The sequence below is a fragment of the Urocampus carinirostris genome, chromosome 1, assembly GCF_059441175.1.
Source record: "Urocampus carinirostris isolate Australia breed hairy pipefish chromosome 1, RoL_Ucar_1.0, whole genome shotgun sequence".
Taxonomy (NCBI): Eukaryota; Metazoa; Chordata; class Actinopteri; order Syngnathiformes; family Syngnathidae; genus Urocampus; species Urocampus carinirostris.
In genome coordinates, this window is record NC_142349.1 from 71,336,278 (window position 1) to 71,624,635 (window position 288,358).

Here is a 288,358-nt window from a genome sequence, read left to right on the forward strand (position 1 = left end):
CTGAAGAAACACTGAAAAATTGATGAAAATGACACACAATTCAAAAACAACCACGTTATCACCTTCATTGGTCAAAAATAAAACAATGAGTAGACTTTCAAAGTTCTGAACAGCGTCTCTTTTACGCCAGCCACTCTTTGATGATGGGTGCACGGCCGTGGAAAGAAAGTCATCGGTTTGATTCCTTCCCGAGTCATTTTTTTTGTTTTTTTGTGAGCGATCAAAGCGAATGTCGGGTCCTCCCCGTGGGAGTGGTGACATGACATTTCCACGGCAGCTTCTAAACAGGTCAGCCAAGGGAACCATGGTGTCCAAAGCGGTGGGAGGGGTACCGTTTTAACCAAAACCGTGTAACTGAATCTAAACTAAGTAGTTAAAGCCATTGAGCAGAGGTGGAACGGGGAGCGCTTTTACAATGGAATACTATTCATAGGAAAACACAAGCGGAGGAATGACAAGGGAGGGTCTTCATCGGGCAGAAAGGCACTCGGCCATAAAAGTGGTGGGTCGTTTGCGAACGGAAAGGCTTTTGCAGCCGACTCTTTGAAGTGAAATGAGTGAGCCGGCTCCAAATCAATAAGGAGCCTGATTCCTTCGAAGCGCTTTCGCCCGCTGTCTTTTACTTTCTTTTTCTTTCTCTCTTGCTCACACTCTCTCTTAGTCTCTGTTTTTTGGTTTCTCTCTCTTTCTCTCTCTTTTGTCTCTCCTTCTCTCTCTTTATTTCTCTCTCGCTCTGTATTTCTCTCTTTCTTTCTATCTTCCCGTATTTTTCTATTTCCCTCTGTCTCTCTCTTCAGTCTATCTCTCTTTCTTTCTTGATTTTTCTCTCCCTCTCTTTCTTTATATCTCTGTCTCCCTTTCTCTTTCTCTGTCTCTCACTCTTTCCGTCTCTCTCTTTCACCATGTCTTTCTCTTTCTTTCTTTCTTTATATTTCTCTCTTTTACATACTATATCTTTCTCTCTCATTTATCTCCTCTCTCTTTTTATATTTCTCATTAACCCTTCATCTCTCTCTTCTTTCTCTGTTTGCATTGTTCTTTCTGTCTCTCTCTCCCTCTTTCTTTCTATCTCTGTCTATCTTTCTCTTTCTGTTTGTCTCTCATTTTTTCTGTCTCTCTCTTTCACTATGTCTTTCTCTTTGTCTTTTTTCTGTCTTTCTTTATATTCCTCTCTTTTACATACCCTAACTTTCTCCATCCTATTTTCCTGCTCTATATTTCTCTTTTTATTTTATCCTCCCTTTCTCTTTTTCTCTCTCTCTTTCTCCCTCTTTCACCCTTTGTATTTCTCTTTCTGTCTCTCTCTCTCCCTCCATTTCTTTCTATCTCTGTCTCCCTCTCTTTTTATCTCCCACTTTTTCTGTCTATCTCTTTTACTCACTCACTCTTTCTTTTTCTCACTGTCTTTCTCTATATCTCTCTCTTTCACACACTCAAACGCTCTCTCCTTTATCTCCTCTCTCTTTATTTATCTCATTCTCCCCCCCTCTCTCTCATATATATATATATATATATATATATATATATATATATATATATATATATATATCCCTCTCTCTCTCTTTGCATTTCTCTTTGTCTCTTTCTTTCTTTCTATCTCCTTCTCCCTCTCTCTTTCTCTCTCCATTTCATTATGTCTTTCTTTTATTCTTTCTGTTTCTTTTTCTCTTCATTTTTCTTCATCTCTATCTTTCTTTCTTTCTCCCCCCTGTCACTTTCTCCCTCCCTCTCTCTCTCTTTCTCTTTTTGTCCATTCTATCTTACTTTGTATATCTCTCATTTTCTGTCTCTCACTCTCTCCCTCTCCCCTGATGTTGCTCGTGATTTGTCAATATGAGTGGCGTCAGATGTGTGTTGTTTGCTGAGTATCAACTATTTGGAAGTTTCAATTTGATTCAAGTTAATAGTATTTTAAAACAATAAAGGTTATTCGGAGAGAGTTGCATTATACATTTTCAAAAGCAATTCATTTGGTGCATATGTTTTCATTACTAATAGTAATATATCATTATAAACCCCGAACCCCGCTTACGGGGATCTTTTTTAGCGAGCTGAGCCGAAAGAGCCGGTTCCCCAAAAAAAAGAGCCGCCGTTTCCATCACTGCCCCATAAAAGCCGTCCAGCAAACTCCTCTGACTAAACACAAAGCGTACACGGTCTCAACCCCGATCCGTGTCAGTTTGGCGGCGCTCGGCCCTCATTTTTACCGAGAACTTGAATAAGAAAAATGTGAAGGCACTCCAGTTGGCAGCGGCGGCGGGATGTGACAAAGTGAAAGGGGATGGGGAGGGCGGAAAGGGGGCGAAGAGACGGAAAATGGGGTCTGCCCTCGGCCTGACCCGCAGCTTTCAGAGTGCTTGAGCACATCAGAAATCCCATTGTGGGAGGTGATTAATTGAGAGTGATAACTTACCATGAACGTAGATTGTTATAGGCTTTAATGTGGTAGGCCTGGCTTTTTAAATGCTGCTTTCACATTGCTTTGTGTTCCAGCATATGGGCCCAGACGTATTCACTGACAAAAGACGAACGGAAATTTATCACACTTGTACGTCCTGCTAACAACGTGTCCCGTTTTTTTTTTTTTTCAGTCCTGAATTTCTTTGAGGCTTGACCAACTCTTGATGCGGATGGGAAACCTTCGTCGGGTGTTCAGGGTTGGGTAGGGTTACTTTAACTGGATTACTTTCAATTACTTTTCGATGACTCCAATACCAAGTACGCTAATAAAAGACAAAAGAAACTTAATATGAATAAAATGACAAAATTTTGTGCAGGCGTGGGGAGTAACGGAATACACCTAACGGCAAAAATGATGTTGGCAAGCTGTTTGGATTTATTTTCATTTAGTTTCTGTCGCATTTTATGTTCGTTTTGCCGGAGATCAAAGAGATCAAAGCCAGGAGAGAAAGCTTACCACGTGTTGTGAGTCATTATTTTATTTATATTTAGTTTCTTTTGTCTTTTATGAGCATATTTGGTATTGGAGTCATCCAAAAGTCATTGAAAGTACCGTAAATTCCGGACTAGAGAGCGCACCTGATTATAAGCCGCACCCACCACATTTTAAGAGGATAACCGCTTTTGTACTTACACAAGCCGCACCAGTTTATAAGCCGCATGCGCCCACATTAAAATATGTATCACGATCACAAAATTAACCCAAACCCTACTTTGAGTCCCGCGATTTTAACTGGGGGTTTTTAAGGGTTATTGTTCTATCTTCGTTATTCATTATCCATTATCCGTTATCGGTCAGTTCATTATACGCTACAAAGCCTAGGAGCCGGGACACTTACTCTCAGCCAAAAGGCTAAGCTAAGGTCCTAGCCCTAAAGCCTTGTTGCGATCATTGAATATGCACCGGTCCCGGAGGTACTGCAATACCGGGCCGATGCGTGGAGTGGACAGAGCAAGCTAGTACACAGTTCAAAAACCACAGCCGGCAAAATTAACGGAAATTGATACCGGTAGTTAAGATTTGATGCAGACCTGCAGAGTCCGGGTCCCGTTAAAAGTAATCCAAAATCCAAAAAAAGTGTATATTTCCAAAGGTAAGGGTGGTAAAAATAGATATCCACTATTGTCTGCCGTGTCCACAAACACTCACCTTTACCGGTCTCCACTTCCCATCATCCCCCGCGTCTGTTACGCCCCTTCTTTTTAATTGGTCAGTGCAAGACTTATCAGAATACTTGTCCAAAATAAATACATTACAAAAATATACAGTTGCAAATACATATTATACATGGTTACACATATTTACAAAGAAAGACGGTACACCGAGAGAGTTTTCAAAGCTTCAATAATATTATAACTTTCATCCCAAACCGTGCCTGTGAAAGGTAGCAAAACGCTACTAGGAACACGCTCGCAACACAGTAAACGGGCCTGTCAAAGGAAATGTACGTTACTTGTAAAAGTCAAGGTAAACCGGTCCTCATCTTCTTCCTAATAACTGACGCCATTAAAGTCGTCTTCCCCAGTATGGGAAAGAGACCTTGTCATATAGACGTCGTCCCACGCTCCCTTATTCAAAAACACGCTAGCAACACACTCGCAAAGCAAAGTTTACGTGCAGTAGCTCTGATTCCTTCTTTATCAGACTGCTCGATTGCGTTTAGCTTGTAAGCTGCGTCATGTACCTTGAACTCGAGCGCCGCATCACCGATCATCATAAATTGGCCGCATCACTGAATAAGCCGCAGGGTTGAACGTTTGGGGAAAAAAGTAGCCGCTTATAGTCCGGAATTTACGGTAATAAGTTAAAGTAACCCTACCCAACTCTGCGGGTGTTCATAATGCTGTTGGACGGTCACGTTCATTTAGACTTTGAGTTGCAAATAGTTTGCATTCCCATGTAGAGATTTCTCAATCATTTGAATATATTTACTAAGTGTTTTTGTTTTTTTTCATATACGGACACTCCCCTACTTACGACCATTCGACTTACTTAAAACGGTAGATACAAACTTTTTTTTCGGTCGAAAAATATCCGTACATTGCTGTAAGTTAGATTTTGTATCGTGTGCACCTTTTTCCGAGTACAGGACAGACTGTAGTCCTTCTTTCCACCACTACCCGCGTGTGGCGCTGTGAGAGGTCACCCAGCACCCCAAAGAAGAAATCTGCTTCCTCTTCCTAGTTTGTGTGTAAATGGTAAATGGTCTGCATTTCTATAGCGCTTTTCAAGTCAATGAAGAACTCCCAAAGCGCTTTACAATGGGCTTCACACTTACCCATTCACACACACACTCACACACCAATAGCGGCCATGCGGCATTAGGGATTCAGTGTCTTGCCCAAGGACACTTCGGCATATAACACGGAGTAGCCGGGAATCGAACCTGCGATCCACCTCCTGAGCTAATGCCGCCCAAGACGAGTGTGATAGCTACTTCACTGTGGAAACAGCTGTCAAACCATTAGATGTTACCACCTGATTTCGAACCAGGGACCTATCGTGTGTGAGGCGAGTGTGATAACCACTACACTATGTAAACATTCTATACTGTATCTCCAGCGCGCTAAGAACGTTGACATTTTTATTGTTTAATATCTCGTGCATCCATTCAAAACGGATGATGTAAAGTTTAAAGAAGAGGTGAGCCGTTTCTTTTGAAACAAAAGTGGAATAAGAAAGCTTGATGCGGTTGAGAAAATAGTTCGATCGCTTTTTTTTCGGCCACTTTCTACCATGGAGAAGGACCTCTTGAAGCGCATCTTCCAAAATTAAGTTAAACTTTACTTTATAGAGCATATTATTTTATTAAACCTTTATTTTTTGGTACAAAACAATACAGGTTACTTATAAAAGCCTTAAACATACAAAATATAGAACTGAAGCAACCTACGAACATATTGAACTTACGAATGATCGTCTGGTATCTCGTAAGTAGGGCAGCGTCTGTATTTAAAAGTGGGGTGTGTTAGGAATTAAATATTAAAAATGTATCGTTTACCAAATTGTTCGAATTAGTTATCTGACTCCATTAACCAAACACCACCTAAAAATGCGCGTTCGTTTCTTTTTGGGAAAAGATGGACAAGAATAGCCGACATTTTCACACGGGGGCAATTTTATTTTCTTAATAAATTAGTGTCGCTCGAGTCTTCGTCGATCTTGATCTTCTCAAGTTCTCCCGGCCCACGTCTTTTTCCGCCAGCTGGTGCGCCGGCTCCTCCCATGGCAAAGACTCCCCACATGGGCTCCACCTCATCTCCTCGATGTCTGGACCCCGAGCGTTTATCAAATCAGTGCCTGGCGTCCTGCGTCTGGCCTTCTCCGTCAGAGTCCTGTTATCAACAGAACTAAATAAAACATTCGGAACGGCGTGACCTGTAGGTAACTCCGTGAAAATCTTCATTGCACTCGATAAATGTAATTTGTATTTGATCGTACAAAATCCTTTATAGTCAAATGTATAAAATCCTTCACGTGCATAGTTTGGGAGCACTGTTAGAGAGCATTTCACCACCTATCAAGCAAAACAGAGATGGTGCCGTTGCATCTCCGGTAAAAGTAAATCCAAATGAAACGTGGCTTTTGTTTTATTGCCTCATGCCAGAAACTTTGTTGGACGTATTTGCTTTCTTTTGACTCCTACCCGGGCCTACATCTGGGTACCAATTTTGTCCAGAGTCCATTTTAGAGTCAGCAATTTTCCTCCATCACTTTCACTTTCGTCACCTGTCGTTGTTTCTTGAATCACTATTTTGTGTGTCATCAAGCACAAGGCAATTACCGTAAATTCCGGACTATAAGCCGCTACTTTTTTCCCTAACTTTCAATCCTGCGGCTTATTCAGTGATGCGGCCAATTTATGTAATTTTTTTGATGGCCGCCAGCGGCGCTCGAGTGTTGCTACCAATAACTGCCCTGTCAAAGCTATATTATTATTATTAAAGCTTTGAAAACTCTCTCGGTGTACCGTCTTTCTTTGTAAATATGTGTAACCCATGAATAATATGTATTTGCAACTGTATATTTTGGTAATGTATTTATTTGTATTTATTTTAGACACTTACTCTGATATGTTTTGCACGTGTGAACGAAAAATGAGGGGCGGAACAAACGCGGGGTGCCGAGTTTCAGTGGGGACCGCCAAAGGTGAGGGACAGACAAGGAAAGAAGAGGGGGTAAAAAGTTGGTTAAAGAAAAAGGAGTTGTGTCAGTAAATGTGTTCATCTGATATATTTTCCCCACCCTTACACATTTTTCCTTGGATTACTTTCAACGGGACCCGGACTCTGCAGGTCTGCATCAAACCTTAATTACCGGTATCATTTTCAGTTCATTTTGCCGGCTGTGATTTTTGGACTGTATACTTGAATGAAGGACATTTAGTTTCAATTGCGGGACTTGAAGTCGGGTTTGGGTTAGTTTTGTGTTTGTGTTACATGTTTGAATGTGGGCGCATGCGGCTTATATACAAGTGCGGCTTGTGTATGTACAAAATCGGTTTACCTCTTAAAATGTGGTGGGTGCGGCTTATAATCAGGTGCGCTCTATAGTACGGAATTTACGGTAACTATTCGCTGCTGCTGCCGCGTATGGTATGGGGAGTACTGCATGATTACTCTGTCAGGCGCTAGACCGCACAGGCACACAAATTGGATCAATTTCCACGGCACACCTGACAATATATTGCAGTACATTAGTGAAAAACACTGGATTGGAAAACCCTTGTACAAGGATTTTAGAACAACTGAAACAATTTAGCTGGTCTGAAAATCTATAAACCTGACATTCCTTTGCGCTAATAAAGTGTCTGGAATAGTGAAACCTGACAGTATATTCTTATTCTATGAAATGAAAGTTATCCCATGCGAGAGATGGCCAATAAACTGAAGCTCTTCTTCAACGGTGTGTACTACTCCCTTCAGAGAACAGCACAAAATGGCTCTAGAGTAGAAAGAGAAGTAGCATGATTAAATAGGCTGATGAAAAGCACATGAGTGTCTCTACTTTTAGAAATAGACAACTTACAATTGACATAACATAAGGATAACTTTGGAGAGCTGACACGATTGCCCGCCATCTTGCTGCTATGGGTACGCTAAAAGACCTTGCAGAAGGCTGGGCAAAAACTAAGAGAAAAATGGGAATGTTTGGTTACTTTGTGTCTCTGTTGTTTGTATTCTTTCTTGTCCTTTGTAACACTTGTTTGTTTGCATCACACAATAGGGCGACATCTAGTGGTCAAATAGTCAAGTCATGTTTATTTGTAAACCCCTAATCACAAAGAGTCTCAAAGGGCTGCACAGTTCACCATGATTGCCTCCTTTAATCTTTACTTTGAGCAATGCTGTTCAGAGTGCATAACACATTAAGAAGCAGAAACTGGGAGATGAGCAAAGAGGGGCGGAGAGTGAATTTTTCTTTTTGTTTGTGTAGTATGAAAATGGTGAAAGTAAGAAAATATCTACCGTAAATTCCGGACTATAAGCCGCTACTTTTTTCCCAAACTTTCAACCCTGCGGCTTATTCAGTGATGCGGCCAATTTATGTAATTTTTCTAACGGCCGCCAGCGGCGCTCGCGTACAAGAGGTAAAATCCACCATCACCAACGGGTTCCGAAAAGCCGGTCTGCTGCGTGACGGAGAGGAGGGCACAGAATCAGGAGTGGACGAGAGTTCCAACGACAGTGACAGCGCGAGTGAGAATGCGGGAGTGTGTGACGTCTGTATGACAAAGTTTCTTTCCGACACTGAGGAAGACGATTTTGATGGCTTCAGTTCTAAGTTGGAAGATGAGGACGGTTTACCGTGATTTTTACAAGTACGGTATGTTTTTTTACCAGACCTGTTTACTGTGTTGCGAGCGTGTTGCTACCATTAACTGCCCTGTCACAGGCACCGTTTGGGATGAAAGTTATATTCATCTCATCTCATCTCATCAGCTACACCGCTTATCCTCAGTAGGGTCGCGGGGGTGCTTTGAAAAATTTCTCGGTGTACCGTCTTTCTTTGTAAATATGTGTAACCCATGTATAATATGTATTTGCAACGGTATATTTTTGTAATATGACCATTCGACTTACGCCAAACGTTACTTTTAGACACTAATTCTGATATGTTTTGCACGGGCGAATGAAAAAGGAGGGGCAGAACAAACGCGGGGTGACGGGAAGTGGGGGCTGGTAAAGGTGAGTAACAGACAGACCTGTTTGTGGACGCAGCGGACAATATTGGATATATATTTTTCCCACCCTTACCTTTGGAAATATACACTTTTTTACTTGGATTACTTTCAACGGGACCCGGACTCTGCAGGTCTGGATCAAACCTTAAGTACCGTTATCATTTTCCATTCATTTTGCCGGCTGTGATTTTTGGACTGTATACTTTAATGAAAGACATTTAGTTTCAATCGCGGGACTTAAAGTCGGGTTTGGGTTAATTTTGTGTTTGTGTTACATTTTTTAATGTGGGCGCATGCGGCTTGTATACAGGTGCGGCTTGTGTAAGTACAAAATCGGTATTCCTCTTAAAGTGTGGTGGGTGCGGCTTATAATCAGGTGCGCTTTATAGTCCGGAATTTACGGTATTTAAAGTACTTTATAAACTCCAAGCAAAACTTTAAAAGAGGCGAAAAAAGAAGAGTTTTTTTAAAAGTGTGTCTTAAGAAATGCACATACTTGCACGTACCACTTAAGGATATTACACAGTGTTCCTTTAAACCGCATTGGCCGCCCCAAAATGTCTGTGCCCTCACTCGAATATCATTAGCAAAGAAACAAAAGATGGATTTGGCCCTCAGTTCAGACCAAAGATCAAACCCTTTAAGAGTGACCGAGCAAGAGAGTAAGAAGGGAAGCATGAAGACCAGTGGAAGCACAACCAAACAGGTTGTGAGAAGACACGTAGTGTTTGCTCTTGGCTTTTTAAAGGTGTCAAGACCCCAAGTCCTGGCCCCCTGGCCCTTATCTATCGCCACTCAATTACTAGTGTGTCAGCGGTGATCTATGAGCTTGGACCTTCTTGGTTTATCGTTGGGTGAAGGGGGTGGCCGTCAGGGTCAGGCAGGGAAAGAACAGGGCATGGTTGGAGTTAGCCTCAGACCGCATGGTCATGTTGCACTGTCGCAGTGGGGGCAAACTGGTAGTGTTCTTGACGGATAGGGGTGTGAATCATTTTGCGGTTGAAAGGGGGTCACGTTCTGGACTTTGGGTTGTGTGTGACGATAGGTAGCTTTTCAGTGGCCGGCTGCCCTCGAGCGTGCTCCCTGTCAGGCCTCTTGACTTCTCCTTGACTGCCGGACTGCAGCCCACAAGGTTGACTTGCAAATTTCTGACAAATGATGGATGGACGCGAGCAGGGAGGGGACGTAAATAATTTTGTCCAAAGTTCAGCTTTTGCTTTGTGGATTAGGACAATGGTTCAGATCTTTCATTGAGCCATGTCAGATGTTTGCCATGAACAAATCATTGATGGAGAAGTGGCCAACAGTGTTATGATACCAACACAAATGTGAGAAGTTGTCCTTTTCTGTTGTTGTCATTGATGGTTGCCATAGTATTGGCCCAAATTGCATTCGGTTGTCATTGTTCCTTGAGGATTAAAGGGAACTTTAGTGACTGGACAATAACTTTCGGAAGAGAACAGTATCTTTCCTTGATAAAAATGAAGAACTTTGCTTGATTTATTGGGTGAAAAACCTGAATATTGTGAGTAAATTGTCTATATTGTGCCACAAACTGCAACTGCAGTTCTGTTCTTTCTCTCGCTCTCTTGCTAATATCTTACTCACCGCTGTTGGCCATTGTCTTTACTTACCTCTTCCCTTTAGTCATAATTTGTCTCCTTTGGTTCCTTGCTAGGGGGCCCCGGGGGCGGCCCAGGACACATTGGAGAGACTATGTCTCTCGGCTGGCTTGGGAACGCCTCGGGGTCCCGTCGGATGAGCTGGAGGAGGTGGCTGGGGATAGGGACGTCTGGGCTTCCCTTTTAACGCTGCTGCCCCCGCGACCCGACCTCGGATAAGCGGAAGACAATGGATGGATGGATGGATGGATGGATGGTTCATTCCTAGTTTGTTGTCAAATCCCAAGAAAACATGTCTTATCCTCTTGTTATTCCAGGCTACCGGGACCTTGCGTGAAATTCCGGATCAAAAGTACTGCCTGGTTTACTGGAACACGTACCTCTCACTTGTATCTGGTACCACGACTGTTGCCTCGCCACCTGACTACCCGTGTACCAATAGATGCTGCTATATTGTTTTGTGCAACAGAAAACGAGTGCTACAAAGCACAAGGAAGAATATAAACATCAAAGACTCAGAGTGACCAAACCGCACAATTGTTCATCTCATTTTTATTGTTTTTTTTTTTGCCTAGCCTTTTTGGCAGTACAGTTAGGACTTGAACCAGTTAGGAGCAAGATGACCATCATGTCAGCTCCATTAATGTTATGTGAAATAAATACAAATTTCTCGACCTGCGAGTTTTTAATCCTTGGATGCATGACCTACCAGTACATACACTCTTCCAACAGTGGGGTCGAAAATTAGTGGGGGACAAATACATTTCTTTTTATTGATATCATGTCCTAAACATGTTTTTAGAGAAATATACGGAATATGACGATATTACTGTCATGATGACCGATTAATTTACCTGTGCCCGCTCGTTTGGCGCCAGCTGCTGCTGGCTTCCTGATTGTTTCCCCGTCCTACTTAGGCTCAGTCCTTTCACTCGCCTGTTGTCAGTCCGTCCAGCGAACCTCTGTTTCTACAAGGCAAGCATTTTGACTCTTGACTCCCGTCAGTCCCGCTTTTTTCGCCCGTCCGTTCCTGATTTCCCCGTTTGTCTCCGGCTACGACCCGTTTTTGGACCCCGACCACATTTTGCTCTCCCGTCCTTGCTTACGACCTTTTCTTGATCCCGACCATATTTTGCTCTCCTGTCCCGGCTATCCACCTGTTTTTCCGTCTACGGCACTACGATCTCCTTCTCCGGAAGATCCACTTCCGCATTAGGAACACGTTCCGATTCTGTGAGCGGCTTGCTTCCCGTGTCCAGCGAGGACCGGATCACGGGCGCTGCCTTTCCTCTTTTTCTCAATAAACTTGTGGTTAACGTTATGTATCTGGGTCCTAATTCTGTTCTGGTAGTGACAATTACAACTTCTTATGTTAAAAGATTTTAAAGAAAAACAACCCATAAGCAGTGTTCATTTTACCTGTGAAAAGTGATGGGACTCTGATGATCAAAAATCTATGGGTCCCAACAGAGATCTATGGTTCCCCAAAATTTAGTGTAATCGGGGTTGAAATTGTAAATCGGCAACAAATATATAATATAAATCCATATATTCATTCAGTTTTAATCAACACAGTTTATTGGTAATACAAATCACTTATCACTCCAAGATTTTTCAGTTCACAACGATATTGTACATTATACAAAATAATATTGCAGAAATATATTATTCCATATTTTCATTCAGTTTTAATCACAGTTAATTGGTAATACAAAGCAGTTATATCTTCAGATTTTTCAGTTCACAAAAGTATTGTACATTATACAAAATAATATTGCTGAAATATTAATCTATATATTCATGCAGTTTTAATCATCACAGTTAATTGGTAATACAAAGCAAGTTGTCACTTCTGATTTTTCAGTTCATATATTCTTCGTGGTTTGCTGTCCCGCCAGAGTTGTAATGCCTTCTCAGGGTCCAATCCATTATCATCCTCCTCATAGCGTCACCAGGAATATAATTGAGTCCAATTGGGCAGAAAAGTCCTTTTCTTGCTAGGAGTATTCTTTTGTTTATTTTCTTTCGTCGAATTGTTCACTTCAACACACGTGTTTTCCTTGCCTCCGCGATCTTCCGAAGAATTTCCCCGCAGTTTTTTCAAGCCGGAATTATTGCCGTGGTTATCACTTTCTGATTATGTTTCGACTTATTACTGACACTGAAGAAATGACCAATTTTGTGTTGATTTTCCCCTTCCCTCGACGACAAGCACCACAACAATGACGTCATCTCGAAGCAACGAGATCTCGTTTGCCGAGATCGGCGTGCAGACAAAAACTCGAACCGCGAGACCAAAACAACAATGGCCGATCTGCCAGACAAAAAGTTTGGAGTGCGGTTAATCTTTGTTAAAAAAAAAGTAATCGGGTAATAATGACAATTTTGAGGCAAACAGGTTGCGTCCCAGGCAGCACGGCGGCGCAGTGGATAGCGCTTGTGCGGCACAGTCCATGTCATGGGATCCTGTCGTGGGTTCAAATCCAGCTCCAGACTTCCTGTGCGGAGTTTGTATGTTCTCCCCGTGCTTGCGTGGGTTTCCTCCGGGCACTCCGGTTTCCAAAAAAACCATGCATTTCAGGTGAATTGGCCAGTCCAAATTGTCCCTAGGTGTGAATGAGCGAATGAGTTGTCTGTCCCTGTGTGCCCTGCGATTGGCTGGTTACCAGTTCAGGGTGTCCCCTGCCCACTGCCTGGAGATGGCTGGGATGGGCTCCAGCCCCCCCGTGACCCTAATGAGGATAAGCGGTATGGCTAATGAGACGAGATGAGTTGAGATTGCGTCCCGGGGACGCACATGGATCTGAAACTATGCGTCCCCAGCAAAAATGATGCGTCTAGGACGAGGACAAACGTGAACACTGCATAGGGTCATTTTCATCCCTACGTATGCATCCAAAGGTTAACAAAAAGCATCCATCAAATCCATGCTGTTTTCTTCACCACTAGGAGGCGCTAAATAACACTTATGTCACTTTAAACAAGTTTTATACTCACAACTTTGGTGCTGTTTTGATCCCAAAAGAGCCAAGGGCAAAATGCAGATTGCCAATATCCTTTCAAGCAGTAAACTACAATAACAAATAACAAAAGTATCAATATATTGATTTCAAATTATACTCACATGGAAGCATCGGGGCAGTTTTCGGTATATGTTTGCCCAGGAAATCAGGTCCAAGTGTCTGGGTTCAAATTCTTAAGAGTCTTGCACACAGTTGAGAAACCCTAAGCCAAGTTCAACCTGGGTTTCTCCAGCAGTTTACTCAAGATCATTTTTTGTTAATATTTTAAGACGCTGTTTTAACAACAAAGACATAATCTGCTCTGATTAATAGGCCGGCTTCTGTGCATCAGATAGGACTGTCTGCGCTCAGTGCTCCCGTATTGACCAAGGGGCCAGGTTTTACCGAGAACCCCCCCGGACTGAGTCATGACAGCTAAGCTCATTAAGGCTACAAGTAATTATCTCCAAAGCCCATATCAGGACGGATTATTGCTGTCTTAACTCCGCCGACCTGGTCAGTAAATGTCCGAAGGCCGGCTGTGATCTTTGCTCTTTTCTCACTTCATCACTGGGACGGGGATAATGCCGTACGGTGCCTTTGTTGACAGGAAGTTTGGGAAGATATGAAAAATATTTACCGCGGAAAGATTTCGGCACACGAATGATTGATTCGGCAAAGGGCTTTTGACCTCAACCTAGAGCAGGGGTGTCAAACTCATTTTCACTCGGGGCCCACACGATAGAACGAACCTTCTCTCGGGGGCCGCACTGGTAGAGATAGAAAAAGGGAGAAAGAAATAAGAGAAAGAGAGGGAGAAAAAAGTAGAGAGAGAGAGAGAAAGTGTGGGAGAGAGAGAGAGTGTAGGAGAGAGAGTGTGGGAGAGAGACAATGTGAGAAAGAATAGAATAGAATCTACCTTTATTGTCATTGCTACAAATGGGCTAACATATTGTGACAACGAAATTGGGCATGACACTCCAGTTTTACACATTCATAGTGAGGTATGAGCAAGAAGATAAAAGAACAGAGAAGATAATGTTATAAGACAAGGGGGATAAGGCTATAGTTATAATTTACATGGTATTTACACAAGAAATGTCGGCATGTGGGATGTTACATACAGGGTTGTCGTGATAACGTTGGTATCGTAACGGTTGTGCAATATTGCATTTGGTGCAAACAAACAAACAAAAGGGATAAAAAGAGAAGTAGTGAAAAAGAGAGAAAGAGAGAGAAAGAAAATCCAAAGAGAAATAGAAAGAGAGAAAAGAGAGGGAAAGTGAAAAAAGAAAGACAAAGCAAAAAATGAGAAATCCAAAGAAAGACTGACTTTCTTCTGAGGCATAATTAGGGGCTAAAACACCCGTACGCCGCTCAGCATCGCACCCTAGCGTACGCACTCAGACATTACCGGCGTTCGAACTCCGATTTTTTGACCGAACAGCGAAGCAAGAATTTCTCGAAATTTTTGGTCGGACACCGATTTGTTCCAGCTGAGAGGCGTTCGAAAACCGAGGTTCCACTGTATATGTTTTAAAATCCCAATATAGGGACCAAGACCCTAGTTAGAAACTATATCTGAAAATCTTAGGGATGTTTTTAGATAGATAGATAGATAGACAGATACTTTATTCATCCCCGCAGGGAAATTCACATTTCCAGCAGCATCCCTTCGCTGAGAACAGTACAATAATAAAGCCAAAAGAATACAATATACAAATACCCAGTGTGACGTGCAAATGCCCACTGTAGCGTGTTCTATAGAGTAACTAAATAGTGCTACACAGAATACATATTGCAGTAAGATTCGGTAATATCCAATGTAGGTGGTGTGGTTTAATGTGGGCCTTTACTCTGCCGGGTGGAGTTAAAGAGCCTCATGGCATGAGGAAGAAAAGATCTCTTCAGTCTGTCCGTAGTACAAGACCGTGACAGCAGTCTGTCGCTGAAACTGCTCTTCTGTCTGGAGATAATGCTGTGTAGTGGATGCGATGGATTGTCCACGATTGACCTCAGCTTTTTCAGTGCTCGTCTCTCAGCTACTGTTGTTAGGCTGTCCAGCTCTTTGCCCACAACAGAGCTCGCTTTCCTAGCCAGTTTATTGAGACGAGAGGCATCCTTCTTCTTGACGCTGCCTCCCCAACACGCTGCCGCATAGAAGAGGGCGCTTGCCACTACTGTCTCATAGAATATTTTAAACCGTGATAATAATAAATAATAATAATTTCCTTTGTATTGTCATTCTTTGTAACAATGTACACAGAACGAAATGTCGATACACCTGACCCGTTGTAGCGAGCCGATGCAGCCGCAGCCAACAGAGGGCGCCGCCATTATACCAATTAGGTATGACTCGGCCAAGGCGCGAACCAGCGACCTCCCAGTCTCAAAGCGGGATGCAGCCCAAAACTCTAGTTTGTAACTGTAGCTAGTTTCTGACATCCTTTTGATGGTCCAATCTTAAGCGTTATATTTGAATTGCATTCTGGGAAGTGTTTAAGTTCGCCAGTCAATTGTGATGCTTTGTTTAGTGTGACAGGCTAGGGAAATACATTATGTGAATGGATATCCTCACCAAGATAAAGGGAATAAGAAGTAAAAAAGATGTGCGAGTGTGTTTGCGTGCGCCGTCATGAATATATTTGTTTCCAAGTGGCCGGAGCGACAAATTAAAGTCTTAATGAAGAATGGTGTACACAGGAGTATGAATATTCATTAATGGTGTGAAAAGCTGGCTGAGATGTGGAGGGTTTAGCACAATCTGCACCTGGTGAAACTTAACAGAAATGAGAAAATCGGGCCTGCGTTTGTGTGTTTGTTATTTCTTCATACAGTTTTACTGAAGGTCCATAACGGGGTTTCTTTCTGAAGATGATCTATCGCGTTAAAATGAGTATGAAGAAATCCAAAAGCAAGCAAACATCAGAGTACGGTAACGATGTATTTTCCATGAATGAGTGAAACGCCCATTGTTTCATCAGCTTGGACAGGAGCCAAGTCTGCACTTCTGATTTTTTCTGAAGATCTCCAAAACAGAAAGCTTGCAGTCAAGTAGTTTATTCAGGTAGATGATGAAACCAATGGCAGCAGGTGCCCATGTCGAACTGCCCCAATTTGTTGAAAAGTTAATCCACTGCTTATGAAACTTGTCTAGTGCCATTACTATTTAGACCATTGCCATGAATTCAGTAGATCCCTCGCATATAGTTTGCGATCATTTAGTGAGATTTTCAGGTGGCTGTAGATAGAAACCCATATTATATAGATAATGTGTTCAGAACCCCCAGGTAAAATATTATAATTTTATTTACCGTATTTTCCGCACTATAAGGCACACCTAAAAGCCTTTATTTTTTTCAAAAACTGACCATGCGCCTTATAATACAGTGCGCCTTATATATGGATCAATATTAAGTCGCAAGGTATCGCAACAAAGGCAAGTAGCCGCCGACTAGATTTTTCCTCGTAGGCGATGTGGTCCGCGGTGTATGCTGGGATACATATGCCGGCGTTTCATTTCCCAGCCAATGTGTCAATCATCATTTGAATCGATCACTATTGGCCAAAGTTGTTCGGAGGTAAAGGGGGCGGATCCTTTTTATCATTTACAGGCTCGTATAGGCTAAAGGGGCAAAACAAAGCCTGCAATTGGCCGAAAAAGATGGATGTGAATAGCATGTTTGGTTGTCTACGGCATAGAAAAAACATGTTTTACTATTCTGTATTTGTAAATATTTTACTCTCCTGGATTTACTACACTCACGGATATAAGAGGACCATGGTTGCACATTATTATTGAACGCAACGACTTCGGTGAGCTACTCCGGCTATATATTTTCCCAGTATCTTGTTTCGAAGTGATCTCGATGTTTCTGTGATGGGTCTATTTTTAAATTAAACTCAATTCCATATGCACAGTAAAGTTGTGAGCGAAAAAGAAAATAGAAACTGAGGAATGGTTGGCATTTCTTGAATCCCAAGACTTTAACCTTCCGAATGATATTTGGAACGATGCATTTGAGTGACATCGTACAGACACGTATTTGCTTCTTTGCAAGCTTTCGGAATGTTAAGGGGGTAATAAGTTGGACTGAACTATCTGACTGTTTTGTCGATGTTCCCATTGTAGCGTCTTATAATCCGGTGCGCCTTATCTATGGAAGATATAGGACCCAAAACTATTTTTTGGGGGTGCGCCCTATAACCCGGTGCGCCCTATAGTGCGGAAAATACGGTTCATATTAAACATTGTTGAGAAAATAGTACTGTATATTGTCATGATTACCAATTGGTATCACCTGCGCCCGCTCATTTGGCTCCATGATTGGCTCCCTGTCCCTGTTTAAACCCTGTCCTGTCACTCTCCGGTTGTCAGTCCATCTGCGAACCTCTGATGAAACAAGGCAAGCCTTTTTGACCCTGACTCCCGCCTGTCCCATTTTTGCCCCCGTTTTTCCACCTGTCCGTTCCTGATCCCCCCGTCTGTCTCCGGCTACAACCTGTTTTTGTCCCTGACCACGTCTGCTCTCCCGTTCCGGCTTACGACCCGTTTCTGACCCCCACCACGTTTTTGCTCTCCTGTCCCGGCTATCGACCTGTTTTTCCGTCCATGACACCTCTATCGCCTGCTATGGGAGATTCACTTCCAGATTTCGGATCACAATCCGATTGCGATAATAACAAATAATACACAAATATTGTCAACATGATATATAGATCCTTCATAAGCTACAGAATAGAAGTGTGTTTTAAGCCTAGATTTAAACAGTTCCACTGAAGTTGCAGATCGAATCTCAGGGGGAAAAGCATTCCACAGCACCGGGGCCCGAATGGAGATTGTTCTCCAACCTGCGGATCTCTTCTTGGCTCTTGGGATCACTAGTAGACCAGCGTTTTCAGAGCAATAGCTCCGGACCGGAACATAGGGTGAAATTAAATCTGAAAGATATGATAGAGCGAGTCCATGCATGATTTTGTATAATATCGATGATGGCCCTTTGGCCACCTTGCCCTTGGCTTTCTGTGAAAATGTTAGCCCACCGCTTTTCCGACCAGGACAAGTGGAAATTGGAGGGGGGGGTTTTCACCCCGAAATCCGAAACAACTGCGTCTGCCTGATTTCATACAATATAATATCAAGAAGCCTTGCCAGACAAAACATGCTCACTACAAAAAGCTTACTAGAAAGGAGCGCTGTGAAAAGGTGAAGCAACTGGAAGCTGTTTCAACAGTGCTTTTCACGAGATCCTGCGAGTCACATAAAAATCCTACAAAAGCTATAAGATTGCGACACTGATGGCCAAGCACTTCAAACCGTTCACAGACGGTGCATTTATTAAAGACTGTTCAAAGAATGCCAGGCTGAATAGCTTGCTCCCACATGTTTCCCTGGCAGCATCTGCTCTGCAGTCTCTCTGGAAACCACTCTGGCGGCACCAGACCATCGCACGCAAGACGAAGCTCCGCATTTACAACCTCGCCGTACTCTCTATCCTGCTTTATGGCTCAGAAACATGGCCCCTGAACAACAGGTTTTGATAGCAGGGCTCTCAGAACCATCGAGAACATCAGGTGGCCCCAGCGAGTCTCCAATAAAGAGCTCAGAGCCCGCACGTGCCAGCCCCGAGCATCTTCCTTGGTCGCACAACGCCGCACCCGCTGGTTTGGCCATGTCCTTCGTCTACCACCAGACCATCCGACACGAGCCATTCTCCAGTTTGACCCAAAGGCCGCAGGCTGGAGACGACCACGAGGGAAACCCCGCACTCGATGGCTCAACGTCGTTGCGGGCGACCTCCAACAACACGGAGTTGCTGTAGAGGATGCAGAACAGCTGGCACAAGACCGCCAGCATTGGAAAAACCTGGTTCATCTGGTCGGCTCAACGCACAGGGACGGGACCCCCCGACCTTCGCTGGAGCAATAATCAAATCAATCAATCACATGTTTCCAGCTTATCAAATCTGGCCCACTTTCTGAAAATTTTGGACACCCCTGGTCTACTGTACTAGCTCTACCGTGCAACTCACAAATCAATAGTGACAATAGATTGAATTCAGAGGCAGCACGGCAGTGGTTACCGCGTGTGCGGCACAGTTCTAAAGTCTTGGGAACCTCCTGTGTGGGTTCAATTCCAGCTATTGTACTTCCTGTGCGGAGTTTGTATGTTCTCCCCGTGCGTGCGTGGGTTTCCTCCGGGCACTCCGGTTTCCTCCCACATTCCAAAGACATGCATTTCAGGTGGATTGGCCGGTCCAAATTGTCCCTAGGTGTAAATGAGCGGGCGAGTTGTCTGTCCCTGTGTGCTCTGCGATATGCTGGCGACCAGTTCAGGGTGTCCCCTGCCCACTGCTCGATGATTGCTGGGATGGCCTCCAGCACCCCCGCGACCCTACTGATGATAGGCGGTGCAGCTAATGAGATGAGATTGAATTCAGACACTGTTGAAGTTAATGTTGGATGGTGATTGTAGAGGCGTGCCCACGTTTCTTTCAATCATTTGTGCGTTTTGCTCCCATTTTTCATGCTCACAAATAAAAGCCATTTATTGTGTTTTTGTGTTTTGCTCCGCCTCATGGCCACATTCACAAAAAGACTAGCTGGCGCTTTCTCATTGGACGTCTTGAAAGGCCTTGCTGCCCTTTCTTCGTGGACCTTTGGCCACCGCAGTGAATGGACTCTTAAAAGCATGTGGTCGGAGAAGCAGGTGAAGGTCAGGGCAGTGGAGGTCAACACCGTAACATCCGATTTACTCGACTTCAATATGTCCGCGGTCGCCTAGATGGAGTTGTAATGACCATTAGGACGGATGCCGATGGCCGAGGCGGCCTGCAGACTGTCACAAAGACATGATGCAGCGAGTGAGGGTGTGATTGCGTTTGTCGGCGATGAAAGCTCGGTTTATCGGAAGAAAAGCAACCCGGCTTGTCGCATTAGCCATGCTCGACGCTGTTTTTCGGTTTAGTTCTAGCTGCAGATTTTAACCCCCGCTTTTCTTCTTCCAGGCGCAGGGGGAAAAAGAAGAAAGAAAACAATAACCGATGGAATTGAACCCCCCTACTCATACACGAGCTGACGGGCTTTGTTTATTCCCACATGACGGTAAATGTGTAGGTGTTATGGACAAAAGACTGCAAACAGCGGGAGCATCCGGGTGAGTTACGAAGCAGTATTTTAATCTCCATGAAGTTATCCACACTTAACCTAATGGAGTAAAATAACTGTATATTCCAGACCAGTGTTCCCGCTAAGCTGCGCACTGCTCGCACATTCTCAGCGCACAAGAAAATCTAGCCAGCGCACAAAAATCAGGGCTCAAAATTACTAATTAAGAAGCGACTTGAGTCAAAGTTACAGTGCATGAAGGTAAAAATACACGGGTTCCCCTGACGTTGTGTCCTAAATGCGGTATTTTGAAGTCGAGTCGAAGGAGAACGAAGTTGAGTAAAGTTGGTAGAGTTTGTCGGGGAACCGGCTTCTTCGGGCTGCACAGGATTACAATGACAAAATTACCTGATCTTAAACCAACATGCGGGCAAGGAACAACTCGAAACCTCAGCGTGAGGAAAAAGAGAAACCTTGAGAAGGGACCTCACAAGTGGTATCCCCCTTCCAGGATGACCAGGGTGAATTACATTTAGCATTACAGTACACAAATAAAGTAAACACTTGGTAACATGTTGAAAATTTGTCCGGAAAGTGCATGACAGCAGCGACGCCCCCAGCCTGTAAACTAGTCCAGAAAGTCTATGACGGCCACGACGCAGCTTCCCATCTCTGCCAGCTGGTCCATGCAGGCGTTCAAATGCATCAGGTCAAACGCTGGTCCGCTGACTCATCTCAAATCGTCCTTCTCCTTTGTATCACCACCAGGCAGGCAGTCGTAAAAAGACAGGACAATACAGAATATGAGGTGGGCATCAATCATAAGCTTTGGAATAGAAGTGCGTCTTAAGCCTTGATTTATAAACTTCCATTGAGGTTGCAGATCTTATCTCCGGAGGCAGGGCATTCCATAGCACGCTCTCAAGCCTGCAAACTTCTTGGCTCTCGAAGTCACAAGTAGACCGGCATTTTCCGAGCGCTGACTCCATGCAGGAACATAGGGGAAAATCAAATCAGAGAGATAAGAAGGTGCAAGTCCATGCAAACATTTATATATTAATAAGAGAACCTTAAAGTCACATCTTAAGTGGACTGGGAGCCAGTGCAAGTTGGCCAATACAGGAGTAATATGCTCAAAACTTTTTGGTCTTTGTCAAAAGTCTAGCTGCTGCATTCTGAACCAACTGAAAACGTTTGATGCTAGACATCGGGAGACCAGAAAGCAATACATTACAGTAATCAAGCCGAGTAATAAAAAACGCATGAATTAAAACCTCTGCATCTGATATAATAGTAGGTGGTCTAAATGGCTCTTATACTCCAGGACATAACCGGGTGAAAATATAGAGTACTAGCTTAATCAAGGGCCCAACAAAGATACCTGGTTCAGCTTCTTGACACAATAGTGTTATCTGGCCTTACAAGACTAAACCCTTTACTTCTGTTTATTATCAGTGTACCAAAATGAGCTCAGAGTACCCCCCATTTGTGAAAGGCCCCGATGGGGTACTGTGAGAGAACTCCTGCTGGGGTATGATGACTAGAACGCCACAGGGGGGTGCCCTTCATCCCACTCCTCTTCTCCTACTCTTCCCTGCTTCCCAAATGACCTCAGAAACACAGTTGGCAAATCTGGTGAACATGCTACCACAGACTTGTTTTGGACAATAATAAATTGGTGTCTTTCAAAGTTAGGATTAGGCGGTGGTGTGACACAAAATCATAAAATCAAGGTCAATGTCAGCATGTTTCAGCTGTTACGGCAGTGATGCCAAAGTCAAGACTTTAATGGTCTTTATAATTAGGTTATAATTAGGAATAGAAATTGAGATGCGGATCGCCACCAACAGCGTCCGAAATTGGAGTATTTTTGTCATCACGGCAGTCCAACTAGCAGAATAGAACAAAAAAGAAAAAATACCAAAATGAAAAAGTAGTGAAAAGCTGAGAAAAAAAGAAACAAAAGGAAGAGAAAAAAAGAAAAGAAAGAAATATAGGAAAAAAGTAAATAGGGAACAAAAAGAAAAAAGTAACAAAAAAGTAGAAAAAAACACGAAAAAGTTTGTGTTGCATTCAAAAAATTTCCAATTATATCAAGTGAATCGTGTTGCCAACATTGTACTTCCACTAAAAAATGTGATTAAGTACAGTTTTGTATCTTACAACCGACTAAATAAGCCCCCCAAAATTGTAATATTATGCGACAAAATATATCAGGAAATAAGAAATGGATATCTTATGAAAGAATAGTAAGAACGACGTTTGTAGGCTGTACAACCTTTGCAATAGTACATGAGTCAATTCATTCAAAAGAGAAAAATCATTTTGCATTGCCGGAAACTCAGCAAAATGTAACTTGATGTCAAGTTTTGGACATGATTGATCATTAATTATCTTGCCACACTTGGGATTATGGTTGCTCACTGTTGTTTCAAGCGTTGCTCACCGACTTTGTGTGAACGCTCAGACCCGTAAGGAAAATGACAGGGAAAATTGGCCGGGATGAAGATCAGCACTTCTAAGTACGAGACCATAGTACTCAGCCAGAAACGGGTGGCATGCTCCTTTCAGGTTGGGGATGAGATTTTGCCCCAAGTGGAGGAGTTCAGGTGGAGTTCAAGTATCTTGAGATCCTGTTCACGAGTGAGGGCAGGATCGAACGGGAGATCAACAGACGGGTCGGTGCAGTACCGGCCCCTCGTGGTGAAGAGGGAGCTGATCCAGAATGCAAAGCCCTCGATTTACCGGTCGATCAACATTCCTACCCTCACTTGTGGCCACAAACTGAATTGGCTGGCCATTTACTTGGTGGTTGTGGGTTCTTCTATGAAGGGTTTTTGGTTTCTCCCAGATTGGAACCCTGTGTACATCAAAGTACCGTATTTTCTGCACTATATGGCGCACCTCATCTCATCTCATCAGCCGTACCGCTTATCCTCATTAGGGTCGCGGGGAAGGCTGGAGCCCATCCCAGCCATCTCCGGGCAGTGGGCAGGGGACACCCTGAACTGGTTGCCAGCCAATCGCAGGGCACACAGGGACAGACAACTCATTCGCTCATTCACACCTAGGGACAATTTGGACCGGCCAATTCACCTGAAATTCATGTTTTTGGAACGTGGGAGGAAACCGGAGTGCCCGGAGGAAACCCACGCAAGCACGGGGAGAACATACAAACTCCGCACAGGAAGTCTGGAGCTGGATTTGAACCCACGACAGGTTCCCATGACATGAACTGTGCCGCACAAGCGCTAACCACTGCGCCGCCGTGCTGCCTATATGGCGCACCTAAAAGTCTTAATTTTTTTCAAAAGCTGACCATGCGCCTTATAATACAGTGCGCCTTATTTATGGATCAATATTAAATCGCAAAGTCTTCAAACTAACTTGCAGCCGCCGACTAGATTTTTCCCCGAACGCCAAGTAGTCCGCGGTGTATGCTGGGATTTATTTACCGGCGTTTCATTGGCTAACCAATGTGTCAATCATCATTTGAATCGATCACTATTGGCTAAAGTTATTCGGAGGTCAAGGGGGCGGATCCTTTTTATCATTTACAGGCTGGCATTGGCTGAAGCGGCAAAACAAAGCCTGCAATTGGCCGAAAAAGATGAATGCGTATAGCACGTGGTTTGACGGCATACAGAAAGCATTTTTTTACTATTCTGTATTTGTAAATATTTTATTCTCCTGGATTTACTAAACTCACGGATATAAGATGACCATGGCTGCACATTATTATGAACACAACGACTTCGGTGAGCTACTCCGGGTTTTATATTATCCCTGTGTCTTGTTTCAGACTGAACTCGATGTTTCTGTGATAAGCGGTGCAGATAATGGATGGAATGGAGTGTCTATTTTTAAATTAAACTGAATTCCAAGTGTTTGTTGTCATATGCACAGTAAAGTTGCAAGGGAAAAAAAAATATAAACTAAGGAATGGTTGGCATTTCTTGAATCCCAAGACTTTAACCTTCCGAATGATATTTGAAACGATGCATTTGAGTGACATCGTACGGACACCGCATCCGCACGTGTCTACGACACGTATTTGCTTCTTTGCAAGCTTTGGGAATGTTAAGGGGGTAATAAGTTTGACTGAACTATCTGACTGTTTTGTCCACGTTCCCATTGTAGCGCCTTATAATCCGGTGCGCCTTATGTATGGAAAATATAGTACCAAAAACTATTTTTTGGGGGTTGCGCCCTATAACCCGGTGCGCCTTATAGTGCGGAAAATACGGTAGTTCAGATATGATATCACGACAAATTTCATCGGGCGGGCTATTTGGTGTGTTGTGTTATAAAAACTCATATTTCGAATCCATCAGAAGTCTTTGGTGCTCCTCCCAATCTGAAAAAAAACACGCTTGAATTGTCATGAATTGCACTGGCAATGAATGCAACATCCTTTTCTATTGTTTGGTAATCATTCTCCTTATTTGACCTCCCCATCCAAGACTTTGAGTTTAGTCTGACCCCACTTGACCAGGATTCTCAAGTGCAGTTCAGTCCTGTGGCCCCTTCGTTTTCTTAGCAAAGCCTGGACGTATTGTTCAGTTCAATGCTTTGAAAATGCCAGAAGCTTTGAATCCTCTTCAATTACTCTGTTATTAATTGCCGATAAAGAGGGTTTGTTGAGCTTCTTAAAGAAAGCAGCAGCTGTCGTATTTTTCACCTGAAGGGGGCGCTATGAACAGGATTTTCTTACCTAGCAAACGATTTGATAAGCTGAATGTTCGATTCATCAACACATTACGTTTTGAGACTTTTTTCGAAGTTCGTTCTAATACAAATCTTCCGACGAAATCTTTAGTCTCCATTGTTTTGGTTTAGTTAGTTGAGGCCCAGTTAGAGTCTTAAGTTCTTTACGATTGCACAAGTACTATTATTCGATTGGGCAAAAGTGTATTCATATTTTAGTATTGGTTGGGATACATTGCCATCTAGCTGTCAAATGCAGCATAAAAATCGACTTTACCTAACATCGCAGTAATAAATTGGAGTCCTCAAAATTTTGTAAACGAAAGATATAACAGACGAGCTTATATTTATTGAACTATGAGTATTTGTTGAGGGGGCAGCACGGCGGCGCAGTGGTTAGCGCGTGTGCGGCACAGTTCTAAGGTCTTGGGAACCTCCTGTGTGGGTTCGAATCCAGCAACAGGACTTCCTGTGCGGAGTTTGTATGTTCTCTCCGTGCTTGCGTGGGTTTCCTCCGGGCACTCCGGTTTCCTTCCACATTCCAAAGACATGCATTTCAGGTGGATTGGCCGGTCCAAATTGTCCCTAGGTGTGAATGAGCGAGCGAGTTGTCTGTCCCTGCGTGCCCTGCGATTGGCTGGCAACCAGTTCAGGGTGTCCCCTGCCCACTGCCCGATGATTGCTGGGATGGGCTCCAGCACCCCCGCGACCCTACTGAGGATAAGCGGTGCAGCTAATGAGATGAGAGATGAGACATTGCCATCTAGCTGTCAAATGCAGCATGAAAATCGACTTTGCTTAACATCGCAGTAACAAATTAGAGTCCTCAAAATTTTGTAAACGAAAGATATAACAAACTTGCTTATATTTTTGAGTATTTGTTGATTAGGTAAATATAATGTAGCATTTATAAATCATAAATGTTTGACATTGGAGTAAAATTGATCTCATTTTAACATAAAGTATTTAAAAAAAGAAAACGTCAATTGAATTACTACATAAGTAAATGTTGGAATATGTGTTTGCCTATTTGGAGTATTCTGCTTTTGACTTTTTTAAGTCTTCACTACAGCACTGCAGCAAAACAGAGTTAGTTATCAAAATTAAATACTGAATTAATAGAGGCATGGTGCTTATATTTATAACAATTTGACTATTGTATAATGTACTTTTATTATGAATAAACATATTTCATTTATATACGCGTAAATTGAAATTTTATCAGTATTCAATTACACAAATGAGTATGTTTTTTAATGCTACACTGCCCTTAAATCTTTTTTTTTTTATGTTTCGCTGTATTTAAAGAAGTCAAGTAATGTTTATTTGTGACGCCCTTAATCACAAAGAGTCTCAAAGGGCTGCACAGATCAAAGACTATTGCAAACTAAAGACTATTATGACACCATCCCCAGATCTAAAACCTACATGGGGGCCAATAACACACAAAGGATCATCGGAAAATAGTTAGCTGTTTCGCATTTTTGTGTCGAGTAGATTAGTCTGACTTGTCCCTTATGTAGCTTACATGCTAAAAAGTATGAGGACCCCTGAATTAGAGTATTAAAAAATAAAGACATGACATTTTGGGGTTTTTTTTCTGCTTATGTGATGGAACGGATGGTCCGCATGCTTGAGTTTTGGGTTTACATTTTTATTTTTCCTCTCACAGTTGACCAGTTTTCTTTTGCTGTTCCTAAATCTCTGTTCTTGTCAGGAACGGGAACAGGAGGAGGACCCAGATGCGTAACGTTTCACACACAAGCTTTATTTTACGGTAATAGGGCAGTTATGCACATTAACACAAATGACAGTGATTCGGCGATCGCTGGGTGGAAGAGGGAAGACAAGTCAGGCGTGGAACAACAGGAAGCCAGAGACCAATGAGCTCGATACCAGTTACACAAGCCGATACCGGACAGATGATGTCGATACAGGACAGAATGGGACTAACAGGATTGATAACAGATATAGGAGACTAGAGACAGAGATCAGACAGAACGAAATAGACGGGATCGATACGGACAGGGTCAAAACATGCGTCTTGCGGGTGCAGAGGTTTGTTGACGGACTGACAAAGGGTGAGTGAGAGCCCCCTAAATAGGAGGGTAGCCAATCAGTCAACGAGTCGCAGCTGGCGCCGAACGGGCGGGGCTAGTCAACCGTGACAGTCCTTAAGTTCCAGCCATCCATCCATCATCTTCCCCGCTTATCCACAGTAGGGTCGGGGGGTGCTGTAGCCCATCCCAGCCGTCTTCGGGCAGTGGGCAGGGGACACTCTGAACTGTTTGCCAGCCAGACGGAGGGCACACAGAAACAGACAACTCACTCATTCATTCACACTTAGGGACAATTCGGAAACGTCAATAAACCTGACATGCATGTTTTTTAATGTGGGAGGGAACCTGAGTGCCCGGATAAAACCCACGCAAGCACAGGGACAACATGCAAACTCCACACAGGAAGGTTTGATCCCATGACCTCAGAACTGTGCGGCACACGCGCTAACCACTGCGCTGCCATGCTGCCTGTTCTTCAGTTAAGTAATGAATCCAAGTGGTCCACATTTGGTTTGTTCCTGGATGTTAAGCAGGATAGAAATCCACAGATGATGAACTTGAAGCACGATTTGCTTTTCCATTATCACATAAAGTGCCTCTATTCTATGCGGGATTTTCAATGTTATTTATAAAATGTATGCTTTTCAGTCTGTGTGTCTTGTGTTTTACGCTAAATGCAACAGGGTGAATGCAAATACTGTAAGTGAAAACGGCCCTATATAGTGCATCAAATTTAAACTTACCGTATTTTCCGCACTATAGGGCGCACCGGGTTATAGGGCGCACCCCTAAAAAAATTTTTGGTCCTATATCTTCCATAGATAAGGCGCACTGGATTATAAGGCGCTACAATGGGAACGTCGACAAAACAGTCAGATTGTTCAGTCCAACTTATTACCCCCTTAACATTCCCAAAGCTTGCAAAGAAGCAAATACGTGTCGTAGACACGTGCGGATGCGGTGTCCGTACGATGTCACTCAAATGCATCGTTTCAAATATAATTCGAAAGGTTAAAGTCTTGGGATTCAAGAAATGCCAAACATTCCTTAGTTTCTATTTTCTTTTTCGCTCGCAACTTTACTGTGCATATGACAATAAACACTTGGAATTGAGTTTAATTTAAAAATAGACTCATCACAGAAACATCAAGATCAGTATGAAACAAGATACCGGGAAAATATAAAGCCGTATAGCTCACCTAAGTTCTCACGTTCAATAATGATACGCAATCATGGTCTTCTTACAACCGTGAGTGTAGTAAATCCAGGAGAGTAGAATATTTACAAATACGGACTAATGAAACATGTTTCTTTATGGCGTAGTTTAGCAAGCTTGCCATTCAGTCATCTTTTTCGGCCAATTGCAGGGTTTGTTTCGGCCCTCTAGCCTATCCGAGGCTCCGAATAACTTCAGCCAATAGCGATCGATTTAACGGATGATTGACACATCTTTTCGGCCAATTGCAGGGTTTGTTTCGGCCCTCTAGCCTATCCGAGGCTCCGAATAACTTTGGCCAATAGCGATCGATTCAAATGATGATTGAAACATTGGTTAGCCAATGAAACGCCGGTATATAAATCCCAGCATACACCGCGGACTACTCCACGTTCGGGGGGAAATCGAGTCGGCGGCTGTTGCGTAAGTTGCGAGACCTTGCGATTTAATATTGAGACACATATAAGGCGCACTGTATTATAAGGCGCATGGTCAGCTTTTGAAAAAAATTAAGACTTTTAGGTGCGCCTTATAGTGCGGAAAATACGGTAATTGTAAATAAAAGAAATCTATGACCGATTATTCATAAACCGTTTTTGCAGTGTACACACACATTCCTGGTGTTCATAAACACCGATTGGACAAATCCAATGAATGAACTTCATTGTTGACTCAGTGGTGAACCAGCAGTTGCTCATTAACAAAAAAATCAATAGTTGCTAGAATGGTGGGTTCGAGCAGCAGCCATTTCTTGTCTGTGTGTATGTTCTTCCTTTCAAGATAGCAGTCATGCAGGAATCGCTTCTTTTGAGGTGTTGTTGATAAAGCATTTAAAATCAGATGAGTTGCGAAGGCTTTGACCGATCATGATGGCATAAGTGACATACTAGCTTGTTTTATCGCCATTGGGTCAACACTGGCGCATTCATCTCATCTCATCTCATCAGCCGTACTGCTTATGCTCATTAGGGTCGCGGGGGGGCTGGAGCCCATCCCAGCCATCTCCGGGCAGTGGGCAGGGGACACCCTGAATTGGTTGCCAGCCAATTGCAGGGCACACAGGGACAGACAACTCACTCGCTCATTCACACCTATGGACAATTTGGACCGGCCAATTCACCTGGAATGCATGTTTTTGGAACGTGGGAGGAAACCGGAGTGCCCGGAGGAAACCCACGCAAGCACGGGGAGAACATACAAACTCCGCACAGGAAGTCTGGAGCTGGATTTGAACCCACGACAGGTTCCCATGACATGAACTGTGCCGCACAAGCGCTAACCACTGCGCCGCCGTGCTGCCCACTGGCGCATTAACACCCCAAAAATATGGATATCGTATTTTTCGGACTATAGGTTACAGTTTTTTTTCACTGCGACTTATACTCCGGTGAGACTTATATGTGAAGTAATTAACACAATATACAGTGTCTGAAACGCGTGACAACTTGAAACACAATAAGACGACTAATTGTAAGTATTAAGGATTTGTTAGCGCATATGCAGCACAGTTTAAGTCGTGGGAACCTCCTGCGTGGGTTCAAATCCAGCTCCAGACTTCCTGTGCGGAGTTTGTATGTTCTCCTCGTGCTTGCGTGGGTTTCCTCCGGGCACTCCTGTTTCCTCCCACATTCCAAAAACATGCATTTCAGGTGAATTGGCCGGTCCAAATTGTCCCTAGGTGTGAATGAGCGAGTGAGTTGTCTGTCCCCGTGTGCACTGCGATTGGCTGGCAACCAGTTCAGGGTGTCCCCTGCCCACTGCCCGATGATTGCTGGGATGGGCTCCAGCACCCCCGCGACCCTACTGAGGATAAGCGGTGCAGCTAATGAGATGAGATGAATAAGAATATATAACAGAACAACACTTTAAAATTAAGTTTATTATAAATCTACTTATAACATTCATTGCATGTATATGACTGCTGTTTTTCCATCTGCCATCAGTATTTACCTGTATTAACTCATCTTCATTCATGCAATGTTTGCGTTGCGTCGTCTGCTACAAGCCACGTGAACTTCTCTTTCCACACCGCTTTTAATGTACGTTTACGTTTTGTAGCCTCATCAATTTTGTTAGCTTCTTTTGAATATTTCTTCTGGTTCTGAGGTTTTGGCTTGATTTGTAACCACTTATCCATTTTTCTTATGTTTTCTTTGCCTCTACCTTGGAAAATGATATGCAAATGCACGACCTTATAACGCTCTGGAAAGTCCGGATGCACGCTTCTGATTGGCTGCCGAGTATGCAAATTGCCAAACGAACCGAAATTCCGAAATTTCCAAACCGAACGAAGATTTCGAAATCCGAGCGTAAAAGATGCACGCCCCGGGCGTCCAGGCAGATATTATTTCAGTCACTGCAACATATATCATTGAGTTTTACATTTTGATTACCTGTATATCATTTTACACATTATTACTTAACTTAACAGCGGGAGGGTGCTCTAGGCCTGTGTTGATAATGTCAAGCTTGCCCTGTTGTGGGAGGGTCATTTTTCGGCACAACACCGGTTACTTTCCAAAAAGCTTCTGGGAAGGTCTGAAAAGAAAATCATATTCCGCAAGTTGCAAATACTGAAATATAAATCAAATCTGCCTTCGTGTGAAAATGTCGGCTTTTCTTGTTCATCTTTTCCATCAAGAAACGAGCACGCATTGTTGGGTGAATGTAGGTTATGTTTGGTTAATGGAGTCAGATAACTAATTCCGAACAATTTGGTAAACGATACATTTTAATAATAAATTACCAACAGTATCTTTATTGGGCTGATATCAGAATACGCTACAAACTCACCTGCTACATTGTGTTCACCCTCAGAGTCACTAGGGTTAAAAACAATAAATCGCCTGCTGTTTTTTTGTCAATGGCGGCAATTGTGTCGTCTAATAAGGCGCCATTCACACCCAGCTATAAGCCCTTACCACGTTGAACCCAGCAGACTGACCACTTCTTTGAATATAGCACCTATTAGTAAAGCTACATTGTCCTCACAAGGATGATTAGTGGCCAAAGAGGTCTTGAGGGTTGCCCATGTTTACTCCTAATACACTGGAGAAAGAGCCACTCAAGTCAACTACAAAGAAGAAGTTTTCTATATAAACTCCACAAAAGGAAGGAAGGGGAGTGTTTATTGAATAAATGCGCTATTGTCATGATGTTGTGCGCTTATGTATTTGTTTGCACTCTCGGACTGAGAGGCCCATCGTTAGGAGACAAAAGTCTAACATAATACTGTGGGGGGAGAGCAGAGATAAATGATGTTCTAAAGACTGCACCTGCTTGTCTCTTTACACCTTTTAAGAAATATATATTCCTACCTTGGACCTACCAGCAAATATAACTTTTATTGTGCTTGGCAGGGTTAGGACTATCACCAGTCTATCAGTGTTCATTTTACCTGTGAAAAGCGATGGGTCCCGGGGACTCGTATGCTCAAAAATCTATGGGTCCTAACGGAGATCGATGGGTCCCCAAAATTTACCGTAAATTCCGGACTATAGAGCGCACCTGATTATAGGCCGCACCCACCACATTTTAAGAGGAAAACCGATTTTGTACATACACAAGCCGCACCTGTATATAAGCCGCATGCGCCCACATTTAAACATGAACCACAAACACAAAAATAACCCAAACCTGACTTTAAGTGCCGCGATTGAAACTAAATGTCCTTCATTAAAGTCCACAGTCGAAAAATCACAGCCGGCAAAATGAACGAAAAATGATACCGGTACTTAAGGTTTGATGCAGACCTGCAGAGTCCGGGTCATGTTGAAAGTAATCCAAGTAAAAAAGTGTATATTTCCAAAGGTAAGGGTGGGAAAAATATATCAGATAAACACATTTACTCACGCAACTCTTTTTTTCTTTAACTAACTTTTTACCCCCACTTCTTTCCTTGTCTGTCCCTCACCTTTAGCGGTCCCCACTTAAACTCGGCACCCCGCGTTTGTTCCGCCCCTCATTTTTCGTTCACCCGTGCAAAACATATCAGAATAAGTTTCTAAAATAAATACAAATAAATACATTACAAAAATATACAGTAGCAAATACATATTATACATGGGTTACAGATATTTACAAAGAAAGACGGTACACCGAGAGAGTTTTCAAAGCTTTAATAATAATAATATAGCTTTGACAGGGCAGTTAATCGTAGCAACACTCGAGCGCCGCTAGCGGCCGTTAGAAAAATGACATAAATTGGCTGCATCATTGAATAAGCCGCAGGGTTGAACGTTTGGGAAAAAAGTAGGGGCTTATAGTCCGGAATTTACGGTAGTGTTATCGAGGTTGAAATCGTAAATCCGCGACAAATATATAACCTAAATCTATGTATTTATTCAGTTTTAATCATCAAATTATTTATTTATTTTCTGCATCAAATTATTGTTGGTAATATACCAATTAAAGGGATAACCACAAACCTGTCTTTTTTTTGTTAACTCCTTTATACAACATAATTCGTAATATCAATCATCAAATCAAGTGAGCCGTTTGAGAGCCGGCTCTTTTTAATGAGTTGAGCCAAAAAAGCCGGTTCTCTAAAAAAAGACGGACTTCCTTTCACGACACAACGAGATCTCGTTGGCCGAGATCGGCGTGCAGACGAAAACTCGAACCGCGAGACCAAAACAACAATGGCGGATCTGCCTGAAGAAAAGTTTGGAGTGCAGTAAATCTGTTAAAAAAAGTAATAATGACAATTTTGTGGCAAAAAGGTTGCGTCCCGGGGACGCACGTTGATTTGAGACTATGCTTTATTCCGATTTCAAAATCTTCGTTCGGTTTGGAAATTTTAGAATTGCAGTTCGCTTGGCAATTTGCATACTCGGCAGCCAATCAGAAGCCTGCATCGAATAACTTTGTGATTCCCGACTTTCCCGAGCGTTATAAGGTCGTTCATTTGCATATCATTTTCCAGAGTAGACGCGCAGAGAACTCAAGAAAAATGGAGAAGGGGTTAGGAAGATCCACTTCCGCGTTCAGAGCGACCTGCTTCCCGTGCCCAGCAATTGCCGGATGGTGGGCCCAACCCTTTCTCTTCTTTCAATCAAACTTCTGAGAAACGTAACGCAATTGGGTCCTGTTTCTGTTCTGGTCCTGACAGCTATACAAATAAACATGACACGACACTGTAAATAGATGGATACAACTGTGGCACCCAATAAATTTGGACGGATAAACCTGTGGCATTTTTGCAGTGAAAAAAATAAAACAGAAATGTAATTAAGAAATCAACCAATACACAGAAACTTTAATAATGAGTAAGACAAAGTTTACAGTATATTATTTATCTCTGGACTACAAATCCGGATTATAAGGCGCTACAATGGGAACGTGGACAAAACAGTCAGATTGTTCAGTCCAACTGATTACCCCCTTAACATTCCCAAAGCTTGCAAAGAAGCAAATACGTGTCGTAGACACGTGCGGATGCGGTGTCCGTACGATGTCACTCAAATGCATCGTTTCAAATATCATTCGGAAGGTTAAAGTCTTGGGATTCAAGAAATGCCAACCATTCCTTAGTTTCTATTTTCTTTTTCGCTCGCAACTTTACTGTGCATATGACAATAAACACTTGGAATTGAGTTGAATTCACTCAACTCATCACAGCAACATCAAGATGGTTCTAAAACAAGAAACCGGGAAAATATAAAGCCGCAAAGCTCACCTAAGTTCTCACGTTCAATAATGATACGCAATCATGGTCTTCTTACAACCGTGAGTGTAGTAAATCCAGGAGAGTAGAATGTTTTCAAATACAGACTAATGAAACATGTTTTTTTATGGCGAAGTTTAGCAAGCTTGCTAATCAGTCATCTTTTTCGGCCAATTGCAGGGTTTGTTTCGGCCCTCTAGCCTATCCGAGGCTCCGAATAACTTCAGCCAATAGCGATCGATTTAACGGATGATTGACACATCTTTTTCCGCCAATTGCAGGGTTTGTTTTGGCCCTCTAGCGTATCCAAGGCTCCGAATAACTTCAGCCAATAAACATCGATTTAACGGATGATTGACACATGTTTTTCGGCCAATTGCAGGGTTTTTTTTCGGCCCTCTAGCCAATCCGAGGCTCCGAATAACTTTAGCCAATAGCGATCGATTCAAATGATGATTGACACATTGGTTAGCCAATGAAACGCCGGTATATAAATCCCAGCATACAACGCGGACTACTTCACGTTCGGGGTAAAATCTAGTCGGCGGCTGCAAGTTAGTTGCAAGACTTTGCGACTTAATATTGATCCATATATAAGGCGCACTGGATTATAAGGCGCATGGTCAGCTTTTGAAAAAAATTAAGACTTTTAGGTGCGCCTTATAGTGCGGGAAATACGGTATGTTAATTTTTAACCCGGTGTGCGCTTGCATGAAAATGATGATAAAAGCCAATAAAGTCATTAGGTGTGTAATGCCGTTATTTGCCTTCTTTGCTGTAAGCTGAGCTCCAGTCTTTTGGCATCAATTATTATGGATGGCTAGTTGTTCAAATACACAGAGAGGAGGAAATAGCTTTCACTAATCTGACCCTGTAATTGTTTTAGTGCCATTGACGTTGTACTGCGAAAATTCAAACTTTTCGGTTGTCCTAAAATGTCTTCGGTTGCACAGTTGTTACAGGTGCATCATCACAAATAATATAGTCATAGCAGTAGATCTTTTTTTTATATACCGTAAATTCCGGACTGTAAGCCGCTACTTTTTTCCCAAACGTTCAACCCTGCGGCTTATTCAGTGATGCGGCCAATTTATGTAACTTTTCTAAGGGCCGCCAGCGGCGCTCGAGTACAAAAGGTAAGATTTAGACCGGTGGAATATATGCGCCGAGGAAGACTGCAACTTCTTGGCTTGTGCATAAATTAAATTAGCGTAAACATACCCTCTTGCAATGCAAAAAGAAAGGCACATGACGCAGCTTTCAAGCTAAAAGCAATCGAGCAGTCCGATAAAGAAGGAAAAACGTAAACTTTAGTTTGCGAGCGTGTTGCTAGCGTGTTTTGGAATAAGGGAGCGTGGGACGACGTCTATATGACAGTTTCTTTCCGGTTCTGAGGAAGACGACTATGTTGGCATCAGTTACAAGGAGGAAGTTGAGGACGGTTTACCGTAACTTTTACAAGTATGGTATATTTTTTTAACAGACCCGTTTACTGTTTTGCAAGCGTGTTGCTAGTAGCGTGTTGCTACCTGTCACAGTCACGGTTTGGGATGAAAGTTATATTATTATTATTATTAAAGCTTTGAAAACTCTCTCGGTGTACCGTCTTTCTTTGTAAATATGTGTAACCATGTATAATATGTATTTGCAACTGTATATTTTTGTCATGTATTTATTTTAGAGACTTATTCTGATATGTTTTCCACGGGCGAATCAAAAAGAAGGGGCGAAAACAACGGGGGCTGACGGGAAGTGGAGTAAAGGTGAGACGTGTTTTTGGACGCAGCGGATAATAGTGGATATATATTTTTCCCACCCTTACCTTTGGAAATATAGACTTTTTTTCCTTGGATTACTTTATACGGGACCCGGACTCTGCAGGTCTGCATCAAACCTTAAGTACCGATATCATTTTCCGTTCATTTTGCCGGCTGTGTTTTTTGGACTGTGTACTTTGTATTCAGTTACAATCGCGGGACTTAAAGTCTGGTTTGGTTTACTTTTGTAATTGTGTCACATGTTTTAATGTGGGCAATTACGGCTTATACACAGGTGCGGCTTGTGTAATTACAAAAGCGGTTATCCTCTTGAAATGTGGTGGGTGCGGCTTATAATCAGGTGCGCTCTATAGTCCGGAATTTACGGTAATTTTATTGGTCGAAGAAAAGAAAATCTTGCTAAGTATGCCATTCATTGGCAAAATATTTTATACTTCCTATTGAAATACATTGTGGCAATGATGCATGATCAATTGACAAAACGAAACAATTATTCCTCATGCTGGTGGATGATTGTGTCATGAACCGGACTAGGTCGAGAACCCAAATGCGTGATATTTCTCACACAAGCTTTTATTTGACCAGAAATATGGCAGTCATGCACGTTAACCCAAACGCCAGTGATTCTGCAATCGTTGGGCGGAAGACGTAAGGCATCAGTCTGGTGTGGAATGACAGGAAGCCAGTGGCCGACGAGATCGATACCAATTACACAAGCAGATGTCGGACGGATGGGGTCAACATCGGACAGGATGGGCTAGAGAGGATTGATATCAAAACTGGATATCGAAATTAAAGAGGACAAACTAGACGGGAACGAAACTGGAGATGGATATTAAACAGGACAGAATAGACGGTAACAAGACAAGGCAGGGAACCAGACAGAGTCAAAACCCACGTCTTGCGGGGAAGAGGTTCGTTGACGGACTGACAAAGCACTGAGTTTAAATAGAAGGGAAGCCAATTTGTCAAAGAGCCGCAGCTAGCGCCACACGTTTTGGACCAATTGGGCGCCGTGGCAACCGTGACAGATTGTTTCATTATAGTATCCCAAATGATCACTTTCCCTGATTTGGGAAGGGACAGACTGCTGTCTATTTTGTTCATGTTTGACAGAAACCTCGATTAGGCGGATCAAATGCGACCTATTTCTTAGGACATGCCAACCTCTTGTCGGTTACCACTAGTATGATACGTGAGGTATTCTGCAACCGCAATGGAGTTTATTATCGATAACCATTAAGCCTGTTCATTCTTAACAAACGTTGTGGTCTTAGGACTCCGGTGAGAATTTTGTAAACTCAATTGTCAGGACCAGAACGAAGACAGGACCCACTTGCGTGCGTTTCTTTTAGTTTTATTAGGGAGAGGGAAAGGGTAGTATACAGGAGTTGTAGACCGTTGATCGTGGGGAGCAGGTTGCTCGGACGCGGAAGTGGTATTTCCGTGGCGAGCAAAGGCAGTGTCGAGAGCGGGGGAAAACAGATCGATGGCCGGGACGGGGGAGCAAAAGCGTAGTCATGTTCAGAAAAAGGGTCGGAGCCGGGAATCAAACAGGAATCAGGATAAGAGCGGTTCAGGGTCAAAAGGGCTTGCCTAGCGTGAGCTGAGGTTCGCAGACGGACTGACAACCGGTGACAGGAAGACGGTGTCAGACAGGACGAAAGGAAGACTGAGATCACTTGCGCTCGTTTCTTGGTTTCATTGAAAGGAAGGAAATGACAAGGTGGGATTCTTCGATCCGTTGGTTGGCGGATTGACGGAACTTGACAGGCGGGTGAAGGCTTGGCGGGAATGGTCGCGGACAGGCGTCATTGTAGTGTTGTTGGCCGGGGCTGGAGAAGAAGGGCGTCGTAGTATTCGGAAAAGAGTTCAGGAGTCAGACGGGCAGGGCAGGTCGTAGGCAATTACAGAAACGGGTCGGCAACGGAGATCAATCAGAAGAAAACAGGGAGCAGGCAAAGAGTCAGAGGTACGGGCTTACTGAGCTGAAGGCAACAGGTAGCGCGAGTACAATCAGACAAAGAATTACCGGAAGCTGGGGATTTAAATGTACAGGGTGCACCAATCAGCTGTCCTGGCTGTTGGCGCCAAATCCTGAACACAGGTGTTCCCGATCCGGGTGATTGTGACAGACGGGGGTTAAAAAGAGACAAGCAGCCAATCAGCGTCCGGGGCAGTTGGCGCCAAAGGAGCAGACTCAGGTGCCTCGCGTCAGTAATTATGACAATAATAGCCAATCCAAGTTCTTCTTGTAGAAAACATCTGTTGATCGTGTTAATAGCCCAGTTGACCAATTCAGCAGGACTTTGGAAAGATAATGTCCACCAATACATGAAAAAGGCCAACAAGCAAAAATGAAATAAAACCAAAAAATGAAAATGTATCACCTGCAACGTTCTATCGACCAGGTGTTTGCATATATATACTCTTGTCTACTTTCTGAAACCAGTAGCAGGAAGTACAGCATGGCGCACCAAAACATCCTGCAAGGCCAAAAATAAATATCTAATTCAGAATCACAAATTCTAACTCATTCATCTTTTACGTCGGGCCTGCAACTTACAAAAAGTCTCTGCCCGGGTGGCCGACAACTTTTTCTGAGTTAAAAAAAAAATGAAATATTATTTTTGAAATCAAAAGTTTGCTTTAAATAGATAGATGGATACTTTATTCATCCCTGTAGGGAAATTCACACTTCCAGCAGTCTACCCCGTTGTTTATTAACAGATTAACATGATGCCTTAGGGGTGCTTGTAGCGGAGTGGATGACGTCACGCCAGTCCAAAAGTTCGACATCCCTGCGGCAGATGGAAAACTTTTCTTTGTGAAAATCCAGGGATACACCACCTCGTGTTAGCAAGTCCGCCTCCTATCCGATTCCCCCCGGCTTTCGTGTCTCTGTTTAGCGGTGTTGAAGCCGGATTGCTCCGGGTAGCTCCGGGTGGCTAAACGTTAGCGTCCGGAATGCCAAACGTGAGCCACGTTTCCGAAAAACACAGCAACTGCGCTCCCTGTGCGCTTCGATCTTATTTGGTCGTGAGTTCGCATTTACCATGATTACGGATGGTACCGAAGACTTATAACGCCGCTAGCCGCTTTGCTAGCTCCGGCTCTCCTTCCACGATAGGCCCCTTCATCACGCCGGCACGAGAATTCTGCATTTTTTGCGCGCTAAAACCCATGTCCATGGGATAGAAGTAATCCATAGTGTAGTTGTCAAAACGGGAAGAAAAAACACCAAAGATAGGAGCAGACAATAAAACAATAGGGCAGCTGCTGGAAAAGGCAGCCGCTCGTGGCAGCGCCGCTTTGATTATTATTTATTTATTTATTATTTATTCCGATTTCGAAATCTTCGTTCGGTTTGGAAATTTCCGAGTTTCAGTTCGTTTGGCAATTTACATACTCGGCAGCCAATCGGAAGCCTGCGTCGAAACACTTCGTGCTTCCGAACTTTCCCCGAGCGTTCTAAGGTCGTGCATTTTCATATCATTTTCCATAAGACGCCCGGGGAACACAAGAAAAATGGATAAGTGGTTAGGAATAAAGCCAAAACCTTAGCCCCAGAAAAAATAATCAAAAGAAGCTAACAAAATGTATGACGCTACAAAACGTAAACCTACATAAAGCTCACATAAAGGAGCTCACGTGGCTTGTAGCAGACGACACAACGCAAACATTGCATGAATGAAGATGAGTTAATACAAGTACCGTATTTTCCGCACTATAAGGCGCACCTAAAAGTCTTAATTTTTTTCAAAAGCTGTCCATGCGCCTTATAATACACTGCGCCTTATATATGGATCAATATTAAGTCGCAAAGTCCTGCAACTAATGCGAGCAGCCGCCGACTAGATTTCCCCCCGAACGCGAAGTCGTCTGAGGTGTATGCTGGGATTTATATACCGGCGTTTCATTGGCTAACCAATGTGTCAGTCATCATTTGAATCGATCACTATTGACTAAACTTATTCGGAGGTAAAGGGGGCGGATCTTTTTTATCATTTACAGGCTCGCATAGGCTAAAGGGGCGAAACAAAGCCTCCAATTGGCCGAAAAAGATGTGTCAATCATCAGTTGAATCGATCACTATTGGCTAAAGTTATTCGGAGGTAAAGGGGGCGGATCCTTTTTATCATTTACAGGCTCGCATAGGCTAAAGGGGCAAAACAAAGCCTGCAATTGGCCGAAAAAGATAAATGTGAATAGCAAGTTTGGTTGTCTACAGCATAGAGGAAACATGTTTTACCATTCTGTATTTGTAAATATTTTACTCTCCTGGATTTACTAAACTCACGTATATAAGAGGACCATGGTTGCACATTATTATTGAACACAACGACTTCGGTGATCTACTCCGGCTATATATTTTCCCAGTATCTTGTTTCAGAGTGATCTAGATGTTTCTGTGATGGGTCTTTTTTTAAATTAAACTCAATTCCAAGTGTTTATTGTCATATGCACAGTAAAGTTGCGAGCGAAAAAGAAAATAGAATCTAAGGAATGGTTGGCATTTCTTGAATCCCAAGACTTTAACCTTCCGAATGATATTTAGAACGATGCATTTGAGTGACATCGAACGGACACCGCATCCGCACGTGTCCATGACACGTATTTGCTTCTTTGCAAGCTTTGGGAATGTCAAGGGGGTAATAAGTTGGACTGAACTATCTGACTGTTTTGTCCACGTTCCCATTGTAGCGCCTTATAATCCGGTGCGCCTTATGTATGGAAGATATAGGACCAAAAACTATTTTTTGGGTGTGCGCCCTATAACCCGGTGCGCCCTATAGTGCGGAAAATACGGTACATACCAATGGCAGATGGAAAACAGCCATGTCATATACTTGCAATAAATGTTATAAGTAGATTTATAATCAACTTCACTTTAAAGTGTTGTTCTGTTATAATTTCTGATTATCAATCCTTAAAACAGTACTTTGCAACAATGTTTTTTTTAGTGATTAGTCTTCTTTTTCTGTCTTCTTCGGGGGCGGCAGTAGCCCAGGAAGTAGAGCGCTCGTCTTGGGATCAAGGGATCCCAGTTCGAATCCCGGCTTGTCCGTGTTGCATGTCGAAGTGTCCTTGGGTAAGACACTGAACCCTAATACCCCCAATAAGCAGGTTAGCGCCTTACATGGCTGCAAGGCCGCTATTGGGAAATGTGGAGCACATTGTAAAGCGCTTTGGGAAGTCATTGACTTGAAAAGCGCTATATAAATGCAAATCATTTCATTCTTATTGTGTTTTAAGTTGTGAAAAATGGGGCAGGCAACTTTATGACTGGGCAGGCAACTTTGTTGTCTGGTCCTGGTCTCTGGTAACTTTTTGTCATCAGTTTCAGAAACTGCTTAATGTATTACCGCTATTAGATGTAAAAAAAAACCTTTGCACACATGGAGGTTCATTTATATGACAGAGTTATCATTCACTGACGGCAAAGCTTGACAAGGGTCTTGTTAGCAGTTCTACTCGAGCCCATGAGGAAGCCGGCCAAGTTACATAAGCGTGTTGAACAGCAGTCAAACATTTGTGCTAGATAAAGAAGCCCTTGAAAGCTGTTAATCCACCTGTATTTTGTTTATCTTCTCCCAGAGGGCTCCCACAGTTACTCTGACAATTGTCAAATAAAAGGACTGGCAGGGTAGAATAAATGATGAGTCTTTCGCAAATTGCCCTGTGCCTGGCAGTTTTATTCATCTTATTTACAACCATAATAGGCGCAGTTCATTCATGTAGGGGAATGCATGAAGGTGGAGCAGAAACACATGACAAAAAATTTGCGGACAACAGGGCACAGGGTTGGTTAGGGTTACTTTAACTGGATTACTTTTAATTACTCCAATACCAAATATGCTAATAAAAGACAAAATAAACTAAATATGAATCAAATGATGACTCACAACACATGGTAAGCTTTCTCTCCTGGCTTTGATCTCCGGCAAAACTAACATAAAATGCGACCATGGTTGGGTAGGGTTACTTTAACTGGATTACTTTTAATTACTTTTGGATGACTCCAATACCAATTATGCTAATAAAAGACAAAAGAAACTAAAAATGAATAAAATGATGACTCACAACACGTGGTAAGCTTTCTCTCCTGGCTTTGATCTCTTTGATCTCCGGCAAAACTAACATAAAATGCGACCAGGGTTGGGTAGGGTTACTTTAACTGGATTACTTTGAATTACTTTTGGATGACTCCAATACCAAATATGCTAATAAAAGACAAAATAAACTAAATATGAATCAAATGATGACTCACAACACGTGGTAAGCTTTCTCTCCTGGATTTGATCTCTTTGATCTCCGGCAAAACTAACATAAAATGCGACCAGGGTTGGATAGGGTTACTTTAACTGGATTACTTTGAATTACTTTTGGATGACTCCAATACCAAATATGCTAATAAAAGACAAAAGAAACTAAATATGAATCAAATGATGACTCACAACACATGGTAAGCTTTCTCTCCTGGCTTTGATCTCTTTGATCTCCGGCAAAACTAACATAAAATGCGACCAGGGTTGGGTAGGGTTACTTTAACTGGATTACTTTGAATGACTTTTGGATGACTCCAACACCAAATATGCTAATAAAAGACAAAATAAACTAAATATGAATAAAATGATGACTCACAACACCTGGTAAGCTTTCTCTCCTGGCTTTGATCTCCGGCAAAACCAACATAAAATGCGACCAGGGTTGGGTAGGGTTACTTTAACTGGATTACTTTGAATGACTTTTGGATGAATCCAATACCAAATATGCTAATAAAAGACAAAAGAAACTAAAAATGAATAAAATGATGACTCACAACACGTGGTAAGCTTTCTCTCCTGGCTTTGATCTCTTTGATCTTCGGCAAAACTAACATCAAATGCGACCAGGGTTGGGTAGGGTTACTTTAACTGGATTACTTTCAATTACTTTTGGATGACTGCAATACCAAATATGCTAATAAAAGACAAAAGAAACTAAATATGAATCAAATGATGACTCACAACACGTGGTAAGTTTTCTCTCCTGGCTTTGATCTCTTTGATCTCCGGCAAAACTAACATAAAATGCGACCAGGGTTGGGTAGGGTTACTTTAACTGGATTACTTTGAATGACTTTTGGATGACTCCAACACCAAATATGCTAATAAAAGACAAAATAAACTAAATATGAATAAAATGATGACTCACAACACCTGGTAAGCTTTCTCTCCTGGCTTTGATCTCCGGCAAAACCAACATAAAATGCGACCAGGGTTGGGTAGGGTTACTTTAACTGGATTACTTTGAATGACTTTTGGATGAATCCAATACCAAATATGCTAATAAAAGACAAAAGAAACTAAAAATGAATAAAATGATGACTCACAACACGTGGTAAGCTTTCTCTCCTGGCTTTGATCTCTTTGATCTTCGGCAAAACTAACATCAAATGCGACCAGGGTTGGGTAGGGTTACTTTAACTGGATTACTTTCAATTACTTTTGGATGACTGCAATACCAAATATGCTAATAAAAGACAAAAGAAACTAAATATGAATAAAATGATGACTCACAACACGTGGTAAGCTTTCTCTCCTGGCTTTGATCTCCGGCAAAACCAACATAAAATGCGACCAGGGTTGGGTAGGGTTACTTTAACTGGATTACTTTGAATGACTTTTGGATGAATCCAATACCAAATATGCTAATAAAAGACAAAAGAAACTAAAAATGAAAAAAATGATGACTCACAACACGTGGTAAGCTTTCTCTCCTGGCTTTGATCGCTTTGATCTCCGGCAAAACTAACATCAAATGCGACCAGGGTTGGGTAGGGTTACTTTAACTGGATTACTTTGAATTACTTTTGGATGACTCCAATACCAAATATGCTAATAAAAGACAAAAGAAACTAAATATGAATCAAATGATGACTCACAACACGTGGTAAGTTTTCTCTCCTGGCTTTGATCTCTTTGATCTCCGGCAAAACTAACATAAAATGCGACCAGGGTTGGGTAGGGTTACTTTAACTGGATTACTTTGAATTACTTTTGGATGACTGCAATACCAAATATGCTAATAAAAGACAAAAGAAACTAAAAATGAATAAAATGATGACTCACAACACGTGGTAAGCTTTCTCTCCTGGCTTTGATCTCTTTGATCTCCGGCAAAACTAACATAAAATGCGACCAGGGTTGGGTAGGGTTACTTTAACTGGATTACTTTGAATTACTTTTGGATGACTGCAATACCAAATATGCTAATAAAAGACAAAAGAAACTAAAAATGAATAAAATGATGACTCACAACACGTGGTAAGCTTTCTCTCCTGGCTTTGATCTCTTTGATCTCCGGCAAAACTAACATAAAATGCGACCAGGGTTGGGTAGGGTTACTTTAACTGGATTACTTTTAATTACTTTTGGATGACTCCAACACCAAATATGCTAATAAAAGACAAAATAAACTAAATATGAATAAAATGATGACTCACAACACGTGGTAAGCTTTCTCTCCTGGCTTTGATCTCTTTGATCTTCGGCAAAACTAACATAAAATGCGACCAGGGTTGGGTAGAGATCAAAACCAGCAAATAAGCTAATGTTGTGACTCATTTCATCTGAGGGTAAATTGTATCCGTTTTTTTATACTCATTATTGTTATTTTTTATATTTTCTCATTTATATAAAAAAATGGTTAAAATTCAGACTAAAGAAAGATATGTTGAATTCATTGTAAACGTTAGAAAACCACTATACGATCTCTTGTTAAAATTATCTTGTTAAAATGGATGTAAAAGTGTATTGTGATATTCTAAAATGTATTTAATGTAAATTGAAAAGAAAGCTCTTTGACATGCTTTGGGCAGTCTACAGAGCGAGCTGCCAACGAGATCAAAGCCAGCAGAGAAGCTAATGTTGTGACTCATTTCATTTGCGGAAACTGATATAAAAACCTCATCATCTAGTATTGTTTTTTTGTATCTGGATTTGAACAGGTGAATATTTGTACATTGTTTGATCTTGTCTTGTTAATTGTTCCAAAGTTTGACTCCACCCACACACACACACATACTTTTCCTGGTGGTTCTCACCTTTGAGATTTTGAATTTACTACAGCCCCTTAAGTTAAAATTTCCCTTTTTCCGAATGAATCATTTTTGGATGTTTTCTGGCACTGTGTTTTTGTTGACCTTAAATAACAGTTGTGAAGCAAAAGATTTTACTCAATCATCCAAGTTTAATCATTTGGACTGCAGGAATAAAATATTAGTATGATCCCGATATCCTACCCTGTGTAGGGTTGTAGTTGCATGTCATGAATTTTGACTTTCTTAACACTCGCCTTGTTCCAGTATAACTTGGTCTCACCTTGGCCTATTGTTGTGAAAGGATAGTGGGATGTTTGGACGCGTTCTAAGGGATGGGCAGGGCACTTGTATGCTACGGCAGGGGTAAACCAGTGAAAGCTGTCGGGCCCTGCTGTTGAACAAAAGAGTGTGTTGTGTCACCCTGACCCGAGTGACATAGCCGCTTTCTTGTGTCCTGTTTCATCTGGAGAGACGAGGTGCCTAACTTGTTTGGGTGTTTGGGCAATTGGGTTGGCCATGGTCCCAAAAATTTTTGTGCGTGTGTGTGTTTTTTTTTTGTTTTGTTGTTATTGTATGTTTTTGTCTTGCTGTCGGTCACCCCTCTTGAGGGATATGACCAAGGTAGATAGATAGATAGACCTCTGCCTATATTATAACTCCTCGAAGTGGCCTCAGACCCATTCTTTCAGCCGGCCCACCATTGAGCTTTGCGAGCTCTCTGTCGGGATGAATGGGGACCACAGTGTCTGGAACTGGCCGCCGTTAGCCTGCCAATCAATTTGTTTAACTCCCCAGGCGAGGGCAGCGATTGGTGGACCCTGCACACACACTCCCACCCTGACAACAAAGCGGCCCATATGCCCTCCCAGCGGGGATCGGCCTTGATACGGGGGCCCGTGCATTTAGAGACCCGGTTATAGGAATTTGGAGCTAATGGGATGAAAGGCCGGCCATCAGTGAATTGAAGCGCTGAGCAAATCGAGTGGAATGCGTATTCAGGGTGTCAGTCATCAACTCAGCTTTGCCGACCGTCCGTTAGCCTGCGACTAAAGTCTTTCAAATCGCTTCGTGGATAATATAATTTCACCATAATCAGATGATTTAGCAAGCCTAATGCTATTTGGATTATTGTTAACAAGTGTTGGTCATGACCAAGCAACATAGGAGTGACATGGACTTTTTGGAATATAGATAATGGATCTGGAAAAACCCAATGATATTTTTTTTTAAATTTGACATTGTGATAAAGACGACGCTTATAGTCATCATTGCAATGGATTTTGTCATGACAAGGGTAACTATGGTTGATGCATTTTCCTTGAAGGAATTATTATTTCAAAAATTAAAAGGAAGAAAAAAAGTCATGGTTTTATGAGTATCAGTACATGGTAACACAAAGAGCGTTTGGTGGACAATAGCTCATAGGACAAAAAGGGGCACATCTATCTATCTATCTATCTATCTATCTATCTAACTATCTCTATCTATCTAACTATCTCTATCCACCAATCTAACTATCTTACTATCTCTGTCTATCTATCTATCCCTATCAATCTATATCTATCTCTCTCTCTTTCTCTCCCTCTCTTTCTCTCTGTATCCATCTATCCATCTGTTTATCTATCTCTCTGTATCTCTATCTATCTATCTCTTTATCTATTTATCTCTATCTATCTCTTTCTATCTCTATCCGTCTATCTCTCTGTATCTCTACCCATATATCTATCTCTTTCTCTCTCATTCTCTCTATATCTATCCATCTCTGTATCTATTTATCCATCCATCTATCTATCTCTCTTTCTCTCTGTATCCATCTATCTATCCATCTATCTCTCTGTATTTTTGTATCTCTATCTATTTATCTGTCTATCTATCTCTCTGTATCTCTGTATCTATCTCTATCTATCTATCTCTTTCTCTCTCTTTCTCTCAGTATCAATTTCTCTCTATCTCTCTGTATCTATCTATCCATCTCCTTCTCTCTGTATCTATCTATCTATCTATCTCTTTCTCTCTCTGTATCAATTTATCTCTATCTATCTCTCTGTATTTATCTCTTTCTCTCTGTATCTATCTATCTATCTATCTATCTACTGACCTACCTAAATATCATATCCCTCAAGAGGGGTGACAGACAGCAAGACAAACACGTATACAAGAACAAAGAAAAGGAAAAAGTAGCAAAAAACACAAAAAATTGACCATGGCGAACCCAAATACCCAAACAGGTTAGGCACCTAAGTTGATCATGCTTTCGTCCCTCCAGATGAAATGGGACACCAGAAAGCGGCCATGTCACTCTGGTCAGTATGACACGACACACTCTTCTGTTCAACAGCAGGGCCCGACAGCTTTCGCTGGTTTACCTCTGCCGCATCATACAGGTGGCCTGCCCGTACCTTAGAACAGGTCCAAACATCCCACTATCCTCTCCACTCATTCCTATCACCAACAATAGCTCTTGCTTTCACTAGATTTTTTAGATTTTTCGGTGCACTCAAAACACCATCCATCCACGTCAATCGTGGACTTCCTCTTGGTCTCCTTCCATTTACTTCTTCTCTGTAGATCCTCTTCAACATTCGCTCCTCATCCATCCTCTCCATGTGTCCAAACCAACCTAGTACACCCTCATCCACACGCTTGCTCAATTCCACTACTACCACAGTTCTGTCCCTCACAATTTCATTTCTTAATCTATCCAATCTTGTCACTCCTAAGATACCCCTCAAACACTTTCATTTCCTTCTCCTTTAAAACATTTAATTCATCTCGTTGTGATGAAAAATTGATAATTGTTCAATTACGCTAATTATTGTTCCACGGACAGACTGAGGAGGACGTTTCTTCCTCATGCCATGAGGCTCTTTAACTCCATCTGGGGGAGTAAAAGCCCACATTAAACGCCACCACCACAATTGCATATTACCGTATTTCTATTACAGTGTGTATTTTCTGTAGCACTATTTAAATACTCTAAAGGCAAAACCTTATATGGGTGCATTTGTATTCTATATCTTTATTTTATTGTTTTATTTTTCAACACTAGGATACTGCTGGAAGTGTGAATTTCCCTACGGGGAAGAATAAGGTATCTATCTATATATATATATATAATTCACTACCATAAAACCTTGTGTTAACGCGCACCCAAACTTTGAGTTTACTATTGAGGCAACTTTTGAAATGACCCGGTTTCAAACGACCCAAGACCCAGTACTGGTCCACAGCCCAGAGGTTGCTGACCACTGCTTTACAGAATCATTAAAATTTGCGATTACACTGATAATGTTGGGCATCACGGCGGCGCAGTGGTCAGTGCGTGTGCGGCACAGTTCTGAGGTCGTGGGAACCTCCTAACTGGGTTCAAATCCAGCTCCCGGCCTTACTGTGCGGAGTTTGTATGTTCTCCCTGTGCTTGCGTGGGTTTCCTCCGGGCACTCCGGTTTCCTCCCACATTCCAAAAACATGCATTTCAGGTGAATTGGCCGGTCCAAATTGTCCCTAAGTGTGACTGAGCGAGTGAGTTGTCTGTCCACGTGCGCCCTGCGATTGGCTGGCAACCAGTCCAGGGTGTCCCCTGCCCACTGCCCGATGATTGCTGGGGATGGGCTCCAGCATCCCCGCGACCCTACTGAGGATAAGCGGTGCAGCTGATGAGATGAGATGAGACTGATAATGTTCTATATTTATTACCAACTTAACTAGGATTACAGTTTTTAATCATACTCAGGGGAAACAAATTCTAAGCCCTTAATTGGTTTACGGAAACTCTCCATTTACATTTTTGGATTAGTACAATCGCACTAATTACAAACAAACCTTCCCAACATATTGAAGGAAATGGATTTGAGTGACACGGTGATCTCCTTAAACGATGGCTTTTACATCTGTGAGCCATTTAACGCCCGCAGCGCTTCCCTTAATCACAACGTTGATTGTTTTCACCCCACAAAATCATTTCGAAAAATAATCTCGTTCCCATGTCGAGTCTGCCTCGGTCAGACATAATCTGCCAGAGTCTGATTGAGCTGCATAATCCCCGCATGAAGATCAGTCCGGTCTGCCCCCCTCGGGATCCCTCGCGGCCCCCCCTTTAGCCCCTCGACCTTCTATTGGGTGTCCCCGACCCCCGTCTCCTCTAGCGTAGCTTCTCTACTGTATGAGTCTGCCCTGGGGGCTAAACAATATGCCTCTATTTTTTTTCTTAATTAAACAAACTTAAATCTCTGTGTCTTCACGGGCTGTCGGAGGATTTTGACCTATGAGGGATTTCGTGGAGTTAATAACAAAATTTGTGCTTTTCTCAGTTGTCCTTTCCCTTGACTCTTTTTCTCCCTCCATTATCACCCGTGTGGCCCCCCGACCCCACAGGTTTTTATCCGCTATCAGTTGTTTTTCTTTCTCTCGCCTCCTTCCCTGATTACTCATCGCCTTAGGCTACATGTTATGATTCCTTTCCATTTCAGTCATAAAATATATCCTGCTTGTTTGTATTACGTCCAAGTCGTATATCTTCCCATTATGCAGTCCAAATTATTAAAATTGGATAATTTAGTAAATGTTTTCACGGCACAACTGCTATTTAAGGTCAACAAAAACATAGTGCCAGAAAACACCCATAAATGATTCATTCGGAAAGAGGGAAATTATAATTTAAGGGGCTGTAGTACATTCATAATCCCAAAGGTGAGAACCACCAGGAAAAGTATGTGTGTGTCTGTGCGTGGAGTCAAACTTTGGAACAATTTACAAGCTGAGATCAAACAATGTCCAACGATTCACGTGTTCAAATTTAAATACAAAAAAAACATTCCTGGCGGAATACAGAGATGAAGAAAATGGGGTATGAGTGATACGAGAGATTGGGAATAGTGCGTCTAGAACAGGGGTGTCGAACTCATTTTAACTCGGGGGGCCACACTAGTAGATTAAAGAGAAAGGGAAAAAAAAAGAGGAAGAAATAAGAGAGAGAGGGAGGCAAATGTAGAGAGGGTGGGACAAACAGAACGAGCGTGAGAAACAAAAGAGATAAAAAGAGAAATAGTGAGAGAGGGGGAAAGAAAGAGAAAGAACAAAATCCAAATTGAAATAGAAAGAGAGAAAAGAGAAGGGGAGAAAGAGAAGGGGGAAAGCAAGAGGGGAAAAAGAGAGAAGAGGAAAAAGTGAAGAGAGAGCAAAATAAGGTAAAAAGACAGATAAAGACGAACAAAGAAAGAGAAAAATAGAGAGGGAGTGAGAGAGAGAGAAATACAAGTACAGCATTTGTGAGAGAGAAGGGGACAGCAAGAGAAAGAGAGAAAAGGAAAAAAGGAAGAGAGAGCAAAATAATCTAAAAAGACAGAGAAAGAGACAAAGAGGAACAAAGAAAGAGAAAAAGAGAGATTGAAAGAGAGCAAGATAGAGAGTGAAAGAGAAGGGGAGAAAGAGAGAAGGGGAAAGCAAGAGAGGGAAAAAGAGAAGAGGAAAAAGTGAAGAGAGAGCAAAATAAGGTAAAAAGACAGATAAAGACGAACAAAGAAAGAGAAAAAGAGAGAGGGAGTGAAAGACAAAGAGAGAGAGAAATACAAGTACAGCATTTGTGAGAGAGAAGGGGACAGTAAAAGAAAGAGAGAAAAGGAAAAAAGGAAGAGAGAGCAAAAGAATGTAAAAAGACAGAGAAAGAGACAGAGGAACAAAGAAAGAGAAAAAGAGAGAGTGAAAGAGAGCAAGATAGAGAGTGAAGGAAAAAGGCAGAGAGAGAAAGAGAGAAATACAAGTACAGCATTTGTGAGAGGCACCTGGCTTTGTCAACATGTGCAATGCTGTTAGCATACCTGAAATCAGTTTAGCTAGTTTAAGAAGCTATAAGTCGGACCTTTCTTTGAGCTAGTCTTGTATTTAGAGCATCACAACTGTGGAAAAAATAGACTCGACAGACTATTCTTGTGCTAAGAAATGAGGTCGATTCCATGTCAGAAATGACCAAGAAACTGAAGATCTCCTACAACGGTGTGTACTACTCCCTTCAAAGAACAACACAAACTGGCTCTAAATAGACTAGCCAGAGAGGTGGTGAGATTACAGTTATATTAGAGTCTCCAGTTTGAAAATTAGATGTCTTATAGGTCCTCAACGAGCTGCTCGGTTAAATAATACCTGCAAAACACCAGGGTTACAATCGACAGGCAAGCCGAAAGGCAAGCCGCATCTCTGAGGTGCTGATTTTTAAGGCAGTGGCGAAGGAAGGAAGGAAGGAAGGAAGAAGTTATGAGAGTTAAATAGAAAGAAGTCAAGAAAGAAAGTTAAGAAAGAAAGAAGTTTAGAAAGTTAAGAAAGAAAAGAGTTTAGAAAGTTAAGAAAGGAAGAAGTTAAGAGAGTTAAAAAAGAAGTTAAGAAAGTTAAAAAAGAAAGAAGTTAGGAGGAAATCAGTTAAGGAAGGAAGAAGTTAAGAAAGTTAAGGAAGGAAGAAGTTAGGAGAAAATCGGTTAAGGAAGAAGTTAAGAAAGAAAGAAGTTAAAGTTAATGAAGGAAGAAGTTAAGAAATTAAGGAAGAAAGACGTTTAGAAAGTTCAAAAAGAAAGAAGTTTAGAAAGTTAAGAAAGAAAAGTTAAGAAAGTTAAAAAAGAAAGAAGTTAAGAAAGAAAGAAGTTAAGAAAGTTTAAAAAGAAAGAAGTTAAGAAAGAAAGAAGTTAGTAAAGTTAAAAAAGAAAGAAGTTAGGAGGAAATCAGTTAAGGGACGGAAGAAGTTAGGAGGAAATCAGTTAAGGAAGGCAGTAGTTAGGAGGAAATCAGTTAAGGAAGGAAGAAGTTAGGAGGAAATCAGTTGGGGAAGGAAGAAGTTAAGAAAGGTGAGAAAGAAAGAAAGAAAGAAAGTTAAAGTTAATGAAGGAAGAAGTTAAGAAGTTAAGGAAGAAAGAAGTTTAGAAAGTTAAGAAGGAAAAATTTAAGAAAGAAAGAAGTTAGTAAAGTTAAAAAAGAAAGAAGTTAGGAGGAAATCAGTTAAGGGACGGAAGAGGTTAGGACGAAATCAGTTAAGGAAGGAAGAAGTTAGGAGGAAATCAGTTAAGGAAGGAAGAAGTTAGGAGGAAATCAGTTAAGGAAGGAAGAAGTTAAGAAAGTTAAGAAAGAAAGAAGTTAAAGTTAAGGAAGGAAGAAGTTAGGAGAAAATCGGTTAAGGAAGGAAGAAGTTAAGAAAGAAAGAAAGAAGTTAAAGTTAATGGAGGAAGAAGTTAAGAAATTAAGGAAGAAAGAAGTTTAGAAAGTTAAGAAGGAAAAAATTAAGAAAGAAAGAAGTTAAGAAAGTTAAAAAACAAAGAAGTTAAGAAAGAAAGAAGTTAAGAAAGTTAAAAAAGAAAGAAGTTAGGAGGAAATCAGTTAAGGACGGAATAAGTTAGGAGGAAATCAGTTAAGGAAGGAAGAAGTTAAGAAAGGAAGAAGTTAAGAAAGAAAGAAGTTAAGAAGAAAGAAGTTAAGGAAGGAAGAAGTTAGGAGAAAATCGGTTAAGGAAGGAAGAGGTTAAGAAAGAAAGAAAGAAGTTAAAGTTAATGAAGGAAGAAGTTGAGAAATTAAAGAAGAAAGAAGTTAAGAATTTTTTTTTAGGAACAAAGACAGTAAGAGATAAAGTAGGTAAGAAATAAGAGGGTTAAGGAAGAAAGAAGTTTAGAAAGTTCAAAAAGAAAGAAGTTTAGAAAGTTAAGAAAGAAAAGTTAAGAAAGTTAAAAAAGAAAGAAGTTAAGAAAGAAAGAAGTTAAGAAAGTTTAAAAAGAAAGAAGTTAAGAAAGAAAGAAGTTAAGAAAGTTTAAAAAGAAAGAAGTTAAGAAAGTTTAAAAAGAAAGAAGTTAAGAAAGTTAAAAAAGAAAGAAGTTGGGAGGAAATCAGTTAAGGAAGGAAGAAGTTAGGAGGAAATCAGTTAAGGAAGGACGAAGTTAAGAAAGTTAAGGAAGGAAGAAGTTAGGAGATAATCGGTTAAGGAAGGAAGAAGTTAAGAAAGTTAAGAAAGAAAGAAGTTAAAAAGAAAGAAGTTAGGAGGAAATCAGTTAAGGGAGGAAGAAGTTAGGAGAAAATCAGTTAAGGAAGGAAGAAGTTAGAAGGAAATCAGTTAAGAAAGGACGAAGTTAAGAAAGTTAAGGAAGGAAGAAGTTAGGAGAAAATCGGTTAAGGAAGGAAGAAGTTAAGAAAGTTGAGAAAGAAAGTAGTTAAGAAAGTTAAGAAAGAAAGAAGTTTAGAAAGTTAAGAAAGAAAGAAGTTAAGAAAGAAAGAAGTTAAAAAAGAAAGAAGTTAAAAAAGAAAGAAGTTAAAAAGAAAGAAGTTAGGAGGAAATCAGTTAAGGAAGGAAGAAGGTAGGAGGAATTCAGTTAAGGAAGGACGAAGTTAAGAAAGTTAAGGAAGGAAGAAGTTAAAAAGAAAGAAGTTAGGAGGAAATCAGTTAAGGAAGGAAGAAGTTAAGGAAGAAAGAAGTTAAAGTTAATGAAGGAATAAGTTAAGAAATTAAGGAAGAAAGAACTTAAGAAAGAAAAGTTAACAAAGACGGTAAGAAAATAAGGAAGTTAAGGAAGAAAGAAGTTCAGAAATAAATAATTTCAGAAAGAAATAATTTAAGAAAGAAAGAAAAAAAAGACAGAAAGAAAAGAAGCAAGAAATCCAAAAAGAAAGAAAGAGATACAAATATAAACAAGTAACGAAAAAGGAAAAAGGCCAACGTCAGTATATACCCGTCATTCACTTCGCTGGATATTCGGCACCCTCTAGTGGCCTAAATTCCATGTATCCCCACCCGTTTTAGTATCTAATTGACCAAAAACAATGATAAATAGAAAGCTGTTTTACAAAAACTTTATAAAATAAAACAACGAGCAAAAACAATAGTTAAAAATAATAAATGTAATAATTGCAAACGTAATATGCAACAGCCATATTAAGCAGTATATGTATTCATAACGGATTCCTCCGTTTCTTAAATACTTTTTATATAGAATAATACGTAAAAACCGAAATATGTCTACGGATTATTTAGTCTTATTTTGTTGATTATGAGCGATTTGCAGAATCTGGAGGTCCTTGTTTGTTGAGATCTCAGTGCAGTTCAAGAACAATGGACCATCTGTTTTCGCAAACAATTCTAATTTAGTTTGGAAGGGATACGAGAGGGGGCGGGGTTTGCGACAAAGAAGGCGGGGCTAAGAGGGCTTCCAGTCAAACGGTTAGTTAAGGATAAGAATCAACAACTGGCGGTTGATTTGGTTTTGTCGCCCTCTTGTGCCCAAACAGAATACAACATATTTGACCTTATTTTAAAAAAATGTCCAAGGGACGTATTCTGGAAACCAGGACCTTTTTTTAGGATTTCTGAAGTCGGATTTTTGGGGAATATTTTGTAATATTACTGCAGTATTTTTGAACTATTTTTCTGGTATTTCTGGAGTCATTTGTATGTATTATTTCCATGGTGGTATTTTTTTTTTTAAATATTTCTGAAGATGGATATTTTGGGAAGATTTGTAGTTTTTTGTAGTGTTACTTAAGTATTTTTGTATTATACTTGTTGTATTTCTGGAGTAATTTTGATGTAGTATTTCCATGGTGGTTTTTTTTTAGTATTTCTGAAGATGTTTTTTTGGGAAGTTTTGTAGTTTTTTTGTAGCGTTACTGTAGTATTTTTGTACTATTTTTCTAGTATTTATGAAGTAATTTTTATGTAGTATTGTATGGTTGCATTTGTTAGTATTTCTGGAGATGGAATTTTTGGGGAAATTTTGTAGTATTTTTGTAGTATTACTGCAGTATTTTTGTACAATTTTTCTAGTATTTCTGGAGTAATTTTTATGTAGTATTTCCATGGTAGTATTTTTTTAGTATTTCTTAAGTCAGATTTTTTGGGATGTTTTGTAGTTTTTTGTAGTATTACTGTAGTATTTTTGTACTATTTTTCCAGTATTTCTGAAGTATTTCTTATGTAGTATTTCCATGGTAGTATTTTTTTAGTATTTCTGAAGATGGATTTTTGGGGAAGTTTTGTAGTTTTTTGAAGTGTTACTGTAGTATTTTTGTACTATTTTTTTATAGTATTTCTGGAGTAACTTTTATGTAGTATTTCCATGGTGGTATTTTTTTTGTATTTATGAAGTTGGATTTTTTTGGGAAGTTCTGTAGTTTTTTGGAGTGTTACTGTAGTATTTTTGTACTATTTTTTATAGTATTTCTGAAGTATTTTTTATGTAGTATTTCCATGGTAGTTTTGTTTTAGTATTTCTGAAGTCGGATTTTTGGGGAAGTTTTGTAGTTTTTTGTAGTGTTACTGTAGTGTTTTTGTACTATTGTTCCAGTATTTCTGAAGTATTATTTATGTAGTATTGTATGGTTGTATTTTTTAATATTTCTGAAGATGGATTTTTTGGGAAGTTTTGTAGTTTTTTGTAGTGTTACTGCAGTATTTTTGTACTTTTTTTTAGTATTTCTGGAGTAATTTTTATGTAGTATTTCCATGGTGGTATTTTTTTATTATTTCTGAAGATGGATTTTTTTGGGGAGTTCTGTGTTTTTTTTTGTAGTATTACTGAAGTATTTTTATACTATTTTCTAGTATTTCTGGAGTAATTTTTATTTAGTATTTCCATTGTGGTTTTTTTTGTAGTATTTCTGAAGATGGATTTTTGGGGAAGTTCTGTAGTTTTTTGTAGTGTTACTGTACTATTTTCGAACTATTTTTCTAGTATCTCTGAAGTAATTTTTACGTAGTATTTCCATGGTGGTATTTTTTTTAGTATTTCTGAATATGGATATTTTTGGGAAGCTCTGTAGGTTTTTTTGTAGTGTTACTGTAGTATGTTTGTACTATTTTTCCAGTATTTCTGAAGTATTTTTTTATGTAGTATTTCCATGATGGTATTTTTTTGTATTTCAGAAGTTGGATTTTTTAGGAAGTTCTCTAGTTTTTTTGTAGTGTTACTGTAGTATATTTGTACTATTTTTCAAGTATTTCTGAAGTATTTTTTTTGTAGTATTGTATGGTTGTATTTGTTAGTATTTCTGGAGATTGATTTTTGTGGGAAATTTTGTAGTTTTTTTGTAGTATTACTGCAGTATTTTTGTACTATTTTTCGAGTATTTCTGGAGTAATTTTTATGTAGTATTTCCATGGAGGTATTTTTTTATTATTTCTAACGATGGATTTTTTGGGAAGTTCCGTGGGGTTTTTTGTAGCGTGACGGTAGTATTTTTGTACTATTTTTTATAGTATTTCTGAAGTGATTTTTATGTAGTATTTCCATGGTGGTATTTTTTTAGTATTTCTGAAGTCGGATTTTTGGGGAAGTTCTGTAGTTTATTTGGAGTGTTGCTGTAGTTTTATTTTTGCACTATTTTCCTAGTATTTCTGAAGTATTTTTTATGTAGTATTTCCATTGTAGTATTTTTTTAGTATTTCTGAAGATGGATTTTTTGGGAAGTTTTGTAGCTTATAGTAGTGTTACTGTAGTATTTTTGTACTATTTTCCTAGTATTTCTGAAGTGATTTTTATGTAGTATTTCCATGGTAGTTTTTTTTTAGTATTTCTGAAGTCTGATTTTTTGGGAAGTTTTGTAGTTTTTTGTAGTGTTACTGCAGTGTTTTTGTATTATTTTTCTAGTATTTCTGAAGTAATTTTTATGTAGAATTTCCATGGTAGTATTTTTTTTTGTATTTATGAAGTTGGATTTTTTTGGGAAGTTCTGTAGTTTTTTTGTAGTGTTACTGTAATGTTTGTCCTATTTTTCCAGTATTTCTGAAGGATTTTTTATGTAGTATTTCCATGGTGGTATTTTTTTAGTATTTCTGAAGTCAGGTCTTGTGGGAAGTTTTGTAGTTTTTTGTAGTGTTACTGTAGTATTTTTGTACTATTTTTCTAGTATTTCTGAAGTAATTTTTATGTAGTATTGTATGGTTGTATTTTTTAATATTTCTGAAGATGGATTTTTTGGGGAAGTTCTGTAGTTTTTAGTAGTGTTACTGTAGTATTTTTGTACTATTTTTCTAGCATTTCTGAAGTAAATATTACGTAGTATTTCCATGGTAGTATTTTTTGGTATTTCTCTAGAACTTTTGTTGTGTATCTGTAGTATTTTCATAGTATTATTATTAGTATTTTTATGATTATATTATTTTTGTAGTATTACTGTAGTTTTTTTTTAGTTTTTTTGGGACTCTGTTGTTTTTTGTAGTTTTCCCATAAAATAATGTTTTTGTATCTGTAATCTCAATCTGTAGTATTTTTGTAGTACATTGTTACTTTAGTTCTATTTCTGTAGTATTTTTCTGACATTTTCAAAGGATAATTTTTGTAGTATCGCTATAGGTGTAATTTTCAGTATTTCTGCTGTAAACCTCTTGTAGTAGTATTTTTGTATTAATATTTCTCTCGTAATTCTTTCTTTATAGTATTATGTATTAGTATTTTTTTAGTATTTCTGAAGTCGGATTTTTTGGGAAGTTCTGTAGTTTTTTGTTGTTTTACTGTAGTATTTTTGTATGATTTTTCTAGTATTTCTGTAGTAATTTTTATGTAGTATTTCCATAGTAGTATTTTTGAAGATGGATTTTTTGGGGAAGTTTTGTAGATTTTAGTAGTGTTACTTTAGTATTTTTGCACTATACTTGTAGTATTTCTGAAGTAATTTTTATGTAGTATTTCCATGGTAGTTTTTTTTTAGTATTTCTGTAGTATTTTTGTTGTACTTCAAAAGTAGATTTTTTTATTGTGTATCCGTAGTATTTTCATCGTATTATTACAATAGTTTTATGATTATAGTTGTTTTGTAGTATTACTGTAGTATTTTTTTGTATTTGTGTACTATATCTGTAGTATTTTGTAATACATTGTTACTGTAGTTTTATTTCTGTAGTTTTTTTGTACTATTTGTCTAGTATTTATGAAGTAATTTGCATAATGACATCGCCCTCGAATTCTCTTTGTTGTCATGATTACTGATATGATCTGTACCTGCTCCTTTTGCTCCAACCGCCTCAGACTCTGATTGGCTCTCTGTCCCTAATTAAACCCACTGCTGTCTGTCCCCTTTTGTCAGTCCGTCTGCGAACTTCAGTGTATACGAGGCAAGCCTTTCCCAACCCTGACTCCTACCTGTCCCATTTTTGCTCCCGCTTGACTCCGGTTACGACCCGTTTTTGATCTTGACCATGTCTGCTCTCCCGTCCCGGCTTACGACCCGTTTCTGACCCCGACCACGTTTTTGCTCCCCGGCTATCGACCTGTTTTTCCGTCCTTGACACCGCCATCGCTCGCTATGGAGGATCCACTCCCGTGTTCGGATCACAATCCGAGTACAAGAGCGACTTGCTTCCCGCGTCCAGCGAACACCGGATCGTGGGCGCAGCCCTACCTCTTTCCTTCAATAAAACTTGTGAGAAACGTCACGCAATTGGGTCCTGTTTCCCTTCTGGTCCTGACATATATAGTGATTGCTGTAAAAACACTAAATCAAGGTCACTCCCCTGGTTATCACATCTAGGGGATGTTGGAATTAAAATATCAAAATGTACCGTTTACTAAATTGTTCGAATTAGTTATCTGACTCCATTAACCAAACAAAACCTACATTCACGCAACAATTTATGCGCGTTCGTTTCTTGAGTCTCCCCGCAAGATGGTGTGCCGACTCCTCCTATGCGTGTGCCGAGGAAGCCCAACGCTGGGCTTCTCAAAACAACGCCTGCCGTCCCCCGTCAGAGTCCTGTTATCAACAGAACTAGACAAAATATTCCGCATTTGGAACAGCCTGACCTGTCATTGAACTAACGCCCAGTCAATGAATATCTTCTGCATTAAATGTAATTTGTAGTCAATCATATAAAATCCTTTATAGTCAAATGTATAAAATCCTTTAGGGATGACCAACGTGGGGCTTCTCAAAACAACGCCTGCCGTCCTCTGTCAGAGTCCTGTTATCAACAGAACTAGACAAAATATTCCGCATTTGGAACAGCCTGACCTGTCACTGAACTAACGCCCAGTCAGTGAATATCTCTCATCTCATCTCATTAGCTGCACCGCTTATCCTCATTAGGGTCACGGGAGGGCTGGAGCCCATCCCAGCCATCATCGGGCAGTGGGCAGGGGACACCCTGAACTGGTTGCCAGCCAATCGCAGGGCACACAGGGACAGACAACTCGCTCGCTCATTCACACCTAGGGACAATTTGGACCAACCAAACCACCTGAAATGCATGTCTTTGGAATGTGGGAAGAAACCGGAGTTCGCGGAGGAAACCCACGCAAGCACGGGGAGAACATACAAACTCCGCACAGGAAGTCCGGTAGCTGGATTCGAACCCACAGAGGAGGTTCCCAAGACCTTAGAACTGTGCCGCACACGCGCTAATCACTTTTTGTAGTCAATCGTATAAAATCCTTTATAGTCAAATGTCTAAAATCCTTTATAGTCTCATCTCATCTCATTAGCTGTACCGCTTATCCTCATTAGGGTCACGGGAGGGCTGGAGCCCATCCCAGCCATCATCAGGCAGTGGGCAGGGGACACCCTGAACTGGTTGCCAGCCAATCGCAGGGCACACAGGGACAGACAACTCGCTCGCTCATTCACACCTAGGGACAATTTGGACCGACCAAACCACCTGAAATGCATGTTTTTGGAATGTGGGAGGAAACCGGAGTGCCCGGAGGAAACCCACGCAAGCACGGGGAGAACATACAAACACCACACAGGAAGTCCGGTACCTGGATTCGAACCCACAGAGGAGGTTCCCAAGACCTTAGAACTGTGCCGCACACGCGCTAATCACTTTTTGTAGTCAATCGTATAAAATCCTTTATAGTCAAATGTCTAAAATCCTTTATAGTCTCATCTCATCTCATTAGCTGTACCGCTTATCCTCATTAGGGTCACGGGAGGGCTGGAGCCCATCCCAGCCATCATCGGGCAGTGGGCAGGGGACACCCTGAACTGGTTGCCAGCCAATTGCAGGGCACACAGGGACAGACAACTCGCTCGCTCATTCACACCTAGGGACAATTTGGACCGGCCAATTCACCTGAAATGCATGTTTTTGGAATGTGGGAGGAAACCGGAGTGCCCGGAGGAAACCCACGCAAGCACGGGGAGAACATACAAACTCTGCACAGGAAGTCCGGTACCTGGATTCGAACCCACAGAGGAGGTACCCAAGACCTTAGAACTGTGCCGCACACGCGCTAATCACTTTTTGTAGTCAATCGTATAAAATCCTTTATAGTCAAATGTCTAAAATCCTTTATAGTCTCATCTCATCTTATTAGCTGTACTGCTTATCCTCATTAGGGTCACGGGAGGGCTGGAGCCCATCCCAGCCATCATCGGGCAGTGGGCAGGGGACACCCTGAACTGGTTGCCAGCCAATTGCAGGGCACACAGGGACAGACAACTCGCTCGCTCATTCACACCTAGGGACAATTTGGACCGACCAAACCACCTGAAATGCATGTTTTTGGAATGTGGGAGGAAACCGGAGTGCCCGGAGGAAACCCACGCAAGCACTGGGAGAACATACAAACTCCGCACAGGAAGTCCGGTACCTGGATTCGAACCCACAGAGGAGGTTCCCAAGACCTTAGAACTGTGCCGCACACGCGCTAACCACTTTTTGTAGTCAATTGTATAAAATCCTTTATAGTCAAATGTCTAAAATCCTTTATAGTCAAATGTATAAAATCCTTCAGGAATGAGACTAGTCATTCCATGTTTCCATTTTAAGTATAAGTCAGGTGACTTGCTTTGTGCAAACTCCCGCTATATCCTAAATAACTCCAATTACTTTCCTTTTCTACTACACGTCAAGTCTAATTTGTTCTAATTTGCCTTCCCCAGTCTGTGTTTTCTGGCCCGGGGTTGACTTTCTTTCTCGTATCCGAGGTGTGTTCCGTCTCCGTGTGTGTCCCCCCGGAGGATGAAATTCTAAATATAACTGGTCCCGTGCAATATGACACACTGTATATACTGTAGCATCCGCATCATCTTCTTCATTGGCCTCAAAACGACAGCGGAGATGCACAAACACAGGAAAGACCTCGTCCGATTTTAAAACGGGAAAGGAATATCGAAGTTCTCGTTTTCTTTTGCATCCTATGAATATGTATGTTTCTGTTAGTGTACAGAAGGGGTGTCAAAGAGGCGGCCCGCGGGCCGGATTAGGCCCACTAAGGGATTGCGAGACAAGGCTGAGGGAAGCGCAAGAGAAAAACGAGCGGAGGGTTAAAATATGTCCACTTGATGTTGCTGAAGCTGGGTGCCTCTCACCAACGCTGTAGTTGTATCTCTCTCTCTCTCTCTCTCTCTCTCTCTCTCTCTCTCTCTCTCGCTTTTCTCACTTGCTCTCTCTCTCTCTCGCTTTTCTCACTTGCTCTCTCTCTCTTGCTTTTCTCACTTGCTTTTCTCTCTCTCTCTCGCTTACTTTTCTCTCTCACTCTCACTTTCTCTCTCTTGCTCTTGCTTTTCTCTTCCTCTCGCTTTTCACCCTCGTTTTTCTCTCTCTCTCTACTGCTTTCCCTTGCTCTCACTTTTATCTCTTTCTCTCTCGCTTTTCACCTTCTCTCCCTCTTTTTGCTTTCTCTCTCTCTCTATCACCATTGCTTTTCTCTTTCTCTCTCGCTTTCTCTCTCTCTCTCTCTCTCTCTCTCTTGCTTTTCTCACTTGCTCCCTCTCTCTTGCTTTTCTCACTTGCTCTCTCTCTCTTGCTTTTCTCACTTGCTCTCTCTCTCTCTTGCTTTTCTCACTTGCTCTCTCGCTTACTTTTCTCTTTCTCTCTCACTCTCACTTTCTCTCTCTTGCTCTTGCTTTTCTCTTTCTCTCGCTTTTCACCCTCGCTTTTCTCTCTCTCTCTACTGCTTTCCCTTGCTCTCACTTTTATCTCTTTCTCTCTCGCTTTTCGCCTTCTCTCCCTCTTTTTGCTTTCTCTCTCTCTCTATCACCATTGCTTTTCTCTTTCTCTCTCGCTTTCTCTCTCTCTCTCTCTCTCGCTCTCATTTTTTGCTCTCGCTTTTCACTCTCGCTCTTCAGCATTTTGCTCTCTCTTGCTTTCTTTTTTCACTTTCCCCTGTCTCTCTCTCTCTCTCTCGCTCTCACTTTTCCCTCTCTCTCTCTCTCTCTCTCTCTCTCTCTCTCTCTCTCTCGCTCTCCCTTCTGGTCACTTTGAGTCTTCATAGTTTGTATTATTCCTTGCACTTTGTAGCACTCACTTTTCAATTGCGCTAATCTTGGGCATCTCCTAGAGTAGACAGAAAAAGAACTACATTCATTGAAAAAAAAACAGATTGACTTGAATGCTGGGCAGCACGGCGGAGCGGTGGTTAGCGCATGTGCGGCACAGTTCTGAGGTCATGGGTTCAAATCCAGCTACCAACCTTCCTGTGCGGAGTTTGCATGTTCTCCTCGTGCTTGCATGGGTTTCCTCCGGGCACTCCGGTTTCCTCCCACATTCCAAAGACATGCATTTCAGGTTAATTGGCCGGTCCAAATTGTCCCTAGGTGTGAATGAGTTGTCTGTCTCTGTGTGCCCTGCGACTGGCTGGCAACCAGTTCAGGGTGTCCCCTGCCCACTGCCTGGAAATGGCTGGGATGGGCTCCATCACCCCCACGACCCTATTGAGGATAAGCGGTGCAGATAGTGGATTGATGGACTTAAATGCTATGAAAAATACACGAACTGTCTTATAAATGTGTGTGTTTTTTTAATACTTGAAGGTTGGAAATTTTGAATTTACATGATTGTCTGCTATCCTGCTGCTACGGGTACCCCAAAAGACCAGAGATCTTTTGAAAGGCCGGGCGGAGAAATATAGGGAGGTTTTGGTCTCCGTAATTTGTATTCTTCCTTGAGCTTTGTAACTCATTTTCCTTTGCGCTACAATGGGGGTCAGAAAGCTATGGTTTAAAGCCGCCATGTGGCTCCTGAGCAGCCTTTCAGTGGCTCCCTGGAGTTTTTTCAAAAATGCTTGGAAACAAAATAATATATATGTATATATATATTATACATTATATAGCTACAGCGTTCATTTTACCTGTGAAAAGTGATGGGTGCCGGGGACTCGAATGCTCAAAAATCTATGGGTCCCAACAGAGATCTATGGGTCCCCAAAATTTAGTGTTATCGGGGTTGAAATTGTAAATCGGTGACAAATATATAATAAAAATCTATATATTCATTCAGTTTTAATCATCACAGTTTATTCGTAATACAAAGCAGTTATCACTTCAGATCTTTCAGTTCATATATTCTTTGTGGTTTGCTGTCCCGCCACAGTTGTAATGCCTTCTCAAGGTCCAATCCATTATCATCCTCCTCATAGCGTAACCATAACCAATATAATTAGTCCATTTTGGCAGAAAAGTCGTTTTCTTGCTAGGAGTATTCTTTTGTTTATTTTCTTTCGTCGAATCATTCGCTTCAACACACGTGTTTTCCTTGCCTTCGGGATCTTCCGAAGAATTTCTCAGCCGTTTTTTAGTGCCGGAATTATTACCGTTGTTATCACTTTCTGCATTATGTTTCGACTTATTACTGACACTAAAGAAAATACCAATTTTGTGTTGATTTTCGCCTTCCAATCGACGACAAGCACCACAACAATGACGTCATCTCGAAGCAACGAAATCTCGTTTGCCGAGATCGGCGTGCAGACGAAATCTCGAAACGCGAGACCAAAACAACAATTTGCGGATCTGCCTGACGAAAAGTTTGGAGTGCGGTAAATCTTTGTAAAAAAAAAAAAAAAAAAAGTAATCGGCTAATATTGACAATTTGGTGTCAAAAAGATTGCGTCCCAGGGACGCACGTTGATTTGACACAATGCGTCCCCAGCAAAACTGATGCGTCTAGGACACGGGGACGCCGGCAGACGAGAACACTGCCTTAGCTATATATATTTATATATCTCATCTCTCATCTCATTAGCTGCACCGATTATCCTCAGTAGGGTCGCGGGGGTCCTGGAGCCCATCCCAGCAATCATCGGGCAGGTGGCAGGGGACACCCTGAACTGGTTGCCAGCCAATCGCAGGGCACACAGGGACAGACAACTCGCTGGCTCATTCACACCTAGGGACAATTTGGACCGGCCAATCCACCTGAAATGCATGTCTTTGGAATGTGGGAGGAAACCAGAGTGCCCGGAGGAAACCCACGCAAGCACGGGGAGAACATACAAACTACGCACAGGAAGTCTGGTAGCTGGATTTGAACCCACACAGGAGGTTCCCAAGACCTTAGAACTGTGCCGCACACGCGCTAACCACTGCGCCGCCGTGCTGCATATGTATATATATATATATATATATATATATATATATATATATATATATATATATATATATATATATATATATATATATATATATATATATATATATATATATTAATCTGGTACCTGAAGTACAAACACAGAACAAAAATTCTTAACGTACAAAACAAACTTGTACTTGTAATGAAAAAGCTCATTTGAAGCTTACTTTTTTTGCGGCCCCAGTTTTTGTTTTTGGATTTTTTTAGCGTGTTATGGCGCTTTCAACATTTTTGTTGTCTGACCCCTGCACGACACAATACAGTGATATTTAGTGGTCCAATTGTTTTGGGGGTGATGGACCCATGTGGGGGAGGCAGAAACTAGAGCCAGGGGTGCTCAAAAGAAGGAAATGCATTGAATAACAAAACTAAGACCAACATAACAACTGAACATGGAGACACAAAGCAAATGGCATGCGCAAACAAAATCAAACCTGACAAAGTCCAATTCGCAAACAAAGAACGAGCAGGAAATGGAAAAACACAGGGAGCAAAATGACAAATAAAACCAAAACAAACCTGGCATGGTGGTGGAATTACGATGTGTAATTTTTGAACCCACACAGGAGGTTCCCAAGACCTTAGTACTGTGCCGCAGACGCGCTAACCACTTTTTGTAGTCAATCGTATAAAATCCTTTATAGTCAAATGTCTAAAATCCTTGATAGTCAAATGTATAAAATCCTTTATTGTCAAATGTATAAAATCCTTCAGGAATGAGACTAGTCATTACATGTTTCCATTTTAAGTATGAGTCAGGTGAGTCCTCTTAAAGCACAGGCGTCAAACAGGCGGCCCGCGGGCCAGATCAGGCCCGCTAAGGGATTGAATCCGGCCCGCGAGACAACACTCAGAGAAGCGCAAGAGAAAAACAAGCTGCAGGTTGAAATATGTCAAAGCCAGGTGCCTCTCACAAAGACACTGTACTTGTATGTATTTCTATCTCTCTCTCTCTCTCTCTCTCTCTCTCTCTCTCTCTCTCTCTCTCTCTCTCTCTCTCTCTCTCTCTCTCTCTCTCTCTCTCTCTCTCTCTCTCTCTCTTTCTACCCCTTTTCTCCCACTCTGTCTCTGTCTCTTTCACACTCTGTGTCTCTCTTTTTCTCTTCCTTTGTTGCTCTTTGTCTCTTTCTTTCTCAGTGTCTTTTTAACTTCTTTTGCTCGAACTTCCTTTTTTCCTTTTCTCACTTTTCTCTTTCTCTCTTTATAACCTTTGCGCTTTCTTTTCTCTTTTCTCTCCTTCTGTCTTTCTATTTCTCTTTGGATTTCTTTCTTCCTCTCTCACGGCTTTTTATCTTCTGTTTCTCACGCTTTCTCCCTCTCTCTTTTTCTTTCTTTGTCCCGCCCTCTCTCCTTTTCCATCCCTCTTTCTCTTATTTCTTTATCTCTCTTTTTCTTTCTCTTTCATCTACTAGTCCGGCCCCCGACAGAATGTTTGTTCTATCGTGTGGCCCCCGAGTTAAAATGAGTTTGACACCCCTGTCTTAAAGGGTTCTAGTTAATTGGGCAAATGTGTGTGGTGATTGGAGATACCTGTGCCCAGTTCAAGCCCGGGTCGGGGCCCTCTGGTGGTAGGACGTGTGTCGGACCCCAACACGAACTTTTGGAGCCTTTGACGTGCAATTTAGTTACATTACAATCTGTTTGAACTTATTGTATCGAACGGGTTTAGGGAATTGAAGAGACGAAGAAAGGAGCCAGGACGATTTTGTCGTTGTGGATCCCAACTTGATGGAACAAGGTCAGCTCGAGTTTCAAGAAAATGATGCATCTCACTTGTTTTCCAGAACATCCCCAATATGACTTGACTCGGGTTGTGCGAGTAGAAGAAATGAACAGAACAATGAAATAGTTACCCAACCTTGATCCAGAAATATTAAGTAATTACAGACCTGTGTCAAACCTACCTTTCCTCTCTAAAGTACTCGAAAGAGTAGTGGCACAGCAGCTGAATGCTTTCATATCGGAGAATAACCTTTTTGAATCCATGCAATCTGGATTCAGGGCTAACCACTCTACTGAGACAGCTCTGATCAAGGTAACAAATGATCTCCTAATGTCAATGGATTCTGGCGCTTCATCACTTTTGCTGCTACTGGATCTTAGTGCTGCTTTTGACACAGCGCGCCACAATATCCTACTAGAACGGTTGGAAAAATGGATTGGTCTCTCAGGAGCCGTCCTCTCGTGGTTCAAATCTTACCTCTCAGATAGGACGCACTGTGTTAAATATGGTGAAACGACATCTGAGCCCTTTAATGTTACCTGCGGTGTTCCGCAGGGTTCAGTGCTCGGCCCCCTACTTTTCAACATTTACATGCTTCCATTAGGTGATATTATTCGCAAGTACAATATCAGCTTCCACTGCTACGCAGACGACACTCAACTATATCTTCCGTTGGAGGAATCTTCCACACTAAACTGTGGAAATTTGGAGGCCTGTCTCACTGAGATAAAAGAGTGGATGTCACTCAATTTCTTGCGTCTTAACTCTGAAAAGACCGAAATGTTAGTCATTGGTCCTTCTAAATGCCGGGACTTATTCGCAAAAACTGCTGTGAACATTGACAAATGTCACATCACACAGAGTGACTCAGTTAAAAATTTAGGTGTCATATTTGACCCTGATCTATCCTTTGAGATGCATGTAAAGCAAATTACTAGAACTGCCTTCTTCCATCTTCGCAACATTGCTAAAATCCGTTCAATACTGTCTCAGTCTGATGCGGAAACAATAATTCATGCATTTGTTACCTCCCGTCTCGATTACTGCAATGCACTACTCTCCGGTCTCCCGGAGTCCAGAATCAAGTCTCTTCAGCTAGTACAAAATGCCGCAGCGAGGCTTTTAACTAGGACAAAAAAGTACGATCACATAACACCGATTTTGGCTAACCTGCATTGGCTCCCAGTTAGCCAAAGATGTGACTTCAAAGTTCTCTTAGTATTGTACAAAATCATACATGGACTTGCTCCCTCTTATCTTTCAGATCTGATTTGCCCCTATGTCCCGGTCCGAAGCCTACGATCTGAGAGTGCTGGTCTTCTGGTGATCCCGAGAGCAAAGAAGTCTTCTGCTGGTTCGAGAGCGTTCTCCATCCGGGCACCGGTGCTGTGGAATGCTCTTCCCCCTGAGATTCGATCTGCAACCTCAGTGGAAATGTTTAAATCTAAACTTAAAACTCACTTCTACTCCATTGCATACGAATAACCTACTCCTCTTGTCGGTTGAAAATAGTTTGTGTAATATAGTGTAACAATCTGTGAAGCCCTTTGAGACTCTTCGTGATTTAGGGCTATACAAATAAAAATGACTTGACTTGAAATGACTTAAATGAGATTCTTTTATTTGTTGTCTTCCCTCTCTCTCTCTCTCTCTCTCTCTCTCTCTCTCTCCATATCTGTGCCCTCAAATTGGGCCCTGTCGGCCTTCATTTGCAGTACGGCCGAGAAAGCTTCGGCCACAACGAATGTCCACTGGCATGATGAACATTAAGTCCAACGGGCCAAACCCTGGATGACCTTACAGTTGCATTCATACTAAACCGGTGGTCAGCAACCCGTGGCTCAGGAGCTACATGCGGCTCTTTAATGCTGCGGAGTGCCTCCCAGTAAAATAACAGGGAAGATATATATTTTTATTTCAACATAGTTTCTGTAGGGCGGCAAACATTATACAAAAACTTTTCCAACGCTGTGAAATATAAAGTATAATAATAATAATAATAATTTCCTTTGTATTGTCATTCTTTGTAACAATGTACACAGAACGAAATGTCGATACACCTGACCCGTTGTAGCGAGCCGATGCAGCCGCAGCCAACAGAGGGCGCCGCCATTTTACCAATGTTATAAGTCTTAGGTATGACTCGGCCGAGGCGCGAACCAGCGACCTCCCAGTCTCAAAGCGGGCGCCCTACCATCTAGGCTACTGAGCTGGTAGGCTTGAACGTAAACATTCTGTCAGGGGCCGGACGAGTAGATTAAAGAGAAAGAAAAAGAGATAAAGAAATAAGAGAATGAGACACAGAGAGTGAAAGAGACTGAGACAGAGTGGAGAACAGTAACTTGTGCAGCCCTTTGAGACTCTTTGTGATTAAGGGCTATACAAATAAAAGTGGAGAGAGAGAGAGAGAGAGAGAGAGAGAGAGAGAGAGAGAGAGAGAGAGAGAGAGAGAGAGAGAGAGAGAGAGAGAGAGAGAGAGAGAGAGAGAGAGGTAAAAGTAAAAGTACAGTGTCTTTGTGAGTGGCACCTGGCTTTGGCAACATCAAGTTTTCAACCTGCAGCTTGTTTTTCTCTTGCGCTTCTCTGAGTGTTGTCTCGCGGGCCGGATTCAATCCCTTAGCGGGCCTGATCCGGCCCGCGGGCCGCCTGTTTGACACCAGTGGCACAGAGCATCATGAAGAACGAGGAACACACCAGGCAGGTCCGACATACTGTTGTGGAGAGGTTTAAAGCTAGATTTGGATACAAAAAGATTTCCCAAACTTAAAACATCCCTAGGAGCACTGTGCAAGCAATAATATTGAAACGGAAGTATCGGAGTATCAGACCACTCCAAATCTACCAAGATCAAGCCGTCCCCCTAAACTTTCAGCTCATACAAGGAGAAAACTGATCAGAGATGCAACCAAGAGGCCCATGATCACTCTGGATGAACTGCAGAGCTGAGGTGGGAGAATCTGTCCATAGGACAAAAATCAGTCGTATACTGCACGAATCTGGCCTTTATGGAAGAGAGGCAAGAAGGAAGCCATTTTTTAAAGATATCCATAAAAAGTGCAGTTTAAAGTTTGCCATAAGCCACCTGGGAGACACACCAAACATGTGGAAGAAGGTGCTCTGGTCAGATGAGACCAAAAACGAAGTTCACAGCTCCGCTCCTCTGTTCACGCGAATTGCGGCCTAGGGTTTCCTGGTTCCAGGTTCACATATGGACACCCTTACATTTGAACATGGTGTTTGTTATTGACAAGCCGTGAGGGACACAGATGTCCAATGACAAAACACCACTCAGGTGTAGATCTGGGGGGACGTTCAAATTATAGGATTATTTGAAGCAAAATTATGCTGTTTTCTTAAATTCGTATTTGTACCCAATGTACCGTATTTTCCGCACTATAAAGCGCACCGGGTAATAGGGCGCACCCCCAAAAAATAGTTTTTGGTCCTATTTTTGACATACATAAGACGCACCGGATTATAAGGCGCTACAATGGGAATGTCGACAAAACAGTCAGATAGTTGAGTCCAACTTATTACCCCCTTAACATTCCCAAAGCTTGCAAAGAAGCAAATACGTGCCGTAGACACGTGCGGATGCGGTGTCCGTACAATGTCACTCAAATGCATCGCTCCATCATTCGGAAGGTAAAGTCTTGGGATTCAAGAAATGCCAACCATTCCTTAGTTTCTATTTTTTTTTTCGCTCGCAACTTTACTGTGCATATGACAATAAACACTTGGAATTGAGTTTAATTTAAAAATAGACACTCCATTCCATCCATTATCTGCACCGCTTATCACAGAAACATCGAGTTCAGTCTGAAACAAGATACAGGGACAATATAAAACCCGGAGTAGCTCACCGAAGTCGTTGTGTTCATAATAATGTGCAGCCGTGGTCCTCTTATATCCGTGAGTTTAGTAAATCCATGAGAATAAAATATTTACAAATACAAAATAGTAAAAAAAATGCTTTCTGTATGCCGTCAGCCACGTGCTATACGCATTCATCTTTTTCGGCCAATTGCAGGCTTTGTTTTGCCGTTCAAGCCAATGCCAGCCTGTAAATGATAAAAAGGATCCGCCTCTTGACCTCCGAATAACTTTAGCCAATAGTGGTCGAATAGACTGATGATTGACACATCTTTTTTGGCCAATTGCAGGCTTTGTTTTGCCGTTCAAGCCAATGCCAGCCTGTAAATGATAAAAAGGATCCGGCCCTTGACCTCCGAATAACTGTAGCCAATAGTGATCCATTCAAATGATGATTGACACATTGGTTAGCCAATGAAACGCCGGTAAATATATCCCAGCATACACCACGGACTACTTGGCGTTCGGGGGAAAATCTAGTCGGCGGCTGCTTGCCTTAGTTGCAAGAATTTGCGACTTAATATTGATCCATATATAAGGCGCACTGGATTATAAGGCGCATGGTCAGCTTTTGAAAAAAATAAAGGCTTTTAGGTGCGCCTTATAGTGCGGAAAATACGGTACTTAAACTGAATAAATAAAATGAAATGATCTGCATTTCTATAGCGCTTTTCAAGTCAATGACTTCATAGGCGCTTTACAATGTGCTCCACATTTCCCAATAGCGCCCTTGCAGCCATGTAAGGCGCCAACCTGCTTATTGGGGGTATTAGGGGTTCAGTGTCTTACCCAAGGACACTTTGACATGTAACACGGAGGAGCCGGGATTCGAATTGGGATCCCTTGATCCCAAGACGAGCGCTCTACCTCCTGAGCTACTGCCGCCCCAAAATCAATTGGAGGTTCTGTTTGAATATCAACTCTGTCAGGGAGCGGAGCAGGAAACCGGAAATAAGGACCCATTCGCCTAGACGTACTCACAATTTATTGGGGAAAGAGGAGGAGGGCGCACAATCTATCCCGGAATCGGCGGTCGCAGGAGAAGATTAGAAATCCACTCAAAAGGAAAGAATGTCCAAAAACGGATCAGACCTAAAACAAAACAGGATCAAAGACAGGAAGATTCACAGAACTAGGCATTTAACAGGATTTAACAGAAGGATTTCACAGAAGTTTTCACAGAAGTTTTACAAGTATAACAAACGCTCCAGCCAAGCACAGTTAGAAGGAACGCGTTTAAGTACTCAAAAAAAGCAATCAGTCAATGCGCCTCAGCCGGTGTCCAAGGGCGGGGCCTATTGGGCGCCGCGGCAACCGCGCCAGAATCCGGCACCTCCCGGCTGGGACCAACCGCTCCAGACGAGACACAACTCATTCTGGGGTGATTATTTGTTCCGAGCAGCTCCGCAAGTCCTGGAAGAGTGAAAGATCTGTCCGTTCTTGGCCCGGATCGTATTATTTTTGCAGTTTTTAGTCGGTTGATCAAGTGTTTTAAGTAGTTTGATCTCATTAAAATAAATGAGATCAGTATACAAATGTTTCTATAATGGGCTTCATTTTTTTTATTTTGCCTTATGTGGAAAATAAATGAAACAATTTCTTCTTTTTTCAGCACGGCGGCGCAGTGGTTAGCGCGTGTGCGGCACAGTTCTGAGGTCATGAGATCGAACCTCCCGTGTGTTTGCATGATCTCCCTGTGCTTGTGTGGGTTTCCTCCGGGCACTCCAGTTTACTCCCACGTTCCAAAAACATGCATGTTAGGTTAATTGGCCGGTCCAAATTGTCCCTAGTGAGTTGTCTGTCCCTGTGTCCCCTGCGATTGGCTGGCAACCAGTTGAGGGTGTCCCCTGCCCACTGCCCGAGGATGGCTGGGATGGGCTCCAGCACCCCTTTGACCAGGGTTGGGTAGGGTTACTTTAACTGGATTACTTTCAATTACTTTTGGATGACTCCAATACCAAATATGCTAATAAAAGACAAAAGAAACTAAATAGGAATAAAATGATGACTCACAACACGTGGTAAGCTTTCTCTCCTGGCTTTGATCTCTTTGATCTCCGGCAAAACGAATATAAAATGCAACAGAAACAATATGAAAATAAATCCAAACAGCTTGCCGACATCATTTTTGCTGTTCCATGTATTCCGTTACTCCCCGAGCCTGCACAAAATTGATTCATTTTATTCATATTTAGTTTCTTTTTGTCTTTTATTAGCATATTTGGTATTGGAGTAATCTAAAAGTAATTGAAAGTAATCAAGTTAAAGTAACCCTACCCAACCCTGCCCACGACCCTACCGAGGATAAACGGTGCAGATAATGGACGGATGGATGGAATTTCTTCTTCTAAGTAGAAAAAAAAACTGAAAAATGCGCAAATCAAATTTGCTGCAACATGAATCAAGTTGTTTCCAAACAGACAAACTAATGCGGTAAATCGTATGTGAACATGCATTTCACTGCTAGTTATGGTTCAATGAACAAGTGGCAGACAGCAGCTTCTGCTAAGGCTGCAGAGAATAACACAATAATTCCCGAGTGGAAGCATAGAAAAGGAGAAAGCACGGGGTAGGGTCTTTTAGCGTGAGTTGAGAAAGGGCAACCGATAGGGAGAGGCACAAATCGTAGCTTGTGCTATGTGACTATGGAGGCATCAGGGTGGATTTATAGTGTCACGGAAACAGCTAACATAGCCTGAAACAGAGAGAGAGCGAGAGAAAATCGAGGTGGATTAAAGGAGGGAAAGATTAAAAGCGAGAAAGATGAGAGAGGGAGAAGCTGAGAAAGTGGGATACAGAGCGAAGGGAGACGCCGCTCTCCCAGAGGAGTTTGAGACTCTCGGTGGGAGAGCATGCCAGAAGCAGATAGCCTCATCCTTTCAGAATTTAGAATCAAGGCAGTTTGATGGGTGATAAGTTAAACACAAGTTGAGGAATCAGTGACCACAAGCCAATGCCGAGGTTGGGATGAGGATCCTTCCAATTCGAAGACGGAGACCAACTGAAGAAACTGATTGACGGACGACAATCGATGACAGAGTCGATATCGAGTCACAGAAAAGTTCAGGAAGGAGAAAGCCAGAAGAAAAACCCTGAAAACTGTTCAAGTTCCCTCCACACGGTAAGATGTCCAAGTCTATATCGCGCCTGGGACGACCCGGATCTGCCGGAACTCAGAACGGCAATTTAAGAAACGATCTCCAAGGGAATCGCTCATGCATGCTGCGCATCGGAGAGAGGCTGATGAGGGCAGGCAGCGAGGGAAACTTGGTCCAAAGAAACCCACCGGTCCAAAGCCAGAACCAAAACAACGTTTCTGTAGTAACGCAAGGACACAACGGAGCGACGAAAGTTGACCGCGGGGACAAAGCTCCCGAGCCTGCGGACAAGTATTGCCATGAAGGTAAGACGGCATTAAGTGCATGGTTGCACTTAAAGTATGATGTTATTAATAGGTCACATATTTCTTATCATGTATGTTTTTTTGCACATAGTCTTACTCCTTTAATCTTCTCTTACTGTTTAAGTACACTCAAATAAAAGTTTTTGGATTATTTGGGAAGCACAAAGTTAGACTTCAGTTAAAGTATTAGAGAAATTATAAATGGTCTGAATTTATATAGCGCTTTTCAAGTCGGAAGCACTTTACAATGTGCTTCACATTTACCTATTCACACACACACGCTCACACACCAATAGGGAGTCAGACATGCAAGGCGCCTACTTGCTTATTGGGGGCGTTTGGGATTCAGTGTCTTGCCCAAGGACACTTTGACATATAACACGGAGGAGCCGGGAATTGAACCTGCGACTTCTTGATTCCAAGATGAGCGCTGTACCTCCTGAGGTAAAGGGTGATTTTTAACAAAGAATATTTGTTCAAATTGATACCAATAACATTATTACATAAAAATCCTCCCCCCTAATGATCTGTAATTTTGAATAACTTATAAACCCACATATAAGCCTACATGGCATATAAGCACACCACCAAAAACTGCTTTAAAATGGCCACATAAGAAATACCTACCTAAAATAACAATGTAATGTGTATCTAAACAACAATAATTATTGAGATGTGTCCATAACAAAGATTAATATACTGGCAATAAATAAAAAAAATAAAACTACCGTATTTTCCGCACTATAAGGCGCACTGGGTTATAGGGCGCACCCCAAAAAAATAGTTTTTGGTCCTATTTTTGACATACATAAGACGCACCGGATTATAAGGCGCTACAATGGGAACGTGGACAAAACAGTCAGATAGTTCAGTCCAACTGATTACCCCCTTAACATTCCCAAAGCTTGCAAAGACGCAAATACGTGTCGAGAACACGTGCGGATGCGGTGTCCGTACGATGTCACTCAAATGCATCGTTCCATCATTCGGAAGGTTAAAGTCTTGGGATTCAAGAAATGCCAACCATTCCTTAGTTCCTATTTTCTTTTTCGCTCGCAACTTTACTGTATATATGACAATAAACACTTGGAATTGAGTTGAATTTAAAAATAGACACTCCATTCCATCCATTATCTGCACCACTTATCACAGAAACATTAAGTTCAGTCCGAAACAAGATACAGGGATAATATATATAGCCAGAGTAGCTCACCGAAGTCGTTGTGTTCATAATAATGTGCAGCCGTGGTCCTCTTTTATCCGTGAGTGTAGTAAATCCAGGAGAATAAAATATTTACAAATACAAAATAGTAAAAAAATGCTTTCTGTATGCCGTCAGCCACGTGCAATATGCATTCATCTTTTTCGGCCAATTGCAGGCTTTGTTTTGCCGTTTAAGCCAATGCCAGCCTGTAAATGATAAAAAGGATCCTCCCCTTGACCTCCGAATAACTTTAGCCAATAGTGATCCATTCAAATGATGATTGACACATTGGTTAGCCAATGAAACGCCGGTAAATAAATCCCAGCATACACCACGGACTACTTGGCGTTCGGGGGAAAATCTAGTCGGCGACTAAGTTAGTTGCAAGACTTTGCGAATTAATATTTATCCATATATAAGGCGCACTGTATTATAAGGCGCATGGTCAGCTTTTGAAAAAAATAAGGGCTTTTAGGTGCGCCCTATAGTGGGGAAAATACGGTATTCCTTTTTTTCGGAGTCAAAAAATACGGTATTTAAAAACACTCTCTGTAACTTTAAGCATGGCAGACACTGATCTGCAAGAAAAACTGTGATTAAATCAGTATTTTGGAACTGCCACGGGTGACCCTGGTCGCAAAAAAAAAAAACAGAAGTCGCCTAATCACACACACATACTGCACTAAACTCTTGCAATGTCATGATCCACCCGTCATTGTTCTTTGTCTCTGTGACTCTCCAACTCTTTCTCGCTCTAAACCCTCTTATTACCATGGGGGCCCCGGTGCTCCTATTTTACAAGCGCTTTTTAAATTACCGTAACTCTGTGACTTTTGGCCCAAAAGGAAATTCAAACTGTTCTTGGGACAACGGGCTTTGCGGTGATATATAAAAAAAATATCAAAGTAGTTTTCCAAAACACCCACAAGGTGGCAGCAACTTCCCACAATGGTATCCCACAGGCATCCACGGGTGGCCACGGACAAATCACAGGCATTAAATGACCCAGACGGGGCATAATAAGTTATGCATTTTGTAAAGCATTTTTGTTATTTGTCTATCGATCCATCTACCTTGGTCATATCCCTCAAGAGGGGTGACCGACAGCAAGACAACACATACAATAACAAAGAAAATAAAAGGGAAAAAAATAGCAAAATAACACACCCAAAAATTTTTGGACCATGGCCAACCCAATTGCCCAAACACCCAAACAAGTTAGGCATCTCGGCACCTAAGTTGGTCATGCTTTCGTCCCTCCAGATGAAATAGGACACTAGAAAGCGGCCATGTCACTCGGGTCAGGGTGACACAACACACTCTTCTGTTCAACAGCAGGGCCCGACAGCTTTCACTGGTTTACCCCTGCCGTAGCATACAAGTGCCCTGCCCATTCTTCAGAACACGTATACACATCCCACTATCCTTTTACAACACCTCTCCACTCATTCCTAATCACCAACAAGAGCTCAAGCTTCCACTAGTTTTAGACCTCTTTCCTGCAGTGCACTCATAACACCATCCATCCACGTCAATCGCGGCCTTCCTCTTGGTCTCCCTCCATTGACTTCTGCTCTGTAGATCCTCTTCAACATTCGCTCCTCATCCATCCTCTCCATGTGTCCAAACCAACCTAGTACACCCTCATCCACACGCTTGCTCAATTCCGCTACTACCACAGTTCTGTCCCTCACAATTTCATTTCTTAATCTATCCAATCTTGTCACTCCTAACATAGTCCTCAAACACTTCATCTCAAAAACATTCAATTTCCTTCTTAAATCTGCGTTCAGGCTCCAAGTCTCTGCACCATAAAAAACACATTCGAACCATTTTTCATTAGTTTTGATTGTCAAAGGGGCAATGAATTGGGGCACTAGTGGGTCAGGTATGATGTGGGTCTCCTGGAATTGCTTCGCCATCTAGGATACAGGCCCATAAAACACCTGATCATAGCAAAAATAGTCGACAATACAGTGGAACCTCGGTTTTCGAACGCCTCTCAGTTCGAACAAATCGGAGTCCGATCAAAGATTTCGAGAAATTCTTGCTTCGCTGTTCGGTCGAAAAATCGGAGTTCGAACGCCGGGAATGCGTGAGTGCATACGCTAGGGTGCGCTGCTGAGCGGCGTATGGGTGTAGATCACAGGTGTCAAACAGGCGGCCCGTGGGCCTGATCAGGCCCGCTAAGGGATTGAATCCGGCCCGCGACAACACACAGAGAAGCGCAAGAGAAAAACAAGCTGCAGGTTGAAATATGTCAACTTGATGTTGGCAAAGCCAGGTGCCTCTCACAAAGACACTGTACTTGTATTTCTTTCTCTCTTCCTCTCAACCATTATCTCTCTCTTTCACTCCCCCCTGTCTCTCTTTTTCTCTCTGCCTTTTTACTTTATTTTGCTCTCTCTTCCTTTTCTCTTTTTTCTCTCTTTCTCTCTCTCTTTTGCTTTCCCATTCTCTCTTTCTCTCTTTTGCTTTCCCCTTCTCTCTTTCTCCCCTCCTCTCTTTCTCTCAGTTTCTTGTTTTCCTTCTCTCTTTCTATTTCTCCTCGGATTTCTGTCTTTCTCTCGCTTTCTGCCCCTCTCACTATTTCTCTTTTTATCTCTTATGTTTCTCACGTTCTCTTTTTTTATCTCTCTCCTTCTCTCTCTCTTTTTCTCCCTTTCTCTCTCTTTTGTCCCACACTCTCTCTTTTTCTCGCCCTCTCTTTTGCACTTTCTCACTTTCTTTCTCTCTAATGTACTAGTCCGGCCCCCAAGAGAATGTTTGTTCTATCGTGTGGCCCCCGAGTTAAAATGAGTTTGACACCCCTGGTGTAGATGAATCTTTTCGTGACCGACTGTTATCGCGTGCGGACGTGCTTCGTTTTGCTTTCGCTTTTAATATAGGTGTACCAAGTCTTTTAGCTCTTTTTTTTAATTTTTACAAGTTCAGGTTAGCGTAATCTTTCGTACGGAAGATTACTGTAACGCGAACGTACGTTTAGCCTGGGTTAGCTTTATGTTTACGTTAAACATTCAAGGTAAACATTCGGGGTGTTGGAACGGAGCCCAACATTCAGGGTGTTGGAACGGAGCCCCCTTTCCAATGAACCGCTCACCACTCGTGGAGACCCGGGTGCCTGATTTTTTTAATTTTACACGTTTACGTTAGCGTAATCTTTCGTACGGAAGATTACGCTAACACGAACGTACGATTAGCCTGGGTTAGCTTGATGTTTACGTTAAACATCCAAGGTAAACATTCAGGGTGTTGGAACGGATTAAAACGATTTACATTATTTTTAATGGGAAAAATGATTTCGGTGATCGAACACATCGGTTTTCGAACAGGGTTCTGGAACGGATTATGGTCGAGAACCGAGGTTCCACTGTATATGGACAACTGAGAGAGCAAGACTATTAAAAAAAAACATTTGGGGATATATTTATAAATAAGGGCAGCACGGCGGCGCAGTGGTTAGCGCTTGTGCGGCACAGTTCATGTCATGGGAACCTGTCGTGGGTTCAAATCCAGCTCCAGACTTCCTGTGCGGAGTTTGTATGTTCTCCCCGTGCTTGCGTGGGTTTCCTCCGGGCACTCCGGTTTCCTCCCACGTTCCAAAGACATGCATTTCAGGTGAATTGGCCGGTCCAAATTGTCCCTAGGTGTGAATGAGCGAATGAGTTGTCTGTCCCTGTGTGCCCTGCGATTGGCTGGCAACCAGTTCAGGGTGTCCCCTGCCCACTGCCCAGAGATGGCTGGGATGGGCTCCAGCCACCCCGCGACCCTAATGAGGATAAGCGGTACGGCTAATGAGATGAGATGAGATTTATAAATAGTAAATGGTCTGCATTTCTATAGCGCTTTCAAAGTCACTGAAGACCTCCCAAAGTGCTTTACAATGTGCTTCACACTTACCCATTCACACACACACTCACACACCAATCGGGAGTCAGCCATGCAAGGCGTGTACCTGCTTATTGGGGGCATTAGGGATTCAGTGTCTTGCCCAAGGAGACTTGCCCAAGTGTGTGGAAACCTAGTGAAAGACTACAGGTAGCGCTTGACCTCTGTAATAGCAAACAAAGACTACTGTACCAAATATTAATGAACACTCATTTCCTCAGGTGTTCAAATACTTATTTGCATGTATATAACACAAATGAATTGTTTGAAATAATCATGCATTGTGATCTCTGGATTTTTCTTTTTAGTTTATCTCCCTCTCAGTGGACTCCTCCATGATTTCTAAGTGGGCAAAATAACTGAATAGCAGGGTGTTCAAATACTTATTTTTGTATGTGTTTTAACATGAATTGAGTTTATTTATGTTTGTGCTAATATGCAACAAGTAAAAATGTCAAATAAGGAGGGAAAATAAAGTTCGCATTCATTATTGTTATTATTATAAAAACAGCGTGTTTATTTATGTAGTTTAACGCACAGGTGTCAAACAGGCGGCCCGCGGGCCAGATCAGGCCCACCAATGGTTTAAATCCGGCCCGCAAGACAGCAGTGAGAGAAGCGCAAGAGGAAAATGAGCTGTCGTTTTAAATATTTCCACCGGATGTCACCAAAGCCAGTTAACACTTGCAAAACAATTGTGGTAGTATTTCTCCATTTCTCTCTGACTCACTTCTTTTTTATTTATTTCTCCCTCTTTTTCTTTCTCCTGTTCACACTCTCTCTCTCTCTTTTTCTATTTTCTCTGTTTCTCTCTCACTCTTTAGCTTTCTTTTTTCTCTGGCTTGCTCTCTTTCTATTTTCTCTCTCTAATTTACACTCTAATTCTCTTTCTTTCTATTTTTCTCTTTCTTTCTCACCTTCTTTCTTTCCCTTTTTTGACCTCTCTCTCTCTCTCTCTCTCGCCTCACTTTGTCTCTTTTTCTCCTGCTGACTGTTTTTTTTCGGTCGTTTCACTTTTCTTATTCTTTTTATCTTTCTCTTTTTTCACTTTCTTTTTCTCTCTATATTCATTTCCCCCTTCTTCTCCATTCATATCTCTATTCTGCTCTCTCTTTTTCTCTCACTGTTACTCTGTCTCCCTTGTTCTCCCTGTCTGTTTATCGCTCTCTCTTTCCATCCCTCTCTTTTTCTCCCTCTCTCTTTCTCTTAAACTTACTAGTCCGGCCCCCGTGAGATTTTTTATAGCAGTTGGTGTTCTACTTCCTTTTTTTTTTAACTTCTTTATACAACATAATATCAATCATCAAAGCAAGTGAGCCATTTGAGAGCCGGCTCTCTTTAATGAGTTGAGCCAAAACAGCCGGTTCTCTAAAAAAAAAGACGGACTTCCTTTCACTACACAACTCGAACTCGTTTGACTTGATTGATTTGCCGTTTTGTGATAGTTGGTGTATACCCGATTGTATACTATTTTCTTGTACGCTGTACACGTCTTAAAATGCATAATAAACATACTTTGTGTGGCAAAAAACGTACAGGTTAACAGGTATGAATTTCTCCGCCGGTTTTTCGTGCCGGAATTATTGCCGTTGTTATCACTTTCTGAATTACGTTTCGACTTATTACTGACACTGAATAAATGACCAATTTTGTGTTGATTTTCACCTTCCCTCGACGACGACCACCACAACAATGACGTGATCTCGAAGCAACGAGATCGGCGTGCGGACGAAAACTCGAACCGCGAGACCAAAACAACAATGGCAGATCTGCCTGACAAAGTATGGAGTGCGGTAAATCTTTGTTTTAAAAAAAAATGTAATCGGGTAATAATGACAATTTGGTGTCAAAAATGTTGCGTCCCGGGGACGCACGTTGATTTGACACAATGCGTCCCCAGGAAAAATGATGCGTCTAGGACGCAGGGACACGGGCAAACGAGAATGTATACTGTAAATATCTAATCGCCGGATAAAATACGTCGGGACGGAGATCAAAACCGAACACGACATGTTTGATTTTGGATCCGCTCAAGTTTGACAGTGTTTTACTCCAAACAGATCGGCGCTTTTCTCGAAGCAGTCAGCGTATGTAACGTACAAGCACGCGCCCCATGAGTCAGGCACCCCTGAGCGCAGTGCCGGTCTGTTGCGTAGTGTGTGTCGTGTTCCGTTCCCGTACGTGTCTTTGCTCGGGACAGGAAGTTTTTCCGGGTGCACGGATAGAAGCACGTTATACAGTAATTAGGTAACGTGACTCAGTCGTATGCTAATGTGCTGCTACGTGCAGGACTTTGCAGATGAAGTCAAGAGTGATTAAAGGTTGGAATTAATGCATGACGTGTCCCGTAATTCGCTGGTTATCGTGACTTTATGAGGTCGCGTTAGGCCCACTGAATGAATAGTTGGGTTGGTCCACCCTCGTGATGGATACAGGATACCGGACTGAACGGGACAGACGGGATCGATACTAGATGCAGGACGCCGGATAGGACAAGACAGACAGGATCGATCCCGGATACAAGATACCGGACAAGATGGGACAGACAGGATCGATACTGGATGCAGGGTACCGGGCAGGACAAGACAGACGGGATCGATACCGGATACAAGACGGGCCGGACGGGATCGATACTGGATGCAGAATACCGGATACAGGATACCGGACAGGACGGGACGGATGGGATCGATACCGGATGCAGGATAACGGACTAGACGGGATAGGCGAGATGGATACCCAAATGCAGGATACACGAGCAAGACACCGGACAGGACGGGACAGACTGGATCGATACTGGATACAGAATACACGAGCAAGATCCCGGACAGAACGATTAAAGGTTGGAATTAATGCATGACGTGTCCCGTAATTTGCTGGTTATCGTGACTTTATGAGGTCGCGTTAGGCCCACTGAATGAATAGTTGGGTTTGTCCACCCTCGTGATGGACCGGGATAATTAGTGAGATTTCTTCAAAATGGCTACCAAAACTCGGTGCTTATGGCTCATATGTTTGAGGTAAGAGCTAGAGAACTGAAATAAGTCAAAAGTATCCTGATGCGGTAAAAAAAGGTTTGTTAAAATGGATATTTTGTCAGAACCCGAACTGATGGTAGACTCCTTCCAATTATCACTAACTTTATTATTATGGGTAAAAAAGGCAATAAAACAACCTTTTACAATCAAATGAGATGTGGTCACTCATCTTTTCGAAATCCTGTTTAGTTTCATGTGAATTAATAAACCCTGAACACAACTATGAATAAATTACACAATTTTAAGAATATATTTATACTTTTCTATCACAAACCTCCCTAATTTGCTTCTCTAGTTCTTCTAAATAAGAACTTTCAGTCATTGTGATTTCCTGTTATATGTGACTGTCTTGTTTATACGAAATGGATGGTTTGCAGTGTTCCTAATAAAGCGCTATTTTCAAGCGAAATTCATTGTAGGCCAAGATTATGTATCATCCTATTTACGCTGAATAACACATTTGTCTGGGTGTTTGCAGTGTGTGCTGGGGCATTCCCATATTCAAGTTTTGTCTTTCACGCTGCACCATTTCTTAGAATCTTTCCTTTTTTTCTTGTCTTTTTAGGTTGTTCTTCGCTTTGGGGTGGTCCCTAGTTGAACTCCCAGTCTGTTTTACGGCTGCATATGAAATCTCTCTCTCCCTCTCTGTCTCTCTCTCTCTATTTTTCTCTCGCTCCGCCTCACAGGGGGCTTCAATCGGGTTTAGTTCTTTTTATCTTTAAATGAGCCAGACAGGCGGTTCGAGACCCGGTCCTCGTGTTAAATACCCAGAGACAACTTCTCTTGAGATTCAGCAGCATGTAAATAGAATCGGATGGTTCACAGTGATCTCAAAGAGGCCTCGAGGAAGGAAAAAAGGGCAGTGACATTAAGAAAAGAAAAGCTCCTCCCGAAACGTCGAACGTAAGAGTCGCTTAAAGGGATCGTGTGTAATATTTGAAGACGAGATGTTGCTGTATTGTGCAGTGCAACCGAAAGAATACCCACTACAGAGACTCGAATTGACCAAAACTCGAGATTTGTCCTTCCGTTTTTTGTGTTTATTTAGCCTCACTTTTATAAGGTTTTTTGGTTTTAGGGAGTGTGGGGTCTAAAAGAGACCACAGACGTGTGGGAGAGCCCAAAAAATATTGGCTAACCGTAGAAGAAAATGCACCAGGCAACCGGGGAGATGAGATCTTTCCATACTATCTTACTCAATATCGATCTCAATCTCGGTCATCCCCGTCTGCTTCTGTGTTTGATTGCGATCACAAGACATGGAGAAGTACTAGTATGTTCAGACAAAAGACCAAAGAGCAACTACTACCCCCCCGGAAAAGTACCAACACCTTTAAACAAAGACAGGAAGACTAAGAGACAACATCAAACTGATTAGAAATACACACCTTGAGCAAATACGTTTAAGCCTACTTTACAGGGAGTACCCTTAGAATCAAGATGGCAGACAATCATGTCAGCCACCTCTAGGTGAGCCTCATGTTATCTTAGATACTTGACTTACAAGTATTTATAAAAAGTCAATGGTTGGTTGGTTGGTTGGTTGGTTGGTTGGTTGGTTGGTTGGTTGGTTGGTTGGTTGGTTGGTTGGTTGGTTGGTTGGTTGGTTGGTTGGTTGGTTGGTTGGTTGGTTGGTTGGTTGGTGGGTGGTTGGGTGGTTGGGTGTATGGGTTAGTTGGTCAGTTGGTTGGTTGGTTGTTCGGGGTTTGTTGGTTAGTTGGTTGGTTGTTCGGGGTTTGTTGGTGGGTTGGTTGGGGTTTGTTGGTTAGTTGGTTGGTTGTTCGGGGTTTGTTGGTGGGTTGGTTGGGGTTTGTTGGTTAGTTGGTTTGTTAGTTGGTTGGTTGTTTGGGGTTGTTGGTTCATTGGTTGGTTGGTTTGGGTTGTTGGTTGGTCGGTCGGTGGGTGGGTAGGTGGGTCGGTAGGTCAGTTGGTTGGTTAGGGCTGCTGGTTCATTGCTTGGTGGATTTTGGTTATTTTTTGGTGGGTGGGTGGTTTTTGGTCGGGTGGTCAATTGGTTGGCTGGTTGGTTGGTTGGTTGGTTGGTTGGTTGGTTGGTTGGTTGGTTTTTCGGTTGTTTCGTCTGTTGGTCGGTCAGTTGGGGTTGTTAGTTGGTTGGTTGGGGTTGTTGGTTAGTTGGTTGGTTGGGGTTGTTGGTTCGTTGGTTGGTTGGTTGTTTGGGGTTGTTCTTTCGTTGGTTGCTTGGTTGTTTGGGGTTGTTGGTTCGTTGATTGGTTGGTTGTTTGGGGTTGTTAGTTGGTTGGTTGGGGTTGTTGGTTCATTGGATAGTTGGTTTGGGTTGTTGGTTGGTTGGTTGGTTGGTCGAACGGTTGGTTGGTGTGTTGGTTGGTTGGTTGGATGGATCGCTGGATGGATTCCTTAACCACATGGGTCATAGGGGCACAATTTCCTATGGTGTGTCTTGTGTGAGTACATCCTGGTGGGGCCCATCCCTCTTCCAGCCACCATATGTTTTCACCCGGTCTCAAATCGGGGATTTATTGTATTTGATATATTTTTGCTTATTGTTTAAATCAATAGGTTTTTTTTAATTAATGGAGAAAAAATGGGGTCATGTCTATGCTGATTCAAAGTATTAGGCTTTTATTTAATATCTGATTAAGTTGAAATGCTCAAAGTGATAGAGAGTTGGCAATAAAATTGTATGTTAAATGAATATGTTTGTCTATCCATCCATCCATCCATCCATGCATCCATCCATCCATTTTCTCCCGCGTATCCGGGGTTGGGTCCCAGGGGCAGCAGCCTCAGCAGGGAAGCCCAGACCTCCTTATCCCCAGCCACTTCATCCAGCGCATCCGACGGGATCCCTAAGCGTTACCAGGCCAGCCTGGAGACACAGTCTCAACCAGCATGTCCTGTGTCGTCCCGGGGTCTCCTACCAGTGGAACATGCCCGGAACATCTCCCGAAGGGAGGCATCCTTATCAGATGCCTCGGCCACCTCAACTAGCTCCTCTAAATGCAGTTGTATTTCTTAAAAATATACAAAAAACACATACATTACAACAAATTTGTACTTGAGGACAGGTATAAAATAATCATTTTAAGATCACAGCACCAAAACCTTATTTTATCGTATCATGTCGTACAAATCCCAGATCCCACCAGGTGTGTTCCTCTCAGTACATTTTCTCTACTCAGTGGACTTTACCATCTTCTTAATTCGACCTGACAGCAGCAGCACAACTTCACATGAGACGTCTTCCATTCCCAGGTCCTATTTAAAGCCCGAAAGACTTTTTTTATTTGGTGTTATTGTCCAAATCTGCTACGCTCTGCATCACTGAGCAATAAGTGCCTTGGGAAACAGCTGTTTGCTTGGGAAACATCTTCAGAGCGTATTTTTGATTATCCAGGCTGCGCACTAAGCTATATGTCGCGGCAAATAAAACTCAGGGGACAATTTTTTGCGCTTATTTTTAGAGATGTCCAGAGTGTGGCTAATTTTTTGAGTTCTAATGGCAGAAATTATGTGCCGCTAACAAACAGGAAGCCTGGCGTTGCGAGGCCGAAACAAGGTTGCATTCGGCTGCTTCGAGTAGTCGCTGGCCAGGAGCTGCAGTACCAAATTCAGCCACCAGAGGGCTTTAAAAACATATATTTATTGATTTTGTTAGTATGTGTTTGGGGCACCTTGACACGAAACCTAGCTAAAGACACTGACAGAGGGTTGAAGTACAACTGTCTCAATTTTCACAAGAATCGGTTCAGCCATTTCGGAGCCTATAAGTCACATAAGAACACGCACACACACTTAAAAATTAGGATTTTTAAGTAGTTTGGATTTAGATGAGATGATTCAGAGTGTTATAATTCTGTATATTGTTTAGCAGATGGTAAATGGAAGGAGACCAAGAGGAAGGCTGCGATTGACGTGGATGGATGATGTTATAAGTGTACTGGAGGAAAGCGGTCTAAATTTAGTGGAAGCTAGGGCCCTTGTTGGTGATAGGAATGAGTGTAGAGGTGTTGTGAGAGGATAGTGGGATGTTTGGACGCGTTCTATGATACGGCAGGGGTAAACCAGTGAAAGCTGTCGGGCCCTGCTGTTGAACAGAGGAGTGTATCGTGTCACCCTGACCCGAGCATGACCAACTTGGGTGCCGAGGTCTTTGGGCATTTGGGTTGGCCATGGTCGAATTTTTGTGTGTTTTCTACTTTTTCCTTTTTTTCTTCTTTGTTTTTGTTTATGTGTTTGTCTTGCTATCGGTCACCCCTCTCGAAGAATATGAACAGGGTAGATTGACAGACACAGACAGACAGATAGATATTGTTTAACGCCTCACCCAAACTGTATCCATACTTTCAAACAGCCGCTGGTACAATGAAGGCATAGTGTCAAGTTCTTTGTTTCTTTGTTCAGTTTTTTTTCCAATCCTTACAGTAATCATCTGATTACTTCTCCAGTTAGCTTTGTGCTTTTGTCAGGTCATTCTCACACGGCAAAATACGTTGAAAGGGTCAAGTCAAGTCAAGTCATTATTATTTGTATAGCCCTAAATCACGAAGAGTCTCAAAGGGCTTCACAGATTATTACACTATATTACACAGACTATTTTTCAGAATATTATTATACATTTCCCTGCTCTGGAGCCGACGAAAAGAGTTGGTTATTCATATGCTATAGAGTAGAAGTGAGTTTTAAGCTTAGATTTAAACATTTCCACTGAGGTTGCAGATCGGATCTCAGGGGGAAGAGCATTCCACAGCACCGGTGCCCGGATGGAGAACGCTCTCGAACCAGCAGAACGCTTCTTTGCTCTTGGGATCACCAGAAGACCGGCACTCTCAGAACGTAGGCTTCGGACCGGGAAATAGGGGGAAATCAGATCTGAAAGATAAGAGGGAGCAAGTCCATGTATGATTTTGTATAATACTAAAAGAACCTTGAAATTACATCTAAGGCTAACTGGGAGCCAATGCAGGTTAGCCAAAATCGGTGTGATGTGATCGGACTTTTTTGTCCTAGTTAAAAGCCTCGCTGCGGCATTTTGTACCAGCTGAAGAGACTTGATTCTAGACTTTCGGGAGACCAGGGAGTAGTGCATTACAGTAATCGAGGCGGGAGGTAACAAACGCATGAATTATAATTTCCGCATCCGACTGAGACCATATAGAACGAATTTTAGCAATGTTACGAAGATGGAAGAAAGCGGTTCTAGTAATTTTCTTTACATGCGTTTCAAAGGATAGATCAGGGTCAAATATGACACCTAAATTTTTAACTGAGTCACTCTGTGTGATGTGACATTTGTCAATGTTCACAGCAGTTTTTGAGAATAAGTCACGGCATTTATATGGACCAATAACTAACATTTCGGTCTTTTCAGAGTTAAAGCGCAAGAAGTTGAGTGACAACCATTCTTTTATCTCAATGAGGCAGGTCTCCAAATTTCCACAGTTTAGTGTGTCAGATTCCTCCAACGGAAGATATAGTTGAGTGTCGTCTGCGTAGCAGTGGAAACTGATATTGTACTTGCGAATAATATCACCTAATGTAAATGCTAAAAAGAAGGGGGCCAAGCACTGAACCCTGCGGAACACCACAGGTAACATTAAAGGGCTCAGATGTCATTTCGCCATATTTAACACAGTGCGTCCTATCTGAGAGGTAGGATCTGAACCACGAGTGGACTGTTCCTGAGAGACCAATCCATTTTTCCAACCGTTCTAGTAGGAAATTGTGGTGCACTGTGTCAAAAGCAGCACTAAGATCCAGCAGCAGCAAAAGTGATGAAGCGCCAGAATCCATTGCCAGTAGGAGATCATTTGTTACCTTGATCAGAGCTGTCTCAGTAGAGTGGTTAGCCCTGAATCCTGATTGCATAGATTCAAAAAGGTTATTCTCGGATATGAAATCAAAGCACCATAGTTTTGTCCAATATAGAATTCTATTTGCTAGAAAAGGTGAAACTGATCATTTTGGAGCCGTTGAAAATGTGTTTTAAAAAAACTTATTGGGACTAACTTTGGAGAAGTTAGAGCAACAAAGACAAGTTTTGGACTAATTCATGTCAAGTCAAATCCTGTTTATCTGTATAGCCTTTAATCATAATACTCTCAACCCTGCCGTCTAGTCAGGGGTGTCAAACTCAATTACACAGAGGGTCAAAACTCAAAAAACACCTTTAGATGTGGACCAAACTGTCGTGTCCAGCATGGTCGCCGTGGCAACCGGCTGGCCCCGCCCCCTGGGCAACAGCTGAAGCAGATCGCCTAATTTGCGCGTTTGCTTCTTAAGCGGGGTTTTGGGTTTTGCGGGGGCTGGCTCATTGCATTTTCTGTCTGCATTTCCCGTTCTGTTTTGCTCTGTCCTGTTTTGTTTGAGTCAGAAGAAACCTGTGTTTGCACGTTTTTGTTAAAGCCTGTTTGTTCTGTCTTGTCCCTGAGTTTTGGACGACTTTTATTTTGGTAAATAAAAGTTTTGATCGTCAACGCAATTGAGTTCTCCCTTCCTGCCTCCTGCCTCCGTTCTGGTCCGGTCCCCTCGTGACACGAACAGGACAAACCTTTATTGAATACACTAAAACTTGACATTTTTTAACATACATTTAAATTTAAAACAGACAGGAATATTGCTCCAGAGTAAACGAACTTAAACCAACAGATAAATCCAGGAAAAATATCCTGGTCAACTCTTTTTAATTTCACACCAGTCAACAACATCCTAATTGGACTAAGTCAGCCAACCGGCTTTCCAAATTTTAAGCCAAGTATCACACAGAGCACAGTAAAAAAATCCCCAATTTTCCTGCAGGCCTTCTCTGAACTAGATCAATCAGATCTACTTTGTCAAGAATTTGGGGAGGAGGGCGATGAAGGGAGGCGATGGACAATCGCAGAGGTAGATGTAGTATCAAGATTGTAAGGGATCTTATGTCACCTCAGATTGTTATATCTATAAAGAATCACATGTGTAATAAAGGCGAGAGGACATTCTGTCTCTCAGCCTGTTCTTTTCCTGAACCAGACGAAGTATTCGGACTTTGAAAAATAGAGCTGGAGAGAAACAGCACAGTAGAGGACATGTATTACAAAGTTTCAAAGTAAAGATAAAACAGAGTACTATGGGTCGGTCTGATCTGGAGACAGTACTCACAGACAAAACGCCATTGAAAATTGTTGACCACAGTTTTTATAGGAAAGGGAACAAGAAACTTCAACAGGAAAAGAAAGGAACTCACGTCTCATTCAAGAACCCTTTGTTAAAACTGGAACTGTATTTTGAAGGTTGTTTGATAAGACCATTGAGTCAAGTCAAGTTTATTTGTATAGCTCTTAATCACAAAGAGTCTCAAAAGGCTGCAGAGACCACAGACTATTATGAGACCATCCCCTGATCTAAAACCTACATTAGTGCAAGGAAAAACTCAAAAATCTCAGTCAAGTCATATTTATTGGTATAGCCCTTAATTACAAGGAGTCTCAAAGAGCTGCACAAACCACAGATTATTGCAAACCACAGACTATTATTACACCACCCCCTGATCTAAAACCTACATGAGGGAAAGGAACAACTCAAAAACCTCAAGTCATGTTTATTTGTGACGCCCTTAATCACAAGGAGTCTCAAAGAGCTGCACAAACCACAGATTATTGCAAACCACAGACTATTATTACACCACCCCCTGATCTAAAACCTACATGAGGGAAAAGAACAACTCAAAAACCTCAAGTCAAGTCATGTTTATTTGTGACGCCCTTAATCACAAGGAGTCTCAAAGGGCTCCACAGACCACGGATTATTGCAAACCACAGACTGTTATTACACCATCCCCTGATCTAAAACCTACATGAGGGAAAGGAGCAACTCAAAAACCTCAAGTCAAGTCCTATTTGTTAGTATAGCCCTTAATCACAAGGAGTCTCAAAAGGCTGCACAGATCAAAGACTATTGCAAACTACAGACTATTATGACACCATCCCCTGATATTGTCAACATAAAATATAGGTTATTCATATGCTATAGAATAGAAGTGTGTTTTAGCTTAGATTTAAACATTTCCACTGAGGTTGCAGATGGAATCTCAGGGTGAACAGCATTCCACCATCTCCAACTTCCGGATTTCTTCTTGGCTCTTGGGATCACTAGTAGACCAGCGTTTTCAGAGCGAAGGCTCCGGACCGGAACATAATTAAATCTGAAAGTTATGAAGGAGCAAGTCCATGCATGATTTTGTATACTACCAAAATAACCTTAAAATCACATCTTAAGCTAACAGGGAGACAATGCAGGTTAGCTTAAATTGGGGTCAAACTTTCTTGTCTTATTTAAAAGCCTCGCTGCAGCATTTTGTACTAGCTGAAGGCTCTTGATTTTGGACTTCGGGAGACCTGAGAGTAGTGCAATACAGTCATCGAGACGGGAGGTAACAAACGCATGAATTATAATCTCCACATCCGACTGAGACAGCATAGGGCGAATTTTGGCAATGTTGCAAAGATGGAAGAAAGCTGTTTTAGTAATATTCTTAACGTGTGTTTGAAGGGACAGATCGGGGTCAAATATGACACCTAAATTTTCGACTGAGTCACTCTGGGTGATATTACATTTGTCAATGTTTAGAGCAGTTTTTGAGAAATAGTCACGGCATTTTCTCAGCTTTTCACTACTTTTTCATTTTGGTATTTTTGTTCTTGTTTGTTCTATTTCCCCCTTCCTTTAAGTCATTTTGTGCATCATTTTACATAATATTTGGTCATGTTGGGATTAAAGAAGCAAAAACAACCCGAAGAGCCGTTTAGGACCTGAAAGAGCCGGTTCCTTTTAGTGAGCCGAGCCGAAGAAGCCGGTTCCCAGACAAACTCTACTAACTTTACTCAACTTCGTTCTACTTCGACTCGACTTCAAAATACCGCATTTAGGACACAACGTCAGGGGAAGCCGTGTATTTTTACCTTCATGCGCTGTAACTTTGACTTGAGTCGCTTCTTAATTAGTAATTTTGAGCCCTCATTTTTGTGCGCTGGCTAGATTTTCTTGTGCGCTGATTGCGCACAGCTTAGAGGGAACACTGGAGCTAAGTACTGAACCCTGCAGAACACCACAGATAACACTAACACAGATGTCATTTCACCGTATTTAACATAGTGCGTCCTATCTGAGAGGTAGGATCTGAACCCTAAGAGTACGGTTCCTGAGAGACCAATCCATTTTTCCTACCGTTCTAGTTTTCGTTTTGTTTTTGTCCAGTTTAGTTTAAGTTCTTGCTGTGAATGTACACTGATATGAAAAAATACACAGAAAATTATGATGTGCATTTACAACAACTAAATGAATTAGGGGGTGGCAGTAGCTCAGGAGGTAGAGCGCTCGTCTTGGGATCAAGGGATCCCAGTTCGAATCCCGGCTCGTCCGTGTTACATGTCGAAGTGTCCTTGGGTAAGACACTGAACCCCTAATACCCCCAATAAGCAGGTTAGCGCCTTAAATGGCTGCAAGGCCGCTATTGGGAAATGTGGAGCACATTGTAAAGCGCTTTGGGAAGTCATTGACTTGAAAAGCGCTATATAAATGCAAATCATTTCATTAGGGGCGGCAGTATCTCAGGAGGTCGAGCGCTCGTCTTGGGATCAAGGGATCCCAGTTCGAATCCCGGCTCGTCCGTGTTACATGTCGAAGTGTCCTTGGGTAAGACACTGAACCCCTAATACCCCCAATAAGCAGGTTAGCGCCTTACATGGCTGCAAGGCCGCTATTGGGAAATGTGGAGCACATTGTAAAGCGCTTTGGGAAGTCATTGACTTGAAAAGCGCTATAGAAATGCAAATCATTTCATTAGGGGCGGCAGTGGCTCAGGAGGTAGAGCGCTCGTCTTGGGATCAAGGGATCCCAGTTCGAATCCCGGCTCGTCTGTGTTACATGTCGAAGTGTCCTTGGGTAAGACACTGAACCTCTAATACCCCCAATAAGCAGGTTAGCAAGGCCGTTATTGGGAAATGTGGAGCACATAAATGCATAAATAAATAAATGCAAATCATTTCATTAGGGGCGGCAGTAGCTCAGGAGGTAGAGCGCTCGTCTTGGGATCAAGGGATCCCAGTTCGAATCCCGAGTTTAATATAGCTGGACAACATAATCAGTGACCTATTTTGATCATCGAACAGTACGGTTTTTTCGACCAGGCAGACGGGAAAACATGCCTGATATATAAATATACATATACATACATTCGTTTGAGCATCCTCATTACAGCGTATTACGTCAGATCTTCCAATCCGCTTTTGTAATTATCATCAAATGGATGTGCAATGACACTTTGTGGTCGAATCGATGCCGTAACAAGATGAAGTGACAACACGGAGACAAGATCTCACTGCCTGACCTTTATAGGAAAGCAGGAAACGTGACAAGGCAGCCATGAGAAGTCTCTGTTGAGTTCATCAAACACTGCTGGGCCTGAATTTCTTTTTAAATGTCACTGGAGCACACATGTTGGTGCTAGATTGACCTGGATTCGGCAAACGAGTCGGAGAGCCGGGACGGGAGAACGGAGCGTGGTCGGAAATCGGAACAAGTCGGGGAACCGGAGAGGATCGGGTAGCCAGGGACGGGCGAGGAAGATACAGGAACGGGTCGGGAATAGAACGGGAGCCAGAGTCAAAAAATGCTTGCCTTGCATGTGTGGAGGGTCAGGTCGGGTTGGGGCTTAAATTGTCAATCATTAAGTTTGTCACGAGCAGTGGACCCAAATGCGTAACGTTTCACACAATGCTTTATGGAGGGATCGGGAAAGTAAGGGCGACAGGAAGATACAACAGCAATCCGGTGCTCGCTGGGCAAGAGGAGCAAGAAGCCCTCGCGAATGAAGCGTGGTCAGAGATAGGAAGAAAGTCGGGCAGCAGGGACGGGAGACAGAGCGTGGTCAGAGATCAGAACAAGTCGGGTAGCCGGGACAGGAGACAGGGCGTGGTCGGTTATCGGAACAAGTCAGGTAACAGGAGAGGATCGGGTAGCCAGGGACGGACGAGGAAGATACAGGAACAGGTCGGGAATAGAACGGGAGCCAGAGTCAAAAAATGCTTGCCTTGCATGTGTGGAGGGTCAGGTCGGGTTGGGGCTTCAATTGTCAATCATTAGGTTTGTCACGAGCAGTGGACCCAAATGCGTAACGTTTCACACAATGCTTTATGGAGGGATCGGGGAAGTCAGGGCGAGAGGAAGATACAACAGCGATTCGGTGCTCGCTGGGCAGGAGGAGCAGGAAGCCCTCGCCAAGGAAGCGTGGTCGGAGATAGGAAGCAAGTCGGGCAGCCGGAACGGGAGACGGAGTGTGGTCGGAGATCAGAACAAGTCGGGTAGCCGGGACAGGAGACAGGGCGTGGTCGGTTATCGGAACAAGTCAGGTAACCGGAGAGGATCGGGTTAGCCAGGGACGGACGAGCAAGATACAGGAACAGGTCGGGAGCAGAACGGGAGCCAGAGTCAAAAAATTATTGCCTTGCATGTGTGGAGGGTCAGGTCGGGTTGGGGCTTAAAGTGTCAATCATTAAGTTTGTCATAAGCAGAGGACCCAAATGCGTAACGTTTCACACAATGCTTTATGGAGGGATCGGGGAAGTCAGGGCGAGAGGAAGATACAACAGCGATTCGGTGCTCGCTGGGCAGGAGGAGCAGGAAGCCCTAGCCAAGGAAGCGTGGTCGGAGATAGGAAGCAAGTCGGGCAGCAGGGACGGGAGACGGAGTGTGCTCGGAGATCAGAACAAGTCGGGTAGCCGGGACAGGAGACAGGGCGTGGTCGGTTATCGGAACAAGTCAGGTAACCGGAGAGGATCGGGTTAGCCAGGGACGGACGAGCAAGATACAGGAACAGGTCGGGAGCAGAACGGGAGCCAGAGTCAAAAAATTATTGCCTTGCATGTGTGGAGGGTCAGGTCGGGTTGGGGCTTAAAGTGTCAATCATTAAGTTTGTCATAAGCAGAGGACCCAAATGCGTAACGTTTCACACAATGCTTTATTGAGGTATCGGGGAAGTAAGGGCGAGAGGAAGATACAACAGTGATCCAGTGCTTGCTGGGCAGGAGGAGCAAGAAACCCTCACGAACGAAACGTGGTCGGAGAAAGAAAGCAAGTCAGGCAGCAGGGACAGGAGAACGGAGCGTGGTCGGAGATCGGAACAAGTCGGGTAGCCGGGACAGGAGACAGGGCGTGGTCGGTTATCGGAACAAGTCAGGTAACTGGAGAGGACCGTGTAACCATGGACGGACGAGCAAGATACAGGAACAGGTCGGGAATAGAACGGGAGCCAGAGTCAAAAAATGCTTGCCTTGCATGTGTGGAGGGTCAGGTCGGGTTGGGGCTTCAATTGTCAATCATTAGGTTTGTCACGAGCAGTGGACCCAAATGCGTAACGTTTCACACAATGCTTTATGGAGGGATCGGGGAAGTCAGGGCGAGAGGAAGATACAACAGCGATTCGGTGCTCGCTGGGCAGGAGGAGCAGGAAGCCCTCGCCAAGGAAGCGTGGTCGGAGATAGGAAGCAAGTCGGGCAGCCGGAACGGGAGACGGAGTGTGGTCGGAGATCAGAACAAGTCGGGTAGCCGGGACAGGAGACAGGGCGTGGTCGGTTATCGGAACAAGTCAGGTAACCGGAGAGGATCGGGTTAGCCAGGGACGGACGAGCAAGATACAGGAACAGGTCGGGAGCAGAACGGGAGCCAGAGTCAAAAAATTATTGCCTTGCATGTGTGGAGGGTCAGGTCGGGTTGGGGCTTAAAGTGTCAATCATTAAGTTTGTCATAAGCAGAGGACCCAAATGCGTAACGTTTCACACAATGCTTTATTGAGGTATCGGGGAAGTAAGGGCGAGAGGAAGATACAACAGTGATCCAGTGCTTGCTGGGCAGGAGGAGCAAGAAACCCTCACGAACGAAACGTGGTCGGAGAAAGAAAGCAAGTCAGGCAGCAGGGACAGGAGAACGGAGCGTGGTCGGAGATCGGAACAAGTCGGGTAGCCGGGACAGGAGACAGGGCGTGGTCGGTTATCGGAACAAGTCAGGTAACTGGAGAGGACCGTGTAACCATGGACGGACGAGCAAGATACAGGAACAGGTCGGGAACAGAACGGGAGCCAGAGTCAAAAAATGCTTGCCTTGCATGTGTGGAGGGTCAGGTCGGATTGGGGCTCAAATTGTCAATATTTAGGTTTGTCACGAACGGTGGACCCAAATGCGTAACGTTTCACACAATGTTTTATGGAGGTATCGGGGAAGTCAGGGCGAGAGGAAGATACAACAGCGATCCGGTGCTTGCTGGGCAGGAGGAGCAGGAAGCCCTCGCGAATGAAGCGTGGTTGGAGATCGGAACAAGTCGGGCAGCCGGGACGGGAGACAGAGTGCGGTCAGAGATCGGAACAAGTCGAGCAGCTGGGACAGGAGACGGAGCGTGGTCGGAAATCGGAACAAGTCAGGTAACTGTAAAGAATCGGGTAGCCAGGGACGGACGAGCAAGATACAGGAACAAATTGGGAACAGAACAGGAGCCAGAGTCAAAAAATGCTTGCTTTGCATGTACGGAGGTTCGCTGACGGACAGACCTGGAGTGAACGAAAATGACGTGTTTAAATAAGAAATGAGTGGCAGCTGGGGCTAACGAGTGAGCGCAGGTGAGGGCAATTAGAAAATCATGACAAAGTTGGGCCCTTCAGGCTTCTCTCTCAACATTTTTTGTTGTTTTTGTTTCCCCCTTTGTGGAGGATCAGCACAGCATGCACTTGGTTTTCTTCATACATCTATTATCTGCACCGCTTATCCTCAGTAGGGTCGCGGGGGTGCTGGAGCCCATCCCAGCTTTCTCCGGGCAGTGGGCAGTTTGCCCAAATCGTTCACTATTTGCAGCTTCTAAGACTTTCTTTTCGGTGCCAATTTGTTCAGTTTCAATTTCACTTTCGTTCACTGACGTTTGCTGAAATACGCACTTTGACCCCAAACCGATCACTTAGGCGCTGCACTTGCATTGTACTCTCGATTTCGGTAGAGCTGACACACAGTAAAAGTAAAGCTTCATGTTTATTTTGCCAGCAAAATAAAGCTTCGGGTTTATTTTAAGTTTTTTCATCAAATCAAGTTCATCAGTCAGGTTTTTCGGGTTCGGGTTTATATACCCGCGACTCGGGTCGGGTCGGGCTGAATTTTTTCGGCCCGATCTTACCTCTAGTAGTGTGCCTATTACTGTGTAGTTTTCATATTTACATCATATCTTAAAAGCTTAATCATCAATTTTATCAAAACTCCATCCTTTGAGTCGAAAGGAGGCCAAACTGAGAACAACATGATGGGCCAGAAATCCCAGAAGGCCGAGTTACTATTTACAGACTACAGAGCGGCGCTTACCGGCCTTGAAATTAGCTGTTTAGTCCATCTAATATCAGGAGAAGAGTATGAAGCCTACACACATGGTGAAACGTGGGCCATCACCAGTTTTTGGCACGTTATTTTAAAAAAATTAATTAATTATAGATAGATAGATACTTTATTCATTCCCGTAGGGAAATTCACACCAGCAGTATTCTTTTGTTTTTTTATTAACAGATTAACAGGATAGCCTCGGGGTGCTGTGTTGTAGTTTAGCTACAGCGGAGTGGATGACGTCACACCCTAGGCCAAAAGTTCGATGTCCCTGCAGCAGATGGAGATCTTTGTGCCCAGGGTTACACCACCTCGTGTTCACGTAGATAGCGAGTCCGCCTCCTCTCCGCTTCCCACAGGCTTTTGTGTCTCTGTCTGCCCTTACAGCGCCGAAGCCGAGTAGCTCCACGTTAGCGTCTGAGATGCTAGACGTGAGCCACGTTTCCGTAAAACACAACAAACTGCACTCCCTGTACGCTTTGATGTTTTTCACCAGCACAGCCAGTTTGTCGGTCTTATTTGGTAGAGAGTTCATTTCCCATGATTACGGACGGTACCGAAGACTTATAACGCAGCTAGCCGCTCAGCTAGCTCCGGCGCGAGAATTCTTCAGGGTGTTAGGAATTAAATATTAAAATGTATCGTTAACCAAATTGTTCAAATTAGTTATCTGACTCCATTAACCAAACACAACCTACAGGGAGTGCAGAATTATTAGGCAAGTTGTATTTTTGAGGATTAATTTTATTATTGAACAACAACCATGTTCTTAATGAACCCAAAAGTCTCATTAATATCAAAGCTGAATATTTTGGAAGTTGGAGTGGGGCTTTTTTAGTTTTAGCTATTTTAGGAGGATATCTGTGTGTGCAGGTGACTATTACTGTGCATAATTATTAGGCAACTTAACAAAAAACAAATGTATACCCATTTCAATTATTTATTTTCATCAGGGAAACCAATATAACAGCTCAACATTCACAAATATACATTTCTGACATTCAAAAACAAAACAAAAACAAATCAGTGACCAATATAGCCACCTTTCTTTGCAAGGACACTCAAAAGCCTGCCATCCATGGATTCTGTCAGTGCTTTGATCTGTTCACGATCAACATTGCGTGCAGCAGCACCCACAGCCTCCCAGACATTGTTCAGAGAGGTGTACTGTTTTCCCTCCTTGTAAATCTCACATTTGATGAGGGACCACAGGTTCTCTATGGGGTTCAGATCAGGTGAACAAGGAGGCCATGTCATTAGTTTTTCTTCTTTTAGACCCTTTATTGCCAGCCACGCTGTGGAGTACTTGGATGCGTGTGATGGAGCGTTGTCCTGCATGAAAATCATGTTTTTCTTGAAGGATGCGGACTTCTTCCTGTACCACTGCTTGAAGAAGGTGTCTTCCAGAAACTGGCAGTAGGACTGGGAGTTGAGCTTGAGTCCATCCTCAACCCGAAAAGGCCCCACAAGCTCATCTTTGATGATACCAGCCCATACCGGTACCCCACCTCCACCTTGCTGGCGTCTGAGGCGGACTGGAGCTCTCTGCCCTTTACCGATCCAGCCACGGGCCCATCCATCTGGCCCATCAAGACTCACTCTCATTTCATCAGTCCATAAAACCTTAGAAAAATCCGTCTTGAGATTTTTCTTGGCCCAGTCTTGACGTTTCAGCTTGTGTGTCTTGTTCAGTGGTGGTCGTTTTTCAGCCTTTCTTACCTTGGCCATGTCTCTGAGTATTGCACACCTTGTGCTTTTGGGCACTCCAGTGATGTTGCAGCTCTGAAATATGGCAAAACTGGTGGCAAGTGGCATCTTGGCAGCTCTACGCTTGACTTTTCTCAGTTCACGGGCAGTTATTTTGCGCCTTGGTTTTTCTACACGCTTCTTGCGACCCTGTTGACTATTTTGAATGTAACGCTTGATTGTTCGATGATCACGCTTCAGAAGCTTGGCAATTTTAAGAGTGCTGCATCCCTCTGCAAGATATCTCACTATTTTTGACTTTTCAGAGCCTGTCAAGTCCCTCTTCTGACCCATTTTGCCAAAGGAAAGGACGTTGCCTAATAATTATGCACACCTGATATAGGGTGTTGATGTCATTAGACCACACCCCTTTTCATTACAGAGATGCACATCACCTGATATGCTTAATTGGTAGTAGGCTTTCGAGCCTATACAGCTTGGAATAAGACAACATGCATAAAGAGGATGATGTGGTCAAAATACTCATTTGCCTAATAATTCTGCACTCCCTGTACATTCACCTAACAATGCACGCTTGTTTCTTGAGGGGAAAAATGACCAAGAGACCGGCATTTCCACACGGGGGCAGATTTAATTTCTCAAACAATTTAGTTAATTGAACTCCATCGAATACGGCCGAATTAGTTTAATTTGAGTCTCTGTCAAGTATCTCTCGATCTTTTTGCTTCCTCACTCGGCCCACGTTTTTCCGCAAGCTGGTGTGCCTGCTCCTCCCATGGGCGTGCCAGGGAAAACCCCTCGCCTCAATGTCTGGAAAAACTCAAAACAGCAGAGCGTCTATCAAAACAACCCCTGCCGTCCTTCGTCAGAGTCTTGTTATCAAAATTCCCCAGCCAAAACATTCCGCATTTGGAACAGCGTGACCTGAAGCCCACTCAGTGAAAATCTTCATTGCACTCAATAAATGTAACTTGTATTCAATCGTATAAAATCTTTTATAGTCAAATGTATAAAATCCTTCCAGGGCAAGGAGTTGATTCCTGGAATAAACTCATTTTTGTGGGTTAAAACCCATAACGATAGGATAGAAAGTAATCCAAAGTGTAGTTGTCAAACGGGACGGAAAACACCGAAGATAGAAGCAGACAATTAAAACAATAAATCACAAAAAGAGCGAAATAACTCGGAGCTCCTGGAATGGCCCCTCGCCTATCATGATACTCACTACTCCTTCCAAAAATATCCGAGTTAGTACTTGAATTACTCTATAGTGAAAGTAAATAGTTACTAGTGAAGGTAGCTAATAAATACAGTCTTTCTTCTTTCATTTGCCAGTATGATTGTTTTTGTACTTTCATTTTTATTATTAATTTCAAAATTGTTTAAATCAATGTTTCTCAATCCATGTCCAGCAGCACACGGTTTGTCAATTTCCTATTAATGTATCATGAGTGGTTAGCGCGTCCGCTGCACAGTTCAGAGGTCATGGTATCAAACCTTCCTGTGTGGAGTTTGCATGTTCTCCCTGTGCTTGTGTGGGTTTACTCCGGGCACTCCGGTTTCCTCCCACATTCCAAAAACATGCATGTTAGGTTGATTGGCCGGTTCAAATTGTCCCTAGGTGTCTGTCTCTGTCTGCCCTGCGACTGGCCCCGCCCACTGCCCGAAGATAGCTGGGATGGGCTCCAGCAGCCCCGTGACCCTACTGAGGATAAGCGGTGCAGGTAATGGATGGATGGAAGATTGGATGGACATTGTACAAAATGTATTGCACTTGAGATATGTTGCCAAATATTATTTTTCTTGTATTTCTAGATTACTATAAATTTGGCAAAGAAATCTAGTAGAGAAAAACTGTTTTGAAATAATAAAAATGAAAAAATTACAAAAAAATTATTATTGCTTTTTTTCTCGTTCACTCCTGAACATTGCATTGAATTCTATTAAAGACATGTTCTCAATATCAACTTTATATTATCAGAAACTGTTCATGCATTGACAATTTAAACATAGAAAACATCCATGATTGTGCTCCGAACGCAGAATTGGATCTTCCGTAGCAAGCGATGGCGGTGTCAGGGACGGAAAAACGGGTCGGTAGCCGGGACTGGGAGAGCAAAAACGTGGTCGGAAGAGTGTCTCAAGCCAGAACGGGAGAGTAGACGTAGTCAGGGGACAAAAACGGATCGTAAGCCGGGACTGGAGAACAGGCGTGGTCAGGAGCAAAACAGGTCATAGACGGAGACAGACGGGAGCAAAAACGGAACAGTTGGGAGTCAGGGTCGAAAAAGGCTTGCCTAGTATTCACTGAGGTCCGCAGACGGACTGACAACATGGGATAGACAGGACTGGGTTCAAATAGTGACAGGGAGCCAATCAGAACCCGCGGTAGTCATGACATCAGTGTTTTTTCATTACAGAGCTTTTCAATACTGTTTCCTAAAAATGGAAGACTTCACAGTCTTATTTTGTGAAACGATCCGAAATTTGGCTATTTTTTATTCCGTACGTAAAAAAATGAAGTTTCCTCACATTTATTTTGGCCACTTTCATTATTTCTAGAGTTTTAAAACAGTTTCTCAAATTTGCGTGCAAAAAAGTTTAGCTGAGTAATCACTTACTCGATTACTCACCTACCCCTTTCAACATTTGTTGTTGACTTACTATATCGTATGGCTGTTACTAGTGTGTAGTTAATAATATATCGAATTAATAATTTAGTGAGATATTTACCCTACTTAAATACTACCGGTTCTTGTGTCTTTCAAGACACGTAATGCAATGATTTATGATATCCAGCAGGGGTCAATACAGAGCAACGAAGGGAAACAGTGTCGATGTAGTTTTATGACTATTGACTACACTAGTGAAATGAAATGAGATGATCTGCAATTCTATAGCGCTTTTCAAGTCAATGACTTCCCAAAGCGCTTTACAATGTGCTTCACATTTCCCAATAGCGGCCTTGCAGCCATTTAAGGCGCTAACCTGCTTATTGGGGGTATTAGGGGTTCAGTGTCTTACCCAAGGACACTTCGACATGTAACACGGACGAGCCGGGATTCGAACTGGGATCCCTTGATCCCAAGACGAGCGCTCTACCTCCTGAGCCACTGCAGGGGCTACATGGGGGAATTCAAGGTGAATATGAGATTTGAAATAAAACTGAGAGCATTTATATATTTTTTTAAAAGACACACGTATATATACGCTATTAGAGCGGCACGGCAGCTGGGTGGTCACGGTGCAGAGGTCCAAGGTTTATTTCCAGCTACTGCAGCCTCCCCGTGTGGAGTTTGCATGTTTTAACAATTCATATCTGTGTGAAATATTAGTTCAGGAAAATTACTGCTAATAATATATATATATATATATATATATATATATATATATATCTCATCTCATCTCATCTCATTAGCCGTACCGCTTATCCTCATTAGGGTCGCAGGGGGGCTGGAGCCCATCCCAGCCATCTCCGGGCAGTGGGCAGGGGACACCCTGAACTGGTTGCCAGTCAATCGCAGGGCACACGGGGACAGACAACTCACTCGCTCATTCACACCTAGGGACAATTTGGACCGGCCAATTCACCTGAAATGCATGTTTTTTGGAACGTGGGAGGAAACCGGAGTGCCCGGAGGAAACCCACGCAAGCACGGGGAGAACATACAAACTCCGCACAGGAAGTCTGGAGCTGGATTTGAACCCACGACAGGTTCCCATGATCCACATTCACACTGGACTGGATGATGGGGTTTTTATTACAGTTGCTGCAAATGAATGAGTCACACACAACACGTGGTTAGCTCCTCTGCTGGCTTTCAACACGTTAGCAGCGCGCTCTAGACTGCCCAATACATTTTCTTTACAGTTGAGATACAATACAAGTTCAGAAAATCAACCATGACAATTATTTTTACATCCATTTTAACAAGATACTTTTAACAAGAGATCGTATAGTGGTTTTTTAACGTTTACAATGAATTCAACATATTCTTTTTTAGTCTGAATTTTAACCAACATCATCCTTCTTTAAATATATGAGAAAATAGAAATAATAACAATAACGAGTATAAAAACGGGTACAATTTACCTGCAAATGAATGAGTCACACACAACACGTGGTTAGTTCCTCTGCTGGCTTTCAACACTATAAGGGGAATTAGCATTTTAGCACAACATGCAACGTCCAGCAAAACTAACATAAATGGCGACAGAAAAAAACGAAAATAAATCCAAACAGCTTGACAACATCAATCACATTACTGTGCATGTTGAGAGATTTATCAGCTGTGGTTTTAATGTTTAAATTTTTTTTTTTTGCGGAGCACCAAAAGATCGTGGCTTACCGTAAGCAGCGCGCTGTAGACTGCCAATGGCATCCGCATTCCGGTCACAAGATCAAAAGCCAAACCAAACCTTACTCCATACCAGCAGGTGGGACTGTTTGACTCATCATTGCAGGACACTTACACAAAAACTATACAAACATATTTCAGTGCTTATTTTTCTTCCAATTTAAGTCAGCATTTTTGAAGATAGACAAGAAAAAGGGATAAAGCCTTTTTTTAAAAAAAATAAAGAAGTACAGAAGAAAAAATTAAAAAAAAAGTGGGTGAAAAGGAAAACAAAAATAATCAGAAAAGAAGGGGAAAAGAAAGCCAAAAAGGAAAATGAAGAAAAATAAAAAGGAAAGAAAGAAAAGAAAGGAGTGAAGGAGAAATAAAGACCCAAAAATTCAAACATTTTCTTTCATTTTTCTTTTCCTTTTTTCCTGAGTTATACTTTTTGTCTTATTTCCTTTTTTTCTTTTGCCATTTTTCTTTTTCTTCTTTTTCTTTTCTTTACTTTTTTCATTTTTCTTTCCCATTATTTCATGAGTGTCAGGACTAGAACGGAGACAGGACCCACTTGGGTTTCCACAAGTTTTATTGGGATAAAGAGAAAGCGTTGCGCCCACGATCCGGGGGTTATTGGACGCGGGAAGCAGGTCGCTCTGATACGAAAAAAGGGTCAGTAGCCGGGACAGGAGAGCAAAAACATGGTCGGGGTGGGAAGAGAGTAGTAAGCCGGGAAAGGAGAGTAGACGTGGTCGGGGACAAAAAGAGGTCGAAAGCCGGGACGAGAGAGTAGACGTGGTCAGGATCAAAAAAGGGTCGAAGCCAGGGGACAGACAGGAGCAAAAGACAGGTGGGAGTCAGGGTAAAAAAAAAAAGGCTTGCCTAGTTTTAACTGAGGTTCGCAGACGGACTGACAAAAGGGCACAGATAGGAGTGGGTTTAAATAGGGACAGAGAGCCAATCAGAGGCAGTTGGCGCCAAAGGAGCGGGCACAGGTGAAGCATATTGGTAATCGTGACATTGAGTTTTAACGTTTGTTTCTTTTTTCATTTTTCTCTTTCCTTTTTTCTGTCCTTTTTCCTTTTATCTAGTTCTTAATTCCTTTCTTTTTAAAAGTAATAAGGTTAATTTTGGTCACTTAAAGTCTCCGTGTCTTGACTTCTTGCATTCAGCACTTGTTTCAGTGACACTATCACGACATCTAATGGGAAAATAGTACACACTGTCCCTTTAACTTTCATCTTAAGGCAGGGGCCTCAACCTATCGTCCTGAGGGTCCGCAATTGGTCCCTGGGCCGGGAGTTTAAGATCCCTGATCAAAATAATTGTGCCTTGTCCTGCCATCAGCCTAATCGACTGCTCCCAACCTATCTCCCGCATTGCAGACAAGAAGACGGAGCACCGGGTACCGAAGAAACAAACCATGGCCGACGACCTTCAGTGCAAGCCGGATGGGGCTCCGCACCCTGCCAATACCTTACCCCGAAACTACGCCCCCAACAGTCGAGAGAGTGAACTGGAACACTTGCTGATGCAGCACTCGCAAGTGGAGAGAAAGAAGGAAGCGTTCCTGGAGCACCTGAAACTCAAATATCCCCAACATGCCGCCATCATTTTGGGACATCAAGAACGGATTCGAGATCAGGTAATCTAAAAAAAATTATGTTCATTTGTGTTATCGATTGATAATGTTGGCGTAGACGATCCGTGTCACGCCCCGTGTTCAACTTTGGTGACTGAGTATTCGGACGTAGAAATAACAGAGCTGGAGTGAGCAGTTCAGTTTAGGAAATGAATTCCATCCATCCATCCATTATCTGCACCGCTTATCCTCAGTAGGGTCGCGGGCGTGCTGGAGCCCATCCAAGATGTCTTCGGGCAGTGAACTGGTTGCCAGCCAGTCGTAGGGGACACAATCGAGACAATTCGCTCGCTCATTCACACCTATGGACAATTTGGACCGGCCAATTAACCTTACATGCATGTTTTTGGAATGTGGAAGGAAACCAGAGTACCTGGAGGAAACCCATGCGAGCACAGGGAGTACATACAAACTCTGCACAGGAAGGCTTCTAGCTGGATTTGATCCCATGACCTCAGAACTGCATTAATACATATATACAGATGCTCCCCCACTTACGACCATTGGACTTATGAAAAACGATAGATACGAACTTATTTTTCGGGTTGTCGAAAAATATCCGGACATTGCTGTTAGATTTTGTATCGTGTGCACCTTTTTCCGAGTACAGGACATAAATGTAGTACTTCTTTCCGCCACTAACAGCGTGTGGCGCTGTGAGAGCTCACCCAGCATCCACCCCGAAGAAGAAATCCGGTTTCCTCTTCCGTGTTCGTGTGTAAACATACTATACTGTATCTCCAGCGCGCTAAGAACTTTGACATTTTAATTATTTAATATCTCGTGCATCCATTCAATACGGTCGATGTAAAGTGTAAAGAAGAGGAAAGCCGTTTCATTTGAAAGGATAGTGTAATAAGAAAGCTTGATGCAGTTGAGAAAACGGTCGGATCGCTTTTTTTCCGCAACTTTTAACCACGCAGGAGGAAGTCGCCTAACTCTTGAAGCCCATCTTCCGAAAGTAAGTTCAACTTAACACTATTTATCTTTATAGAGTGTCTTGGGAACCTCCTGCGTGGGTTCAAATCCATCTCCAGACTTCCTGTGCGGAGTTTGTATGTTCTCCCAGTGCTTGCGTGGGTTTCCTCCGGGTACTCCGGTTTCCTCCCACATTCCAAAGACATGCATTTCAGGCGAATTGTCCGGTCCAAATTGTCCCTAGGTGTGAATGAGCGAGCGAGTTGTCTGTCCCCGTGTGCCCTGCGATTGGCTGGCAACCAGTTCAGGGTGTCCCCTGCCCACTGCCCGATGATGGCTGGGATGGGCTCCAGCACCCCCGCGACCCTACTGAGGATAAGCGGTGTAGCTAATGAGATGAGATTATTTTATGAAATGTTTATTTTTTTAGTACAAAACAATACAGGTTATTTATACATAAATATGATTTTATTTACATTTTTTTGTAGCTTGTAGATCAGGGGTGTCAAACTCATTTGAACTCGGGGGCCACACGATAGAACAAACATTCTGTCGGGGGCCGGACTAGTAGATTCCAGAGAAAGAAAAGAGAGAGAGAAAGAAATAAGAGAAAGAGGGAGGGAAAAAGGAGAGAGGGGGCGGAACAAAGAAAGAGAGCGTGAGAAACAAAATAGATAAAAAGAGAAGTCGTGAAAGAGGGGAAAAGAAAGGGAGAGGAAGAAAGAAATCCAAAAAGAAATAGAAAGACAGAAGAAGAGAAAAGAAAGCGCAAAGGGTAGGAAGAGAGAAAGAGAAAAGAGAGAAAAAGGAAAAAAGGAAGTTAGAGCAAAAGAGGTTAAAAGACACAGAGAGAGAAAGAGACAAAGAGCAACAAAGGAAGAGAAAAAGAGGGACACAGAGAGTGAAAGAGACAGAGTGGTAGAAAAGAGGTGGAAAAGAAAGAGAGAGAGGGGGAGAGAGCGTGAGAAACGAAAGATAAAAAGTCGTGAGAGAGGGGCAAAAGAAAGGGAGAGGAAGAAATAAATCCAAAGAGAAATAGAAAGACAGAAGGAGAGAAGAGAGAAAAGAAAGTGCAAAGGGTAGAAAGAGAAAAGGAAAAAAGAAAGTTCGAGCAAAATAAGTAAAAAGACACAAAGAGAGAAAGAGACAAAGAGCAACAAAGGAAAAGAAAAAGAGAGACACAGAGAGTGAAAGAGACAGAGACAGAGAGTGGGAGAAAAGGGGTGGAAAAGAGAGAGAGAGAGAGAGAGAGAGAGAGAGAGAGAGAGAGAGAGAGAGAGAGAGAGAGAGAGAGAGAGAGAGAGAGAGAGAGAGAGAGAGAGAGAGAGAGAGAGAGAGAGAGAAAGAAAGAAAGAAAGAAATACAAGCACAGTGTCTTTGTGAGAGACACCTGGCTTTGGCAACATCAAGTTGACATATTTCAACCTGCAGCTTGTTTTTCTCTTGCGCTTCTCTGAGTGTTGTCTCGCGGGCCGGATTCAATCCCTTAGCGGGCCTGATCTGGCCCACGGGCCGCCTGTTTGACACCTGTGTTGTAGATGAAGAGACGTTCAAATGCCGCTTAGATATGACTCACGGTTGCGTCCTCTGTTGCCGTAACGCGAAATATGACAGTTACGCCGCTCGTCCGACTGGTAGGGCCGGCATTATTTGCCGAGGTGGAGTTTTGTTGTAACAGAGAAGAGGCGGGCTTCCTCAATGCAACAACTCTGGACACACACAGAAACACTGAAGAGCAAGAGATTTTGTTTCAAAGCTATTCTTGGGTTACCTGACGGCTATCCAATGGAATTTAAATCAAACGTGAGGTAAGTTCGGGAAAACGAGAGTTCTGCACGTTTTGCTGACTTGTTTCGTTTAAAAAAAAAATTAAAAAAAAATTATGTTTCGGCCAAGATTGGCCAATCACGATGCAGGTTAACAAGCGTTAAATAATAATTCAGAATGTTCCCTTACAAAATACAAAATAATCTTACACCATATTTTTTCTTTCAAACGTGTTTATTTATGTAGTTCAGGGGTGTCAAACTCATTTTAACTCGGGGGCCACACGTTGGAACTAACATTGTCTCGGGGGCCGGAAGGGTAGATTAGAGAGAAAGAAGAAAAGAGAAAGAAATAAGAGAAAGAGAGGGAGAGAGAAGTATAGACGGTAGGACAAAGAAAGAGAGAAAAAAGCGCAAGAGGGAGAGGGAGAGAGAGAGAGAGAAAGCATTAAATACAAGAGATAAACAGAGAAATGGAAAGAGAGGGGAAAAAAGAGAAATAGAGCAAAAGAGAGAAGTACAGAAAAGAGAAGGAAAGAATGACAGAAGGAAAATGGAAGAGGGAGAGAGAGAAAAGGAAAAAAGGAAGAGAGCAAAAGAAGGTAAAAAGACAGAAAAAGACCAAGAGGAACAAAGAAAGAGAAAAAGAGAGACAGAGAAAGTGAAAGAGAGAAAGAGTGAGAGAAAAAGGGAGGAAGAGAGAGAGAGAAAGAGAGAAAGAAAGAAATACAAGTACAGTGCCTTTGTTCGAGGCACTTGGCTTTGGCAACATCAAGTTGACAGCTCGTTTTTCTCTTGCGCTTCTCTGAGTGTTGTCTCGCGGGCCGGATTCAATCCCTTAACGGGCCTGATCTGGCCCGCGGGCCGCCTGTTTGACACCTGTGATGTAGTTTAACATGTTATATTGTCCATGTGTTTCGGTATATCATAAATATGGTTAATTCACATTTTTTCTTAGATACTGAGTTGCTCGACATGAATGAGGTTTATTATAAAAAAAAGTTCAAAAATGAAGTCGCTTGCACGTTCACTGTAGAAGGATAAAAATACATGCAAATAGAATTAAGTAGAATAATACATTTTCTTATTCAAATTATGAATTCATTTTCTGCATTCAATTATTGTTGGTAATATACTGACAGGGTTGGGTAGGGTTACTTTAACTGGATTACTTTCAATGACTTTTGGATGACTGCAATACCAAATATGCTAATAAAAGACAAAAGAAACTAAATATGAATAAAATAATGACTCACAACACGTGGTAAGCTTTCTCTCCTGGCTTTGATCTCTTTGATCTCCGGCAAAACGAACATCAAATGCGACAGAAACAAAATGAAAATAAATCCAAACAGCTTGCCGTTCCATGTATTCCGTTACTCCCCAAGCCTGCAGAAAATTTAGGAAAACTGGTCGGTAGCCGGGACTGTGCGACCAAGACGTGGTCGGGGTCAGAAACGAGTCGTAAGCCGTGACGGGAGAGCAGACGTGGTCGGGATCAAAAACGAGTCGTAAGTCGGGACGGGAGGGCAGATGTAGTCAGGATCAAAACAGGTTGTAGTGGGAGACAAACAGGAGCAAAAAACGGGACAGCCCTGAGTCAGGGTCGAAAAAGGCTTGCCTAGTATACGCAGAGGTTCGAAGACGGACTGACCACAGGGGATTGACATCAGTACTCAGATTGTGCTCCTGACACGATAGTGGATCTTCTGTAGCGAGCGATGGCGGTGTCAGGGGCGGAAAACTGGTCAGTAGCCGGGACTGTGCGACCAAGACGTGGTCGGGGTCAGAAACGAGTCGTAAGCCGTGACGGGAGAGCAGACGTGGTTGGGCTAAAAAACGGGTCGTAAGTCGGGACGGGAGGCAGATGTAGTCAGGATCAAAACAGGTCGTAGCGGGAGACAAACAGGAGCAAAAAACGGGACAGGCCTGAGTCAGGGTCGAAAAAGGCTTGCCCAGTATACGCAGAGATTCGAAGACGGACTGACCACAGGGGATTGACATCAGTACTCAGATTGTGCTCCTGACACGATAGTGGATCTTCTGTAGCGAGCGATGGCGGTGTCAGGGGCGGAAAACTGGTCAGTAGCCGGGACTGGGCGACCAAGACGTGGTCGGGGTCAGAAACGAGTCGTAAGCCGTGACGGGAGAGCAGACGTGGTCGGGATCAAAAACGGGTCGTAAGTCAGGACGGGAGAGCAGATGTAATCAGGATCAAAACAGGTCGTAGCGGGAGACAAACAGGAGCAAAAAACGGGACAGCCCTGAGTCAGGGTTGAAAAAGGCTTGCCTAGTATACGCAGAGATTCAAAGACGGACTGACCACAGGGGATTGACATCAGTAATCATGACAGTGGTACAACCGCAGTGCTACCACGCCTGTACGACAAAAAAGGATCGGACGTCAAAGACACAGGGTTATCAATGGTGACATTTTGAAAAGTATGAGAAAACAAAACAGAATGCACACCAAATCGTCAATCGTCTTATCAATCTTCGCCTCGGTGTTAGACACAAATAACAGCGTGCATACATAATTGCAGTTCTCTTTGACACCAGGAGTGTCACTTGGAACATTTCTGTAAGACACCGGGTTACGATAAAACACAAAGACAAATATCAAAGACAAATAGAGACTCGGGAGCAAAAAAAACATTGAGGTGGGGGACCTTTCACTTGAGCTAAATCAATGTTTGGTTTAAAGACGTTTTGTTGATACTGTACTTGTATAGCTGCTCGTGTCGGAAGATTCCACAGGGGTTGTAGAGCACGTGTTGCGAGTATCGTTAGTTGGGCTTGTCACAGAGACAACGTTCTCTAACAAGAAACACATATCTCGGAGACAAGATAAACCATTTTTGATACAGGGTGTTCCAGAAGTTTTGGGTTAATCGTAAGTCCCCATATCTCCTTAACTAAGAATGGTTGTAAGCAATAAGTTGTGCCATTTTAAAGCTAATTGTCACGGTTGCCATGGCGCCCAATTGGACCCACCCATGGGGCGCCAGCGGCGGCTCGTTAACAGATTGGCTTTCTGTCGATTTTAAGCTCAGCGCTGTCACGCTTCCTTTGTCATTCCGTCAACGAACTTCTGGTATTCCCTGTCCGGTATTGTTCCCGTTTTTTTTTGTCCTGTATAATATCGGTTTCCAGTTTCGTTCCCGTCTATTTTTTTCCTGTTTATTGTGTAATAATAGTCTGTGGTTTGTAATAATCTGTGCTCTGTGCAGCTCTTTGAGACTCCTTGTGATTAAGGGCTGTACTCATAAATATTACTTGACTTGACTGAGCTTTTTGAGTTTTTCCTTGCCCTCTTGTAGGTTTTAGATCAGGGGATGGTGTCGTAGTCGTCTGTGGTTTGCAATAATGTGCGGTCTGTGCAGCTCTTTGAGACTCCTTGATATTAAGGGCTATACTAATAAATATGACTTGACTGAGCTTTTTGAGTTTTTCTTTGCCCTCATGTAGGTTTAAGATCAGGGTATTGTGTCATAATAGTCTGTAGTTTGCAATAATCTGTCGTCTATGCTGCCCTTTGAGACTCTTTGTGATCAAGGGCGTCACAAATAAACATGACGCGACTTGAGGTTTTTGAGTTGTTCCTTTCCCTCATGTAGGTTTAAGATCAGGGGATGGTTTCATAATAGTCAGTGGTTTGCAATAATCTGTGGTCTGTGCAGCTCTTTGAGACTCCTTGTGATTAAGGGCTATACTAATAAATAGGACGTGACTTGACTGAGCTTCTTGAGTTTTTCCTTGCCCTCCTGTAGGTTTTAGATCAGGGGATAGTGTAATAACAGTCTGTGGTTTGCAATAATATGTGGTCTGTGCAGCTCTTTGAGACTCCTTGTAATTAACGGCTATACTAATAAATAGGACTTGACTTGACTGAGCTTTTTGAGTTTTTCCTTGCCCTCATGTAGGTTTTAGATCAGGGAATGGTCTCATAATTGTCTGTCGTTTGCGATAATCTGTGGTCTGTGCAGCCCTTTGAGACTCCTTGTGATTAAGGGCGTCACAAATAAACATGACTTGACTGAGCTTTTTGGGTTTTTCCTTGCCCTAATGTAGGTTTTAGATTAGGGTATTGTGTCATAATAGTCTGTAGTTTGCAATAATCTGTCGTCTGTGCAGCCCTTTGAGACTATTTTTGATTAAGGGCGTCACAAATAAACATGATTTGACTTGAGGTTTTTGAGTTTTTCCTTGCCCTCATGTAGGTTTTAGATCAGGGGATGGTGTCATAATAGTCTGTGGTTTGCAATAATCCGTGGTCTGTGCAGCTCTTTGAGACTCCTTGTGATGAAGGGCTATACTAATAAATGGGACGTGACTTGTCTGAGCTTTTTGAGTTTGTCCTTGCCCTCATGTAGGTTTTAGATCAGGGGATGGTGTCATAATAGTCTGTGGTTTCCAATAATCTGTGGTCTGTGCAGCTCTTTGAGACTCCTTCTGATTAAGGGCTATACTATGAATAGCACTTGACTTGACTGAGGTTTTTGAGTTGTTCCTTTCCCTCATGTAGGTTTTAGATCAGGGGATTTGACTTGACTTGATGTTCTTAGATTTTTCTCATCTCTGAGAAGATGTTTGCTCGATGTCCACCATTTTAGGTAGCAGCAAAATTGATCTAATTCCAGCGGGTTAAAACCGCACCGTGGGCATCATGCCCAAACACGAAGTTCACAATTGTTGGAGTCATCCGATGTGACAGCTGTCTTGCATTTGATTCGAAAACGTCTTGGCAGGTATTTATTCCTAGATGCGTGTTTCCAGCTGAATGTAGAAATGGATGCAGGTTTTAACATAGTTGTTTTGTGGTGGAGACGGAACAGAGTCAGCTGTTTTCAAGGTAAGAAGTCAGGTGGGCATAACCTTGATGAGAAAGGAAACTGAGGACGCTGCACTATTTTTTGTTTTTGTTTTGGTTATGATTACTGACTAGCATCACTTTTGCCCGCTCATTTGGCGCCAGACGCTGCGGGCTACCTGATTGGTTCCCTGTCGCTTTTTAAGCCCAGTCCTGTCAATCTCCGGTTGTCAGTCCATCAGCGAACCTCTGTTGTTACAAGGCAAGCATTTTGATCCTGATTTCCGCCTGTGCTGTTTTTTTGGTTCCTGTCCCGACTATCGACCTGTTTTTTCCGTCCCCGACACCGCCATCTCCCGCTCCGGAAGATCCCCTTCCTATTTGGATCAATATCCCATTTTTTGAGCGGTTTACGACCCGTTTTTAATCCCGACCACGTTTTTGCTCTCCTGTCCCGACTATCGACCTGTTTTTTCCGTCCCTGACACCGCCATCTCCCGCTACGGAAGATGCCCTTCCTATTTGGATCAATATCCCATTTTTTGAGCGGTTTACGACCCATTTTTAATCCCGACCACGTTTTTGCTCTCCTGTCCCGGCTATCGACCTGTTTTTTCCGTCCCCGACACCGCCATCCCTCGCTACGGAAGATCCCCTTCCTATTTGGATCAATATCCGATTTTTTGAGCGGTTTACGACCCGTTTTTAATCCCGACCACGTTTTTGCTCTCCTGTCCCGACTATTGACCTGTTTTTTCCGTCCCTGACACCGCCATCCCTTGCTACGGAAGATCCCCTTCCTATTTGGATCAATATCCGATTTTTTTGAGCGGTTTACGACCCGTTTTTAATCCCCACCACGTTTTTGCTCTCCTGTCCCGACTATCGACCTGTTTTTTCCGTCCCTGACACCGCCATCCCTCGCTACGGAAGATCCCATTCCTATTTGGATCAATATCCGATTTTGTGAGCGGCTTACGACCCGTTTTTAATCCCGACCACATTTTTGCTCTCTTGTCCCAACTATCGACCTGTTTTTACTGTCCCCGACACCGCCATCTCCCGCTCCGGAAGATCTCCTTCCTATTTGAATCAATATCCGATTTTGTGAGCGGATTACGACCCGTTTTTAGTCCCGACCACGTTTTTGCTCTCCTGTCCCGACTATCGACCTGTTTTTTCCGTCCCTGACACCGCCATCCCTTGCTACGGAAGAACCCCTTCCTATTTGGATCAATGTCTGTTGTTACAAGGCAAGCATTTTGATCCTGATTTCCGCCTGTCCTGTTTTTGCACCCGTTTTTCAACCGGTCCAATCCTGATCACCCCGTATGTCTCCAGCTACGACCTGTCTTTGATTCCGACCACGTCTGCGCTCCCGTCCCAGCTTACGAACCGTTTTTCCGTCCCTGACACCGCCATCGCTCGTTACAGAAGATCCACTTCCGTGTTCGGATCACAATCCGAGACCCAGAGCGACTTGCTACCCGTGCCCAGCGAACACCGGATCGTGGGCACAGCCCTTCCTCTATCGTTCAATAAAACTTGTGGTAAATGCTACGCAATTGGGTCCTGTTTCCGTTCTGGTCCTGACACAAACACTCAACCACATGGCACCTGCTAAATTTACATTAATACAAAGTTTATGTTTTTAACTCACAAAGAAACAATGAGGAAACCACCAACAAAATTTTTTGTTAAATGATTAAATTTCCTTGTAGGAAAAGTCGCAATTTTAGAAAAATTAGCGCATTTAACCGCATCTTAACCAAACACCGGTCATGATTACTGACTAGCATCACCTGTGCTCGCTCATTTGGCGCCAGCCGCTGCGGGGTACCTGATTGGTTCCCTGTCGCTTTTTAAGCCCAGTCCTGTCACTCTCCGGTTGTCAGTCCGTCAGCGAACCTCTGTTGTTACAAGGCAACCCATTTTCGACCCTGACTCCCGCCTGTCCCGTTTTTGCACCCGTATTTCCACCTGTCCATTTCTGATCTCCCCTGTCTCCGGCGACGACCCGTTTTTGATTCCCACCACGTCTGCGCTCCCGTCCCGGTTAATATTCCATGGACGTTTTTGAGTGAAGAACCCACAGGGGGTTATTTGTCTGTTATCCATTTCATGAAAAGTCTTATTATTAATTTTCTGATTTAATTTTTGTAAAGAACTCAGAAGAACTAGATTGTGGCTTTCTGGAAAACAATTCACGATTAATGAAATTGGCCACTCACCAGAGAAGGGAAAAGTAATAATTCTCGCGGGAAAAAAGTTTATCTACATAGTCTATCTTGTTGTGAGTAAATAGGCGCAGCGTTGTGTTTGTATATGGATTATTATCGCTCCAATAGGGAAAATAGCAGTCATTAATAAGAGGAGCAGTTGGTTGAGGTTGACAGGTATGATATAATCATTTATTTCCTGCGAAAATGGCATTATTGATATTTTTCGATTTTTTTTCATCAACTTTTTGCTATTTTCGATATTATTGATATTCGAAATTCCATAATTTCCACGTTATATCATGCGATAATGTCCTTATACTTATATAGCTATGTTAAAGTAATCGCGTAGTGCTAGGGCGAACACTGACCCAGTTAACCAATTATTTTCTGTCCCGTCCCCCCTCGGAAGAAGAAATCCTCTCGCGCCAACCCTAGAAGTCTGTCTCCTTGTACACGATGCTCATACTTTGTACTATTAAAAGCCGGCTTTTGGCTCCCAAGCGGCTCTTAAGACAGCATGCTACTTTAATGCATATATTACCAATTATTTTGTAACATTATGGACAAAATGACTTAAAAAGAGGGAAAATACAGCCCAAAAAGAAAAAAAGTCCACAATAAAAAGAAACAGGAGAAGAAAAAACATAATGAAAAGGAAAGAAAAGAGGAAAAAGAAGAAAAAGAAGAAATAAAGCAAGAAAAAACAAGTAAAAGGATAGGAAAAAGGAAATAAATATAGCAGACGAAAATGGAAAAATGAAAAAGCAAGAAAAATGAAGTAAAAAGATTTAAAAAAAATGACAAAAGAGAAATATTAAAGGGGGAAATGTCACAGTTGCCATGGCGCCCAATCGGCCCGCCCGTGTGGCGCCAGCTGCGGCTCGTTGACAGATTGGCTTTCTGTCTATTTAAGCTTAATGCTCTCACTCTTCATTTGTCCGTCCGTCAAGGAACCTCTGTCCCGCAAGACGTGGGTTTTTATCTCGGTCCTGTTTTCCCGTTGGTATTTCCTGTCCGGTATTGTTCCCGTCTACTTTGTCCTGTTTAATTTTGATATCCTGTTTTGATATCCGTCCTGTCTGTCCCATTGTTTAATCTCAGTTTCCAGTTTCGTTCCCGTCTAGTTTGTCCTGTTTATTTTCTATATCCTGTTTTGATATCAATCCTGTCCGTCAGGTATCGACCCATCTGTCCGATATCTGCTCGGGCAATTGGTATCGATCTCGTCTGTCTCTGTCCTCCTATCATTCCGCGCCAGACCGCTGCCTAACGTGCATGACTCCCCATTTCCCGTAAAATAAAAGGCTTGTGTGAGAAACGTCACGCATTTGGGTCCTGATCCTATTCCAGTTCAGCAAATCGAGAATGACTGTCCGGTATTGTTCCCGTTTATTCTGTCCTGTTAAATTTCTATATCCTGTTTCATCATCTATCCCGTCTGTCCCGTCCAGTCCGGTATCGACCTCGTCTGTCCGATATCAACTCGGGCAATTGGTATCAATCTCGTCGGCCTCTGGCTTCCTATCATCGCGTCCGACCGCTGCCTAACGTGCATGACTCCCCATTTCCCGTAAAATAAAAGGCTTGTGTGAGAAACGTCACGCGTTTGGGTCCTGCTCCTGCTCCGGTTCATGACAGGAAATCGAGAATATAATTAGAAAAAGCACTAAAACAGAAAAAGAAGAAAAACTAAAACAAAAATGAAAAAGGCTTTATATTTTTTAAATCCATTATCCTCCTGATTTATAATAGCATTTATTTCTTTTTTCACAATCCCAATTGTTCATTTGCACTACGATATTTCACCAATACTGTTTTTGTCTTTGTTCCATCTAGTTGAGGACACCTCGACTTCCCGAGAGTAGTGCTTGCGAAGGCGTTCTGGCAGCAGAGAACATGTGTGACGGAGAATCACTCGCCATGACGGTTCCTTTTTCCAGGGGATGTAAATCCCGATCCAGTCTTCCCATTGGACGGTCCAGCGGTCAAGCCAGAGAGCCAACCGGTATGTTGATACTCGCAAAACGATTGGATGTCTCATATTCTGGACATAGCTGGAGCCAATCCCAGGTTATTTGTCACGATCTGGAGCGTTACCTTCCCCATGAGGGCCCCGATCATAAGAAGTTGCAAAAAACTCTTGGTGAGACACTCCATATCCATATCCAATTTCATGTCTGACCACCAGGGTTGGGTAGGGTTACTTTAACTTGATTACTTTCAATTACTTTTGGATTACTCCAATATCAAATATGCTAATAAAAGACAAAAGAAACTAAATATGAATAAAATGATGACTCACAACACGTGGTAAGCTTTCTCTCCTGGCTTTGATCTCTTTGATCACCGGCAAAACTAACATCAAATGCGACCAGGGTGGGTATGGTTACTTTAACTTGATTACTTTCAATTACTTTTGGATGACTCCAATATCAAATATGCTAATAAAAGACAAAAGAAACTAAATATGAATAAAATGATGACTTACAATACGTGGTAAGCTTTCTCTCCTGGCTTTGATCGCTTTGATCACCGGCAAAACTAACATCAAATGCGACCAGGGTGGGTAGGGTTACTTTAACTTGATTACTTTCAATGACTTTTGGATTACTCCAATATCAAATATGCTAATAAAAGACAAAAGAAACTAAATATGAATAAAATGATGACTCACAACACGTGGTAAGCTTTCTCTCCTGGCTTTGATTTCTTTGATCTCCGGCAAAACTTAATGCGACAGAAACAAAATGAAAATCAATCCAAACAGCTTGCCAACATCATTTTTGCCGTTCCATGTGTTCCGTTACTCCCCAAGCCTGCACAAAATGTAGTCTTTTTATTCATATTTAGTCTCTTTTGTCTTTTATTAGCAGATTTGGTATTGGAGTAATCGAAAAGTCATTGAAAGTAATCCAGTTAAAGTAACCCTACTCAACCCTGGTTATTAGATAGTAATACGCCAAGCAAAAACTAGTCAAAGCAACCTAGCGGGTCAGCTCATGACTTCTAAAGTCCTACTGGTTAGCGCATGTGCGGCACAGTTCAAGTCATGGGAACCTCCTGCGTGGGTTCAAATCCAGCTCCAGACTTCCTGTGCGGAGTTTGTATGTTCTCCCCGTGCTTGCGTGGGTTTCCTCCAGGCACATTCCAAAAACATTCATTTTAGGTGAATTGGCCGGTCCAAATTGTCCCTAGGTGCGAATGAGCGAGTGAGTTGTCTGTCCCCGTGTGCCCTGCGATTGGCTGGCAACCAGTTCAGGGTGTCCCCTGCCCACTGCCCGACGATTGCTGGGATGGGCTCCAGCACCCCCGCGACCCTACTGAGGATAAGCGGTGCAGCTAATGAGATAAGATGAGATCACGAATCTTTTGTTCTTTTAGGAATTTGAAAACAAAGTTCCGAATTTCCTTTCCAGGTGTGCTGTACCTCCAATACGGAGACGAGACGAAACAGATCCGTTTGCCGACAGAGATCAGCAGCGAGGACACGCTGCGAGCTCTCTTCGTTACCGCTTTTCCTCAGCAGCTCACCATGAAGAAGCTTCAATCACCCAACATGGCCATTTACATCAAAGACACGCGTCGCAATGTTTACTTTGACCTGGAGGACATCCGGTGAGGACAGGTGTATGTTGTTTGGCTACGTTGTTGTCGTTTATGGTTTTTCCTATGTTACTACTATGTTGTTACTATGTTATTACCAGGTTCATTATTGGAATAGACTCTCAACCACTAAGAAATAATTTGACTAGAAAATCACAATGACCCAGCACTTATTAGCTATTTTCAGAACATGTGTGTAGAGCTGTCCTTAAGGGGCCGCCTGGTGGCCGCGACCACATTGTGGAGACCCCTAGGTTTAGATCAGCGGTGTCAAACTCATTTTAACTCGGGGGCCACACGTTGGAACTAACATTGTCTCGGGGGCCGGAAGGGTAGATTAGAGAGAAAGAAGAAAAGAGAAAGAAATAAGAGAAAGAGAGGGAGAGAGAAGTATAGACGGTAGGACAAAGAAAGAGAGAAAAAAGCGCAAGAGGGAGAGGGAGAGAGAGAGAGAGAAAGCATTAAATACAAGAGATAAACAGAGAAATGGAAAGAGAGGGGAAAAAAGAGAAATAGAGCAAAAGAGAGAAGTACAGAAAAGAGAAGGAAAGAATGACAGAAGGAAAATGGAAGAGGGAGAGAGAGAAAAGGAAAAAAGGAAGAAAGCAAAAGAAGGTAAAAAGACAGAAAAAGACCAAGAGGAACAAAGAAAGAGAAAAAGAGAGACAGAGAAAGTGAAAGAGAGAAAGAGTGAGAGAAAAAGGGAGGAAGAGAGAGAGAGAAAGAGAGAAAGAAATAAATACAAGTACAGTGCCTTTGTTCGAGGCACTTGGCTTTGGCAACATCAAGTTGACAGCTCGTTTTTCTCTTGCGCTTCTCTGAGTGTTGTCTCGCGGGCCGGATTCAATCCCTTAGCGGGCCTGATCTGGCCCGCGGGCCGCCTGTTTGTCACCTGTGGTTTAGATCATATACAAGAGGAATCACTTTTGTGGTGCCCCCTAGAGACAGCATTGCAAGGTGAGACGTGTACCAGCTCCTGGTTCCGGTCTCCTTGGAGGGGCGGACCCCCTGTGGTGGAGTTGTCACGGCAGCTGCAAGCTAACGCCCCCTCCCGAAGCTCACTTTCTCCAGTATCAGTCAGATACCATATCTATGTAAATGGTAAATGGTCTGCATTGATATAGCGCTTTTCAAGTCAATGAAAACCTCCCAAAGCGCTTTACAATGTACTTCACACTTACCATATCGATGTGATTGACTTAAAACACCATATTCACTTCACATGTCTTAACATTGTTTGATCATTTTCTGACGTCGCAAAAGAGGGTTCTGAGCAAACGTTGAATACTCTACAATTAATATAAAATAGTTTACCGAGGTCAATAATAAATTACAGGGAATTTTTGTTTATTTTATGATTCACAAGAACCATTGAGTGTCACGGTTGCCATGGCGCCCAATTGGCCCGGCCCGTGTGGCACCAGCTGCGGCTCATTAACTGATTGGCTGTCCGTCTTTTTAGGCTCAGTGTGCTCCCTCTTCCTTTGTCAGTCTGTCAACGAACCTCTGCCCCGCAAGACGTGGGTTTTGACTCGGTCCTGTTTTCCTGTTGGTATTCTCTGTCCAGTATTGTGCCTGTTTATTTTTATCCTCTTTAATATCAGTTTCCAGTTCGTTCTCGTCTATTTTTGTCCTGTATATTATTCTCTCCAGTTTCCGTTCCCATCTGGTTTGTCTTGTTTATTTTTCTATATACAGTTTCATTATCTATCTTGTCTGTCCCGTCCAGTCCAATATCGACCCCATCCGTCCGATATCAACTCGGGCAACTGGTATCGATCTCATCGGCCTCTGGCTTCCTATCATTTCACACCAGACCGCTGCCTAACGTGCATGACTCCCCATTTCCCGTAAATAAAAGGCTTGTGTGAGAAACGTCACGCATTTGGGTCCTGATCCTGTTCCAGTTCAGGAAATCGAGAATGACTGTCCGGTATTGTTCCCGTTTATTTTGTCCTGTTTAATATCGGTTTCCAGTTTCGTTCCCGTCTAGTTTGTCCTGTTTATTTTCTATATCCTGTTTTGATATCAATCCTGTCCGTCAGGTATCGACCCATCTGTCCGATATCTGCTCGGGCAATTGGTATCGATCTCGTCTGTCTCTGTCCTCCTATCATTCCGCGCCAGACCGCTGCCTAACGTGCATGACTCCCCATTTCCCGTAAAATAAAAGGCTTGTGTGAGAAACGTCACGCATTTGGGTCCTGATCCTATTCCAGTTCAGCAAATCGAGAATGACTGTCCGGTATTGTTCCCGTTTATTCTGTCCTGTTAAATTTCTATATCCTGTTTCATCATCTATCCCGTCTGTCCCGTCCAGTCCGGTATCGACCACGTCTGTCCGATATCAACTCGGGCAATTGGTATCAATCTCGTCAGCCTCTGGCTTCCTATCATCGCGCCCGACCGTTGCCTAACGTGCATGACTCCCCATTTCCCGTAAATAAAAGGCTTGTGTGAGAAACGTCACGCATTTGGGTCCTGATCCTGTTCCAGTTCAGGAAATCGAGAATGACTGCCCGGTATTGTTCCCGTTTATTTTGTCCTGTTTAATATCGGTTTCCAGTTTCATTCCCGTCTAGTTTGTCCTGTTTAATTTTGATATATCCTGTTTCATTATCTATCTTGTCTGTCCCGTCCAGTCCGGTATCGACCCCATCCGTCCGATATCAACTCGGGCAATTGGTATCGATCTCCACAGCCTCTGACTTCCTATCATTCCACGCCAGACCGCTGCCTAACATGCATGACTCCCCATTTCCCGTAAATAAAAGGCTTGTGTGAGATACGTCACGCGTTTGGGTCCTGATCCTGTTCTGGTTCATGACATTGAGCAGACTATTCAAATACCACAATGCTATCATTTTCTTTGCAGCTTGGAGCGAAGATTTTACCGTCTCAATATTGGGTACCCATAAAGTTTTTGGCATAGTAAACTCTACTGCATATAATTGAATCCTTTTTAAACCCTGATTTGTAAAATGTTGTAAAACATTTCCAAGGAATTCTCAATTAAACTTAATTTAGCTGTTGTTCTGATTTGACTAAGTTACCTATCTGTTATCTCCTTTCAGGAATATCACCTCCCACTCCTGTTTGAAGGTCTATCACAGGGATCCATCACACGTCTTCAACCGCCACATAAGACCTCCCACCACAGAAGGGAGGGTGAGTGTCTTCATATTTTTTTGTTTTCGAAAAATATATCGAGCTACGTATTCGTATTCATTTGGCCCCAACCACCGTGGGTTCTGATTGGCTCCCTGTCACTATTTCTCCTGTCAGTCCCCTGTTGTCAGTCAGTCTGCAAACCTCAGTGTATACTAGGCAAGCCTTTTTCAACCCCGTTTCCCACCTGTCCCGTTTTTGCTCCCGTCTGTCTCTGGCTACCTGACCTGTTTTTGATCCTGACCACGTCTGCTCTCCCGTCCCGGCTTACGGCCTCTTTTGTTCCCAACCACGTCTACTCTCCTTTCCTGGCCTACGACTCTTTTCCGACACGACCACGTTTTTTCTCTCCTGTCCGGGCTACTGACCTGTTTTTCCGTTCCCGTCACTGCCATCACTCGCTTCCATGCATATAAGGCAAGGCTTTTTCGACCCTGACCCCCGCCTGTCCCGTTTTACTCCCGTTTGTCTCCAGCTACAACCTGTTTGGATCCCGATCGCTTCTGCTCTTCCGTCCCGGCTCTTTTTGTCCCCGACTACGTCTACTTTCCCGTTCTGGCTTACGACTCGTTTCTGACCCCGACCACGTCTTGCTCTCCCCTGTGGTCAGTCCATACTGTCAGGACCAGAACGGAAACTCTCTCACAATTTTATTGAAAGTAAGAGGAAGGGCAGCGCCCGTGATCCGATACTCGCTGGACGCGGCAAGTAAGTCGCTCTCAGAATCGGATTGTGATGTGAAGTGGATCTTCCATAGCGGGCGATGGCGGTGTCAGGGACGGAAAAACAGGTCGATAGCCGGGACAGGAGAGCAAAAACGTTATCAAGTCAAGTGATGTATATTTGTGACGCCATTTCCACTGAGGTTGCAGATCGAATCACAGAAACGGGTCATAGGCCAGGACGGGAGAGCAAAAACATTGTCAAGTCAAGTCAAGTCATGTTTTTTTGTATAGCCCTTGATCACAAAGAGTCTCAAAGGGCTGCACAGATCAAGACTATTCCAAACTACGGACTACTATGACACCATCGCCTGATATTGTCAACAAAAATTTTGGATATTCGTATGCTATAGAATAGGATTGTGTTTTAAGCTTCGATTTAAACATTTCCACTAAGGTTGCAGATCGAATCTCAGAAACGGGTCGTAAGCCGGGACGGGAGAGCAGACGGGTCGGGATCAGAAACAGGTCGTAAGTCTGGACGAGAGAGCAGACGTGGTCGGGATTAAAAACGGGTCGTAAGTCGGGACGGGAGAGCAGACATGAACGGGATCAAAACGGGTCGTAAGTCGGGACGGGAGAGCAGACTGGGACGGGAGAGCAGACGTGAACGGGATCAAAAACGGGTCGTAGCTGACAAACGGGAGCAAAAACAGAACAGGCGAGTGTCAGGGTCAAAAAAGGCTTGCCTTGTATACACATAGGTTCCCAGACGGACTGACAACAGGGGACTGACATGACTGGGTTTAAGTCGGGACAGGGAGCCAATCAGAACCCGCGACGGTAGGCGGCAAATGAGCCAGCACAGGTGATTCACATGGGTAATCATGACACCCGTGTCAATTTTTTAGGGGACTAGCTACGTTTTATCCGTTGTTCACGTGCTCGGTGCTGTTGAATCGTAAATGTTTACAAAGCGTTGAATGATATACTATCACTTGCAGCCAGTTGCTGGGATTAGTGAGAAACTCTGTCAGAGATGAGGTCTGATTCTTTGCAATCGCGGCTCCTCGCATTTTTTGACGCCAACGTGTCTGCTAGATAAGATTTTGAAAGAAAACAGACTTTTTGTCATTTTTTTTCCCAACTTTTCTGTTTATTGTTGCTGCCTGCATATGCAGCACGGCATCATAATCTTTTTTATACAATCTCATTGGGAGAATGACGTTAATCCGTTCAGAGTCGGGGTCATAAAGTGAAATTGCTGCAAGGACTGCTATAGAAATGTATTGTCAGGACCAGAACGGAAACAGGACCCAATTGCGTTACGTTTCTCACAAGTTATATTGGAGGGAAGAGAAAGATCCGGTCTTCGCTGGACGCGGGGAGCAAGTCGCTCTCGTAATCGGATTGTGATCGGAACACGGAAGTGGATCTTCCGTAGCGAGCGATGGCGGTGTCAGGGACGGAAAAACTGGTCGGTAGCCGGTACTGGGAGAGCAAAGCGTGCTCGGGGTCGGAAACGAGTCGTAAGCCACGACAGGAGAGCAAAAATTTGGTCAGGGTCGGAAATGGGTTGTAACCTGGGACGGGAGAGCAAAAATGTGGTCGGTGTCAGAAACGGGTCGTAAGCCAGGACAGGAAATTAAAAATGTGGTCGGGGTTAGAAAAGTGTCGTAAGCCAGGATGGGAGAGCAGATGTAGTCGGGATCAAAAATGGGTTGTAACCTGGGACGGGAGAGCGAAAATGTGGTCGGTGTCAGAAACGGGTCGTAAGCCAGGACAGGAGATCAAAAATGTGGTCGGGGTTAGAAACGGGTCGTAAGCCAGAACGGGAGAGCAGATGTAGTCGGGATCAAAAATGGGTTGTAACCTGGGACGGGAGAGCAAAAATGTGGTCGGTGTCAGAAACGGGTCGTAAGCCAGGACAGGAGATTAAAAATGTGGTCGGGGTTAGAAATGGGTCGTGAGCCAGGACGGGAGAGCAGATGTAGTCGGGATCAAAAATGGGTTGTAACCTGAGACGGGAGAGCAAAAATGTGGTCGGTGTCAGAAACCGGTCATTAGCCAGGACGGGAGAGCAGACGTAGTCGGGATCAAAACAGGTCGTAACCGGAGACAAACGAGAGCAAAAACGGGACAGGCGGGAGTCAGGGTCGAAAAAGGCTTGCCTTGTATAAACAGAGGTTCGCAGACGGACTGACAACAGGGGATTGACAGAACTGGGTTTAAGTAGGGAGGAGGCAAACTGAGAGCAGATGTAGTTGGGATCAAAAATGGGTTGTAACCTGGGACGGGAGAGCAAAAATGTGGTCGGTGTCATAAACGGGTCATTAGCCAGGAGGGAAGAGCATACGTAGTCGGGATCAAAACAGGTCGTAACCGGAGACAAACGAGAGCAAAAACGGGACAGGCGGGAGTCAGGGTCGAAAAAGGCTTGCCTTGTATAAACAGAGATTTGCAGACGGACTGACAACAGGGGAGGAGGCAAACTGAGAGCAGAAATGTCATAAAATTCCGCAGAAAATGTCCTTAAATATCACTAACCCATGTCACTTCTTCTCAGTGAAACAAAATATTCCAGAGAAATCACGCTACACATCTCTTTTCAGATCTTTCTTTTTCAACTTTTTGTCCCCGTCTTATCTTTTGAAAATGAAAGAAATAGGAACGAGCAAGTGCCAAAGGAAATGTACTCAATTATTGCGTGCTGTTGAGTTAAATTTGTACAGTGATGTTTGAACGCCTGTTAGCAAGATTAATAGAGCACGGGGAGATGAATCACATTAGACGTAGCCTAGCAAATGTACGGCGAGACTTGGATGGCAAACTAAGGGAGAATATGAACCATTATACCAAAAACGAGACCAGAAAGCAAAATCTAGCCAGCTCACAAAAAATCAGGGCTCGAAATTGCTAATTAAGAAGCCAATTAAGTCAAAGTTACAGTGCATGAAGGTAAAAATACACACGATCCCCTGACGTTGTGTTCTAAATGCGATATTTGGAAGTCAAGGTCAAAGTAGAACAAAGTTGTGTAGTCAATGGAGTTTTTCGAGAACCGGCTTCTTCGGCTCGGCTCACTAAAAGGAACCGCCTCTCTCGGGTCCTGAATGAAATGAAATAAAATGATCTGCGTTTATATAGCGCTTTTCAAGTCAAGACTTCCCAAAGTGCTTTGCTCCACATTTTCCAATAGCGGCCTTGCAGCCATGTAAGGCGCTAACCTGCTTATTGGGGGTATTAGGGGTTCAGTGTCTTACCCAAGGACACTTCGACATGTAACACGGACAAACCGGGATTCGAACTGGGATCCCTTGATCCCAAGACGAGCGCTCTACCTTCTGAGCTACTGCCGCCCCTGAACAGCTCTTCAGGTTGTTTTTGCTTCTTTAATCCCAACATGACCAAATATTATGTAAAATTATGCAAAAAAAAATGACTTTAAGGAAGGGGGGAATAGAACAAAAAAGAAAAAAATACCAAAATGAAAAAGTAGTGAAAAGCTGAGAAAAAAAAACAAAAGGAAGAGAAAAAAAAGGAAAAATTCTGAAAAAAGCCAGAAAAAAAGAAAAGAAAGAAATGTAGGAAAAAAGTAAATAGAGAACACAAAGAAAAAAGTAACAGCTAGGAAAAAATAAACACAATGAGATTTTTTTTCTAAAGGAATTAAAAAAAATGTTTTAAAAAAAAAAACATTGTACTTCCACTAATAAATGTGATTAAATACAGTTCCGTATCGTGAAACCGACTAAATAATCCCCCAAAAATGTTAGTATTATGCGACAAAAGATACCAGGAAAAAAAAAGAAATGGAAATCTAGTGAAAGAATTATAAAAACAAATGACGTTTGTAGGCCGTAAAACATTTGCAATAATACACGATTCAATTCATTCAAAAGTGAAAAAAAAAATTGCATTGCCGGAAAACTCAAAAAATAACTTGATGTCAAGATTTGGACATGTTTGATAATGACTTAGCTGCCACACTTGGGATTGCCGTCGCTCACTGTTGTTTCAGGCGTTGCTCACCGATTTTGTGTGAACGCTCAGACCCGTAAGAAAAATTACAGGGACATATCACCCTATATTTCCAGAGGCATAAAATGAAAGACTTAAAAACTTAATTTGTCTTAATTGGCGAAATGGGATCAAAGCAACTAAACCTGACAGTTTGAAAAATGTCTGTTACACAACTTTGAGGCACTGGGACGGGAAGCATGTTTATGATTTTATCATCGGAATTTGAGGTTTTATTTACATTCCGCTTGTCACGCGAGAAACTCCAAAGTACTATTGCGATAACCAGGGTTGGGTAGGGTTACTTTAACTGGATTACTTTCAATTACTTTTGGATTACTCCAATACCAAATATGCTCATAAAAGACAAAAGAAACTAAATATGAATTAAATGATGACTCACAACACGTGGTAAGCTTTCTCTCCTGGCTTTGATCGCTTTGATCTCCGGCAAAACTAACATCAAATGCGACCAGGGTTGGTAGGATTACTTTAACTGGATTACTTTCAATGACTTTTGGATGACTCCAATACCAAATATGCTAATAAAATACAAAAGAAACTAAATATGAATAAAATGATGACTCACAACACGTGGTAAGCTTTCTCTCCTGGCTTTGATCTCTTTCATCTCCGGCAAAACTAACACAAAATGCGACCAGGGTTGGGTAGGGTTACTTTAACTTGATTACTTTCAATTACTTTTGGATGACTCCAATACCAAATATGCTAATAAAATACAAAAGAAACTAAATATGAATAAAATGATGACTCACAACACATGGTAAGCTTTCTCTCCTGGCTTTGATCTCTTTGATCTCCGGCAAAACTAACATCAAATGCGACAGAAACAAAATGAAAATCAATCCAAACAGCTTGCCAACATCATTTTTGCCGTTCCATGTATCCCGTTACTCCCCAAGCCTGCACAAAATTGAGTCATTTTATTCATATTTAGTTTCTTTTGTCTTTTATTAGCATATTTGGTATTGGAGTCATCCAAAAGTCATTGAAAGTAATCTAGTTAAAGTAACCCTACCCAACCCTGGTCATATATGAAGAGCCTTCTGGGGGAAGGTAGCGCATCGGATCGTGACAAGTAATCCTGAATTATGAAAATAAGTCCAGGTGACTGGAAAAATCTTACTGAATGGCTTGATTCGCTGTTAGTGTCAGGACCAGAACGGAAACAGGACCCAATTGCGTTACGTTTCTCACAAGTTTTATTAAAGGAAGCAGGATGGGCTGCGCCCATGATCGGGTGTTCGCTAGGCACAATTCGCTCTTAACGGGGAAGTGGATCTTCCGTGGCGAGCGATGGCGTGTCGGGAACGGAAAACGGGTCAGTAGCCGGGACAGGAGAGCAAAAACGTGGTCGGAATCGAGTCGGAAGCCAGGAAAGAAGAGTAGGTAATTGAAAGTAATCCAGTTAAAGTAACCCTACCCAACCCTGACGATAACACTTGAGGAGGAAGGGCATTTGGTATCTTCTCAGAGAAAAGGGTAAGTGTGGTAGCTTTAGGTTTGTTGCTTGCCGTTCGATTTAGGGGCCATGTCGAGCCAAGTTATGTTTATTTGTATAGCCATTTATCGCAAGGAGTCTCACAGACTACCATGACACCATCCCCTGATCTAAAACCAACATGAGGGGAAGGAAAAACCCAAAACCTCAACATGAGGTAAATGAAGAAACCTTGAGAAGGGACCCCACATGAGGTCATCCCCCCTTCCAGGATGACCAGGCTGCCACGGATGTTGCTGTCACGGTTGCCATGGTGCCCAATTGGCCCCGCCCGTATGGCGCCAGGTACAGCTCCTTGACGGATTGGCTTCCCTGCTATTTAAACCCAGTCCTGTAACTCTCCTTTTGGTCAGTCCGTCTTCGAATTTCCGTGTATACTAGGCAAGCCTTTTACGACCCTGACTCCCGCCTGTCCCATTTTTGCTCCTGTTTGTCTCCGGCTACGACTAACTTGGATCCTGACCACGTCGGCTCTCCCGTCCCGGCTTACAACCCTTTTTGTTCCCGACTACGTTTACTCTTCCGTTCTGGCTTATGACTCATTTCCGACCCCGACCACGTCTTGCTTTCCCAGTCCCGGCTACCGACCACTTTTCTGCCCCTGACACTGTCATCACTCACTACGGAAGATCCACTTCCGTGATCGGATCACAATCCAAGTACGAGAACGATTTGCTTCCCGCGCCCAGTGAACACCGGATTGTGGGCATAGCCCTTCCTCTCTCTTTCGAACCGGTGATTGCTGGACGCGGGAAGCAGGTAGCTCTGAAACTCGGATTGTGCTCCGAACACGGAAGTGGATTGCATGGCGAGCAATGGCGGTATCCGGGACGGAAAAACAGGTCAGTAGCTGGGACAAGAGAGCAAAAACGTGGTCGTGGTCCTAAGCAAGTTGTAAGCCAGAATAGGAGAGAAGACGTGGTCGGGGACAAAAAGAAGTCGAAAGCCGGGACGGGAGAGTAGACGTGGTCAGGATCAAAAACAGGGGACAGACGGGAGCAAAAAATGGGACACATGGGAGTCAGGGTCAAAAAGGCTTGCCTAGTGTTAACTGAGGTTTGCAGGCGGACTGACAAAAGGGGACAGACAGGACTGGGTACAAATACTGACCGGGAGCCAATCAGAACCCGTGGTAGTTGGCGCCCACAGCTGAGTCACATTAATAACCATGACATATCGTGCATCCCTGTATACAATACGATAATTACATTTCGCAGTACCAATAAAAATAGTGGTTAAAAACTCGTCTGAAGCGGTTAAAAAGTAAACGGTTTTTTTTACAGAGATGTTAAAAACCTATGACTTATCTAAAGTCAAAGTTGCCGCGATTGCCAAAAGATGCCCAATCAAAATACAAACTGCATGGAGAGACTAGGGGGGCGGAACTACAGGAATGGAACACCAGCTTTTTGATTAGATGTTCTGCTTTTTTTGTTCTTAAATCATATATATATATATATACCGCAGCCATATCCCCCTAGTGCATGGGTGTCAAACTCATTTAAACTCGGGGGCCACATGATAGAACATACATTCTGTCGGGGGCCGGACTAGTAAGATTAGAGAGAAAGAAAAAAAAGATAAATAAATAAGCGAAAGAGAGGTAGAGAAGAGGAGAGAGGGCGGGACAAAGAAAGAAAAGGAGAGAGAGAGGGAGAGAGCGTGAGAAACAAAATATAAACGTCGTGAGAGAGGGGGAAAAGAAAGGGAAAGGAAGAAAGAAATCCAAAGAGAAATAGAAAGACAGAAGGAGGGAAAAGAAAATAGAAAGCACGAAGGGTATGAAGAGAAAAGAGAGAAAAGGAAAAAAGGAAGTTAGAGCAAAAGATGTTAAAAGACAGAGAGAGAAAGAGACAAAGAGCAACAAAGGAAGAGAAAAAGAGAGACAAAGGAGTGAATGAGACAGAGTGGGAGAAAAGGGGTGAGAGAGAGAGAGAGAGAGAAAGAGAGAGAGAGAAATACAAGAACAGTGTCTTTGTTCAAGGCACCTGGCTTTGGCAACATCAAGTGGACATATTTCAACCTGCAGCTTGTTTTTCTCTTGCGCTTCTCTGAATGTTGTCTCGCGGGCCGGATTCAATCCCTTAGCGGGCCTAAACTGGCCCGCGGGCCGCCTGTTTGACACCTGTGCCCTAGTGGGAGGTGGCTAGAGTCATTTCTGACTTTTTGGGAGATTGATTTAGAGGAGGGGATTCCCAGCCCCCTCACTCAACCCAACTGAAGTCTTGGGAGTCATTAGGTGACCAAACCCCACAATTCCAACCCCTAATGCTGAACGCCAAGCAGGGAGGCAAAGGGTACCAATGTTTAAGTCTTAGGTATGACTCGGCCGAGGCTTGAACCACAACCTCCCAGTCTCGGGGCGGGCGCCACACCTAAATCATAACAGTGATAAATTGTAACATTTGAATTTTATATTTTCTAGTCACGGGCAGCACGGCGACGCAGTGGTTAGCGCATGTGCGGCACAGTTCATGTCTTGGGAACCTCCTGCGTGGGTTCAAATCCAGCTCCAGACTTCCTGTGTGGAGTTTGTATGTTCTCCCCGTGCTTGCGTGGGTTTCCTCCGGGCGCTCCGGTTTCCTCCCACATTCCAAAAACATGCATTTCAGGTGAATTGGCTGGTCCACATTGTCCCTAGGTGTGACTGAGCGAGTGAGTTGTCTGTCCCCGTGTGCCCTGTGATTGGCTGGCAACCAGTTCAGGGTGTCCCCTGCCTGATTGCTGGGATGGGCTCCAGCACCCCCGCGACCCTACTGAGGATAAGCGGTGTAGCTAATGAGATGAGATGAGATATTCTAGTCACTTTCTGACTTAATTTTAGAAACATTGGTACCAACAATGGAAATTGTTTTTACTGTTTTAGCAGCTCTCCAAAGAAGTTCTCTACGGTAGCCACAGTCCGGTCCACAGGCTGTCATCGTCCAGTCGCGGCACGCTTCAGAGCTTGCAAGGCTCCATGTCACCCCCTATGGTGCGTTCAATGCCCTCCTCCCCATCCAGGATGGCCTACGGTGGGAGGGGGACACAAGGCTCTGTGGGAGCGATGGAGGCCGGCAGCACCTCCTTGCCCCGGGACCGACTCTCGGCCGCGGGACGATCCAGCAGTGTATGCTCCAACAGCAGCGCCATACTGGAAAGGAGAGACGTCAAGCCTGGTAAATAGAAGAGAAAACACAATATAAATGAATCTGTGTGGTGAGCAATGTTCCCTGTAATTTTCCATGGGTCTGAGAGTTCACACAAAGTCGGTGGGCAACGCTTGAAACAACAGTGAGAAACAGCAATCCCATGTGTGGCAACTAAGTCTTATCAAACATGACCAAAACTTGACATCAAGTTGCATTTTGCTGAGTTTGCGGCAATGCAAAATTTGTTTTCACTTTTGAATGAATTGACTCATGTATTATTGCAAAAGTTGTACGGCCTACAAACGTCGTTTGTTCTTACAATTCTTTCACAAGATATCCATTTTTTTTTCCTGGTATCTTTTGTCGCATCATACTAACATTTTTGGGGGATTAGTTAGTCGGTTGCACGATACACAACTCCATTGAATCACATTTTTTAGTGGAAGTACATTGTTGGCAACAAGATTGACTTGGTATAATTGGAAATTATGTGAATGCAACACAAACTTTTTCTTCTTTTTCCCTGTTTTTTTCTTCTTTTTTTTTATTCCTTCAAAAAATTCTCATTGTGTTTATTTTTTCTTACCTGTTACTTTTTTCTTTTTGTTCTCTATTTACTTTTTTTTCCTTTCTTTCTTTCTTTTCTTTTTTTCTGGCTTTTTTCAGAATTTTTGCTTCTTTTTTCTATACCTTTTGTGTCTTTTTTTCTCAGCTTTTCACTACTTTTTCATTTTGGTATTTTTTCTTTTTTGTTTCTGTTCCCCGTTCCTTTAAGTCATTTTGTGCATCATTTTACATAATATTTGGTCATATGGGTATGAAAGAAGCAAAAACAACCCGAAGAGCCGTTTAGCACCCGATAGAGCCGGTTCCTTTTCGTGAGCCGAGCCGAAGAAGCCGGTTCTCGAAAAACTCTACTGACTTTACTCAACTTCGTTCTACTTCGACCTTGACTTCCAAATACCGCATTTAGAACACAACGTCAGGGGAACCCTTGTATTTTTATCTTCATGCACTGTAAATTTGACTTAATCCGCTTCTTAATTAGCAATTTCGAGCCCTGATTTTTGTGCGCTGGCTAGATTTTCTTGTGCGCCGAGAAATTGCTGGTGAGGCACAGTTATATTTACAAATGAAATAACCTACCGTATTTTCCGCACTACAAGGCGCACCTAAAAGCCTTTATTTTTTTCAAAAGCTGACCATGCGCCTTATAATACAGTGCGCCTTATATATGGATCAATATTAAGTCGCAAAGTCTTGCAACTAAGGCAAGCTGCCGCCGACTACATTTTCCCCCGAAGGCGGAGTAGTCCGCGGTGTATGCTGGGATTTATATACCGGTGTTTCATTTCCTAACCAATGCGTCAATCATCATTTGAATCAGTCACTATTGGCTAAAGTTATTCGGAGGTAAAGGGGGCGGATCCTTTTTATCATTTACAGGCTTGCATAGGCTAAAGGGGCGAAACAAAGCCTGCAATTGGCCGAAAAAGATAAATGCGAATCACACGTTGGGTTGCACTACGGCACAGAGAAAACATTTTTTACTATTCTGTATTTGTAAATATTTTACTCTCCTGGATTTACTACACTCACGGTTCTAAGAAGACCATGGTTACGTATCATTATTGAACGTGATGGCTGCACGAAACTAAATATGTATAAAATTATGACTCACCACACGTGGTAAGCTTTCTCTCCTGGCTTTGATCTCTTTGATCTCCGGCAAAACTAACATAAAATGCGACAGAAACAAAATGAAAATAAATCCAAACAGCTTGCCGACATCATTTTTGCCGTTCCATGTATTCTGTTACTCCCCAAGCCTGCACAAAATTGAGTCATTTTATTCATATATTTAGTTTCTTTTGTCTTTTATTAGCATATTTGGTATTGGAGTAATCCAAAAGTCATTGAAAGTAATCCAGTTAAAGTAACTCTACCCAACCCTGCTGACATGGTGGGAGATCGTGATCACTCTTCCCAGACTATCTGGTGTTTTTGTGTTCAGAAACTGCGCCCCATCCTCACCAAAATCTTCACAATTTAACAAGAAAAACATAAAACAGGTGGACCCAAATGCGGAAAAGCTGGAGGCCAACAATGGAGAATATATTATCAATTTTATGTTTCCATAATGACAATGCTTCCCTTAACTGCACCTCACTGAAATGATTCTGAACTTTTCCAATTTTAATCTTAGCTTTGTTTAGCTAATCTGTCATGTTTTGGACATTTACATGTTTATTTATGTGCGCCTTAGATGAAGACTTTGGCAGATCCAAGAGCATGGCCCTGGTGGTACAGGGTGAAGGAGTTCCACGTTATCCAGACTCCTACTGCTCTTCGGTCCAGGAAGGAGGAAGGAACAGTTTGGCCTCGTCCCAGTGCAGTGGCTCTTTGTCCCATGCAGGAGATATGGGAGACGTCGGAGTCACAGGGATACCTGGGGGGTTACCACAGTACCGTGCTTCCATCAAGCCCCTGATGGGTTATGGGGACATCCTGGAGTACCACACGCAATCCCTTCACAGGTTTACCCGATTTTCTTCATCTCTGTATTCCGCCAGGAATGTTTTTTTGTATTTAAATTTGAACACGTGAATAGTTGGACATTGTTTGATCTCGTCTTGTAAATGGTTCCAAAGTTTGACTCCACACACAGACACACACATACTTTTCCTGGTTGTTCTCACCTTTGAGATTATGAATTTACTACAGCCTCTTAAATTATCTCATCTCATCTCATTAGCTGCACCGCTCATCCTCAGTAGGGTCACAGGGGTGCTGGAGCCCATCCCAGCAATCATCGGGCAGTGGGCAGGGGACACCCTGAACTGGTTGCCAGCCAATCGCAGGGCACACAGGGACAGACAATTCGCACGCTCATTCACACCTAGCGACAATTTGGACCGGCCAATTCACCTGAAATGCATGTCTTTGGAATGTGGGAGGAAACCGGAGTGCCCGGAGAAAACCCACGCAAGCACGGGGAGAACATACAAACTCAGCACAGTAAGGCCGGTAGCTGGATTTGAACCCACACAGGAGGTTCCCAAGACCTTAGAACTGTGCCGCACACGCGCTAACCACTGCGCCGCCGTGCTGCCCCTCTTAAATTATAACTTCCCTCTTTCCAAACGAATAGTTTTTGGATGTTTTCTGGCACTGTGTTTTTGTAGACCTTAAATAGCAGTTGTGCAGTGAAACATTTTACAAAATTATCCAATTTTAATAAGGAATAAAATATTGACTCTACTTGAAAACAACCACAGTCTCATGGAAAATTGGGCAGTTGCAGTTGTTTCCGATTTTAGGGAAAAATACTTCGGTTTACACTTGTCCTGGAAGCGGAGACCCTCACAGTCAACTTTCCTTTTTTATTTATAATTGCCAAGTCAGAAATGGGGTGGGCTAAAATTTTCACAGAAAGCCAGGGCAAGATGGCCAAAAGGCTACTGTCATCTAGTCAAATGTAACTGGCCCGGGGACTAATTTCCTTCTTTCGGAATGAACAATTTATGGATGTTTTCTGGCACTATGTTTTTGTTGACCTTCAATAGCAGTTGTGCAGTGAAAAATGTTACTAAATCTAATTTTAACAATTTGGACTGCAGGAATAAAATATTAATCTAATCTCGATATCCTACCCTGTGTATGGTTCTAATTGCACGTTTTTGGAGGATAAAAAGGGGCTGGAGTGAACTTTTGTAATGATTGCCCCAGACTTCTGCACAATGTGTTAAATATGGCAAAATTAGAGAACAATATAATAAATACAATGCATTAGAGTTTAAAATGAATTTGGCTTTATTCGTTATCGAAATGCTTTTAGAGACTTTAGTTTGTATAAGTCTGATTGTGTGTTTTCCAGCTTAATTTATTGTCTATGATGACCCCTAAAAACTCAATTTCTGATACATTTTTACTTCCAAATCTTGATTTGCCTTGCGATTACCAAAGAATATTACGTTGGTTTTATTTAAATTTAAATATCATTTCTTTATATCCATCCATATTTTTAGGTTCATTTATTCACGATTCATGTAGTTTACCAAATCAATATAGTTATCATTTGAATAGAAAATGTTAGTGTCGTCTGCAAATATTACTATTTTCAATAGTTTTGAAACATTAAAGATATCGTTAATATGTAGATGAAATAACTTTGGACCCAGGATAGAACCCTGTGGTACTCCACAGCAGATTTGTATGTGTCTGATGTGTGTTTTCCAGCTTAATTTATTGTCTATGATGACTCCTAAAAACTTAATTTCTGATACAGCGTCTATTGCAGCACCATCCATTTTTACTTCTAAATCTTGATTTGCCTTGCGATTACCAAAGAATATTACTTTGGTTTTATTTAAATTTAAAGATAATTTATTTATATCCATCCATACTTTTAGGTTAATTAATTCACGATGAATGCAGGTTACCAAATCAATATAGTTATCATTTGAATTGAAAATGTTAGTGTCTTCTGCAAATATGACTATTTTTAAAACATTAAAGATATCGTTAATCTTATCTCATCTCATTAGCTGCACCGCTTATCCTCAGTAAGGTCGCGGGGGTACTGGAGCCCATCCCAGCAATCATCGGGCAGTGGGCAGGGGACACCCTGAACTGGTTGCCAGCCAATCGCAGGGCACACAGGGACAGACAACTCGCTCGCTCATTCACACCTAGGGACAATTTGGACCGGCCAATCCACCTGAAATGCATGTCTTTGGAATGTGGGAGGAAACCGGAGTGCCCGGAGGAAACCCACGCAAGCACGGGGAGAACATACAAACTCCGCACAGGAAGTCCAGTAGCTGGATTTGAACCCACACAGGAGGTTCCCCAAGACCTTAGAACTGTGCCGCACACCCGCTAACCACTGCGCCGCCGTGCTGCCCGATATTGCTAATATATAGATTAAATAACTTTGGACCCAGGATAGAACCCTGTGGTACTCCACAACAGATATCCAAGTATTCAGATGACAACTCTCCCATTTTTACATATTGCTTCCTCCCTGCGAAATATCATCTTCCTTTAAACTGAATTAGAAAAGGAACAGTCCAGAAAACACATTGTTTATTTCTTCCAGGCAGAAGAATAAGAAATATGCCGACCAACTACCACATCTAGGAACCCCACCTCCCTCCCCACACAGATTAAACGAAGTCCGCATGAATGAGGGGCAGATTATTGGAGGAGTGGGCCTGGTTTCGGCAGAGCGGATGTCCCCAATTCGTCGGTCCCTGAGGCGAGATTCTCATGGAGTTCCTGCTGACGTGATGAACAGAAGCCGAGGGAGCGGTTCCTCCACTTCTTCGGTCTTTGTCGACAGTCCCCTGGGACACCCGGAACTCGTCATGCACTCTCACATGACTGAATTTGATGCACAGAGGTAAATGTAGATTAAAAACGCCTCTACGTAAACACATTGCATGTTTAATAATACAGTGGCCCCTCTAAACACGAGATTCACAAATTCTGTTCAAAGCACAAGGGATTCTGAACTGAATAAAGAGAAAGGCATTGTGGGAGGTAGTTCAGCTAATAGCATATTTGCACTTTCCCAAACCAAGAGCAAACCAGCATCTTATATGATATCGACCAATAGCAGACATGCATCTATATCAGGGGTGTCAAACTCATTTTAACTCGGGGGCCACACGATAGACCAAACATTCTGTCGCGGGCCGGACTAGTAGATTAAAGAGAAAGAAAAAGAGAGATAAAGAAATAAGAGAAAGAGGGAGGGAAAAGAAGAGAGAGGGCGGGACAAAGAAAGAGAGAGAGGGGAGAGCGTGGGAAACAAAAGAGATAAAAAGAAAAGTCGTGAGTGAGGGGGAAAAAAAGGGAGAGGAAGAAAGAAATCTCAAGAGAAATAGGAAGACAGAAGGAGAAAAAAAGAGAAAGAAAGTGTGAAGGGTAGGAAGAGAGAAAATGAAAAGAGAGAAAAGGAAAAAATGAAGTTGGAGCAAAAGAAGTTAAAAAGACAAAGAGAGAAAGAGACAAAAAACAACAAAGGAAGAGAAAAAGAGAGACACAGAGAGTGAAAGAGACAGAGACAGAGAGTGGGAGAAAAGGTGTGGAAGAGAGAGAGAGAGAGAAATAAATACAAATACAGTGTCTTTGTGAGAGGCACCTGGCTAAGGCAACATCAAGTTGACATATTTCAACCTGCAGCTTGTTTTTCTCTTGCGCTTCTCTGAGTGTTGTCTCGCGGGCCGGATTCCTTCCCTTAGTGGGCCAGATCTGGCCCGCGGGCCGCCTGTTTGACACCTGTGATCTATATACTGCTGGAAGTTAGAATTTTCCTACGGGGATGAATAAAGTATCTATCTATCTGTCTGTCTGTCTGTCTGTCTGTCTGTCTGTCTGTCTGTCTGTCTGTCTGTCTGTCTGTCTGTCTGTCTGTCTGTCTGTCCGTCCGTCCGTCCGTCCGTCCGTCCGTCCGTCCGTCCGTCCGTCTATCTATCTATAAGGACTAAATGTTCCAATAGGCTGTAGTCTGTAATAGTCTGTGGTATGTGCAGCCCTTTGAGAACTTTTGTGATTAAGGGCTTGACGAGATTAATTCGTTCCCAGATTGAGCTAGTATCTAGAATTTCCTATATTGAACGAATTTCATCGGAAGAAATAACTAAAGACCTGCGTATTTGTACCCGGTCTCCCTGAACTACCCAAGTACAACCTAAAAGTCAAGTCAAGTCATGTTTATTTGTGAGGCACTTAATCTCAAAGAGTCTCAAAGGGCTGCACAGACCACAGATTATTTCAAACCACAGACTATTATTACACTATCCCCTGATCTAAAACCTACATGAGGGCAAGGAAAAACTCAAAACCTTCATTTATCAAGATATACTATAAATTGTAAATATATCTATTTTTGAGACAAATTTCTCCCCATATCGGTGTTGGGAACAGATGACAGTCATATATCTCCCATTTTCAGTTCTTCCCATTACTATTTACCACTGAGAAACACTACCTTCATTTTTTGTAGGGCCCGTAATTAATAGATAATCCTTGCAATTAATCCACAGTTCACAGTGCCCTGTTTAATTGTAGCATGCACATGTCTATTTCGGCGCCACTCGTAGGGGGCAATGACACTTTATTACTTGTGGCATCCCCCAGGGGTCAGTACTGGGTCCTAGACTGTTTAACATCTATATAAATGACATTTGTAAGGTATCAGGGATATACAAATTAGCATTGTTTGCTGATGACACAAATATATTTTGCTCTGGCGTGGATTGAAATGAACTTCTGGAGTACTGGCTTGATGGTAACAAGTTATTAGTAAAATTAGATAAAACTAAAGTCATGTTAGTTTTATCTAAATCACTAAAACCCCATTCTAATAGTAATCAAACACAAAAAATATAGTAACAAGATCGATTAGATGATATTAACAAAATAAAGTGGAAGTTTATTAAGAGCACTTACTATGGAGGGAGTCAGTGGTTGCTAACAGAGGTGTGTGCGTGGAGGTGGAGGAGTGAGGGAGCACAAGAGAGCGCAATAAAAAAACAAAAGCGCAGGATCAGGTTTTTATGTAAAGAAATGCTTGTTCTAACTGGTACAATCTTAAGTACTCCGCCCTCTAGTGAAAGCATCTGGAAAGTCTCAGAAATTGTCACGGTTGCCATGGCGCCCAATTGGCCCTGCCGGTGTGGCGCCAGCTGCAGCTTGATGACAGATTGTCTCCCTGTCAGTATTTAAACTCTGTCCTGTCAGTCCCCTTTTGTCGGTCCGTCTGCGAATCTCTGTTTTAACACGGCAAGTCCTTTTTCGCATGCCCTGTTTTTTGCTCCTGTTTGTCTCCCGATACGATCTGTTTTGATTTCGACCACGTCTGCTCTCCCGTCCCGAATTACGACCCGTTTTGATTTCGACCACGTCTGTTCTCCCGTCCCGAATAACGATCCGTTTTTGATCTCGACCACGTCTACTCTCCTCTCCCGGCTTTCGACTTATTTCCGATCCCGATCCACGTTTTTGCTCTTCTATCCCGGCAACCGACCCATTTTTTCCGTTCCCGATACCGCCATCGCTCGCCACGGAAGTCCCACTTCACAAGAGCGACCTGCTCCCTGCGACCAGCGATCACCAGATAGTGTGTGCACTCCTTTCCCTTCTTTCCAATAAAACTGGGAGAAACGTTACGCGAGTGGGTTCTGTCTCTGTTCTGGTCTTGACATAAATTGGATTTTCTCTTGTATGTCGTACAAGATTTTCTCAAATTTCTCGATACTAGTGTAGTTTGTATGAAGAGGGGCCACTGTATGTATATTTAGTTAAAAGTTAAATGTATTTTTTCATTATTACTTCCATAATGTACTGTATAAAAATGAGTTACATTTTCTATTACAGTGAAAGAATAAAAGCAATGGAGGAGCAAATAGCCAGTCTAGCCGGACTGGTTCACCAGGCGTTGTCTGTGGGAGGGGATAAAAGCCTTCTTGGGTCAGTATTTTTACTTTTACTTTACACTTTTTTTAATTTTTGCTGCAATATTTGTAAAATAAATTAAATGTTATCAATTCCTCAAAGTAAAAACATTGAAAGTAACGCTTTCTACTTAATGCCTTGAGAAAAGAGTTAAGATAACATGATAAAATTGAAAATATTATAAATAATTGAATAAATACACTAAAATAAAATCAGTAATGTACCGTATTTTCCGCACTATAAGGCGCACCGGGTTATAGGGCGCACCCCCCAAAAAAAATAGTTTTTGGTCCTATATCTTCCATACATAAGGCGCACCGGATTATAAGGCGCTACAATGGGAACGTGGACAAAACAGTCAGATAGTTCAGTCCAACTTATTACCCCCTTAACATTCCCAAAGCTTGCAAAGAAGCAAATACAAGATTCAAGAAATGCCAACCATTCCTTAGTTTCTATTTTCTTTTTCGCTCGCAACTTTACTGTGCATATGACAATAAACACTTGGAATTGAGTTTCATTTAAAAATAGACTCATCACAGAAACATCGAGATCAGTCTGAAACAAGATCCTGGGAAAATATATAGCCGGAGTAGCTCACCGAAGTCGTTGCTTTCAATAATAATGTGCAACCATGGTCCTCTTATATCCGTGAGTGTAGTAAATCCAGGAGAGTAAAATATTTACAAATACAGAATAATAATACATGTTTTCTCTATGCCGTAGTTTAAGCAAACTTGCTATTCACATTCATCTTTTTCGGCCAATTGCAGGCTTTGTTTTGCCGCTTCAGCCAATGCCAGCCTGTAAATGATAAAAAGGATCCGCCCCTTGACCTCCGAATAACTTTAGCCAATAGTGATCGATTCAAATGATGATTGACACATCTTTTTCGGCCAATTGCAGGCTTTGTTTTGCCCCTTTAGCCTATGCGAGCCTGTAAATGATAAAAAGGATCCGCCCCCTTTACCTCCGAATAACTTTAGCCAATAGTGATGGATTCAAATGATGATTGACACATTGGTTAGTCAATGAAACGCCGGTATATAAATCCCAGCATACACCGCGGACGACTTCGCCTTGGGGGGAAAATCTAGTCGGCGGCCGCTTGCCTTAGTTGCAAGACTTTGCGACTTAATATTGATCCATATATAAGGCGCAGTGTATTATAAGGCGCATGGTTAGCTTTTGAAAAAAATAAAGGCTTTTATGTGCGCCTTATAGTGCGGAAAATATTACCCAAGAGATCAAGACTCCTGCAATTGTATTCAATTCTGTCATATTTAATGACTATATGTTGTTTTTTTTGCAGTGGAAGCCCCGAAAAAAGTCGACCAGGTGAGTTTTTCATCCTGTCCTCAAGACTTTAGCATGCAAATTAAATTGAGAACTTGAATAATCCAAACGCATCTACATAAACACATTCCATCTTTAATAATACAGTGGCCCCTCAAAGAATTCTGTTCAAAACGCAAGGCGTTCTGAACTGAATGAAGAGAAAGGCATTGTGGGATGTAGTTCAGCCGATAGCATTTTGTCAGGACCAGAACGGAAACAGGACCCAATTGCGTTACGTTTCTCACAAGTTTTATTAAAGGAAAGAGGAAGGGCTGCGCCCACGATCCGGCGTTCGCTAGGTGCGGAAAGCAAGTCGCTCTCTAACTCAGTTTGTGATCCGAACACGGATTTGGCGAGCGATGAAGGTGTTGGGAACAGAAAATGGGTGAGTAGCCGGGACAGGAGAGCAAAAACGTGGTTGAGGACGGAAGCGAGTGGTAAGCCAGGAAAGGAGAGTATACGTGGTCAGGGACAAAAAGAGGTTGAAAGCCGGGATGGGAGAGTAGACGTGGTCAGGATCAAAAACGGGTCAAAGCCGGGGGACAGACGGGAGCAGAAAACAGGTGGGAGTCAGGGTCGTAAAAGGCTTGCCTAGTGTTAACTGAGGTTCCCAGATGGACTGACAAAAGGAGCCAGATGGGAGTGGGTTTAAATAGGGACAGGGAGCCAATCAGAGTCCGTGGCAGGCTAATCACATCGGTAATCATGACACATTATTCCTTTATTCTAAACCAGTAGCAAATCAGCATCTTATATGATATCGACCAATAGCAGTCATGCATCTAAGAGGTGTAAGTGTTATAATAGGCAGTAGTCTGTAGGATGGCAGTGGCTCAGGAGGTAGAGCGCTCATCTTGGGATCAAGAGATCGCAGTTCGAATCCCGGCTCTTCCGTGTTACATGTCGAAGTGTCCTTGGGTAAGACACTGAACCCCTAAGACCCCCAATAAGCAGGTTAGCGCCTTACATGGCTGCAAGGCCGCTATTGGGAAATGTGAAGCACAATGTAAAGCGCTTTGGGAAGTCTTGACTTGAAAAGCGCTATATAAATGCCGATCATTTCATTTCGTTTCATTAATAGTCTGTGGTATGTAATCAGTTACGTTTTTTCCCAGTAAGTATTTTGTTGCCAAGTATGAACCATGATTTCATCACCATTTTATAACAAAATTAATACTTTTAAGCATTACTTTTCACGCTGGCAATGATTTGGTTCATTAAGCTGCAATCAAAACTCATTGGACCTACAGGTGATAACACTAAAATGTCATGAACCAAAACAGGATGAGGACCCAAATGCGTGACGTTTCTCACACAAGCCTTTTATTTTATGGGACATGGGGAGTCATGCACATTGGACAGTGGTCTGGCGTGGAAAGACAGGAAGCCAGAGACCGACGAGATCAATACCAATTGCCCGAGAAAATATCGGACAGATGAGGTCGATACCAGACAGGACGGGACAGACAGGATTGATATTGAAACAAGATATCAAAATTGAACAAGACAAACTAGACGGGAATGAAAACTTGAGAAAATAAAAAACAGGACAAAAATAGACGGGAACAACACTGGAAACCGATATTAAACAGGACAAAATAAACGGGAACAATACCGGACAAGAAATACCAACAGGAAACAGGACTGAGTCAGAACCTACGTCTTGTGGGGCAGAGGTTTGTTGACGGACTGACAAAGGAAGAGTGAGAGCACTGAGTTTAAATAGAAGGAAAGCCAATCCGTCAACGAGCCGCAGCTGGCGCCAGACGGGCGGGGCCAATTGGGTGCCATGACAATGTTGTGGATTATTGGAGTCGAGCTTGACATAAGGAGAACGCATCACTTTAAAACGGGAAATTCCAGAATTGTTTCTCCCGAGTGTAAATGTCAGCGAATGTCATTATTAATCGCCTTGGGCTGCCAAGGAATAACATTCTTCTTTGCGGTAAACATGCGGTCAAGCCGACCCCAACGAGGTCTTGGAAATTGTGAAATTGTGAAAATCAAAAGAGGACAAAACATTCTGTCTGGTAGCGTGCATTTGAGATAAACACGTGCGTCATCGCAAGGGGGACGGGCTAAAGCAATATAAGATGTTGTCTTAGGATATGAAAAGCCAATTGTCTCTGAGACCAATGAGAGATCTCTCTTTTTGTACGCTGATGAAGATAATTAAACGAGCTCTCCCTCTTCCACCAAGACTTCTCCCTGCATCTTGTTTTACTTTTTTTGGGGCATATTTCTCAGGCTGTTCCGAAAGCAGCCGTGACATAAAATGTACACATTTAAATGAATTAAATCAAGATGTGACCTAGAACCGGTCGGGTTCAAATTAACCAAAGTCTAGGCTCAAATGCACCAACCCAGAGCTTGGGTTGTTTTGAAATGATTGATAGATAGATAGATAGATAGATAGATAGATAGATAGATAGATAGATAGATAGATAGATAGATAGATAGATAGATAGATAGGTAGGTAGGTAGGTAGGTAGGTAGGTAGGTAGGTAGGTAGGTAGGTAGGTAGGTAGGTAGGTAGGTAGGTAGGTAGGTAGGTAGGTAGGTAGGTAGGTAGGTAGGTAGGTAGGTAGATAGATAGATAGATAGATAGATAGATAGATAGATAGATAGATAGATAGATAGATAGATAGATAGATAGATAGATAGATAGATAGATAGATAGATAGATAGATAGATAGATAGATAGATAGATAGATAGATAGAGTAGATAGATAGAGTAGATCGACAAATATCCACATTAGCTGGATAGATAGATAGATAGATAGATAGATAGATAGGTAGGTAGGTAGGTAGGTAGGTAGGTAGGTAGGTAGGTAGGTAGGTAGGTAGGTAGGTAGGTAGGTAGGTAGGTAGGTAGGTAGGTAGGTAGGTAGGTAGGTAGGTAGGTAGGTAGGTAGATAGATAGATAGATAGATAGATAGATAGATAGATAGATAGATAGATAGATAGATAGATAGATAGATAGATAGATAGATAGATAGATAGATAGATAGATAGATAGATAGATAGATAGATAGATAGATAGATAGATAGATAGATAGATAGATAGATAGATAGGTAGGTAGGTAGGTAGGTAGGTAGGTAGGTAGGTAGGTAGGTAGGTAGGTAGGTAGGTAGGTAGGTAGGTAGGTAGGTAGGTAGGTAGGTAGGTAGGTAGGTAGGTAGGTAGGTAGATAGATAGATAGATAGATAGATAGATAGATAGATAGATAGATAGATAGATAGATAGATAGATAGATAGATAGATAGATAGATAGATAGATAGATAGATAGATAGATAGATAGATAGATAGATAGATAGATAGATAGAGTAGATAGATAGAGTAGATCGACAAATATCCACATTAGCTGGATAGATAGATAGATAGATAGATAGATAGATAGGTAGGTAGGTAGGTAGGTAGGTAGGTAGGTAGGTAGGTAGGTAGGTAGGTAGATAGATAGATAGATAGATAGATAGATAGATAGATAGATAGATAGATAGATAGATAGATAGATAGATAGATAGATAGATAGATAGATAGATAGATAGATAGATAGATAGATGAATACAGATAGATAGATAGATAGATAGATAGATAGATAGATAGATGGATGGATACAGATAGATAGATGGATGGATGGATATAGATAGATAGATAGATGGATGGATGGATACAGAGATAAAGAGAGATAGATAGATGGGTAGAGATACAGAGAGATAGACAGATAGAGACAGATATAGATAGAGATACATAAAAATAGAGAAACAGATGGATAGATAGATGGATACAGAGAGAAAGAGAGAAAAAGAGAGAGATATAGATTGATAGATAGGGATAGTTATAATACTTGTAATATACAAATGTAGGGGTGGAGTTTAATGTGGGCTTTTACTCCCCCGGGTGGAGTTAAAGAGCCTCATGGCATGAGGAAGAAATGATCTCCTCAGTCTGTTCGTGGAACAAGACTGTGACAGCAGTGTTTTAGTTTTTTTGTACAAAATAATTCTGCAGAAAACAAACCATATTTTTGTATAAAGCAGGGGTGTCAAACTCATTTTAACTCGGGGGCCACACGATAGAACAAACATTCTCTCGGGGGTGAGATAAAGAAATAGGAGAAAGAGAGGGCAAGAAAAAGAGAGAAGGCGGGGGCAAATAAGGAGAGGGAGAAAGAGAGAGAAAAGAGAGAGGGAGAGGTAGAGGGAGAGAGAATGTGAGAAACAAAAGAGATAAAAAAGAGAAATAGTCAGAGAGGGGGAAAGAGAGAAAAAAATCCTAGGACAAATAGAAAGAGTGAAGTAGAGAAAAGAAAAAGAGAGAAAGAGAGACGGGGAGAGAGAGAACGAGAAAGCAAGAGAAAGAGAGAGCAAAAGAGAGAGAAAAGGAAAAAAGGAAGAGAGAGCAAAAGAAGGTAGGAAGACACAGAGGAAGGGACAAAGGAACAAAGAAATGTACAAAGAAAGACAAAGTGAGACAGAGAGTGAGGGAAAAGGGACAAAGAGATAGCAAGTGAGAGAGAGGGAGAGAAAGAAATACAAGTACAGCGTTTGTGAGCGGCACCTGTCTTTGGCAACATCAAGTGGACATATTTCAACCTGCAGATTGTTTTTCTCTTGCGCTTCTCTGAGTGTTGTTTCGCGGGCCGGATTCAATCCCTTAGCGCAGGGGTGTCAAACACATTTTAACTCGGGGGCCACACGATAGAACAAACATTCTGTCGGGGGCCGGACTAGTAGATTAAAGAGAAAGAAAAAGAGAGATAAAGAAATAAGAGAAAGAGCGAGGGAAAAGGAGGGAGGACGGAACAAAGAAAGAAAAAGAGAGAGAGGGAAAGAGCGTGAGAAACAAAAGATAACAAGTCGTGAGAGAGGGAGAAAAGAAAGGGAGAGGAACAAAGAAATCCAAAGAGAAATAGAAAGACAGAAGGAGAGAAAGGGAGAAAAGAAAGCAGGAAGGGTATGAATAGATAAAGAGCAAAGAGAGAAGAGGAAAAAAGGAAGTTGGAGCTAAAGAGGTTAAAAGACACAGAGAGAGAAAGAGACAAAGAGCAACAAAGGAAGAGAAAAAGAGAGACAGAGAGTGAAAGAGACAGAGTGGGAGAAAAGGGGTGGAAAAGAGAGCGAGAAAGAGAGAGAGAGAGAAAGAGAAAAGAGAGAAAAGGAAGTTAGAGCAAAAGAGGTTAAAAGACACAGAGAGAAAAAGAGACAAAGAGCAACAAAGGAAGAGAAAAAGAGAGACACAGAGAGTGAAAGAGACAGAGTGGGAGAAAAGGGGTGGAAAAGAAAGAGTGAGAGAGAGAGAGAGAGAGAGAGAGAAAGAGAAAAGAGAGAAAAGGAAAAAAGGAAGTTAGAGCAAAAGAGGTTAAAAGACCCAGAGAGAGAAAGAGCAACAAAGGAAGAGGAATAGGGAGACACAGAGAGTGAAAAAGACAGAGTGGGAGAAAAGGGGTGGAAAAGAGAGAGAGAGAGACATAGAGAGAGAGAGAGAGAGAGAGAGAGAGAGAGAGAGAGAGAGAGAGAGAAACAGAGAGTGAAAGAGACAGAGTGGGAGAAAAGGGGTGGAAAAGAGAGCAAAGAGAGAGAGAGGGAAAGAGCGTGAGAAACAAAAGATAAAAAGTCGTGAGAGAGGGGGAAAAGAAAGGGAGAGGAAGAAAGAAATCCAGAGAGAAATAGAAAGACAGAGGGAGAGAAAGGGAGAAAAGAAAGCAGGAAGGGTATGAAGAGAGAAAGAGCAAAGAGAGAAGAGGAAAAAAGGAAGTTAGAGCAAAAGAGGTTAAAAGACACAGAGAGAGAAAGAGACAAAGAGCAACAAAGGAAGAGAAAAAGAGAGACGCAGAGAGTGAAAGAGACAGAGTGGGAGAAAAGGGGTGGAAAAGAGAGAGAGAGAGAGAGAGAGAGAGAGAGAGAGAGAGAGAGAGAGAGAGAGAGAGAGAGAGTAAGAGAGACAGAGAGTGAAAGAGACAGAGTGGGAGAAAAGGGGTGGAAAACAAAGAGAGAGAGAGAGAGAGAGAGAGAGAGAGAGAGAGAGAGAGAGAGAGAGAGAGAGAGAGAGAGAGAGAGAGAAAGAGAAAGAGAAAAGAGAGAAAAGGAAGTTAGAGCAAAAGAGGTTAAAAGACACAGAGAGAGAAAGAGCAACAAAGAAAGAGGAATAGGGAGACACAGAGAGTGAAAAAGGGGTGGAAAAGAGAGAGAGAGAGAGAGAGAGAGAGAGAGAGAGAGAGAGAGAGAGAGAGAGACAGAAATAAATACAAGTACAGTGTCTTTGTTCGAGGCACCAGGCTTTGGCAACCTCAAATTGACATATTTCAACCTGCAGCTTGTTTTTCTCTTGCGCTTCTCTGAGTGTTGTCTCGCGGGCCGGATTCAATCCCTTTGGGGGGCCTGATCTTGCCCGTGGGCCGCCTGTTTGACACCCCTGGTATAAAGCAACCCTTTTTAAAATTGGTCGAATTGATACTCAACAGTCTTGGGGGCAGCACGGCAGCGCAGTGGTTAGCGCGCGTGCGGCACAGTGTAAGGTCTTGGGAACCTCCTGCGTGGGTTCAAATCCAGCTACCAGCCTTACTGTGCGGAGTTTGTATGTTCTCCCCGTGCTTGCGTGGGTTTCCTCCCACATTCCAAAGACATGCATTTCAGGTGAATTGGCCGGTCCAAATTGTCCCTAGGCGTGACTGAGTGAGTTGTCTGCCCCCGTGTGCCCTGCGATTGGCTGGCAACCAGTTCAGGGTGTCCCCTGCCCACTGCCCGATGATGGCTGGGATGGGCTCCGGCACCCCCGCGACCCTAATAAGGATAAGCGGTACTGCTAATGAGATGAGATGAGATATTTGGTTGGTCCAATTTTGGAGCCATGTACTTAACATTTAAAGAACTGTTTTGTGTGACTCTGTGTCACCCAGCTTTTAAACAGAACTTTAATATTCTCAATTCTTGATTTCCAACAGTTGTGCCCCACCCACAAGCCCCCAAGGCTGAGGCCCGTAAGCCCCCACCCACTGACGGTGATCTGCAGCAGCGCTTGGTACAAGTAAAGAGTGATGTATCCGAACTACAACGGCAATTGAACGATATTCGACATTTAGAGGTATGTGGCTCTCCTGCGTTGTATTTTAGTGTCTTTCTTTATATTTCATTTAGATCAGGGGTCTCAAACTCAATTACCGTATTTTCCGCACTATAAGGCGCACCTAAAAGTCTTGTTTTTTTTTCAAAAGCTGACCATGCGCCTTATAATCCAGTGCGCCTTATATATGGATCAATATAAAGTCGCAAAGTCTTGCAACTAACTTGCAGCCGCCGACTCGATTTTCCCCCGAACGTGGAGTAGTCCGCGGTGTATGCTGGGATTTATTTACCGGCGTTTCATTGGCTAACCAATGTGTCAATCATCATTTGAATCGATCACTATTGGCTAAAGTTATTCGGAGATAAAGGGGGCGGATCCTTTTCATCATTTACAGGCTCGGATAGGCTAAAGGGGCAAAACAAACCCTGCAATTGGCCGAGAAAGATGTGTTAATCATCAGTTGAATCGATCACTATTGGCTAAAGTTATTCGGAGGTAAAGGGGGCGGATCCTTTTTATCATTTACAGGCTGGCATAGGCTAAAGGGGCAAAACAAAGCCTGCAATTGGCCGAAAAAGATGAATGTGAATAGCAAGTTTGGTTGTCTACGGCATAGAGCAAACATGTTTTACCATTCTGTATTTGTAAATATTTTATTCTCCTGGATTTACTACACTCACGGATATAAGAGGACCATGGTTGCACATTATTATTGAACGCAACGACTTCGGTGAGCTACTCCGTCTATATATTTTCCCAGTATCTTTTTTCAGAGTGATATCGATGTTTTCTGTGATGGGTCTTTTTTTAAATTCAACTCAATTCCAAGTGTTTATTGTCATATGCACAGTAAAGTTGCTAGCGAAAAAGAAAATAGAAACTAAGGAATGGTTGGCGTTTCTTGAATCCCAAGACTTTAACCCTCCGAATGATATTTGGAACGATGCATTTGAGTGACATCGTACAGACACTGTTTCCGTACATGTCTGAGACATGTATTTGCTTCTTTGCAAGCTTTGGGAATGTTAAGGGGGTAATCAGTTGGACTGAATCATCTGACTGTTTTGTCCACGTTCCCATTGTAGCGCCTTATAGTCCGGTGCGCCTTATGTATGGAAGATATAGGACCGAAAACAATTTTTTGGGGGTGCGCCCTACAACCCGGTGCGCCCTATAGTGCGGAAAATACGGTACTTGGGGCCCGCCAGATCTAGGTTCTGACTGAAGTTGGGCCGTATCAGGTTTTTAAAAGCAAAAATAGATCCAAAGTTACATGTGAGATGCACCCTTGTCCTTTAAGCTTCAGTTCAACACCAATGACTATCCTCGCAGAGGACCCTAGACCCCCCTTTGTTTGGCATTTCAATTCAAATAGAATTTTACGCGATCAGTTTTCCCAAAAATGGGTAATCTAATCCGCTGATTTTTTGACCTTATAGTCTGTGATGTGTAAACACTGCTATGGGTCAAACCAGGAAATAGCTAGCCAATTGCATTGCAAGGCGGACTTACCGTATTTTCCGCACTATAAGGCGCACCGGGTTATAGGGCGCACCCCGAAAAAATAGTTTTTGGTCCTATTTTTGACATACATAAGACGCACCGGATTATAAGGCGCTACAATGGGAACGTGGACAAAACAGTCAGATGGTTCAGTCCAACCTATTAACCCCTTAACATTCCGAAAGCTTGCAAAGACGCAAATACGTGTCGAGAACACGTGCGGATGCGGTGTCCGTACGATGTCACTCAAATGTATCGTTCCATCATTCGGAAGGTTAAAGTCTTGGGATTCAAGAAATGCCAACCATTCCTTAGTTTCTATTTTCGCTCGCAACTTTACTGTGCATATGACAATAAACACTTGGAATTGAGTTTAATTTAAAAATAGACACTCCATCCCATCCATTATCTGCACCGCTTATCACAGAAACATCAAGTTCAGTCTGAAACAAGATACAGGGAAAATATAAAACCCGGAGTAGCTCACCGAAGTCATTGTGTTCATAATAATGTGCAGCCAATGTCCTCTTATATCCGTGAAGGTAGTAAATCCAGGAGAATAAAATATGTACAAATACAGAATAGAAAAAAATGCTTTCTCTATGCCGTCAGCCTCGTGCTATACACGTTCATCTTTTTCGGCCAATTGCAGGCTTTGTGTTGCCGTTTAAGCCAATGCCAGCCTGTAAATTATAAAAAGGATCCTCCCCTTGACCTCCGAATAACTTTAGCCAATAGTGATCGATTCAAATGATAATTGACACATTGGTTAGCCAATGAAACGCCGGTAAATAAATCCCAGCATACACCGCGTATTACTTGGCGTTCGGGGGAAAATCTAGTCGGCGGCTGCAAGTTAGTTGGAAAACTTAATGTTGATCCATAAATAAGGCGCACTGTATTATAAGGCGCATGGTCAGCTTTTGAAAAATATAAAGGCTTTTAGGTGCGCCTTATAGTGCGGAAAATACGGTATATTGAATTTCAAATAGCCGGGGCCCTAATCTATCGCATTGATGGCCGCAAATGGCCTGCGGGTTGTCAGTTTGAGACCCCGGAAAGGCCGATAAGGATTAAGGTAACCTTTCTCGGAGAACAGTTGAATGGTAAGCTTGAGTAGAGTGGGGCAAATAAGTATTTAGTCAACCACTAATTGTGCAAGCTCTCCTGCTTGAAAATATTACAGAGGCCTGCACTTGTTGAAATTGGTAATACTCAACCAAGAGAGACACAATGTAGGAAAAAACAGAATTTTTTTTGATTTGTTTGCAAAAATTGTGGAAAATCAGTATTTGGTCAATAACAAATGTTCATCTCGATACTTTGTTGCTAATAACGAAGGACAAATGTTTTCTGTAACTCCTCACAAGCTATTCACACGCTGGTATTTTGGCCCATTCCTCTATGCAGATCTCTCTAGTGCAGTAATGATTTGGGGTTGTTGTTGGGAAACACAGACTTTTAACTTCCTCCACAGATTTCTTATGGGCTAAAATCTGGAGCGTGTCTGGGCCACTCCAGGACCTTGAAATGCTTCGCACAAAGCCACACCTTTGTTGCCCTGGCTGTGTGTTTGGGATCATTGTCATGTTGAAAGACCCAGCCACGCCTCGTTTTCAATGCTTTTGCTGATGGAAGAGTTTCATTCCAAATCGCTCTTTTACACGTATCAGTCATCATGGTCTCAAAGCATGATGTTTCCACCCCCATGCTTCACATTGATATGTTGTTCTGCCATGCAGTCTTCCTTCTCCTCCAAACACAAGAATCTGTGTTCCTACCAAAAACATTCTGTGTTGGTTTGATTTGGGATTTTCTTCACACTATTCTTCTTATAAATTTGACGCCAAGGGGTGAGAGCTTGCCTGGAGCCCTGGATTGATTACCAGTGGTTTTGTATGTCTTCCATTTTCTAATAATTGTTCCCACAGTTGATTGATTCACACCAGGCATTCATTGCAGATTTAGTCTTCCTAGCCTGTGTTGGAATTAAATATCAGATTTAATTTCATTAACAATTTAACTAAGTGTACTCCATCGAAAACGGACGAATTAGTGACGTTGGCGTCTGTGGGAAGCCCTTTTTCTCAAGTCCTTTAGCTTTTTCTTATTGGCCATCTTCTCCCCGCATAATGGTGTGTCGGCTCCTCCCATGGGCGTGCCAAGGAAGCCCCCTGGGCTTCACCATCTAGTAGAAGAGTCCCGATGTCTGGGGTACTCAAAACAACACCGAGCATTTCTACGTCATCAGGGCCTTTCTACGTCACCAGCGTCTGGATGTGCTGATTATCTTATCAGCCTTACGTCCCGTTCCCGCCGTACCTGTAAACAACATTTTCCACCAGGGTGCCCTGACCTCGCACCACAGCCCAGTCAGTGAATATCCATCCATTGTCTGCACCGATTATCCTCAGTAGGGCCGCGGGGATACTGGAGCCCATCCCAGCCATCTCCGGGCAGTGGGCAGGGGACACCCTGAACCCTGTTTACAATGAATTCAACATTTTTTTTTCTTTAGACTGACACCCTGAACTGGTTGCAGGGCACACAGGGACAGACAATTTGCTCGCTCATTCACACCTAGGGACAATTTGGACCAGCCAATTAACCTGACATGCATGTTTTTGGAATGTGGGAGGCAACCATAGTGCCCGGAGGGAACCCACGCAAGCATGGGGAGAACATGCAAACTCCACACAGGAAGGTTGGTGGCTGACCTCAGAACTGTGCCGCACACACGCTAACCACTGTGCCGCCGTGCTGCCTCAGTGAATATCTTTTGCATTAAATGTAATTCGTATTCAATCGTATAAAATCCTTTATAGTCCAATGTATAAAATCCTTCACCTGGTGTAGGTCTGGAATATTGTCATAAGTGTCCTTCAAAAGCTCTCTGGTCTTGTCCATAGTGGATTTTGAAGTGTGACTGACTGAGGTTGTGGACAGGCGTCTTTAATACTGATGAGTTCAAACATGTGCCATTAATACAGGGAACGACTGGAACCATGTTAGAAGTCAAGTTAGACCTCTTTGACAGCCAATAGTCTTGCTTGTTTGTAGGTGACCAAATACTTATTTTCCACTCCAATATATCTATCCATCTATCTACCCTGGTCATATCCCTCAAGAGGGGTGAGCGACAGGAAGACAAACACATACAAAAACAAAGAAAATGAAAAAAAGGGAAAGAGTAGCAAAAAAGACACACAAACATTTTGGGATTATGACCAACCCAAATGCCCAAACACCAAAACAAGTTAGGCACCTCGGCACCTAAGTCGGTCATGCTTCCGTCCCTCCAGATGAAACGGGACACGAGAAAGCGGACATGTCACTCTGGTCAGGGTGACACAACACACTCTTCTGTTCAACAGCAGGACCCGACAGCTTTCACTGGTTTACCCCCGTCGTATCGTGCAGGTGCCCTGACTATCCCTTAGAACGCCTATCCTTTCACATCACCTCTCCTCTCATTCTTATCACCAGGGTTGGGTAGGGTTACTTTAACTTGATTACTTTCAATTACTTTTGGATTACTCCAATACCAAATATGCTAATAAAAGACAAAAGAAACTAAATATGAATAAAATTACTAAATTTTGTGCAGGCTTGGGGAGTAACGGAATACATGGAACGGCAAAAATGATGTTGGCAAGCTGTTTGGATTGATTTTCATTTTGTTTCTGTCGCATTTGATGTTCGTTTTGCCGGAGATCAAAGAGATCAAAGCCAGGAGAGAAAGCTTACCACGTGTTGTGAGTCATCATTTTATTCATATTAAGTTTCTTTTGTCTTTTATTGGCATATTTGGTATTGGAGTCATCCAAAAGTCATTGAAAGTAATCCAGTTAAAGTAACCTGACCCAACCCTGGTCGTGTTTTATGTTAGTTTTGCCAGAGATCAAAGAGATCAAAGCCAGGAGAGAAAGCTTACCATGTGTTGTGAGTCATCATTTGATTCATATTTAGTTTCTTTTGTCTTTTATTAGCATATTTGGTATTGGAGTAATCCAAAAGTCATTGAAAGTAATCAAGTTAAAGTAACCCTACCCAACCCTGGTCGCATTTTATGTTCGTTTTGCCGGAGATCAAAGAGATCAAAGCCAGGAGAGAAAGCTTACCACGTGTTGTGAGTCAACATTTTAATTCATATTTAGTTTCTTTTGTCTTTTATTAGCATATTTGGTATTGGAGTAATCCAAAAGTCATTGAAAGTAATCAAGTTAAAGTAACCCTACCCAACCCTGCTTATCACCAACAAGAGCTCTAGCTTCCACTAGAATTACACCTCTATCCTGCTCCAATTTCAAAATAAATTATTTAAGAATCAAACAATGTCATTTTCTGTTTTTACCGCAATTTGTCCATCATTGTTGAGGTTTATCGTGTTGACACCTAGAGGCCTCTCTAATATTTTTATGTTGGAGATCTTGCACAATTGGTCGTTGATTACCGTAAATTCTGGACTTTAAGCCGCTACTTTTTTCCCAAACGTCCAACCCTGCGGCTTATTCAGTGATGCGGCCAATTTATATGATTTTTCTAACGGCCGCCAGCGGCGCTCGAGTACAAAACGTAAGATTTAGACCGGTGGAATATATGCGCCGAGGAAGACTGCAACTTTATTAGCGTAAACATACCCTCATCATGGAAAATGCAAAAAGAAAGGCACATGACGCAGCTTTCAAGCTAAAAGCAATCGAGCAGTCCGATAAAGAAGGAGCAAGCGTGTTGCTAGCGTGTTTTGGAATAAGAGAGCGTGGGACGACGTCTATATGACAAAGTTTCTTTCCGACACTGAGGAAGACGACTTTGATGGCTTCAGTTCTAAGGAAGAAGATGAGGACGGTTTACCGTGATTTTTACAAGTACGGTATGTTTTTTTAACAGACCTGTTTACTGTGTTGCTAGCGTGTTGCTACCATTAACTGCCCTGTCACGGGCACCGTTTGGGATGAAAGTTATATTATTATTATTAAAGCTTTGAAAACTCTCTCGGTGTACCGTCTTTCTTTGTAAATATGAAATGAAATGAAATGATCTACATTTATATAGCGCTTTTCAAGTCAATGACTTCCCAAAGCGCTTTACAATGTGCTTCACATTTCCCAATAGCGGCCTTGTATTGCAGCCATGTAAGACGCTAACCTGCTTATTGGGGGTATTAGGGGTTCAGTGTCTTACCCAAGGACACTTCGACATGTAACACAGACAAGCCGGGATTCGAACTGGGATCCCTTGATCCCAAGACGAGCGCTCTACCTCCTGAGCTACTGCCGCCCCGTATTGGTATTGGTAGAGCCTGAAGAAATGATCTGAAGAAATGACAAACTCGAGCAAAAACGGGACAGGCGGGAGTCAGGGGTCAAAAAAATGCTTTCCTTGAAAAACAGAGGTTTGCAGACGGACTGACAAAAGGGGACGGGTAGGACAGGGTTTAAATAGTGGGGAAGCCAATCTGTCAAAAAATATGTGTAACCATGTATAATATGTATTTGCAACTGTATATTTTTGTAATGTATTTTTTGTATTTATTTTGGACACTTATTCTGATATGTTTTGCACGGGCGAATTAAAAAGAAGGGGCGTAACAAACGCGGGCTGACGGGAAGTGGGGACCGGTAAGAGTGTTTGTGGACACGGCGGACAATAGTGAATATATTTTTCCCACCCTTACCTTTGGAAATATACACTTTTTTCCTTGGATTAGTTTCAATGGGACCCGGACTCTGCAGGTCTGCATCAAACCTTAAGTACCTGTATCGTTTTCCGTTCATTTTGCCGGCTGTGATTTTTGGACTGTGTACTTTAATGAAGGATATTCAGTTACAATCGCGGGACTTAAAGTCGGGTCTGGGTTAATTTTGTGTTTGTGTTACATTTTTTTAATGTGGGCGCATGCGGCTTATATACAGGTGCGGCTTGTGTAAGTACAAAATCGGTTTTCCTCTTAAAATGTGGTGGGTGCGGCTTATAATCAGGTGCGCTCTGCAGCCCGGAATTTACGGTAAATACCTATTTGCACATGGCTCACAAGGAACATGTTACTTTTCTACGGCAGGTATCACAGCAGCAATCTATGAAGTCCATGTTCCACATTACCGGCCAGGAACTGCTGCTGCTGATGTGTGACCGCCTGGTACAGTCGGAGGAGAGGACATTTAGACGAAGAACTGAGATAGAGGAGGAGAGGATTCAATACCTGACTACAGAAGATAAATTACTCAAGAAACTCAGGTGATATTTCTGTAAATATTCAGCAATATTAATTTGAAGTTAAAACTTCAAAATGAGGAGAGAAGACATCAATGGAGAGATTCATTCAGAGAGAATTCAATTTCCAGTTCTAAGACACTCCCCTGAGGCATCTTTATTAAATCGTCAAGGTTACAAAAAGCAGGCCAGCTCTAAAAGGTGTGGAATCAAAGAACAGCAACATGATTGGCCAATGATGACGTTGATGTAATACTCAAAACAACAAGAACAGTGCACAATAAATATCAAAATAAGGAACTGGCATCCTATTAAATCTCGTCTGTAGGTATCAAATATTAAGTGTATAATTGCATATAACTCCTGTATAAATATATGTCAAATAATAAGAAACTTAATACAAACAATTTTGGACAATCTACATACCTTTCGAGTAACGTAGATGTCAGGACCAGAACGGAAACAGAACCCACCTGCGTGACGTTTACCACAAGTTTTATTGAAAGAGAGAAGAAGGGCTGCTCCCATGATCCGGTGTTCGCCAGGCACGGGAAGCAAATCGCTCTTGTACTCGGATTGTGATCCAAACACAGCGAGCGGTGTCAGGGGCCGAGAACTGGTCGGTAGCCGGGAATGGGAGAGCAAGACGTGGTCGGGGTCGGAAACGAGTCATAAGCCTAAACGGTAGAGTAGTTATAGTCGGGAACAAAAAAGGGCTCTTAAGCCGGGACGGGAGAGCAGACGTGATCAGGATCAAAACAGGTCGTAGCCATAGACAAACGGGAGCAAAAACGGGACAGGCGGGAGTCAGTGTCGAAAAGGGCTTGCCTTGTATACACGGAGATTCGCAGATGGACTGACAACCGGGGATCGACAGGACTGGGTTCAAATAGTGACAGGGAGCCAATCAGAACCCACGGCCGTTGGCGCAAAATGAGCGGGCAAAGGTGATTCCAATCGGTAATCGTGACAGTAGACTTGGGTAGGTAGTTCCGGTTAACCAGATCGTAGAGAGGAGCACCATTCTTTTGGAAGCTAAAAAAGTGTCAGAACCAGAACAGGAGGAGGACCCAGATGCGCAGCGTTTACTTCCAAGTTTATTGAGAAATAGAGGAAAACAAATGCCAGTGATCCGGTGCTCGCTGGACGAGGGAAACAAGCCGCTCACTGGATCGGAGCGTGATCGGAATGCGGAAGTGGGGATCGTAGCGTGCTCGGTGGTCAAAAACGGGTCGTTAGCTGGAGCGAGAGATCAGAGCGGGGTCGGTGGTCAAAAACGGGTCGTTAGCTGGAGCGGGAGATCAGAGCGGGGTCGGTGGTCAAAAACGGGTCGTAGCCGGAGCCAAGCGGGGAATCAGGAACAGACGAGTGGTATATGGGTAAAAACGGGACCGATGGGAGCCAGAGTCAAAGTGCTTGCCTTGCGTATGCAGAGGTTTGCTGACGGACTGACAGGGAGTGACTGGCCCACTGGGTATAAATAGGAGGGGGAATTAATCGGGCAACAAGCAACAACTGGCTCCAAACAAGCAGGTGCAGGTGAGTGCAATGAGTAATAAAAAAGAACAGGAGGAAGGACCCAGATGCTTAGCGTTTACTCACAAGTTGATTGAGATATAGAGGAAAACAAATGCCAGCGATCCGGTGCTCGCTGAACGAGGGAAACAAGCCGCTCACGGGATCGGAGCATGATCGGAATGCGGAAGTGGATCTCCCGGAGCGGGAGATCGTAGCATGGTCGGTGGTCAAAAACGGGTCGTTCGCTGGATCGAGAGATCAGAGCGGGGCCGGTGGTCAAAAACGGGTCGTTAGCTGGAGCGGGAGATCAGAGCGGGGTCGGTGGTCAAAAACAGGTCGTATCAGGAACAGATGAGTGGTATACGGGTGAAAACGGGACCGACGGGAGCCAGAGTCAAAGTGCTTGCTTTGCGTATGCAGAGGTTCGCTGACTTGACAGACTGACAGGGAGTGACTGGCGCTTTGGCTTGACTTGCTCGCCTTCAGTTGCCCTAACACTCTCTCGACTACAACAGCCGGATTTGGTTAGGGGCAAAATCAAACATTTCACAAATATCCTGCTCTAGGGTTAAATTGGTTGAGGGCGGATGCATTAGAAAGCTAAGGAATCAATGTAGTCATATTCTGAAAATCTCCTATTCCAACAAATCGGCGTACAGTTCACACAGCCATGTGGATAGTAACACATCCAGCCCATGAGAGGTCTTTTCTTCTTCCAGATTTACTTAAAAATTCATCGCTGCTCCAAAATGAGTGTGAAAGGTGAATCTCCTACAAATTTTCCTGTGATCATCCAGCTCACAGTGAGTTGTGTAGCTTAGTGTATATGTAACGACCCTCAACCATGCGCGACACAAGGTTTCACAGTCACTCGGTTTATTGCCTGCATTCAGTAAACAAAACAATACAAAAGTCAGGGGCATCTGTTCACGACTGCAATCATCTTCAGCGCGATGCAATTTAGCTGAAGCTACGGCAAGCAGACAACATGCGAGCACATTAATAGTGAAACTTTAATAATAACAATGAACATAACTTTCCCATGTACCTGCATTTAGTAAACAAAACAATACAAAAGTCAGGGGCATCTGTTCACGACTGCAATTATCTAAAACATTAAAGATACGAATAAACGGGTCATCACTCAACAGGCCGCACCTCGTGAGGTGTTTGCATCAAAACATGGTGCATCGTCGTTTCAAGCTGTATTATTTTACTTCTTATATAGTGCTTTTTTAATATACATCATTTAGCACAACTTATACATTTTTATATACAAAAATAATTTGTGAAAGCAGCTCCTATATCTAACAAAATATGCATTTATCATCCAACTGATATTGGGCACATCTTACCTTCAGCGCAATGCAAATTAGCTGAAGCTATGGCAAGCGCTGAAGCCCATAAAGTGCCAAACGAAAAAGGCAGTGGCAGACGCCCATGACTTAACGATTGAATGAGGCACAGTGGAACCTCGGTTCTCGACCATAATCCGTTCCAGAACCCTGTTCGAAAACCGATTTGTTCGATCACCGAAATCGTTTTTCCCATTAAAAGTAATGTAAATCATTTTAATCCGTTCCAACACCCTGAATGTTTACCATGAACGTAAACGTGAAGCTAACCCAGGCTAATCGTACGTTCGCGTTAGTGTAATCTTGAACGTGTAAAAATAAAAAAAGGATTATGAATAGGATTTCTTACCTTTGTGGTGGACGGTGGGGAGAGAAAAATCATCAAAAGTTTTTCAACCTCTTCCAAAACTTGCGGCAGTTGCTTGCTTATAGCGCTAACTTCCTTAGCCGCATCACTCGATTTCACAGCCTCCTTATTCTTTACTATCGTACTGAGAGTAGATTTAGCCATGCTGCATTACCAAGATCGGAAACTCGTACACCTATTTCATATTTAGCTATTATGTCTTTCTTAAAGGCAATAGTTGGACGAACAACTTGTCTTTTTTCACCTGTCCTGCTTGCACCGACCTTCTTCAGAGGCATAATTAGCGGCTAAAACACCCGTACGCCGCTCAGCATCGCACCCTAGCGTACGCACTCACGCATTACCGGCGTTCGAACTCCAATTTTTGGACCGAACAGCAAAGCAAGAATTTCTCGAACTTTCTGGTCGAATACCGATATGTCCGAACTGAGAGGCGTTCGAAAACCGAGGTTCCACTGTACCGGAATATTAACAGTGATACAACAAAAACACAGATTTTGTGAGAACTCCAAAAAACATTCAAAACAATCAAATTTCAACTCTGTTACCTGTAGTCCATCAAGTAGTACTGAAAGTTCTAATGCAGGGGTGTCATACTCATTTTAACTCGGGGGCCACACGATAGAACAAACATTCTGTCGGGGGCCGGAATAGTAGATTAAAGAGAAAGAAAAAGAGAGATAAAGAAATAAGAGAAAGAGGGAGGGAAAAGGAGTGAGGGCGGGACAAAGAAAGAAAAAGAGAGCAGGAGAAAGCGTGAGAAACAAAAGATAAAAAGTTGTGAGAGAGGGGGAAAAGAAAGGGAGAGGAAGAAAGAAATCCAAAGAGAAATAGAAAGACGGAAGGAGAGAAAAGAGAAAAGAAAGCGCGAATGGTATGAAGAGAGAAAGAGAAAAGAGAGAAAAGGAGAAAAGGGAGTTGGAGCAAAAGCGGTTAAAAGACACAGAGAGAGAAAGAGACAAAGAGCAACAAAGGTAGAGAAAAAGAGAGACACATAGTGTGAAAGAGACAGAGACAGAGTGGGAGAAAAGGGGTGGAAAGAGAGAGAGAGAGAGAGAGAGATAAATAAATAAATACAAGTACAGTGTCTTTGTGAGAGGCACCTGGCTTTGACAATATCAAGTTGACCTATTTCAACCTTGCAGCTTGTTTTTCTCTTGCGCTTCTCTGAGTGTTGTCTCGCGGGCCGGATTCAATCCCTTAGCGGGCCTGATCTGGCCCGCGGGCCGCCTGTTTGACACCCGTGTTCTAATGTTTGAGAGTAAAAGATTTTTGTAGTATAGTGTCTTTCTCTGACAGCAGTTTCTCTTCATCTCTCAGTGAACTGGAGGATTATGTAAAGCAGTTGCAAGCAAGCGCTGTATCTCTCCCTGGCCAGCTTCCCATCACCCTGAGAGATGTGGAAGAGGGAGCAGTGAACCTACGCCGAGTTGGAGAGACTCTGGCTCTTCTCAAAGGTCAGTAATGGGACGTCCATCCGTCTTTTCATATTGTATCTTAGTCAAGGTCAAAGGGTAGCCCGAGCTTTAGTTGTCTCAGCAGTCTTGATGCTAAAAAGCGGTCCACAAATTGGGAGTCTAGCTAGAATGGAAAACGTTGGAATAGAATAGTATATACCTTTATTGTCATTGTTACAAAATGGGTTGAACATATTGTGATGACAAAATTGGAGGTGGCACTCCAGTTTCACATTTAACGGTGAGGATAAAAGAAAACAAAGAAAATAAAGGAACAAAGAAGATAAAGGTTATCTCATCTCATTAGCTGCACCGCTTATCCTCAGTAGGGTCGCGGGGGTGCTGGAGCCCATCCCAGCAATCATCAGGCAGTGGGCAGGGGACACCCTGAACTGGTTGCCAGCCAATCGCAGGGCACACAGGGACAGACAACTCGTTCGCTCATTCACACCTAGGGACAATTCGGACCGGCCAATCCACCTGAAATGCATGTCTTTGGAATGTGGGAGGAAACCGGAGTGCCCGGAGGAAACCCACACAAGCACGGGGAGAACATACAAACTCCGCACAGGAAGTCCGGTAGCTGGATTTGAACCCACACAGGGGGTTCCCAAGACCTTAGAACTGTTACGCGCTAACCACTGCGCCGCCGTGCTGCCCAGATAAAGGTTATAATTTACACAATATTTACCCAAGAATAGAATAGAATAGAATATACCTTTATTGTCATTGTTACAAAACGGGTTAACATATTGTGACAACGAAATTGGGCGTGACACTCCAGTTTCACACATTCACAGTGAGGTAAAGAAACCAAGAAGATAAAGGAACAGAGAAGATAAGGTTATAAAACAAGAAGGATAAGGTTATAGTTATAATTTACACAATATTTACACAAGAAATGTCGGCATGTAGGATGTTACATACAGTTGGTAACGTAAGGGTTTGTGCAATATGCATTTGGTGCAAAAATAATCAACATAGTGCAAAAAAAATGGTCAACATTGTGCAAGGTGAGCAGTAAACATAGTGCAGTCAACATTGTGCAAGAAACATAGACATGAGTACTATTTTACGTGCGTATGAGGTAGTGTGTTTGCAAGAGTTTTCAGTTTTTGGTGCGGTGTGTGTTAAGGGTGGTAATGGCTCTGGGGAAGAAACTGTCTCTGAGTCTGTTTTTGTTTTGTGTGACCTGTATCGTCTGCCGGAAGGTGGCCGGGGTGAGAAAAGTCCTTGATGATGTTTTCTGCTCTGCTGAGGTAGTGAGAGCGGGCAATGTCCTCCAGACCGGGTAGAGAGCAACCCACGATTCTCTGGGCTGTGTTGATGACCCTTTGTAGTGTTTTCCTGTCTGCTGCCGTGCACCCAGCATGCCACACCGTAATGCAGTATGTCAGAATGCTCTCCACTGTGGCTTTGTAAAAGGACTCCAGCAGCTGCTGTTTCAGATGATTTTTCCTGAGCACTCTCAGGAAATGCAAATGGTTCTTGGAAGTAAAGTGTAAAGTATTTGCTTTGTGTCCCTGGGGCTTGGCACATTTTTGTATTCACTTCTGATTTCTTCTGTTTATCCTTTTGTGTTTCTTGCTCTATGTAACTGGTTTCAATCTGAGATCACTTAAATGGTTGGGATGCCTTGTCATGTTTATTTGTAATAGCCCTTAATCACAAAGAGTCTCAAAGAGCGGCACAGATCAAAGACTATTATGACACCATCCTCGGATATTGTCAATATAAAATATAGGTTATCATATGCTATAGAATAGAAGTGTGTTTTAAGCTTAGATTTAAAAATTTCCAATGAGGTTGCAGATCGGATCTCAGGGGGAAGAACATTACACATCACCCGAATGGAGAACGCTCATCGAACCTGCGGATTTCTTCTTGGCTCTTGGGATCACTAGGAGACCAGCATTTTCAAAACAAAGGCTCTGGACCGGAACATAGGGGGAAATTCAATCTGAAAGATATGAGGGAGCAAGTCCAGGCATGATTTTGTATACTACCAACAGAACCTTAAAATCACATCTTAAGTTAACAGGGAGCCAATGCAGGTTAGCTGAAATCGGGGTCATGTGATCAAACTTTCTTGTTTTAGTTAAAAGCCTGGCTGCAGCAGTTTGTACCAGCTGAAGGCTCTTGATTTTGGACTTCGGGAGACCGGAGAGTAGTGCATTACAGCCATCGAGACGGGAGGTAACAAACACGGTTGCGATGTTATAATACTGCTAATTTTAATCGTCCAATCATAGGCGCTTGTGCCCCACTAGCACAGGTCGTACACCATAAAAGAAACTGGTCAATGGTTCCTTAGTGTGACAAGTGCAATGAGGAAAAAAACATTGACAATGCAGCATTTTACCCTTTTATTCCACTCTCATATCTTAAGCACTATCAATGCTGATTGCTTCTTGATTGCATTGATGGGACAATTGTTTTTCCCATCCATCCATCCATTGTACCGTTTACCGAATTAGTTGTTCGAATTAGTTATCTGACTCCATTAACCAAACACACTCTACATTCACCCAACAATTTATGCACATTCGTTTCCTGAGGAAAAAGATGAACAAGAAAGCCGACATTTTCACACGGGGGCAGATTTAATTTCATTAACAATTTAACTAAGTGAACTCCATCGAAAACGCCCGAATTAGTGACGTTGGAGTCTCAGGGAAGCCCTCTTCTCAAGTCCTTTCGCTCTCTCCTATTGGCCATCTTCTCCCCGCATAATGGCGTGCCGACTCCTCCCATGGGCGTGCCAAGGAAGCCCCCCTGGGCTTCACCAGAATCCAACATGGCGGCGCATGGATACATGCTTGCGGCTCGTCCAGCTAATCTTCTATTTATTGCCGTTCTCTTGTCTTTTTTGCTTTCACTTTTGGACACATGTGTGGCCAAAAACACTTACAGTAGGGACGAACTTATTCGGTTGGGTGGGCGTCTAAATTTCGACTTTTCGGGCACTTTTTATAACGCCTATGATATACCGAGCGAACTTCAAAGAGACCCGGCATCCTTGTGGACAGCTATTCCTCTTAATAAACGACGGCGGCGGCCCCGTAAAGAAAGAAAACAGAAACGTGGTTGCCGTGCAGGTAGATGTGTGAAGCGTGTGAAGTCCAAGCAGCAAGATGGACGCGAGGATGGACGCGAGGATGTAACTAATTCCACCATTCATTCCTCGCCGGACAACCGACGCTTTAAACTCAGCGCCCACGAACGGCCACAACGCCGGGAGCTTTTGAAGATCTCGACAAAGACTACAAAGAGTTCAGCTAAGTCAAATGATTCAGCAAAACTGAAATTTGGTCTGTTAAATATTAGATCGCTTGCTCCAAAAGCTTTACTTGTTGATAACATTATTCGTGATTATAAACTTAACTGTATGGGTCTTTGTGAAACGTGGTTACGCCCGGATGAGCACTTAGCGCTAAATTATGCCTCTCCCCCAGACTACGAGAGTAGTCATATAGCACGCACGCTGAAAAGAGGTGGTGGTGTTGCGCTAATCTCTGAAAAATCGCTCAAATTTAATACACGTACCTCTAATAATTACAAAACGTTTGAGGCTCTTGTGATGCGGTCCCCTCAATTGTCAATTGATGTAATAACTATCTATCGTGCACCTGGGCCATACACAACTTTCTTAGACGAATTTGCTGAACTTTTGTCTGAACTAGTAACCTATGCAGACAAAATTATAATTATGGGAGACTTTAACATTCATATGAACTCCCCACACAGTTCACTTACTATTGCGTTTAGTTCTCTAATTGATGCATTTGGTTTTACTCAACTGGTTGACTTGCCAACCCATAAAAATGGGAACACGCTAGACTTGATTCTGACTCGAGGAGTTTTAACCTCAAACATTATGGTGCTACCGTGTACTACTGTTATCTCTGATCATTATTTAGTGACATTTGAGGTGCTAACTAAATGTAGAGTTAATAAAGATGAGGGATTTAGCGGACGCAATATAAGCACTGGCACAGTTTCTGAGCTCTTTGAACTCCTTCCTGGAGCAGTTGCGTCCTTTCCTAAATACAATGGCTCGATTGACTCACTCATGAATGAGTTCAATACCACCCTGACTAGTGTGCTGGATTCAATAGCGCCCATAAAACTAAAATCACGTCCTAAAAGACGCACACCTTGGTTTACTGATGAAACTAGAACCCTTAAAAAAGAATGCAGGAAATGGGAGAGAAAATGGCGCGCTACCAAGCTTGAGGTTTTCCATCAAACCTGGTGTGACAGCTTGTTAAAGTATAAAGCGGCCCTTGCCTCTGCAAAATCGGCCTACCTTTCGAAGGTGATTGCGTCTCAAAAGAACAACCCCAAAGCCCTTTTTGACACTGTAGCATCGCTTACAAGGCAACAGCCTATCGCAGACAGTTCGACACACTCTGCTCAGGAGTTAATGGTCTTCTTCACTAAGAAGATTCAATGCATACAGGAAGAAATTGCAAAAGATATTGTTAGTACCACACGTATTAAAGGACTGAAATTTACAGATGCACGACAGGGTGGCTGCCCTGGGAAAATGGCCGGTTTTAGTGAACTGTCACTTGATGATCTCAAACAAGTGGTGAATGCGGCCAAACCGACAACTTGCCAGTTCGACCCGCTCCCAGGTTCACTTATTAAAAGTCTTTTTAGCGTCCTTGGGCCTTCAGTTCTAAATATTATAAATACATCACTCTCCTCAGGTGTAGTTCCAGCAGCTTTTAAGTCCGCCGTTATTAAACCCATACTGAAACGACCCAACCTTGATCCAGAAATATTAAGTAATTACAGACCTGTGTCAAACCTACCTTTCCTCTCTAAAGTACTCGAAAGAGTAGTGGCACAGCAGCTGAATGCTTTCATATCCGAGAATAACCTTTTTGAATCCATGCAATCAGGATTCAGGGCTAACCACTCTACTGAGACAGCTCTGATCAAGGTAACAAATGATCTCCTAATGTCAATGGATTCTGGCGCTTCATCACTTTTGCTGCTGCTGGATCTTAGTGCTGCTTTTGACACAGTGCGCCACAATATCCTACTAGAACGGTTGGAAAAATGGATTGGTCTCTCAGGAGCTGTCCTCTCGTGGTTCAAATCCTACCTCTCAGATAGGACGCACTGTGTTAAATATGGTGAAACGACATCTGAGCCCTTTAATGTTACCTGCGGTGTTCCGCAGGGTTCAGTGCTCGGCCCCCTACTTTTCAACATTTACATGCTTCCATTAGGTGATATTATTCGCAAGTACAATATCAGCTTCCATTGCTATGCAGACGACACTCAACTATATCTTCCGTTGGAGGAATCTTCCACACTAAACTGTGGAAATTTGGAGGCCTGTCTCACTGAGATAAAAGAGTGGATGTCACTCAATTTCTTGCGTCTTAACTCTGGAAAGACTGAAATGTTAGTCATTGGTCCTTCTAAATGCCGGGACTTATTCTCAAAAACTGCTGTGAACATTGACAAATGTCACATCACACAGAGTGACTCAGTTAAAAATTTAGGTGTCATATTTGACCCTGATCTATCCTTTGAGATGCATGTAAAGCAAATTACTAGAACTGCCTTCTTCCATCTTCGCAACATTGCTAAAATCCGTTCAATACTGTCTCAGTCTGATGCGGAAACAATAATTCATGCATTTGTTACCTCCCGTCTCGATTACTGCAATGCACTACTCTCCGGTCTCCCGAAGTCCAGAATCAAGTCTCTTCAGCTAGTACAAAATGCCGCAGCGAGGCTCTTAACCAGGACAAAAAAGTACGATCACATAACACCGATTTTGGCTAACCTGCATTGGCTCCCAGTTAGCCAAAGATGTGACTTCAAAGTTCTCTTAGTATTGTACAAAATCATACATGGACTTGCTCCCTCTTATCTTTCAGATCTGATCTGCCACTATGTCCCGGTCCGAAGCCTACGATCTGAGAGTGCTGGTCTTCTGATGATCCCGAGAGCAAAAAAGTCTTCTGCTGGTTCGAGAGCGTTCTCCATCCGGGCACCGGTGCTGTGGAATGCTCTTCCCCCTGAGATTCGATCTGCAACCTCAGTGGAAATGTTTAAATCTAAACTTAAAACTCACTTCTACTCCATTGCATATGAATAACCTACTCCTCTTGTCGGTTGAAAATAGTTTGTGTAATATAGTGTAACAATCTGTGAAGCCCTTTGAGACTCTTCGTGATTTAGGGCTATACAAATAAAAATGACTTGACTTGACTTGACCATCTCGTCGAAGAGCGTCGCGATGTCTGGAATACTCAAAACAACACCGAGCGTTTCTACGTCATCAGGGTCTTTCTGCGTCTGGATGTGCTGATTATCTTAACAGCCTTACGTCCCGTTCCCGCCGTTCCTGTAAACAACATTTTCCACCAGGGTGCCCTGACATCGCACCACTGCCCAGCCAGTGAATATCTTTTGCATTAAATGTAATTTGTATTCTCATCTCATCTCATCTCATTAGCTGCACCGCTTATCCTCAGTAGGGTCGCGGGGGTGCTGGAGCCCATCCCAGCAATCTTCGGGCAGTGGGTAGGGGACCCTAACCCTAACTAATTTGTATACGATCATATAAAATCCTTTATAGTCAAATGTATAAAATCCTTCGGTAGGAACGTAGATTGACCGATAGATTGAGAGCTTTGCCTTTCGGCTTGGCTCCCTCTTCACCACGACGGACCGGTACGCTGCACCGACCTGTCTGTCGATCTCCCGTTCCTTCCTACCCTCACTTGTGAACAAGACCCCTAGATACTTGAACTCCTCCTCTTGTTTATTCCTCTAGGGGATTTTCCAGAACTGCAGGTAAAGATGCGTGCAGTGCTCAGGCCGGAGATGGATGCAGTTCGTTTTCTCAAAGAGGAACCGCATAAAATGGACTGCATGTTAAAAAGAGTCAAAGCCCTGACGGAAGCTCTCAGCTCTCTTCGCAGGTACTTTTGCAACTTTAATAGGAACATATATAAAGTACCGTAAATTCCGGACTATGGAGCGCACCTGATTATAAGCCGCACCCACCACATTTTAAGAGGAAAACCGATTTCGTACATACACAAGCCGCACCTGTATATAAGCCGCATGCGCCCACATTTAAACATGTAACACAAACACAAACTTAACCCAAACCCGACTTCAAGTCCCGCGATTGAAACTAAATGTCCTTCATTAAAGTCCACAGTCCAAAAATCACAGCCGACAAAATTAACGGAAAATGATACCGGTACTTAAAGTTTGATGCGGACCTGCAGAGTCCGGGTCCCGTTGAAAGTAATCCAAGGAAAAAAGTGTATATTTCCAAAGGTAAGGGTGGGAAAAATATATCAGATGAACACATTTACTCACGCAACTCCTTTTTCTTTAACTAACTTTTTACCCCCTCTTCTTTCCTTGTCTGTCCCTCACCTTTGGCAGTCCCCACTTAAACTCAGCACCCCGCGTTTGTTCCGCCCCTCATTTTTAGTTCACCCGTGCAAAACATATCAGAATAAGTGTCTAAAATAAATACATATAAATACATTACAAAACTATACAGTCGCAAATACATATTATACATGGGTTACAGATATTTACAAAGAAAGACGGTACACCGAGAGAGTTTTCAAAGCTTTAATAATAATAAAATAGCTTTGACAGGGCAGTTAATGGTATTCGAGCGCCGCTAGCGGCTGTTAGAAAAATGATATAAATCGGCCGCATCACTGAATAAGCCGCAGGGTTGAAAGTTAGGGAAAAAAGTAGCGGCTTATAGTCCGGAATTTACGGTAAATTAATGTTGGCATGCACTGTCTAAACACAGCTGTTATGCATCTGTGATCCACAGATCTGTATCAGAATCAACTTCCCCTTCCAAAGGTGTCCAAGTGGAATCTTTAAAAATCTCTGAGGCAGATCAAGAATCCCAAATGAGCCAGAATCAACAGTCCTCGCCACAACCTCGGTCCGCAATCAGCGGACCGCAACCTATTTCATCACCCTCTTTGGTACAGGCTGAACTGAACTATTCAGGTGCAGCTTCCCCGGCTACAACCAGGAGAGCTAAATCTACTGTAATCCAGACCCCCCAGCAGAGCCCACCACTGAATCCCACCCATGGAAGGGACTTACCAACGGTGGCCAAGGTACTACTCTCCAGAAATCGGAGGAATTTCTTAAATGGTTTTTTGAATACATGAAAACTTTATTCGAACATCAAAATAAAAACAGTACGAAAACAATAACTCAACAACAAAATAATGTTACATAACATGTTCGAAAAGGGGTAGTCAGATTATATTCCCTAACCCTTCATCTTTCCCGTTAAATACACCAACGATATAACAACAATAGTAATAATATTAATAATAACAGTTATGATATAACAATAGCAACAATAACCATAGTTCTAGGCGCACTATTCCCAATCTCTCGTATCTGTCACGGTCGCCGTGGCGACCAGTCTGCCGCGCCCCCGAACTCAAGCTGTAGCAGATCAGCTGATTGCTGGTCTGCTACTTAAGGCTGGGTTGTGGGTTTGGCGGGCGCTGGCTCATTACACATTCCCCGGTCTGTTATGCCTTGTCCCGTTTTAGTTTTAAACATTTTCCGTCTGTTATGCCCTGTCCTGTTGAGTTCGTGCCGGAGGAACTCTGTACCGTTCTGTTCTGAGTGTAAGAATGTTTTTGTTTGTCTTGTCCCTGAGTTTTGGACAACTTTTATTTTGTTAAATGAAACTTATGGATCGTCACGCAATTGAGTTCTCCCTTCCTGCCTCCTGCCTCCGTTCTGGTCCGGTCACCCCTTCCACTCCACCTCGCCTCGTGACAGTATCACTCATACCCCAGTTTCTTCATCTCTATATTCAGCCAGGAATGTTTATTTTTGTATTTGAATTTTAACAAGTGAATAGTTGGACATTGTTTGATCTCGTCTTGTAAATTGTTCCAAAGTTTGACTCCGCCCACAGACACACACATACTTTTCCTGGTGGTTCCATACCTGTCAACCTCCAGGGCTCCATGCTCTTACAAAATGTTGTATTTTCCCGTACAAAATACAAAATAATCTTACACTATATATATTTTTCAAACGTGTTTATATATGCAGTTTAACATGTGATTTTCGTGATATTATATATATTGTTCATTAACATTTTGTTGTGAGATACTGAGTTGCTCGACATGAATGAGGTTTATTATAAAAAAAATCAAAAATGAAGTCGCTTGGACGTTCACTGTAGAAGGAAAAAATACATGCAAATGGAATTAAGTAGAATAATACATTTTCTTATTCAAATTATGAATTCATTTTCTACATAACCGTATTTTCCGCACTATAAGGCGCCCCGGGTTATAGGGCGCACCCCCAAAAAATAGTTTTTGGTCCTATATCTTCCATAGATAAGGCGCATCGGTTTATAAGGCGCTACAATGGGAACGTGGACAAAACAGTCAGATGGTTCAGTCCAACTGATTACCCCCTTAACATTCCCGAAAGCTTGCAAAGACGCAAATACGTGTCGTAGACACGTGCGGATGCGGTGTCCGTACGATGTCACTCAAATGCGTCATTTCAAATATCATTCGGAAGGTTAAAGTCTTGGGATTCAAGAAATGCCAACCATTCCTTAGTTTCTATTTTCTTTTTCGCTCGCAACTTTACTGTGCATATGACAATAAACACTTGGAATTGAGTTTAATTTGAAAATAGACACTCCATTCCATCCATTATCTGCACCGCTTATCACAGAAACATCGAGTTCAGTCTGAAAGATACGGGGAAAATATATAGCCGGAGTAGCTCACCGAAGTCGTTGTGTTCAATAATAATGTGCAGCCATGCTCCTCTTATATCCGTGAGTTTAGTAAATCCAGGAGAATAAAATATTTACAAATACAGGATAGTAAAAAAATGCTTTCTGTATGCCATCAACCATGTGCTATACGCATTCATCTTTTTCGGCCAATTGCAGGCTTTGTTTTGCCGCTTCAGCCAATGCCAGCCTGTAAATGATAAAAAGGATCCGCCCCTTGACCTCCGAATAACTTTAGCCAATAGTGATCGATTCAAATGATGATTGACACATTGGTTAGCCAATGAAATGCCGGTAAATAAATCCCAGCATACACCGCAGACTACTTGGCGTTCGGGGGAAAATTAAAGTTAGTTGCAAGACTTTGCGACTTAATATTGATCCATAGATAAGGTGCACTGTATTATAAGGCGCATGGTCAGCTTTTGAAAAAAATAAAGGCTTTTAGGTGCGCCTTATAGTGCGGAAAATACGGTAAATTATTGTTGGTAATATACTGATTAAAAGTGGAGAGTGGCGTGACCGGACGAGGAAGCGAGGTTGTCAGGCCGGGCTAACCGCTAGGCTAAAGGCTAAACCCTTCCAAACGCCTCTCCCATCCATTTTCCTCTCCAACGTTCGCTCTCTGCACAATAAACTGGACCATTTAACAACTGGAGGTGGCATCGAACCGCGAGATGACGAACTGCTGCGCTAAAATTCTGACGAAGACATGGTTAATCTTATCCATCCTGGCTGACGTTCAAAGAAACTGTGCGGGTCAGATGTATCGACCTTTCGTTCTGTATACACGTGTACACGAATGACAATAAAGTCAATCTTAATCTGAATCTGAATCTAAAAGGATAACCACAACCCTGTCTTTTTTCAGTTTCTCCTTTTTATACTTTTTTCTTAACTTCTTTATACAACAATAATGTTTCGTAATAGATAGAGATAGATAGATAGATACTTTATTCATCCCCGTAGGGAAATTCACACTTCCAGCAGTCTACCCTGTTGTGTATTAACAGATTAACATGATGCCCTAGGGGTGCTTGTAGCGGAGTGGATGACTTCACACGCCAGTCCAAAAGTTCGACGTCTCTGCGGCAGATGGAAATTCTTTTCTTTGTGTCCAGGGATACACCACCTCTTGTTAGCGAGACCGTCTCCTCTCCGATTCCCGTAGGCTTTCGTGTCTCTGTATAGCGGCGTTGAAGCCGGATAGCTCCGGGTAGCTCCGGGTGGCTACACGTTAGCGTCCGGAATGCTAAACGTGAGCCACGTTTCCGCAAAACACAGCAACTGCGCTCCCTGTGCGCTTCGATGTTTTCCACCAGCACTCGTTGGTCTTATTTGGTAGTGAGTTCACATAATATAATGCATCAAATCAAGTGAGCCGTTTAATGAGTTGAGCCGAAAAAGCCGGTTCTCTAAAAAGAGACGGACTTCCTTTGACTACATAACTACCACATGAAATCCGAGGCAGCAGATGCATGCAACCAAAGCGATACCGAGATAGAGGCTACCGCGGCGAACTCGTTTGACTGGATTGATTTGCAGTTCTGTGAAAGTCGGTGTATACCGGACGGTACCCATCATTGACAAATTTGCGTTTTTCCGTACAGATTTGCATGTACGTCGTACACGTCTTAAAATGTATAATAAATGTACTTTGTACGTCAAAAACTTACAGGTTGACAGGTATGTGGTTCTCACCTTTGGGATTATGAACTTACTGCATAATTTATGGATGTTTTCTGGCACTATATTTTTGTTGACCTCAAATAGCAGTTGTGCAGTGAAAAATTTTACTAAATCATCCCATTTTAATCATTTGGACTGCAGGAATAAAATATGAGCATGATCTCGATATCCTACCCTGTGTATGGTTCTCATTGCACGTTTTTGGAGGATAAAAAGTGTCATGTCCTGCACGGTGGCCATGGCGCCCAGCTGGCCCTGCCCCTTGACACCGGCTGAGACGCATTGAACTGATTGCTTGTGGAGTACTTAAACAGACCATTGCTTTACCTTGTTGAAGACCTGTTCATGCCTGTTTGATCTGAGTAATACCTAGTTTGTAATTTTGATTACCTTTTAACCGGTTTTAATTGTTTTTGGTCCGTTTGTGTGTTGGACAACTTTTATTTCCTAATTAAAGTGAAAGATGGTCTACGCATATGAGTTCCGACTTCCTGCTTCCCGGTCCGCTTCCTGACAAAAAGGGGCTGTAGTGAACTTTTGTAATTATTGCCCCAGACTTCTGCACAGTATATACCGTATTTACCGCACTATAGGGCGCACCAGGTTATAGGGCGCACCCCCAAAAACTAGTTTTTGGTCCTATATCTTCCATAGATAAGGCGCACCGGATTATAAGGCGCTACAATGGGAACGTCGACAAAACAGTCAGATAGTTCAGTCAAACTTTAACATTCCCAAAGCTTGCAAAGAAGCAAATACTTGTCGTAGACACGTGCGGATGCGGTGTCCGTACGATGTCACTCAAATGCATCGTTCCAAATATAATTCGCAAGGTTAAAGTCTTGGGATTCATGAAATGCCAACCATTCCTAAGTTTCTATTTTCTTTTTCGCTCGCAACTTTACTGTGCACATGACAATAAACACTTGGAATTGAGTTTAATTCACTCAACTCATCACAGCAACATCAAAATCGTTCTAAAACAAGATACCGGGAAAATATAAAGCCGCAAAGCTCACCTAAGTTCTCACGTTCAATAATGATACGCAACAATGGTCTTCTTACAACCTTGAGTGTAGTAAATCCAGGAGAGTCAAATGTTTACAAATACAGACTAATGAAACATGTTTTTTTATGGCGTAGTTTAGCAAGCTTGCTATTCAGTCATCTTTTTCGGCCAATTGCAGGGTTTGTTTTGGCCCTCTAGCCAATCTGAGGCTCCGAATAACTTCAGCCAATAGCGATCGATTTAACGGATGATTGACACATCTTTTTCGGCCAATTGCAGGGTTTGTTTTGGCCCTCTAGCCTGTCCGAGGCTCCGAATAACTTCAGCCAATAGCGATCGATTTAACGGATGATTGACACATCTTTTTCAGCCAATTGCAGGGTTTGTTTCGGCCCTCTAGCCTATCCGAGGCTCCGAATAACTTTAGCCAATAGTGATCGATTCAAATGATGATTGACACATTGGTTAGCCAATGAAACGCCGGTATATAAATCCCAGCATACACCACGGACGACTTCGCCTTCGGGGGAAAATCGAGTCGGCGGCTGCTTGCCTTAGTTGCAAGACTTTGCGACTTAATATTGATCTATATATAAGGCGCACTGTATCATAAGGCGCATGGTCAGCTTTTGAAAAAAAAATTAAGACTTTTAGGTGCGCCTTATAGTGCGGAAAATACGGTTCTGTTACAAATATGGTCCTGTTTCATGAAGGTGAGTCCTCGTAGCAGAGAGAGCAGTCCTGCCCTGCAAAAGCGACCCCTTCCGCTTCAGTCCAGCAAACCCCTCGGGTCAGAAACAACACAGGAGAGTCACACGACAGAACAAGTCAGAACCTCTTTAAAACCGACTGCCAAACCTATTGAGGTGAGCATGACACAATTCTTATAAACATCATAATAATCTGCTTTATAAAACCTAGTGTTGATGCTGATTGTCAGAAAACAGAACGGGAATCTCCAGAGGGAAGTCTGAGTGAAGAAACCAGTGCACCTCAAACAAAGCAGCCCTTGTTTGACACCAAAACCTTAGACCAGGTCTTACAGGAGGCCCAGGCAAGCCTGATGAATTCGATTCCTAATCTGGATCTGTCAGACACAGAAGTGGGTCATCCAGAGATGGCATCTGGAGAGAAAACTCGCTACAAGACGGAAACGGAGAAACATCTGGACTCATCAAAAGGTTTAGTTTGTTTTATACTTTCATGAAAGACTCACAAGCCAGGAGTGGAGACAGGACCCAATAGCGTTCGTTTTACTCCGTTTTTATTACGAAAGAGAGCAGTGCTTGCTTCCACGATCCGATGATCGTCGGTCACGGGTAGCTGATGGCAGGAAAACGGTAGTGGCACCTCCGTGTCGAGCAAGGGAAGTCGTAGACAGCGAGAAAACCGGTCGATGGCCAGGACGGGGGAGCAAAACAGTAACGGGTCCAGAAAAGAGGTCGGCAACGGGTATCAGGCAGGAAACAGGGCGAAACAGGTCGATGGCCGGGACGGAGGAGCAAAAGCAAAAACGGGTCCAGAAAAAGGTCGGCAACAGGTATCAGCCAGGAAAACAGGGCAGGATAATGTCGAGTACAAATGAGAGTACAAAGCTTGCCTAGCTGAGAGCATAGGTTCGCAGACGGACTGAAGGCTTCCTTTCGGAAGACGAGAGTTTAAAAAGAGTCCAATAGCCAATCAGGTCCCGCGGCTGTTGGCGCCAACGGGGCAGCCGCAGGTGCTCCGAATCAGTAAACATGACACAAGCACTTGAACTGAAATCACCCAAATGCCTTAAGTACTCCTAATAGATGAATGAGTGGTGTGAATATTGTCAGAGACCAGGAACGGAGACAGGACCCACTTGCGTTCGTTTTTCACAGCTTTATTGAGAAGGAGGAAAGGGCTTGCACCCACGATCCGGGGATCGTCAGTCACGAGTAGCAGATCGCTCGGAACGCGGAAGTAGTACTTCCGAGGTGAGCGAAGCCATTGTCGAGAGCGGGGGAAGAACAGGTCGATAGCCGGGGCGGTGGAGCAGAACGTAATCGAGTTCAGAAAAGGGGTCAGTGCCTGGAATCAAACAGGAATCAGGACATGATTGAGTCAGGGTCAAAAAGTGCTTGCCTAGCGTGGGGCTGAGGTTCACAGACGGACTCACAATCGGTGACAGGAAGACGGGGGTTTGAAAAGAGATGAGCAGCCAATCAGCATCTGAGGCAATTGTAAAGTGCTGTGTACACAAATTAGTTTACGTCAATAAGAAAACAAGTCATTTAAAAAACATGTCATCATTAATAGGATCTAAAGCAAGGGTCTCCAATGTGGTCCCCGCAGGCCCAAGGATGCCCCGTAAAGATAGCTGAGCTGCCCGCGGACCTGTTCTGAAAATAGCTCACCAGTGCTGGGCCATCGTGATTTTCTAATTTAAAAAAAATGTAATGTTTCACTGAGTCTGTTTAACCCTACTTCCAATAATTAACCAGGTAATAACATAGGTAAAACTGTCATGATTACCGATATGCATCACCTGTGCCCGCTCCTTTGGCGCCAACTGCCTCGGACTCTGATTGGCTCTCTGTCCCTATTTAAACCCACTCCCCTCTGTCCCCTGTTGTCAGTCCGCCTGCGAACTTCAGTTAACACTAGGCAAGCCTTTTTTTGACCCTGACTCCCACCTGTTTTTTGCTCCCGTCTGTGCCCCAGCTTTGACCCGTTTCTGATCCTGACAACGTCTACTCTCCCGTCCCGGCTTTCGACCTCTTTTTGTCCCCGACCACGTCTACTCTCCTTTCCCGGCTTACGACTCCCTTCTGACCCCGACCACGTTTTTGCTCTCCTGTCCCGGCTACTCACCCGTTTTTCCGTCCCCGACACCGCCATCGCCCACCACACGTTCAGAGCGACCTGCGTCCCGCGTCCAACAACCACCGGATCGTGGGTGTAACCCTTTCTCTTTCTTCGCAAGTGGGTCCTGTCTCCGTTCTGGTCCTGACAACAACGTAGTAATAAAAAGATATTTTGTTATTATTTTAGAAATTCCTATCAAACTGGGTGGCTTTTGCACTAATCAGTAACAAAAAGCAGCTCTCTGCTTGAAAAATGTTGGAGACCCTTGATCTAAAGCGCGGGTGTCAAACTCAGGTGTACCAATATTGGGTTAGGGTTAGGGTTATTAACAAAATAATAACTATAGATCTCCCAAAAAAACCTGATTTGTAGTTGAAAAAAATGCTCTCTATTGTCTTTTCACAGGTGTACCAATATTGGCGAGTTTCTCCTTTCAGAGTAACAAAGCGATTTAGAGAGCGACTGGCTCAGCAAGGTCTCCGCGTTGATTAAAATACAAGAGTGATGAATGTTTCCTATGAGTTGTAGCTCCTGGTCATCCGTTTCTCAGTCAAATCCAAGACGTGACAACAATCCATGTAATGCATGCTGGTAATCACCACTTCTTCAGGCTCTGTTGACTTTCCTTAGAGTCCAATTTAATTGATGAATTATAGAATAAACATTCTGTCGGGGGCCGGACTAGTAGATTAAAGAGAAAGAAAAAGAGAGCTAAAGAAATAAGAGAAAGAGGGAGGGAAAAGGAGAGAGGGCGGGACAAAGAAAGAGAGAGAGGGAGAGAGCGTGAGAAACAAAAGAGATAAAAAGAGAAGTCGTGAGAGAGGGGGAAAGAAAGGGAGCGGAAGAAAGAAATTCAAAGAGAAATAGAAAGACAGAAGGAGAGAAAAGAGAAAAGAAAGCACGAAGGGTAGGAAGAGAGAAAGAGAAAAGAGAGAAAAGGAAAAAAGGAAGTTAGAGCAAAAGAGGTTAAAAGACACAGAGAGAGAAAGAGACAAAGAGCAACAAAGGAAGAGAAAAAGAGACGGAGAGTGAAAGAGACAGAGACAGAGAATGGGAGAAGAGAGAGAGAGAGAAATAAACACAAGTTCAGTGTCTTTGTTCGAGGCACCTTTCTTTGGCAACATCAAGTTGACATATTTGAACCTGCAGCTTGTTTTTCTCTTGCGCTTCTCTGAGTGTTGTCTCGCAGGCCGGATTCAATCCCTTAGCGGGCCCAACCAGGCCCGCGGGCCGCCTGTTGTGACACCTGTGATCTAAATGGCAAAGCAAAGCCACCAGAGAGCAGTGTCGTTGTGTATTTTTAAGAAAACCTCATAAGAAATATGGCAACAATTTCAAGAATTGACAAGCACCAAAAATTCAAGCACTTTTCAATCCTTGAAAACACAAAATTTAAATTCAAGCATTTCCGTACGAAACCCTGATACCAGGACTCCACATAGAGGGAAAAAAATAATGTACCTTGAAAGTAGAAAGGATTTACGTTCAGACATTATTAATCGAAGTCAGGACAAGAAAATTATGTTTTAATCTTGATGGAATCATTGCAGTTTTGCTAGCGGGCAAACCGGATCAAAACCCAACACGGAAAAAAGACGAAGTGGATTCCTGTCAGCCGAAGCCCACAGGTAATCTGTTTCCTGTTTATATTTTGACTTTGCAGCAAATGCATATTGGTTATTGTCAGGACAAGAACGGAAACAGAACCCACTCGCGAAACGTTTCTCTCAAGTTTTATTAGAAGAAAGGGAAAGGGTTGGATCCGGGGATCGCTGGACGCGGGGAGCAGGTCGCTCTGAACGCGGAAGTGGAACTTCCGTGGCGAGCGATGGCGGTGTCGGGAACGGAAAAAAAAACGGGTCAGAAAAGGGATAGAAGAGCAAAAACGTGGTCGGGATGGGAAACAAGTCGAAAGCCAGGAGAGGAGAGTAGACGTGGTCGAGATCGTTATTTGAAACAGGAGAACAGACGTGGGGCGGCATTAGCTCAGGAGGTAGAGCGGCTCGTCTAGGGATCAAGAGATCGCAGGTTCAAATCCCGGGTCCTCTGTGTTATATGTCGAAGTGTCCTTGGGCAAAACACTGAATCCCTAATGCCCCCAATAAGCAGGTCGGCGCCTTGCATGCTATTGGTGTGTGAGTGTGTGTGTGAATGGGTAAGTGTGAAGCACATTGTAAAGCACTTTGGGAGGTCTTCATTGACTTGAAAAGCGCGAGATAAATGCAGACCATTTACCATTTACGTGGTCGAGATCAAAACAGTTCGTAATTCGGGACGGGAGAACAGACGTGGTCGAGATCAAAACAGATCGTAGCAGGAGACAAACAGGAGCAAAAAACGGGACAGTCGAGAAAGGACTCGTCGTGTAAAAACAGAGATTCGCAGATGGACCGACAACCGGGGATTGACAGTACAGGATTTAAATAGTGGGGCCACACGGGCGGGGCCAGTTGGGCGCCATGGCAACCGTGACAGCTATGCAATACATTCAGCTAATGCCTACAATTTCCAATAGTTCTCAGATTTGTATGCTTTTCTGATTGAAGTTTTCTGTTTTAATAGTTTTGAAGTACAGAACCGAATTATTATTCAAGCATTGTAAAAGTTGAATCATATTTTGGTCATAAAATATGTTCTTGATCATGTTTAGCTTCTCTACCAAGAGGGGAACCTCCACCATCATCGTCTCCATCAGCGTCTCCAGGCTCCAAGAGGAGCACACGTCCACAGATGGAAAAACCCAGACGCTCGAGCATGGAGAAGAAACAAAGCCCTGATAGAAGCGGCCAATCCCCTCCAGCTCCTCCAAGAAGGTCTTTATCGCTGTAAGTTTGGCAAATTCTCAACTTTCACTTCAGTCGTGAAACTGTTACGTTCTCAGGTTACATGCGGCCAACGTCGGACTGACAACTGGAAGAACTGGGGAGCTTGTATGCACTACCAGGATAGAATCAAGTGGAGAACAGGTACGTGGAAACATCGGTTCTGTCTTTATCGTTTTACAGTGGCTTGCGAAACTATTTCAGATTTCAAACATAAAGATATAAAACTGTCATTTCTTGTGAAGCATCAACAATAAGTGGGACACAATCATGAAGTGTAACACACTTTATTGGATATTTTAAACTTTTTGAACAAATAAAAAAAGAAAAAAGTGGGTGTGCAAAATTATTCAGTTTAATTTCAGTGCAGCAAACTCTGTCCAGAAGTTCAGTGAGGATCTCCAGACGATTCAATGTTGATCTCAATGAGTACCGATGATAAATGGAATCCACCTCTGTATAAATGCAACTGCATTGTGATAGTCTCAGAGGTCTGTTTAAAGCGCAGAGAGCATCACGAAGAACGAGGAACACACCAGGCAGGTCCGAGATACTGTTGTGGAGAAGTTTAAAGCTGGATTTGGATACAAAAAGATTTCCCAAGGTTTAAACATCCCAAGGAGCACTGTGCAAGCACTAATATTGAAACCGAAGGAGTATCAGACCACTGCAAATCTACCAAGATCGGTCCATCCTCCTAAACTTTAAGCTCATACTGTCACGGTCGCCTTGGTGACCAGTCTGCCCCGCCCTCTGGGCAACAGCTGAAAGCAGTTTCACTAATTGTGGGTCTGTATTTAAGGCTGCATTGTGGGCTCTGCCGTTGCGGGTTCATTACTCATTATTCACAATCCCGGTCTGTTATGCTTTGTCCTGTTTTAGTCTGTTATGCCTTGTCCTGTTGAGTTCGTGCCGGAGGAACTCTGTATTGTTCTGTTTTGCCCCGGAGTATTGGGCGACTTTTATTTTATTAAATAAAACTTATGGATCGTCAACGCATTTGAGTTCTCCCTTCATGCCTCCTGCCTCCGTTCTGGTCCGGTCCCCTTCCACGCCACCACGCCCCGTGACAGAATGAACCCGCCAACAAATAGAACTCAGCGAACGATCCCAGCGCGACTTGGGGAGAGCTGGAGAGCGCAGTTCGGCAGGCGCCTACTGAGTTGGCCTTCCCTGCCCGTTCGAACCACGGCCCCGCCCGTCGTGGCCCTTGCTGTGCCTCGAATGGGGTCCCGGGAAGAATTGACGCCTGCCTGTTCGACTCTCATGCCTGCCTGCCCGACTCCCGTGCCGATTGCCTGCTATTCCGTCTCCCCTGCGTGCCAGCCCGACTCCGACTCTGCTGCCCGTCGGGCCGACTCCGACTCTGCTGCCCGTCGGGCCGACTCCGACTCCGCTGCCCGTCGGGCCGACTCCGACTCCGCTGCCTGCCAGTCCGACTCCGCTCCTCCTGTTTTGCCGGTTCTGATTTTGACTCTCTCATGTCTTGTCTGTTCTGATTTTGACTCTCTCATGTCTTGTCTGTTCTGTTTTTGACTCTCTCATGTCTTGTCTGTTTTGATTTTGACCCTCTCATGTCTTGCCTGTTCTGATTCCGCCTGTCCTGTCTGAATCGCCACTCTGAACCCGAACCCCCTGATTCTGACTCTTCTGAACCTGAACCCCCTGAGTCTGACTCTTCTGAACCTGAACCCCCTGAGTCTGACTCTTCTGAACCTGAACCCCCTGAGTCTGACTCTTCTGAACCTGAACCCCCTGAGTCTGACTCTTCTGAACCTGAACCCCCTGAGTCTGACTCTTCTGAACCTGAACCCCCTGAGTGCGACTCTTCTGAACCTGAACCCCCTGAGTGCGACTCTTCTGAACCTGAACCCCCTGAGTGCGACTCTTCTGAACCTGAACCCCCTGAGTGCGACTCTTCTGAACCTGAACCCCCTGAGTGCGACTCTTCTGAACCTGAACCCCCTGAGTGCGACTCTTCTGAACCTGAACCCCCTGAGTGCGACTCTTCTGAACCTGAACCCCCTGAGTGCGACTCTTCTGCATCGGCCTGACCTGAGTGCGACTCTTCTGCATCGGCCTGCCCTGAGTGCGACTCTTCTGCATCGGCCTGACCTGAGTGCGACTCTTCTGCATCGGCCTGACCTGAGTGCGACTCTTCTGCATCGGCCTGACCTGAGTGCGACTCTTCTGCATCGGCCTGACCTGAGTGCGACTCTTCTGCATCGGCCTGTCCTGAGTGCGACTCTTCTGCATCGGCCTGTCCTGAGTGCGACTCTTCTGCATCGGCCTGTCCTGAGTGCGACTCTTCTGCATCGGCCTGTCCTGTTTACCTGCCCTGATTTTGCCTGTCCTGTTTACCTGCCCTGATTTTGCCTGTCCTGTTTACCTGCCCTGATTTTGCCTGTCCTGTTCTCGTCGGTTCTGCCTGTCTGTTATCCCCTGGCCAGTTTGCCCACCAGACCCCCTCCCTGCCGAGCGCCGATTGCGATCCGCCCGACGCAGATGGCGCCTGCCTCTCCCCGTTCCTGCGTGTTCGGAGGAGGGAGCGGGGTTGCCCCAATCGCGAGCGTCAACATTCCGGGGCGTGAGGTTTTAATTTTTTCTTTTTTTGGGACCTCGGGAGCTGTCCCTTAAGAGGGGGGCTCTGTCACGGTCGCCTTGGTGACCAGTCTGCCCCGCCCTCTGGGCAACAGCTGAAAGCAGTTTCACTAATTGTGGGTCTGTATTTAAGGCTGCATTGTGGGCTCTGCCGTTGCGGGTTCATTACTCATTATTCACAATCCCGGTCTGTTATGCTTTGTCCTGTTTTAGTCTGTTATGCCTTGTCCTGTTGAGTTCGTGCCGGAGGAACTCTGTATTGTTCTGTTTTGCCCCGGAGTATTGGGCGACTTTTATTTTATTAAATAAAACTTATGGATCGTCAACGCATTTGAGTTCTCCCTTCATGCCTCCTGCCTCCGTTCTGGTCCGGTCCCCTTCCACGCCACCACGCCCCGTGACACATACAAGGAGAAAACTGATCAGAGATGCAGCCAAGAGGCCCATGATCACTCTGGATGAACTGCAGAGGTCTACATCCGAGGTGGGAGAATCCGTCCATAGGACAACAATCAGTCGTATACTGCACAAATCTGGCCCTTATGGAAAAAGGCAGACCTTTCTTAAAGATATCCATAAAAAAGTGTTGTTTAAAGTTTGCCACAAGCCACCTGGGAGACACACCAAACATGTGGAAGAAGGTGCTCTGGTCAGATGAGACTAAAATCGAACTTTTTGGCAACAATGCAAGACGTTATGTTTGGCGTAAAAGCAGCACAGCTCATCACCCTCAACACACCATCTCCACTGTCAAACTTGGTGGTGGCAGCATCATAGTTTGGGGCTGCTTTTCTTCAGCAGGGACAGGGAAGATGGTTAAAATTGATGGGATGATGGAAGAAGCCAAATACAGGACCATTCTGGAAGAAAACCTGACGGAATCCGCAAAAGACCTGAGACTGGGACGGAGATTTGTCTTCCGACAAGACAATGATCCACAACATGAAGCAAAAGCTACAATGGAATGGTTTACCAAAAAACAAATGGTTGAATGGCCAAGTCAAAGTCCAGACCTCAATCCAATTGAGAATCTGTGGAAAAAACTTAAAACTCATGTTCACAAACGCTTCCCATCCAACCTCGCTGAGCTCGAGCTGTTTTGCAAGGAGGAATGGGTCAAAATATCAGTTTAAAAACTGATAGAGACATACCCCGAGCGACTGTAATCGCAGCAACAGGTGGTGCTACAAAGTATTAACTCAATGGGGCTGAATCATTTTGCACACCCACTTTTTCGTTTTTTTGTTGTTGAATGAATAAATTTGTCCAATAAAGTGTCTTCCACTTCATGATTGTGTCCCACTTATTGTTGATGCGTCAGACGAAATTACAGTTTTATATCTAAATAAGGTCACAACGTTCAAAGGGGGCCAAATAGTTTTGCAAGCCACTGTATGTACTCGTGTATGCATTTCAATTGAATTTTGCAGGTAATGCTAAATGGCATATAGCACATAATAAATGTTGTGTCTGTTAAATCTTGGTAAGGTCGCGAGTGAGAGAGAGACACCTGTCTTCCCGCAACCCAAACCAGCAAGACAACCACCAGAAGTCAAACCCAAACCCAAACTTTCCGGAACCACTCCAGCTTTAGCTTCAGAGAGAATCGATGATGAAGAAGATGACAGCAACCGATTTCTTAAAGAACTGCAGGTGGGTCCGCTTGTTGCTTCATCCTCACAAATTTTCTTTAATATTCTTTAACCGATTTAACTGGAGAACAAAGTGTTAAAAGGAAAAACGTGTGACATATTTCCCTCTCACGATGCAGATATTTCAGAAATACACTGAAAAGGAACTTTCAGTCTCTGTGCATGACAGCCAAGCCATTGAGTCACAGGTAAAGATAATGAAATTGAATTATTTGATTCGTTCAGAAGCATAAAGGGCGCTTTCAACCACAAAGAGACGTTTTTAAGCTGCATGTGAAGATAGATAGATAGATAGATAGATAGATAGATAGATAGATAGATAGATAGATAGATAGATAGATAGATAGATAGATAGATAGATAGATAGATAGATAGATAGATAGATAGATAGATAGATACTTTATTCATCCCCGTATAGAAATTCACACTTCCAGCAGTATCCTTTTGTTGTTTATTAACCGATTAACAGGATGGCCTCAGGGTGCTGTGTTGTGGTTTAGCAACAGCGGAGTGGATGACGTCACACGCTAGGCCAAAAGTTCCACGTCCCTACAGCAGATGGAAATCTTCGTGCCCAGGGTTACACCACCTCGTGTTCACGTAGACAGCGAGTCCGCCTCCTCTCCGCTTCCCGCAGGCTTTTGTGTCGCTATTCTATTCTATTCTTCTTCTATTCTAAACGTACATTTAAAGCATCGTGGAAAGAGGAGTTCACGTGGCTTGTAGCAGACAAAGCAACACAAACATTGCATGAATAAAGATGAGTAAATACAGGTTCATATTAATGGCAGATGGAAAACAGCGATGTCATATACATGCAATGAATGTTATAAGTAGATTTATAATAAACTTAATTTTAAAGTTTTGTTCAGTTATATGTTCTGATTATCCATCCATCCATTATCTTCACCACTTATTCTCAGTAGGGTCACGGGGGTGCTGGAGCCCATCCCAGCTATCTTCCAACAGTGGGCAGGGGACACCCTGAACTGGTTGCCAGCCAGTCGCAGGGCACACAAGGACAGACAATTTGCTCATTCACACCTTGGGACAATTTGGACCGGCCAATTAACCTAACATGCATGTTTTTGGAAACTGGACTGCCTGGAGGAAACCCACACAAGCACGGGGAGAACATGCAAACTCCACACCGGTTTGTGGCCCATGTATTCTGATCATCAATCCTTAATACTTTGCAACAATGTTTTTTTTTTCTTGCGATGAGTCGTCTTATCGTGTTTCAAGTTGTGAAAAATGGGGCCGGAAACTTTTCAGAGTTGTCTTCCCTGGTGTCCGCTAACTTTTTCTCATGAGTTTCAGACACAGGATACATATTCATAAATGCATGCATATCTCAAGTGATTAGTTCTTCAATTTCTGTTTCCTTTTCAGGTGACAGTTGAAACACCAATCAATGATAAATTGCATGTTGAAAAATGTATGTTAGAGGAGCACCAAAATACATGTCCTACAATAGCTGCTGCAGCAGTTGAAGTCCCTGAATCTGGAAAAGTTCCTTTGGCTTCGGCCCCAAAAGAGCAGGAGGGCGTGTTTCAAAAAGGACCCCGTGAAAATAGTATAAATAGTGAAACTGTGTCACAATTTATCGGTAACACTGACAAAGTGCAATCACAAAATGAAACAATCCAGGAAATCCCGGGACAAGAAAAAGACGAAACACCCACTGTTTCTTCAACGTGTACTCAGGAATTATTACTTTCAGCAATCCCAGAAGAAAACAAGATGTCAACAACAATAATCACCCTACGAAAAAATCATACGCCATCCGATGACACTGCTGTTCTGACGGATACGAACAGAAAACCAACAGAACCAACAGAAAACTCCCATTATACGAAAAATCAAAAAACGGAAACAACAAATTCCGATTCGTGTGAAATCCAAGGTGTGAAGCACCAGCAACCTGAGGACAAAGAACTTTGCCTAGAAGTAGAAGTAGAAGAAGAAGCAGAAGAAGGGAGTTTGAGTCCGGATATTTTAGATGAACGAGGACCACCCCCTCCACTTCCTCCATCTATTAAGCAGATGCTAAACACAAGAGTCAAGAAACAGTCTACAAACCAAGAAACGGACCAAATGAAGGGTTTTGACGAAGAACCAGCAGGGGAAACAAAAGACAATACCGGTTATGAGAACCAAGGTTTTGAAGACCATGATTCCTGCGGCAGGGATCCAATCGTTATCCATGTGGATTTAGAGTCTGACTTCAACAAACTGTCAACTATCTTTGAATGTGAAGAGGAGAAGTTTGTTTCTTCCAAAGCTGTTGTAGAAGAAGAGAGAGTCAAAGAAGAAAAAGGTGTCCAAGACATGCCTGAAGAAAACAAAACGATATACCTCAACAGTATTCCAGACGATGGTAAACAGTCACAGCCTAATCTACTTCATCCTGAGGTTGAAAACCGAGACATGAACGAAATAAACGTACCTGATACTGAACACAATTTCGAAACACAGTTTCCCCGAAGCAAATTGTCAGCAATCACTTTACCATCAAAAACAACCGAACCAGGACAGAATACTCTCGAATTGGAAGAAGAGGCAAAGGTCACTTCAGTCCAAAACCCAGTAAAAGTGACAAAACATCTGAATAAAGACTTAAGCAGTATTCAAACCCAATCTATCAAAGAAGACCTCATTGAGGGCAACAAGGAGAGTCTGGTCCAAATAAGTCCATCATCTCCCGACGACAAGTCCATTGATTATTTAAGTGAGTCAATCAAACGGTTTGAAATCAAGATGGACAATATTAAAAGTCCTTCCGCAGTTTCCTCAGTGAAACTGCTACCTACTCATGTGTCCGCCGACGGAGATCTTCCTTCAGACAAGGTCAAGCAGCAGAGAGAGGGAAACCCAGCAAAGAGGCCGGCTCCTCAAATCCTCAAGAACCCAAATTCACCCCACACCAAAAGAGTCAAAGCACAACAGGCTCTGCCTGATTCGGCAAAAACCTCCATCAAGAAACAGGTCTGGCATCTTCTCCGTAGAACCTCCTTGCTTCGTTGGTGGTGGGCTTTTCCTGTTTCCTTTCTGGGATGGGGCTTGGACAAGGAAAACGAGTGATCTCCAATTGAAATGGTTTAAAAACAAAACAGTTACGTTGCCAAATTGGTATTTGAGTCAGGAAGTAGAACAGGGTCAGGACCAATGTTCCCTCTAAGCTGCGCGCACTGCCCGCACATTCTCAGTGCACAAGAAAATCTATTCAGCTCACAAAAATCAGGGCTCAAAATTTCTAATTAAGAAGCGAATTAAGGAATCGAACCTGCAACCTCTTGCTCCCAAGACGAGCACTCTACCTCCTGAGCTAATGCCGCCCATTATCAGTGTCAGGTTCAACCCAACACTTGTAACAAAAACCTGTATACAAAAAAGACACAGAGAATTGTGTATGGTTTACTTGCAAGGGAAGCGAACGGAAAACTGCTTTTGGTTACAGTTCCTCCAACTCACTCCCAAGCATCCTTCCCTCACCTTACCTTTTATTCAGAAAACGAACGCCCTAGTTACAAGGTGGTTTCGACTGCTAAACAGAAGAATGTATTTGAAGGTTAAATGTTCCAGTTTAAAACCAGTTCTTGCACAACAACTTGTTATTTGAAATGTGACTGATTAACTCTCTTCATGCTATACTTCAGGAAAAGATCCTTGGTCTTTGGGTCAAATCTGTAACTGATTCACAGCATTTATTCTCTCTTGCCAGGGTGTAGTGGAAGACTTTTGCTGAGAGAATATCTTATTTTGTAAGCACAATATCTCACAAGAAAACATATAACACACATAAATTATAGTAAAGTTGAATAACTATGTACATTATTCCAACAATCAGCCAGTTCTAAAGGTTTTAGAGGCGTTGTATAGGTCAATAGGAAACCGCAACTTCCGTTTTCTGCTTCTCTCTCTTTTCTCCCATTCTCTGTCTCTGTCTCTTTCACTCTCCGTTTCTACTTCCTTTTTTCCTTTTCTCTCTTTTCTCTTTCTCTCTTCCTACCCTTTACTTTGGTCTCGTGGTTTTCTTGACATCAGGCTGAACTTTGTTCTTTCTCTCAAAGTTTCTGACATTCATTTGAACTTTGCATTGAAAATTTCCATTTATAGTAAAAGCTGATATACTTAATTTACAATAGGTCTACAGTATCCACCTATAATTGTCAGTTACATGTATAATGTATAAACCTATTGAATTTTTTTCCCTTATTTACAGGTCAGAATCGTTACCTTTGTTATGTTCGTTTACTGATGTATAAGTACCGTATTTTCCGCACTATAGGGCGCACCGGGTTATAGGGCGCACCCCCAAAAAATAGTTTTTGGTCCTTTATCTTCCATAGATAAGGCGCACCGGATTATAAGGCGCTACAATGGGAACGTCGACAAAACAGTCAGATTGTTCAGTCCAACTTATTACCCCCTTAAGATTCCCAAAGCTTGCAAAGAAGCAAATACGTGTCGTAGACACGTGCGGATGCGGTGTCCGTACGATGTCACTCAAATGCATCGTTCCATCATTCGGAAGGTTAAAGTCTTGGGATTCAAGAAATGCCAACCATACCTTAGTTTCTATTTTCTTTTTCGCTCGCAACTTTACTGTGCATATGACAACAAACACTTGGAATTGAGTTGAATTCACTCAACTCATCACAGCAACATCAAGATGGTTCTAAAACAAGAAACCGGGAAAATATAAAGCCGCATAGCTCACCTAAGTTCTCACGTTCAATAATGATACGCAACCATGGTCCTCTTATATCTGTGAGTGTAGTAAATCCAGGAGAGTAAAATATTTACAAATACAGACTAATGAAACATGTTTCTTTATGGCGTACTGTAGCAAGCTTGCTATTCAGTCATCTTTTTCGGCCAATTACAGGCTTTGTTTTGTCCCTTTAGCCTATGCAAGCCCGTAAATGATAAAAAGGATCCGCCCCCTTTACCTACGAATAACTTTAGCCAATAGTGATCGATTCAACTGATGATTGACACGTCTATTTCGGCCAATTGCAGGGTTTGTTTTGGGCCTCTAGCCTATCCGAGGCTCCGAATAACTTGAGCCAATAACGATCGATTTAACGGATGATTGACACATCTTTTTCAGCCAATTGCAAGGTTTGTTTCGGCCCTCTAGCCTATCCGAGGCTCCGAATAACTTTAGCCAATAGCGATCGATTCAAATGATGATTGACACATTGGTTAGCCAATCAAACGCCGGTATATAAATCCCAGCATACACCGCGGACTACTCCACGTTCGGGGGGAAATCGAGTCGGCGGCTGTTGCGTAAGTTGCGAGACCTTGCGATTTAATATTGAGCCATATATAAGGCGCACTGTATTATAAGGCGCATGGTCAGCTTTTGAAAAAAAACAAGACTTTTAGGTGCGCCTTGTAGTGCGGAAAATACGGTATACTCCATTACTTTCCTTCAAATTACTACTCACCTGACTTTATGTCGTCGGGATCTCCCTAAAACGATCTACTTGTCTTTATGAATCATTTCTCAGACGCCCAGCTCTGGTGCTCAGCGAATTCACACCAAGATACGTCATTCATCTCCCCCTGCTGGCTCACCTGAGAAGACAACTAAAGAACAGCAGCAAGCTTCCTCCAAGCAAACTGGTCAGGTAAAGATTTAACTGTATAAAACATTATTATGTGAAAAATGAATAAACAGCTGGAAATTGGCTGAACTACATATAGATTATGTTGACAAACATGTGTTTTTTTGTATACTGTTGTAATAAAATGTTGCATGACCCTCCATTATCATTGCCCTTCCTTCTCTGTTTTTTTAAGGTTCAATCCCATTACTCCCCACTCCCCTCAATTTTACACTACTCTAAGAAAGTGTGTTCAAATTCAAGTAAGAAAAAAGAGTGAGAGACAAAAGGCCTTTTCACCAAGTCAAGTCAGGAGCGCCATAGCGACTCCCCTATGAGCCCAAAGGGGAAGGAGAAGTGGGTGTGTGAAAGTGTTTGTAATGGGATTGAGCCTTACTGTGAATCTCCATTTCCTCACTACTATTTCAAGATACATTCTCTTTATGAGTGTATCAAGTCTTGTTTGCAATCTTGCATGGTTTTGTGTAAGAATTTTTTTCACTCAAATGACTTGTCGACCTGTCTCTGTCCTAACACAATCATTTCCATTGCCGGTGCAGAAGAGAGATGGGACTTCCCAGCCAAAAACTCATTTTTTATGTCAAACACAATAACTCCTATGAGAAATGAATGTATTTAAGCCAGAGGTAGGAAAAAAAATCCAGCCAGAACAGACCAAGGACCGTGGGTGTCAATACCCGACCAAGCCTGAGCCCGATCAATTATCTTGATTTGCAGGACCGATCCTGAAACAAACCCAAAATTTCATATTATATTTGTAAGGACTCGGGAGGAGGAGAGGTGATTTGCAATAACAAATTAAAGCCTGTATTTTTTAACAAAATCTAAGCTAAACAGAACTGTATAAACATGTATCCATCCATTATCTGCACCGCTTATCCACAGTAGGGTCGCGGGGGTGCTGGAGCCCATCCCAGCTATCATCAGGCAGTAGGCAGGGGACACTCTGAATTGCCAGCCAATCACAGGGCACACAGGGACAGACAACTCACTCGCTCATTCACACCTAGGGACAATTTGAACCGGCCAATTAACCTGACGTGCATGTTTTTGGAATGTGGGATGAAACCGGAGTGCCCGGAGGAAAACCCACGCAAGCACGGGGAGAACATGCAAACTCCACACAGGAGGTTCGATCTCATGACCTCAGAACACGCGCTAACCGCTGCGCCGCCGTGCTGCTCAAAACATGCACATCATTTATATTTCTGTGTCTGCAGAGTTTACAATTCTCCATCATTTACGGATTTTTTTAGATGGAATATTTTGAGGCCATCCGTCTTATTGACGGGTTGGAAATTGGGCCATAAACCACAGCAGTATGTCTGTGAGAAAATAGTTCACTTTAAGAGAGAGAGGGGCAGAGAAACAATGAAAAATAATGACGGATGGATAATAAAAAAAGAAAGAGGCAGTTAGAGAGAGAAGCCCGGTTTGACCCGAACATAATGATGGACATTTTAGACCTGACCTGGATGAAATTCAAGTCGAACTCTGGCTTGGCCAAAAGATCTTACCTCTGATTTAAGTACACATCAGCGGCACACATACCTGTCAACCTGTAAGTTTTTGCCGTACAAAGTACGTGAATTATGCATTTTAAGACGTGTACGACGTACAAAAAAATTTGTACGGAAAAACGCAAATTTCTCAATGATGTGTACCATCCGGTATACACCAACTATCACCAAACGGCAAAGCAATCAAGTCAAGTTTGCCGCGGTAGCCTCTATCTCGGTATCGTTTTTTCTTTGTTGCACACGAAGCGAGCGGTTTGATGCTACTGTGCGCATGCGTCTGCCGCCTCGGATTTCATGTGGTAGTTATGTAGTGAAAGGAAGTCCGTCTCTTTTTAGAGAACCGGCTTTTTCGGCTCAACTCATTAAAGGCCCAGACTACCGGACTTACTGTGCGGAGTTTGTATGTTCTCCCCGTGCTTGCGTGGGTTTCCTCCGGGCACTCCGGTTTTCCTCCCACATTCCAAAGACATGCATTTCAGGTGAATTGGCCGGTCCAAATTGTCCCTAGGTGTGAATGGTCGAGCGAGTTGTCTGTCCCTGTGTGCCATGCGATTGGCTGGCAACCAGTTCAGGGTGTCCCCTGCCCACTGCCCGATGATTGCTGGGATGGGCTCAAGCACCCCCGCGACCCTACTGAGGATAAGCAGTGCAGCTAATGAGATGAGATGATATAAGTGTAACCGCGGTGTACTTGTCCCACCAAAGATCTACATTCACGCTGGACTGGATGATGAGGTTTTTATTATTACAGTTTCTGCAAATGAATGAGTCACAACATTTGCTTTCCTGCTGGCTTTGATCTATTTGATCTCAGTAGCAGTTCCCTCTGAAAACTGCCAACAAACCCCGCCTCCCGGTCACATGTCAGAAGCCAAAACCAAACCCCACCCCATACCAGTGGGTGGCACTGTTATTAGTTATTATTACACATAAGGAAACACATGTCCAATATAACATAATAATAATAATAATAATAATTTCCTTTGTATTGTCATTCTGTGTAACAATGTACACAGAACGAAATGTCGATACACCTGACCCGTTGTAGCGAGCCGATGCAGCCGCAGCCAACAGAGGGCGCCGCCATTTTACCAATGTTATAAGTCTTTAGGTATGACTCGGCCGAGGCGCGAACCAGCGACCTCCCAGTCTCAAAGCGGGCGCCTTACCATCTAGGCTACTGAGCTGGTAACATGTTAAACTATATAAATAAACACCTTTAAAAAAAAATGGTGTAAGATTACTTAGTATTTTGTTAGGGAAAATACGACAGTTTGTAAGGTATGAGCACAGTAAATTTTTATCAGAAAAGGTGTCAATTGCTGGTGGGCTTTCTGTGGGTTTATCGGCCATGTTGACCTTCCGTGTTCCTGTTTGCAGGCTGACAACCGAGGCCCGAAAGCAGCCGGGCCTAGTAACCATTCCATTGTCGCTTTGCGTGCCTCTAAGATCCCCTCTTTGAGCCATAACCCCGGGAAATACCCTTCGCCTCCTCTGTCCACTCCTCACTGCTCAGATGCCAGCGCTAACCTCCAGACCTCCTCTTCTTCCTCTTCTGCTTCATCACTGCTTCCGTCTCCTCCTCGCGAAGCCTCCGCCTCTACTCCCTGCGCCCGGCGCTCCAAACAAGCGCGCCCGCCTTCCCGAAACTCGACCGACCTCCCGCCATGCTCCCCGTCCTTAACCTCCTCCTCTCCTTCTCACAAATCTCTCATCCCGTCTCTGAATCTGAGTCGTCTGCTCCCCTCGTCTAGCAAAGTCTCGTCGGCGTCCCTCGCTAGCGGCGACCGGGCCTCCCTGCCTCCGGGGGGCAGCAGCAAACGACAGAACCGTCACCTCACGCTCGCCGCCGCCGCCATGACCCAGCTCGCCTCCTACTCTTCGTCGTCCTGTTCCTCGTCGTCACCGTCCTCCTCGTCCACGTCTTCATCCCTGTCGCCCGGCTCCTCTACGTCCTCTCCGCTGTCCCCGTCTTCTTCCTTCCTCAACTCGGTCGCAAGTCACGGAGGGAGGAGCGGCCAAGCGTCCGGCCCCGCGTCTTCGGGTTGCGGTATGAAATTCCGTGAAACGCAACAATACCCGGGCCCCCACCACACGGTGGCGCTGCCTACGAAAGACACAGTGTGACGGTCAGAAATAAATCGGGCCTAAAGAAATTTGTGAGGACTCTGGAGGAGGACAGGTGATTTATGATAACAAATTAAAGCCTGTCTTTTGTAACTAAAATTTAACTAAGTTAAACAAGACTGTATTAACATCTACATCTTCTCTCGCTGTCTGCAGAGGTTACATTAATCGACAGTTTTTCATCATTGGCGGGAAAATTTTGACCCCGTCCGTCTTTTTTGACGGGTTGAAAATCGGGCTATAAACAACAGCGGAACGTGGCACAGAGAGAGAAGCAGAGAGACAAAGATGAACAATGACGGGTGGATTTTAAAAAAAAAAAGGCAGCGAGAGAGAAGCCAGGCTTGACCTGGCCTAAAATTTGGGTTGGTTTCGGCCAAGCGTCCAGCCGCGCGTCTTCGGGTTGCGGTATGAAATTCCGTGAAACGCAAACACACCCGGGCCCCCACCACACGGTGGCGCTGCCTACTAAAGACACAGTGTGACGGTCAGAAATAGAATCTGGCCTAAAAGAAATTGTGAGGACTCTGGAGGAAGACAGGTGATTTATGATAACAAATTAAAGCCTGTCTTTTCTAACTAGATCTAAGTTAAACAAGACTGTATGAACATTTACATCTGCGTCTTCAAGTTGCGGTATGAAATTCCGTGAAACGCAAACACACCCGGGCCCCCACCACACGGTGGCGCTACCCAGGAAAGACACAGTGTGACGGGCCTTAAGAAATTTAGCCTGACCCGACCTATGTCTACCGGTATGAAAGCCGGACCTAGCCCGACCACCCCACCACATAACATAAAAAAATTTCCTACTTTATATGTGAGGACTCTGGAGGAGGACAGGTGATTTTTCGTCCAAGCGTCCGTATGAAATTCCGTGAAACGCAAACACGCCCGAGCCCTTACCACACGGTGGCGCTGCCCAGGAAAGACACAGTGTGACGGTCAGAAATAAAATCGGGCGTAAAAAAAATTATGAGGACTCTGGAGGAGGACAGGTGATTTATGATAACAAATGAAAGCCTGTCTTTTGTAACTAAATCTAAGTTAAACAAAACTGTATGAACATTTACATCTTCTATATTTCCGTGTCTGCAGAGGTTACATTAAACGACAGTTTTTCATCATTGGCGGGAAAATTTTGAGCCCGTCCGTCTTTTTGACGGGTTGAAAATTGGGATAAAAACCACAGCAGGCGGCACAGAGAGAGAGGCAGCGAGACAAAGATGAACAATGACGGGTGGATTTTTTTTTAAAAAGTCAGCGCGAGAGAAGCCAGGCTTGACCTGGCCTAGAATTTGGGTTGGTTTCGGCCAAGCGTCCAGCCCCGCGGGGATAATGGATCGCAGTATACTGTACATCCAAGTTTTAAGTGTTGTCTTGCTTTTCCCTTTTTCACTCAAAGTCATATAAAAGGGTTTTTATTGGCTAATGGAAATAGTCTCTACTAGTTCGAGAGACTCAATATAACACAGGTGTCAAACAGGCGGCCCGCGGGCCAGATCAGGCCCGCTGAGGGATTGAATCCGGCCCGCGAGACAACACTCAGAGAAGCGCAGGAGAAAAACAAGCTGCAGGTTGAAGTATGTCAACTTGATGTTGCCAAAGCCAGGTGCCTCTCACAAATGCTGTACTTATATTTCTTTCTTTCTCTTTATTCTCTGTCTCTTCCTCTCTTTCTCTCTCTCTTTCACTCTCTCTGTCCCTCTTTTTCTCTTTCTTTGTTCCTCTTGGTCTTTTTCTGTCTTTTTACCTTCTTTTACTCTCTTCCTTTTTTCCTTTTCTCTCTCTCCCTTCCATTTTCCTTCTCTCTTTCTTTCCTTCTCCTTTCCTTTCTTTCCTTCTCTCTTTAGCTCTATTTCTCCTTTTTTCCCCTCTCTCACTATTTCTCTTTTTTTCATGCTTTCTCTCGCTTTTTTCTCTCTTTCTCCCTTTCTCTTTTTTTGTCCTACCTTCTCTACTTCTCTCTCTTTTTCTTATTTCTTTATCTTTTCTTCTTTCTCTCTAATCTACCCTTCCGGCCCCCGGGACAATGCTAGTTCCAACGAGTGGCCCCCAAGTTAAAATGAGTTTGACACCCCTGCAATATAACAATAACAAGCAACCATGTAATCGGGACACCCTTCCCCTTTCCCCTTTGTCTCTCTTTGTTTTTCTTTCCAACATTCATGACGTACTTGGAAGCAGAATTAAAACCCTTTTTTGACGTTTTTTTATGATATAACCACCACGTCCTGTTGTAAATGATTGTACAAGTGTTATTATGTGAGTAAAATGTGTTTTACACTTATAAATGTAGAAATCAGTGTTCGAAATTGTACTTTATAAATGTATACCTTACAAGCAGTGTTCCCTCTAAACTGCGCGCGTGCCAGCTCACAAAAATCAGGGCTCAAAATTGCTAATTAAGAAGCGAAGTAAGTCAAAGTTACAGTGCATGAAGGTCAAAATACACGGGTTCCCCTGACGCTGTGTTCTAAACGCGGTATTTTGAAGTCAATGTCGAAGTAGAACAAAGTTGAGTAAAGTTAGTAGAGTTTGTCAAGAACCGGCTTCTTCGGCTCGGCTCACTAAAAGAAACCGGCTCTTTCGGGTTCTGAACGGCTCTTCGGGTTGTTTTTGCTTCTTTCATTCAAGGGTACTAAAAGGTTTACAAACAGTTTTTACCCGAGTGCTGTCCGAATTTTTAATAATTGTAAATTGTAATTTCTGTTTTTCGTTTTATATTCGGAATGTTGAATGTTATTCAATTTTAAAATTCCCACTGAACCGAGACAACGAGGCAATTTCCGATGATTTTTATGTGAAGATTATTGGTTGAATAAACTAACTAACTGAATAAACTAACTAACTTTAATCCCAATCGTGACCAAATATTATGTAAAATGATGCACAAAATGACTTGAAGGAAGGGGGTAATAGAACAAAAAAAATTAATATACCAAAATGAAAAAGTAGTAAAAAGCTGAGGAAAAAAAGACACAAAAGGAAGAGAAAAAAGAAGGAAAAATTCAGAAAGAAAAAAAAGAAAAGAAAGAAACAACGGAAAAAAAGCAAATAGAGAAAAAAAGTAACAGGTAGGGAAAAATAAGGAATTAAAAAAAAAGCTATTGCACTGCTTGCACATTCTCGGCGCACAAGAAAATCTAGCCAGCGCACAAAAATCAGGGCTCGAAATTGCTAATTAAGAAGCGGATTAAGTTAAAGTTGAGTAAAGTCAGTAGAGTTTTTCGAGAACCGGCTTCTTCGGCTCAGCTCACGAAAAGGAACCGGCTCTTTCGGGTGCTAAACGGCTCTTCGGGTTGTTTTTGCTTCTTTCATACCCATATGACCAAATATTTTGTAAAATGATGCACAAAATGACTTAAAGGAACGGGGAATAGAAACAAAAAAGAAAAAAAATACCAAAATGAAAAAGTAGTGAAAAGCTGAGAAAAAAAGACGCAAAAGGTATAGAAAAAAGAAGCAAAAATTCTGAAAAAAGCCAGAAAAAAAGAAAAGAAAGAAAGAAAGGAAAAAAAAGTAAATAGAGAACAAAAAGAAAAAAGTAAGCGGTAAGAAAAAATAAACACAATGAGAATTTTTTGAAGGAATAAAAAAAAGAAGAAAAAAACAGGGAAAAAGAAGAAAAAGTTTGTGTTGCATTCAAATCATTTCCAATGATATCAAGTGAATCTTGTTGCCACCATTGTACTTCCACTAAAAAATGTGTTTAAATACAGTTGTGTATCGTGCAACCGACTAAATAAGCCCCCAAAATGTTAATATTATGCGACAAAAGATATCAGGAAATAAAAAGAAATGGATATCTTGTGAAAGAATTGTAAAAACAAACGACGTTTGTGAGCCTGCAACCTTTGCAATCGTACATGAGTCAATTCATTTAAAAGAGAAAAATCATTTTGCATTGCCGGAATGTCAAGTTTTGGATTGGTTTGATAATAACCGTAACTATCTTGCCACACTTGGGATTATGGTGGCTCACTGTTGTTTCAAGCGTTGCTCACCGACTTTGTGTGAACGCTCGGACCCGTGAGAAAAATTACAGGGAACATTGCTCATTATGATTGAATGAGGAGGCATTGTCATGACAATCAAAGACGTATGTAAACAACGTTTTGGAGTATAGGTCTCTTGCTCACACACTATATTTCTCTTTATTTCTAATAATAATAATAATAATAATAATTTCCTTGTATTGTCATTCTGTGTAACAATGTACACAGAACGAAATGTCGATTACACCTGACCCGTTGTCGCGAGCCGATGCAGCCGCAGCCAACAGAGGGCGCCGCCATTTACCCATGTTATAAGTCTTAGGTATGACTCGGCCGAGGCGGGAACCAGCGACCTCCTCCAAGGAATCCTGCAATTAAATGAAGAATAATTATTTACTCAGTATTGTATCCGTTTAATGTGATATTCATTTCGAAAGGTTATCTGTTACTAATCAAATGAACTATTAAGATTTACTGGGATGGAAAATATAACAAGTGGCGAACAAATTTGTTATTAATAGAAGGACTTCTTTGCTATACACTGCATTCTACTATATAGCGACTTCTAGCGGTGAAATATATACACTAACCTTTGGATGTCTATGTAGTTAAGTTTTGACATGTTTTGTATAACGAGTTGTTTATTTTGTAACTGAGCCACAAAAAAAAACATCTATTTCAATAAAATATTTGAAGACGATTGATGTTTTGGTCTTACTGTTGTCATTTGGCGGCCATTTTCAAGTTGCTATTTCCTGTATTTTAATTTCCGCATGCCTGTAGATAATCGCTTTCTCTTGGATATTTTAAAAATTTAAATTAGTGTGAATATTTATTTGTCACTGAAAATGATTTGACTCTAAAAGGTTTCGAATCAGAAAGTGTTTATAGGCTGGTTTTACCATAGTCCTCCACAAGGGGGCGCTGTAGATACGCGGAGCTAATCTAGTCAAACTATGCAGAGTGAATGAGTTTTGGGGATATATTGTTGGTTTTCAATTTAAAACTGAATTGTTTTACATTTTTATTGGATTGAAAGGATTTGTGTCAGTTGTAAAGATATTAATTGTTGAAAAATGAATAAAGAAAGATGAGCCACAGTATATTTTGTTATGTTTCTATTAACCCAACTTTTCCCGCCCTTTTTCAGCCAAAACCCGATTGTATTTTGATTAAAAATACTTATGTACGTTGAATATGTTTAAAAAGTTATAATTGCTGGTAACAGTTTCATGATTATTATTTTAAAGCTTAAATTGACAGTTCTTATTATACAAGTATTTAAAATTTAGGTTTATATGACAGTTCTTGTTTTTTTTGGTGAATGAAGTTTCTTCCCACGAAAAAGCACTAAATATGACACACTGTCCCTTTAATTTAGGCAAGCTTAATAGGTAACATAATGCTCTTTTGTTGATTTGAAGATAACAAAACAGCGATTATTTATTTTAAAAATTCTGTTCAATTCAGTTCAGAAGAGACTGTGAAACATTATATAATCACAGCATTAAAGGGACAGTGTGTATTATTTTGCGGCTCCAGGTGGTTAAACATTTTTAATTTATTACCAAAAAAAAAATGGAGATTCAAGAGATATCTAGCATTTTGTTAAAAAACTCCAAATTAGTGGAATGCACACGATATTTCTCAATGCGCGAATAAATAAATCAAAATAAATAATATATAATACAGTATATTATTATATTATAATATCATAATATTATTTTATATTAATATAGTTTTTTTCCCAATGATACTCTTGTGAGAAATAAGTAACACTATACTAACTAATGTAGTGTAGATCTATTAATTATAAAATATTAAATACCATGGACTAAAACTAGGCAAATGCAGTATTTACCTTTGTGATTAATAATCTAATTTCGAACGTATACTTAAATAGTATATTAATATTTTTTTTTCCTTTAAGGATTTGTAAGGCATTCTGATAAATCCCTCATCATAAAATATACATTAAATGTGAAGCAAAAAAATCTGTACAATTTTAAAAACATTTCTCATTTTATCAAGGAAACAAAAATTGGAGTTCTCCAATTTGTTACTGCAGCATGAGAAACGTTGACATTCACGCTCACATGCTGCATTTGACTAGCGTATCCAAGCCATGACAATGTACTGAAAGCACTCTCCCATGATCTACCGGTACTCCCTCTGTGATCCACCAGTGGATCCCAATCTATGTGATGCAGGGGTGTGCAAACTTTTCAAAAAGCGGGCCAGATTTGGTAAGTGTGAGGGCCGACTCTTCAGCCTGGCATTTTTTGAACAGTTTTTAATAAATTCACCGTCTGTGAAAGGTTAGCAGTGCTTGGCGATCAGTGTCACAACCTCGTAGCTCACCTTTGTAGCATTTTCATTTGACATGCAGGGTTTTGTGAAAAAGCCTTGCTGTGCTGTTAAAACAGCTTCCTGTAGCTTTACCTTTTCACAGCGTTTGTTTCCAGTTAGTTTTTTGGAATCTGCCATGTGTGGGCCACTTGATATTATGTTCAAATAAAATGAAAACTGTATTTCGAACATTATGAAATAAAAACAGGACAAAAACAATGACTCAATAACAAAATAATGTTAACATAACATGTTTGAAAAGGGGTAGTAAGAAACAGACGCCTACCCCTTCATCTCTCCTATTAATTAAATTTTACAGCTAGCTCCTCTTTGGTGTCTAGATATAACAACATCTCACTAATATACATATTACATAGGTCAGATATCAATAATTATAATAATAATAGTCACATATTTTATACACTAATCATCGTAGTACCCATCAATTAACGTTATAATGCTACCAGTCACTAAATATCATTGTGACACCAATGATAATCACAACAATAGCAATAATAACAGTTATGATATAATGATAGTAACAATAACAACAATGTTTACTGTAGTTGTAAATGCAGTATTTCCAATCTCTAGTATCACTCATACGCCATTTTCTTCATCTCTATATTCTGGCAGTAAAGTTTTTTGTATTTATCGTGAATAGTTGGACATTGTTCCAAAGTTTGACTCCACACACAGACACACACATACTTTTCCTGGTGGTTCTCACCAGTGGGATTTTGATTTTACTACAGCCCCTTAAATTATCACTTCCGTTTTTCCAAGTGAATTATTTTTGGATGTTTTCTGGCACTATGTTTTTGTTGACCTTAAATAGCAGTTGTGCAGTGAAACCTTTTACTTAATCATCCAATTTTCATAATTTGGACTGCAGGAATAAAATATTCACTTGACTTGAAAACAACCACAGGCAAATCGAAAATTAGGCAGATGCAGTTGTTTTGGATTTTGGGGAAAAAATACTTCAGTTTAAACTTGTCACGGAAGCGGCGGCCATTGTTGTGGATTAAACGTGGGTCGGCTTAATGAATAACATCTGGTGTTGTGAAATACCACGGTGTTGGCTGAGCAAGGTCGGGGCGGGGAAAAAACACTGTCGATTCTGGGAAAGAATGCGGCCAAGTTTGAGAAAAACACCACGCCATCGCTGACCGATGCTGTTGAACACAGGGTATAAAAAAGCTGATCGTCTCCCAGACGAAGGAGAATGTGTATCAACTGATGAACGAAATAAATGTCTTCTCCCTCTCTGCCATATTTGTCTGCGTATGTTTTGGGGTTGTCAAGTCACAAATTGGTTGGGCTAAAATTTTCACAGAAAGCCAAGGGAAAGGTGGCCAAAAGGCTACTGTCATCTAGTCAAATGTTGATTTTTATTTTCAAGTCAAGTCACATTTCTTTATATAGCCCTTAATCACAAAAATGTCTCAAAGGACAGGATTACAATTACACAATTGCACAATTACCTGATCTTAAACCAGCATGCGGACAAGGAACAACTCAAAAACCTCAGCGTGAGGAAAAAAGAGAAACCTTGAGAAAGGACCTCACATGTGGTAATCCCCCTTCCAAGATTGACCAGGGTGAATCACAATTAGCATGACTGTACACAGAATAGTAAACACTAGGTAAGATGTTGAAAATGTCCGGAAAGTGCATGACAGCAACGACGCCCCCAGCCTGTAAACTAGTCCAGAAAGTCTATGACGGCCACGACGCAGTTTCCCATCTCTGCCAGCTGGTCCATGCAGGCGTTCACATGCATCAGGTCAAACGCTGGTCCGCTGACTCATCTCAAATCGTCCTTCTCCTTCGTATCACCACCAGGCAGGCAGTCGGAAAAAGACGGGACAATACAGAATATGAGGTGGGCATCAATCATAAGCTTTGGAATTGAAGTGTGTCTTAAGCTTCGATTTAAAAACTTCCATTGAGGTTGCAGATCTTATCTCCGGAGGCAGGGCATTCCATAACACCAGGGCCCGGATGGAGAACGCTCTCGAGCCTGCAGACTTCTTGGCTCTCGGAGTCACAAGTAGACCGGTATTTTCCGAGCGCAGAACATAGGGGAAAATCAAATCTGAGAGATAAGAGGGTGCAAGCCCATGCAAACATTTATATGTTAATAAGAGAACCTTAAAGTCACATCTTAAGTGGACTGGGAGCCAGTGCAAGTTGGCCAATACAGGAGTAATATGCTCAAACTTAGTCAAAAGTCAAGCTGCCGCATTCTGAACCAGCTGCAAACTTTTAATGCTAGACATCGGGAGACCAGAAAGCAATACATTACAGTAATCAAGCCGAAAAGTAATAAACGCATGAATTAAAACCTCTGCATCTGATTTGGACAGCATCGAACGAATTTTCGCAATATTACGGAGGTGGTAGAAAGCTATTCTAGTAATATTTTTAACGTGTGACTGAAACGTCAGATTTTTGTGTCCAAATTTATTTTATAGGTCAACATTACTGGCAGGCCATATATGATTAATTTTATGACAGTGGACTTTGGACATGCCTGATGCTATGAATACCCAATGCACTACATCTCGTGGTCAAATATCACACACTGTCCCTTTAAACAAGCCATCTCATTTATTTCAATCTCCTACCGACACGCATACATTTTCACAAATCACTCCGCAACGAGGACCTATGAATAATAGGTAAAATCATAAGTAATTAGTTCCATTGCTTTGTAATTAGCTGATATGTAAATTGAAGGACCGGACTAATCCCAGTGCCCGCTTCCGTGTAATTAGCATGTCATTTCACTGTATCCCATGAAACACTAAGGAAGTCAGTGGGGGGGGGGGGGGGGGTCTCAAAGTGGGTCTGTTGCAAAAGGGAGGGGCTTAGGAGTAATTAGTCATTTCTCATTTGTATATTAATTACATTTTTTTCCCGTCCCAGTACTTTTGTTCCTCTCCGTCACAAACCAACGAGGAACTTGACTCCTTCTTAATCAAAGATCTTCCTCATTTGCATTCATAATTGATATTAATTAGGATTTCATATATGCCAAGCAGGTTTGGGCTTCGCGATCCAAACATCGATATTAGCGATTTTAAGCGAGTACTTGGATGAGATCGATGCTATCGATGCAGGTTCTGAGAGACTGCTTTGGATGTACGGACTGGGATGTCCCGCAAGGGTTTAGCAGTGGGGTCATTGAGGAGGTGGCAAACTGCACTACTGACTCCATCAACTTCTGCATGGACAATGTTGTTCCTGTAAGAACTGTACGCTGCTATGCCAACAACAAGCCCTGGACTACGAGCGACATCAAGAACCTTCTGAACCAGAAGAAGAGGGCCTTTAAAGACGGCGATCAGCAGGAGCTAAAGCGATTTGAGTCCTACTCCGGGAAACAAAGGAGCAGTACAGGAGGAAGTTGGTGAAAAAGCTGCAAAACAACAGCATAAAGGAGGTGTGGGGAGAGATGAAGACCATCACCTGCAGCAACACTAAGGGGGGTGTGGTAAACTGACAGAGATGGGAGTAAACTCACGCCTTGTAGCATGGATTACGGACTATGTTCTATGAGACTGTTGTGGCAAGCAAAGCAGTGTTCCCTCTGAGCTGCGCGCGTAAGCAATTGCACACTGATCGCACATTCTCAGCGCACAAGAAAATCTGGCCAGTGCACAAAAATAAGGGCTCAAAATTACGAATTAAGAAGCGACTTAAGTCAAAGTTACAGTGCATGAAGGTAAAAATACACGGGTTCCCCTGACGTTGTGTCCTAAATGCGGTATTTTGAAGTAGAGTCCAAGTAGAACGAAGTTGAGTAAAGTTAGTAGAGTTTGTCGAGAACCGGCTTCTTCGGCTCGGCTCACCAAAAGAAACAGGCTCTTTCGGGTCCTAAACGGCTCTTCGGGTTGTTTTTTGCTTCTTTAATCCCAACATGACCAAATATGATGTAAAATTATGCACAAAATGACTTAAAGGAAGGGGGGAAATAGAACAAAAAAGAAAAAGATACCAAAATGAACAAGTAGTGAAAAGCTGAGGAAAAAACGAAACAAAAGGAGAGAAAGAGAAAAAAAGAGCAGGAAAATTTCAGAAAAAAGGCCAGAAAAAAGAAAGGAGCAAATAAAGGGGAAAAAAGTGAATAGAGAACAAAAAAGCAAGAAAAAAGTAACAGCTCGGAAAAAATAAACACAATGAGAATTTTTTTAAAGGAATTGAAAAAAAAAGTAGAAAAAAAACACAGAAAAAAGTTTGTGTTGCCTTCAAATAATTTCCAATGATATCAAGTGAATCTTGTTGCCAACATTGTACTTCCACTAAAAAATGTGATTAAGTACAGTTCCGTATCTTACAACCGACTCAATAAGCCCCCAAAAATGTTAACATTATGCGACAAAATATATCAGGAAATAAAAAGAAATGGAAATCTTGTGAAAGAATTGTTGTAAAAACAAACGTTTGTAGGCCGTACCACCTTTGCAATAGTACATTCATTCAAAAGAGAAAAAAAATTTGCATTGCCATCAAAATGTAACTTGATGTCAAGTTTTGGACATGTTTGATAATGACTTAGTTGCCACACTTGGGATTACCGTTGCTCACTGTTGTTTCAAGCGTTGCTCACCGACTTTGTGTGAACGCTCAGACCCGTAAGGAAAATTACAGGGAACATTGGTGGCAAGCGCCCTCTTCTGTGCGGCAGTGTGTTGGGGAGGCAGCGCTTAGAAGAAGGATGCCTCTCGTCTTAATAAACTGGTGAGGAAGGCGGGCTCTGTTGTGGGCACAGAGCTGGACAGCCTGACAACTGTAGCTGAGAGACGGGCACTGAACAAGCTGCGGTCAATCATGGACAATTCATCACATCCACTACACAGCATCATCTCCAAACAGAAAAACAGCTTCAGCGACAGACTGCTGTCACAGTCTTGTTCCATGGACAGACTGAGATCATTTCTTCCTCATGCCATGAGGCTCTTTAACTCCACCCGGGGCAGTAAAAGGCTACATTAAACCCCACCCCCACATTTGCATATTACCCTATCTTTATTACAGTGTGTATTTTCCGTAGCACTATTTAAATACTCTATAGCAAAACGTTATATTGGGTATTTTTGTATTCTAAATTTTTATTTTATTTTTCAACACAAGGATACTACAGGATGAATTAAGTATCTATCTATCTTTATATGTATAGACTCCGAAACAGCAGAACAGATTTTAGTGAAAATTGACACAGTTCTACTTCAGGTCTCTGCGTGTGTTTTTAGCTAGGTTTCGAGTCAAGGGGCCCGAATAAATACCAACAAAATCGACTATCATCTGTATTTGGGAGGTCGGCTTTGTCTGTGTCTTATAGACTCCGAAACAGAAGAACCGATTTTAGTGTATATTGATTCGGTTGTACTTCGGGCCTTTGCGGGTGTTTTTAGCTAGGTTTCGAGTCAAGGGGCCCGAGTAAATACCCACAAAATCAACAATCATCTCCGTTGGCGAGGTCCGCTTTGTCTGTGCATTATAGACTTCGAAACAGAAGAACCGATTTTAGTGTAAATTGACACGGTCTTACTTCAGGCCTTTGCGAGTGTTTTTAGCTAGGTTTCGAGTCAAGAGGCCCGAATAAATACCAACAAAATCGACAATCATCTGCGTTTGGGAGGTCCGCTTTGTCTGTGTCTTATAGCATACGTTTAAGTAATACGAGATGTAGCACACGACCTTGGTTCAGGTTGTCTAATTCGGTCTCTCGCAATTTCCAGGGCAGCACCGCAAGCGACATGAAGTACCTCAGCATTGCCTCCTACATAAAGTGGGACCCTCGGGCTATCTGCTTGACAGCCTGCAATTAGAACTTCAGGAGTAACTACCCCAGACCCTCATTAACAGTTAATTAAATCAAATCTATCAGGAATTACGCCCTGAAACCTTGAAGGGATACCTTCCAGAATGCTCTTGACAAATTGAAATGAGAACAAGGGAAGCCAGCTTTTGTTCTGAAACGTCTGGCTTTTGTGCTGTTTTCGAAAGCTTCATTGCAGGGATCGGGAACCTTGATTTAATGAGCCATGAAAGCAAAATATTCTAATTCAGAGACAGCCCTGATTAAGGTACCCAATAATTTTTACTGGCATTGGACTCCGGCGCGTCATCACTCGTGCTGCTGCTGGACCTTAGTGCTGCCTTTGACACTGTGGACCATAATATCTTACTAGAACGGTTGGAAAAATGGACTGGTCTCTCAGGAACCGTCCTCTTATGGTTCAGATCCTACCTCTCAGATAGGACGCACTGTGTTAAATATGGTGAAATGACATCTGAGCTCTGTGTTACCTGTGGTGTTCCGCAGGGTTCGGTGCTTGGCCCCCTTCTTTTCAGCATTTACATGCTTCCATTACGTGATATTATTCGTATAGTATCAGTTTTTTATAATATCAGTTTTCGTTGCTACGCAGATGACACTCAACTATATCTTCCGATGGAGGAATCTGACACATTAAACTGTAGAAATTTGGAGGCCTGCCTCACTGAGATAAAAGAATGGATGTCACTCAACTTCTTGCGCCTTAACTCTGAAAAGACCGAAATGTTAGTGATTGGTCCATCTAAATGCTGTGACTTGGTCTCAAAAAACGCTTTGAACATTGACAAATGTAATATCACACAGAGTGACTTCGTCAAAAATGTAGGTGTCATATTTGACCCCGATCTGTCCTTTCAAACACACGTGAAGAATATAACTAGAAAAGCTTTCTTCCATCTTTGCAACATTGCTAAAATTCGTCCTATGCTGTCTCAGTCAGATTAGAATTCATGCGTTCGTTACCTCCCGTCTCGATCACTGTAATGCACTACTCTCCGGTCTCCCAAAGTCCAAAATCAAGAGCCTTCAGCTGGTACAAAATTCTGCAGCCAGGCTTTTAACTAAGACAAGAAAGTTTGATCACATGACCCTGATTTTAGCTAACCTGCATTGGCTCACTGTTAGCTCAAGATGTGATTTTTCTGTTGATAGTATACAAAATCATGCATGGACTTACTCCCTCATATCTTTCGGATTTAATTTCCCCCTATGTTACGGTCCGGAGCCTTCGCTCTGAAAACGCTGGTCTACTAGTGATCCCAAGGGCCAAGAAGAAATCCGGAAGTTGGAGATGGTGGAATGCTCTTCCCCCTGAGATTTGATCTCAACCTTCGTGGAAATGTTGAAATCTAAGCTTAAGTCAAGTCATTTTTATTTGTGACGCCCTAAATCACGAAGAGTCTCAAAGGGCTTCACAGATTACTACAATATATTACACAGACTACATAAATAGTAGTAAGACTACAACTATTCTACCGAAATACTAAAACACTACTATGAAAGAACTTTAAGGAAACTTCTACCGAAATACAACAAAGTTGCCACTACCATAATACTATAATACAAAAATACTACCACGGAAATACTCCAACTGAAAAAATACAATAAACCACTACAGTAATACTACAAAAATAATAGTACAACAAATGGAAATACAACAAAAAGACTACAGAAAGACTAAAACAACACGACTACGGAAATACTTTAAAAAAAAAATACATCTACAGATATATATAACTAAATTACCACTACCATACTACTATAATCCGAAAATACTACAACAGAAATACTACTAAGGACAGCTACAGTAATATTACATAAATACTAAAGTAACACCACAAAAATACTACTGTAGTATTTTCAAAAAAACTAAAACAATATTACCATTGTGAATAATTCTACAGAAATGATATGAAAATATGTCTAGAGTATTAATGTTAAGATTTTAGGTCATATTTATGGGCTTCAGTTCTCTGTGCTCGCTTTCTTCCTCCATTTTGCACTTTAGTTTGCTTTCCTGAATTTTCACATATAAACGATATAGCGTTACAGAAAATCGATTCCCGGGAGAAACGGGAATCGATTTTTTTGGTCTCACCCCTAATCTATAAATATACGAATCTCGAAGTGAGTCCAAACGTCAGCGAAAAGGCTACTGACTGAAGCTTAAAACACACTTCTATGCTATACCATATGAATAATCTATATTTTATGTTGACAATATCAGGGGATGGTGCCATAATAGTTTGCAATAGTCTTTGATCTGTGCAGCCCTTTGAGACTCTTTGTGATTAAGAGCCATACAAATAAACATGACTTGACTTATAAAAACTGTCTTGGCGCCCTCTGCCGGATGAAAGTGGTACTACAACTCCCAGCATCACAACGAAATAGTGGGCACTTTAATTTGCATTGATCTAACCTTCCCGGTGGCTCATAAATCACGCGATAAAACAAATCGATGATCTAATTAATCGCCAACGCTCTCAATCGATTTGAATCAATTTTGTCGATACGTTGTGAAAAAGCCTTGCTGTGCCGTTAAAACAGCTTCCTGTAGCTTTACTTTTTCACAGCGTTTGTTTCCAGTTAGTTTTTTGGAATCTGCATGTGTGGGCACTACTTGTATCAAATCGAAATCAAATATCGAAGTATCACCCACTTCTTCCGCGAGCCGTAGGATCCCGATTCACTGCTTTGAAAATGAATCGATTATTTACAAATAATTAACAATTTTATTCATCCAAAAAGCATATTAACGATAAAGTCTGTACACATTTTAACAGTGGGAAAAGCATTTGAACATCGTTTACACAAAAATAACATTCGTTTCGTTATTCCGACACATAAAACCTACAAAAAGACTGAATGTCAATGCACAAAAGTAACAAAGTTAGAAAAAAAAGTCTGGGCACAAATTGTTCCTCTCCTCCAGTCAGGTCCTTGTCGGTTCAAGTGAATTTATATGTGTGGGTGTCAAGGAATACCAATATTTAGGAGTAATCACATTACAGAAACCTCTTCTGGGACATTTTGTGTAAATTATAACTAAAACCTTATCCTCCTTGTTTTATAACTTTATCTTCTCTGTTCCTTTATCTTCTTGGCTTTTTTACCTCACTGTGAATGTGTGAAACTGGAGTGTCATGCCCAAGTTCGTTGTCACAATATGTTAACCCATTTTGTAACAATGACAATAAAGGTATATTCTATTCTATTCCACAAGTCCTTTAAAACAAGGATTAACCGGCTCAGGGACAGTTTCTACCCCCGGGCCATCACCACCCTAAACGAGAGCGCAACACCATGATAAAGATATATATATATATATATATATACAGACGCTCCCCTACTTACGAAAAACGGTAGATAAAAAAAATTTCGGGATGTCAAAAAACACTTAGTTATTTTGTATTGTATGAACCTTTTTCTGACTACAGGACATTAATATAGTGCTTCTTTTCGCTGCCACCGGCATAAGGTGGCGCTGTAGGAGGTCACCCAGCATCCACCCTAAAGAATAAATCCCCTTCCTCTTTCTAGTTTGTGTGTAAACATCCTATACTGCATCTCCAGCGCGGGAAGAACTTTGACATTTTTATTGTTTAATATCTCGTGCATCCATTCAATATGGTTGGTGTAAAGTTTTGAAATGAAAGTGGAATAAGAAAGCTTGATGCGGTTGAGAAAACGGGTGGCTTTTTTTCGGCCACTTTCTACCATGGAGGAGGAAGTCGCCATACTGTTGAAGCTCATCTTCCAAAAGTAAGTTGAACTCAACTTTATTTATCTTTAAAGAGCATATTATTTGATTAAATGTTTATTTTTTTTAGTACAAAACAGGTTACCAAATAAAAAACGAGTACGAAGAAATAGTGAATTTGTCACTACAAAACGGTGCTGTTTGTTGTGGTTGAAATGAGAAGTAAATGAAAATTATGGGCAGCACGGCGGCGCAGTGATTAGCGCATGTGCGGCACAGTTCATGTCTTGGGAACCTCCTGCGTGGGTTCAAATCCAGCTCCAGACTTCCTGTGCGGAGTTTGTATGTTCTCCCCGTGCTGGCGTGGGTTTCCTCCGGGCACTCCGCTTTCCTCCCACATTCCAAAAACATGCATTTCAGGTGAATTGGCCGGTCCACATTGTCCCTAGGTGTGAATGAGCGAGTGAGTTGTCTGTCCCTGTGTGCCCTGCGATTGGCTGGCAACCAGTTCAGGGTGTCCCCTGCCCACTGCCCGATGATTGCTGGGATGGGCTCCAGCACCCCCGCGACCCTACTGAGGATAAGCGGTGTAGCTGATGAGATGAGATGGGAAAACAAGTTATTCTAGACATACTTATATAAACCTTAAACATACAAAATATAGCACTGAAGCCACTTACGAACAAATTCAATTTACGATCTCGTTTGTAAGTAGGCCAGCGTCTGTATTCCAAGTTGTACTGAAAAATGGGTGTAAGGGAAATTATAGTTTGATTATAGTTTAATGAGCCTTTGTATGATGTTATCCTTAAAAGTGTCTTTACGAAACTAAATATCATATCCAGGTTTGTATTCTTGCAACAATTGTATCCTCTTGGGACCCGCTAACCAATTCATCAAGATGGCCTTCGCTTTGGTGCTGGGAAGTGCCGGGAATTTTTTTTAAAGAGTTTTCATCTTTACATTCCTTTCCTTTTTCTTTACTGCTCATTTATTATACTCACACACCATCTAGCAACCAGCATTATTTACTTCATTCAAACTTGTGTTTACTGTCTAATCCAATCAGATTATTTTCTTGTATTCATGTGACCTCGCTTAAGCCAATCAGATGTGTTGTGCATGTGCCTTGCAATAAATGACCCTCTAGCCCAGGCACTCCGGTCCTGGAGGGCCATACGTCCTGCCAGATTTTGAAGTTTGCTCTTCTTTAACCCAGGTAATACAAATTATAACCTCGTTAGCAAGCTAGCAAGTGCTCGTTAACGATACTGGTGATTGGAATCACCTGTATTGGATCAGAGAAACCTCAAAAATCATGCAGAACATACGGCCCTCCAGGACCGGAGTGCCCAGGGTTAGGGTCTAGCCGGAGTGTGTTTCCTTCCTGAGCTGATCCTGGAAGCACGCGCCTCTGATGGAAGGGCTATCGAAAATCTAAATCTCCGACTCAGAGGGTTTTCTTTTCTTCATCCTAATACAAGTTTTAACCCTGACATTTCGTTAGAGATTAATATTACAACAAGCCTAATTGCAATATTTTTATCGATTATTTTGTGTTTATCCTGGAGTGCCATGTCTAATCTGGTTGTTCATTACGTTGTTATCAATGACAATAAAGACTATTCTATTCAAACTTTGATTTTGTTAAATTTTAGGCATATGAATTTTTATAAAATAAATTAATATCTGTAATATCAATGCCATTTTTTGCGCTCTCGTCACGGATTACAAATAGCAAACCTCGAACAGGTTATTTTAGTACTTTTTTTTAGTAAAATGAGAAGCAAGTTGGATGAAAAAGGATATGAATCGTAGTTAAGTTTCTGGGTGAGAACTCCGGTCAGGATAAACTCTGCGTTGTGGACATCTGGACACAAAAGAAACGTTGCATAATCGACACACGATTCACATATTACTGCGTAAATGCGCTCGAATATTCGTGCTTTTATTTGGAGACATCGATCATATACAATAAAGAAAATATGTATTTCAACACAATGCAAAAACTGCATGAAATCATGGAGGGGTCTGAAATTTTCATCGTAGGTGCATGTCCACTGTGAGAGAGATAAACTAAAAAGAAAAATCCAGAAATCTCAATGCATGTTTATTTAACAATTTATTTGTGTGATACAGCTGCAAATATGAAAAATATGAATTTGAACACCTGTGTATGATCTAGAATTCTGACCCTGAAAGACCTGTTAGTGCGCCCATTAGTCCACCTGCACTCCATGTATCATACTGAATCAGATGCAACTGTTTGAGGTCCTTAGCTGCATAATGACACATGTCCACCCCATACAATCTTTAAGACTTGAACTTGTAACACAGCAAAGACCAAAGAGCTGTCCAAAGACACCAGAGACAAAATTGTACACCTCCACAGGGCTGGAAAGGGCTACGTGGAAGTTGCCAAGCAGCTTGGTGAAAAAAGGTCCACTGTTGGAGCAAACATTAGAAAATGGAAGAAGCTAAACGTGAAGGTCAATCTCAAATCGGACTGGAGCCCCATGCAAGATGTCACCTCATGGGGTTTTCAGTGATTTTAAGAAAAGTGAGGAATCAGCCCGGAACTACACGACAGGAGTTGGTCAATGACCTAAAAAGAACTGGGACCACCGTTTCCAGGGTTACTGTAGGTAATACAATGAGATGTCATGATTTGAAAACATGCATGGTACGAAAGGTTCCCCTGCTTAAAACAGCACATGTCAAGTCCCGTCTTAAATTTGCATACGACCATTCGGATGATACAGAGGAGTCATAGGAGATACTTTTGTGGTCAGATGAGACAAAAATAGAACTTTTTGGTCATAATTCCACTAAGCGTGTTTAGCGGAAGAAAAATGAACAGTACAATCGAAGAATACAATCCCTACTTTTGGAATTATTACTTTATCAATACACACTTACATTAGTAATTTCTGACCTTGCCCAAACGCCACTCATCCAACAATACGCGCGCTCGTTCTGCAATAGAAAGGTATCAGGAAACCGGCATTTCACACACGAGTGGATTTATTCCTAACACACAAATCTAATACAAGCAACTGGGTCTCGAGTCCCTCTCAATACAATCTTGTGCGTGTCTGTTCCCACCAGGAGGCGCACCCCATCCCAGTAGCCCAGCATTAATTTATAGTATACAATATGCAAATAGCACAGCAACAAAACATTCTACCATAATTCTATGGGCTATGTGTATACTGCATTTATCCTTAGCTCGCTCTGATCGGTCTTTCCTCCTCAGCAGGATAAGGTGTTGGCCCCTCCTGGTTGTGGTTGCAGGCCTCTGAGTCATCAACCTGTTCGTGGTAGTTAACGTCTGTTCTAGAACATTCCATTCTTGCACTTTTTGCACCACACATCCTGTTTCATCTGTCACGCGCGCATGCAGATAAGCAGCATCCTCTAACAAAACACTCTATGCTTATATTTTGATTCCCTTTAATGCTTGTATTTTGATTTTCCTTTACTACTGTGAAGGTACCATCATGCTTTGGGAGTTTTTTTTCTGCACATGGGACTGGATGAGTGCACTGAATTAAAGAGAGGATGACTGGGGCCGTGTATTGTGAGATTTTGGGGAACAACCTCCTTCCCTCAGTCAGAGCATTGAAGATGGGTCAGTCTTCCAACATAAAAACGACCCGAAGCACACAGCCAGGAAAACCAAGGAGTGGCACAGTAAGAAGCATATTCAGGTTCTAGCATCTCCAGACCTGAACCCAATCGAAAATATTTGGAAGGAGCTCAAACTCCGTATTTCTCAGCGACAGCCCAGAAACCTGACTGATCTAGAGAAGACCTGTGTGGAGGAGTGGGCCAAGATCCCCCCTGCAGCGTGTGCAAACCTGGTGAAAAACTACAGGAAGTGTTTGACCTCTTTAATAGCAAACAAAGGCTACTGTACCGAACATTAACATTCATTTTCTCAGGTGTTCAAATACTTACTTGCAGCTATATCACACAAATTAAAAAAAAAATCATGCATTGTGATTTCTGGATTTTTCTTTTTAGTTTATCTCTCTCACAGTGGACATGGACCTATAATGAAAATTTTCAGACCCCTCCATGACTTCTAAGTAGGAGGAAGGGTGTTCAAATACTTATTCTCTTCACCTTAACCGTGTGCATGTGTGTAGACCGTACCAATGTTTTTAAGGAAGTACTCTCGACAGAGGTGTAGATCATTGTCGCAAGAAATCAAGATGATCTCTGGGAGATTCTGCAGAAACACAAACATCCTTTGTAAATCTGACAGTAGAACGCCTTTGATGGTATTGCACAGTGTCAATAAAATTCAAAGCTGCCCCATATAGTGCACATATACTGAAGGATTTTATACATTTGACTATAAAGGATTTTATACGATTGAATGCAAGTTACATTTATTGAGTGCAATGAAGATTTTCACCGAGTAGGCTTTAGTTCAATGACGGTCACGCTGTTCTGAATGCAGAATATTTTGTCTAGTTCTGTTGATAACAGGACTCTGACAGAGGACGGCAGGCATTGTTTTGAGAAACGCTCTTCTTTGTTTTGAGGAACCACGGACATCGGGACGCTCGTCTCTGAGATTGTGAAACTCACGATGGGCTTCGTTGGCGCGCCCATGGGAGGAGTCGGCACACCATCTTGTGGAAAGACGTGGGCCAAGGGAAAAAAGGCTGGAGGACTTCAGAGACGCTACACAGAGACTCGAGCGACACTAATTCGGCCATATTCGATGGAGATCACTTAGTTTAATTGCTCATGAAATTAAATCTGTCCCCGTGTGAAAATGTCGGCTTTTCTTGTTCCTCTTTTCCATCAAGAAACGAGCGTTGGGGTGAATGTACGTTGTGTTTGGTTAATGGAGTCAGATAGCTAATTCGAACAATTTGGTAAATGATACATTTTCATATGTAATTCCCAACAATACACATAAAAAGTAATATGTAATTCTACAGTAGTGCAATTACAAATATGCTAAAATACTTCCTAGTTCCTTCTACTCCCTATTTCTTGTGTAAACATACTGTAGCTCCAGAACTTTGACATTTTTATTGTTTAATATCTCGTGCATCCATTCAATATGGTTGGCATTAAGTGTAAAGAAGAGGCGAGGCGTTTCTTTTGTAACAAAAGTGGAATAAGAAAGTTGATGCGGTTGAGAAAATGGTCCCAACGCTTTTTTATATATATTACATATATTTACATGAAAACCCAGTGTGCAGCAACTGTGATAGAGGTGATCAATGATAAATATTGGTTATTCAAAGTACAAATACGGATGACCTGATATGACAAAGAGGTGCAGACAACACCCAATGCAAACAACAGTTGAATGGTCTGTGTTCATTTTAATGAAAGTGAAAGAGCTACCTTCTGACAATAACAACATACTTTAGCTAGCGGCATCAAACGGCTTTTACAACAAAAGAACGAAACAACACACAATTAGCCGTGTTTAGGTAGTACAAACAACCGCTCGCTTTTGGTATAATAAAGTCAAACTTGAGATGAAATGTGACAGAAGAGAATATACTTAAATCGCATCGCCGAGTTCCTCCATGATAAACGAGCGCCACATAAGAAGGGGGTGAGGTGGGAGGAGTTGAAGGAAGGGGGGTGAGCGAAGTCGCAATGACTAAGGATTGATTCAGGGCCTCCCCCTCTCCTTCACAATAAGAGTGTCCACGCCGTGTCCTCAGTTGACATAAGCTCGCGCTCAATGGCGTCAAGTCAATGAATGCTTCTATTGAGAAGGTAAGGTATATTTTTTTAGACCCGCGAAGCTCTGAACCCGCAAAAGTGGAACCGCAAACTAGCGGGGTTCCACTGTATATAGGGTTATTGGGTCGTCTCTACGCAAGCACGCAATTCCTTTGGATAGCCCCAGATATCCAATATTCTGTTTCCAGTCACATTATTGCTTGCTTGTAAAGCGTCCCAACCAGTTCAGGACACAAGGACGACAATTACCTTGTTCTGTTTATGCTCCATGATCTTCCTGTACGAGGGCTGTTTGGCCAGCACCTTCCCTCCGGCACTTTCTACGATGGACTTCATGGTGCTGATGCTGGGGCACATTCCAGGAGTTAGGTAAAAATATTTTCCCTGCATCCAAGAAGAAGAAGAAACAGAAGAGTACAGTAAAGGAGAAAATTGCGATAATGGTTTGCTCCGTGAGATGCAGTAGTATTCATTAAAGATGCAAGTAACATAAGACTTATAACCGGGATCAGTTTGACCAACCGGTCGTAAATCCATCACAATGTTGCTATTGTTGTGGATTAACTGCAAGTCAGCTTGATGGAAAACATCTGGATGATATGAAGCAATGTATATACAGGAAATACCAAGGTTGACTGAGCCAAGTCAGGGCGGGAAAAAAAAAACTGTCGATTTCGAGAAAGAATACTGTCGGTTAGACAAAAACATTACGTAACCACGAGGACACAGTATAAAAAAGCTGACCGTCTCCCAGACGTGGCTTGAATGTCATTGAATAGATAATGTTCCCTTTTTGTCGTATCTCGTCTCTGCTTATAATTTGGGGCAACGCCCAACGACGTCCTCTCCAAAACTATCTGCTGCCAAGATGATACTGTACCGAGTGGAGCAGTATATTGGTGTGCCGGCTGGCTAAAAAAATTGTAGTACGTGTTGCCTGGCTGTTACAAGCTGCTGTGCCAGATATTGATAATTTAGTTTCTTTTGTCTTTTATTGGAGTAATCCAAAGGTAATTCAAAGTAATCCAGTTAAAGTAACCCTACCACAACCCTGCCTGTCGGTTCTTTGCTATTCAACTGTTTAGATCATTTGAAATTCTTGGACATACAACACTTAAAGTAACAGAAATAGTATTTCTCTTTGGAAGAAGTAGTGAATAACTATAACCAATTGTGTCCAACACTGATTATGACAGTCTCAAAAGGTTTGTGATATAACCTTGAAGAGTGGTGCACTGTGGGCTTTCTTGAGTGACTCTTCCAAACTGAAACCAAAAAAGACCTCGGCATCGGCATCCTTCAGGATGTAGTTCTGCTCATCTGGAATGCAAACACAACACAGCAGTGTATGAGCTAACATTAATTTCAACTAAAACTTAATGAAAAAAATAATTGTTGTTAAGTGAGTGTTTAAAACAGGTCGGGAACTTAAGACTTAAGAGCAAGAAGTGGCTATTTCCCTGAGTACTTTTGACCAAGAGATAGAATTCACTTTTTTAATGCATTTAGCCTGGGAGTTTCTAGCACTAGCGGCAGGAGCGCTGTAGCACATTTCTACCCTTTATTTGAATGAATGAAAACCTTATTACGAACATTAAAATAAAAACAGAACAAAAACAATAACTCAACAACAAAATAATGTTACATTACATGTTCGGAGAGGGGTAGTAAGAAGCAGATGCTTATTTTCCCTACCCCTTCATCTTCCCTATTAGATACACCAATGATAATAACAACAATAGTAATAATATTAATAATAAGTTATGATATGACAATAGCAACAATAACAACAAAGTTAACAATAGTTCTTGACGCACTATTCCCAATCTCTCGTATCACTCATACCACATTTTCTTCATCTCTGTATTCTGCCAGTAATGTTTTTTGTATTTAAATTTGAATACGTGAATAGTTGGACATTGTTCGATCTCGTCTTGTAAATTTTTCCAAAGTTTGACTCCGCACACAGACACACACATACTTTTCCTGGTGGTTCTCACCTTTGGGATTATGAATTTACGACAGCCTTTTAAGTTATAACTTCCCTCTTTCCGAGTGAATAATTTTTGGATGTTTTCTGGCACTATATTTTTGTTGACCTTAAATACCAGATATGATGGAACGATGCATTTGAGTGACATCGTACGGACACCGCATCCGCACGTGTTCGACACGTATTTGCGTCTTTGCAAGCTTTCGGAATGTTAAGGGGGTAATAAGTTGGACTGAACTATCTGACTGTTTTGTCGACGTTCCCATTGTAGCGCCTTATAATCCGGTGCGTCTTATGTATGTCAAAAATAGGACCAAAAACTATTTTTTCGGGGTGCGCCCTATAACCCGGTGCGCCTTATAGTGCGGAAAATACGGTATTTATTTTAGACACTTATTCTGATATGTTTTGCAAGGATGAACGAAAAATGAGAGGCGGAACAAACGCGGGGTGCGGAGTTTAAGTGGGGACCGCTAAAGGTGAGGGACAGACAAGGAAAGAAAAAGGGTTAAAAAGTTGGTTAAAGAAAAAGGAGTTGCGAGAGTAAATGTGTTCATCTGATATATTTTTCTCACCCTTACCTTTGGAAATATACACTTTTTTCCTTGGATTACTTTCAACGGAACCTGGACTCTGCAGGTCTGCATCAAACCTTAAGTACCGGTATCATTTTACGTTCATTTTGCCGGCTGTGATTTTTGGACTGTGGACTTTAATGAAGGACATTTAGTTTCAATCGAGGGACTTGAAGTCGGGTTTGGGTTAATTTTGTGTTTGTGTTACATGTTTAAATGTGGGCGCATGCGGCTTATATACAGGTGCGGCTTGTGTATGTACAAAATCGGTTTTCCTCTTAAAATGTGGTGGGTGCAGCTTATAATCAGGTGCGCTCTATATTCCGGGATTTACGGTACATGGTGTGGCTCGCACTGAAAAAAAAAACGTAACTTTTTGCTCTCATGGCTCTCATGGTCCTGACCCTCGTTTTAAAAGCGAATATAAAACGCCCGAAACACTGCTCTACCTCATACAAACGTACCAACAAACTTCTGGCTCCTCCAACTCTCTTCAAGCCACTCTGGAGTGACGATGTGTTTGGCCACAGACATTGCGGCCAGGAACTTGACGGTGCGCATCACTTTACTTGCCACCAGGTGAGTCACCTTCAGACTGCTGTCCGCTACTTCTCCGCCTAAAGCATGCAGCCTCTAAGGAAGGAGATATACGTTTAACATTTGCATGTCATTAAAAAAAAAAACAACTTTGTGGTTTTAACACGACTGGCAAAGAACTGCTCACTTCACCTTTGTGTATTGCTGTACTTGTGTGGGCTCAAAACCAGTAAAAACAACTCTTGGAGTGGACTCCGGTGGAAGCTTCTTACTGGGGGACTGTATCTCATCCAGTCTGTTAACAAAGCACACCATCAGAAGTTGAGGAGAACTGATCGATCTAAATATCAATATTATTGATATTAAGCAAAGGCAGCACGGCGGCGCAGTGGTTAGCGCTTGTGCGGCAGACTTTCTGTGCGGAGTTTGTATGTTCTCCCCGTGCTTGCGTGGGTTTCCTCCGGGCACTCCGGTTTCCTCCCACGTTCCAAAAACATGCATTTCAGGTGAATTGGCCGGTCCAAATTGTCCCTAGGTGTGAATGAGCGAATGAGTTGTCTGTACCCGTGTGCCCTGCGATTGGCTGGCAACCAGTTCAGGGTGTCCCCTGCCCACTGCCCGAAGATGGCTGGGATGGGCTCCAGCCCCCCCGCGACCCTAATGAGGATAAGCGGTACGGCTAATGAGATGAGATGAGATATTAAGCAAATACCAAATTTTCTGGGCTATAAGTTGCAGTTTTTCCATAGTTTTCCATTTTTATTGTATTTCAACCATTTTGTGTGTGTATTACATGTTTCGGGATGTTAGGCAGGGATAAAGGAGTGAATTTTATTGTGTTATTGAACACTGCATGTGTTTATACAGGACGTTGAATGCCAATTTATTGCCTGAAAAGGAATTTACCCATAAATTTGATTTGAAAACAGGTTGCCCTGCAAAGAACAAGAAGCTGCAAACAAAAATGTAAAAATGCTAATGTTCCCAAACAAAAACCTGTAACTACGTTGTCACTATGGGAACAGAACCAAAAGCAGCGTCTGAAACTCGTGACAAAAAGTTACCGGCCTACTTATAACATCCATTGCATGTATATGACATCGCTGTTTTCCATCTGCCATCCGTATGTGCCTGTATTGACTCATCTTCATTTATGCAATGTTTGTGTTGCATCATCTGCGACAAGCTACGTGAACTCCTCTTTCCATGATGCTTTTAATGTACGTTTACATTTTGGAGCGTCACAAATCTTGTTAGCTTCTTTTGAACCTTTCTTCTGGGGTTGAGATTTTGGCTTGATTCCTAACCACTTCTCCGTTTTTCTTGTGTTCTCTGTGCGTCTACTTTGGAAGATGATATGCAAATGCACGACCTTCGAACATTTCGGAGAGTCCGGAAGCACGAAGTTATTCGATGCAAGCTTCTGATTGGCTGCCGAGTATGCAAATTGCCAAACGAACCAAAATTCTAAAATTTCCAAACCAAACGAAGATTTCGAAATCGAAATAAAGCAAAGGTTTTATTTGTTAAAAAAATTAAAGATTTTCTTTTTTTTTCTTGAAAATGTTGTCGGCCACCCGGGCGGAGACGTTTTGTAAGTTGTACGCCCGACGTAAAAGATGCACGACTCCGGGCGTCCGGGCAGACGTTATTTCAAACACTGCCAAAAGGGCGTCTTACTGACTTTATTTTCAAAATAATGTGGAGTGGGAGATATTTTAGTTGTCTAGTTGACATTGTTTCACAGTATTTGTATTTTTGTTACACGTAACAGTTGTAATAGAGACACTAGTATTTACCTTTAAATACTGTTTCCAATGTAGTTATTTAATAAAATATGAAGTCAAGTCATGTTTATTTGTGACACCCTTAATCACAAGGAGTCTCAAAGAGCAGCACAGACCACAGACTATTGCAAACCACAGACTATTATGACACCATCCCCTGATCTGCAACCTACATGAGGGAAAGGAAAAACTCAAAAAACTCAAGTCGACTCATGTTTATTTGTTTGGCCCTTAATAACAAGGAGTCTCAAAGGGCTGCACAGACCACAGATGATAGCAAACCACAGACTATTACGACACTATCCCCTGATCTGCAACCTACATGGGGGAAAGGAAAAACTCAACATGAGGAAAATGAACACCTGAGAAGGGATCTTACATGAAGTAATCCTCCTTCCAGGAAGACCAGGCCGCAATAGATGTTTCATTAATAATGAAACTAAAATTAAAATGTAAAGAAAATAAAAAATAAAAAGGATTACAATTGATGTAGCATTAAGTAAACAATACACAGACGAAAATGTTGTTAAAGTCGTAGGGGGGGAAAAGACCTAATTGAAAGGGCCGAAACGTTTAGGTTCCTAAAATGTTTGTGCCTATTAACTGAAGGGACGATGGGTTCAATCATTCAATGATCATGACAGTTCCAAGCAAAAACTATCGATACTACCATAAATTTACTTGGATCGAATGGATATCAAAATTCCCAGTATCGCCCACCTCTAGTCTGAAGGACTGACCTGGCCTTTTTGTTGGATGGCTGGTTATTGGAGTCAGCCAGCTTCTGTTTCTGGATGAGCTGCAGGTTCTAAAATGAGATAGTGTTTAAACTACACTATTCAAAGTACTGGCAGAATAAACAACATAGGACTGCAATAATACTTACCGCTAAAGCTTCTTGAGATACTTTGATTGGTGTTCTCCAAGGCACTGCACGAGATGAGAAATTTCTAGTGAACTAACTGTACAATATGCAAAGTTAAGAGATGACGTACCGAGAAGGTTCTGGACCAGCTGAAGGTTTGGCACCAAAGGCTCAGGGTGTGTAAAGATTGAGTATCTGCTGTGCTGAATTTGCCGTAATGCTTCAAAATTTCCCAACAGAATGTCACACATCCACTGAGCATTGACGCATGGAATCTTCCACTCTTTGGCCTTCTCATATTTGAGCCCAGTAGGCCTACAGGGAAAACGTCAAGATGTCTTTGTTAATTGCTGTTATAAACATGTTATTTTGCTATCATGAGGGATGTGATCGACGTGAGGAGAAAAAGTCTGAAACCTAGCTGGGGGTTTGGGGGCTGCAGCCCCCCCAGGGGGTCCAGGGCGACACTACCCCCCCCAACGCTCCTGGGTTTTAAGCAATTTACTTGTCCAAAACCATGCTTAAATTTATCATTTAAGTAAAATCTTTAGAAGATTTAAATAACAAAATAATTTGCCCACCTAACTGATTTTTTTTGTAAATACTGCAAGGTAAGTTCAAATGCAGTTCAGTCCCTGCAGCTTGTGCAACAATGCAGCCAATTTTTCTAACGGCCGCCAGGGTGCGCCAGAGCAATAAAGGTAAGAGTGAGACAGTCGGATTTTGAATTTGTTTGCTACGCAAGTGAAAAAGTGAAAGTGAAAAAGTCGGAATTCCGACTATAGTCTGAAAAATCACATCCATGTATCATTTGTTCACTAAAAAATACATTACATTTATTATTCAATTCAAATTCAAGTTGGTGGGGCAGTAAAGGTAAAACGTTTTTAGCAAAAATATATAAAAGAAAAAAGTCCAGGTGAGGAATCACAGTGATAAGAATGATTTGGGTCAATTTGACCCAAAATATTTTGAACCCTTGAACTGTCTTTGTCTTATGTTTCTGACAATATATAGGATTCTCGTGCCGGCGTGATGAGGGGGCCCTATCGTGGCTGCAGAGACGGAACTAAGGTGAAGGCAAAGCGGCTAGCGGCGAAATAAGCCTTCGGTACCATCCGTAATCATGGGAAATGTGAACTCTCTACCAAATAAGACCGACGAACTGGCTGCGCTGGTGAAAAACATCTAAGCGTATAGGGAGTGCAGTTTGCTGTGTTTTACGGAAACGTGGCTCACGTCTAGCATCCCGGACGCTAACGTGGAGCTACCCGGCTTCAGCGCCGTTAGGGCAGACAGAGACACAAAAGCCTGCGGGAAGCGGAGAGGAGGTGGGCTCGCTATCTACGTGAACACGAGGTGGTGTAACCCTGGGCACAAAGATTTCCATCTGCTGGAGGGACGTCGAACTTTTGGGCCTAGCATGTGACGTCATCCACTCCGCTGTTGCTAAACTACAACACAGCACCCTGAGGCCATTCTGTTAATAATAAAGACAAGGATACTGCTGGAAGTGTGAATTTCCCTACGGGGATGAAAAAAGTATCTATCTATCTAATATATTTGGGTCTCTTCACCTAACCACCAACAGAACAGGCATCAAACAAGGGCAGAGGTTGCCTTGATAAGCAAACATGCAAGAAGAAATTCCAAAGATAAATATATTTAGAGAAAAAAACGATATCAATATTTCTGGATTGAATTACACCAAAGGTAATGGCAACAGGAAGGCAGGAAACAATATTTATATAGCTCCGTTTTTGTTGGATGTAGATTGCTAGTTAAGCACATCTAGCTAATGTGAAACTGACACAATTACCGTATTTCCATGACTATGGAGCACACATAAAAGTACTATTTCTTCCATATGGCTCGCCCCTATAGTGACAGTGACATTGGTAACTGTAAACAACAAATACTGCAAGCGTTATACAAATAATGTAGATTATTTATAAAAAAGTAAACAGTAAATTAATGTTTACATACTACATTTAGTGAAAATTATCAGTACAATGCATGATTTATACAACCTATGTATTTCTTAAACCAAGACTTTAAAAAGAAAACTAAGGATTTTGCTTTTGGAATTGCCTTTATACATAGTATGCAAATGAACATTTTGACAGCATCCTACTTGAATATTACAAGAGAACCAAATATTAGTACCAATCAGTGTTCCCTCTAAGCTGCGCGCGTGCACAGTTGCGCACTACTCGCACATTCTCAGCGCAAGAAAATCTAGCCAGCGCACAAAAATGAGGGCTCAAAATTACTTATTAAGAAGAGACTTAAGTCAAAGTTACAGTGCATGAAGGTCAAAATACACGGGTTCCCCTGACGTTGTGTCCTAAATGCGGTATTTTGAAGTCGAACGAAGTTGAGTAAAGTTAGTAGAGTATGTTGAGAACCGGCTTCTTCGGCTCGGCTCACTAAAAGTAATCGGCTCTTTCGGGGCCTAAACGGCTCTTCAGGTTGTTTTTGCTTCTTTAATCCCAACATGACCAAATAGTAAGTAAAATTATGCACAAAATGACTTAAAGGAAGGGGGGAGAAGAACAAAAAAGAAAAAAATACCAAAATGAAAAAGTAGTGAAAAGCTGAAAAAAAAGAAACAAAAGGAAGAGAAAAAAAAGAAGGAAAATTTAGAAAAAAGCCAGAAAAAAAGAAAAGAAAGAAATGTAGGAAAAAAGTAAATAGAGAACAAAAAGAAAAAAAGTAACAACTCGGAAAAAATAAACACAATGAGTTTTTTTAAAAAGATTTTTTTTTAAAAAGTAGAAAAAACACAGAAAAAAGAATAAAAAGTTTGTGTTGCATTCAAATAATTTCCAATGATATCAAGTGAATCGTGTTGCCAACATTGCACTTCCACTCAAAAATGTGATTAAATACAGGTGTGTATCGTGCAACCGACTAAATAAGCCCCCAAAAATGTTAGTATTATGCGACAAAAGATACCAGGAAAAAAAAAAATGGAAATCTTGTGAAAGAATTGTTGTAAAAACAAATGACGTTTGTAGGCCTTACAGCCTTTGCAATCGTACATGAGTCAATTCATTCAAAAGTGGGAAAAAAATTTGCGTTGCCGAAAACTCAGCAAAATGTAACTTGATGTCAAGTTTTGGACATGTTTGATAATTAATTATCTTGCCACACTTGGGATTATGGTGGCTCACTGTTGTTTCAAGCGTTGCTCACCGACTTTGTGTGAACGCTCAGACCCGTAAGGAAAATTACAGGGAACATTGGTCCCAATGTACCGTATTTTCCGCACTATAAGGCGCACCGGGTTATAGGGCGCACACCGGGTTATAGGGCGCACCCCGAAAAAATAGTTTTTGGTCCTATTTTTGACATACATAAGACGCACCGGATTATAAGGCGCTACAATGGGAACGTGGACAAAACAGTCAGATAGTTCAGTCCAACTTATTACCCCCTTAACATTCCCAAAGCTTGCAAAGACGCAAATACGTGTCGAGAACACGTGCGGATGCGGTGTCCGTACGATGTCACTCAAATGCATCGTTCCATCATTCGGAAGGTTAAAGTCTTGGGATTCAAGAAATGCCAACCATTCCTTAGTTTCTATTTTCTTTTTCGCTCGCAACGTTACTGTATATATGACAATAAACACTTGGAATTGAGTTGAATTTAAAAAGAGACACTCCATTTCATCCATTATCTGCACCACTTATCACAGAAACATCGAGTTCAGTTTGAAACAAGATACAGGGATAATATATATAGCCAGAGTAGCTCACCGAAGTCGTTGTGTTCATAATTATGTGCAGCCGTGGTCCTCTTATATCCGTGAGTTTAGTAAATCCAGGAGAATAAAATATTTACAAATACAAAATAGTAAAAAAATGCTTTCTGTATGCCGTCAGCCACGTGCTATACGCATTCATCTTTTTCGGCCAATTGCAGGCTTTGTTTTGCCGTCCAAGCCAATGCCAGCCTGTAAATGATAAAAAGGATCCGCCCCCTTTACCTCCGAATAACTTTAGCCAATAGTGATCGATTCAACTGATGATTAACACATCTTTCTCGGCCAATTGCAGGGTTTGTTTTGCCCCTTTAGCCTATCCGAGCCTGTAAATGATGAAAAGGATCCGCCCCCTTTATCTCCGAATAACTTTAGCCAATAGTGATCCATTCAAATGATGATTGACACATTGGTTAGCCAATGAAACGCCGGTAAACAAATCCCAGCATACACCGCGGACTACTTGGCGTTCGGGGAAAAATCTAGTCGGCGGCTGCAAGTTAGTTGCAAGACTTTGCGAATTAATTTTATTCCATAAATAAGGCGCACTGTATTATAATGCGCATGGTCAGCTTTTGAAAAAAATAAAGGCTTTTAGGTGCGCCTTATAGTGCGGAAAATACGGTAATTAAATTATAAGAATATTTGACAGTATATCTCCCCAGTTGCAACACATTGGGTCCATTTCTTACTCTTTGCATATCAGGACAGTGTTGCTCCGGCACAGGTACCCTGTGTATCTGGCCCCAGCCAAGTACGCCATCAACTTTAAGTCATCTCTGTCAGCGTCCACAAAACCAGTCACGGATATGATCTAAGGAGAGGAAAAATAAAGTTGATTTGAAACAAGAAGCAGACAAATTTCATCCAGACATATGAAAATTAATGAAGAAAATAAATATCCATTGGTCTACTAGTGATCCCAAGAGCCAACAAGAGATCCCCCAGGCAGTGTTCTCGTTTGCCTGCGCCCCATTATTTTTGCTGGGGACGCATCGTGTCAAATCAACGTGCGTCCCCGGGACGCAACTTTTTTGACACAAAATTGTCATTATCATTTTTTTAACAAAGATTTACCGCACTCCAAACTTTTCGTGAGGCAGATCCGCCATTGTTGTTTTGGTCTCGCGGTTCGAGTTTTCGTCTGCACGCCCATCTCAAGTTGTGTAGTGAAAAGTCAGTTTCTTTTTAGAGAACTGGCTTTTTTAGCATATGAATAACCTATATTTTATGTTGACAATATCCGTGTATTATTTGTGATTGCAACATCCATTGCAGCCTGGTCATCCTGGAAGAGGGATGGACCTCATGTGCGGTTCCTTCTCAAGGTTTCATCATTTTCCTCATGTTGAGGTTTTTGAGTTTTTCCTTGCCCTCATGTACGTTTAAGATCAGGTGATGGTGTCATAATAGTCTGTGGTTTGCGATAATCTGGTCTGTGCAGTCCTTTGAGATTCTTTTAAGGGCGTCACAAATAAACATGACTTGACTTGACATTTGCGAAAACATTTACATTTAATCTAGATTAAAACTAGGTTCACACTGCAGGGAAATCTGATTTATTTGAACAGACGCAACCTGTTACAAGTCCACCCGAACGGCACATATCCGTTTTTTCCCCACAGAAGACGCAGGCTACTTTCTTATGTGGTCCTCATTCCGATACATATATGATCTTTTGGAATCAGACTTCTGTGTGAAAGGTCGAGACGCATTCATGCGACCTGCACGCCACCGATAGGCAGTAAACTTCTCCATTATGTCTTCAATCAGGCAGAAGGAAATCAACAACCACGGCGGGCCAAAAAACAAAGTGTCCTGAATTCACGTATTCATGAAAGATGAACACTTGTTTATTTTGGAACTCACGGAACAACCAACATCCCATCGCATGCAAGAGGATTTATGACATGTTGCTGGACTTCGCTTTTTTTTTTTTTTTTCCCCAAGATGGCGGCGCGTCGGGTAGACGCTGCGGCTCGGGCTCCAGTTCGTCTTTCGTTTTTCAGTGTCCCCTGATCCCTCTTATTTTCCCTTCGCATTTACAATAATATCCACTACATCCCGAGGGATATACAGAGACCACCGGATCTCCCTGGAAGATTTGCCGCCTGCCGACAATGACAACGACGGAGAAAAGGCTGAGCTAAGCTAAGAAGGCGACCACACAGACCAGCGCTCCCAAGCATGTTCAACCAACGCCAGATCCATCCGTCCACAATGAGTGAATTGAGCTGCGGATCGCCACCAACAACGTCCGGAATTGGAGGACTTTTTTTTTTGCCATCACGGAGTCTTGGCTTTCCCGACGCCGCATTACATCACCGGCTCGAACGAGACGAAGAGTCCGGTAAAAACAGGGGTTGGAGACTACGCGCTACAATAATAGCGGAACCATTGACACACAATGCTCACTCGATATAGAGTTTCTAGCTATGTACCGGGAGAGTTAACTGTGGTCTTTGTGTTTGCTGTATACTCGGGGGCCACACCGCTAACAGTTTCACCAGATGCTAACGTTAGCATAGCGCTAAATCTCCTGCCCGCTGCTAAACATCAGCTTGCACTACCCCAACGGAGCTTTATCGTCGACGGCGACTTTAATCGGGCATGTTTATTGACTGTACTCCCAAATCCTTTCAATCTACTAAATTGTGGACTGAGCAATTCGGAAAAACGCTGGACTGTGTAATGTAAGATCAAACATTCGGTTGTGTCCGGCAACTCTGTTTGACCCTCACAACCAAAGAGCCAAAAAGGCCAAAATATGAAAAAAAAAAAAAAATTGGGAGAGCCACACCATACATTTTAAGACAAAATCCTACAAAACCGACACACAAAACAAAAAAATTCATAGCCGTGTCCCATATCAATATATACACAACTTAAATCAGTCTCCATCCTTCAGTTACTTAAAACTCAAGTGTGTAATGTGTGTAATAAACTGTTGTCTAATGCGAGCAAAAGCCAGTGCCAAAGCATGCAGCAACACAACAGACAAACTTAGCGGCAACTTAAGTAGGGGACTTATTTTTGTTATGTAGTACTTGTGAAATACAAATTTCTTAACCTATGATTTTTTTGTGTGAAAAAAAACCATTGGTATAACGATTCATGTATGGTTGGTTGGATCCCTTTACCACGAGTGTAGTAGGGACACAATTTATGGTCATGTATATTTGCCTCATATTCAAATTACCGTAATGTTTTTGGTTTATTTTACGGAATAAAAGTTTTTGGGATGACTATAAGGCACTAAATATCACAAACTGCCCCTTTAAGAGTGTTGATGCTCATTTTGACCGTCATTTTTGTTGTAAAAATAGTTTCAAAACAAGGTGCGAGCAAAGTTCTTTCATAAAAATGTCACAAAATACTGCAAACGATATGGATATTGTCGTATTTGTCTTCGACGCAGACTGCACTGGACAAGAGAGCAAAAGGAGTGCTTTGCCCTGTGCGCAGAGATCCGCCCACCTTTACCGCTCACCGTTTTGGGTGTTCGGGTGTTTTCTGTGGGTTTGGCTCCAGTGATTACGGTGCTTTTTTGGTTAAATGGTTGATTGAACGATAAACATGATTTTGTTGCCGCTGCGCTCCCTTGAGGGCTGGGGGGAGTAGTTGAATGGTCATGTCATAGTCAGCTTTATTGTCAGTTCTGCAGCAAAAACACAGAATTGAAACCCCATTGGCGTTATCTTTAAATCTTTAGTGAACTTTTACCCCTGGGCGTAAGCAAAATCTATTTTTCTTAATAAAGGATAGGATAGGCTTAAATATGATGAAAAACTATGGATTAAAAAAGAAAAAAGAAAAACAAAACAGAAAAAGGCAGCATCTGAAACACTCCACTGCCTCAAAATGGTTCAGTCCATTTGATTCCTAGCACTGCTCTGGAGCTAGGGTCCAGGTGAAAACTGGGCCAAATCCGGTTTTCCATAAAAAAAAAAGCTCAGATTAAAAACATTCCACTGTTCTCAAATGTATTCTTTAATTTGCTGGACGAAATAAGATTTAAAGAAAAAAATATTAAGAATGAATGTGAATCTATAAATGAATTCATGTGATGTACGTTTTGTGCATGAATTAACAAACGCTCATCATGGAAAAGACATCAATCGAAAGGGGAGCGCAAACTACGATATTGGGGATAATTTAACGAGTCTCTTTAAATGTAAACGGAAAAAAATGATGCGGCTTATAGTCAAGTGCGGCTTATTTATATACAAAATGGAGTTTTTTTTTCTTTTGAAAATATACTGGGTGCGGCTTATAATCAGGCGCGCCTCTGTCTGATTTTACGGTAGTTAGTGTGTGAACCATCTCACAAAAACATCAAAATTCACCCAAAAATAGGGATTGAGCATTAAGCCCTGCAGTGAAAAGCTAGCCTTAGTGCAGGGGTGTCAAACTCATTTTAACTCGGGGGCCACACGATAGAACAAACATTCTGTCGGGGGCCGGACTTGTAGATTAAAGAGAAAGAAAAAGAGATAAAGAAGTAAGAGACAGAGGGAGGGAAAAGGAGAGAGGGCGGGACAAAGAAAGAAAAAGAGAGAGCGGGAGAAACAAAAGATAAAAAGTCGTGAGAGAGGGGGGAAAAGAAAGGGAGAGGAAGAAAGAAATCCAAAGAGAAATGGAAAGACAGAAGGAGAGAAAAGAGAAAAGAAAGTGCAAAGGGTATGAAGAGAAAAAGAGAAAAAAAAGAAAGCTAGAGCAAAAGAGGTTAAAAGTCACAGAGAGGGAAAGAGCAACAAAGGAACAAAGAGAAAAAGAGAGACACAGAGAGTGACAGAGACAGAGTGGGAGAAAAGGGGTGGAAGAGAGAGAGAGAGAGAGAGAGAGAGAGAGAGAGAGAGAGAGAGAGAGAGAGAGAGAGAAAGAAATAAATACAAGTACAGTGTCTTTGTGAGAGGCAGCTGGCTTTGGCAACATCAAGTTGACATATTTCAACCTGCAGCTGTTTTTTCTCTTGCGCTTCTCTGACGGGAGAGAGAGAGAGACAAACAGGAACAAAGGAGAAAAAGAGAGACACAGAGTGGAACAGATGGAGTGTGGGAGAAAAGGGGGGGGGGGGGGGAGGAGAGAGAGAGAGAGAGAGAGAGAGAGAGAGAGAGAGAGAGAGAGAGAGAGAGAAAGAAATAAATACAAGTACAGTGTCTTTGTGAGAGGCACCTGGCTTTGGCAACATCAAGTTGACATATTTCAACCTGCAGCTGTTTTTTCTCTTGCGCTTCTCTGACGGGAGAGAGAGAGAGACAAACAGGAACAAAGGAGAAAAAGAGAGACACAGAGTGGAACAGATGGAGTGTGGGAGAAAAGGGGGGGGGGAAGAGAGAGAGAGAGAGAGAGAGAGAGAGAGAGAGAGAGAGAGAGAGAGAGAGAGAGAGAGAGAGAGAGAGAGAGAGAGAGAGAAATACAAGTACAGTGTCTTTGTGAGAGGCACCAGGCTTTGGCAACATCAAGTTGACATATATTGCAGCTTGTTTTTCTCTTGCGCTTCTCTGAGTGTTGTCTCGCGGGCCGGATTCAATCCCTTAGCGGGCCTGATCTGGCCCGCGGGCCGCCGGTTTGACACCTGTACCTTAGTGTGTTATGTTCAAAATGAATGATTTTTAGAAGAGACAAGCGCACAAGAGCCCCGTATGAATTGCAGAATGCATCTGTTATACATTTGAATAAGTGTAAAGAGTGTAGGGAATCTTCAGAGAGAAATCGGACATACGTGTTGAGAGCAAGGCTTAGCTCCAGGAGGGAAGGCAAACGGCACATGAAGAGTCCGATGGGGAGGCACCATCCTCTTCCGTTTCAGCACTGTGTTGAGCCAGTGGGCCGTCACACAGCGTTTTCCCTCTCGGAGGGCCTGATCACACAAGGACACCAGTGTCGGAAAGGAAAACAGTTTGGCAAGCTGCATAGCAAGCATATTTCATGTTTTACACACAATTTATGGTTGGCATCAATGTTCCCTATCATTTTCCTTACGGGTCTGAGCGTTCACACAAAGTCGGTGAGCGGCGCTTGAAACAACAGTGAGCAACCATAATCCCTAGTGTGGCAACTAAGTCATTATCAAACATGTCCAAAACTTGACATCACGTTACATTTTGCTGAGTTTCCGGCAATGCTGAATTATTTTTCTCTTTTGAATGAATTGACTCATGTACGATGGCCTACAAACGTTGTTTGTTCTTACAATTCTTTCACAAGATATACATTTCTTGTTATTCACTGATATATTTTGTCGCATAATATTAACATTTTGGGGGGCTTATTTAGTCGGTTGCAAGATACAGAACTGTACTTAATCACATTTTTTAGTGGAAGTACAATGTTGGCAACAAGATTCACTTGATGTCATTGGAAATTATTTGAATGCAACACTAACGTTTTCTTTTTTTTCCGTGTTTTTTTTTCTACTTTTTTTTAAATTCCTTTAAAAGAAATCTTATTGTGTTTATTTTTTCCGAGCTGTTACTTTTTTTCTTTTTGTTTTCTATTTACTTTTTTCCTACATGTCTTTCTTTTCTTTTTTTCTGGCTTTTTTTCTAAATTTTTCCTTCTTTTTTTCTCTTTCTTTTGTTTCATTTTTTCCTCAGCTTTTCACTACTTTTTCATTTTGGTATTTTTTTCTTTTTTGTTCTATTCCCCCCTTCCTTTAAGTCATTTTTATGCATAACTTTACATACTATTTGGTCATGTTGGGATTAAAGAAGCAAAAACAAGCCGAAGAGCCGTTTAGGACCCAAAAGAGCTGGTTCCTTTTAGTGAGCCGAGCCGAAGACGCCGGTTTTCGACAAACTCTACTAACTTTACTCAACTTCGTTCTACTTCGACTCGACTTCAAAATACCGCATTTAGGACACAACGTCAGGGGAACCCGTGTATTTTTACCTTCAAGCACTGTAACTTTGACTTAAGTCGCTTCTTAATGAGTCATTTTGAGCCCTGATTTTTGTGCGCTGGCTAGATTTTCTTGTGCGCTGAGAATGTGCGAGCAGTGCGCAATTGCGCACGCGCGCAGCTTAGAGGGAACACTGGTTGGCATGAGCTCGCAATCCTTTTTTTTTGCTGACAGGCGCATTCAACTTTGAATAAGCAGTACTTGATGCTTCCGTACCTGGACATACGTGTTGCTGACTTGACTCTCACACAGCAGGTGAGTACATCGACTGTTCAGGGAGTGGTCAACTGCCCCGCCGTAGGCCTGAATAACCTGCGAATGAAATCCAAATGTACAGTATCTGTATATCTATTTTTCAGACAATGAAATGCAACACCAATCAGTCCAAGCTAGTTTCAGGAAAAAAAATGATAGAGACCCCTCCAGGGTTTGTATAACTTTTTCACGGACAATTTTAAGCACTCTCTAGGCCAGTGGTGTCATTTTAACTCGGGGGCCAGACTAGTAGATTAAAGACAAAGAGATAAAGAAATAAGAGAAAGAGGGAGGGAAAAGGAGAGAGGGCGGGACAAAGAAAGAAAGAGAGAGAGAGGGAGAGAGCGTGAGAAACAAAAGATAAAAAGTCGTGAGAGAGGGGGTATAGAAAGGGAGAGGAAGAAAGAAAAACAAAGGGAAACAGAAAGACAGAAGGAGAAAAAAGAGAAAGGAAAGCTCAAAGGGTATGAAAAGAGAAAAGGAAAAAAGGAAGTTAGAGCAAAAGAGGTTAAAAGACACAGAGAGAGAAAGATACAAGGAGCAACAAAGGAAGAGAAAGAGACACAGAGAGCGAAAGACAGAGTGGGAGAAAAGGAGTGGAAAAGAAAGAGAGAGAGATAAATAAATACAAGTACAGTGTCTTTGTGAGAGGCACCTGGCTTTGGCAACATCAAGTTGACCTATTCAGGGATCAGAATGGAGATTTTCATTTTCAGCTGAAATAGCCAGCGTCCAGGAATAAACCAGGGCGGATACACCCCCCCCCCTCCACAACCTGGGTTTTAGGCAATTTACTTGTCCAAAACCATGCTTATATTTATCATTTAAGTAACATTTTTAGAAGATTAAAATAATTTGCCCACATAACTGATTTTTTTGTAAATACTGCAAGATAAGTTCAAATGCAGTTCAGTCCCTGCAGCTTGTGCGACAACGCGGCCAATTTTTCTAACGGCCGCCAGGGTGCGCCAGAGCAATAAAGGAAAGAGTGAGACAGTCGGATTTTGAATTTGTTTGCTACGCAAGAGAAAAAGTGAAAAAGTCGGAATGCTTTTGGGGTTCAAAAACAGCGGAAATCCGCGGATCCGCGGAAAATTCTGATCCCTGCCTATTTCAACCTGCCAGCTTGTTTTTCTCTTGCGTTTCTCTGAGTGTTGTCTCGCGGGCCGGATTCAATCCCTAAGCGAGCCTGATCTGGCCCGCAGGCCGCCTGTTTGACACCTGTGCTCTAGGCCAACTTTCCAATTTCTCTTGCACCGTCAAAAGAAGAAATCTGGTGTGAATAATGTGTTTTGCAGAGTCACAAATATACTACCGTATTTTCCGCACTATAAGGCGCACCTAAGAGCCTTTATTTTTTTCAAAAGCTGACCATGAGCCTTATAATACAGTGCGCCTTATATATGGATCAATATTAAGTCGCAAAGTCTTGCAACTAAGGCAAGCAGCCGCCGACTCGATTTTCCCCCGAAGGCGAAGTCGTCCGCGGTGTATGCTGGGATTTATATACCGGCGTTTCATTGGCTAACCAATGTGTCAATCATTATTTGAATCAGTCACTATTGGCTAAAGTTATTCGGAAGTAAAGGAGGCGGGTTCTTTTTAGCATTTACAGGCCGGTTGTTATTCTACAATTTTTTTGAAAATAAAAAAGGTGTAATTTTGTCATATTTCACGCATTACTCATAAAACGTGTATAACATGATGACATCAGTATTTTTGCTAGCCCCACAAAATATAAAGACAGATCTGAAATGATCCTAAAAGCAAAGTTTTTTTCTCTAACGACCATCAGGTTTGGGTAGGGTTACTTTAACTTGATTACTTTCAATTACTTTTGGATTACTCCAATACCAAATATGCTAATAAAAGAAACTACCGTAAATTCCGGACTATAAGCCGCTACTTTTTTCCCCAAACGTTCAACTCTGCGGCTTATTCAGTGATGCGGCCAATTTATGTCATTTGGGACTTGGTCTATATGACAAGGTCTCTTTCCCATACTGGGAAGACGACTTTAATGGCGTCAGTTATAAGGAGGAAGATGAGGACCGGTTTACCGTGACTTCTACAAGTAACATACATTTTCTTTAACAGGCCCGTTTACTGTGTTGCGAGCGTGTTCCTAGTAGCGTTTTGCTACCCTTCACAGGCACGGTTTGGGATGAAAGTTATAATATTATTATTGAAGCTTTGAAAACTCTCTCGGTGTACCGTCTTTCTTTGTAAATATGTGTAACCATGTATAATATGTATTTGCAACTGTATATTTTTGTAATGTATTTATTTTGGACACTTATTCTGATAAGTCTTGCACTGACCAATTAAAAAGAAGGGGCGTAACAAACGCGGAGACTGACGGGAAGTGAGGACCGGTAAAGGTGATTGTTTGTGAACACGGCAGACAAAAGTGGATATATATTTTCGCCACCCTTACCTTTGGAAATATACACTTTTTTTTTCCTTGGATTACTTTTAACGGGACCTGGACTCTGCAGGTCTGCTCATATATTAACTACCGGTATCATTTTCCGTTCATTTTGTCGGCTGTGGTTGTTGAACTGAGTACTTTATGCTTAGTTAAAATCGCGGGGTTTAAAGTAGAATTTGGGAAAAATTTGTGATTGTGTTACAAGTTTTAACGTGGGCGCACGCGGCTTATATACAGGTGCGGCTTGTGTAAGTACAAAAGCGGTTATCCTCTTGAAATGTGGTGGGTGCGGCTTATAATCAGGTGCGCTCTATAGTCCGGAATTTACGGTGAATATGAATTAAATGACTAAATTTTGTGCAGGCTTGGGGAGTAACGGAATACATGGAACGGCAAAAATGATGTTGGCAAGCTGTTTGGGTTGATTTTCATTTTGTTTCTGTCGCATTTTATGTTCGTTTTGCCGGAGATCAAAGAGATCAAGCCAGGAGAGAAAGCTTACCACGTGTTGTGAGTCATCATTTTATTCATATCTAGTTTCTTTTGTCTTTTATTAGCATATTTGGTATTGGAGTCATCCAAAAGTCATTGAAAGCAATCAAGTTAAAGTAACCCTACCCAACCCTGACGACCATGCAGCGTCTCCGAGTGTGGCTAGGTTAACTTACCCGTTTCCATGTGGCCAGGAGTTGTTTGTCTGCTATCTGTTCTGGATAGTCGGCAATGGCAAAAACACACCCCAGCAAAAAGCCGTCTTGTGGAACTGTGATATGGGGGAGAAAAGAAATAACAGTTCACAGCTCATCGCCACAATAAAGATGAATTACCACCTCATTTTAACAAGAGCTACGATTGTACTGTTGGTCGTCACATTATTCATTCAGTTGTTATGAAATCACCTTATTTTTATTTGTATATCTGAATGAAGTATTTACTTTTTATGTGATCACTTGACGTTTGATTATATCAATTTATTTAGTGGTAAGACTCTCAACTTTGTGTCTAAATAGTGTTCTGGTTGATGGGGAGGCCTTGAGTCTGCCTCAACCTTATCATATATATATACCACAGCCATATCCCACTAGTGGGAGGTGGCTAGAGTCATTTCTGACTCTTTGGGGATTCCCAGCCCTCTCGCTCAACCCAACTGAGGTGTTGGGAGTCATTAGGTGAGCAAACTCCTCAATTCCAACCCCTAATGCTGAACGCCAAGCAGGGAGGCAACGGGTACCAATGTTTTAAGTCTTAGGTATGACTTGGCCGAGGCTTGAACCACAACCTCCCAGTCTCGGGGCGGGCGCCATACCCCCAAGGCCACCGAGCTGGTTACCTTATCATACTACCTGGAAAACCCAGTTAGTGTCAGTCTTAAGCAGGGTTGGGTAGGGTTACTTTAACTGGATTACTTTCAATGACTTTTGGATTACTCCAATACCAAATATGCTAATAAAAGACAAAAGAAATTAAATATGAATAAAATGACTAAATTTTGTGCAGGCTCGGGGAGTAACGGAATACATGGAACGGCAAAAATGATGTTGGCAAGCTGTTGGGATTTATTTTCATTTTCTTTCTGTCGCATTTTATGAGATCAAAGCCAGGAGAGAAAGCTTACCACGTGTCGTGAGTCTTAATTTTATTCATATTTAGTTTCTTTTGTCTTTTATTAGCATTTTTGGTATTGGAGTAATCCAAAAGTAATTGAAAGTAATCCAGTTAATGTAACCCTACCCAACCCTGGTCTTAAGAAAAGTCTGTTGTGAAGCTGTTGTGTAGTCTGATGTGGGTTTTTTAACCAAGTTTCCTTTTTTTAAACCACGCCCCTTTCAACCATATTGTCTATGCTATTGCACCATGGTCATCTTGGAAGAGAAATTACCACTTCTCAAGATTTCTCATTTTCCCATAGGGGGGCTTATATGAAGGTGTGACGCTGACTTGCAGATTTTAAGTGTCATTTTTTTCGGGGAAAAAAAAGAAAAGTGTCCTTCTCAGGGTTTCTTCATTTTCCTCATGTTGAGGTTTTTGAGTTTTTCCTTGCCCTCTTATTGGTTCCAGATCAGGGGATGGTGTAATAATAGTCTGAAAAATAGTCTGTGTAATAACCTGTGCAACCCTGAGACTCTTTGAGATTAAGGGCTATACATATAAAAATGACTTGACTTGACTCTTAAAATAAATAAACATATTTGATTCCATTGAATTTATATTTTACATATTTTGATTTTAATGATTTTACTTATTTTCTTATTTTTGTACAGCGACCTTGAGTGTCACTGAAAGGGACTTCAAGTGAAATCTAGTATTATTGATAATGTCACCATTATTATTTAACACAAACATTATCCCCAAAAATAAAGGCCTTTTGGTTATTAGATTATTTAAGGTGTAAAATTTCTACTTGCAGGTAGTTGCCTTGCATGGCTGACGCTGCTATCGGTTAGTTAGTCTTTGTAAAAAGGGAAAGTGTGAAGCACATTGTAAAGCGCTTTGGAAGGTCTTCATTGACTTGAAAAGCGCTATATAAATGCAGAACATTACATTGTTTCCACTACAGTTTGGTCCTCAAGTTCAACAAGCTGAAATCAGTGGATACATATGTAAAGGGTGTAATAATAACTTTTGTTTTATTGAAATTCCTGCTGAAATATGTGTATAGTTTTTGGTAAGTGTCCTGCAACGATGAGTCCAACAGTGCCACCTGCTGGTATGGGGTAGGGTTTGTTTTTTGGCTTCTGACATGTGACCGGGAGGCGGGGTTTGTTGTTTGTCTACAGAGCGAGCTGCCAACGGTAAGACACATCTTTTGGTGCTCCACAAAAAAAGTTAATTTTAAACATTATAACCACAGCTGACAAATCTCTCAACATGCACAGTAATGTGATTGATGTTGTCAAGCTGTCTGGATTTATTTTCGTTTTGTTTCTGTTGTACTAAAATGTTAATTCCCCTTGTAGAGATCAAAGCCAGCAGAGAAACTAATGTTGTGACTCATTTCATTTGCAGATAAATTGTATCCGTTTTTATAATCATTATTATTATTTCTACTTTTACATATATATATAAAAAGGATGATGTTGGTTAAAATTCAGACTAAAGAAAAATATGTTGAATTCATTGTAAACGTTAAAAAAACCACTATACGATCTCTTGTTAAAAGTATCTTGTTAAAATTGATGTAAAATGTATTGTGATATTCTAATATGTATTTTATGTAAATTGAAAAGAAAGCTCATTGATATGCTTTTGGGCAGTCTACAGAGCGAGCTGCCAACGAGATCAAAGAGATCAAAGCCAGCAGAGAAGCTAGTGTTGTGACTCATTTCATTTGCAGCAACTGTAATAAAAACCTCATCATTCAGTCCAGCGTGAATGTGGATCTTTGGTAGGACAGGTACACCACAGTTACACATAAGCATTCCAACTCACTTTCTTGTCCTGGCTCATGGCCGTACAGTGATATATGAGCAGGCTGCTGTGGCTGAAGACTTTGATGTTGCTGCTGTTGCTGTTGTTGCTGTTGTTGTTGCTGCTGCTGTTGCTGTTGCTGCAGCTGCTGCTGCTGCTGCTGTATGGCCTGTTGGCTCGGATGTTGTATGGCCTGCTGCTGGTGATTCTGTAGCTGCTGCTGCTGCATCTGTTGAATTTGCTGCTGCTGTTGCAGGAAGTGTTGTTGCTGTTGCTGCTGTAGATGCTGTTGGTGTAATTGCTGCTGATTTTGTTGCTGCTGTTGCTGCTGCTGCTGCTGTTGTAGTATCTGCATGCGTTGCTGCTGTTGGAACTGCTGTAGCTGTTGCTGCAGAGCTTGCTGCTGTTGCAGCTGCTGTAGGCCGGGCCGAAGAAGCTGCTGAGGGCGCAGCTGCTGCTGTGAGAAGGTGTGTTGTTGTTGTTGTTGCTGCTGCGAAAACATCTGCTGTTGGTGCATTTGTTGCTGTTGTTGGAGGAATTGATGCTGTTGGGGCAAGCCCTGGGGGAAACCCTGCTGTGGGACAACTTGTGACGGTTGCTGTTGATGTTGGTGATGGAGCTGCATCATCTGATGCTGCTGCTGCTGCTGCTGTTGTTGCTGCTGTTGTTGTTGAAGCTGCATCATTGGGTGTTGAGGTTGCTGCGGCAACTGTTGGTGGTGTTGTTGGGCCGACTGGTGCGACTGCTGCATCAACTGCTGCTGTTGCTGAGCTGTGAGTTGTTGCCCGGCCATTTTGGCCTGATTGAACAGAAGCTGATTGGTACTGTTTGGAGTCAGGGCGTGACTTTGATTGGTTTGTTGCTCAATTGGCTTTCCTTGATTCGCTGTCAAATTCTGGATTATCTGCCAAAGAAGGACAGAGTAAAATAGTTGAAATGTATATATTCTGTATACCGTATTTTCCGCACTATAAGGCGCACCTAAAAGCCTTTATTTTTTTCAAAAGCTGACCATGCGCCTTATAATACAGTGCGCCTTATTTATGGATCAACATTAAGTCGCAAAGTCTTGCAACTAATGTAGCAGCCGCCGACTAGATTTTCCCCCGAACGCAAAGTAGTCCGCGGTGTATGCTGGGATTTATTTACCGGCGTTTCATTGGCTAACCAATGTGTCAATCATCATTTGAATCGATCACTATTGGCTAAAGTTATTCGGAGGTAAAGGGGGCGGATCCTTTTTATCATTTACAGGCTGGCATAGGCTAAAGGGGCAAAACAAAGCCTGCAATTGGCCGAAAAAGATGAATGTGAATAGCAAGTTGGGTTGACGGCATAGAGAAAACAGTATTTTACTAATCTGTACTGTATTTGTAAATATTTTACTCTCCTGGATTTACTACACTTACGGATATAAGAGGACCATGGTTGCACATTATTATTGAACATAACGACTTCGGTGAGCTACTCCGGCTATATATTTTCCCTGTATCTTGTTTCAGACTGAACTCGATGTTTCTGTGATAAGCGGTGCAGATAATGGATGGAATGGAGTGTCTATTTTTAAAAACTCAATTCCAAGTGTTTATTGTCATATGCACAGTAAAGTTGCGAGCAAAAAAGAAAATAGAAACTAAGGAATGGTTGGCATTTCTTGAATCCCAAGACTTTAACCTTCCGAATGATATTTGGGAATGTTAAGGGGGGTAATAAGTTGGACTGAATCATCTGACTGTTTTGTCCACATTCCCATTGCAGCGCCTTATAATCCGGTGCGTCTTATGTATGTCAAATATAGGACCAAAAACTATTTTTTGGGGGTGCGCCCTATAATCCGGTGCGCCTTATAGTGCGGAAAATACGGTAATTGTTGGAATATTCGAATGAATGAACACAGAACGACGGTCTGCTTTCAGAGAGTCTTACATGTGCTACATTGGTGGGTCTAATGTTTGGTGACATGTCAGAATTGTTGGTAATGTTACGGAGTGTTCTCGTTGCTGGGCTCCAGCCAGGGTTACCTTCTGGAACGGATAAGCCTCCTGAAAGTACAAAAGTAATAGGTAAGCAATTCATAGACACAGTGTTCTCGTTTGCCCGCGTCCCTGCATCCTAGACGCATCATTTTTGCTGGGGACACATAGTCTCAAATCAACGTGCGTCCCCGGGACGCAACTTTTTTGACACAAAATTGTCATTATTACCCGATTACATTTTTTTTTTAAAACAAAGATTTACCGCACTCCAAACTTTTCATCAGGCAGATCCGGCAGATATTGTTTTGGTCTCGCGGTTCGAGTTTTCGTCTGCACGCCGATCTGGAGTTGTGTGGTGAGAAGTCCGTCTCTTTTTAGAGAACCGGCTTTTTCGGCTCAACTCATTAAAGAGAGCCGGCTCTCAAACGGCTCACTTGCTTTGATGCATTATATTACGAATGATGATGTTGTATAAAGAAGTTAAGAAAAAAAGGAAGTATAAAAGGAGAAAGTGAAAAAAAGACAGGTTTGTGGTTATCCCTTTGATCGGTATATTACCAACAATAATTTGATGCAGAAAATGATTTCATAATTTGATGATTAAAACTGAATGAATATATAGTTTTTTATTATATATTTGTCACAGATTTACAATATCAACCTCGATAACACTAAATTTTGGGGAGCCATAGATCTCTGTTGGGACCCATAATTTTTGAGCATGCGAGTCCCCGGGACTCATCACTTTTCAGAGGTAAAATGAACACTGTAGACATATTGCGTCACTATACAGAGACACGAAAGCCTACGGGAATCGGAGAGGAGACGGACTCGCAAACACGAGGTGGTGTATCCCTGGACACAAAGAAAAAGATTTCCATCTGCCGCAGGGATGTCGAACTTTTGGACTGGTGTGTGACGTCATCCACTCCCCTACAAGCACCTCTAGGGCATCATGTTCATCTGTTATTAAACAACGGGGTAGACTGCTGGAAGTGTGAATTTCCCTACGGGGATGAATAAAGTATCTATCTATCTATCTATCTATACAGTTTCAATTTGTATTTAGCATAGACCAAGGGTGAGCAAACTGTCTAAGTTTCGGGGCACCTTGGGTTAAAAGGGTTTGCAAAAGGGAACAGGCCAAGATGAATCAAACCACAGATTGAGTTCATTGTATGTTCACGGATCTCTCAACTGCTAGGGGTTGCAAGAGCACCAGTTCTTGTGCTGTGTCTTAGGCACTTACAGCATTACAAGACCCAACCCTCTTCAGGTCGTTTTTTGGGTAGGTGTTAGCTCTCCCACATAAAACAGATAGCACTGCTTTTCCATGAATACCAATAGCACGAGAAACCTCCAGATCTGACTCAGATACAGCACCTTCATCATCTGCTCACTGTTGTATTTCGATGTGAAGGGTCATCCTGCTCTTCTGGGATAAGCCAGACCTCAGCATTGACGGGCAGCAGCGTGTGTAAATACTGGTGGTTGGCTGGTTAGTTGGATTCCTTAACCACTAGGTCACCATTTCCTGTAGTGTGTCTTGGGCATGCACAGCCTGGTGGCGCCCATCCCTCTCCAGGCCAAACTATAAGGTCTCTCAAAATAATGAGTATCAAATGACTATCACTTCGTACAACACGCATTGCATCACTTGCGGCTTTTATATTTTTGTTGAAAAACAAACTTTGTGGCGATGACGTTACGTCCTTTGCTTTTGTGACATATGTCCTTTCCTTTTGTGACATGATCAAGGCAATTTGTCCTGTAAAGGATATCGCAAGTATATTTATGTATCTATATTCAAATGATCTATGTACTTAAACGTATAAGCTCAAGGATCATATTGTTAGAATATGATATAATGAAATTATGAATGTGTTTAATTGCTGTTAAAAGTGCCAATAAAAATTGTTCAAACTCATAAGCTCAAGGATCCCTTGACCCTGTACAACAACTTTTAATTAACAGTATAACTGATGCCTCAGGCACATTATGGTGGATTGGCCGGTCCAAATTGTCCCTTGGTGTGAATGAGCGAGCGAGTTGTCTGTCCCTGTGTGCCCTGCGATTGGCTGGCAACCAGTTCAGGGTGTCCCCTGCCCACTGCCTGATGATTGCTGGGATGGGCTTCAGCACCCCAGCGACCATACTGAGGATAAGCGGTGCAGCTAATGAGATGAGATATTATTATTATATTTTATTATTTGTTATTGCAACATCCATTGCAGCCTGGTCATCCTGGAAGGGGGATTACCTCATGTGTGGTCCTTTCTCAAGGTTTCTTCCTTTTCCTCATGTTGAGGTTTTTGAGTTTTTCTTTGCCCTCATGTAAGTTTCAGATCAGGGGATGGTGTCATAAAAGTCTATGGTTTGCAATAATCTGTGGTCTGTGCAGCCTTTTGAGACTCCTTGTGATTAAGGGCTATACAAATAAACATGACTTCACCTGACTATGTTTATGAACTGAGAAGATGTGACCAAACCTTTGCTTATTTGAATTTACTGACCTTGTTGTGCATTTTGATTGATGGCCACAGCGGTGCGGACCTCTGCTGAAATGGCACCGGCGCCAGGAACGGGAGGAACGGTGGCGCATAGGTTGATCAGCCCGCCGCCGGTTGAGGATACCGGGTCCTTGTTGCCAGGTGGCCCGCTTCGCCGCCTGGCTACACCGGGCCCAAACGGAGGCGTCGGCGTCACGACTTCTGCAGGAGTCCAGTTGAGGTTGGTGCCTTCCTTTTCAGTGGACGAGTCATCGTCGGAGTCGTCGAACATGCGCTCGCTGCGACGCTCGGGTTTCCGCGGGGACGAGGGCGAGATGGAGTTAAGTTTTTTGGGGCCTGGTCGTCGGCGTGGACTCGATTCCGCAGAAGAGCCGCCGCTGGAGCGCCGCGGGCTGTAGCTTCCGTTTGATCGCTGGTCGTACGACTCGGCTTCGCTCTCGTCAGCTTCTTCTGGCTCCACATAAATAAGTCGCGGGTGGTATAGGGTTTCATCATTCCGGGTTTTAGCTGCATTGGAAATATTGGACATTATGAGATTCAAGAATGGTTGTACATTTTCTGAAATGTAGGCAAGTCTTTTTTGCTATTAAGCTAAGATATCACCTACTAATGACAGAAACATTGGGACTTGTTGACTAATGTCTCATCTCTCATTTCATCTCATTAGCTGCACCGCTTATCCTAAGTAGGGTCGCGGGGGTGCTGGAGCCCATCCCAGCAATCATCGGGCAGTGGGCAGGGGACACCCTGAACTGGTTGCAAGCCAATCGCAGGGCACGCAGGGACAGACAACTCGCTCGCTCATTCACACCTAGGGACAATTTGGACCGGCCAATTAACCTGACATGCATGTTTTTGAAATGTGGGAGGAAATCAAAGTGCCCGGAGGAAGCCCACGCAAGCACTGGGAGAACATACAAACTCCGCACACGAAGTCCGGTAGCTGGATTTGAACCCACACAGGAGGGTCCCAAGACCTTTGAACTGTGCCGCACACGCGCTAACCACTGTGCCTCCGTGCTGTGTTGACTAATGTGATTATCTAATTATCTTCAAATTGGTGTGGCACAAAGAATACAGACGCTGCCCTACTTACGAACGAGCTAGGTTCCGGACGATCGTTCGTAGGCCGAATTTGTCCGTAAGTTGCTTCAGTGCTATATTTTGTATGTTTAAGGTTTATACAAGTATGTTTAAGGCTTGTATGAGTAACCTGTATTGTTATGTACTAAAAAATAAACATTTCATAAAGTAATATGCTCTATAAAGATAAATAAAGTCAAGTTTTAACCTAATTTTGGGAGATGCGCTTGAAGAGGTCCCACTCTGTGGGAAAAAGTGGTCGAAAAAAGCGGTCCGACCATTTTCTCAACCGCATCAAGCTTTCTTATTCCACTTTCGTTTCAAAAGGAACGGCTTGCCCCTGCATTACACTTTACACCAACCATATTGAATGGATTCACGAGATATTAAACAATAAAAATGTCAAAGTTCTCAGCGCGCTGGAGGTAGTATAGACATAGTTTAGACCAGGGGTGGCTCTTTCGTTTCATGTTTAGTTTTTGTTCCCCTCTTAAATCACACTTGACTCCATCACAGTTAATAACAAATAACATTTTGAAATTAATTTGGTAGATTTGCTGTTTTTATGCTGCTCCGGACACATAACTGACTGCCAATCATCTGCGTAGGTTACGTCTAATGCCGGGGAATTAAGTAAACATTTCATGAGCGTGCAGACTGTTACCCTCATGGTCAAAATGGCAAAATGCAAAGCGGAACGAAAATAGTGTTATGTGTTATGTTATGGGAAATAATGTTTTTAATTGTGTGTGTCCGTCATGGCAGGTCAGTGCGTGGTGTGGCTCTTTGACTCTCACAGTTCAAAATTTCGGCTTTGTGTCAAACGTGTTCGCCACCCCAGGTATAGATAGACAGTATTGAATGTTTACACACGAACTAGGAAAAGGAAGCGGATTTTTTTTCTTCCGCGTGGATAATGGGTGACCTGTCACAGCGCCACAGCGGTGGAAAGAAGCGCTCCAGTACTGTCCTGTATTATGAAAAAGGTGATCAATACAAAATCTAACTTACAGCAATGTCCGGATATTTTTCGACATCCCGAAAAAAATGCTCGTATCTACCGTTTTTCGTAAGTCAAACGTTCGTAAGTAGGGGAGCGTCTGTACATGAATCACTCATTTATCACAGGATTACGTTCTAAATAGAACCTGTGATAGGCAAAATCCATGAAGTAGAAACTTTAATTTTTTTACAATTATCAATGAGATAATATATTAGAAACTGAAACTAAAGAACACCTTTTTACAGGCTCAAGCATTTTTAAGTGGAGAGGTGTTGTAAAACGATAGTGGGATGTTTGGACCAGTTCTAAGGGATGGGCAGGGCACCTGTATGATGCGACAGGGGTAAACCAAATAAAACTGAAGTATACTCTAAAATCGTTTTTGGTTTTTTTAACAAATAACTACTGTACCATCAAACAATCATAAACGGGGAGACTGTTAAGCACATGACACTGCAAAAGAGGATGCAAATCTGTAAAGTAGCAAAACAGTGAAAAGTTCAGATTTAATTTCGCCCTATGTTCCGGTTCGGAGCCTTTGCTCGGAAAATGCTGGTCTACTAGAGCCAAGAAGAGATCCGCAGTTCCGAGAGCGTTCTCCATTCAGGCCCCAGTTCTGTAGAATGCTCTTCCCCATGAGATTCGATCTGCAACCTCACTGGAACTGTTTAAATCTAAGTTTAAAAGACACTTCTATTCCATGGCGTATGAATAACCTATATTTTATGTTGATAATATCTGTGTATTATCTGTTATTGCAATATCCGTTGCGGCCTGGTCATCCTGGAAGGGGGATTACCACATGTGAGGTCCCTTCTCAAGGTTTCTTTATTTTCCTCATGTTGAGGTTTTTGAGTTTTTCCTGGCCCTCATGTAGGTTTTAGATCAGGTCATGGTGTCATAATAGTCTGTGGTTTGCAATAATCTGTGGTCTGTGCAGCTCTTTAAGACTCTGTGATTAAGGTCCATACAAAAATACATGACTTGACTTAAAGTGCGTTCTAGCGAGGGATTACGGCTTACAAATCCATATTTAATCATCAAAGCATAAAAAAGAAAATACGATGGAAGGATCTGGACTTTACCTTTCACAGAATCTGTTATCCAGTCTGGAGTGACAATCTTAATACCAGGGTGCTTAAGGGCAAACTCAAACTTGGCCTGGAGTGAAAATGAAAAAGAAAAAAAAAACACAGCTGAATTAGGCGTGCAGGATAAAAAAAATGGGAAATTTAAACAAAATCAGTTTTCGGTTTTACCTAGTAATTGTCTATTACTAATGGAAAAAACTAATCTTGAGCGTTTACTTTATCTACATCTGATTAAGTCGACAACATGCTATTGAATATAATCCATCCAGGAGAAATTCAAATTACAATTGTGTATACAAATTATGTATTGCACACAACATCAAACAAATGCAGGCATGTAGAGGGATGTCACAGTGAAAAGAATAGAATAGAATAGAATATACCTTTATTGTCATTGTTACAAAATGGGTTAACATATTGTGACAACGAAATTGGGCATGACACTCCAGTTTTACACATTCACAGTGAGGTATGAGCCAAGAAGATAAAGGAACAGAGAGGATAAGGTTATAAAACAAGGGGGATAAGGCTATAGTTATAATTTATATGGTATTTACACAAGAAATGTCGGCTTGTGGGATGTTACATACAGTGTTGTCGTGAAAAGAGCACCCAGTGATGCGCTTCTTGAGCTGCATGGAAAACAATTTCTGAATAAAGGACATGACCTACTCCACTGCCTACACAACACTCATTATGTCTTATATTTAATTAGCTACACGAGTTGATTTTTTTTAGGTCAGGTGATGCAGCATGAAACATGGTTCATTCTATTCGTGATTGTGCCGACTGTGTTGTATGGTGCAGAGACTTGGAGCCTGAACGCAGATTTGAGAAGGAAATGAAATGTTTCTGAGATGTAGTGTTTGAGGATTATGTTAGGAGTGACAAGGTTGGAGAGATTGAGGAATGAAATTGTGAGAGACAAACCTGGAGTAGTAGTGGAACTGAGCAAGCGTGTGGATAAGAGAGTACTCGGTTGGTTTGGACACATGGAGAGGATGGATGAGGAGCGAATGTTGAAGAGGATCTACAGAGCTGAAGTCAATGGAAGGAGACAAAGAGGAAGGCCGCGATTGACGTGGATGGATGGTGTTATGAGTGCGCTGAAGGAAAGAGGTCTAAATGTAGTGGAAGCTAGAGCTCTTGTTGGTGATAGGAATGAGTGGAGAGGTGTTGTAAAACGATAGTGGGATGTTTGGACCTGTTCTAAGGGATGGGCAGGGCACCTATATGATGCGGCAGGGGTAAACCAGTGAAAGCTGTCAGGCCCTGCTATTGGACAGAAGAGTGTGTTGTGTCTGACCCGAGTGACATGGCCGCTTTCTTGTGTACAGTTTCATCTGGAGGGACGAAAGCATGACCAACTTGGGTGCCGAGGTGCTTAATTTTTGCTATTCTTTTCCCTTTTTTATTTTCTTTGTTATTGTATGTGTTTGTCTTGCTGTCGGTTACCTCTCTTGAGGGATATGACCTAGCTAGCTAGCTAGCTTAGTGAATATTTTGGGCTGTTAGCTAATGATCCCCAAAAAAATTTCTGAGCCCGAATCTCGCTGGGTAGCTCAAGCTTGCAAGAGCGAGTGAAAAAGAACAAAGAAAGGAGCGATGATGAGCATAATCAAGTTATTAAAAAGGCTGCCGAATGAATAACTGAGCTTCCCTTGATTCCATTCCAGTAATGTAGCAAAAGTTTGTATAATATCAGCTTTTGTTCAAGATGGTGGCATGTCATAGGCTATACCTGGTCCTCAATTAGCGGACCGCGGTCCACGACAGGACTGCGGCGCACCTCTCTGCGGACCCAGGCCGAATGGCACTTTTTGAATACAAAAAACACTTTTTTTAAAACATATTTGTCCAACGCCGATCTATGGCCATGCGCTACTGTAGTATCGTCAAATTCTCTTTCATTTTTAGTCAAACATCTCCCATTTTCCCACGTTTGTTGCATTTACTGCATGCGCTCTGCACTCTGCGTACTGAGTTGTGCTTCGGGGAACAGCGCTGATTGGCTGTTGGCAGGGTGACATTGTATTATGGTCTGTCATCTCTATGACAACGGTGCACTGATTGGCTGAGAGAGCGTGAATACGCCAAAAATGGTGTGCTCAACTATGACTAAAAGACATGTGGACAATAAAAACCGCCGTTTTCACAGAAAAATCAAGCAAGCAAAACAATAAATTCCACACGAAAAGGTAAACTCTGGGTTCTCAAAACCAGAATATTTCATTATGAGGCAGTCATGCAATCAACATGGAACTTAATTGAAAACTGCATTGAATTTACAAAACAATATTAAAACAAGCGCATACTAAGAGCTCTCACTTACCCCTTTTGGTTCATTCACCACCAAATGAGTGACTTTTTTATTAAGGTTAAGTTGACATTCTCCGCCATAAAAGGTTATATAGGCCCACAATGCATTAAGGTCATCTGGAAGCTGTGAACAAACAAGCAGTCAAGCGGAATTACAAAAAGGCAATTTCATTCTTTAAACAAAGAAGTACATTGTATCTTCCAATATAAAGGACCATAGGTTAGCAATCATTTATAACAGGGGTTGGGGACATATGGCTCGCGAGTTATATGGTTCTTTTCAAAGTCTGATGCTGAGATCCCAATTATGTTGCTTGTAAGCCGAAGCAACACTGAAGAAACACTAGGTTCAGTCCAGTATATATATGCAGTGTCTGAAATAACGTCTGCCCGGACGCCCCGGGCGTGCATCTTTAACGTCTGGCGTACAACTTACAAAATGTCTCCGCCCAGGTGGACGACAACTTTTTTTTTTCTTTCCAAATCAAACGTTTGCTTTATTCCGATTTCGAAATCTTCGTTCGGTTTGGAAATTTAGGAATATCGGTTCGTTTGGCAATCTGCATACTCGGCAGCCAATCAGAAGCCTGCATCGAGTAACTTCGTACTTTCGGACTGTCCCGAGCGTTATAAGGTCGTGCATCATTTTCCAAAAGTAGACGCACAGAGAACACAAGAAAAATGGATAAGTGGTTAGGAATCAAGCCAATTCCTCAGCTCCAGAAGAAAGATTCAAAAGGAGCTAACAAAATTGATGACGCTACAAAACGTAAACGTACATTAAAAGCAACGTGGAACAGGAGTTCATGTGGCTTGTAGCAGACGACGCAACGCAAATATTACATGAATGAAGATGAGTAAATACAGGTAGATACTGATGGCAGATGGGAAACAGCGATGTCATAAACATGCAATGAAAGTTATAAGTAGATTTACAGTAAACTTAATTCTAAAGTGTTGTTCTGTTATATATTCTGATGATCAATCCTTAATACTGTGCAACAATGCTTTTTTTTTCTTTGCGATTAGTTGTCTTATTGTGTTTCGAGTTGTGGAAAATGGGGCAGGCAACTTTATGGCTGGTGTCCGGCAACTTTTTTGTCATGAGTTTCAGACACTGATATATGGCACATTTTTAACTAGTTTACAGTCAGGGTGTCACACCAGCATACCCCGTTTTGGCAGTAGGTCACTAAGAAATCCTTTCAACGGAAGCGCATTAAACCATATGTGTTTACTGTTGAAGTACTTCGTAATGAAAAGCCAAAGAAAACACTCCAAAAACACCCAAAATGCCAACAAACCACTCAGAGCAATTTGATATCACAGCGCAAGGCACTCCCTTCTCACTCTCGCTCAGTGCAGTCTGCGCTGAAGAAAAATACGACGATATCCTTATCTTTTGCGGTATTTTTTGACATTTTTAAGAAACAACTTTGCTTGCACTTACTGAAACATTAGTAATGATGTTTGTAATCCCTAAATTGGGCCACGTTGTTAGAGTGTGATGTAGAGTGTTTGTGTCAAAGTTTGTTAAAACCCCGTCAGTGAGAGTTGTTCAAGCCACGAAAAATCAGTTCTTCTACACATTGGTTGTTTTTATTTTCCAGCGGGTCCCATTTCCGGATCACGTTTTTCTCTGCCTGTGATTTTGTCTACCCCCTCTGACTTGTTCATTTGTCATAGTAACCTTGTTATCCTGCCACAATTCTTTCTTTTATTGAAACATTAGTAATGATGTTTGAATAAGCAATGTTTGTAATCTCTAAGTTGGGCCACGTTGTTGGAGTGTAATGTAGTGTGTTTGTGTCAATAAAGTTTGTTAAAACCCCCTCATTTGGAAACCATTACTTAGGACAAAAAAAAGATGGTAAAAATTAGCTCTACACTCCTAAGTACTGTAAATTCCGGACTATAAGCCTCTACTTTTTCCCCAAACTTTCAACCCTGCGGCTTATTCAGTGATGCGGCCAATTCATGTCATTTTTCTAACAGCCGCCAGCGGCGCTCGAGTACAAAAGGTAAGATTTAGACCGGTAGAATTATATGCGCCGAGGAAGACTGGGACTTCTTAGCTTGTGCACAAATTAAATTAGCGTAGACATATCCTCATCATGCAAATTGCAAAAAGAAAGGCACATGACGCAACTTTCAAGCTAAACGCAATCGAGCAGTCCGATAAAGAAGGAAACAGAGCTACTGCACGTAAACTTTACTTTGCGAGCGTGTTTTAGAATAAGGGAGCGTGGGACGACGTCTATATGACAAAGTCTCTTTCCCATACTGAAGGAAGACGACTTTGATGATGTCAGTTATAAGGAGGAAGATGAGGACGGTTTACCGAGGTTTTTATATGCACGGTATGTTTTTCGTAACAGACCCATTAACTGTGTCGCGAGCATGTTGCTAGTAGCGTTTTGCTACCCTTCACAGGCACGGTTTGGGATGAAAGTTATAATATTATTATTAAAGCTTTGAAAACTCGTCTTTCTTTGTAAATATGTGTAACCACGTATAATATGTATTTGCAACTGTATATTTTTGTAATGTATTTATTTTAGAAACTTATTCTGATATGTTTTGCAGGAGCAAATGAGAAAGAAGGGGCGGCAAACGCGGGCTGACGGGAAGTGGAGTAAAGGTGAGACGTGTTTGTGGACGCGGCCGACAATATATATTTTTCCCACCCTTACCTTTGGAAATATACACTTTTTTCCTTGGGTTACTTTTACCGGCACCCGGACTCTGCAGGTCTGCATCAAACCTTAAGTACCGGTATCATTTTCCATTCATTTTGCCGGATGTGATTTTTGGACTGTGTCGGATATGGGTTAATTTTGTGTTTGTGTTGCATTTTTTTCAATGTGGGCGCATGCTGCTAATATACAGGTGCGGCTTGTGTATGTACAAAATCAGTTTTCCTCCCGAAATGTGGTGGGTGCGGCTTGTAATCAGGTGCGCTCTATAGTCCGGAATTTACGGTAACTGAGGGGGGAGACAAATTGAAATTGTAGACACATTGATATGAGACACAGGCTCTGGCATAATTATTATTTTATAAATTTGATTAAATCATTAAATGACACAGAGTAAAATAAAATGTGCTAAAGAATTAACTTTTGTATGGAGAGAGGGTTTGGCAGTTTTTTCTTAAAATATGTGGTGTGGCTCTCAAAAAAATTGTTAAAATAGTTTTTGATTTTTGGCTCTTTATGTCAAAAAGGTTCCCAACCCCTGGTGTATAACATTACACGAACACACAGCACTCTTGCTCCAATGATTTATCCAGAAACTGACCCCACAGGTTGTGTTTTATTCCAGAAAAAGTATTCTAAGGATTCACTTACACGAGGAAGACAGGCCGTCACTCCAAAGAATATCTGCCCTGATTCTGGAGAGAATCCTGTGACTCTGTGGGGGTCACTGGTTAAGAACAAACTTCAAGCATTGCAAGAATTCATAATACGGTGGAACCTCGGTTCTCGACCATAATCCGTTCCAGAACCCTGTTCGAAAACAGATTTGTTCCATCACCAAAATCATTTTTCCCATTAAAAATAATGTAAACCGTTTTAATCCGTTCCAACACCCTGAATGTTTAACGTAAACATAAAGCTAACCCAGGCTAATCGCACAATCGCGTTATCATAATCTTCCGTAGGAAAGATTACGCTAACATGAACATGTAAAAGTAAAAAAAAGGATAAAGAAAAGAATTATGAATAGGATTTCTTACCTTTGTGGTGGTCAGCAGAAGGCGCAGGTGGACGGTGCACAAATCATCTTTTCACTAGCATTATCTCCCGCTAACTGTTTTTCATTTATGAAAATCATCAAAAGTTTTTCAACCTCTTCCAAAACTTGTGGCCGTTGCTTGCTTAAAGCACTCACTCCCTTAGCCACATCACTAGATTTCACAGCCTCTTTATTCTTTAGTATCGTACTGATCGTAGATTTAGCCATGCTGTATTCCCTAGCAAGATCAGACACTCGCACACCTCCTTCATATTTTGCTATTATTTCTTTCTTAAATGCAATAGTTGTACGAGCTACTTTTCTTTTTTTCACCTGTAGCAACTTTGCTGCTTGCACTGACTTTCTTCGGAAGCATAATAAGGGGCTAAAACACCCGTACGCCGCTCAGCATGGCACCCTAGCGTACGCACTCACGCCTTACCGGCGTTCCAACTCCGATTTTTCGACCTAACAGCGAAGCAAGAATTTCTCGAAATTTTTGGTCGGACTCCGATTTGTTCGAACTGAGAGGCGTTCGAAAACCGAGGTTCCACTGTATGCTTAAATTGTACATCTTGAAAGGATACGGTAAAAGGTCTCCACATCGAACTGAGAGGATCACCCATGATGGCTGGAAAAGGAAAACCATGAATTGGTTAAAGCGCCATTATCTTTACTGTGTTGAAAATATATCTGAAGAGCAGGCAGTATCTATTGAATCACCAAAGAGGAGTACCGTATTTTCCGCACTATAAGGCGCACCTAAAAGTCTTAATTTTTTTCAAAAGCTGACCATGCGCCTTATAACACAGTGCGCCTTATATATGGCTCAATATTAAATTTGTAAGGTCTCGCAACTTACTCAACAGCCGCCGACTCGATTTTACCCCGAACGTGGAGTAGTCCGCGGTGTATGCTGGGATTTATATACCGGCGTTTAATTGGCTAACCAATGTGTCAATCATCATTTGAATCGATCACTATTGGCTGAAGTTATTCGGAGCCTCGGATTGGCTAGATGGCCAAAACAAACCCTGCAATCGGCCGAGTTTAGCAATGGCGTAGCAAATCCGCGGTGTATGCTGGGATTTATATACCGGCGTTTCATTGGCTAACCAATGTGTCAATCATCATTTGAATCGATCACTATTGGCTGAAGTTATTCTGAGCCTCGGATTGGCTAGATGGCCAAAACAAACCCTGCAATCGGCCGAGTTTAGCAATGGCGTAGCAGATCCGCGGTGTATGCTGGGATTTATATACCGGCGTTTCATTGGCTAACCAATGTGTCAATCATCATTTGAATCGATAACTATTGGCTGAAGTTATTCGGAGCCTCGGATTGGCTAGATGGCCAAAACAAACCCTGCAATCGGCCGAGTTTAGCAATGGCGTAGCAAATCCGCGGTGTATGCTGGGATTTATATACCGGCGTTTCATTGGGTAACCAATGTGTCAATCATCCGTTAAATCGATCGCTATTGGCTGAAGTTATTCGGAGCCTCGGATTGGCTAGAGGGCCAAAACAAACCCTGCAATTGGCCGAGTTTAGCAATGACGTAGCAAGCTTAGCAAGCTTGCTAAAGTACGCCATAAAGAAACATGTTTCATTAGTCTGTATTTGTAAATATTCTACTCTCCTGGATTTACTACACTCACGGTTGTAAGAAGACCATGATTGCGTATCATTATTGAACGTGAGAACTTAGGTGAGTTATGCGGCTTTATATTTTCCCGGTATCTTGTTTTAAAACGATCTTGATGTTGCTGTGATGAGTTGAGTCAATTAAACTCAATTCCAAGTGTTTATTGTCATATGCACAGTAAAGTTGCGAGCGAAAAAGAAAATAGAAACTAAGGAATGGCTGGCATTTCTTGAATCCCAAGACTTTAACCTTCCGAATGATGGAACGATGCATTTGAGTGACATCGTACGGACACCGCATCCGCACGTGTCTACGACACGTATTTGCTTCTTTGCAAGCTTTGGGAATGTTAAGGGGGTAATCAATTTGACTGAATCATCTGACTGTTTTGTCAAAGTTCCCATTGTAGCGCCTTATATTCCGGTGCGCCTTATCTATGGAAGATATAGGACCAAAAACTATTTTTTGGGGGTGCGCCCTATAACCCGGTGCGCCCTATAGTGCGGAAAATACGGTATATGTATTGCATCTACCTATATGGACATTTAACAATGTTTTACCTTGACAACAGGAAGATCAAAAACCTCCCGAGATTCCCCCACTTCTGGATTGTCACCATCCTCAGCAATAATATGAGTGGCCAGAGCATTGTAGGAGACTTCTTTGCCTTTCCCGTCTTTCAACAGCTGCACCACCTATAACATTGACAATAGAAACCAATGAACATTCTGAAAAACGGTCAAAAACACAATTATCCCAATCAATGTGATGATCGGTAACAATGTTATTCACAATTATCGCATTGGAGTCATGCCGATATGAGATCTGTGTGCCATCTATAAGTCCTTTGAATTTATATTGTGGCAATAGAGGATTGCAAAAGTCACATGACCTTTTAAACTGCCACAATATTGGATTTCAGGCAAAAATGAAAGAAAATGCAACTGAAATGGGATGCATGGCCGGAGCAACGCCAAGAATTGAAGTTGTTTGATCCACCATGAAAAAGGGCACAGTCTTACCACAGTCAAGTTGTCACACCAACAGACCCCATTTAGACTGTATATCGCTAAAGAATCCTTAATATGAAAGCTCATTAACCGATGTATCTTCAATGTTATGTTACTTTATGATAGAAACCCACAGAACAAAGTATAATTACCCATAAGCGCAAGCCAAGCACACAGAACTATGTGATTTGGTTCGCGGTATGGGGTGGGCGGAGCTAAGCACACACAGCTTGCTCCCTCTGTCACACACGCACCCACTCCGCTGAAGGGAAATACATGCATAAGCTTTATTTTTGCAGTTTTTTGTGACATTTTTACAAAAGCACTCTGCTTGCACCTTGGTTTAAAACCCTTGTTTACAAACAAGATGGAGATCGAAATGATCTTAATAGGGAGACAAGTTTAAAGTCGTATACTTTATTTAATGGAACACAGGGTCTGGCATTTCTATTATTTCACAAATTTTATCAAATCATCCAACGTCACACAATAAAATAAATACGCTGAAAAATTAGCTTGCTCTGGAAATCAGGTTTGGCGTTTTTTCTGAATTTTGTCTTAAATCATATGGTATGGCTCTTTCAAAAATAAAATATATTTTGCTGTAATGGCTCTTTGGGTCAAAAAGGTTCCTGACCCCTTCTATAAACCCTCAACGAGCTTCGATAGTCTGTGGTTTGCAATACTATGCAGCCCTTTGAGACTCTTTGTGATTAACTCTTGAAGCATATTACCATTTTGTTACTGGTCAGCTCTAATCCGGAACGTCTCAATCACTGGAAGCAAACAACAATACCATCGTAGATTGCTAATATTGTCATTTCAGTTATGTGAGGAAATTACATACGGCGTATAGGAAGAAAATGGGAACTGAAACTGTAACAATCTTTGTTGCAAATTAAACTAAATTGTGTCCGTTTTTGTTACAGCGTAAAATCATCTGCAGAATAGATTAAGTCTGCAAAATCCTCTACTGCCATGCATAACAAGGAATACTAAATGTATTGCAAGTAGAGAAAGAACTAAGAAAGGTAGTGAATGAACTGTTTTGTTTGGTCAATAATATGCACTTGTTTAAGTCAAATCAAGTAATGTTTATTTGTGACGCCCTTAATCATAAAGAGTCTCAAAGGGCTGCACAGACCACAGATTATTGCAAACCACAGACTATTACGACACCATCACATGATCTAAAACCTACATGAGGGCAAATAATCTGCAGATATTGTCAACATAAAATATAGGTTATTCACATGCTATTAAATCGAAAGGTGACTTAAGCTTAGATTTAAACATTTCCACTGAGTTTGCAGATCGAATCTCAGGGGGAAGAGCATTCCACAGAACTGGGGCCCGAATGGAAAACCATCTCCAACTTGTGGATTTCTTCTTGGCTCTTGGGATCACTAGTAAACCAGCATTTTTAGAGCGAAGGCTCCAGAACGGAACATAGGGGGGAATTAGTGTGACTTGCAGTGAGCAAATACGTGTCACGTTGTCTTTGTAAGGTTTATTATCGCCAATTTGCAATCTTTACTAACGGGAGCATTTGTCTAATGTTTACTGTTTGTTAGTCAGTGCAACACTGTGAATTCTCGATTGAGAATATTGTTGATAGTCACAGGTGGATGCAAATAAACACTGTGCAACTTGACGAATATTCGACATTATTAACGTGCAACAGAAACCTGCTTACGCTGCAAAATAGTACATAAAAACAGGCGAGAAATATGTATTCCCATCAATGTGCACAACTGCAAAAACTCAAGTCACTACACTTGACATTTATTAAAACAATGCTAGAATCTTACTTCCAAACGCTATTCGTTCTTAACGAATACACTATCGATTCCTTTATATTAGGATAGAAGAATTCGCAGTGTCGCCATTACAGCAAACGATCACTCCTAATCCTGCGAGCGCGCGATTTTAAGTTTAGCTTGACAGCTTGTTAGCATGCTAGTTAGCTCGTTCGAGAAAAGCCATTGAGTTTCAACGGAGCTAACGAGTTAGCATGCTATCGTGTACGCATCCAGACAATCTCACCTTTGGGTCAATGTCCCCGACCACGTAAAATTTCACGTCTTTAAAAAGTTCGTCTACAACCTTACTTTCCTCTTCCGACATGACTGTCCATTCAGGTTAAATGATAAAACATTTAGACTGGCACAAAGCGATATACGGATATAAAATAACGTTACTGCGGCTTACAGTCCGGCGGAGCTATTCCTCTAGCGCCAAATCGCTGAGCGCGCCACGGACTATATCATTCTCAAACTAAGAGGGGGGTGGAAAAAGCTCAACTCTAAATATCACGTCAGGTTTACAATTTATCTCACATTAAAGTAAATCATTGGGGTTTTATACATACATTTTAACCAAATCGATTATAAAAAAAAGATATTTGTTGGCTCTGCGGGGTAATAGTGTTTTATTATGAAAACGTGACACCCCTCTAGAAGTCTGGCCAGTGTACGGTCTTATTTTGCTGTAACCCTTTCCGCTCTGAGGAGGTGAGAGGAGGAGTGATGGATATTTCGGCTCTATTTAGAGAACCGGCTTTTCCGGCTTGGTTAACTAAAACGAGCCGGCTCTTTCGATTCCCAAACGACTCTTTAATGTGATGTGATGTCATGTTTATTTGTGTAGCCCAGGGGTAGGGAACCTATGGCTCGGGAGCCATATATGGCTCTTTTCGTGAGTACATGTGGCTCCGAAATAAAATGTAACTATTGCACATCTCTCTTTGAGGTTTTAAAGTCAAAATGAAATGAAATGATCTGCATTTATATAGCGCTTTTCAAGTCAAGACTTGCCAAAACGCTTTACAGTGTGCTTCACATTTCCCAATAGCGGCCTTGCAGTCGTGTAAGGTGCTAACCTGCATATTGGGGGTATTGGGGGTTCAGTGTCTTACCCAAGGACACTTCGACATGTAACACGGACGAGCTGGGATTCGAACTGGGATCCCTTGATCCCAAGACGAGCGCTCTACCTCCTGAGCCACTGCATCTCGATTTTGGTCCATATAAAGCCGAAGCAACTTAATGCAGAAGTTCGATAAGAAACCATTGAAACTGATAAATAAAAACGCTGGCAATCGACTTTGATTGGGTGAGCAGTACAGGTGGGCGGATCCCTGCACACAGCGCAAGGCACTTCCTTCTCTCTCTCTCTCGCTCAGTGCAGTCTCCACCCAAAGTGAATATGACGACATGCTTATCCTTTGCAGTCATTTGTGACATTTTTACAAAAGAACTTTGCATGCACATTGTTTTGAAACCGTTAATAAGGACACATTTAATGGAAAAAAATTCTTCTTAACTGAAGATGGAAAACAAATTGTAAATGGCATATTGACATTGATTTGGGACACAGGATTTGGCATTATTATCATGTCATATATTTGATTAAATCATCAAATGACACACAGTCAAATAAAATGTGCTGAAGAATTAGCTTTGTCTAAAGCACAGGCGTCAAACAGGCGGCCCGCGGGCCAGATCAGGCCCGCTAAGGGATTGAATCCGGCCCGTGAGACAACACTCAGAGAAGCGCAAGAGAAAAACAAGCTGCAGGTTGAAATATGTCCACTTGATTTTGCCAAAGCTAGGTGCCTCGAACAAAGACACTGTACTTGTGTTTATTTCTCTCTCTCTCTCTCTCTCTCTCTCTCTCTCTCTCTCTCTCTCTCTCACCCCTTTTCTCCCACTCTCTGTCTCTGTCTCTTTTACTCTCTATGTCTCTCTTTTTCTCTTCCGTTGTTGCGCTTTGTCTCTTTCTCTCCCTTGTGTCTTTTAACCTCTTTTGCTCTAACTTCCTTTTTTCCTTTTCTCTCTTTTTTCTTCAAACCCTTCGCACTTTCTTTTCTCTTTTCACTCCTTCTATTTCTCATTGGATTTCTTTCTTCCTCTCCCTTTCTTTTCCCCCTCTCTCACGACTTTTTATCTTTTGTTTCTCACGCTCTCTCCCTCTCTCTCTTTTTCTTTCTTTGTCCCGCCCTCTCTCCGTTTCCCTCCCTCTTTCTCTTATTTCTTTATCTCTTTTTCTTTCTCTTTAATCTTCTAGTCCGGCCCCCGACAGAATATTTGTTCTATCGTGTGGCCCCCGAGTTCAAATGAGTTTGACACCCCTGGTCTAGAGAGTGTGTTTGGCAGTTTTTTTTCAATTTTGTCTGAAAATATATGATGTGGCTCTCTCAATTTCTTTTTTGCTTTAATGGCTCTTTGGGCCAAAAAGGTTCCTGACCCCTGGTAAAGCCCTTTAGCACAAGGTGTCTCAAAGGGCTGAACAGATTATTCCAAAATACAGACTATTATGACACCATCCCCTGATCTGAAACCTACATGAGTGCAAGGAAAATGAAGAAACCTTGAGAAAGGACTGCACATGAGGTCATCCCTCTTCCAGGATGACCATGCTGCAATGAATGATGCATTATCTCATCTCATCTCATTAGCCATCTCCGGGCAGTGGGCAGGGGACACCCTGAACTGGTTGCCAGCCAATCGCAGGGCACACAGGGACAGACAACTCATTCGCTCATTCACACCTAGGGACAATTTGGACGGGCCAATTCACCTGAAATGCATGTTTTTGGAACGTGGGAGGAAACCGGAGTGCCCGGAGGAAACCCACGCAAGCACGGGAAGAACATACAAACTCCACACAGGAAGTCCGGAGCTGGATTTGAACCCACTACAGGTTCCCATGACATGAACTGTGCCACACAAGCGCTAACCACTGCGCCGCCGTGCTGCCCTGATGCATTAACTATATTTATGTATATATACCACAGCCATATCCCCCTAGTGGGAGATGGCTAGAGTCATTTCTGACTCTTTTTGGGAGATTGATTTAGAGGAGGGGATTCCCAGCCCCCTCGCTCAACCCAACTGGGTGTTGGGAGTCATTAGGTGACCAAACCCCCCAATTCCAACGCCAAGCAGGGAGGCAACGGGTACCAATGTTTGAGTATGACTCGGCCGAGGTTTGAAACACAACCTCCCAGTCTCAGGGCGGGCGCCATACCCCCAAGGCCACCGAGCTGGTTTGATGCATTAACAATCAATAAAATTAAAATAATTAGATTTAAAATTAAATATATGGGTCATTAATTAATCACATTGTATATATAAAGATTTTCAGAAAGGGCAGCACGGCGGAGCAGTGGTTAGCGCATGTGCGGCACGGTTCTGAGGTCATGAGACCGAACCTTCGGGGGTCAGAATCGAGTCATAAGCCAGAACGGGAGAGTAGACGTAGTCGGGAACAAAAAGAGGTCGTAAGCCGGGACGGGAGAAGGGTAGTCGTTTGAAAATTCTTTTGTCCCTGCAGGTTTGCTGCTTTTGTATTAAATTCATTGTAAAATATAGATTTTGATTAGATAGATATATTCAAATGTCACAGTAAGATACAAAACTAGTGCTTCAAAAATAAAGGTGATGCAAATCTTTTATGAACTAAAAGGGTGAGGGGAGGGGGGACATTATAGAGGTAGGGTCCGGGAAGAGGTATGGAACTTGGATTTTGTAATCTTGATGGTGTTCAAGCTTCATTGGTCAAAGGAACATCCCAAGAGTACATTTGCATTTCGATTGAATTAAGGCATTTAAAACCGGGAGAACAGACGTGGTCAGGAGCAAAAACAGGTCGTAGCCGGAGACAGACAGGCGCAAAAACGGGACAGGTGGGAGTCAGGGTCGAAAAAGGCTTGCCTAGTATTCACTGAGGTTCACAGACGGACTGACAACAGGGGACTGACGGGACTGGGTTTAAGTCGGGACAGGGAGCCAATCAGAACCTGCGGCGGTTGGCGCCAAATGAGCGGGCACAGGTGATTCGCATCAGAAATCATTACGTTTGTCCTGTTTTTATTTTCTGAGACTGTTCTTAAAAACCACGCCCATGTCTTATAAAAAAAAAAAGTCCCTGCTGGCTTTCTGATGCTTAATGATATTCAGAAGACCAGATAATATTCTGTTTTTATTTTATTTGTTTTATTGTAGTAGAGACATCAACTGAACTGCTATGCTACAGCTCATTTATTTGCGTAGTCTCGCGGAACTTGGATGTTTATCTATTTTAGTATGGAATTGATGTCGTTTACTAAACCAGTTTGTGTCACGGTTGCCATGGCGGCCAATTGGCCCCGCCTGTGTCGCGCCAGCTGCGGCTCATTAACAGATTGGATTTCCGTCTTTTTAAGCTCAGTGCGCTCTCTCTTACTTTGTCAGTCCGTCAACGAACCTCTGCCCCACAAGACGTGGGTTCTGACTCGGTCCTGTTTTCCTGTTGGTATTTCCAGTCCGGTATTGTTCCCGTTTGTTTTTGTCCTGTTTAATAACCATCCATTATCCGTACTGCTTATCTTCAGGGGGTGCCGGAGCCCATCCCAGCCATCTTCTGGCAGTGGGCAGGGGACACCCTGAACTGGTTGCCAGCCAGTCGCAGGGCACACAGGGACAGACAATTCGCTCGCTCATTCACACCTAGGGACAATTTGGATTGGCCAATTAACCTGACATGCATGTTTTTGGAATGTGGGAGGAAACCGGAGTGCCCAGAGGAAACCCACGCAAGCACGGGGAGAACTTGCAAACTCCACACAGGAAGGTTGGTAGCTGGATTTGAACCCATGACCTCAGAACTGTGCCGCACACACGCTAACCACTGCGCCGCTGTGCTGCCCTGTTTAATATCGATTTCCAGTTTTGTTCCCGTCTATTTTTATCCTGTTTATTATTACCTCCAGTTTTCGTTCTCGTTTTGTTTGTCCTGTTTATTTTCGATATCCTGTTTCTTTATCAATCCTGTCTGTCCTTCTTGTCCGGTATCGACCCCATCTGTTCGATATCTACTCGGGCAGTTGGTATCGATCTCGTCGGTCTCTGGCTTCCTATCATTTCACGCCAGACTGCTGCTTAACGTGCATGACTCCGCATTTCCCGTAAAATAAAAGGCTTGTGTGAGAACGTCACGCGTTTTGGTCCTGATCCTGTTCTGGTTCATGACAGTTTTATTTGACAACTTCGAACAACAATTAGTTCGTTAAGCCAACTGTCAATTTTCAATCTGATGACTTCATTAATTATTAAATGTATTCATTCACAGGGTTGGGTAGGGTTACTTTAACTTGATTACTTTCAATTACTTTTGGATGACTCCAATACCAAATATGCTCATAAAAGACAAAAGAAACTAAATCTGAATCAAATGATGACTCACAACACGTGGTAAGCTTTCTCTCCTGGCTTTGATCTTTTTGATCTCCGGCAAAACGAACATAAAATGCGACCAGGGTTGGGTAGGGTTACTTTAAATGGATTACTTTCAATGACTTTTGGATGACTCCAATACCAAATATGCTAATAAAAGACAAAAGAAACTAAATATGAATCAAATGATGACTCACAACACCTGGTAAGCTTTCTCTCCTGGCTTTGATCTTTTTGATCTCCGGCAAAACGAACATAAAATGCGACCAGAGTTGGGTAGGGTTACTTTAACTGGATTACTTTCAATTACTTTTGGATTACTCCAATACCAAATATGCTAATACAGTAAAAGACAAAAGAACCTAAATATGAATAAAATCATGACTCACAACACGTGGTAAGCTTTCTCTCCTGGCTTTGATCTCTTTGATCTCCGGCAAAACTAACATCAAATGCGACCAGAGTTGGGTAGGGTTACTTTAACTGGATTACTTTCAATTACTTTTGGATTACTCCAATACCAAATATGCTAAAACAGTAAAAGACAAAATAACCTAAACATGGATAAAATTATGACTCACAACACGTGGTAAGCTTTCTCTCCTGGCTTAGATCTCTTTGATCTCTGGCAAAACTAACATAAAATGTGACCAGGGTTGGGTAGGGTTACTTTAATTGGATTACTTTCAATTACTTTTGGATTACTCCAATACCAAATATGCTAATACTGTACAGTAAAAGACAAAATAACCTAAATATGAATAAAATTATGACTCACAACACGTGGTAAGCTTTCTCTCCTGGCTTTGATCTCTTTGATCTCCGGCAAAACTACCATAAAATGCGACCAGAGTTGGTTAGGGTTACTTTAACTGGATTACTTTCAATTACTTTTGGATTACTCCAATATCAAATATGCTAATACAGTAAAAGACAAAAGAACCTAAATATGAATAAAATTATGACTCCCAACACGTGGTAAGCTTTCTCTCTGGCTTTGATATCTTTGATCTCCGGCAAAACTAACATCAAATGCGACCAGAGTTGGGTAGGGTTACTTTAACTGGATTACTTTCAATTACTTTTGGATTACTCCAATATCAAATATGCTAATACAGTAAAAGACAAAAGAACCTAAATATGAATAAAATTATGACTCACAACACGTGGTAAGCTTTCTCTCTGGCTTTGATCTCTTTGATCTCCGGCAAAACTAACATCAAATGCGACCAGAGTTGGGTAGGGTTACTTTAACTGGATTACTTTCAATTACTTTTGGATTACTCCAATATCAAATATGCTAATACAGTAAAAGACAAAAGAACCTAAATATGAATAAAATTATGACTCACAACACGTGGTAAGCTTTCTCTCTGGCTTTGATCTCTTTGATCTCCGGCAAAACTAACATCAAATGCGACCAGAGTTGGGTAGGGTTACTTTAACTGGATTACTTTCAATTACTTTTGGATTACTCCAATACCAAATATGCTAATACAGTAAAAGACAAAAGAACCTAAATATGAATAAAATTATGACTCACAACACGTGGTAAGCTTTCTCTCCTGGCTTTGATCTCTTTGATCTCCGGCAAAACTAACATCAAATGCGACCAGAGTTGGGTAGGGTTACTTTAACTGGATTACTTTCAATTACTTTTGGATTACTCCAATACCGAATATGCTAATACAATAAAAGACAAAAGAACCTAAATATGAATAAAATGATGACTCACAACACGTGGTAAGCTTTCTCTCCTGGCTTTGTTCTCTTTGATCTCCGGCAAAACTAACATAAAATGCGACCAGAGTTGGGTAGGGTTACTTTAACTGGATTACTTTCAATTACTTTTGGATTACTCCAATACCAAATATGCTAAAACAGTAAAAGACAAAAGAACCTAAATATGAATAAAATTATGACTCACAACACGTGGTAAGCTTTCTCTCCTGGCTTTGATCTCTTTGATCTCCGGCAAAACTAACATCAAATGCGACCAGAGTTGGGTAGGGTTACTTTAACTGGATTACTTTCAATTACTTTTGGATTACTCCAATACCGAATATGCTAATACAGTAAAAGACAAAAGAACCTAAATATGAATACAATTATGACTCCCAACACGTGGTAAGCTTTCTCTCTGGCTTTGATCTCTTTGATCTCCGGCAAAAGGCTTGCCAACATCATTTTTGCCGTTCCATGTGTTCCGTTACTCCCCAAGCCTGCACAAAATTTAGCCATTTCATTCATATTTAGTTTCTTTTGTCTTTTATTAGCATTATTGGTATTGGAGTAATCCAAAAGTCATTGAAAGTAATCCAGTTAAAGTAACCCTACCCAACCCTGTTCGTTAATTACTCAATTCATCAGTATCAAGTCAGACACATACCGCAAAGTGAATCAGGGACAGGTCATTCCCTAAATACCTTGACTGACAAAGTGGACCGCAGCAAATCGAGAGCCGTAATTGGATAAGCTCTCTCTCAGCCACATGAACGGAACAGTTCACCTTTGTAGGTATGAAATGGAGACATTATCCTTTGGACACATCATCTATCATTACCGTCTTACTTTAGGATGTTGAATCTGTCATCATGTCACCTCCCCAATTCCACTCACTAATCTTAATTAGACCCAGTGCATGAGTGGCACCTCTGAAGAGCTAAATAACTTCTCATGTTGGAGCAGTGATAGAGATGTCCTTCTCGAATATCTGACAACATATTGCGTATCAATGAAGGCATTTTACACCAATAATAACAGTATTTCATCAGGGTTTCATGACACAAAGCGTCAGACGGGACGAAAGGAAGACTGAGATCACTTGCGCTCGTTTCTTGGTTTTATTTAAAGGAAGGAAATGACAAGGTGGGATTCTTCGATCCGTTGGTTGGCGGATTGACGGAACATGACAGGCGGGTGAAGCCTTGGCGGGAATGGTCGCGGACAGGCGTAATCGTAGTGTTCAGAAAGGAGTTCAGGAGTCAGACAGGCAGGGCAGATTACAGAAACGGGTCAACAACGGCGATCAATCAGAAGAAAACAGGGAGCAGGCAAAGAGTCAGAGGTACGGACTTACTGAGCTGAAGGCAACAGGTAGCACGAGTACAATCAGACAAAGTGTTACCGGAAGCTGGGGATTTAAATGTACAGGGTGCGCCAATCAGCTGTCCTGGCTGTTGGCGCCAAAAACCTGAGCACAGGTGTTCCCGATACATGTGATTGTGACACAAAGGAGATTTTGTGATGACCGTAAAGCATCTGAAACGCTGGATGTCATGATTGCTGATTCAGGGCACCTGTGACCACCCAATTGGCGCCAAAAGCCTGAGCGCTGATTGGCTAAGAGACCCTTTTTAAACCCCCGGCAGACCGTTTGCGAACCTATGCTCCAAGCTAGGCAAGGTCATACCTTCCGACATTTTCCTGCCCAGTTTTCTCCTGTCTGATACCTGTTGCCGACCTGTTTCTGGACCCGTTTCTGCCCTGATCTGCCATCCCGACCACCGACCTGTTCTGCCCTGTTTCCTGACTGATACCTGTTGCCGACCTCTTTTCTGAATTGATTCCGCCCCTGCTCTCCCGTCCCGGCTAGTGACCGGTAACCCTGCAGTCTACGATTATCCTCGCTCGACACGGAAGTGCCACTTCCGCGTGTTGAAGATAAGACCAATTTGTTGAATCGTCTCATACGTGTTCAAAGAATGCAGGAATCAAAAATGACGTAAGAGGGAGTTCTTTTTTATTGATACACAATTTCAACAAGACACTCAGCGAATCAAAGATATGCGTGTGTCTTTATAGTTTTCAACATAGCACGTGTACCCGGTTTGGCCCAGTCCCTTTTCACGCCTGAAGGCGTACATGCCCAGGGTTCCGTCCTTATTTGGAAGTGTTTTTAAGTTTATGCCAGTTTATGTCACCTTGCCCTTTGCCATTATCTGTTGTCCTCCCTTAAGGAGGATTGTTTATACTAATTTGACCGCCGAGACCTTCCCGAAATGTAAACAACATTTCTCCCAACTGTAAGCAAGTCTTTCTACATTTCTTTCTAAATGTTTGCAAATCTATTCTACAAATGCAAGTTTATTTTCTACAACACGCGTTCCAGCCACCTGCTACCTGTGTCCGTTGATCATCGGATTGTGGAAGCAATCCCTGCACTCCCTCTTTATCAATAAAACTGAGTAAACGAAGGCTACTGGGTCCTGTCTCCGTTTCTGGTTTGTGACACTGGAACAACATGAAAGTACAATCAGTATTGGTGAACACAACGTCACCAACCTCCGTTTTTCTGATAGTATTGCCGGATTGGAAGGAGATGAACAGGAACTTAGTGATCCAGTCAATCGCCTGGACAAAGCATCAAGCCTGTATGGCAGGGGGCGGGAAGCTATGGCTCGCGTGCCATATATGGCTCTTTCTATGAGTACCTGTGGCTCAGAGACAAATTTGATTGCATGCAAATTTTCTCCATCTCGTTCAAAACTTAGGCCAATAATCCTGTTTAGAGACACGCAAAGCCAAACCAAAACTGAATTACAAAGCAGTACTTCGCAGAATATACAGGACACGTTTTTCACTACAATTTACAGTCAAGGTGTCACACCCCAAAAAAAACAAACCTGTTTTGACTGTACAATGCTAAAGAATCCTTTATGTAAAAGCTTACTAAATAATCTGTGTTCAGTGTTCAGATACCTTATGATGAAATCCATAGAACAAACTGTAAGTACGCCAAAACACCGGAAGAGAATTATTATTTATTATTTATATTATTTATATTAGTTATTTGATTGGTTAAGTGGGAGGGATGGGTGGAGCTATGCAAAAAGTGCAAACACTCCCTCCCATCTCTCGCCCTACGTCGTCTGCGCCAAAGGTAAGCACATCAGGCTCCCTGTTTGCAGAATGTTGTGACGTTTTTACAAAATAAGTGCTTGCATCTGCTTTCGAAACCAATATGTATGAAAAAAAAGGGTCAAAAATGAGTTTCACCGATCTTGAGTAATTGCAAGAAAGAGACAAGTTTAAAGTGATGTGTTTGTTGATTTTGGGACACGGGCTCTGGCATTATTCTCTTTTCATAATTTTTATCAAATCATCAAAAATAAATGTGCTGAAGACGAAGCTTTTGTCTGGGGCGCAGGTTTAGCAATTTAGTAAATTTGTCTCATAATATATGGTGTGGCTCTTTCCCAAAATGAAATTAATATATTTTACTCTTATGGCTCTTTGAGTCAAAAAGGTTCCCGACCCCTGATCTATGGGATGGAAAATAAAAAGTAAGGACCAACAAAACATCACCATGAACCACAAAGGGCTAGAACCTATCACCAGATTTTAATATATTGAAGCTGTCAAATCAGAAGAGGGGTCAGAACCAGAAATCATGGCCAGGATAGCTCAAACCACAGCCGCATTTGCCAGACTCAAACCCACCTGGAGGGACAAGAACAAGGCCGTGAAATCAAAGATCAGACTAATGCAAGTGGTATCTTCCAGCTTACTCTATGCTTGCGAGACATGGACTCTCACAGCAAAACTGGAAAGAAAATCCAGGCCATGAAGATGCGGTGCTGCAGGAAATTTTTAGGCATCAGCTACTTAGCCCATGTGATAAATGAAATGGTGCGCAACACCATGAACTCCATTGGACTCCACGAAGAACTGTTGTAAATAGTGCTCAGATCGAAACTTCAGCGGTATTATCACGTGTCAGGATCATCAAGACTGGCCAAGATAATTCCCCAGAACACAGTCCAAGGGGGCAGGAGGAGAGAAAAAAATTAGAATAGAATAGAATAAGCCTTTATTGTCATTGTTACAACATGGGATATATTGTAACAACGAAATTGGACGACTCCAGTTCCACATTTTACAGTGAGGATAATGAAACAAAGAGATAAAGGAACAAAGAACATGTTTTAACTGTCTTTGTTGTCTTTGTTGTAAATAGGCTCTGCTTCCTCCGGACGGGGAGTGATGAGGGGGGTGAGGTACAAACAGAAATGGTGGATCGAACTGGATGTTTGATCTTACAGTACACACAGTCCAGTGTATTTTCCCGAATTGCTAAGTCCACGTATTGAATGGATTTGGGGAGTACAGTCCATAAACATGCCCGATTAAAGTCGCCGGCGACGATGAAAGCTCCGTTGGGGTGTGCAAGCTGCTGTTTATTGATAGCAGCGGGCAGGAGATTTAGCGCTATGCTAACGTTAGCATAAACAGCAAGCACAATGACCACAGTTTGACACAACCCAAAGACAGGCCAGAAACCATCAACAGAAGAAAAAGCGGTCTAGAGTCGCGTCCTCGTTTGTGCCCCGATGACCCATAAGGCTAAGGGATGCGTGAACGGTGACGGGCACAAAACTTTGAGTTAAATCTTAGCTAGTAAAATCTGGTATTCGGTATTACTCATGTCTTTTCCGGAATTAAGGTTAAATGTACAATCCTGGGGCAGCACGGCAGCGCAGTGGTTAGCACGTGTGAGGCACAGTTCTGAGGTCATGGGTTCAAATCCAGCTACCAACCTTCCTGTGCTGAGTTTGCATGTTCTCCCCGTGCTTGCGTGGGTTTCCTCCGGGCACTCAGGTTTCCTCCCACAGTCCAAAAACATGCATGTCAGGTGAATTGGCCAGTCCAAAATTGTCCCTAGGTGTGAATGAGCGAGCGAATTGTCTGTCCCTGTGTGCCCTGCGACTGGCTGGCCACCAGTTCAGGGTGTCCCCTGCCCACTGCCCGAAGATAGCTGGGATGGGCTCCAGCACCCCCAAAAACATGCATGTCAGGTGAATTGGCCAGTCCAAAATTGTCCCTAGGTGTGAATGAGCGAGCGAATTGTCTGTCCCTGTGTGCCCTGCGACTGGCTGGCCACCAGTTCAGGGTGTCCCCTGCCCACTGCCCGAAGATAGCTGGGATGGGCTCCAGCACCCCCGCGACCCTACTGAGGATAAGCGGTGCAGCTAATGGATGGATGGATCATTTATTGATGCAAATTATATAGTCAACCCAACTGAAAGGTAAACATCAAATATTGTAGTCTTTGATAACTCAAACGCATTCTTTGGAAAATAGAGCAAAAATTTTGAGACGAAGCGAGATGAAAGTATGACAAAGTTGCACAAATAATTTGGTGCACTGCAAAAATTTAACTTTACGCAAATAATTTGATTGAAAACAAATAAAAGGGAACCAGGGATTTGAGTGACAGACCAAAGACGTCATGATTACTGATGTGAATCACCTGTGCCCACTCATTTGGCGGCAACCGCCGCGGGTTTTGATTGGCTCCCTGTCGCTATTTGAACCCAGTCCTGTCAGTCCCCTGTGGTCAGTCCGTCTGCGAACCTTAATGTATACTAGGCAAAACTTTTTCGACCCTGACTCCCACCTGTCCCGTTTTTGCCTCCGTCTGTCTCCGGTTTCGACCCGTTTTGATCCTGACCACGTCAGCTCTCCCATCCCGGCTTACGACCTCTTTTGGTCCCCGACTACGTCTACTCTCCTGTTCTGGCTTACGACTCGTTTCCGACCCCGACCACGCCTTGCTCTCTGAGTCCCGGCTACCGACCCGTTTTTCCGTGTTCGGATCACAATCCGGGTACGAGAGCGCTTTGATTCCTGTGTCCAGCGAACACCGGATCGTGGGCGCAGCCCTTCCTCTTTCCTTCGATAAAACTTGAACGAGAAACGTAACGCAATTGGGTCCTGTTACCGTTCTGGTCCTGACCAAAGGCAACTCACAACAGTGAGGAGGATCAAAAACTGAGCCAATTCTTAAAAAAAAACTAGCACATTATAAATACTACACGCGTTAAAAGGAAGTATTATGGAACAAATGGAGATTTGATTACCAATTTGGATCACCTGTTCCCGCTCATTTGGCGCCAGCCGCTGCGGGCTATCTGACTGGCTCCCTGTCCCTATTTAAACCCAGTCATGTCACTCTCCTGTTGTCAGTCCGTCTGCGAACCTCTGTTGTTACAAGGCAAGCCTTTTTGACCGTGACTTTCGCCTGTCCCGTTTTTCCACCTGTCCGTTCCTGATCTCCCCGTTTGTCTCCGGCTATGACTCGTTTTGATCCCGACCACGTCTGCTCTCCCGTCCCGACTTACGACCCGTTTCTGACCCTGACCACGTTTTTGCTCTGCTGTTCAACCTGTTTTTTTGTCCCTGACACCGCAATTGGGTCCTGTTACCGTTCTGGTCCTGACCAAAGACACCTCACAACAGTGAGGAGGATCAAAAACTGAGCCAATTCTTAAAAAAACTAGCACATTATAAATACTACACGCGTTAAAAGGAAGTATCATGGAACAAATTGAGATTTTTATAGCAGTGTCTGAATTTAAAAAGTGACAGTGACCTCGAGGAGCCAAAAAGAAACAAAGGAAGCCAGCCATCTTCCCCTGAGTCCTACAGCAACTGACTGGTACTTACTCCCTGCTAGATTAAATCAGCACCATCTGATTAAAAAGAGCCACACTTTTAATTAGGGCATTTGAAACCTGAACCTGAATTGTCCAATTAGAACAGTGAAATCCAGAAATTATGCCGGTGACAGTCCAAGGTCAGGTTTTATCGCAATATTGTAATTATTGCCGATTATTTCACAGTATGTTGTGTACCGATGTAAGTCGGGATGGTCTTCTTTGTATTGTGAAGCAGGTCCAGAAAGAGGTAAGACATCGCTAAACCTGTTAGCTGATGTCAAGAACCGGAACAGCATCAGGACCCAAATGCGTGATGTTTCTCACACAAGCTTTTATTTTACGTGAAATCATGCACGTTAGGCAGCAGTCTGGCTTTGAAAGACAGGAATCCAGAGACTGACGAGATCGACACCAATTGCCCGAGCAGATATAGGACAGATGGGGTGGATACCGGACAGGACGGGACAGACAGAATTAATATTGAAACAGGATATTGAAATTAAACAGGACAAACTAGACGGGAACGAGAACTGGAGAGAATAATAGACAGGACAAAAATAGACGGGAACTAAACTGGAAACCGATATTAAACAGGACAAAACAAACGGGAACAATACCGTACAGGAAATACCAACAGGAAACAGGACCGAGTCAGAACCCACATCTTGCGGGGCAACAAGTTCGTTGACGGATTGACAAATGGAGAGTGAGAACACTGAACTTAAATAGAAAGAAAGCCAATCTGTCAACGAGCTGCCGCTCTGATTTGTTTATGGCAAAATCAGATGTTTGGATATTTGAGATGCTAAAAGAAAAATCTCAATTGATGCAAACATTCTGTGGAAAACACAGGACCATGGCCCCGAAAACGCACATAACGCGCTCTGCGTAGGGCATAAAGCACCAAAAGAAATCAGGGTCGCAAAATAAAATGTAAAGTGTTAGAAGTGTTAATAACATGCGCTAATATGGTTAAAAAAACAAACAAAAGTGGCATAAACCAAATTTCCTGAGCAAAGGGGTGAATCTGCTCTGCTCAAGCCTTTTTGACCGTGACTTCCGCCTGTCCCGTTTTTTAACAAGTTTTTCCACCTGTCCGTTCCTGATCTCCTCGATTGTCTCCGGCTACGACCCGTTTTGATCCCGACAACATCTGCTCTCCCGTCCCGACTTATGACCCGTTTCTGACCCTGACCACGTTTTTGCTCTGCTGTCCCGGCTATCGACCTGTTTTTCCGTCCCTGACACCGCCATCGCCCGCTACGGAAGATCCACTTCGGTATTCAGATCACAGTCTGATTGTGAGAGCGACTTGCTTCCCGCGTCCAGCGAGCATTGGATCGCGGGCGCTGCCCTTCCTCTTCCTATATCTCAATAAAATTGTGAGAAAACGTTACGCGATTGGGTCTACCCTGTATGCTGGTCGTGACAATAATGTACACATTTATGATCTCTAATGTTGTTTAGATTTAGTTTTCTTGATATTTTAGTTTTTTTTTTAATGGGTGGAACGGATTCAAATACTTACCATTGTTTCCTATGGGAAGAAAAAATTCGGTACTCAACCAACAAACGGGAACGCTTTATGGTTAAGGTACCACTGTATATATAAAAAAAACGGGAACAAAACTGAGTTGGATTGTGGTATTTATCACAAAATAAAATATCAGAATACAAAAAAATTGTAAAAAATAAATAAAAATAAAACGACAATCAGTTTGGTAATCACATTTTTTAAACCGAGCTCTCGAACTCAGATGTTGGATGACAGTGTTGGTCAGATATGGAAAGAAGTCACTAGGAGGCGTGCTTTCACTGTCAGTGTCAGACTGTCGGTGAAAGTTTTAGATTGATAAGGTGAGTACAAATTAATTTGTTGTCTCTGTAAAATATTGTTTTAACCGCACAAATTTATTATCATACATCACATTCAAAGCATTTTAAAACAATATTTTACAGACACAACAAATCAAAACGTCCTCACCTGATTAATCCAAAAGAAACAAAAGAGAATGACTCATTTAATTCTTGTCTTTGTTTACAGTGTTATGTAAATAAACAAATTGCACTGAGAAATTCAATTTTTGTGTGTGTTGTTGGTGGTGGGGGGACACACCATAAAGCATTTGTGCTTAGGGCACCCAAAAAGCTAACATTGGCACTGGGGAAACACATCCTTTCACTAAAACCTATTTTTTTCTCTCAATTAGTTCAAGTTAAGTCAAGTCATGTTTATTTGTGACGCCCTTAATCTCAAGGAGTCTCAAAGAGCTGCACAGACCACAGATTATCGCAAACCAAAGATTATTTTGACATCATCCCCTGACCTAAAACCTACATGAGGGCAAGGAAAAACTCAAAAACCTTAAGTCGAGTCAAGTCATATTTATCAGTATAGCCCTTAATCACAAGGAATCTCAAAGAGCTGCACGAACCACAGATTATTGCAAACCACAGACTATTATGACACCATCCCCTGATCTAAAACCTACATGAGGGAAAGGAAAAACTCAAAAACCTCAAGTCAAGTCACGTTTATTTGTGACGCCCTTAATCACAAGGCGTCTCAAAGAGCTGCACAGACCACAGAATATTGCAAACTACAGACTGTTATTACATTATCCCCTGATCTAAAACCTACATGAGAGCAAGGAAAAACTCAAAAAGCTCAGTCAAGTCATATTTATTAGTATAGCCCTTAATCACAAGGAATCTCAAAGAGCTGCACGAACCACAGATTATTGCAAACCACAGACTATTTTGACAACACGCCCTGATCTAAAACCTACACGAGGGAAAGGAGAAACCCAAAAAGCTCAAGTCAAGTCATGATTATTTGTGTCGCCCTTAATCACAAGGAGTCTCAAAGAGCTGCACGAACCATAGATTATTGCAAACCACAGACTATTTTGACAACACCCCCTGATCTAAAAACCTACATGAGGGCAAGGAAAAACTCAAAAACCTCAAGTCAAGTCACGTTTATTTGTGACGCCCTTAATCACAAGGCGTCTCAAAGAGCTGCACAGACCACAGAATATTGCAAACTACAGACTATTATTACACCATCCTTGATCTAAAACCTACATGAGGGCAAGGAAAAACTCAAAAACCTCAAGTCATGTCATGTTTATTAGTATAACCCTTAATCACAAGGAGTCTGAAAGAGCTGCACAGACCACAGATTTTTGCAAACCACTGACTATTATGACACCATCTCTTGATCTAAAACCTGCATGAGAGCAAGGAAAAACTCAAAAAGCTCAGTCAAGTCAAGTCATATTTATTAGTATAGCCCTTAATTACAAGGAATCACAGAGAGCTGCACGAACCATAGATTATTGCAAACCACAGACTATTTTGACAACACCCCCTGATCTAAAACCTACATGAGGGCAAGGAAAAACTCAAAAACCTCAAGTCAAGTCATGTTTATTAGTATAGCCCTTAATCACAAGGAATCTCAAAGAGCTGCACAGACCACAGAATATTGCAAACCACAGACTATTATGACACCATCCCCTGATCTAAAACCTACATGAGGGAAAGGAAAAACTCAAAAACCTCAAGTCAAGTCACGTTTATTTGTGACGCCCTTAATCACAAGGAGTCTCAAAGAACTGCACAGACTACAGATTATTGCAAACCACAGACTATTATGACACCATCCCCTGATCTAAAACCTACATGAGGAAAATGAAGAAACCTTGAGAAGGGGCCGCACATGAGGTAATCTTCACTGGAAACAAACATTTTAACAAATGGTTTTTGGGTTTCTGGGTTATTCAACTGTCAGATAGGTAAAAAGCGGCTGCGACACAGCATTCCAGTTCGAGACAGGCAGCTGGCACTGAATGAATTGAAGGTAGAGGAGCAGGAGCTTTAGCACCACCTGGTGTCTATACGTGGGAAAAAATGAAGGCGGAGAAGGGCACGCATTATGATCTGGACTTGTACTTGCACATAAACTACATGCACCCATGTATACGACAAATATTTATGAACTATCTTAAAAAAAGGTCTAGAACTTGAGAGAAAGGACACATTATTTTTGGAAGCCTAAGCAACTATTTCTTTGGTAATAATGTGATGGATTTATGTACAGATTGGTGCACCAGTGTCAACTAAGTTAAAAATGCAATTTTTTTCTACTAGTTCTTTTTTTTTTTGGCATATTATTTTGCTTTATTCAAGTATTATTTTTCGTCTTTTACCATATTTTTGAAAATCAGACTTTGCTAAATAATTTCCCATGATGTCATGATTACCGATTTGAATCACCCGTGCCCGCTCATTTGGCGCCAGCCGCCGAGGGCTACCTGATTGGCTCCCTGTCCCTTTTCAAACCCAGTTCTGTCACTCTTCAGTTGTCAGTCCGTCTGCGAACCTCTGTTGATCCAGGGCAAGCCTTTTTGACCCTGACTGCCGCCTGTCCCGTTTTTGCTCCCGTTTTTGATCCTGACCACGTCTGCTCTCCCGTCCTGGCTTACGACCCGTTTCTGACCCCGACCACGTTTTTGCTCTCGATCTGTTTTTCCGTCCCTGACACCGCCATCACCCGCTACGGAAGATCCCCTTCCGTATTCGGATCAAGATTCGATTTTGTGAGCGGCCGGAGTAGCGTTGAGTCACAACCTTAGACTCACAAAATTGATCTGATCTGATCTGCATTTCTATAGCGCTTTTCAAGTCAATGACTTCCCAAAGCGCTTTACAATGTGCTTCACATTTCCCAATAGCGGCCTTGCAGCCATGTAAGGCGCTAACCAGCTTATTGGGGGTATTAGGGGTTCAGTGTCTTACCCAAGGACACTTTTTTTAAAAAAAAAATTCATTTTATTTAAAAAATAAACTAACTGTACATTTTTTTTAATTCCTGGAGACGTAAGAAGGATATTTGTGGACGTATTCCCCCCGCTATTGTCGTTCGGCGAAATGAAACACAGCTTCGGGAATCAATCACTGTGGTGCATCCTTTCTCCTATTTATGAGAAAGTTTGAGAAGGCTTTGAAATGTGAAAAAAGCGACGGTGCGGAACTTGCCCTTTGTCACCCGTGACTACTGTGAACTCATGCAGCACGGAGCATCCGTCCGGGCGGCCGAGCTCGGCCGGAGCCAGGCAGGGAGGCCTTTCGGGCCCAATAGGGTCCTCTCACCCAGGTTTATCCACGGTGATCAGAAGGATTCAAAACGCTAACTGATAGGAACGACCCCAGGATTCACAACCTGGATTCAAAAGCATGCACAGGGAGGCACTAGAGAAGCTTACAGAGGACCACGAGGGTCTTCAGGTAAGGGTGGAATCGAGATTTTTCTTTTCTAGAAGGGAAAATGGAGTCATAAACTCACTCAAATTTTTCTACACAATCAATTCCCATCAGTATTCAATTGTGTGAAACAAAAAAGCACGCGCCGGCTTTTTGGTAGTTTCCTAGCCTGATGGGCCAAAAGGCATCTCAGTCAGTTTATTTCCACACTTCAGAAATGTCGAAAAATAGTAAATAGATCTCCGCGAAGGCAGTTGTGATAAGCTAGCTTCTGTATTAATCAAATGTACATGCCGGTGTTAAAGTAATCCGTGAGTTTTATTGTTCACTTCAAAGAGTTGGATTGGTTTATTTATTTATTTAATAATTCATTGTGTTGTGTTCGGAATTGACCACCACAAATAAAGTATAGTATCACAAAATATAATTAAGAAAGCATCCTAACAAATATCAGATACAATCATAACCATATATTTCCATTGTAATTTGGATTTATGGGCTCTAAGACACATCAATTATTACATTTGATAAACTGGAGACCCTAACCCAACATAAAGGTTAATTAGAAACATACTGGTGCACATGGTTGGGTAGGGTTACTTTAACTGGATTACTTTCAATTACTTTTGGATTACTCCAATACCAGATCTCATCTCATTATCTCATGTCATTAGCTGCACCGCTTATCCTCAGTAGGGTCGCGGGGGTGCTGGAGCCCATCCCAGCAATCATTGGGCAGTAGGCAGGGGACACCCTGAACTGGTTGCCAGCCAATCGCAGGGCACACAGGGACAGACAACTCGCTCGCACATTCACACCTAGGGACAATTTGGACCGGCCAATCCACCTAAAATGCATGTCTTTGGAATGTGGGAGGTAACCGGAGTACCCGGAGGAAACCCACGCCAGCACGGGGAGAACATACAAACTCCGCACAGTAAGTCCGGTAGCTGGATTTGAACCCACGCAGGAGGTTCCCAAGACCTTAGAACTGTGCCGCACACGCGCTAACCACTGCGCCGCCGTGCTGCCCCCAATACCAAATATGGTAATAAAAGACAAAATGAACTAAATATGAATAAAATGATGACTCACAACACGTGATAAGCTTTCTCTCCTGGCTTTAATCTCTTTGATCTCCGGCAAAACGAACATAAAATGCGACAGAAACAAAATGAAAATAAATCCAAACAGCTTGCCGACATCATTTTTGCCGTTCCGTGTATTACGTTACTCCCCAAGCCTGCACAAAATTTATTTTCATTTATATATATATATATATATATATATATATATATATATATATAGTGATGTTGAGTGCAGTATAAAATAAATCTGTGCAAGAACAAAATATTCAACATTGGCCACCTTGCCTTTGGCTATCTATGAGAATTTTAACACACCCCATTTCCGACATGGTGACTGTAAACAAAAAAAGAAAGTTGACTGTGAGGGCCGCCGCTTTAAGGACAAGTGGAAATTGGAGTATTTCCTTACCGAAAGAAACTGTGGCTGTTTTCAAAGAATAAAATATCAAGAGGCACTGCCGGAGGAAAAACGCTGACGACCAAAAGCTAACGAACGCCGTGAAAAGGTGAAGCCACTGGGAGCTGTTTTAACGGCACAGAAGCGCCTTTTCACGAAGCCCTGCCAATCTAATGAAAATTCTACAAAGGCGAAGATTTTTGACACCGCCAGTGATGTTGAGTGCAGTATAAAATAAATCTGTGCAAGAACAAAATATTCAACATTGGCCACCTTGCCTTTGGCTTTCTAGGAGAATTTTAACCCACCCCATTTCCAACATAGTGACTGTGAATAAAAAAACGAAAGTTGAATGTGAGGGCCGCCGGAGTATTTCCTTACAGAACAAAACTGTGGCTGTTTTCAAAGAATATATTATCAAGAGGCACTGCCGGACGAAACATGGTGACGACCAGGGTTGGGTAGGGTTACTTTAACTAGATTACTTTTAATTACTTTTGGAGTACTCCAATACCAAATATGCTAATAAAAGAAAAAAGAAACTCAATATGAATAAAATGACTAAATTTTGTGCAGGCTTAGGGAGTAACGGAATACATGGAACAGCAAAAATGATGTTGGCAAGCTGTTTGGATTTATTTTCATTTTGTTTCTGTCGCAGTTTATGTTATTTTTGGCAAAGAGATCAAAGCCAGGAGAGAAAGCTTACCACGTGTTGTGAGTCATCATTTTATTCATATTTAGTTTTAGTATTCAGTATTTAGTATTCATCTTTTATTATCATATTTGGTATTGGAGTAATCCAAAAGTCATTGAAAGTAATCCAGTTAAAGTAACCCTACCCAACCCTGCTGACGACCAAAAACTAACGAACGCTGTGAAAAGGTGAAGCCACCGGGAGCTGTTTTAACGGCACAGCGGCGCCTTTTCACGAAGCCCTGCCAATCAAATTAAAATTCTACAACGGCGAAATTTTTTGACACCCCCGCTTTCGATAAAACCATACAAAGGTCACAGTTCAACCATCTCCATTTCCCACAATGCCGCGTTATAGTGAGTGCGATGATTGTGAGGCCTCGCACTAATTCCCCGTCCCCGTGTAAATAGAGGCGCAGTGAGTGGAATAGGAAGTGTCCCCTAACCCCTGCGTCCCCCCTACTTTCCTCCTCCCCCTCAGGGAGGTTTTGTAAAGGGGACAGGAAGCCGACGGTAGCGGCTGACCTCTGCTTTTGTCTCCGGACTCATCTCACATCTGGGCAGCCTCACAATGCGGGAGACAGCCGCATTCACCCGATCACAAAGACCCGATCTTATCTCGGAAACATCGTTGCCAAAAGTCTTTCGTTGATGGAAATTGTTAGATTTCGCTTTCGGGTCAAGGTGATCATGAGGTGAAAATGTCGGGAAAGACGAGTCTGTTGCAGGTAAGCTGCTCTGTTATCGGAATCGGTAACCGGTTCGAGTTGAGGAGTTTGTTTGTTCTGTGGCTTTTTGTTCAGGCACGGCACAAAAAACGCAACAATCGTTATTTAACAAAAGGAAACAATTAATTGTTTATTCATTATTTATTATCAAGCTTATTTATTCTTTTCTATCCATCCATCTATCTATCTATCTATTGTATTTACTGCATTTATTGTATATCTATCTATCTATCTACTGTATTTACTGCATCTACTGGATATCTATCTATATATCTATCTATCTATCTATCTATCTACTGCATCTAATGGATATCTATCTATCTATCTATCTATCTATCTATCTATCTATCTATCTATCTATCTATTGCACTTACTGTATATCTATCTATCTATCTATCTATCTATCTATCTATCTATCTATCTATCTATCTATCTATCTATCTATCTATCTATTGCACTTACTGTATATCTATCTATCTATCTATCTATCTATCTATCTATCTATCTATCTATCTATCTATCTACTGTATTTACTGTATTTATTGTATATCTATCTATCTATCTATCTATCTATCTATCTATCTATCTATCTATCTATCTATCTATCTATCTATCTATCTATCTATCTATCTATCTATCTATCTATCTATCTATCTATCTATCTATCTATTTGCCCCCAAAACAGCTGTAAATACCATTATACAATGCATGCACGCGTGACAATATTGGACCTTGAAATGATGAATTCCGCTGAGATGATAAGAGTCTACTCCGAAGAGAAATAATTATAAGGATTTAAGTTTCACTATTTGTTCAAATTTCAACATGATTCTAGAAACAATCCTAATCGATTTCTTATGTCATTAAGTAAGTGATTCTATGTTGTTCTTATATGTAATTTCTCAAATCTCTATATAATAACGTATTAGACCAAATTAATTTATTGTACATTATATGAAAGTTGTTTTCGTCAAATATGTCTGAATGTACTCATAACTTTATTTGTATTTGCTAATTTACATTGTATGCCATTTTGTGGGGTCTCCAGCTAATATTAGGGCTAATAAAAACGGAGAGAAACTTCAACTCTTTAACTTTTTCAATACAAACTATTTGGATTTTCGTGTGTTTTTTTTAAGTATTTAAATATAAAAAAAATATCAAAACAATCTGTAATTATATTGACCACAAATGTATCCAAAGTTTGAAAATAAACGCCTTAAATTCTTTATAGTAACTCTAGTTTTATAATACAGTAAAGCAATATCGAGTTTTTCTTGGATTTTGTGACTAACGATGACACATTTTAAATTATTTTTATTGAGGCCGCACATTTATTTTTGATAATTCATTGAAAGCACAAAAATAAATAGAAATGGTCTCCTCAATTATTCAACAAAATACTCCAAGTGTTGTTTATATAGGAGACGCTATAATACGATAGACAATTTCTGCAAAATCATTAAACTCAACATTTTACGATACATGGGAAAGACTTGAAGAAGTGTAAGCTGCAATAAATGGAATCCTAAAACAATTCGGGAATAATGGATAACTTTTCTCATTAGCACGATTATTTTTTTTAAATCTAAATAATATCTAAGTTAGTGCGATAAACAGGTATATTTTAAACCCCGTCGGTAATTAACATAAACAAGAGTATCCTTTCTCTTTTTTTTCAGTGCGTCTTCAAAAAAGGCAGCGCTTATAAATAAAAACAAATAAATATGTGAATAAACAATCCTGTTCAGTATATGTTTTAATATGTTTCGTAATTTTTAGCAAGAAAGAAACAAAAGTGTGCCGTGATATGGAAACGATGATATCCTCATCCCACCCAACTCTATTTTTCAACCGATAATTTGATACTTTTAAATGTTTATGTCTTGATTTCAACCTTTTTCACAGAAGAAGACTAAGATTAAGGAAATGAATTATATATTTTTTAATCTGTTGAAATACGAGATATAAAGGATTGGAAGAAACGAGTTTTTTTCCCAACTTAATTTCCTCTTTATGAATTAATTTAATATAACGGTAAATTGGTGTGTTTTAATATATAGGGAATAAGATTGTTGGTGTAACTAACGGTGTTTTCTGATTTGGATAAGAAATGTAGTATGCATGGTGTGCGTAATTTGGAGACTTTAGTGCGTGCATTATTACGAAGCGTCATGGGACAAAAATCTTTAACGGGCGCAGTATAGCGCTAGAGGATATAGTTGCTTGAATTGTATAGCGCAGTGTTTTTCAAGCAGTGTGCCGGGGCACACTAGTGTGCCGTGAGACTTTGTTTAGTGGAATTTTCCCAATTTTATCTTTCCAAAAAATCAGGCCATTATGTAGTATTTTTGCTTTCTTCAGACGAGGAACTGTAATTGTCATCCATATCAGTAGGTGGCAGTAGTTTTTATATAGTTTTATATACTAATGAGGTAGCACACTACATTTAAAAACTTAATTTGTTCAACAAAGCGGTTTAAGATTACACTGTGAAAAATAAAAACATAAATAAAGCACATCTTTTTTTTTATTTTAAGTATTATTTTTTTCTTTTTATTTACTAATTATCTGCTTATGAGGTGGTACAGTAGAATATTTGACATCACTTTCAAACATTTTCGACGGACGGTGACCCTCTGAACTTTTTTTATAAATAAAAGTGTATCTTGTTTCTAAAAGGGTTGAAAAACACTGATATAGCGGATTGCTGCTTTTCAAAATAAAGGCCATTATAAAAAATTAAAGTGACGGTTATTGAACTTGATGAATTGTGCATGCGTTAAATTCCATGGATGGATAGAAATCATTTATTATGTATTTTTTTGAAGGCATATCGTTAATGCTGCTATTTGTGACAAGTATTGTGAATAAAATGATATACGTTCAACTCCCAGTAAAATAAATATAAAGAAAAACGCTTCTGCAAAATGAAATGCATGAAATATCTCCATAAAGTGACGGGAATAGTCGTGGAAAAAAAAATGACATCATAGCATTAAATGCGTGCATGTGGTGTGTGATAATAAAGTGTGTGTGTATTTTCACAATGACAAGTCCTGAGTCACGTGGTGCAGTCATGTTTTATTCATCTGATGTGCATATCACCGAGCTGTTGCGAAGACAACATCCACCCGTGCTGCGTTCCGGTTCCATAGGAAAAAAGAACAATATCAAATACATTTTTTACGATGGCAAAAAAAATATATATATAAGCAAAGAGCAAAAAACAATTTCAAATGTTTGAAGAGTGTCAGCAAAGGATTCGAGATAAACTATCCAATAAAACTACAAATACGCCCATGATAATAAAAAAATCTGAACAGTTTTTATTTATCTATTTATATACTTGTATATTTATCCATGTATTTATTGATCGATTGATCTATTCATCTATTTATCTATTTATCCATTTATCTATTTATCTATTTATCTATTTATCTATTTATCTATTTGTATATTTATCTATGTATTTATTAATCCATTCATCCATTTATCTATGTATCTAGTTATCTAGTTATCTATGTATCCATTCTCTATTCATCTATTTATCTATTTAGCTATGTATCTATGTATCTATTTATTTATGTTTATATTTATCTATTTATCTATGTATCTATATATTTATATGTACCCATTATCCATTCATCTATTTATCTTCTCATCTGTGTATCTGTTTATCTATTCATCTATGTATCTATTATCTATTCATCAATTTAGCTATTTATCCTTTATCTATTTATCTATTTATATGTTTACCTGTTTATCTATTCATCTATTTAGCTATTTATCCTTTTATCTTTTTATCCATGTATTCATGTATCCATGTATCTATTTTTTTATCCATTATTCATTTATCAATTCATCTATTTATCTATGTATCTATTTATCTATTTATATTTCATCTATGTATCTGTTTATCTATTTATCTATGTATCTATTCATCTATTTATCCATTTATGTATTCATCTATTTATCCATTATTGATTGATCTATTTATCTATTTGTCTATTTAGCTATTATCTATGTATCTGTTTATCCATTATTTATTCATCAATTCATCTATTTATCTATGTATTTATTTATCTATTTATATTACATCTATGTATCTGTTTATCTATTTGTCTATTTATATTTTTATCCATTCATCTATTTATCTATTTATCCATTATTTATTTATCTATTTGTCCATTTAGCTATTTATCTATGTATCTATGTATCTATTTATCTATTGATTTAGTTATCTATTTATCTATCCAACAATTTATCTGTTTATCTATGTATCTATTTATCCATTTATCCATTTATCCATTCATCTATTTTTCTATCTATCTTTTATCTATTTATCAATTTTTCTATTAATCTTTTATCTTTTTATCGTTTTATCTTTTTTATCGATGTATCTATGTGCTTATTTATTTACATTTACAGGTACAGTGTTGTTTTTTGACCACTAGATGTCGCTGTATTGTATTATGCAATCAAAAACGATAACTATGGAACATCAAGTAGGAATACAAACTAAGGGGACTCAAAGTGACCAACCTGCACTACAGTATCTGTCTTTTCTCATTTTTTGCCCAGCTTTTGCTAGTTTTTTTTAGTCATTTGGGTACCCGTAGCAGCAAAATGGTAGACAATTATGCCAACTCACTTAAGGTGAGTTTCATGTTATGTAAAATAAATGGAAATGATTAAAGTTACAAATATTTTTAAAAATACACCTTTACATCATGTTTACAATATTTGCATATTGTCATGATCCGGTAAGCCATTCCTCTTTTTGAACGCACCTGACAATGTCCTGGCTTCCCTGCATTTGGGTCCACCTGAAATCTTTATTTCTTTACATCTATCTATAAATGGTATATCTATCTGTCTATCATGGCTATTCGTCTAGCTACTGTATCTATCTATCTATCTATCTATCTATCTATCTATCTATCTATCTATTCTATCTAATATGGCTATTTGTCTAGCTACTGTATCTATCTGTCTGTCTGTCTAATATGGCTATTCGTCTAGTTACTGTATCTATCTATCTATCTATCTATCTATCTATCTATCTATCTATCTATCTAATATGGCTATTTTTCTAGCTACTGTATCTATCTATCTAATATGGCTATTTTTCTAGCTATTGTATCTATCTATCTATCTATTTATCTATCTATCTAGCTAGCTAGCTAGCTACTGTATCTATCTATCTATCTATCTATCTATCTATCTATCTATCTATCTATCTATCTATCTATCTATCTATCTGTCTATCATGACTATTCGTCTAGCTACTGTATCTATCTATCTATCTATCTATCTATCTATCTATCTATCTATCTATCTATCTACTCTATCTAATATGGCTATTTGTCTAGCTACTGTATCTATCTGTCTGTCTGTCTAATATGGCTATTCGTTTAGTTACTGTATCTATCTATCTATCTATCTATCTAATATGGCTATTTTTCTAGCTACTGTATCTATCTATCTAATATGGCTATTTTTCTAGCTATTGTATCTATCTATCTATCTATCTATCTAATATGGCTATTTTTCTAGCTACTGTATCTATCTATCTAATATGGCTATTTTTCTAGCTATTGTATCTATCTATCTATCTAATATGGCTATTTTTCTAGCTATTGTATCTATCTATCCATCTATCTATCTATCTAATACAGCTATTTGTCTAGCTACTGTTTCTATCCATATATCTATCTATCTATCTATCTATCTATCTATCTATCTATCTATCTATCTATCTGTCTGTCTAATATGGCTATTCGTCTAGCTACTGTATCTATCTATCTATCTATCTATCTAATATGGCTATTTTTCTAGCTACTGTATCTATCTGTCTGTCTGTTTAATATGGCTATTTTTCTAGCTACTGTATCTATCTATCTATCTATCTATCTATCTATCTATCTATCTATCTATCTATCTATCTATCTATCTATCTATCTATCTATCTATCTATCTATCTATCTATCTATCTATCTATCTATCTATCTATCTATCTATCTATCTATCTAATATGGCTATTTTTCTATCCATCTATCTATCTATCTATCTATCTATCCATCCAATAAAGAATGACGCCATTATTTAGTTCGACTTGAACGCAACACACGGCCGGGGGTGGACCAATTAGATGTCACGTGTCAAAATCTCTGCGCCCCTATTGGACCAGGGCACGTGTCTACAGGGCCGTAGTACAGCGGCTCTCAGCCAATCTGAAATGAGAAGCAAATCCTTAGTGAAAGTATTTGAGCCTGGCGTCTGAATGAGAATCACTTTTATTGCTGAGGGCATCAAAACTGCAAATAGGGATCCGGGGAAAGACTTGAATAACAAAGTTTTTTTTTGAATAAAATGTTTTAAATTTGCTTGAAAAGGAAAGCGATGAAGAGGCGTTTATTAATTGGAACTAAAGTATGATTTTACTTTGGAAAAAACGGCGCCTTTTTTAGTATAGATATTTATTGTAGCCATTACTAAGAAAAAATATTTGGAATAGGGTTTTTGGGTTTTTTGGTAGACAAACTCTTAATTAAACTGAAATTACTTGCGCAAGTTCTAAACCACTTCATCATGATGGAAGAAAACGCTCGTCGAGACCAGGAGCGCCCCGAGGACCCGGGCGAGGAGTCCGAAGGAGCCATCCTTCAACCCGGCAACCAGCAATCCCACAGGATCACCAACTTTTACATCGACAACATTTTAAGACCGGATTTCGGTTCCAGGAGAAAAAGAGGCCTTCGGATCCAGGACCCAAGGAGGGACGAAAGAAACGAACCCAAAATCGGTTATCCGGACGTGCAAGACGACTCTCGATTATTAGACCATCCGGATATCCTCAGCAGAAAGGACCAGGAGGAAAATGAGAAGAGGGACCACGAAAACCGCTGCAGCAGCCCCCAGGCCGGTTCGGCTTCTGAGGGGGGGAAACAGATGCTGTGGCCGGCCTGGGTTTATTGCACCCGCTATTCGGACCGGCCCTCTGCAGGTTGGTGGCCTATAAACGAATTAAAGTAGAAATTAAATATGAGGACAAGTAATAATTACACGCAAATATCGAATATTAATCTATTTTTTTCTTTTTCTTTTCGAAAAAAAGCAGAACAAAAAGTTGTAATCGTTTTGTTTGTTTGATCCTCTTATCTAAACCAAACGTTAAAACTACTCTCATAAACATTCTTCTTATCTTTTTCCAATATTACATTTTATTTCACCCGTCGAAACAAATAATTGTTTCACTCTCTTTTTTAAACAAAGCACCGATCTATCATTTCCAAAAATCTAGAAATTCGGGCTTTAATACGAAAAAAAAAACCGACGTTTGAAAACTGTAATTTCCTAAATAAAGTTGCACAAGATCACTCTTCCAAAAAGTTAAAAATGTCGAAAGATTCGTAAAAGCAAGTTTAACGCCATTGTTCCCGAGTCGTCTTTGTTAATATTCTATTAGCATATTTTTGACAATGGGGGGTGTCGAAAAAGTGAGGGAGTTCTAAAAAGATGGATTAAATGTGAAACGCGGGCTTCTCATATAAAAAAAAAGGAGAAATTATTGATGATGTGTTCATATGCTTTGTTATTTTGTTATGATAAATATACAGATTTAATATAAATGGACGTTTTTTTGTCCCAAAAGGCGGATTTGTTCCATTTTTTTGTGAGTAAAATTATTCGGGGTGTAATCGTAGTTTTTCTGCGCTTAAATAATAAATCCGTACGATCGAACTTGATTGAAGCGTTATGTTTTTAAATCTTTGTATTGTTGTTGTGTTAAATGTGTGTTTAAAGCTCCCCCCTTCCCCCAACCCCCAACCACAAAGTGATGTTCAAAGACAACTTCGAAATTGTCTGGATAATTTCCGAAACTATAAGAAAAACAAGTTTGAATGAGGTTTTATACTGTTGTTTGAAAGTTTGCATGAAGTATGGGACCGACTGACTGCAATTGGCTTTTTAAATCCAGGGGGGGGGGGTGCAGCTTTTTTTTTTTTGCATTCGGCCTCCCAAAAATCAGTTAACGCAACAATGAATGACGTCACGCACGCGTTTTTATAGTCGAGATCAAAATGGTGGACAGTTCATTCCCCTCGAGTTAATTATAGTCAAACGGAATATGCAGAATTGTAGTTTAATGAGCCTTTTGATTATTTTGTTTCATTGTATACGGTTAAGGCCAATTAATCACTTTGGAACTTCGGAACCCATTCGTGCGCATGCGCTAACTCAATTTTTGTCGATTCCGTCCGACCGGCGCCCAAAAATCCAGATGTGTTGATTGTTTCTTTTTATGAATTAAAAAAATAGGAACGTTGTAGAATACATAGGCAAATAAAGTCTCTCCCCCCTCCCCCAATGCAGTCGGGCCCCACCCCCATTTGCACCCGTGTTCCACCTCCCGCCTGCTGCTGCAATCTTTTTGCATCAATTCATTTTTTTTTTATCATCAAATGAAAATTTGGGGGCATTTTGGAGAGGGTGGGGGTTTCGGTGGTCTTGCATCATTACATGACCCAAGGCTTTTATAGGATGCATGTTAATTCATAATGATATATATATACAGGGTTGGGTAGGGTTACTTTAACTGGATTACTTTCAATTACTTTTGGATGACTCCAATACCAAATATGCTAAAAGACAAAAGAAACTATATATGAATAAAATAATGACTCACAACACGTGGTAAGCTTTCTCTCCTGGCTTTGATCTCTTTGATCTCCGGCAAAACGAACATAAAATGCGACAGAAACAAAATAAAAATAAATCCAAACATCATTTTTGCCGTTCCATGTATTCCGTTACTCCCCAAGCCTGCACAAAATGGAGTCCTTTTATTCATATTTGGTTTATTTTTGTCTTTTATTAGCATATTCTGTATTGGAATCATCCAAAAGTAATTGAAAGTAATCAAGTTAAAGTAACCCCTACACAACCCTGTATATATGTATAAATTAGTAGAGACTTATAATAAGGAGAACAGACATCAATGCATTTTGAACAAGCAAGGAGAACAGGATAGGACTGTGGAAATCCCCATCACGATGCCAAATTCCAATTTTCATTAAATCTCCTGCAAGTCAGTGGTTCCGAACCTATAGAGGGGTATAATGTGATCCTGCCCAATAATTATATTAAAAATAATAACAAGGGTAATACGCTTAAATCTACTGACCATTAGGGATGTAGACGCCATTGCAAAATGCATTCATTATATTTTATCTCATCATTAAGCTTTTATTACTCATGGTACCAGAAAGATGTCCTGAAAAGATATTAATAAATGCGCAAATGACAACGAGGGGAAATAACTCTTTGGTGTATCTGGTGATAATTTAGAGTATAAATAAATATATTGTTTATATTGGTATAGTATTCATAGTTTACATTGTCAATAAAGGATTTGAATCAGTCCCAAAACGAGGAAGAATTGTGAGATCAAATATAATACCTTTCCCTAGGTTATCTACATTCCTGGTCTAGAAATTAGTATTCGGCGCTCTCACTACTAGGATCCGGGTTCGATTCCCGTTGCACCCTAGTGCAAATGTAACGACCCTCAATCATGCACAAGGGTTCACAGTCACTCAGTTTATCGCCTACATTCAATAAAAAATACAAATACATCTTCAGCACGAGGTGATAGAACTGAAGGTACGGCAAGCGCAGAAGCCCATAAAGTGCCAAAACGAAAAAGACAGTCGAACAAACCCATGGCTTACCAAATGAATTTTGCAGTAATGAAACAAAAACACAGATTTTGTGAGAATTCCAAAAACTCAAAACAATCAGATTTAAACTCGATATTCGACTGATCAATCATTGCGCGAATACGGTAATATCCTACCACCATAAAACCTCGTGTACAATGCACAATCGATAGTATGTGGGTAAGAAAAGTGCATAGATGCTATAAGCTTTTTTTCTAAACTAAGAAAATTTTGATTTCCTTCTGCGCAGCTTGCATATCTGTTGTATTTTCCCTTACAAAATACAAAATAATCTTACACCATTTTTTTTCATTTATGTAGTTTAACATGTTACATTGCACATGTGTTTTGTTATATTATATATATTGTTAGCGGTGCAGTGGTTAGCGCTTGTGCGGCACAGTTCATGTCATGGGAACCTGTCGTGGGTTCAAATCCAGCTCCAGACATCCTGTGCAGAGTTTGTATGTTCTCCCCGTGCTTGCGTGGGTTTCCTCCGGGCACTCCGGTTTCCTCCCACGTTCCAAAAACATGCATTTCAGGTGAATTGGCCGGTCCAAATTGTCCCTAGGTGTGAATGAGCGAATGAGTTGTCTGTCCCTGTGTGCCCTGCGATTGGCTGGCAACCAGTTCAGGGTGTCCCCTGCCCACTGCCCGATGATTGCTGGGATGGGCTCCAGCCCCCCGCGACCCTACAGAGGATAAGCGGTACGGCTAATGAGATGAGATGAGAGATGAGATGAGATATTGTTAATTAACATTTTGTTGTTTTTGTTGCTCGACATGAATGAGGTTTATTACCAAAAAAATTGAAAAATTAAGTAGCTTGGACGTTCACTATAGAAGGAAAAAATACATGCAAATAGAATTAAGTAGAATTTTCTTATTCAAATTATGAATTCATTTTCTGCATTAAATTATTGTTGGTAATATACTGATTAAAGGGATAACCGCAAACCGGTCTTTTTTCATTTTCTCCTTTTATACTTCCTTTTTTTCTTAACTTCTTTATACGACATCATAAATCGTAATATAATGCATCAAAGCAAGTGAGCCGTTGGAGAGCCGGCTCTTTTTAATGAGTTGAGCCGAAAAAGCCGGTTCTCTAAAAAGAGACGGACTTCCTTTCACTACAGCAAACCGCTTGCTTCGTTTGCGACGAAAAAAAAACGATACCGAGATAGAGGCTACCGCGCCGAACTCGTTTGACTTGATTAATTTGCTGTTTCGTCATAGTCGGTGTATACCGGATGGTACCCATAATTGACAAATTTGCGTTTTTCCGTACGGATTTTCTCGTACGTCGTACACGTCTTAAAATTCATAATAAACCTACTTTGAACGGCAAAACCGTACAGGTTGACAGGTATGAAGATCCTCTATCAAGGGATGTCAAGGAACAGCATAATTATTGGCTGATAGAATCAACAGAATAGAATAAAATAGAATAGAATATAACTTTATTGTCATTGTTACAAAATGGGTTAACATATTGTGACAACGAAATTGGGCATGACACTCCAGTTTCACACATTCACAGTGAGGTAAAAAGCCAAGAAGATAAAGGAACAGAGAAGATAAGGTTATAAAACAAGGAGGATGAGGCTATAGTTATAATTTACATGATATTTACACAAGAAATGTCGGCATGTAGGATGTTACATAATAATAATAATAATAATAATTTCCTTGTATTGTCATTCTGTGTAACAATGTACACAGAACGAAATGTCGATTGCACCTGACCCGTTGTAGCGAGCCGATGCAGCCGCAGCCAACAGAGGGCGCCGCCGACCACTTTTTAAGTCTTATACAGTTGGTATTGTAAGGGTTGTGCAATAAATAAATAAATGAGTATAATAGTCAAAAGAGACTGGGAGGTCGCTGGTTCGCGCCTCGGCCGAGACATACCTAATTGGTATAATGGCGGCGCCCTCTGTTGGCTGCGGCTGCATCGACTCGCTACAACGGGTCAGGTGTATCGACATTTCGTTCTGTGTACATTGTTACAAAGAATGACAATACAAAGGAAATTATTATTATTAAAATAACAAGTCAAATATAGCAAAAATAAGAATTAGATTTGAGTTGAGGCAAAAACGTTTGTTTTAAAACTCGTAATTCATTCCTACATTTCTCCTCTTCCATCAAGGACCCCGATCCCGTAAACCAAAGAGGACCCGGACCCCGACAAAAGAAGACAAACGCCCCCGGACCGCCTTCACCGTGGAGCAACTCCAACGCCTGAAAAACGAGTTCCAGAGCAACCGCTACCTGACCGAACAGCGGAGGCAGGACCTGGCCCGGGAACTCGGCCTTAACGAATCCCAGATTAAAATCTGGTTCCAGAACAAAAGGGCTAAAATCAAAAAGGCCACCGGGAATAAGAACTCCTTGGCGCTTCACCTCATGGCCCAGGGACTGTACAACCACACCTCGTCCAAGGACGGCAAGTCGGACAGCGAGTAGAAGCAATATAAAAACAAAAAAAATCCGAATCACGACCGCACCAGCGTTCATATTTAAAAATAAAGACTACTTTTTCTTGCGTTTGCGTGCGTAAATACGCGCGCGCATCCGTCCTCAGGGCTGTTGATGGTGAATGCTACAATTTCGATACTTATTATTCGCTAATGTGTTGTGATTCATAATTTTCAAGTTTAGAGTATTCCGACGAATCCAAACCACGTATAATTTACACGAAATGGACATTTTGAATGAAAAAGAAAACAAAAAACGAAATTGTGGACTGCCTGAATGAGACTTGGACAGAAAAACCTCTTAAAGCCTGAAAAAACTATGCTGAAGTCCAAAGATTTTGTTTATCTGTATTTTTGGGGGTTTGTTAAGACATTGTGGATTTTATTGCGTCTTTATTATTTGTCTTTTCTGTCCTCGGCTGTTTGTCTTTTATTGTTATCTAAATGTTAACCTGTCGGGAATGATTTTAAGGCCTTGATTAAGCCTCATTTTTGTGGGTGCTTGCACAGGATAACCTCAGCCAATTATTCCCCTTATAAATGATTATTTTTTCTGTATTAAGCGATTATAAACTTTACACACACAGCGCAGAAATTATTCACTCACAGCAAAACAAATAATTTAGAAAAAAACAGCGATATTCATTTTATTTACCTAATAAACAACAAATACAAAAAATGATTCGTTTTTAGTTTTTTTTCCCTGTGAAAAAAAAAAATATATGCGGCTTATACTAACGAATAACGTATAAAATACGGGGGAAAATGGCAGGTACGTGCACACGCGTTACAACTAACACACCCGATTTTTTAATTATCAAGGCGCAATTTTAATTTCGTTGATTTTAAAATCATCACCAGCAAAGTGGAACTCATCCGCATGAAATCCCTTTAAAAAGGCTCACTTCAGGGTAACTCGTATTTACCAACACCCACGAATGTCCACGCAACCGCGTGAAAAAAACACTATATTCCTATTTATAATCAGGGTTGCGTAGGGTTACTTTAACTGGATTACTTTCAATGACTTTTGGATGACTCCAAAACCAAATATGCTAAGAAAAGACAAAATAAACTAAAAATGAATAAAATTACTCAATTTTTTTGCAGTAACGGAATACATGGAACGGCAAAAAATATGTTGGCAAGCTGTTTGGATTGATTTTCATTTTGTTTCTGTCGCATTTTATGAGATCAAAGCCAAGAGAGAAAGCTTACCACGTGTTGTGAGTCATCATTTGATTCATATTTAGCTTATTTTGTCTTATTAGCTTATTTGGTATTGGAGTAGTCTAAAAGTAATTGAAAGTAATCAAGTTAAAGTAACCCTAGCCAACCCTGCAATTGATGCATTATTTTTATTACTGACTTAAAGGATTGGGTTGGGTTACTTTAACTGGATTACTTTCAATGACTTTTGGATTACTCCAATACCAAATATTCTAATAAAAGACAAAAGAAACTAAATATGAGTAAAAATACTAAATTTTGTGCAGGCTTGGGGAGTAACGGAATCCATGATGTCGGCAAGCTGTTTGGATTTATTTTCATTTTGTTTCTGTCGCATTTTATGTTAGTTTTGAAAGATCAAAGAGATCAAAGCCAGGAGAGAAAGCTGA

General features: G+C 42.0%; 3 protein-coding genes across 3 annotated transcripts in view; 2 read left to right on the forward strand and 1 right to left on the reverse strand.

Annotated features, from left to right (window-relative positions):
- Positions 1-72,915: 72,915 nt before the first annotated feature.
- On the forward strand, positions 72,916-194,879 carry LOC148376726 (sickle tail protein homolog). The gene is made up of 23 exons (XM_088326582.1): positions 72,916-73,192; positions 103,119-103,378; positions 114,928-115,096; positions 116,508-116,706; positions 119,769-119,862; positions 128,933-129,224; positions 131,464-131,734; positions 134,299-134,601; positions 137,583-137,675; positions 138,973-138,998; positions 145,944-146,083; positions 153,630-153,805; positions 158,342-158,478; positions 165,284-165,431; positions 166,319-166,616; positions 171,698-171,850; positions 171,925-172,165; positions 175,367-175,444; positions 176,467-176,641; positions 176,698-176,782; positions 180,728-180,892; positions 186,414-186,533; positions 189,431-194,879. The coding sequence occupies exons 1-23, from the start codon at positions 72,916-72,918 to the stop codon at positions 190,175-190,177; spliced, it is 4,647 nt and encodes a 1,548-aa protein (XP_088182708.1). The 3' UTR covers positions 190,178-194,879.
- Positions 194,880-207,452: 12,573 nt separating this feature from the next.
- paxip1 (PAX interacting (with transcription-activation domain) protein 1) lies at positions 207,453-252,940 on the reverse strand. The gene is made up of 22 exons (XM_088350184.1): positions 252,746-252,940; positions 250,250-250,384; positions 248,631-248,674; positions 247,656-247,719; positions 244,322-244,432; positions 241,984-242,059; positions 238,816-239,319; positions 236,253-236,368; positions 234,348-235,230; positions 231,587-231,681; positions 228,449-228,544; positions 227,054-227,191; positions 222,021-222,142; positions 217,690-217,874; positions 217,581-217,624; positions 217,435-217,502; positions 215,100-215,202; positions 214,835-215,003; positions 213,022-213,122; positions 212,052-212,186; positions 210,237-210,312; positions 207,453-207,948 (listed from the first exon to the last, which is right to left on the reverse strand). Exons 1-22 carry the CDS (start codon positions 252,824-252,826, stop codon positions 207,800-207,802), a joined length of 3,495 nt encoding a protein of 1,164 aa, XP_088206310.1. The 5' UTR covers positions 252,827-252,940; the 3' UTR covers positions 207,453-207,799.
- Positions 252,941-280,849: 27,909 nt separating this feature from the next.
- The window catches only part of en2b (engrailed homeobox 2b), an 8,269-nt gene continuing 760 nt past the window's right edge, over positions 280,850-288,358 (forward strand). Inside the window, exons 1-2 of the mRNA XM_088350192.1 lie at positions 280,850-281,543; positions 286,412-288,358. The exon at positions 286,412-288,358 is cut by the window's right edge and continues 760 nt beyond it. Of these exons, the coding sequence (XP_088206318.1) occupies positions 281,129-281,543; positions 286,412-286,728 (732 nt within the window). The 5' untranslated portion in view covers positions 280,850-281,128 and the 3' untranslated portion in view covers positions 286,729-288,358. The remainder of the gene's footprint in view (positions 281,544-286,411) is intronic.

Coding starts and splice junctions, on each gene's coding strand:
- LOC148376726 (XM_088326582.1), top strand. CDS start 72,916: ATGTCCAAGTCTATATCGCGCCTGGGACGACCCGGATCTGCCGGAACT. Junction 116,707..119,768: donor TTTGACCTGGAGGACATCCG/GTGAGGACAGGT, acceptor ATCTCCTTTCAG/GAATATCACCTCCCACTCCT. Junction 172,166..175,366: donor ACATCTGGACTCATCAAAAG/GTTTAGTTTGTT, acceptor GAATCATTGCAG/TTTTGCTAGCGGGCAAACCG.
- paxip1 (XM_088350184.1), bottom strand. CDS start 252,826: ATGTCGGAAGAGGAAAGTAAGGTTGTAGACGAACTTTTTAAAGACGTG. Junction 236,369..238,815: donor CAATCAAAATGCACAACAAG/GTCAGTAAATTC, acceptor TTGTACTTTCAG/GAGGCTTATCCGTTCCAGAA. Junction 215,004..215,099: donor AAGTACAGCAATACACAAAG/GTGAAGTGAGCA, acceptor CTCCTTCCTTAG/AGGCTGCATGCTTTAGGCGG.